This window comes from Camelus ferus, chromosome 31, assembly GCF_009834535.1.
Source record: "Camelus ferus isolate YT-003-E chromosome 31, BCGSAC_Cfer_1.0, whole genome shotgun sequence".
In the NCBI taxonomy this organism is placed as follows: domain Eukaryota; kingdom Metazoa; phylum Chordata; class Mammalia; order Artiodactyla; family Camelidae; genus Camelus; species Camelus ferus.
The window spans coordinates 6,306,617-6,571,992 of NC_045726.1; the positions used below are offsets into that span (position 1 = coordinate 6,306,617).

The following is a 265,376-nucleotide window of genomic DNA, read 5'->3' on the forward strand; positions in this document are numbered from 1 at the left end:
TTTTTTTTTTTTTTTTTTTTCTATTTTTTAACAGATTTTAAGGAAGCTTAGGGTATGTCTAGACACAGTGCTTTGCTGGATGTTTGTCTCGTAAATGTCTTCATCCAGCCGGTGCCTGGCCGGGCCTCTCTCCTTAAGGACGAGCTACTCCTCGTGGCAGCGGTTTCTGGGTCCTTGTAGGAAATCTTGCCCACCCCAAAGCCAGGAAGACAGCATTCCGAGTCACCTTTGGGAGCTTTTTTGCTTAATCTTCTGCATTGTGGTATTCATTCCCGGAGTAGTTTTTTGTGTACAGTGGAAGATGGAGTTGACTCTTTTATATTCAATTGATCAATCACTGAAAAAGCCATTTTGTCCCACTGCATGGAAGTGACACCTGTGCCATAAGTCAGGGGGCCTTATCTACATGGCTTCTTTATGAATCCCCGTCTTAGGACTGCCTCTGACTGAACAGTCTTAACCACACAGAAAGGAAACCGGTAGAGAAAGGAACTTCATCTAATAAGACCCAAAACCCGCCAGCATCACTCCTAGTGGTGAGACGTTTCAGCTTCCACTGGAGACGGGAAATCAAACAGTGTCTGTTGTCATCACTTCTGTCCAACACTGCACAGGACGGCGCACCCAGCGTGCTCAGGCAAGACAAAGGAAGAGATCAGTCTACTTACTCACGGACGACATCGCTGTGCATATGAAAAAAACCCAGAAGGTTCTATATCTAAACTATTACAATGACTAAGTACCTTTAGCACAGTCCTGGATATGAGGTAAATGTAAGGAAATCAATTGTCTGTTACTAGTGACCAAAAAAAGGTAAAAAATAGAAAACAAACTTCAAATTACTCCACTCGATCACCATAAAAATCATCAAATAATTAGGAACAAATCTCACAGCAGATGTGCAAGGCCATCATACAGAAAATTCTAAAACATCACTAAGAGGAATTTTTTTAAAAAATGTAGCAGAAATCTGTCATGTGCAAAGGTGATCCGAGTCAACACTGTGAAGAGCTCAGCTCTCAAACAGGTGTTTACATTTAACGCAAAACCATTCAAACCCCAGCACGTTTATTTGCAGAAACTAATGAGCTGATTCTGAAACTGAATGGGTCAAGACCAGCCAAGAAAATGTTGACAGAGAGAAAGAACAAGCATCGAACATCAGGAAAGGGCCAGGTCCCAGAACAGTATAAACCTGCATGTATTAAGGCAGCATGCTCTTGGCGTAAGGACAGACAGATGCTGTAGGAGGGGAGGCCTGGGTACCGGTGGGCTTTTTTTTTTTTTTTTAAAGATGCTCAAAGTTTCTGACGGGAAGGCCAGACGGAGAATCCCTTTTCTAGCTCCAGATTTTAACTCCTTTCCTCACTGTCCCCCGTCCCTCATACTTTACTGGGAACTGGCCCTCCTCCCCGGCTTGCATTCAGATGCCATTCTGTCCCAGTCTTTGCATGTATGACATTGGACTGTGCGCAGCTAGTCTCTCCTTGCAGATGTTAGCTACCTGAGGGCAGCAACTTTCTCTTCTGCTTCTGTGAGCCCTGCCGGGTGCCCACCACATAGACGTCCTTAAGTCAGCATTCGTTAAATGCCCTGGAGAGCCACCAGCTCCTCTGGCGATGCCGTCCCCTCCTCCATGATCCTGAGCTGTGCTGCGTGAAACTTGACACACCTCTTTTCCCAGAACCACGTCCGCATCCTCCAAGTCCGAAGCCCAAGACTGAAAGGTTTACATGACTTTTCTTGGCCGCTCTCTGGGATATTCTTATAGCTTAACTCCCATAAGAAAGGGCTTTAAAAAAAAATAACCTCAAACAGGAGAATATTAGATAAGAAGGGGCCTGCCAGGCTGGATTGATACCAGTGAAACAGTCACAGTACAGAATGAGTGGGCAGGGCTCCTGGCAGGTGCCCGCGTCGGGCTGTCTGCCGTAACTCAGGACCTACGCCAGGGCTCGGGCCTCTCAGCTCATACAATCCTGCTGGCTCACAGAGATGCCAGATGGAAGGCCACAAGGTTGTTATTTTTAAATCATTACAGTTAGGTATTGATTTAGGACCCAAGATGAGGAAACAAAGAGTTTAATTAAAAGGCATGGAATTCAACTCCAGTTCTGGTAAATGAAGCAGCCCCACTACAGAATCCTGGACTCGTGGTCGGACGCAAGCAGTCACACTGTCCCCGGTCAGCCCATTCATTTCTGGACAGTCCCAAGGATTAGAAAGCACTAAGATTAAATTTAATCCATTTTGGTTAACATAGATCCCAGATATTTTAACAATGCTCTTCCGATCTTCACTCCTCTGGCCACGGCCCTTTAGATGCCTTCACTGGGATCCACCTCAGCTCCTGCACACTGACCCCCAGCATCTTCCAAGTGGTCCTGGAGGGTGGCGTGATGCCCAAAACAGCACACGGTGTCCCAGGTGTGTTTTAACCAAAGAAAGTAGGATGAGTTTCTAGCACCCTCTTGCTATGAGCAATACATCTGTTAATTCAGCTTGAGCGGACTGATTTTCCGCCTTAACTTCACATACGTGGCTTCTTATTGAGTTTGCCGTGTGAAAAAAAAAAAACCCTCTTGCTTTGCCACAAAGACACGCCTCTGCAGCCTTCTACCTGTACTGCTCACCCTTCCTTTGGTGTCGCTGGTCCACTGGTTTCTGTTAAATTCTCTCATCAGATTTACCCCAACCTGGATTTCGACTCTTTGATCCAACTTAGTAGCAGGCGAACTAGTTTGGTTCCACCCGCGAACAGGACCAGAGCCCACTCATGCCCCATCTAAGCCGTCCATCCCACCGACCCAGGCCCAGAACTGAGCTCCCTACCACGTGGCAGAGGTGACTCCGATCCACCGGGATGCGTGCAGTTACTGGACCAGACACAAATTCACCTAACAGCCATCTCTTCCAGCCCCCATTTCTCCAGCTTACGGAAGACAAAGGTGGACTTTTCAAACATCCTTGCTGAAAACCGGATGCACAAACGTCTACATCATACCCTATATTATCTGAAAATAACAGGAGACATAAGCATCGTACCGTAAGATGGGATCTCCAGTTCGAACTGACGATTCCTTCTCCTCCTTGTTGGAGGAGAGGGAGGGTGACCCCCCTCCCCGGAGAGTATGTGCGCCCCTGCAGCAAAGCTGCGCTCCCCTTCTGGTTTTACCTCCATGTTCATCCAGCTGAAGTCACTTAGTTGTCATGTGCCTTTAACTTTCCCCGCATCTGGGCACCTTAGCGATATTCCTACTGGTTACCAGTTTACAGAGCACACTGAGCCACCGTCCTCCAGTCACCAGTAGAAGGACTCCTTCCAGTCTGTGTCCAGCTCTAACGTATGGACAAAGGCTTCCTGAACTGAATGCCCGCCAAGATCTAGACTGTCAGACTTTAAAGAATCTGGGTGATTGGAACTATGAACATTTTAAATTAGTATTTGCTAACAAGGACAGTTCCCCCTACGGAGCAGGTGTGGGGTTGGAGCAGGACCACCAGCTGGCTTAGCCGAGGAGAGGGGGCGGGTGACATCTCAGAGGCCAAGGTCCCAGGCACCGGGTCCTGAGGGACCTGAGATTTGAGTTCTGGCTTCTCTGTGGGTCTTAGCTGTGGGATCTTGGGAAACTTCCTTACAAGGTGCCTCTGTTTTCTCATTTATCAAGTGGGGATGAGAACAGTACTTACCTTAGAGGATTATGGTGATGACCAAATAAAATTTAAGCGCACCTAGGACCCGGCACTTGGTAAGAGTTCAGTTCGTGTTGGCTGTTACTCTTCCAAGTACCCAGCAAACCATCTCCTGATTTGAGCTTAGCTCTCCGACTTAGTCTGCAGGCAGGACAAGATGGGCTGTCCAGGCGTATTCCGATCCTATGTTAGCTACTTAGCTGTACCTAAACATTCAAGTGTAGATTCCACGGGAGCTGAGACTTTTCTCTGCTTTCCTTTGTGCAGTGCCCCCAGTACCTAAAACGCTGCCTGGCACACAGTAGGTGCTTCACTAGCATTTGCCGAATGAATAAATGACCCTGGCTTCCTGTTTGCCCACATTCACTCTCTCTTCAGATTGCTTATGTGGTTTAAGCAGATAAAATGAGAAAATCTGGATAGAACACTTAACCCTACAAGACACACAAATACATACTCGATTAACAGCAGCCATTATGACGCTGAAGTGACTCCCGGCAGGTTGACTCGGGGCAGAGAAAGAACTACTGACAGATGGAAACAAGATATGGAACAGATGGGTTTTCTCCACTCTTGAAGCTTTCGGTCTAGTGGGGAAGCAGACAAATAATTTAATGAATTCAGTGAATAGGGTGATCTGAGAACACAAAACACGGGGCTCGGCCCAGGTTTGAGAGGTATGCAAGGGTTCTCTGATATGCTAGCTTTTAAATGAATCTAAAAGATGAGTCAGAATTAGCTAAGTGAAGAAAAAGATCCCAGATACGGGGGACAGGGGTGCCGCTTGTGCAAAGGCCCTGAGGTAGGGAAGCTCTTGGTTTTTGTGGAAGGACAGAGAAGCCGGTTGAAATGTATGAGGGTGAGGCGGAAATGATGAACGTAAGGCCAGGGGCAGGACCATCTGTACAAGACCTTGTGGGCCATGCTCAGAATTCAGCTAAGAGACTGGGAAGTCTCTGGACAGCATGAAGAGCAGGGATCTAGCAAACCGCAGCAGATTTGTTAAAGATCCCGGCTGCTCCGAGAATCGGGGGTACACCCTTGCCCATCGTTTGCCCCTAGCCCAGAAAACCAGTGACTGCCCAGAGCGGGAGGCAGTGCGGGTCTGCAGCAGGCAGCACCTTCCCACGCGCACCCTGAAGGCTCTGTCGGCCTGGCGTGCGGAGGCATTATTTCTTATTGGCCAAATTATCCGCTGATGCAGGAAGACCAGTCTTCTCCTCCTGTGAGGAATTCTACCTGTCAAAGAAAACAATGGAAAAGGACAGGCAATAGCTCTGGCCCTTTCAACGCCTGTCAAGGTGTGGTCTGCATTCTCCCAGATGCCGACAGCCAGAACAGGCGGCAACAAACTGCCGGGCTTGTCTTCCAGAGCTCGGAGGACATTCCTGCCTCAGCCTTACTCTTCCCCGCGAAGCGGGGAGGCAGGGAGGCGAGGAGGCGGTGTTTTTACCCCGCATCTCGTCCCTCTCGCCCCCTCTCACTCCATCTTTGGGCGGGAAACCTGAGTCACTGGCAGAGTCCATGACCATCAAAGATTACTGCCAGCGGTAAAACCAGGATTAAAAACTAGTCTCACAGTTTCAAGCCTTCCTTCTCTCAGACCCAGATCAGAAACAAAAAGCAGAGGATGGGAAGGAGTTCTCTCTCTCAATAAGAGTTTTCTCCTCACGTGAGCTACACAGAAATGGACAGTCAGGAGGACAGAGGAACGCGACTCTCCCCACGTCACGCAGAGGAGCTACCTCGAGGCCCAGTCTCTGCCCCACTGCTTGCCGGGCATCTAAACCCAGACGTCCCAAAACCGTGCAGGACTCGTTGTACCTGACACAGACATCACCGTCCCCACCCCCGACCCTGTTCCCCTTCCTGCATTTCTCACCTCGGCACTGCCACCCATCTGCGCCCTGCCCCTACCTTAACCCCCACCTCACCACGTCCCACTGACCAGAGCACCCTACACATCTACCCTCTCAAAGAGCTCTCCACTCCTGTCTTGGGAGTGGAATTTTAAAAATTCTTCTTTACTTTTGTTTTCCCTTTAATAGAGGTACTGGGGTTTGAATCCAGGACCTCGTGCACACCAAGCATGTACTCGAGCTACACCTCCCCATTGCTTTTGCTTCAGCTCAAATCTGGACGACTGCAGCAGCCTCCGACGGTCCCTTCGGCTGCGGTCCAAAGCCTGCCCACCCCTCCTCCGTCCTCCTCTCTGCCGCTAGCATGATGCCCCCCTTAATGCCATGGTTTCCAGTCCTCCAGTGACCACCCCCAACACTTGCATGAGAAGCCAAGCCTCAGCGTCGTACCCCAGTTTCTTCGTGGCCCAAGACACATGTCTCTTGGATATCATGGTCTGGAATCCTCCACCTAACCCCTTGTGCTTCAGCCATACCAGGGTACCCAGCACATGATGGAGTCCTCCATCACCCCGACATCATCTCCTACCTCCCCCCTCACTCTTGCCTCCTCCTTGTTCCTCTAACCCACACCGTGCATCCCTGCTTAGAGCCTTAACACTGGCTGTTCCCTGCCTGGAACCTCTCCCCCCAGATATCTGCATGGCCAATTCTCTTACCTCCTTCAAATGTCACCCTCCCAATGAGGATGACCCTTACCGCCCTATTTAAGTTTGCATGCTGGCCCCTCCCTTGGCACTCCACATCCTCCTGACTGCCTCAGTCTTCTTCACATCACCTTTGAACAAGCTATGAATTTTACCTGTTAGACTCACTGTTTATTGCCTGTGCCCTACTGCTCCCCCTCTCACCCCGACCTCTAGAATGTGAGGTCCTGGTGGGCAGGGGTTGTTATCAACTTTACTGATACATCCCAACCACCAAAAACAGTGTCTGACAAAACAGTAAATGCCCTGTACATTTTCGTTGAATAAACTGAATGCATAAATGCACCTGTTATTTCACATCTCTCTCTGTTCACATGTTCTTCTTTATTCATTCTATTTCCTTGAAGCTACAATCTCATAGACACCTTTTACTTCAAACGTGTCTTGTTTACCTGTTGGCCTCCCCCACTGTTTGGGCCAGGGGAGGCATCTTAGGTCATCTTTCTATACCTACTTCCTTGCACATGCCAGAAAATAAAAGGCGCTTAATAAGTATTGGTTGAACTCAAATGCCCTGGATCATGCTGCACTTCGGGCCAAGGCCCTGAGCACGTGCATCACATAGAAACTCAGACCATAACTACACAGAGGAGCTTATTCCTGAGCCACAGATCACCTTTGCTCCATAAATCTTTTGCTTAAAACAGGCGGTACTGCTGTATCCATTTGGATAAATGGTTGAGGCAGGTGCTAACCTTTGCAAATTCTCTTTCACCAGGATTTCAGAAAATTCAATGTGGCCTTGAACTGCTGGTCTCAGATCAGATAGTATGTTCTGATTTTTAGCATCGGGGATGCTCCCTGACTACAAATAAACTAAGAGGAGAGTGGGGCATGGAATCACTGTTACTTAGTTACTCACCATACGTAGGACATCGTGCCAGTGATTTTACATACGTTAGTTCATCTTATTCTCACAACAAAGTCGTGAGGCAGACTGTTATGTCTATTTCACAGATGAGAGAGCTAAGAGAGAATTCAGTATCTGTCCAAGGTCATATAACAAGTGAGTGGCATGACCAGGACGTATCCCAAATTCCCTGTGGAACAACCCCCACCCCCCACCCCTTACAGCACTAGGCTGCTGCCTCCCTCACCACGTGGGCGTTTCATTCTCAAGGTCATGTTCTTGTACATTATGAGCTCACACACCTATTTTATTGTCTTTGCATCTTTGATGCTTGGTTCTTTTGTTACCCTGAACGTGGTATGGAATGTTTTCTACAGCATATTTATTCTTTTAAAGTTTGGGCCCCACGGAAGTACAGAACCTAATAAAATTTAGTGCCAGCCTGCGAGTGCCCCAGGGCATCACACAGGCCTGCTGTGATGGCGTGTCCCTCTCCAGGACCCACCTGAAAAGCCCCGCCCAGTCCTTCACAGCGGGGACCATTGGCCGACGGCCAGGAACTGAGCCTGAGCTGGTTGGACTATGAGGGAAATTTCCATAATCCTCAATCTGAAACTTCTTCATTTCCTGCTCAAGGATTTCTCATTTTCTTAGGCAAAAACAAAACAGAAAAAAAAACAAAACAAGGGAGGAAGCAGTCGGGGCAGGTGGGAGCAGTGCAGGACACCCAGCTTGGCGCTTTATGTTTTGAACAGCCGGGCCACGTGCTCTGCCCCGCTGGGGACCGAACACAGGATGGGCCAGCTGGAGTGCCTGCTCAGGACGACGTCACGGAAGAGCAGGCTTCCGAAGCACTCGGCAGTCTCTCCCGGAGAAAAACTGTATTTGGTTCCATTCCAGCATCTCTTGCCACGACCGAGGAGACTTTAGGAGTAAAGGGCTGTCCAAGGACGAGAGACCAGGGGCACCACTGAGGATGCGTGCAGCCAGGAGAAGCATCACTGAGGACATTCGGCAGGCCCTAACTTAGCTGAGTAGAAACGTAACGGTGGCGATGTATTTAGGCCCCAAGATCAAAGTGGAAAATGCATGTCCTGAGGACACTGAAGATGCTTCCAGAGCCTTCCCTCTAGGACCTGCTGGACACTCCAAAGACACAGAAGCTCAGTCTACAACCAGAGAGCAATCCATCTACCAGTCCCCTGAAAACGAGTGACAGTCTCTATTGGATGCCCTGTCATTTGTCTCTGTCACCAGTGAACTTTGGAAGAAAATGTTCATTCAATTTTATGGCTGGGCAAGGCCTCCGCGATTGATGTCACCCACCCCTTCATTTTCCCGATGGAGCATCTCAGACACAGACAGATGCAGGGAATCCAAGTCCTCACCTCTTCTGACATGGTGCAGCACGGTGACAGAAAACCCAGTCCGGATGGATGAGGACGGCGCTGCGTCTGCTCTTCCCGCCCTGCCGTCCCCAGCATACCTGGCTCCGTCAGAGCTCGTGTCCCAGCGTGAGATCTGGAACACCATGACCACCTTACGGCTCAGAAAGGAACAGTCGGAAACATGAAATGTTCAGAAAACCTGGCTTTTGCACCCACACCGGGTTATACAAGCTGAGAAGCGAAGAGAATAGAAACATGATCTACCCCTTTTCCCCCTCATTTTCCAGTTTTTATGGAAACGTGTGTTCAGGGAGGGAAACTGCGAGCATGTGGGGGTCCCCACTTGAGCTACTGACAAAGGCAACAATAGGAAGAAATCCAGGTAGTTGAGAAGAAAAAGAAGTCCATGGATGCAGAACGAAGTGAATTTTAGAATTTAGCAGGTCACACAGAATTTGCACAAGTGTAGCAGCTTAAGGAAGCTCTTTGAAAAACTGATTTCAGTGTATTAGTCCTGTGTAGCTCAGCTGGCAGCACTGGAGGCAGGAGGACAAGAAGGTTTTTTGGGGGATAAATGCTGGGGAGGGGGAGGAGCCAGGGCCGCTCTGAGGAGGGGTCTGTGAGGGAGAAGGGATGCCCTGCGCCGCCCCCACCCTCAAGAATGAGAAAGCCCCTCCCAGCCACCCTGGGCTCAGACAAAAGCTAGGGAAGCAGAGGGTGAAGAAAACGGGCAGAAGACCTCAGGAACCCCCTTGCTGTAAAGAAATTAAAATCCCTGGTGAACTCAGGAGACTTAACAGAGAAGAAAAGAGTGAGCCTCGGTGTCAGAGGTGTCAGACGTAGCTCTGTTTGCACTGAAAGCAGAAGTACGCAAACACAAACGAGCTGCCTTCCTCCTTCTCACTCTTCCTTCCTTCACAGGCACGTGGCTCTGCAAACATCCTGGTCTTAAAGGACATCAAATATTGGTTAACAACCAGGGTGGCCCAGAAATGTTTACACAAGGCACCTGAGAAACTCCTTCATTCTGAAAGCATTGTGAGGAGGGAGGGGTAGAGCTCAGTGGCAGAGTGCATGCCTAGCAAACCTGAGGTCTTGGGTTCAACCCTCAGTACCTCCATTGAAAAAAATAAATCAAAAACCTAATTTCCCCTCCCTGCCAAAAAAAATTAAAATTAAAAATAAAAGCATTCTGAGTCTAATATTCCTCAGAGAAAATAATCAGCATCTCTGGATGTTTTCTTAGCTAAATAATAAAACATCACTTGTTCCTCAAATGTAAGCAGTGATTTGGGGACGTTTTAATGTTACATTGGCACATTTTTTAAGGCACAGACACTGTAAGAGACAAAAGTGTTTATTAGTAGTAAGGAAAGACCCTTGCTCATAGCACTCACTTCCTTTTCTCCACTCGCACGATAAAAAGGGTGTGTGTTCACAGAGGCTATTCAGGCACTGGGCTTGCTTGCCCCTTAAACTTTGTGCCACAGAGCTCAGCGACTTTGTTTACAACGTGATTGCTGCCCCCCTCCCCCGGATTTTACAGCAAGCAGTGAGAATGGCACCCCAGGAATTGCTGGGATGGCAAGAAAGGGGTTGGGGAGAGTCAATACTTGACAAATGGGAGCTTGTGCATGAGATGTCCCACGCAGCGAGGATCCCAGCCCAGCTCCGTGGTTCCTGGTCCTTGTGCATGTCCTTGTCCCATGAGAGGCTCAGGACAAGGGTGGGGGAAATCATGACTCTTCCGGCCCCGTGCGCGCGCACGCCTGCCGTGGCGGTGGTGTTTATTACAGGGTAGATTGCAGCTCTGTGCGACACCTCTCCCCTAGGAGCTGGATTAGGAGCTACTTGAAAAGCAACCTCACATACTTTTCATCTTCAAAACTCAAGCATGTAGAAAATGCTTACCACCGACTAGGAAATGAATGGATTGTGGGGATTTTTTTGGAGGGAAGGAGGGTTATTAGGTTTATTTACTTAATTTTTTTTTAACAGAGGTATTGGGGATGGAACCCAGGACCTTGCACATGCTAAGCAGGCACTCTACCACTGGAGCTCCCCACTACGGGGAGTGTTTAAAATTTTTTTTTCAGTGAAATGAATGAATTCTTTGTTTCCGGCTGAACCGGCTTTGAGATCAAGCCACCTCACGGCAAGAAGTCCTCGGAAACTGCGTTCCTTGTGGTAACCCCACCTGCTGTTGTTTGATTTGGGAGACAGTCAATTTTTCACACTCCTGATAGATACTGACTGAAACATTAGCAGTGTTGTTTTACTTCCTCTATTCTATTTTGGGTTCTAACCATTCACCCAAATGTTATATCAGTCTTTTCTTTCCAATCCCTCCCTCCAGGACAGAACATTATTCCATCCTGTGAGCAACAGCTGCATGGATTGCAACCCTGCAGAGAAGAAGATTTTCATGGCCAGATGTGACCCTCTGTCCGAGACGCAGCAGTGGATTTTTGAACATATTAATATGACTGTTTTAGAAAAATTTAACTACCGTGCCAGCTCCTAGAAAGAAAAAAAGGAAGAAGGAAAGAGTGGTTACCTACAGATTATGAGAACTAAATTTTAGCCAGCATCTGGGTCGAAGGAGTCAGGAATAGCATTTCCTAGATCCAGGAAGCCTGGTTGGAAGATTTGCCAATGCCGTGTCAAACAGGCTGCCCTGAACAACTTCCCACACCTGAAGAAATTGGCTGAGAACCTCACCAGCTGCTTCTGAGAACTTGAGACGAGCAGTGAGTTCCCTTGCTGGCCAAGGGCAAAGATTATTTAGGGACCTTTCCAAACACCTGCTGAGTTAATAAATCCTAGCATTTCTCAGGTCAAATCCTGCAGTAGTGAGTAGCTATGAATGGATCCTATTAAGTGGGTGGGTGGGGGGAGGGATGGAGGTGGAGCGCGTGACGATCTGATAACCTGAGGATGGACACCGTGGGTCCAGAACTAGCCATTCTCCAACCAGAATGGGTCAAAAGTTCTGCACAAGATTCTAGAGTGCTCATACCATTCTGTTTATTGTTTTATTTTGAAATGAGAGTGTGCTATCTAAGACAAATTACATCACAAAATGACATCACGAAATGGACTTCCAGCGGTCCCATGCTTTGGTTTCCGTGTGCCATTTTCCTCTAACAGCAGAGGTAACTTACTGGCCACAAAAGTTCGTGCCCCATAAATCAGGTGAAGTTCAAATTCAGTGCCCGTGTATGAATCCACTTTAAAAACAAAAACAAAATAGAACAAAAATCTATGCTACCAAGTTATTCCAAAGAGAAAGATTTCACGGATGCAGCAAAACCAAGTAAGGTTTGGGAAAGGAATTTCCCCAGGAAATCTACTTTTACTTTTCTATTATTTTTAGAATTTTAAAAGTCTGCTGTTTGTCCTGTCATACTTTTATTAAGGAAGGAAATGGAGTGAGGTTGATGTAATCTGTTTAGGAGATCCTTAAATCCAAATAAATCTACACTCTAAGTGACGACTGAAAATGGTTTGGCATACTTCAGTGATGCAGAGAGCTGGTTCGGTTTTGCCCTGGGTTGGGTGTTCTGGTTATTTTTTTGGCTTTATGTTGTGGATATTAATAATGTTTCTGTTCTCTTTGGAAGCACACAGAAGGAATTTCCATTAATAAAGTGCTTCTGATCCCATTTTCTGTTAATGGGACATTTCAGGAATGAAGAAAGGGATGATTAAAAAACTAAATGGAACATTTAACCCTTGAAAGAACTGTTTTACTTTTCAGTAACAACGGGGGTGGGGGAGGACTATACAGGGATCAAGGTGAGTCTCTCGAGGACAGAATCATGTTTTGTTTTGTTTTGTTTGAATCATATTTGTTACATATACATTTCTCAAGTTTTTTCCAGGTAGAAAAAAACAGTCTTTATTTTGCTTTGGTTTTCTTTTAATTCAGTTTTCATATGAATAAAAAAATGTACATATTGTCTTGGGTTTTTTAAAAAAGCATGGAATTTTACAACTGGGAAGAGTGTTGGAACCCAGTCCCCTTGTTTTTACTGACGGACTGCAGAAGCCCAGGGAGAGTGGTCCTCATGGCTGCAGGGCGATGGGTCTGCCAGCCCTGAGCCCAGGGCTCTTCCTTCAGTGCTGTACTGCCTCACTCTGTCACCGGGAGGTCCTGGTTATTTCCCTGATTTACCGTGAAGTGCTCAGTCCCCAGATGAGCACAGCGTGCCTGCCTGGGGCTGCAGACAGGAGCAGCATTCATGTTCAGAAGCTTTTAACGTACGAAATGGCTTCTTGTAAATGTTCACCATCTTGTTCTCTCCCTGCAATCCAATCAGAACGTCCAGTTAAACTGCCCGGCTAATAGTTGGGGAAGACTTATTTTGTTACCTTTACTGATTTTTCAAGCACTCTTTTGAAGAGCTGTTCTCTCTAAACTGACAGTCGCAGAGATTTCGTGTGTGTGTGTGTGTGTGTGTGTGTTAGGTCAAGAGATCTGGAGGCATTCAAGATGCATAGCGGAGAAAATCGATAGTGAGAAATTAACCTGTGTGTTCAACAATTCCAGAGAGTGAGCGGAGATTTATCTCCAGTGTTCAGAGAGCAGTTTGGCTGTGGGATGAGATGAGCCTATAAAAATCCACATTATGTCATTAAACAGTTGACTGCCATTTACAGTTCCAGCAAGGAGCCAGCCCGGGTTCTGCACCCTGGAGGGCCCGGATATGCAATATGTCAGGATGCTCTAATGGTGGGAAGCTGGCCACAACACGCTTGGCACTGTCCCCTGAGAAAGCCTGAATGCGGCGTCCTTTTAGTGTGCCACCTGGGACCGATGAGGCTGGTTTCCTAATCTTAGAGAGCCTTGTCTCTTGGATCTTACCTCCCCTTTGACTAAAAGGATGGAATATAAAAAATTTAAATTTAAATTAAAAAAAAATTTTTCAAGAGAAGCCTGAGATGTTAAAGCCAAAATTAAAACTTCAAACAGTAATTGTTAGATGTGTGCAAAGGGGCAGCGTCCAGGTAGACTAAAACGAAGCCTTGGAATCTGCCCCAGGGCAGAAGGGCCTGGCAGTCCAGTCAGGACATCTCAGGAGGCGTCCCTGGTACCACCGGAGGGTGGGTCTCCACTTACTTAAAATACCCGTCTTATCATTCTGAAAAGTAGACAATTATGTAGGTTTGTGTATTTACTGGGGTACAAGGACTGAACAGTAACCAGAGAGATTCTCTTTCCTGGAAATAACCCAATTTAGCGATGGAGGAGGGGAGGTCTGACCTACCCTTCTATCAGAATGGGAGGAAACACAGCCTCAATGTGGTCTGGCCTCGGAGATTGCTACTTCTCCATCATTAGAAGCAGTTTTGCCAGAACTTAGAACATAGTTAATGTCTTCAATCCTTTGCATGTATTTACTGAGGAACGGCTGGAGACCAGCTGTGAGCTGACTGAGGGATTTATCTGTGCCCCGAGGCTGGGTTAATACCACGGCAGTAACAACGTGTGGCCTCTGCACCTACTGCTGTTTCCTTTAAAATATGAACATGATCACGTGACTGTTTTTAAATGTATTCATTATATCAGAGGCCTCAGAGCGTCATGCAAGTTCCAGGATTCTTTTGTGAACCGGTAACACAGAGCTTTATACAATAAATGCATAGCACATAATGAAAATGGATTTATAGTCAGTGAAGGAGAGCGTTGGGTCCATTCTGTTCACTTTCTAGCAAAACACTTGGCACCCTGTCCTTTCAGGGCAATTACATGTTTAAAAAAAAAAAAAAAGCAGCCAGAAAATAAAGGGCATATAAATCTCTCTTCTGTGCTTCTGGCCCTCACGTGCAAATGCCTATTTCAGTTCTTCCACAACTGTCTCCAAAACAAAAGCGCACAAAGGAATCTCTTACTGGAAAGACTGGCATATAAAGCTTGTGCCAGACACATCAAAGGCGCCAAGGACGCTGGGGTGAGGAAGCCATCGGTCTGGTCAGGGATGGCCACGCCCACCTCCGGGTGACACCTCTGGCCCCAGACGTCACACAGGGGAGGACCAGAACAGTGTAGATGGTGAAGCTATGATGTCCCTTCTGCTTTGAGTTCCCGTCTTGAGGGTTACAGAGTCTTTCCCAGGAGCAGATGGTTCCCCGGCCTTCAGAAGCCACTGGCTCACATTATTCAGAATTTTGAGCCGTCCTAATAATAGGAGATTCTTGTGAATATCGACTTACCTCTGGGACCTCTTTAGAAACATCTCCTGAGGCCTCTTCCCCTGGCAGGGATGTAAGGCTGAAATATGCTTGCATTACGCAGCTGCTGGAGGCAAAGAAAGAAGCTGTTTTATATAAATCCTGAGAGAGAACACTTCAAAGGGAAGGTATTTCTACACGATTCCCTGTGATCCTGGGAGTAAATGTAAATGACAGGAGGCCAGGCTGCATCGCTAGACCAGGGTGCCCATAAGCCCCTCCATTTCCCTGTGTGTGCAGCTTCCGCCCCAGCCAGCATCACTCTCAGACGACACCACCAGCGGTAATTACTCTCCAACTGTGCGACTGAGGCGGGAACCCTGAGGCATGAGAAGTGGCCAGTCCTCCCATGCCGCAGGCATTGGAAGATGCCCTTTGATTTATGTCCGGAGCGTGGCTGGCAGACCCGGGGGCTGTCTGCAACTGTTTGGTAGGCTTGACATTGGCCCCGAGCTTTCACTTGCAGGCACGCATCTCTGAGCTTGACACACCGGGCTGGTGTGTCTGGTCCCGTGGCTTCTCAGCAGACGTCAGCTCAGGCATCAGCCCGCCACACAGCAGCCTCCCGGGGCGCCCGCGGTCTGCGGCCCTCCACGTGTGCCCCGTCCAACCTCAGCACAGAAAGGCGGGGCTCTGCAGAACCTCCTTGTTAACGGCTCCACGCCGACATCGCTCACCTTGGTAAGGCTGAGCGTATCCGTTTGTAACTAAGTGGCATATGTCCTGGTTTACCAGGGACAGTCCTGGCTTGAGCCTGTGTAATTATCAGCAGTGCCCCCTTTTACTCTTAAAAGTGTCCTCTTTGGACAGCAAGCTATGTGGTCACTGTCTCCGGGGCCCGCCTGCCTGTTTACCCGATGCTCTCTCCAGGGAAACATGCCTGTCGTCCACGAGAAATCAGTGGCCTCACCCCATCCCTTCAGACAGGACCCGGCGAACACCAGTCACATTTGGTGACTGTCTAGAGCAAGTGCTTTACAAGCGGCTTCATGGAAGCTTTTAAATTAAGAGTTCTCAAACCCATCTAAATCTGGCTGCTGGATTAAGACAATTCTAATGTAAGTGGCTTTTTTCATGATTTGAAACATTTAGCTGAGACCAACTGAGTCATTTTCTCCTTTTCCAAGCTGAGAACAGTAGGCGCCCATCATTAGCCGTATTATTAACTCTCAACATTACCGTATGAGGTTGAGATACATACACACAGCCATACGAACTCTCTGTTTGCAATTTTGCTTTTGTTTCTCAAATAGATTTAACATTAATCTCATCCCACCCTCGTAACCACTTCTGAGGTGGATGATATCACCGTCTTCATGAACAAACGGAAGGCCTCGCGTTCGGTGGGGGGAGCATGGGGCCAGGTCAGGGTCACACAACAAGTTAACAGCAGGCGGGACTGGAATCCTGACCTTGAGACTCAGGCCTCGGTCCCTTCCTGGCTCCGTGGTGCCCACGCCTCCCTCTAAGGTTGCTGGTCCACAGCAAAACCGAACACCAGATGTCCTGAGTTACTTCAAAACAGCGTGCGCACCCCTCCTCGCCCACCTCTGGTTTTAACCCTCAGTTACGTTCGCTCTTCTCTGCACCTGAGGGCTTTGTTCGCTTCCCACAAGCTTATTAAAGGAAGGACAGCAAACTCAGCTCAGGATTAGTCCCCATTAATGAGATTTCCAGGGCACTTTGAAGAAGGGATCTGACACTATTCGCGGAGCTCTGGGTGATGACGTACAAGTTGTGATTATTAACAGCTCAGCCCTCCCTGGGGCGGGGGAGGGACCGGGGACAGCCACCAACCAAAGATTTTGCACTTACCTTTCAGTAAGTCTCCAAAACCTATATTCTTTCAATATTTTTGTTTCTGAGATGTGCTGTCCCGGGACATCTCCCAGTCATTCGAGACCCTCTAAACGCACTGATGTAAGTCCCCTCTGCGGCCGTTCTTCTATTCTGGGCATCCTAAATCTGAATTTCTAGAGGGTACTACAGGCCACTACACACAGATAACTCTACACTGGGAGAAGGAATACATCGCTCTGGGCTCCAGCTCTTCACGTCTTGGCACTAGGAAATCCAAGTTAATTCTCTGCCGGGGTTGGCTCGCCTCTGGTACACACACTGCAGGTGTCTGAAGAAAGGTCAGTTGGAATCCAAAGCTATACTTAACACCAAAAAAACGTATCCAAGAACCTCTTCTTTCCAAAATCCTCTAGCTTGTATCAGGCCAGTGGCTATCAAACTGCAGGATCTGAAGGGATTGTTACAACAGATGGCAGGACCGCTTTCCCTCCCCCACCCCAAGGTTCGATCTGGAATGGGGCCCCAAATTTTACATTTCTGACAAGTTTCTAGGCTGTCTGGGATCCACCCTTTTGCTTTGATCAATAGTCTCACCATTTTAAAAACACCCTTTAAAGATAGTTGTGTTAATGTTGGATGTGTTTAGAAACCACCTATTATATTTAAAGCCATCTCTTAGAAATGATAAAAATCCCAGCCCACTAAAAATCCAAGCTGAGTGTTAGCTCAGTTCAGCAGATATTTATAGCCAGGAGAAAGTTTCTCTTTTAAAGCTCTTTAAATCAAGATCACAGAGCTGGACCGCCAAAACCAGGCAGTATTAAGGTATTACAGTAAAAATCTTTTTAATCGCTTACATTTCTCGATTAAAATAAAATAAATAGGTCACGGCCCCGGCCGTTAAGTGCCTGGCAGTGAGCATCATGTTAATAATTTAGTTACAGCCGTCCCTGCCTCTGGCTGGTGGTGAACGTCATGCTACTATAGAACAATACTGACAATCAAAAGAAGGCAGAGTGTGGTTACATAATTCACTTAACATGGTTTTTCAGTGTATCAGCCTGTCTAACCTAGACCATGCTGCCTTGAGAAAAGAAACACTATTTTTTGGTGGCAAATACCTGGCTGAGCTCACTTGAAAACACTGTGCAGACGTCACTGAGCTGTGGTTCCTCTCGTCTTTGAAAAACGCAGCAAGCTTAATTAAAAGTCTTTTTTAAGTGTAACAGTATCTCACCGTGCTCAACTCAGTCGAGTAACTTCACTAGAAATAGTTGCAGGAGGTAAAGAAAAGCTTAGTATCTCTGCCATGTTGGAAGTGTGGATTTCATCAAAAATAAAAACACAAAGATTTTTTTTTAATGGTTGTATCTCCCCTGTCCTCTGTCTTCAAAATAAAAGCTAACTGAAAATAGTTTTCTTTTCAGTGCATTTAAATTCTAGCCTCTAATAGCACATAGAGTAATTCCTCCAAGTTACTTTTTTTCCCAAGTATTTTTCTAGTTTTGTGTGTGTCTGTGTGTCTGTGTGTCTGTCTGTGTGTGTCTGTGTACCATGGATGCATGAAGGAGAATTATGATGGTGAAAAAAACGTTTTGTTTTACCCTTGCTTGCTATTCAAATTTGTATCACCCAGCAAACTGCTTGCTGTGTAATTTATAAAGTGGTCATGTGCCAATCATCCAAGCCACATGTGCTCTGATCTTGCAGAAGAAAAGATGCAGGAGATGCAAAAATTCCTTTTAGAGCCAAAATCTAGACAGTGCATCTCAAATCAAAAGGATTTGATTTCTATCATCAAGACGTTGAATTCTTGTTCCGGCTTCTAAGAACCAGGGAAGGGGGTGTCCGAACCAAGGCTCCCCATCCTGCAAAGGAGGAATTTGAAGAGGTGGGCAGTGGCAGGGGTGAGCTTGAGAGAGAGAAAGAGAAACAGCCAAGCTTTATTTTCCTCAAGATGATTTTTTTAGTGTCCTGGAGGAAGCAGCGGGGAAGCGTCGGAGGCGCTGAGATGTCAAAGAAATCATCTCACAGAAAAAATGCTACCCTTAAAACAGGCAGCCACTTCTCATTACGGTCTCCCCGCCAGAGAGCCGCGAGGGCCAGACCTGCACACACGGACAGTCTACAAAAGCACCTTCGGTGAGAAGTCGAGGATTTCTAAAGGATGGGAGCTCAAACAAGCATTAGAGAGCTATGCCGAGTCCCTGAAATGTTTAAATAAAACAATCTCGAGGCCAATTCGTCTGGATGATAAACACCCCTAGGAAGTGGATCGAAGGCTCTTGGACTGGAAGCAACAGGAAAGCCTTCACCGGAGGAGACCTAATGGCCTTGTTCCTGCCAGAAAACTGCCCGTGAGGTCGAGGCAGCCGGGTTTCAAACGGCCAGGAAGAAAGGCTGCGGGAAGACGGGGCGCGCTGGGCGCAGCTTCTAACGAGGCTGACGGCCCCTCTGCCGCCACCGGGGATGCTCTGCAGGAGCTGAGCCCATCGCAGAGGGTCCCCGAGGCTCCCTGGGGAATTCCTCTCCTCTCACTGCTGGCGAATTCTCCCGTTTCTACCAGTCCTGATGTGCTTCCTCCACCACGAAGTCGAACATCAGATCAGTGTCATTCCTTTGATGACCTGATGATCTGAGCACCTTTCTTGTTGGATTCAGAGAAATGTGAGAACAGCCAAATCCCCAGCGTCCCCGCGGGTCATTCTTTACGTGTCTCTCCTCCCCCCGCCCCGAACGGTGGGGGAGACTGTCTCAGGCAGTATCAGCAGGCTGGTCTTTCTCTCTGGGGGCTCAACACTCTAAATTGAATTCAGTAAGTGTTTGCCGAGTATCAACACGAGTGAGGCTTCACGTTACAGCAGAAGGTACACGTAGTTTGGAGAAAAACGTCTGGTTAACTCTCAAAATATGTTACTCTTGCCCCAGCTGCAGCCCTTGTCTCCCACTTGAAACTGGACAAACCTTTAGCCTCCTTAACTAACCTTATGTCTTCCCTGGCAGGAAAGATGGTAATGAAGGCGGCTGACAAACAAAATGTAAGCGAAACACGGTCACACCGAATGAAAGTCTGTCCTCTGGCAGCATACAGTTTAGCAGAGCGATCCTTAGTGGGGTGACCAGATAATCTGCCATACAAACCAGACAATTCTTGAGAGTGAAATGAGGTATTATTAATAATGACAGAGGAAAAACAGGTGAAAAACCAAGCCTGGGGAAACTGGGACATAGGGCATCCTCTTCTTAAAGACATTAACAGAGGATTTGTGGATAAGATGAAATATGAAGCCTGAACCCACGCACACAACGTTTACAGGTTGTTGGGGAGGAGAGAACTTTTCCTCTACCCTCTTCGTTGAGTTCAGGGGCAGGGAGGCTGTGAGTTAAACTGATGACAGACAGATTAGCAAGAGAAAAAAGCAGATACAATGATACACTTATGCTTAGGAATTCACAAAGAAATGTAACTCAAGAAGCAGAACTCGGGACTTAGGTACCATCCGCACACAGGATTGAGAGGGGCAGAGGGGCACTTCTGGGAGAACAACTGAGTTCTTAGGAGGGGAGGCAGGAGACAGAGCATTTATCAAAAGACAAGAGACTTTGGGGAAATATAAATGGACCCTTAGCAGAACAGATGGGAGAGACGATAGTTGGTGACAATGTCTGTTTGGGTGTGGTGCCAACTTCTCTCCAAGCAGAAAAGATGAGAATTCTTCCTGGGGTGAGGATTTATGGAAACAGTTCTTTTGAGTTCTTTTGGTAGGCTTTGCTTTCAGGCAGATAAAGGGTTTGAGGAGCTCAGATGCCTTAATTCAAAATAATTCTTGTGCCCAAGTGGCATCTTTTGGGGGGTGGTATATCATGAACCCCTTCAGCGCTCACAAAGTGTATTTGGGTTTAAGGGCTTAGATTTTCTTATTGGAAAGTTCTTTGAAATCACGGAGGTTATGTGGTTTTATTTTACCGTTTTTTAAGTTTGAGCATCAAGCTCTTTCTAAAATGCAATTGTTTGGATGCTGTTATAACTCGATTAAAACATCTAGGCTAGTCACTGCTTGAAATGGCCCTAAAACCCTTATTCATCAAATCAGGGTATCAGAATATCATCAAAATAACCAGCCTAATTTAGAGAATGTAAATAAAAGGCTTATAAAGAAGGTGCTTTAAAGAGGAAATACAGTCTTTGCCTCTGTTTTGATATGCAACCGTACATACTTAGTTAAATAGGAAAGTAGAACTTATAAAATAATTGAATTACTAAATTCCTCCCACGTTAAAAAAATGCTACTTTGTAGATTGCCTTACGTAGCTAGCCAACAGATTTGTGTTCTACTTGATGAATGAGGATTTTGGAAGGAGGCGGCTGTCAGACAATTTAGCAATAAAACAAAAGAGTGAAGAGGACATTAGGTTTTTATTGCTAATTTACTTCCTTGGTTTCACATTGCACAGGGGCAATTCCTCCATTAAAGGGAGGTAATAAGGCCTGATGGACGTGCCTGATAAACGTGCCCGTCTGTGCAATGTGGGAGGTGCCGTGTTTGTTCAATTTTATTGCAACCTGAGACAAAGGTAACTGGGGGAAAGCTTCCATGAAATGAAGCTGTTTTCTGCAGGATTTGTTCCTGACAAGCTACACTGCAGCCCCAGCGAAAATGAGGAGACAGTAAATCATCTGATTTAGAACCAAATCAACCAGAAAGAAAGAAAGAAAGAAAGAAAAAGAAAATGAGCAAAAAACAAAAGACAAACATAAAGCTCCTAAATGCTCCTCTAACAACAGTCCTGTGAAGACAGAAGTGGATTTATCTAAAATACGTATGTATTAGCTGCTAAAAATTGTGGTGAAGGAAGGGTGGATGGATGGATGGCAGAGATAATGTCTACTGCCCTGTACTACTCTCAGTATTCCCCAAATCTCAACCTCAAAAAATGGGGAGCAGAGAGAGAGGGAGGAAAGCAACAGAAATGAAGACCACACTCGAAGGCACGCTAGTGGCATAAGGACATATATTGACTGGATATTTCAGCTGATGGGGTGAGTTGTTTTATAATTGCTGCTCCAAGAAAAAAAAAAATGAGGCACAATCAAAATACACCCCATTAGACAGCGGACAGGAAAAAGTCTCCATAGAAGGTGACTTGGTGCAGCCACTGTGGAGGACAGCGTGGAGATTCCTTTAAAAACTAAAAACAGAGTTACCATATGATCCAGACTCCTGGGCATAGATCCAGAGAGAACTCTAATTTGAAAAGATACATGCACCCCAATTTTCATAGCAGCACTACTTACAACAGCCAAGACAGGGAAGCAACCTAAATGTCCATCAACAGATAACTGGATAAAGAAAATGTGGTGTATTTATACAATGGAATATTACTCAGCCATAAAAAAGAATAAAATAATGCCACTTGCAGCAACACGGATGGACCTAGAGATGATCATTCTAAATGAAGTAAGTCAGACAGAGAAAGACAAATATCGTATGACATCACTTACATGTAGAGTCTAAAATGTGATACAAAGAACTTATTTACAAAACTGAAACAGACTCACAGACATAGAAAACAAAGTTGTGGTTGCCAAAAGGGAAAGGTGGATAAATTAGGAGTTTGGAATTTGCAGATACACACTGCTATACATAAAATAGATAAACAGCAAGGTCCTACTATAAAGCACAGGAAACCATATTCAGTATCTTGTAATAGCCTATAACGAAAAAGAATAAATATATATATATATATATATATATAAGTGAATCACTTTTCTGTACACCAGAAACTAACACAACAAAAAAGAAGTCTCCTAGAAGAGCCCGGGTCCTTGTCTACGCGAACCTCTCACGACTCCGATCTGCTCTAACCCTCCCGCGTGCAGCTCTCCCAGTGGAAGGAGCTCAGGTCAGAAAAAGACCACCCTCTCCTTCCCCAGCTCATGCTGACATCTTCACCCCTTTCTAGACGTGTATGGTCACGAGGGATTGTCAGTAGTTAGAGAAAGGAATCTGAGAAAAAATAAAAAAGATCCAACAGAAGCTGAAACGTGTACACATTATACACAGAGTTTCTACTTACTAGTGGAAACGGCAAATATAGATATGTTATATTGAGCCCCGTCAGGGAGAAGTCTGTTCTAACGGCCTAGACCTCAGTAGAGCAAAGGCAGATGGGTCACATTGTGCAACATTTCTCTGCTCCTTCTTAATGGGAAGCGCACTGATCCTCTCCAGGTGAGCCGTGGGGCGCCTGGAGCTCAGGACGCTGAAGGAACAGCACAAAGCATGTAAGGGTGTTTACCCAATAAATTCACATTTATCCATCTGTAAGTGGGAATCTGCGACTTGAAAGCTTTCCAGGGTAGTCACATTGATTTCTGAAACTAATTAAGTGACAAGAAATGCATGAAACTGGATAAGGAGGCAAGTTTGAGGCACATGCTGGGCTGCAGCACGATCAGAAGAGGCTCCCTGAGGAACTGGAGAAGGCTCGCTGGCTCTTCTTGACCTACAGACTTTCATTTTGCTTATACTGCTGATTCGCCCAAATGGAAAATAATCTAAAGCAACGGACGTGGGCATTGCTTTTCTAATGGTGATGCTCTGACCTGACGGGAATGAATATTCTTTTTAAATTATTACTGAAGTACAGTCAGTTTACAATGTTGTGTCAGTTTCTGGGGCACAGCTTCGTGTCCCAGTCATGCACATACATACATGTATTCGTTTTCATATTCATTTTCATTATAGGTTATTGCAAGATATTGAATAGAGTTCCCTGTGCTCTACAGTATAAACTTGCTGTTTATCTATTTTATTTACAGCAGTTAAGATCTGCAAACCTCAAACTCCCAATTTACCCCTTCCCGTTGGGAATGAATATTCTTAAACTACTTCAAAATGCATTGCATTTGGGCACCTGTGCGTAGTCTTCTAAATCATCATGAGAGGAGCAGGGCTTACCAGACACGTGGCAAAGCTGCCGCTGCTTCTGTTTCTAATGCCCAAGGTCACCAACTCTGCTTTTACTGACCATTCTGTTTCTAATGCCCAAGGTCACCAACTCTGCTTTTACTGACCATACACATGCCTGCTGACTGGCTGCATAACCACGGGTAAATGATCTCCGGTCTACAACAGAGGGTGTTCGTGCCTAAACGGTGCTGTGCTCTAAAGCCCCTGATAAATGATGCTGGAAGGCGGCGAGACTGAATCGTATCCACTGCACGGAGGAGGAACTTTAAGACCGAGAAACGAGGCCGGCATGAAGAGCAGTTATGACGTCCCCTGTGGGGACTGACGTGCAGGCAGGATGGGCAGGTCCACGGCGATCCGGAGGCCTGGGCCACTGCGCCGGGGAAAGGGGCACCGGGGGGATTCAAAGGGGCCAAAGCCAGAAACAGAATCTGACCACTAGGGAGAGGCGCGTCCGCACGGATGGGAGCCAGAGGTCCACCACCCCCTGCCCCGTCCTGCCGGGATCTCCCGACCATTAACCATCCGCATCAGCACAAGTTCTTAGAGTTTTCACGTCCTAGGAAGGCAAGGGTGAAGGGGACAGGGGACGTGCCTGGCTGGGGCAGGTCCTGTGTGAGTCTGGCTAGAGCTCAGTCACACAGAGCGGATGTGGGGGCTGGGGGGGGGGGGGGACTCAGGCCGCAGGTGGAGCTGACAAAACAGGGTTGGTGTGGTTCAGCCCCACCGCGGAAAATGCTGTGACTTTAGAGTAAAAACTAAAACAAGAAAGGGACCCAGGTTACGCTGTGAACAATGTCACCAGAGGGAGGGGGACGTATTTTCCCGTCTGGAGGGTTGGAATGAGGGTAGTCGCCGGTAACGACAGGCCGAACAAAACAATGGTGCCCACCTGCCACTCGAAAATGGGGTAATGGATCGGAGGGCACTCAGATGCCACAAGTGGCTGGCGAGGTATTAACTCTATCAGCTCTTCAGTCAGTCATTCATCAAACATTTATTGAGGGCTGAATGGTAGGCACTAATCATGCAAGTTCTCAAAAACCCATCACAGGGCTTCATGGCGAAGCTTTCTGCTAGGACGCCGTTGCCTTGATTGAATTCATGGGGAGGCTAGTCAGATATTCTGTAGGCCTTGCCAGCAGGCTGGAAATCTGCTTATCGGATTACAGAACCACAGCCAGGGCTAACGTTTAAAGGAAAACCGTTCTGAACCGTAACCTTACTCTCCTTCACTGTTGTCTCTATTAGATGGCTGGGGATTTCTCAGAGAGTAAGAGAAAAAGAAAAGGTAAGAAGATATGGAGGACTTCTGAAGTCTTTAAATTTTATAAAATAAAAACATCCTGTTATCTTCAGTAGAAGGAAGGAAACTAGGAATGGCACCCAAAGCATCTCCTCGTCTTCCTTTCCCTAAACCGTCCCCCCAGGAGGCGTCCTGACCACGGAGCGTGGGAAAGGCCGGAATTCTCAGCTCCTTAATTGGCCTGTTTGTGTGCCTTGATCAGTTCTAAGCTGTGCTACAATTAATTTATTAATAACAAGTACAGCTCCAGAGTTTCCAAATTTTCTATTGAGCTAAAGGAACCTGAATTTCTTTTTTCCCTAAAGGAACATCTTTCTTACTCACTTGTGCTCTGAGATGCTCTTTCCAGAGCATAAGAAGCGGGCACAGCTGGAAGCAGAGGGTGTGGCTCAGTGGTAGCGCACATGCTCCGGGTCGGGTTCAATTCCCAGTACTTCCATTAAAAAAAAAAAAAATGAACTACTAGTTTCCTTTAAAAAAAAATAAATAAAAATTGAAAAGAGAAACAGGTGCAGTTACAATTAAACCTGAGACCTGATAACCTGGTTCAATTACGGGGATGCACTGGGCACATGAATGCTGTCCGACCCTGTCACTGGGGAATTCCTTCTGAATTCATCACCAGCCCTTCCCTGCTTTACTTCTTAGGACCTGTGGTCCCTACGGTAGAAGAGGGGGCCTGGCTAGGTGCTTCCCCTCCCCTGGGAAGTCCTGAGAAAACGGTGCACAGCCTACTGAACCTCAAAGTCTTTCATTCTGCTCCAGGATGGGGATAGAAAGCAAACCAGTGAGGAATAAAGTTTCATCTGCTCGGGCCAACACTTCTGATAAAGCGAAACTCAAACTTTTAATTACCCAACGCTAACTAACGAGGTGGCAATCACTCTTCTAACCCGCTTCCATTTTTCATACACTGGCTTCAGATTTCTCTTAGAGGAGGCCTAGGGCAAGCACGTCAAACAGCTCACTGGTATTTCTCCAACCTGGCAGGAAGTGTGCCAGCTAGACTAGCCACTGGAAAGGAAAGACTGTAGTCTCAATTGTCAATTTTGACCAATCGAGTAAGTCAACAACCTAGGCCCAATATTTGCAGGCAGTTAAACTGGGCAGGACTTGATAAACACTCTGGTGTGGATGGCAAAGCGAAACAAAGGACACTGCTGGATAACAAGGCAGCTGCAAAAATTAACGTTAGATCTCGGAGGAGATTGGGGTCTCAGGATCACAGGAGCTACTACCCCCACAAGAGAGGTACCTGTTACCAAAGGGTGTGACTATTAAAGAAGCAATAAGCCACTACAGCTACATGTAAAGCATTCTACCATCATTTTTAAGATAAGTAACAATCACTGCCTGAATTTGAGCACAAGATAACTGAAAACTACGGTTCTACTTTATCATTTGAGATTCACAACCGCAGGGAAAGAGCTTCAAAAAATACAAACTCCACCTGAATTTCATATCAGAGCCACACAGTTAAACTTCCCATTACCAGAAGCAGATTCAGAATGAAAAAGGGTTTTGAAGGGAGATATTGGTCTATGCCATAGTGGAATTTGGTGGTTTGGACCCTGGATCTCTGAAAGAGCTTACAGCTTCTTTTTGCAACCGTTTGTAAAATCCTTGCCAGAGCCGAAAAGAGCCATGTGATAATCAGACTATTCCAATCGGGCTAAAACTAAAGGAAGTTAAGAGGAGGGCGCAGATCTGACTCCAAGGGCAGAGGGACTGACACAAGAAAAGAAGCGATGAAAGGATTCTAAAACGCCCAGCTCCGAGCAGCCACCGAGAGGGGACGTGACTGTCATAGGCAAGTGTCCACAGAGTGTAAACAACAGTCAGGGTCGTTACTGAGCTGAACAGAGGGAATAACGGGGGTGAAATGAAGGACAGAGAAACTCAAACTTAATGTCTCTGATGAAAAGAGCTGCCGGAGAGTGTAACCCGCCCCGGGGAGCCGCCTTCCCAGGAGGCTTCCGCAGACCAGAACCGGAGGAGCACCTCCCCAGGCCTCGGGATCAAACAGCCCTCATTAGAGAGCAGGACTGTCCTTTTTGGAGGAAACAGCTGTCTAAGAGTCCTCTCCGCGAAGGAAAAGTCTATGGTGGGAATGGACACAGGGAGCCGGTTTCCGAGGAAGTGAGGTCAGAGCAGGATGCACGGGGGAGAGGCAGGTGATGGGAGGGCAGGGCAGAGGTGGGAGCGCCACCCTGGGCAGACTCTCTGGAGGCACCACGAAGGCCCAGCTCCCAGCACTCGCTCCTGCAGCACTTCTGCGCTGAGGGCGATAGCAGGTCATCTTCCCCATCCCTCTGCATGAACCCGATCAACAGCCAAACCATCCTGCGCCCATAGCGACAGGTGTAAGGCCTGACATCAGGCCACTCCCCCTCCAGGTACTCGTCTCTGTCACTCCTTCGGGCCTCACTGGGTGCGCAGCACGCACCAGCCCCCCACCTACTTCTGCTCATGCCAGCCTGGCCTTCAGAGCACTGGGTCAAGCTCAGACCACCTCCTCCTCATTAATTAAAGGCGCCATGGGGGACCCTCGTGAGGTCAGAGGTGTGGCTCAGTTGGGAAATGCGTTTTAGAAGCTGGTAGGGATGGAACGGAATAGGTATTTGAAGCAGATTTTTCTGGAAGAAATTCCCCAAAACCAAGTCATCACTGTTGCCAAAGAACATTTTTAGGTAAGACCCAGACGTCTGGTCGAGTAAATGACATCAAACACAGGTTTTTCTTTGATTCTATGTAGTTAATAAATAAATAAATTCAATAAATACATTTCTGGGCACAGACTCAGCATCCTACTGGCATTGAAGTTGTGCAATTTTAAACCCAATTAATAACCACACACTTCAGAGAATTACCTGGGAAGAATAATTCAGATTTATGATATCAAATAAGGTGAGAAAATTCTAAGCATTTCTGTATACAAATAACTTTCTACATAGATTCTTTGTGTAGAAGCATTCGCTAGTCTAGTCCAAGAGGTCACCAGGCTTCTGGTTTTTTCTGGGGTTTTTTTTGTTTGTTTTGTTTTTCTGACAAATCACTGCATTTGATTCAACTGCATGCATTTAGCAGATCCAGACTATGGCACTGAGAGAGGAAAGTCAGGAGGCAACACCTTGCAGAGTCAGACTGGAAGGCTGGTCTGGGGAGCCTCCATCTCTAACAGCATCAGAAGGCTGGCTACGCCTCCCGGTCTCCGCCACCAGACGCCGACACAATTACCAGGGGGGAAGTGAGCACAGGAGACATCTGGAGACACTCAGAAGCCCGAAGGTGAGAGACTGCTTGCTGCACCTCCTCCCACGCGATATATTCTAGATGGAGCTTCTGAGCGTCGCTTATAGCAGAAGTGTCATTTAATCACAATTTCCCCTCCAACGATCCACTTTTAAAATAACTGTTTAATTAATTCTCAGGAGGAATTTAAAATGTGCAGTTTCTGAATTGATTAAAGAGTAAAAATTTTGCAGTTTTCCTATAGCTGTAACCTCACTGAATTCAAACAAAAATGCCCCAAAATGCTGATGGGTTATAGTCTAAAGGATGTTTGGAGGCAGAGCAGCGTGTTACTCACACCTGAAGGACCACGGACAGAGACTTCTGGACTGCCTCTGCCCTGCTTCACACACATGACTGTTCCTGAACTTAACAGAAAAGGGACTAGTTACCATCTTTTTGTGACGGTCTGTCATGATGCACTTGAAAATGGCAGTTCACAGTAAAATTTTAAAAAGCTGCATGGTGGGTGTTTTCATGGGTATTTGCTGAACTTCATAGGACGAATTAAAAATTCTACAGAAGAAAAACGATCTCCTGGATGCCACTGAGCTGCAGCTGAGCAATTTGACAACTTACAAGACCAGTATCTTGGCTGCAACAGTGGGAAGCTCCGGGCTGCTTACTGGCCAAAGCGGCATGACAAGGATTAGGGCACTTTGAGGACAATTACGAGAATGTGCGGCATGTCACAAAGTAACAAGATATTCAGGTCTAGATTCTGCTTGCCACAAGAAAGAGCAAAACCACCTAAACTTTGAGCTGTCCCAGTGGCAATGGGAGTGGAGATATGAGGACACAGTGCAGAGGGGTGATTCAGGAGCGGGGAAGGGTGGCCAGAGATCAAGTCCCGGTGAGCAGCAGCGACAAACAGACCACAGGGCAGGTTCACTGGGACCGTCAGCATCTCAGTGGTCAGACCAGTGTCCAGGCAGCCACAGTCATTTAAATACAATGTCACCTCTCTCCTTAAACAATCAACAAAATATAATCCTAAAAATTAGCATTTTAAGATGAATATTTGAATAGATAGATTCTAATTGGAAATATTGGACTGACTTTTCTAAAAGTCCTTCCCTGTACAGCAAACATCCCAAATTTACTCAATATGCCAAACTTGGCCATCTCAGATGGTGTCAACAACCAGGAAAGTTTGGTTTTTTTTGTTTGTTTGTTTCAGATTTCTCAGGAGAAAACGAAAACTAGCTTGGCCCCATGGTTTTCCGGGTCCTCCTGGTTGGACGGGTCTGGGCTGGCGGGGCACTTGGGGGCAGCGGGCAGTGATGTCTCTGTGGGAAGCCGAGGTTTCCGCAGCCAAGTGAGTCTCTGGGGGAAATGAACCACCCAGCGCAGATGAAAGCAGCAGAAACCAAAGGAAGGAGAGGGAGAGTCTCCAAAAGAGGGGCCCACAGACAAGATACAATAAACCTCCTAGAGGAAAACATAGGCAAAACATTATCTGAGATACATTTCAAAATTTTTCTCCTAGAAGAAATAAAAGCAAGAATAAACAAATGGGACCTAATGAAACTGACAAGCTTCTGCACAGCAAAGGAAACCAGAAGTAAAACAAGAAGACAACCTACGGAATGGGTGAAAAATTTTGCAAATGAAACCGACGAAGGCTTGATCTCCAAAATATATAAGCAGCTCATATGACTCAATAAGAAAAAAATAAACAACCCCATCCAAAAATGGGCAGAAGACCTAAACAAGCAATTCTCCAAGGAAGACATACAAATGATCAAAAGGCACATGAAAAAATGCTCAATATCACTAATTATCAGAGAAATGCAAATCAAAACTACAATGAGGTATCACCTCACACCAGTCAGAATGGCCGTCACTCAAAAATCCACAAATGACAAATGCTGGAGAGGCTGTGGAGAAAGGGGAACCCTCCTACACTGCTGGTGGGAATGCAGTTTGGTGCAGCCACTATGGAAAACAGTGTGGAGATTCCTCAAAAGACTAGGAATAGACTTACCATATGACCCAGGAATCCCACTCCTGGGCTTGTATCCAGAAGAAACCCTACTTCAGGATGACACCTGCATCCCAATGTTCATAGCAGCACTATTTACAATAGCCAAAACACGGAAACAGCCTAAATGTCCAACAGGTGACTGGATAAAGAAGAAGTGGTATATTTATACAATGGAATACTACTCAGCCATAAAAACCGACAACATAATGCCATTTGCAGCAACATGGCTTTTCCTGGAGAATGTCATTCTAAGTGAAGTAAGCCAGAAAGAGAAAGAAAAATACCATATGAGATTGCTCATATGTGGAATCTAAAAAACAAAAACAAAAACAAACAAACAAAAACAAAGTGTAAATACAGGACAGAAATAGACTCATAGACAGAGAATACAGACTTGTGGTTGCCAGGGGGGTGGAGGGTGGGAAGGGATAGACTGGGATTTCAAAATTGTAGAATAGATAAACAAGATTATACTGTATAGCACAGGGAGATACACACAAAATGTTATGGTAGCTCACAGAGAAAAAAATGTGACAATGAGTGTGTATATGTCCATGTATGACTGAAAAATTGTGCTGAACACTGGAATTTGACACAACATTGTAAAATGATTATAAATCAATAAAAAATGTTAAAAAAAAAAAAAAAAGAGGGGCCCACGGTGCAAGGGCAGGAGGAACAAACACAGGCATGTCAGATGCAGCGGCTGAGGGTGAGAGCTTGAAGGCGGGAAGGAGCCGGGACTCGCGGCTGAGCCAGGCGGCAAGGCAGTGTTCTTAACTGACCAGAGGGGACTCTACCACGCCGGTGGGGTGCTGGGCACTGGGTCAATGGGACACAAGAGCAAAACTGGGCTGGACGATGTAAAGCTCATGAAATGAACAGCCTGTCGGGGGCATTGGGACGTGTAAGCGAGGGGTGAAGATGCTGCCAGGTTCCTGGTCATTTTGTTCCCTCCCAACATGCCACTTGAGAATTCAAGGTCAGGGTTAAACTTGCACTCTTCTTCCCTAAAGCAGACAGAAGGACAGGGTCTTCAGCATCAGTCCAGAGGGTGGCTTGTTCAGAAGTCCTGCTGTTGTGCTCAAGGCCGCCCGATTTTCCAGGCTGAGCAGACATGTGTCGTGCAAAGAGCAGAGACAGAGCAAGGTTCACTGGAGGGACAGGAAGGGTGCAAACTCCGGCCACGCGGCAATAACCACGGCTGAAGCACCTGGGGGGGAAGTGAATCACTGTGAACACAGGGGATGTGTGTCCCCAGAAGAGAGGAAAGAAGACACAGAACAGCAGGGGGGCCACCAGGATCACAGCCCCCAGACCTGGGCCATGTGGCACACGGCGGCTCTAAGGGCTGCCCCAACACACACCCTCATGGACACGGAGGTCACAGCTCCAACGGCCGCCGCGGAGGGGGATCGGGGAGACAGGGCCCCTGTGAATAACCGTGCTTCATAGCCACAAAGGAGCGATCGCTCTTTCATGCCCTTTTCTCTCTTTGGGGAGATCGTCCCAAAACTGGAATAAAAAAAAGTCTGAGTACAAACCAGGTATTATCGAGCAAGGTAACAGGACTCTCAGGTGATGACTCTCTGTTTCTGAGACAGACGCATCATGAGCCACGGGCTTTTTGTGCCCTTACACTCGCCCCCTCACGCGGTCACTCCCTCCACCGCCGCCGCCGGTCGGTCGGGCACCGCAGGAGCCAGCGCTGCGGGAGCCTGGCCCAGAGCCCCGCACACGTGGCTCCTGCTCTCGCCAGCTCACACTCTGGAGGCGCCATCAGACAGCAATCAGATAATCTCACGAGTTCACAGCTACAAATGTGATGGGTGCTAAGAAGTAAAACCACCACGTGCTGCGGGAGCCTCCAACGGAGAAACTGCGGGGTCTGCAGACGTGTGCCGGGCTTTCTTGGGGAAACGACCCTTTACCTCCAGCCAAAGGATGAGCGGAAGTGTCTTCGGGACCTGCCCGTTTAGGCACAATTTTGATTATTTTTTTAAACATAAAGTGATGGAAGTATCAAGACCCTGAGAGACAGAGACCATCAGAGGGTTCTACTGTGGCTTTACACTCTCTCAACAAAAACGACATCACTCACACTGTGTCCAGCTCTCTGTACAGCCTAGAGACTCTCTCTCGGATTCTTCCATTGCCTTTAAGATTCTGGGTATCCCTGCACCTCTGAGGGCTGGCGGGCTATGGTACAGAAAGGAACTGGAACGGCCCTCTGAATCTTTTTATTACCTCCTCTAAGGGTTGAAACGGCCAGCCTTGGTGATAATTTTTATTTTCCTACGTCACCCAGGACGCTGAAGGATGAATTTCCCCCATTTTTCTAATGATATAAAAAGACAAGCAAATACAAGCAATAAACAAAAACACAACAAAAACATAAACAAAAGGCTGTCTTGGAGCACGACATTCTGCAGGTATTAGGTTTTTTCTTCTGGGGAAGGGAATCACCAATCTCAGTATGAAACTTGCTTAAGAACAAGGGACAATGGGCACTTGGGATTCCTTCTGTTTTCCAGAGGAAGAAAACATTTTTCACTGAAGAGAGTGAAAGACTTCAGGTCTATAAAAAGAGTCATTCCGAGTGAGTTATTGGTGAAAGAGCCCAGAATGAGGAGTGGGGAAGAAGAGTCAAGGAAAGAGAAGCACATGTGCAAAGGCCCTGGGGTAAAGGATCGTGGAGCACATGACGAGTTGAAGACAAGACACTGCAGCCAGAGCAAAGGGACCCATGGGTCAAGTGGCAGGGATGAGGCTGAAGAGGAGACAGGTGCTCTAAGGGCTTCGATGACCATGCCAAAGATTTCGATCTTTTTCCTTCAAGTAATGCAGATCCACTGAAAGACATTCAGCAGGAGAGTAATAATAACCAATGTGTGTTTTTAAAGGATCACATTTTCTGCAACTTGGAGGAGAGATTAGAGAGGAGCAAAAGTGGATGTAGGGAACCATTTAGGAGGCTGGAGTGACAGCCAGGAGGGAGGTAACAGTAATGGAGACTCAGGATGGTGGCAGTAGGGGTGGGAGGAAATAGATAAAATTCACAGGACTTAACCACAAACTGGAGACGGGGGTGGCCGTGTCAAGGATGATGCCTTCATTTTGAGCTGCCTTCTATACATGGATGGATAGCGCTGGCATTCACTAAGAGTGGGGGAGCTCTAGTACCAATAGGCTGGGTGGGGGGTGGGGGTGGTAAGAGAAATGATGTGTTTAGCTTAGAAATGCAGAATCTGAGGTTCTATAGGGACATCAGGTGTAGACACTGGTTGGAAAGATGCATATTTACCCCACAGGTGGCAGGACAGGATGAAGACAGCAAACTGGGATGTTGGTGGTGAAGACAGAGGTACAGATGAGATCACCCAAGGAACACATGTGGAGTCGATGGTTTGGGAAGAAGACAGACAAGCAAGGGGGGCAAAGAAGACAGAGAGATGAGACAAACATCAGGAGAGCGGCTCTCCACAGAGGCCAGTGCTTCACGGAGGACTCACAGACGCCTGCGGACTGGGTTAGTGATGGGAAAGTTGTTTTTGATGATAAAAAGAGTCCTCCCCACGAAAGGGCAGAAGCTACTTCACAGGGTGTTGAGCAAGGAGTAAGGGCTGGATAAACAGAGTAAGTGCAGACAAGAAACCTTTCAAGAAGTTGGTTGCAAAGGGAAGATGAGCACTGGGGAGAAAAGTGGAACTGGCGTAGGTCCGTAAAGGATCTGGGTGGATGAGATGTGAAAATACCTTGACACTGAAAGAAGGAGAGATTGAAGATGCAAAAGAGAGAACGGATGACGGAAAATGTAACTTTCCTGAATCAGCGGAAGATGAGAGCCCAACCATCTGTGCAAGGACTGACCTTAGAGAGGAGGATCGAGGGAAGGAAGTTGAGAATACCTACCCCACCCCCCATGGCTGCCCTCCCCTTTCTAAAGGGCAAGGTGACCCCAGAGCAGGAGAAAGCGATGGGGCTGAGGAACTGGAAGTTTGAGAACAGAGGTTGTTGGAAGTAGTCATCACAACAAAGGGTAGACACGTCCATCAGAGGAGCGCTGGTGGATTCCAGATGGCATGGAAGTTTGCCAGTTGTGAGTCTGTGGTGGCTAGTATCTGCCCCACTGGAAGATCTTCTCCAACAGTTCTTTGACAACCAGAATAGAAAATGAGGGTTGACGTCTGCTCTGAGGAATATGACAAAGGCAGGAACTTCGGGGTCTTTGAGACACAGTGAAATGATGGCTCATAGGAGCTACGTAAGATGTGGAAGAAAGTAAAGAGGAAACAGGGAAGGGACACAGAGAGGCCGGAGCCGTTCATGTCGATGCCCACCTGAGTCTGAAGTCCGGCCAGAATACGGGTAACCAGATAGGAAGTCTGGAAAGGTAGGAGGTTGGAAGCAGAGAGTGGGGTCAGGTCTGTACTCGAGGGGTGGGGAAGTGGTGGGTGTTTCCAGCTCCAGGACGAGGCTCAGGGAGTGGACAGAGGGATGTAGAGGAGAAAGTCATGGAGAAAGGAGGCTGAGAAAACGGGGCCAGTGGGTGGGGTGGACGCTGTATTCACACGTGAGAGCAGGAATCAGGGTGAAGGAGCCCCCTCAAACCAACACACACGCCTTAGCAAATGAGAGACCGTGATGACAAGAAGGAAGGGAGGCTGACAGCACAAAAGTCACGTTTTGCTCAGTGAAGCATGATTTTCAACAAGACTGGAAGTTGTACAGAAATACCAGCAGAGAGCAAGAAGGATGCCAACCTTTCCCCTAATCCCAGACACACAGGGGCTACTAGAAAATGCCTCTCCCCCAAAAAGCCCCCTCCTCGAGACCCCCCAAAGTCTCAGCATCAACCTCTCGAGTTCGTCTTCCCTTATTCTTCAAAGTCTACAATTTCTCTCTGCCAAAAAATCTGTAAAATGACGCAATCATTTCTTTAAAAATATAAACACCATGTACTGTTTGAAAAATTACATTTTTTGTTTAACTAGCTCAACTCTAAAGTCATTAAAGCCACTATTCTAAACCTAGCAAGATAATCTCAGAAGCAAATTTGGATAACATTCCACTTTTTAAAAAAAATCTAGATCTGAGTTTAACTTTTGAAGTAAGACTCAGGGAAAATTCACCAGGGGCTGTCTTCACAACCGCTCCAGTCGGATTTGAGCCTTGGATTTGAGGCTCAGCAACTCTGTGAAAGCACACTTCCACACGTCCACACCTCCACAGTTACAGGGTCTTAATCATTGTGAATCATAATGAACTCTTCTTTGGTGAGTGGGATTAACATTCCCACATGAACTTGAGACACTCAATTATTAATAGCCTCCCAAGGCTTTAGGTTTTCACGGTGATGCCTGCAATGCTTTCATGAAAGTTTAAGATCATTAAAATAAAACATAGGCTCAAAGTATAAAAGTTTTAAAGCTATTCTCCTCACTCCAGTTTTCAGTATTTTTCATGATAAGGGAAACACTGACAATAAAAGGCCATCGGGAGCGCCTCTGGAGGGAAGTATTAAGGCAATGAACTTAGTCATATTTTTAAAATGCTAGAGCATCATCCTGAAAAATTGAATAAACTCTAAACAGTTTGTCTTCTCTGCGGCATTTACGTCTCATCAATATGACTTCCTTGACAGTCAGTGTTAGCATTAAACCAAACCTACACAATGGAAAGTGAAAAATTGAAACAACTGGGAGATTGCTCCCAAAAGACATAAGAGTCTTACTGGTGATTGCCTGTTTGTTTTTGCTGGGTTCCTGGGTGGAGACAATGCCAGAAAACATTCATGACAAACTCTGATCCCAAAGAAGTCACATCCATTCAAAAGGGTGAAGAATTTGTCATCAAAAGGCAAGGGGGGGAGGGAGATGGAGGGGACTCCGGTGTAACTTTGTGACCTTCAATGGTGAGAATGAAAATTAAAAGGTTCCAAAGGGAAGGAGGCCCTAAGAAGGGATTCCCAGAAGAGATGTTAGTTATTTACAAATTTTTAATGGACATCAGGCTGTGAGAGGGTGAAAAGAAATCAAATAGCTAAGGGTGAACAGGTGCTCCATTTGTCAAAGAAAAGCCATCAGAAGCATATTTGCTTCAAAAGAAATAGCTTTGCAGGGGCCGAAAGAGCAAGGACATGCAGTGAGGACATTCTAAGACATCGTAGAGAAAAAGCAAAGCAAACGGGAATCCTAGATCCGCAGTGGATGGAGCCCACCTGGAGGAGGAGGGAAGGCGAGGGGGATTATAACAGAATGGGCCTGAGAGCCAGAGAGAACATGAAAAGGTAGGACCTGCGAGCCGCCGTGGGAAGAGGAGGGGGCTGGTAGGAATCCGGAGGTGGTGACGAGCCACACAGCCCTGCCGGAAGCGGGGCTGGTAGCGGGAGACCTGGACCGACTATGGCCACATCCGCATCCCGTGGCCGCATCCGTGGCCGCATCCGCATCCTCGCGGAGAGAAGGCGGGGCGGGCCCCAGCGCTCAAGGTGCGCTTCCCGCGCTAACGTTGCGAAACTTGCAACACGGAGCGTGAAGAGATGAAGTGTAAAGTAACCGGCCTCGGGGCTCGTCCCAGCGGTTCTGTGCGTTCGCTGGGGTCGTGGTGGTAAAGTACCGCCCACCAGCTGGCTTCAGAAGCAGGAGCGGGTGAATACGGCTCAGACATGAAAAAGAATGAAATGTTAGGGGGACTGGGTGGTTCGGTGGTAGAGCACGTGCTTAGCACGCACGAGGTCCTGGGTTCAATCCCCGGCACCTCCATTACCCAAAACAAAACAAAACAAAACAAACAAACAAAAACACCCAGAATGAGATCTTGCCGTTTACAACAATAGGGGGTATTATGCTAAGTGACATAAGTCTGACAGAGAAAGATACTGTATAACCTCACTTACATGTGGAATGTTTAAAAAAAAAATGAACAAATATATCTAAACAGAAACAGAGTCACAGATACAGAGAACAAACAGGTAGTTTGCCCGAGAGGAAGGGAAGAAAGAAACAGATGAGGGAGATTAAGAGGTACAAGCTTCTAGTTACAAAATAGATGAGTCAGGTATGAAACGTACACTGTGGGGAGTGTAGTCAGGAACTATGTAACAACTTTGTATGGTGACATATAAGTAGGCTTACATTTTGAAATGTGTACAAATATCAAATCACTATGTGTGTACCAGGAACTAACATCGTGTCGTAGGTCAATGGTATTTCCAAAAGAAGCAAACAGACTCAGAAAAAGAGATCAGATCTGTGGTCACCAGAGATGGAGGTGGCGGAGGGGGAACTGGATGAAGGCAGTCAAAAGGTACAAACTTCCAGTTATAAGATAAATAAAACTAGGGATGTAATGGACAACATAACATGACAACAATAATTAACATGGTGTTATACGTGGAAGTTAAGAGAGTAAATCCTAAGAGTTCTCACCTCAAGGAAAAATATTTTTTCTCTTTCTCTAATTCTGCGTCTATATGAGATGACAGATGTTCACAATATTTATTGGGGTGATCATCCATGATGTATGTAAGTCAAAGATTGTTATGTACACCTCAAACTTCTACAGCACTCTGTTTCAATTTTAACTCAATAAAACTGGAAGAAAAAAACCCATTTACTGAGCATGAACTCACAATATTAACCCCCCCCCAAAAGGCTAAAATCTATAAACAGTGATTTTCCTTTTACCTCTTCAAACAGGACTGACAACTTTCTGTGGCCAAACACATCAGCTGTTAAAGCAGTATCTACGTGGTAAGGCTTTGAAATGTCGGGGCTCTTTTTTGAAAAAATGTTTTTCTCACATTTATTTCTAGATCCTTTAAAGCAGTTTATTATTTTATAATTGTTTGCATGTATATTTGCCTCACTTGACTATAGCACCGTTTGGCCACAGTAGACCCCTGACAAACATTTATTGCAAAAAATGACGACATGGTGGGGAGGGTGTAGCTCAGTGGTACAGTGGGTGCTTAGTGTGCATGAGGTCCTGGGTTCAATCCCCAGGACCACTGGTGAAAAAAAAAAAAGAACACCTAATTCTCTGGGGAAAAGTCCCTTTTTTCTTCACTGAGTCTTCCCTGTTTCCCTCCCATTTTGATAGGAAGACATCTCTTGTTTCCAAATTCTCCTATATTGTTTACAGAAAAGGAAATAAATATGAATGGAATTGCACAAAAATGAACCAAAAACCCAGAAATTACTTTTCTCACAGCTGCAGAGGCTGGAAGCCTGAGATCAAGGTGTGGGCAGGACTGGCGCCTCCCAAGGGCTGCGAGGCGAGGCCGTGCTCCAGGCCTCCCTCCCTAGGTTATGGGGACATCTCTCCATGTCCCTCAGGTGGATCTCTCCCTGTGCAGGTGTCTGTATCCACATCCCCCTTTTCCGAAGGACATTGGTTGTATTGGATCAGAGGACACCCTACTCGAGGGGGACCACATCCCAACTTCCCCAGTTTCATCGGCCACAATCCCATTTCCAAGTAAGGTCATGCGTGGGTGCTGGGGGTCAGGACTCAGAACACAGATCTTAGGAGGATGGGCTGGTCAACTGTGTTGCTGGCAGGTGCCGAGCAACAGTGGGATTTCTGTGTAGCCCAGATGTCATCCGGGGTCTCTTGCTCTTTGAAATGTAAACACAACTGTGTTGGACCCTCACTCTTGCCCAGTGGGTGTTCACCTCCCCCAGAATACATCAGTGGTCTCCCCAGGGGGGCTTATATTGTCAAGACCCACTGTGGTTTCTGCTCCTGCCCTGCAGTGACCCAGGGGCGTGACACACGCCTTGCTTCCTTGGTAGCCACCAAAAGCATATAGAACAAACAAGAGCCCCACTCACCCAGCACCAGAGAGCTGAAGGCCATGGAAGGGGAGAGAAGGGAGCATCGAGGCTGGGCCTGCGAACAGCCCAAAACTGGGGGGGGGGGGGTCCTCCTGTTATCCAGAGTCCTTCAGATAGTCTGCCACCAGGCTTCCACACCCAAGTTTGCGTCCTCCTGTGGCCTGGGACATCTTCCAGCCAGCCCCAAGGCTGCCAAATCAACCCCGAGTGTCCTGCAGTCTTCCAAGAGCTGGAGCAAGTGCCCTGAGGAAGAGACAGGCCCTGCTCCCTCCTCGGTCACATGTGTCACCTCGGTCCCAGGGAAGGGCCTCCCATGCCCCTGCGTGGCCGTGGCCCTGCGATTACAGCTCTCAGTTTCCCCCATGAGCCCCATCCATGGGAGGGGCTCCTGGATCAAATCAAAGACGCACCCTCACCCCCGCCATCCCTCCCTCCGCTCCCCAGCGCGCAGGGCAAAACTCCTTCCCTCACTTCGTGCCCGTGAACTTCTCACAGCCCAGACTAGGGGTTCAGGCTTGTCTCCATCCCAGAATATATTCCAACAGGGACTCCTATTCCGTTTGTTTATTACACTTTCTGCAATGAGAGTTTTGGCAAAGAAAAACAAGAAAATCTCTGTCAGAACTGAAAGAAATTGAAAATGTAAGAAATGATCCGCAGGGGATTGGGGAGGGGAAGAATCTGTCCTTTCAGGGTGTCGGAAAACAGGCAGCCAAGTAAATATTTCCAACTGCGAGGGTACCACCAAGCACAGGCTGGAGAAGACCAAGGGACAAGCCCGGAGCGGAACAGCAGAAGATGACACCGGAGAGACCGCTCTGTCGGCGGAGTCAGGACAGATCAGAGAAGAAAGGAGCCGAAGCCAGATTACAGGCATCTCTGCAGACGTTTAGAGTCTGCAGAAAGACAAAGGGTGAGCGTAGGCTTAGGGACTAAAAATAGATGGAAGTTTAGCCAGAAGAAAAGAGAGGGGAAAAAACCTAAAAGATCTTTAAAAGGAGCACGGCAAAGGGTTGTTTCCAGAACGAGAAAGGACCAGGGACCGTGTGGGTCCCGGGGCGCACAGCCCACACCCCCTCAGGGACGCATCCTAGGCGCCGGCAGGCGAGCTGTGGGCCTGCAGTTGATGGCTCCTTCAGGGACTGTCTCAGCGGAAAGAGAGCCTCACCCAGGTCACACCTCTTCCCCTAAAAATGTATCAGTTCTGTCCTGTTTCTCAGGAAGGCACGTAACAGCCAGCTGCCACCACTGACTGAGAGGAGGAGGGGCCGCCTGTCCCCCATCCAGTGAGATGCCCCGTTTCACTCCCCCGAGAAGATGACCTTTCTCCAAAGACTCCCTGGGCCTCCAGGGTTTCTCCCCAGCACCCCAAGAGAAAGGGGCACATATTGGGAATTCGAATTAAGCATCAAGAGTAGCTCTTCTGACAGTGCTCTTAAAATGTCCCAGATGCTCCGTCCGTGAGTGCCGGCAGCTGGAATTCTCTGTACCTTCTTCATGTTGGGTCAAGCTGCTCCCTCTCAACTGCTCGTCTTTGGAGTTGCAGTCTTATTGTCATGATCAGAACAAACACAGTTGATTGCTTTATTCAAAAGGTCCGCAGCAAAAATATGCTATAAAGATGTTTCCTGGAAATTGGCCATTGTTGCTGAAAGGCACATTTATCGGACACTCTGCAGAACTCCTGGTAAGTGCCTGCATCCACATGAGATTAATTTGCATCACAACCATTGCACTTTCAATGCCTTTATTTTTCTTTTCTAGTATTAGTTGCTTAATCTCTTGGCTGCATTGTGCTGGCAGCACATATACCTCTTGGCTGCATTATTTAAAAGCCCAGCACCCTCCTTTGTCAGCGCTAAGACACGGGGTCTTCAGTACATGATACTGCCTTGTCCCTAGGACTGGGGGGGGGTGTCTCTAGGACTGGGTCTCCCCACTCACACTAAATATTCTAAAACTAAGTGTTCCCTGCCTCGTTCTGCTGTTTAGTTTAAGCCTCTGCTGCATTGTGGAGAAAGGGAGATGGATGGAGAAGGGAGGTGAGTCCCTGAAGGCAGCCGGGAGAAGTGTCTACAAGTCCAGGTGCTGGAAGGGATGTTAGCTTGTCAGGATAATCCAGGGAACTTTCTTTGAAATATCTATTCAGACTAGGCTGAGACAGGTTGTCCAAGACACACCTGGAGTCGCCCTATCCTAACTGCCCAATGTATCCCTGAGACGCCAGATGTGGAGGGAAACAAGCACCTGGAGGTCATGGTCCAGGGTTGGGATGGGCAGAGTACTGGACACCTGAATTGAGATGTCAGTGCAGCAGACGGCAAGTTCACCTGGACGTGGCTTAGGGACTGTGGACGAAAAATACTGCAAATCATATCAGTAAACAAAGAATGCTGAAGCCATCAAGTCATCAGCGGCTGCCCCACCCCCCAGTGAAGACGAGCCTGCAGCTCAGCCTCGTAGCCACTCACAATGGTGCCCTCTGAGGGGACTCGGAACAAGAAAGGACAGGGTACTGGCCCTAGAGAGCTAGGTGCTTGTCAAAGGAATGAATTCAATGAGCCCAAATGTTTGCTTCCTCCTGTACACAGAATAGCGCTAAATTCTTTAACTTGAGATGTCTAGCTTTCTTCAGTTAACAAGTAATCTTTTAATGTTCTGACTACCTGGTCTTTGTTGTAAAGCTCCTATATACCCTGGTTCCTCCCCTCCTCTCCCTCTTCAGAGCAGTCCCTCAGAGCCATCTGAGGGGCTGTCATCCTGGGCTCCACTCAAGGCTGTGCATTCATTTCAGTCGACAGGACCAGCAAAAGAGAGGAAATAGCGAAGGGTGATGATGGAATCAGAGTGATTCTGTGAGGCCTGGGCTGGGACAGGATCAGGTGGGAGGGCTGTGGGGACACCCAGAGCAGGTGTGGAGGAGAGAGGCTGGCAGCTGGGGACCTGTCCTGCTTTGTCGCTGCTACTATTCCTCCAACTCGTTTCCTCCCTCCCAGCTTCTCTTCCTGTATGTCCTCCTTCAGCAAACAATTACAGAGCACGTGGGATGCACGGGACATCAGACCAGGCAACACGCAGATGAGACAAGGCAGGGTTCCTACCCCCCTAACTACCCCGATATGGGAGATGATGGTCTAGGCCTCTGTTCCCTACGTGTAAAGCATCATTCCTGTTCCCAAAAGCTACAAATAAATATGTTCTGACATTTTGTTTCTGTCGCCCAAGAAGTTTGGGAAAAGCCTATTTACAACCCTGCTGGATAATCACAGCGGGTATTAGCGCAGATCCAGCAATACAGAAACTTCCCGACTCACTATGTCATCGATGTGTTTGGTCACAGACCTCCATTTTGTTTCTCCTAATCATTTGTTGTATCCTAAATGCGCGATGTCCTTTGAACATATTTATAGTGGTGATTTAAAGTATTCGCCTAGTAAGTCCAGCCCCTGGCTCTCCTTGGAGACAGTTTCTACTGACAGCTTTTTATCCTGTGAGCTAAACTTGCCTTCCAGGTGGGGACCCTCCCACAGAGAGAGCTGAGTTAGGTCAAATAAAGACCAGCGTGACAAGGGAGCTGTTCTGCGAGGCACTGGACGAGTCGCGCGGTGACGGTGCTCTGGAGACGGGGCTGCAAAGCTGCCCTGCCCCCTCCAGCGGAGGGGAGGCCGGGGGTTCGCAGCGACCACAGGTGTGAGCCGTTGGTTCTCAAGGCTGCGGCAGACCTCCAAGATGCGGTGGGACGAGGGCAAGGTAAAATGTCACAAGGCTTCTTGGTTTTTAGGGAAGTTCTGTCATTTTTCTTGAATAAACACTCCATGAGTAGTGACAAGCCTTTGGTTAATTCCCGGAGTTATGAAAAGTTGATTTTGACTGGTTTTTTTTTTTGCCAGTATTCCTACTGCTTTTATGGACAAGCAGGTTTTCAGTGTTTTTTACTCCACATTCCCTGAACGCATTTTTTGGAAGCCACGATGCCTTTACTGCCATGACTCCCCAAGCCTGGAGTGCCCCTGTCCTCTTGTTTATGCTGCTTGGAAATTTGTCATTCCGATGTCAAATGTCTCATCCCCCACATTGCCTTCACCAACCTTTTCTTCCTCCCTCCCAGGCAGAATTTCTTATGCCCCATGTGCCTTGTTCAGACACCCGACAGCAGTCATCACGTAGCCTCGTGTTAGCTGTTTCGGAGCTCCCAGGTCTTCCCGTGGACCACGCACCCCAGGGAGCACTGCTCTTAGCCATCCCAAACGTGCTCCCTGGGGTCACACAGTGAGCGGTCTGCCCAGCCATCCCTGGGTGTCCATCTCCACCAGTGAACACGGGATACTCAAGACAGAAATGAGGTCTCCTTCAAATTTGTTTGCCCAAGATTAAATCCAGAACTTCTCTAAAGTACTTACTCAATAATTTACAAAAATGAATGAATGGAATACATTCTCCCTGTCCGTGTTATGGATCATACACAGGCTCTCCCTCAGAAAAACTCGTGTCAAACATAAACAAGAAATAAAAATAACCGAACTAAATAGAGACCTATGACTGCTGTGAGTTGGGAGTAAAATTTCCATTATTTCCACAGCAAGGGGGAATGATTAGGCAATTCGTAAATTAACCTTCTGTTTTTTATGGGATTTCTACTTAATTCAGGTTTAGGCCTTAATTATACACGTTTCCATATGTCTTATTAAGAAATCCTTAGGTTGCAAGAAACAGAAGCTGCCTAGAGACAGCGGAAGTAATGAGAAACTTTTAAAAAGAATCAAAGGGATTTCACAGAAACCAAGGGCAAAACTTGAGCAGGGGCCTCTCAAGAGACTGAAGGTCAGAACTGGAAAGTCCAGAGTCAAGGTCACCCCTTCGGTCACTCTGAGACCACGCTCCTGGATTCTCATTTCTCCTCCTGCACATCTGCACGTCTGCTTTATTCTTTTCTTTCTCCCCAAAGACCTCCTTTTTTCTAGGTCAGCACACACAGGGTCACCCCAGCCCAGGCTTCAGACACTCTGCTAACGCATCTCATCAAAGCTAATGAGTGTTTCTGAGCCCCTGCTTTGAATCCCCGCCAGAATGAATCTGGGGGACAAGTCTGGATCAAGGATGAGCCATTAGGATGTGCGTGGCCGTGCGTTCGGGCAGCGTTCCATGGCCCACACGCTACTGACTGAGCCACGGCTGCGGGGGCCCACTCACTACGGGGAAGCAGGCAGGGAGGACGGGGCTGCAGGTGATGGGGAGTTTAACAGGACAGACACACCTGTCTTAGTTGGCGAGGGCTGCCATCGCAGAACGCCACAGACTAGGTGCCACGGACTAAGACTGACTTATCTTCTCACAGTTCTGGAAGCTAGAAGCCGAAGATCAAGATGCCAGCAGGGTGGTTTCAGGTGAGACCCCTTTTCCCGGCTCCTTGCTAATCACGTGGTCTTTCCTCTGTGCCCCTTGGAGAGAATCCTCTGTTGCCTGTTCTTCTTCTTGTAGGGACACCAGTCCTACTGGATTAGGGCCCCACCCTTATGACCTCAGTTAACTTCAATTCTTTCCTTAAAGGTTCTGTCTCCAAATATAGGGGTTAGAGCTTCAGCACTTGAGTTTTAGACAGACGCAATTCAGTCCACAGTAGCCTCCCAAAAGGGATCCGTTATGTCGTGGACATGATATCAGAGTTTAATTTCTAAGTATAAAGCAGACTGCTTTACTTACTAATGGTTAGTAGTAGACTAGAATTGTTAAAGACTGTTTAAAGAATAATTCACAAATTAGTTTTCCTTCTACGTGACCAATAACCTCATATACATATACACACACATATGTATATACACACACATAGGTATATATACACACACACATGTATATATTATATACACACACATATACATGTGGAATATGTGGTCACATCTGTTCATTTCTCAACCATCCACACTAATGAAGATGCCGAGTGGATATGCAGATTGCCTAGGAACCAAATGTCCCACAGGGAGAAACAGTACCATGCGGAGGACCCACGGCAGAACTGGCCGTGCCTTTCTTAGGACTGACGTCCATGTCACAGGTCGGGACACTGGTGTTCTGAGAGACTGCACCCCTTTTCCGGGGCTGTCGCTAGACACTCCTAATTCTCTAAGCAAAATCAGGAGGAAGAGCCACCGAGGTTCATGCTCCTAGCTGGTCTCAAGATAAACACCATTTGTATACAAAGAGTGCACCAGAGCCTCCGAGATGCTACTCATCTTGTTCATTTTTTTCACCTAGAAAATCCTCATGCATCATTGACAGGCCCGTCTAGCCTTCTCTGAGCACCACTGCGATCAGGCAACGCTCTTGCTGACGTGGAGGCATGGCGGGGAGGTGTCAGGGGACATCTTCAGGCACAACTGTCTCTGAGAAGAACTAGCGGCAACAGCTCAGAGTCAGGGCAAATGCTATCATTTCAATATGCAAATAAGCTTCCAAAACATTTTTTTTCTGTCTAACTTACAGCTTAGGCAGAAACAGAGCTGAGATCTATGCCCACAAATATCAAGCTCAAAATTACGGTTCCCGTGACAGCCGTAACTTACCCTCAAGCACACAGGTAGTATTTTTAGTTGTTAAGTTACAGTCAGAGTGTTGCAGCCTAAAATACACATGTGACTTGCTCAAGTTACACCTAATACAAGACTGGTTAATTTAGATTTCCTTTACTCTAAGGCTGTTTACATTTATATGTGAGCGGATTCACTGGAGTGTGATTTTCGCACTTAAATAGATGTGCATTTCAAATTCAAGGGGGGTAATAATTACTGGCAAATTTAAATTAAAGGAGTTAGAGCTGAAAATAGGCAGTGTTTGAGCTCAGCCCTCAAGGACAGGTAGTGGGAATAAGATCCCTCGGAGCACACTGAAATATTTAAGTTAAGGAGACTCAGAGGAAGGCAGACTCTTACCTATAAGGTAGGAGAAGCCTCAACATTCAAATAAACCATGTATATTATATGACACACATATAATATGCACCTTCGTGTCCTAATGATCCAGGCATATTCGCACAAGTCATTCCTCCAGATACAGTCCCATATTCACAGTCATTCTCTGAAAGCAGGATAAAGTGGATGTGAACATTGAGCATGTAATCCTATGCCTGGGCCTGAAAATAAATCTGGAAGAAGAAAGAATAAACAGGATATGAAACAAAAAGAAGCAATGTGTATGTAGCCTTCCTCTTCTGTTTGAATTTCTCAGTCACCAGAGGCTACTTTGGCAAAAGCAGAAGTGAATTGGCCTTAGTGGATGATTAAATTACCCGAGTCCATCTCTGGCAGCTCCGCAGGAAGCCTGAGACACAGCACTTTGGAGCTTTTTACTCTTGTAGAAATGGAAATTTCTGGAACCATGTTTACGTATCCAAATTCTTCTTTGTCCATAAATACTACATATTTATGCATGCCAAGATATCAAAGTAGGCTCACACATACCACAGAGCAGGGTTTTTTTTCCTTCACTCAACATTTGAACTATGTGAAAATGATGTGACTGACAAGGGCTCAATTTCCAGAATATACAAATAATTCATATAACTCAATAACAAAAAAATAAACAGCCCAGTCAAAAAATTGGCAGAAGACCGAAATAGACATTTCTCCAGTGGAGATGAACAAATGGCCAATAGGCACATGACAAAACGCTCAATATCACTAACTATCAGAGAAATGCAAATCAAAACTACAATGAGGTATCACCTCACACCAGTCAGAATGGCCATCATTCAAAAGTCCACAAATAAATAAATGTTGGAGAGGGTGTGGAATGTAGTTTGGTGCAGCCACTATGGAAAACAGTATGGAGATTCCTTAAAAAACTAAAAATAGACTTACCATATGACCCAGCAATCCCACTCCTGGGCATATACCTGGAAGAAACACTAATTTGAAAAGATGCATGCACCCCAATGTTCATAGCAGCACTATATACAATAGCCAAGACAGGGAAGCAACCTAAATGTCCATCGACAGATGACTGGATAAAGAAGATGTGGTTTATTTATAGAATGGAATACTACTCAGCCATAAAAATAATGAAATAATGCCATTTGCAGCAACATGGATGGACCTGGAGATCATCATACTAAGTGAAGTAAGTCAGACAAATCCAAATATCATATGATATCACTTACATGTAGAATCTAAAAAAAAAATGAGATAAATAAACTTATTTACAAAACAGAAACAGACTCACAGACATAGAAAACAAACTTGTGGTTACCGGGGGGAAAGGGGGTGGAAAGGGATAAATTAGGAGTTAGGGATTTGCAGGCGCTAACTACTATATATAAAATAAATAAGCAACAAGGACCTACTACTGTACAGCACAGGGAACTATATTCAATACCTTGTAATAGCCTATAATGAAAAAAATATGAAAAGGAATATATATATGTATAACTGATCACTATGCTGTGCACCAGAAACTAACACATTATAAACCAACTATACGTCAATAAAAAATAAAAAAATTTTTGAAAGAGAAAACTAGAAATCTTCTCACGTGCAGGAGGAAAAGTCAGCCAGGGCAGAAGCAGTTCAGGGAAAGGATTATCTTATCAAAGAAAAGGGTGGGGTGGGGTTTGGGAATTGGGGGGTGGTGTGTGGGAGCCCTTGGTGACTAATTAGGCGGCTGCCTCGAAACACCCAGCAGGGCTGACCACTCTCCTGTGTCCCTGCACCACCCCTGCCCCCAGCCCACTGGTGCCAGGCACCAGAGCAGCGGTTTGGGGTGGTGACAGCAGAGCAGCTCTGGGCCCGGGGGGTTACTGATGGGAAAGACAAGTGTCGCACACCAAGGGCAGGTGGCTGCCATGCCCCAGGGCCATGTCACGTCTCCCCAGGAATCACTGTTGACACAGGCAAACAGGGATTCTTAGGCAAGTAACAAGAATTATAGTCACTTGAAGAAAACCAGCACCACGAGAGGAGAACCAAACCCAGTGAGCAGAGGACCTACTAAAACTGGTAGAAATGAGCTAATCCAGTGACCAGAAGAGAACTTAGAATCAGCTGGGTCAGTCAGGGATCGTGATGGCTATGCGTAACAGAAAATCTGCCTGAATGTGCCCTGAAACTAGAGGTTTCTTTCTGTCACACAGAGAGAAGGATGGAGGGGCCAGTCAGTCAGTGATGCCACCAAGGATGCATGGTCTTTCCATCTTTCTGCCCTGCCCCCTTAAAGAGTGGCTTTAGTCCCAAGGGTTGCAAGACAGTTGCTGAAACCCCAGAGCACATGGCTGCATCCTATGAATGAAAAGGAAGAAAGTAAAGAGGCCAGCACCAACAAACTGGGCCAGAATTCTGTTTCACAGCCTCATCCAGCTGCAAGATTTCTTAATTACAGCAGCTAGACTAGAAAGAGGCAAGGTGGTAAACCTACAGAATATCTACCACATGAGTTTCATTACTATATTTGGAGAGTTTTAGGAAGATAGTGCATCTGGGAAGAATTTTATCTGTACCTGGCAAAAAACCCAGTCAATGGACTGAACAGCAAGAGGGACAGAGCCGGGGAGGGAATCAGCATCAGGAAACCAAACTGAGGAATGTGAGAAAAAGTCCCAGAGTGAGGTCTTTAGAAAGAAAGACTCCAAATTTCAAGTAGGAAAATTGAAAAATATTCTTGGAGGAATTTCAGACCACCAAAGATCAAATGAAAAAAATCCAAAGCGCTTCTCCAGATACGAAGCAGGCTGCCTACTCGTGTTGGTGGAGAATAAGCCCCTCCACCTGGGTCCCTCCACTCTGCAGTCACGAGTCAGCCGTGGAGCCCCCAGAACACGGGACCACATGGGCTGTTGAAAGATTTCCACCTTCAAGTAGATGGCTGCAACAGTGCGGCTAACATCTGGATATTGCGTGAGCATCGCACAGGATAGAAAACAAAGAGCAGGTGACCCTTCACTGATCTCTATCAAGTGGTACTTCCTTTACTGAACTGAAAAAAATAAAATTATGACATGAACAAGGGAGGTGTAGGCAGCCCTAGATTTAGCAGAAACTAATGCAAATAAAAGTACAGAAAACAGGTGGAAAAAGCAATAAGAAATGTAACAGACAGCTTTGTAACAGAAAAAAAAGAAATTAACAGGGAACTATAGTCAATATCTTGTAGTAACTTATGGTTAAAAAGATTATCAAAACAAATATATGTATGTTCCTATATGATTGAAGTATTGTGCTGTACACCAGAAATTGACAAAAATTGTAAATTGAGTGTACTTCAATAAAAATATATTTAAAAAAAGAAATTAGTGCAATATGAATATTAGAAATAATAAAATGTAGACACCTGCACCCCAATGTTCATAGCAGCACTATTTACAACAGCCAAGACATGGAAACAGCCTGAATGTCCATCAACAGATGACTGGATAAGAAGATGTGGTATATTTATACAATGGAATATTATTCAGCCATAAAAACGACAACATAACACCATTTGCAGCAACATGGATGTCCCTGGAGAATGTCATTCTAAGTGAAGTAAGCCAGAAAGAGAAAGAAAAATACCATATGAGATCACTCATATGTGGAATCTAAAAAAAAAACAAACATAAATACAAAACAGAAACAGACTCATAGATATAGAATACAAACTTGCGGTTGCCAGGAGGGAGGGGAGTGGGAAGGGACAGATTGGGAGTTCGAAATTTGTAGATACTGACAGGCATATGCAGAATAGATAAACAAGATTATACTGTATAGCACAGGGAAATATATACAAGATCTTGTGGTAGCTCACAGCAAAAAAGAATGAGACAATGAATATATATATATATGTTCATGTATAACTGAAAAATTGTGCTCTACACTGGAAATTGACACAACACTGTAAAATGACTATAACTCAATAAAAAATGTTTTAAAAAATATAAAGAAAAAAGCACTCACTGGTTTTAAAAGGGAACATATTTAATATTTATAAAGACACAAACCACAAAGTAGGAAACTTTTGTGCATTTACAAACACGACTGTAAAACCTATAAAGCAAAAGCTGATAGAAAAACAATAAGAAATGTGATTTTGATGTATCTTTCTAAGAAATAGACCAAGAAGACTCAAAAGAAGGTAGCAAAGTTGATCAGATTTATATTAGTTCTCACTCTCTCTCTCTCTCTCAATATAAATAAAAGCTAATACTTTGGAAAGGTATCAAATGAGCAAACTTTGGACAAGAAAGTAAAAGACACAAAATAAGCAGCATTAGAAATCAGCACGCCTTGAATACAGACAAGATCTTTTTATTATAAGAAGATAAGGTATAATTTTGTTCCAATAAATTAAAAAATCTAGATGATTTCCAAGGGGGTAAAAGGGGACTTAAAACTAGGTAGAAACCTTAATATGTTAAAAAAAAATTAGAAAATTTTAAGATTAAAAAAAAAAAAAACCCTCAAGTGTACCAAGACCAGGATGCTTTAAAAGAACAGATCATTTCTGCACCGCATAAACCAGTCCAGAGTGTAGAAAATATGAAAAATTTGGCAGCTGATTTTGACACCGAAGCTAGAAAATACAATAGAAATGAAAGTGTAGGCCGATGTTGCTTGTCAAACAGGCCAGAGCAGAGGGAACCTGCCAGCTCTTCTCACTGGTGTGGATTTGGCAAAGGCTACAACACAGACCTTGTGACGCTGGGCGCCGGTGGGGCGTGGAAGGCCCTTCTGGGGACGCGGCCCTGGGCACTCGATCCTCCTGTGTTTCCAGAGCTGACTTTCTAGCAAAGCGAAAGTAACAGCAGTGACGATGGCGACAACTGGCAGGTGCGAGATAATCACCGGTCCTCAGAGAGCCACATGTGGAGCTCTGGGCCCACAGCAAAGAAGAAATTTTCCAAACACGAACACGTCTCTGCACTTGGTGGGCAGGCCTCTCATTCCACAGGGACGCCGGTGTTCAGCTCCATCATCTGCAGGTGTCCGTGAGTCCCGGGTATGTCTGGGAAGGGGGATGACAGGCTTCTCTGGGGGGTGCATCACCTGGTCTGGCTCGTCCAGTGACATTCCAGGCCTCCAGGTGTGGCCTCGGAGCTGGAAGTTTCCCCGCAGGGCTGCAGAGCAGACCAGCTGCCTGGAAGGCAGTCAGAGCACAGCTGCTCGGCTCAGAGGGCGGCTGATGGGAGACGTCCTGCCTGCCACACAATTCAGCTGGGATACCTGCTATTCTTGCAGATCGGTCTATGCTAAATACACGATCTAGCAGCTAAAATTAAAACAAAAACCCACCATTTCTGGAACAGCCTTCAGACATTCCAGCTGTAGCCAGGCTTGTTTTAATACAGCCAGACATCTTCTGAAGCACAAAAGGAATTTCTCCTGAGCAGAAAAGTCTGAAGAGAGAGATCTTCAAAGATCCTCGGGGGAAACTCAGTCTGACAGCAGGAAAGGGAATTGTAAGATGCCTCAGAGACTACACTTAGGAAAAAATACTCAAGCCTGTCAAGGTGAGGGAAGGTCGTCTGAGATGATGCTTCGAATTAGAACTCCTGCTCAAAACTACAAGAGCAAGAGGACCACTGAACACATCACCCTGTAAAGCCGGGACCTGAGAACGCAAACCCGAACCCGGACTACGTTATGCGCATGTGCACGTGTGTTAACGCAGGAGTGATGCCCAAAGCCTGGAACTGCTCTCACAGCACAGGGTGAGCTGGTTTGTCTGGAGCAAAGGAGTTTCCTCACACATGGGACTTTCAGTGCTAAAACTGGGACAGTCTGTGGGAGGTCAGGTCACTCTACGTCAGGGCGCTAAACACCAGAACAGATGCCCGCTATACAGAAAAACCGCGTGGCCCTACTGAGCCCACGTCTGGTCCCTCATCCTTAGCGCCTGAGGATGCTTGAACTGGATGAACTCCTGGAAACGTGCAGTCCGGCAACTCAGTTCCCCAGATTTCTCACACTTTCTCCTGCCTCCGGGCCTTTGCACAAACTGTCCCCTCCACCCAGAAAGCCCCTGTAACTTCCTGCAAGAAGGCTTCGTGACCTTTCAAACCCTGAACTGGGTGCCTCTCTGCAGGGCCTCCCTAGGTCGCAGGTTTACTGTTGTTTTCAGAATGTGAGGGGAAAAGGCAAAGCAGAGAGAATTCCACAGAAGCAAGGCTGCTCATCGCAATCCGCTTATGAACAAGGAAGCATCGTTCCAAGTGCCCAGCCCCAAATTCTGAATCAAAGTAATTTGATCACCGCGGGTAACATCCCCCAGGGAGCCACTAAAAGCTGTGATGGGCTTCTGTTTCTGCTGCCAGGGCTGCAGGCGGAGCAGAACAGAGCCTGAAACCCATGGCTGAGGCACAATAGTCAAGATCCACTGTTTCTGCAGGTCTGGGCCACCGCCCTGGGAGTGAAAGAAATATGTTTTTATTCGGATTGGGCTAGGTCATGCTGTCTCTGAGAAAATAATTAATGTAGATCCTTGAGAGGTGCAGTGAGTTACTAAGGCTTCAGTGACCAGAGTCCTCCCGGGCGGGGAGACTGGACAGACCTGGGGGCACTTCACGGCCCCTCCCCTGCTCCCCAGGCCCCCACCCCCGCAAGGCCAGCCTGAGCCTGGGGGACTCGGGGCAGAACCAGAGTTGAACGTTGTCCTTCTGCGGAAGGAAGGCAGCAGAGTTTACCTGGGGGCCACGGCAGGGAGGCAGGGGTGTGAGCTATAGACAGGTCCAGGCCAGGGTTGGGGGAACGCCCTGAGGGACTGGACCAGCTCGGGTCCCAGCAGGAGACCAGTGGCACATGAGTAACAGAGAAACTCAGGGGAGTTTAATACGAGGTCTGTTTACAAAGGTGCGGGCAGGGCGTGGAGAAACCAGGGATCAGGGTGGTGCCCGGGGCTGGTAGCACATGTGTTACCACCCTTAGGCGAAGAGACGGCCTGGTTACCAGAACCCAGAGACAGGGCCGAGCAGAGACAGTCAAATGACAGGAGGTGACACCTGTGGCCGCACCAAGCAGGGTGGAGAGACGCGGAGATGGTCCACAGGATGCATGGAAGATGTGCGGCACGTGGACACTCACGTGGTGAAAACCTGAGTCTGCAGTCATTTTCTTCAAATGTACAGAGAAAATTCCAGACGACTCAGGAATCGAATCTTGGTGGTTAACAGTGTCAGAGAGCCCGCCCAGGTGACCACCTAGCCCCATCGTTAACGACCGCGTCACCTGGGCAAGTTCCTCCCCCTCTGAGACTTGGTTTACTCACCCATCAAACAGGCACAACAAAAGTGTATGTTCAAGAATTGCTGGAATTCAGCAGAGCGTCCCCCATAGTGAACGGTGAATAGTAACTGCTTAATAAATGTTAATATTAACTTTCTGGTTATCGCTGTTACTGTGTTTTGATAAATAGTCTATACGCCGCGTCATCTGATGTTTTCCTACTGAAGGGGCTAAAGGGTCAAGGGGACAGGGGAAGGTGACAGAGACTTCTCTGTCCCATTCTCTCCGGCACCAGGAGGAAGAGGAGTCTCCAGGTGATGGGATGTGCTAAGACACAGAGGCCATCAAAGCAGCCGAGACCCAGAAAGTCAGACACCGGCGGGGATGTCTGCAAGAGACAGTGTGAAACCCAGCTTCCCAGTAGGTTAATGCGGCCCCCAGGAAAAGGGCTGCGAGGCCCACACACCCCCACTATACCTGAAAGAAGACAGAGCAGAGCAATGAAACTGAATTCATGTGCAACAGTCTCTGCACGACACAGAGAAATGAAAACTCAACGGGAACTCGGTGGCGATCTTAGCACGTGTCTCAGAGAGCAAGCAGGACAGGGGAATTCTCACAACAGAAAGTCCCCGCCTGCATGAACTTTCTTTTCTGTAACTGCCTGGCCTTGACTTAAGTGCATCAGCAGACGTGGGTGCCATCCAAGTGTTCCCTGGAGTTCGGGAGCGCAGGGTTTTCTCCTCTCTCTCCCACCTGAGGCATCACCTTTTACAGGAGAACTTCTGGTCTGGACAACCTGACGCAGCTCAGTTAAAATCAGAGACTCAGTGCTGGCCAGTCAGCAGCGTGCTGTGACTCCATGGGTTACTACCTTCAGCGATGGGCAAGACTGCAGATGCAGAGAGCAGAACACGGTTTCCTTCAGGGGAATACGAATGAGCTGGGAGCAAACAAAGCACCAGCCACAAGGACACGTGTGACACACGCCCTGGGCTGAACGTTTTAGTCTTTGATTATCTGAACCGTTTTGATTCCAGAAACTTGAGCAGGCATTGGTAAGTTGTAGGCTCTTTTTCTTTGCTTGTGTGTGGTGGGGGGAGGTGATGGCTGGTTTTGGAGTTTTGATGTTTTAAAATAGCAATTTATTGAAATGTAATTCACAAGTCATAGAATTCACCCATTGAAAGTATACAACCCAGTGGTTTTTAGTTTTTTCACAGATATGTGCAACCATCACTACTGCCAATTTTGGAACATTTTCATCGCCTCAAAAAAAAGGCCTGTTCCCTTTAGATAGCACTACTTTGTACCCCAACTCCTCCTTTCCCAGCCACAAATAACCACCAATCTATTTCTGTCTATGTGGATTTACCTGTTCCGGCCATTCACAGAAATGGGGAACAGAACATGAGATCTGTTATGACTGTCTTCTGTCCCTTAGCACAGTGCTTTCAAGCTTCTCCACGTTGTAGCGGGTCTCAGTGCTTCACTGCTTTCCGCGGCAGAACACTGCCCCACTGAGTGGGCCTACCACATTTTGCTAACCCGTTCAGCACTTCATGGACATTTGGGTTGTTTCCATACTTTGGCTGAGATGAACAGTACTGCTATAAGCATTCACGTTCGAGTTTTAGTCTAAACGTATGTTTTCGTTTCTTTTGGGTAGATTCCTAGGAGTGGAATTGCTGGGTCGTATGGTAACTCTATGCTTAACAATTTGAGAAACCACCAGACTGTTTCCCAAAGTGGTTACACCATTTTACGTCTCGATGACTCCACCTTTTCCTACTGCTCTTAGAACTGTTACAATGGTCATCAACTCAACATCTAAGTGAAAGTACAAAATACTGGGTTGGTGTCTATGCCGGTCACGTTCACAGGTAATTCTTCTCCAGAATAAAGACTCTCACCTCCCCACCAACTCCCAACTGTGTACTGACCATCCAGAGAGAGTCTCAGCGAATCTTATAATAAGATATAAGTAAGAGCCGTGTAGTCCTTTGCAGTATCTCTTATGAGATGAATTCGTTTTATTTATTTTATTTTCAAAAAAACAAGTGAGATAGGCAGGAAGGGCCTATTGCCACTCAACTAATCAGGAAACAAAAACATGGGAACATTTATAACTTGCCCAAAGACACACTGAAGTGATGATGCCACGTTCCATTTCTTCCCTCCAGTAGGAATGGTAAGATAACAGAAATAACAGCAACGCAACGTGTAAGTGCTCTGAGTCAAATGGGTGACAAGAGTTAAACCATCCTGAGTGTGGCAGTCCAGGAGAGCAGGTGGAGGCGTACCGGGGGAGAGAGGAGGGAGGCTCCTGGAAGACAAGAGCAGGTGGCACTGAGCCGGGCCTGGGAGGGCGCAGAGGAGTCTGAGAGTCTGACAGGGTGAGCTGAGAGAAGACGCTGCTGGCCTCCAAAGCAGCAGGGCCAACGCACTGGGGAGTAAAGCAGAGCCAGGGAGCATCGGGTGGTCCGGTGTGAGTGGAAAGTATCCTCTCATGTCTAGCTGAGCAGTCATAGGTTATGGGTTGGAATACATCTGTCAGATAAAAGAATCTGGTCTTTATTTGGTAGGCAGTTGAGAAAAGTCAGCAAAAATTTTATTAATGGATTTTCATAATCAACATGGTGCTTTAAGGACACTCACAAGTTGGTACTACAAGGGAAAAAACAAAAGGATGGGTGATGGGAGTAGAAAAGCCGCGGCTCTGAGGCTGCGAGTCCAAGACCAGAGCGCCAGCGTGGTCAAACCGCTGGTGAGGGCCCTCCTCCGGCTCTGGAAGCCGCCGTCTTGCTGTGTCCTCACCTGCTGCACAGAGACATCCTGCCTCTCTCGCGTTTCCTGTAAGAGCATAATCCTGTGAGTGGGGGCTCCACCCTCTGGGCCTGTTCACCTCCAAGGGCCCCACAGCCAAATACCATTACAGAGGGAATTAAGGCTGTGCTGTGTAAATCTGGGGCCGGGGACATGAGCATTCAGGCCACAGCACTTAGTCTCTAATTCAAATCACCAGACCGAGGGTGTGAGCGGGGAAGAAAAGGAGCCACTGGCCACTTCTGACCTCAATTCAGTCCCATAGGAGGTATAAATCCATGGTGCTGCTGGCAGTGGATATAAAGGTATAAAACGCCATCCATAGGAGCACATAAGGTAAGATCATATACAAAGGAAACAAAAATATGAGCCGGTAAAGACACAAGTTTCAGAGTTCAGAGGAGGAAGCGAGGGATGTTAACTGCATGCATCAAGAGAAGGCTTAGTGAGGGGCGAGGACCAGAGTGAGCCCCGGAGGACAGAGGGCCGGGAGGAGGGAGGCAGGGTCACAGGCGGCGTGGTGCAGGGAAAAGATAGAGCATGGCCAAGAGGCAGGAGGAAGCACGGCGGGTTCACGGACAGTCCGACTGAAGCAGAGGCGCTGATGGTAAACGGGTTCAAATAAGCAAGGAAGGTCACACTGCAGAACACTGCGAGGTCTGTGGGCTCTGGCCCAGGAAAGCTGAGCAGACAGACCGCGCCCTTCAGGAGATCGATCCTGGGTGCCCTTTTCCCTCCAGTTAATAAAACACAGAAGAGTCCGGAAGCTGGCTTTTATTACGATTTCCTGCCCCAATTTATAACCTTAAAATCTTCCCAGATTGTAGTTCTCAGTTGCCTAATTACAGGGGAGTTAATATGTAAGATTCACCCCAAAATTGTTAAGATTGTTGTGGGTTTTGGGGTGGCAAAGCATTTTTCAGATACTGACCCCACACTTAATCTTGTGCTGGATCTAAGATACAAGGTCAGGTCTGCTTTTCCCAATGCCAGTTGTACTCTCTCAGTGCACAGAGGATGACTCCATGTCGTGTGAGAGTAACCAGGAAGAAGGGTGTTTTTCCCAGCACCTAATTCTACAACTTGCTGAACTGAGTACTAACTCTGACCTTAAAAAAAAAAACATACTGGAAAAAATGAAGCCGTGCTTTAAAGTAGTCTGGTTACTCGCTTTTAAGAAGTGGAAGTATACATAAACAGAAGGAGGGTGTCGGTGGAAATTCGATGTGTTTTTTGAGAATGAAAATGGGAAGAAACATGAATGCAAAGATTAAAAATTATTTTGGAATTTATAATTGGGTTCGCTTGACAGGTGGCTGATGAAATAAAACCTTACAACCCATTTTATATTAAGGCGAATTTGTTTTGCCTTGTGTATTATAATTCACATTACAAAAGCCAGCAATCATTCTGCTGTTACCTCCACCTTCACTGGGGGAAGGCCCTGCAGAGACAGTATCTTGGCCCTCACCCAGTGCCTGGAATGGACTGCAGTCAGAAAACACAAAAGACCTAATTATAGCCTTTAAGTGGAAGCAGGAATGGTACACGGGGAACTGAAATCTTATCCAAGACAAAAATTTTTTTAAAGCTGGGGAGGAGAGAATGAGACAAGTGAACTGGAAATTTAGCTTCTGGAAGCAGAAATCAAACTTACCTTCTATAAATTGATATTGGCAAGAATCTGACTGGCACTTTGAGCCTTTGAAAGGATTTTCAACTGATTTTGAGTCTGTTTTGTTAACTTCTCCCCCAAGTGTGTTGCAGTGCTGAGAATAAAAAGGAGTACCCTAGGCATTGTCAATGTACCTTTGTGACATAAAGACATAGGTGACTTCAGCACTGTTTACAAAAATGTGTGATTTCATTTATGGCTTAAACTGGGGGTAAAGGGCATTTAATAGAAATAAGCCTCTTAACAGAAGGCAAGTCAGAACTTAGCAGAGTCCCACGGTGGTGTCATTCGGGGAAAGCGAGCAGACCAGGAAGTGAGGAAGCAGGGACGCACCAGGCGTCTCCAGCCGGAGCACGCCAGCTGAGCAGGGGCACTTCCATGGACGGCGACAGGGCGGAGTCTCCCGCGCGTGGCGTGCCTCTCAGCTAAGCCGGAATTGCTAAGTCATTGTAACAGTACAGATGTGCTACCCCTGCTGGAGCTGCCTTAGGCTCTTCCCAGCACCTGTTTTGCATTCACTGTGAGCACTAAGAGACGTAACACGAACGTCAAAGGAGGCTATCGCTTGTCAGTTGCGTGTATACATTTTCTATGAAACATTTTTAAACACACAGGCACACAACACAATGGGGTGATCTCTTCATGCTGTTCAGAGACAAGCTCTTTGAGCTCTGAAGGTCTAAAAATGTACAAACAAAAACAGTACAGGCACTCATGTAGTCAGTCCGTGAGCAATTTCATAAAGACCTTGAAAAGAGAAGAAAGCAATGTCGCTCACGTGGGCAGACTTTTGCTAAGGAAGAGGGTTTGCCTCGGTGGCCACCACAGCCCCCAACACCCCCTGAAATCCTGCCCCCAGCATTCCTCCCGGGGCCAGACCTGCTGCCGGCCAGCCTCACAGCCCGTGAAAAGGCTGCAACAGGGAGGCTGAGAAGTCCCCGGGAACGGGGCCCCTGGAGCAGATGGGAGCCACTTCCCTGCCCAGGTCTGCCCATCCCATCCCACACAGCGGTCCCCGACAGGCAGCCAGGACCAGGACCATCACCTGTTCGCTTTCAGATGCTTCCTGCACTTCTGCTAAAAATAACATCGGTCTTTATGTGAACAGGTTTAAACTGAACGTATGCAGGGAATTCCCGTGATTTCAGTGTGAACATTCTGACCGCTCCTGATTAAAGTGGGGCCTCTATTGTCAAAGCCCGAATCCCCTCTGTTGGTGGCCCGGAGTAAGTCACTCCCATCACAGCACTAAAACAGACGGACCAGGATGTGGCGCTAAAGTCGACATGCAGTTCACTCTGGGTTCCCCGCGCTTGTCCGTCTCTGGAGGGACAAGAAAATGCCTTCGGTCTGACCACTGCGTAGAGGCCCCAACCCTTGGGGCTTATGACAGCCCCTCTGTCAGGGCAAGTCATGCCTCAGCCAGGCTGAGCTGCTTGCGGGGCCGCAGAGTTGCACCAGCCCCACGCTGGCCACCGCCTTCGTTCGCGGGGATGCCCCGTGTGGCTGGGTGACTGATCAATCACAGAGGGAAGGTTCTGAAAGCCTCCTCACATCACAGCTCCCCAGCGGCTGGCCGGCCTCCTCAGCCCTGGGGCTGAAGTTGTCTTGTTTTAGACCTGATGCTTCAATTCTTTCTCTAACATGAAAGCACTATGGATCAATAGGAGTTTTGAAAATCTGTACGTGGGAAGATTTATCAACTCCAACCCGTTTTATCATCACTGGAGAAGAGTTAGTAAGTACATCTTCCAGCATGAGCAATCTAGAAAAGAGGGGAGTTCAAATAAACTGCTCAGAGAGGTATTCCACCAAGGGAAAGCACACAGTGGCTGACTGGGATCCAATCCTTTCTACACAGGTGACAAAAAAATAATATGGGATGATGCCAGCAGCTAAAACAGAGGACACATGGTGACTGGGAAATGAAGCCATATCACAGCTGACATCTCAAACTAAATAAATTTGTGATCTTTAAAAAGAAAAAATTGAAATGCTCACCCAAGAAAACTCTAGGGGGAAGAGTCTCAGAGATTTTTTCCTATTCTTACTGCAGTGGATAAAAGACACTGCATATCTTACAACAGAGAAATCACAGAACACCAAGAGGATGGAGGACGGGCAGAGATCACATGGCGGGGCTGCTGGCGATTTCCAGGCTCCACACACGCCGCCCTCAACACGTTACTGCCCGTTCCTGGTCACTCGACCTGTGGGCATGTTTTCTTTTGCTGCCAAAGAAAAAGAAATAGATTCTAATAGATGCATTGGAGCAGGTTTAGGTACTAGAGGGAGAAAATAAATCACTCATTGTTTGTTGTGGTTACTTGGTGTCCCATGTCTTGTCATCTTAACGCCACAAGCCACTCAAAACATATTACTCTGCACCCTCCTAGGATCCAACGGAAAGTCAGCAGATGGCTTCCTTCCCAGCAGCCCTGCTGGGCTCTCCTGGGCTCTGGCTCTGTCATGGGTGAGGTATAATGTTTAACACAGAAACTATGTGGCTGACGGTAAGGAAGGAAGGAAGGAACAGGTGTCAGGTAACAGACACAGAAGATCAAGTTAGACATGAAACACCATTTCCATCTTTTTATTCCTGACTTGAAAGCCAAAAGAGAAGCCTGCTCACTGCAGAGAGGAGATTCTGAAGATGAAAATGCTAAGTGGGGGATTTCCAACTAGAACTGTCGCTCCAGCACAGAAGAATGCACGCGCTTCATGGTGTTGGGGGAAGATTAAGAGAGATGGTCCTTTGAGAAAGGCCTTGTGAAGACAGAACAGTGCAAGTGTGGCACATTCTCCTACTCCTCTGTGAACAGCATGGAAAAAGACACATAACTGTATCTGCGGGCTTAAAAGACACTCTAAGGGGATTTACGACTTAAAATGAAGGTAAAATGTGAGTCTAGCACTGTCTGCTTTTTTGCAGCGACTGCAGGGCTTGATTTGCAAATGCATTTGATTTGGAGAAATGACACTTGGTAATTTGTCCACTGGCATTACAGATGGTCCAACATTCATTTAGTCCCTTCCCCGACACTGCTAACAAAACGTATTATGACTCAGTGAAACTACCTGATATTTGGAGCAGGGAGATTAGAGGTAGGAACGGGTTATATTACAGAACGTGTCTTCAAGGAAATAATCTTGCCTTAGGGGGATATAAAATGAACCACCAGTGAAGGCAGCTACGGAATATCTCATATTTGTTGTTTTTTTCTTTTTCTGGCTGAGTCTGGTAATACTTGCCAGCTGGTATTATCAGTACACACACACGACTCTATTGCATTTCCCTTGGTTTTGCTCTCGCCTTATTTAATATTCCCTCATAACTTTTCACTTAAAACGCAGCAAGGGGATGTAGAATGAAAATCATCTGGGTGCATAAATAATTCATATGCACCTAAAGGCATAAAAATCCTGCTAGACAAAAACAAGTCTTAAGAAAGGTGAACAAAAGTTAAATTTAAATGCTGTTTTTTTAAAAAAAATTCCAGTAGAAAGCTGACTGAAGGAGTCTGAAAACTGGTAACATATGACATTGCTCGTTCAGTGGGAACATACATAAGCCCACTCTTTGGCCCACGTGGTGACTGAAATAATCTGCCAGGGACTGTCTGGAACTTGAATGACTTTTGTGTCTGGAAGATTGTTAATCTGAAGGTATGAACTGTCTGCTCAACACAAAGAGATTTCCAACTCTATTTACATAGAATTCTTCTTTACCTTCTAGGATCATATTCTGAACTCTGCTCAGGCTTGTCAATCCATTTACAAACTTTGGCATTACGTCTCCGAATTTCAGAATAACAGATGTTCTGGTGACGACTAACAGGCAGTGACTGCACTTCCTAGAGAGAGAGTATGTGTTCAAGACATAAAGATACTTTGAGGGAGAGAAGAATTTAACTGGCTTGGCTTCAGTGATACTTCACAAAGCCATTCTGTATGTATTTCTATACGCTGGGTAGTATTTTGTTGTTTATTTTATCATAAGTATTGAAACATGTTAAAAAATTTTTTTAAATACATGGTAATCTAAAACCTCAAGAACACGTAAGTGTGCAGATACGGACGCCGCACGCCCTGCTTACTTATTAGTGTCACACTTCGATATGGACATATTTCCTTTTAGCCTCTGCCCTGAGGGATGAAGTAACAATGATGGACATTCATTTACTTGCTGTATGTCAGGGACTGTGCTAAGTACCTTACAACATTTATCCCATGTCCTCCCAATGGCCCTAGGAGTGATCCCCAATTTACAGATGAGGAAATCAAGAAACTCATTCAAGGGGATAAAGTCAGTAAGCTATGGAGCTGGAGTCCAGCAGTCTGCATCCTGAGAATATCCTCTCAAATACCGTGTTACCTTTTGGGGCTCACCAGAGAAGAAATGGGCACGGACACTCTTATTATGAAGCACAATGAGGCATGTGCTGAGTCTGTCTCGGATCGTTACCAGTGGACCTACCGACCTGAAAGGACTTCAGTTTTAAGATGGTTCCACCTCTCAAGCACTTGTCTCAAAATAGGGACATCAAAGATTGCGAAAACAGCATGGTCTGTACCGTCATTGTCTCCCAGTCACATGGTATCATTTTTTTTATTCAATAAGCTTCTACTGATCACCCATCACATACACAATAGGCTTTTCAAAAATCGTAGAAAGGCTGGGGTAGGAGAGAAATCACAGATATTTCATCCAGGTAGACCCCGCTGGGCAAATCTGACTGATAGCTACGTGCTCAATTCCTCTCCCAAATAATGAATGCTATTAATGGCAGAATTATCTAGAACCCGGATCCACCAGACGTTCCCTCTGCCTTCAATCATCCTTCCTCCTTCATAATAAAAGTCACCTTTAGCCAAGGAACAGGGAGAGGCTCTGCGAGTGACTGAAAGGTCACATCCACATCTAGGATTTCCTGCCCCGGCACGGCTCGGGTTGGCTTCTTTATCACCTTCAGTCTGGGGGATGAGAAACCAAGGGGATGACGGGCGGCAGCTGTGTAATCATTTCAGTCTCCTCACAGGACTGGAGGCTCACTAGGGCACCCGAGAGGCAAGGGGCGGAGGCAGCCGGGAGGATGCTCAGCACTGCAATTTCTCAAAGCTGCTCAGGGGCAGGCGCTTTCTGCTAATCCTCCTGTGCTCTCGCAAGGATGAACATCTTCTTCTCAGCGAATCCTGGATTTGTAAGAGTAGTTGCTATTCCAGAGCAGAAAATGGAAGTGTATTTACTTAGCAAGGAGGTGGTGGGAAAAGGAAAGGGGTATTATTCCCCCTAAAAAAGTAGTAAAACACAGGAAGAAATTTGAAAATAAACACAGTTCTTTCTCTTACACACACACACACCAAGACCCCATTGAAAATGACTGAAGCCATCCTCCCCCAAGGTCGGACAACCCACGGGTTCTAAAAGTCCGTGTTAACTGATGTCCATTTACTTCTTTGGAAAGGACTGAGGAGAGTAATAGACCCTCTTTGTTCTAGTCCAATCCTGCTGCTGGTGGAGGGTTGAGACTGTATTTTGATCCTCCAGAACGAATGTATTTCTGACCAGGTCCTGGAAGCTCCAGAATAACCGGGCAGTCTTCCAAGAAGGGCACCTGTGAACTCTTCGGAGAGCCGCTGAAACTTCTCTCGTGGAAACGGGCCCTCCGTCCGCGTGTCATGAGTCTAAAACGCAGATCCCTCCTGAGGAAAGCCGTGTAAGAGACACGGTATTTCTAACAGAAATTTCTTGTGCTTTTTACGTACTATCACATCATATTTTTGAGGCTGGGAGGGAGTGGAGGTTATCCAAGCAGCAGTCTCTTCTAAAATTCCCTAAGAAGTCATCACTTGCTAAACACCATCTGGGTGGGAAATCCTACCTTCTTCATGAGATGATCATTTCTTCCTAATTCTGAAATATAAAGTCTGTCTTCCTTCACGATTCCACTCAGAAGAAACAGACTGGCCTCTTGGAGCATCAGAAACTGCTCCTCTCTCTCCCATAAACAGTCCTTTAACCTTCGAAGTCAGTTATGGACACAGAAGCCCCTCTGTCTCCCTGTTTACAGAGAACGTGAGATTTGGGCTCAGTCCTAGATTCAAACCTGGCCCTGCCACTTCCCACTTACACGGACCTAGAGAGAACTCCACATGACTCAAAGCCTCAGTTTCCTTCAGGAAAAAGCTGGAGAAATGGCACCCATCCCAGAAGGCTGTTAAACAGATGTCACGCATGCAAGGTATGTGAAGTGCCTTGTACGGGAGGTCCTCAACTCGCTGTAACTAGAATACCACTGCACTGTGCCTTCAAGACACTCTGTCATTCCCAGTGGCTCCCCTGACACACCAGAGCAGAGCTGTGTCACAAGTGTGCCAATACACCATCATCTTCTATGGGAGTCCCGGCAGTGGTGCGTCTGCGAGAGGAAGCCCCGTATTGGTTTCTACGTCCTCTCTTGTGTACTGAGATGGCTTTTACAATTTAAAGAGTCCCACTCCCCTGTCATATAAATATTCTTTCATTATCAGCATTTAAACAGCATGAAACTTCTATTAGAAATAAAGTATCCTTTCCAGCATGCCCACTCCTAGGCAAATATCCAGAGAAAACTCTAATCCAAAAAGATACAGACACCTCAATGCTCACAGCAGCACAACAGCCAAGACATGGAAGCAACCTAAATGTCCACGGACAGACGACTGGATAAAGACGCTGTGATATACTTATACAATGGAATACTACTCAGCCATAAAAAAGAGTGAAATAGTGCCATTTGCAGCAGCACAGATGCATTTAGAGATGATCATACCAAGTGAAGTAAGCCAGAAAGAGAGAGACAAACACCATATGATATCACTTAGATGTGGAATCTAAAAAAATGAGGCAAATGAACTTATTTACAAAACAGAAACAGGCTCACAGACATAGAAAACAAACTTACTGTTACTGGGGTGGGGGAATTGAGGGAGGGATAAATTAGGAGTTTGGGATTAGCAGAAAAAAACTACTATATATAAAATAAACAACAAGGACCTACTGTACAGCACAGGGAACTATACTCAATATCTTATATATATATATATATATATAAGATATTTTATATATATTTATATATATATAAAACTGAATCACTATGTTGTACACCAGAAATTAACATTGTAAACCAACTCTACTTCAATTAAAAATAAAATAAAAATAAAAATAAAATAAAATAAAATAAATAAATAAATAAAATAAAATAGCATTTGAGGTTTGGGAGGGCCACATTAGATCAGACTGTTAACTGTTTATTGATAATAAACACTTCTGGCAAAAACACAGATTCATTCATTCATACATTCAAAAATATTTTTGGTCTAATTATTTGGTGCATTATTCTAGGTACCAGGGACATGGCTTTGAATGAGATCAATGAGAAACCTTTCCTCCTAAAATCAGAAAAATAAAACTTTAAATAAAGCCAATAGTATTGACGATCTAATCTGCATTTTAAAAATGAGGAAATCAAAGGACTCCCAAGTTGCTACCCTGGCTCATTTCTGGTCAGGAAGATTAAATAAGCCCAAATGGAAAGGGAATAAACTATTTTAAAAAATAACTACCTAATATTTTTCCTCTTCATTTAACATAAACACATGCAAGGGGGTGCACACTGAGCTGCCTGATGTGGCTGTGTGATAATCCACACCAGCCACAACTGTGTAACAGTCAAATAACGGACACAGTTTGGGGTCTCTTTCTCCTGCCAACTACACGTGGTTCATGATGGGAATAACAACCTGTCTTTATTTCCCTTGTGATGATGTGATTCTCGCACACTTTCGTGGATGGTACAATAACAGGAGAGGCTAGGTTGTGACTCGCAGACAGACTCCAGGATCTCGGCGGCTGAAAGCACACATGTGGGTCGAGTCTTGCTCCTGTTCTATTTCTGTTGTAGGTTGGAAGGAGGACTGTGGCTTTGATGAGCCCAGCTGGCCGAGTGGCTGCCACCTCACATATTGTCAGCCCCCAGGCCAGCAGGAGACCGGACGTGGTGGGGGAGTCCGCCTCATGGAGACTTCACTTTCTCTAGGCAGAGACATCACCTGCCACCCCTAATTCTAAGCACACAGGAAATATAACCCCACCGCGTGTTGAGAAAGAATTTGCGACCCGCCTTAACGATCCCCATGAATACCAACGGGGAACGATGCACTAATTATTTTCTTCTCTCCCGAGCATGACTTTCAGGTGTCCCAAATCTTACTTTGACACTTATGCTAACACAATCAATTGGTACGGTCTGTAGTTGCGCATTAAATTTAGGAAGTTCTTATATTCTCTGTCAGGTGTCATCATAAATCTTGAATCTGTTCTTTAATTAGACATTTCACTTTTTCAGTGTCAAAGAAGTAAATCATTTTATACTTTTGGAATAGAGTGATATTCACATAAAATACTTAGGTCCCTGAGAGTTACGAATAAGTCTAGAATGATGTGGGCTTCTCACTTAGGGTTGGAATTTTCTCAACTGATAAAATGACATTAATGAACGGCAATAAAGAATTATTAAGCAGTCTTTGGGATTTTTCTAACATACCTCCATCTCTAAAATATCTCCCATATTTTTATGGGAAAAAATATGAGATACTCATGGCTCCTTAATAAATTAGGATGTAGGAATTTATTGCTTGGGGATGACTGGGGTTGGCCTGAATGTGACAGTGACAAGATGTGGGGGACGTCTTCTGCTCAGTGTTGCACATGGTCCTGCTGGAGTCATTATGAACTGAGCCACCGTCTGGGACTTAGTTTGTGAAGAAGAGTCTGGCTAATAGTCTATTCAGGATGATCTTTCTTTTATAAAAATTCTGTTGCAAATAATGCTGTATTTTCTTTATACCATTCACCTCTAAAGAACCTGATTTTGATCATCTGTCCCTGGTCTCCTACTGGCTTCCTGGCTTGTGCCTGTTTTATTTGTGTTGTGCTTGCGCCTTTGATAGAAGTGAGTATTTTTCTCTTATTCTTTGTTTAATACAGAAGGCTGCACCGTGCACTCTCCTCTGTTACTTGAACAAATTTCAAAGTCTTTCAGAGCTCCCACATGGGCAGGACAATAAAGGTAGTCAGTAATTGCTGATGAAAGCTTTGTACCTTCTGCATCGTGGAACAGAGGGGAGTTGTGAGGAACAAAAGCCAGTCCCTCGTGCTCCTCCGTATTCTGAGAAATCTTACAGGAAGCGCAGGTGGAGTCTGGGTATGTGATTCCTCCAATTTAGCAACTGCAATACAAGACCCAATCTGCTAAAAATTAATGAGATGGTCTGACACACTGCATCTGTAGGGGACCAGGAGATACTATCTCTTACCCATAGGTCTGGTGTCCCATCTCTGAGAGTATTGGGTGTTTACGTATTCCAAAACTGAGTGAACTGGAGAAGATTTACCCCTATTTGCATTCATTATTGCCAGAAAGTCTCCATAAATTATCCATTGTTTATTATAAAAATTTTATAATTCTTTGAAGGCTTGAGTTGGAAATATTTTTCTCTTGGCAGCATAATCTGAATCTAATGGCTTGTTTGACTTGTTTATTCATTTATTCCCTATTCCCTTAGTTTTGAAGCAATTTACAAAGATACCACAGTATAAAAAGAAAACAGTAATTGAGAAAATTCAGGATATAAGAAAAATACGAATGAGAAAAATAAGGCTATAACAGCCATTAAAACCAAGAATCACACACATACACACATAATCTTGGAGCCAGATCTCTGACTCTGTATTACTAAGATTTGCACCAAAATTGCAAAAATAATGAAGCTTATTAGATCACATTGTTCTCCCTAAAACTTCTTCTTAGTAATATCATACTTCAGAGAAAAGAGAGAAAAGTTCACAAATCTTCTAGTCTTTTCCTTTGCTATTTGCAGTTTTTGTATTTTGATGAAGAAATTCCTCCAGAGTCATGAGGATAAACTCAATGTCTGCTTCTAAAAACGCTTAAAGTTCTGCCTTCCACACACAAGCCCTTGATTTGTCTAAGATTTTTTTTCTGAATGTTGTAAAATAGACATTTATTCACATTCTTTTGGAAAAATCAATTATTCCCAGTCATTTGAGTGGAGGGCAGATGACTGGGGAAGTGAAGAGGCCACTGTGGCCAGAATGAGACGATTTGGTACGAAAATCTGGATTCTAACCTCAGTGAACCACAGAAAACATTGGTGCTGTAATCCTGGCAGGGACGCAGGCTGCTCATAAGCTGGGAGGTCAGCCCATCCAGCGCCCTCACACATAATAAAGCTTTGTTACTTAGGGCTTCACTCCCTCAGAAACTGCTAGCGTTCAGTCACTCTGTTGACGTTTAACTTTACCACGAAAAATGACAGAGATCGCACACAATCTTAGGAGTATAAAAGAGGACGGTCACCAGAATAAACTCTTCTAGGATGACAAAAGAATTATTTGTTCATAATTTTATGCTTAAGTATATGTTTAAGTCAGTCCATCTCTTAGGAACTTCTACTAAGCCATCATCATATTACCACACATAGAAAGACATGATGGTTTCCAGACTAATTTGAAGTAGCTTTTCTCCCAAAGAGTCATAGCGTGGTTTTTAATAGAAAGACTGCAATACTACTTAATGAGTTTAATAAAATGGAGAATAATGCTACAGTTACATTTTACTTCCCAAAGCTAAATGTTAATTTTTCTAATGTCCTGTTGATAACCTCATGTTTGACTCGAAGGAATTAATTTTGAGGAAAACAATTAAGATGAAAAGTAAGTGTCAAAAGTTGTCAAGTCACCTAATTTACTAATCATTGACCCCTATTCATTTTATTGATTTGATTGATGTGCTTTGTGTTTTAATGATCTGTTGTGTGACAAATTACCCCCCAATTTAGCAGAGCAGCTTAAAGCAACAAACATTCATTGTCTCACATGGTTCCTGAGATTTAGGACTCTGGGTAGCACAGCAGGGTGTTCTGGCCCCGCGGACGCCTGAGCAGTGGGCGCCGAAGGCTCCGGGGAGGGAAGAGCCACCTCTCCGCTCACGTATCTGTACGCAGGCCCGGGTCTCACTGGCTGTCGGCTGGAGGCCTTGGTTGCTAGTCATGGGGGCTCCTCCAGAGGCTGCCTGCCTGAGCATCCCCTTGCGTAATGGCCTGCTTCCCCAGAGCAAGGGAGCCGAGAGAAAGAGAGAAAAGAGAGAGAGATCCTGAGATGGAAACCACAGCTCAGACCACAACCTGACGAGCCGCCACCACTCCTGCTGTGTCCCGTGGCCCACAGACCAGACCAGGGAGCGGACCACACGGTGAGGGGTGAACTAGGAGGCAGGAAAGACTGCAAGCCATTCTGGAGACTTTGCCATCACGCTATCGTACTTGAAAAAAAAAAAAAAAAGACACAGTAAAAAAGGGAAAAAAACACAAAACAGAGCAGGAGATACCCATACAGAAGCCTCGGAAATACCCACACATGTATAAAACCACAGCAAACTGAAGAGTGGCACTTCTCTGCCCCTCTGGGTCTCCTGTTATGCCCCCTACCTGCTCCCAGATCTTCTGTTTCCACCCATTGGCCTGTCTGGGTGGCATCTTCGCTGTTCTGGTTGTGATGACCAGACCACTGTAACATATTGCAACATCTGGTAGGGGGAAAAAACACCCACACAAATGAAAATATTACTTCTTAACAAGAACAAAATTAGTTTTTTTTTTTTTAAAAACTATCTTTTATTTTTATGCTGAAATAATGGAGTCTACCTCCCCGTGCAGACTGATCAATTTCAAAGAAGTGGCTATCAACGATTTCTGGAAAACAGGACATAATTCTAACAACTCAGAAAAGGAATGCAGGGGAAGGAAGCCACGCAGCCCAAGGGGGAAATGCTGAGTCAAAGACATGGACGTGGGGTTCCACGGGCAAGGCGGCCGCTATCTGTCTGGGGACAGGTGAGACAGACGTGCAGAACTTGCTGGAGGAAAAAAGATGGATGATAGCAAGGTACTCAAGTGTATTTGGGCCTTAATATATTGGTTTGGTAACTTTTTGTTTCTGTCCGGCACTTACATCACGTGGTCCTGATTTTGCTATGTTCATGTCCACGCAGGGTAACGTGGCATTAGTGGCAAACCATAAAGCAAAAATATTTTCTTTCTCCATCTCACCGTCTTCCTTTACACCTGTGTTACTCATGGTGTATTAATGTCTATGACAGACAACCCAAACCCCAGGGGTGTGATGTAAGTGAGGCTACGTTCCCACTCAGGTCACAGTCCAGTGAGCTGCAGTGGGAGGAAGAAGGGCACGATTCCACACACGCCCTCAGAGGGCCTCCTCCATTCCCAAACCTCCGTTTTCCCCTGATTTCCAAGCATCCGATGGTCAAAGGAAAGGATAGACCATGGAGGACGGTAGAAAATGATGTTCAGGGGCCACGCCTGCAAGTGGTGTGCAGAACTTCCACTGGCCAGAAGTCAGTCGCATGATCCCAGGAAGAACATCTGGGAAACGCACTGAAGTTGTGTGTCAGCGAAGGACACGTGGGGCTTGGGGAACACTCAGTGGTCCCTATGTAGCTCCCCACTGCTCTCTGGGGGGATGACAGCGTGCGCTCTGATGAAACCCCTCCCACAAAACTCGAGCATTCGGTCCTTCAGTCCGTCATTTTCTTGTATTTTATGCTTTGAAACAGCTATTCTTCTAACTTATTAAGAAAGAAGGGACTTTACGGAATCGTAGGTAAAGCCACCCAACAAGCTCTGAACCAGGTGGGAGACAGTGGTCTGGACGGAGGCGGAGGACTAGTCTGGAGCTGCTGTGAGTTGCTGGGTGAGACTGTGCTGTGGTAAAACTACAGGACCCACACTCTGCATGACGAGTAAATGCACGCTGATGGAAATTCTAGGTGGTAAAGCCCCTCTTTTAACTCGCTGACCCTACAGTATGAGAATGCAGATTTAAAATGGTGTAGTTCTCCAAAATGCCTACTTGTATGCAGGTGTGAATTCTCATTCCCGATACCTTTTGTCTGTGCAATCAACTTTTTTTTTTAAAAGCTATGAAGCAAAACATTCTGCACTTTAAAATGTACATGTATAACACAGCGAATTCAATAAACAGCCACTTGAGACTGAAGGAAAGAAAAACGTAACGGGAAAACTCTGATGTCTAATGCTGAGATTTCAAAATTAAAGACACAAAATAAAATCTAAAACCTCAAATTCAGCAGCTTTGAACTCTCTCCCCTTGATTGGTTTCCTTGGTTATTAAGCGTTTAATGACACATGAAATCAGACATTCTATATTCCTTTGCAATCATGGACTTAATTGACCTGTTTCTAGGCCAGAGACATAGTTCAAGTTGCTTGGAAGACTTCATGAGGGCAATGGGTGGTGGAAATTTTGTTTAATGTTGAAATAAGGAATTGCAGTAAGTTATTTCCTCTTGATAACTTATCTTATTTAAGATCTCAGTCATTAGCTTATGTAATTGAGGATTTTCCTTAGATTGCATTGATGCATTATTAACCTCCTGTTTTCCCAACTTTGGTTAAAAATAATTCTGATTTGTCATGCAATTCTGTCTATATCTTACTTTCCCTCCTTTCTGTGTTTCCAAATTGCTGCCCCCCAAATTTTTAACTTATTTTTTCTTTTCTTATTATACATTATCTGTAAAGAGCTTCATGGGTAGCAATGCTCATTAGCATTTTCATTTTTCCTTCCTTCTTTCCTTCCTTCCTTTCACATAAGGAATCAACTCGGATGAATCACTGCAGTGACTCTCTTGAGAAGTTCATCATGTCACCCACTGTGGCATAACACTAAACAGCAGATACCCAGAAACAGAGTGTTTTCACAAAATTCTACTAGGAAAAAATAAGGGATATCTGAAAATACTTATAGAATGTAACCTTAAACAGACACACATTACTGTATATAAAATAGATAAACACCAAGAACCAACTGTATAGCTCAGGGAACTATATTCAACTTCTTGTGATAACATATAATGGAAAAGAATCTGAAAAAATGTCTACGTGTATGTGTACATATAACAGAATTACTTTGCTGTGCACCTGAAACTAACATTGTATGTCAACTACACTTCAATAAAAAAACAAAATTAAAAAAAAAAGTAACCTTAAATTTTTAATTAAAGGTAGTAGTGCGAAGAATGACCAAGCTAAAGAAACACGTTTTTATAACCATTAACCATTCCATTCAGAATTTCCAGGCCGTAAACTCCTTCAGAGTAGGACTTTGTACCCTCAGTCTGCCATTAGTCACTCAATATTTGTTGCATGCCTGTATCAATGAAATCATATATGAATGGAGAGACTAATTTTATCTTTGCATGTTTCAAATACAACTGGAATCCTTTCCATGTTGAGAAAGGAAAATTTGCACATAGCATGTCAGAAGAAAGTTGTACAAATGCTTTTAATACTATGAATAGATAATTTAAGTCTTTTTTTTTTTTTTTTTTTAAGAAAGCAAACTGGACATTCCTATAAAGGTTTCTGGGGTCTAGTCCTTTGACTGATGTTCTTTGATCTGTGCCAATGGAAAAGTGTCTCATGGCACTGAAAATGCCTCTCTCTGATGAAAACAGGCTCATTTCTGGAGTACAACTTGCTGCCTGCTCCATCCTTTTCTGATCACCAAAAGGTTAGTTCTCCGAACAGGAAGTGGAACATCACCTTTACCATTTTAGTAGACATTTTACTCTTTTTTTTTTTTTGACTCTTAGAAGTCTTTTTTAAATTTTATTTTTAATTCTTATTTTTTATTGAAGTGTAGTTGATTTACAGTGTTAGTTTTAGGTGTACTGCAAAGTGATTCAGTGAACATCTTACTCTACTTAGAGATTTTAGGAAAAAAAAACACAAACGTGTTGGATTTTATCCATTTCATTTAAAAGTGTGTCAGCAGAAAAACGGAGAAAAGGTGTTGCTCTAGTTTTGCCCTGTGTGGTGACACCTTCCAAAGGTTCACGCCACCGCCCACATTACTCTAACCCCCTGTCCAGGGCACAGCTCACGATGGTGCCCTGTTAGTCTGACTGCAGCTCCTGCTGGCTTGGAAGCTCCCCGGAGGCCGGCAGCAAAGTCCTCAATTCAAAGCCCTGGCGTAATGCCTGGCATATGGCGTCCACTCAAATTTTTAAATAAAAAAAGAATTTGGTAGCTTAAAACTGATATTTGTTCTTAATCTTTTTTAAAAACTAAAACCCCCCAGTCTGCATAATATCTGTTTGTAGCTGGGTCCAGCTGTTCTGTTTTGTTCTGCCCAGTCTCCCACTCGGATGCCCGTCCAGGAAGCCCACAATAACCCCAAGTCCGAGCGCAAGGGGCAAGCAGGCCTCGGTGCGTACTCACTTGCTCACCGAGTCTTCAGCAGCACCCAGTGCCAGGGCTACAGGCCCTTGAGCGCAGCAGCTACTCAGCAGACGTGGACTGACTACACTGCAGGAGAGCACTGGCCTCTCCCCACTTCAGTCTACTTTTAGGGAGATCAATATCTGTGCATCCCTAACATTGTACATATATAACACATACACCTTCACAAGTATTCGTAGGCGACGGGCTCTAAGCTGCACTGTGTGTGCTCCGGGCTGTTTCACTTGTGCTTAGGTCTCTGCAGCTCTCAATCTACACCCCAAGAGTCTGTTCTCCTCCCTTTCCTGCTGTCCTTAGGAGGACTTCTAAAATCCTTGGTTTAACCATTGCCCAGCCTGGAACACTCACACCAGCCATAAGGACTTCTTCCTGTTCCTGTATCCCCCTCTCACCTACCTCCTTGACTGGGTACCACCCGCTCCTCAATCAGTCACCTATTCAACGTCACCTCCTCCAGGAGGCCTTCTGTGATCACTAGATGAGGTAGCATTAGGTGCCTCCACTGCATCACGTCCTGAATCCAAGTGTCTCTTATCATGATACATGTTATAGAGCTTAATGTCCACCCTCCCTCTGCGCCCACAAGCTTCTGAAAGCAGGGCACCTCTCCATCTTGTCCAGCACTGAACCTCCAACACCCGTGCTCCGTTGAGGATGACTTAATTAAATGGAACAAATGAATCCTGTCTTCAGCTTGAAACGAGCTCCCATGGAGTAAAGGAAACTAGACTGGAGGTTTGTAGAAATGGGCTCAAATCCTATTTCCACCACGGTGTGTCCTCAGGCCAGTTACTTTGACCTCTGGTCCCCCTCTTCCAAAAAAGCAAGTAAAATAGTTTCATTTGCTCCTATCACAGTTTATAAAGCTAAGAGACTCTTGCACTATGTTAAACTGTGGTCCCCTGAAGATGACTGTCTGGCATGCAACGTGGCCACAAAGACCAACAGTCAAACAACGTCCTTCCCTGGGAGCCGTGCAAGGGCTGCACGGATGCGCAGCTGGGGCTCCTCCAGTGATGTACCAGATCGGGCATCTCTCTTTTTCCCCCGGAGTCCACGTAAGACAGAATCATTTCTATTATTTTATTTATGAGTTCTGGCCATTATTTCTCGGCACCAGGACATCTGGGATGTACACTTGTGGGTCTCTGCGATTCCCATTTAAAGTCTAATGAGGTTGGTCAGACGTGTGGACACATTCACCATGTATTACTGACAACTTACATCTAACTTCCAAAATGATGAGGCAATTTAGAGGAACATATGAAACAGGCTGTTGAAGTCATACCCAAGGACAGGAAAGGTCAGACTCTGTCAGAGGAGAGGGAGAGACCACTACAGTGTATCACATATAGTCGGGGTTAGGGCTCAGGCCTGTGACACAGGGGCAAATGGGACACTGACTGCGGTCCCTCCATCAGGACTGTCTCCCTCCTCTACTTCCTTGCTCTTTACCTTTATCTTGGAGACTTAGGATAGTTCTTTCCAGCTCGCAGAAGAAAAACATACAAGCTACTCCACAGCTTCTGGCCAGTAAGACGATACAAAAGAACTGGTCTTCTTCTTAGGGTCTTCCTCTCCCCATCACTCACGTCTTGGTTGGATAATTATAATCCACCCGATGGTTGAATCACATGATGGAACGATAAAGTGATGGAAACTCAGTCACATCGAACTATTAGCAACAACAAACAGCTCAGCCAGTGTGATTAGGGTCATCGGTGCTCAGGAAAGGGGTTGGTCCCAGTCTGTGCCCCACAATGATGGTGAAAGGTCATCAGTCAGCTCTTGTCCTCCGAGATCCTCCAAGTCTTTGTAGTTGGGATTTTAAAAACACAGGAAAAGAAAAATAGTGGGTTTTTTTTTTTTCCACCTTAACCTACCTAATGTAACCCGTGAAGTCACTCCACTGGTGACGGAGGTGATAGAGCTCAGCTTTATTCTGTGACTTCACCCGGCCTTCCTGGCTCCCATCCCCTTCTGAACACTTGGCTTCTAAAAAGTGAAAGACTTAAGAGTAATAACCACAAAGCCAGGAATAACCAAGAAACCACACCCATACTTTCAGACAACACATAAATCATCCAAAACCAGTCTCTGTCCTGAAGACTTCCCCACATGTAGATTCTACAAGTCCCTGTGTGCTTTTAATTTAAGGGCAATAAAGCCCAAAGTTTGTCTTCTCTTCGTCATTCCAAAAGAAACCTTCATCCAAAATGCGAAACTAATGGCCAGTTCTGTCGTTACTTTTCATCTCTGGGAACAGGATTATGATCTCAAGAGACAGCAGATACCCCTCCATTGTACTCATTTGAGCTACATGCAAACCAAAGGATTCTGGCCTTTAAAAAATGTTCCAGATATTAACTAATTTTTTTCCACAGAAACACTCTATGTCATATCAATGGGATTCCACTGAAAATGGGGTGGGTGAGGGGGAGATAGTGCATTCATTGTTTAAAAGGATTGTTTAAAAAAGTTAACTTACATACAGCACCTATTAAGCACTTTATGTTCACCTATATATGGATATAAATCCAAAAAGTAGACCATCATCCATAAAACAAGATACTTTGTCAGGTGGGCCAAACCTGTACTGTTTATGGTCCCCAGACACGTAGAGACTTTAACCTAAAACATTAAACACATAAACATAAAATATGATAGGTCAGTTATTTCTAAAGGGTAGTAAACTTGGGGATAAAAGAGATGATTAAGTAGAACACAAATTTTTATATTTTGATAATTATGTAGTAATTTTAATATGTGTAGAAAAAATAATACCACAATCCTGTAATTCTACTGGTCTCATCCTTTAGTACAAAGCTAAGCTTACGTTTATACAAGTACATAATTTTGATGAAAAATATTAAAGCAGTGATGTATGAACTACATGCCTAAAAATGGTATAAACAGTACTGAGATGAGTGAAGTTCAGGAAACACTAACACAGGTCACTCACTGACGGTGGCATCACACCGACTGTATGACTCAGGTGTCGTAAACCTGTAATCAGGCAATCATACAGAGAACGTGCCATGATTTGGCTCATTCGTCACCACATATACATAGCATCACTGAGGAAATAACAGTTGCTTCACATTTTTGTTCTTAGGCCTTTTCCATTTAATTACTCTATTCAGTCAATGAATACGTATTAAGCACCTACTATGTACAAGGCCTCTGACAGGTAATTTCCAGGAGGATAGAAATCTTTTAAAGACACACCATTTTCTTTCCTGAAAAATTTTTTGATAATGTTTATTTTAAAAAGTAACACTTTCATTATTAATCACTTAATTGAGAAAGAAAAGTATTGAGTAGGTTCCCAACAATTCCACTATTCCAAAATGCCTGTGGGTTATTTCCTCAGTCTTTTTAAAATACAAAGGTATTATTTTATTAATGAGTAAGAACCAGAATGCATTCACTTTTGTATCATATTTTTTCCCCACTTACTGTTTCCATTTTCCCAGGTTACTAAATATTTTCTAAAACATGATTTGAAGGACCAAATATACCATTTAACAACTCACCTACCAACAGACATGTGGCCGAGTTCTGACCAAGAAAACTGGGGAGAAGGGCTGCTCGCTGCCCTGCCTGGCTCTTAAAACACATCCAGGAGAGGACGTGGAGTCCTCAGGGGGTGGCAGGTGCACTGAATGGGAACAGCCTGGGTTCCCAAAGGGCTGGGATTGGCCGAGTCCCTTCCCTTCCCCTCAACCGACCCACAGAGGCTGGGACTGGGATGGGACACATTTTCACTGCATGAAGCCCCTGAAATTGTGGGGCTGTTTGTCATAGCCATTAGTCTACCCTAGTTCATTTATGTTCTTCCTCAAAGTCTTAAAAACTTCCAAATTCCTGTTCCCTGGTTTTGTAGCACCTTTTCTATGGGCCTTATTTTCACCTCTTCAGTTGGCTCAATCTCAGATGAAGTCATTTATCTCTGGCTCAGCTGGTTGTGCAAAGGAACTTTATTGCACTTACTGCCACTTCTCAGATCCAAAGCAGGAGAGTAGGCTGCCGCCCATCATTTTGTCCTAGGGGATGTATTTTCTATCAAGGACTGATTTATGAGGGTACTGTAGCATCTTCTCCTTCTCCACCATCCATCTGGGTTTCTAACAGTCCATATCAAAAAGTCCACGGAACCCACAATCTCCAGGATGTACTAAAACAAGTCCCTGATGCTCTGCGTCAGTGCTTCATTTGAAGGGACTGGACTTCCAAGACGCGATGAACTACCACCATTAAGGGTGAACCACTAAAGGGTTTTGCCCCAGGAGTGATTATCACTGAATCTGTATTTCAGAAAAATCATGCTAGCAGTGGTAGGAAGAATGGTTTTAAGAAACAAGAGACTAAAAGATGGGAACATGATAAAGACACCACAAGGAAACCCGAATCACAGCACTGGGGACAGATGCAAAAGGAAATCTTAGGGATGGGGTGGTCCTGACTCGTTAATAACTGAAAGGTAAAAGTGGAAGATACTATGAAAGAGGTCTTAGAAATTTGTTTTTTTTAAGTGTCGATGTCTAAATCAGGAACCTAGGAAGAACAGAAGGTTTGGTGGGAAAATAAATGAATTCTACTTTGGAAATGCTGCCTTTGACGCTCTAACAGAACATCGAAGAACAACGAGACTGATGTCCAGTGGCCTAATGCTCAGAAGAGAAGTCTGTGCTACCAGTTTTGACATGGCAATTATTAAGGGTGTTGAAAGCTTGTGAACAGGTCAATTCACACAAAGATTCAAAACTGAGGAAGAGGAAAAGAACTAGAACTGAACTGTAAATGGTGCTGTCTTTTTAGATGGTGGAATGTGTGACCGAGGCTGCAAGCGAGTGGCCTGGAAGACAGGAAAACAATCAAGTGCCCAGAAGCCAACAAGAAACTTTCAAGAAAAATCCTAACGCACTATTTAACCCATGTACTAACTTAACATCTTTTTTTGTAAACTTCTGGAAATTAGGTCTTCTCCTCAATTTTGCTCATATTTTCAGAGCTCTCTTTCCACTTCTTGAAATGTATTAAATATGATTATTTTATGTTCTGTGTACAGTCATTCTAACTGCTAAGTTTTTTACACAGCTGATTTTGCGGTATTTTTTCCCTCCCGGGGCCTTGGGTGTTCAGTGATTTTCAGCTGTGAGTGACTCATTTTCTTAGCGACACAGAAAAAGAACATTTTTTTCAAAGCGTCAGGTAAAGAGAGTTCTTTCAGAAAGGATTTGCATTTGCTGTTCAGATGCCTGGTGACACTGGTGGTCTGGGATCACTTGAAATTCTTAGTTTGAGGTTTTTCCAGCCATCCAGGTAGTGTGAATTCTGGCTGCAAACCAGCGTGAGGGCCACTATGTGAGAGCAGTGCTTTAGGTGGATGGTGTGGGGTGGGTGTGGACAGAGGGGTCTCTGCGCCTTAGGGGCATGGGCTCACCACAGTTCTCCACCACCTTGGAGATGGAAACCTTTGGGGAGCCTAGGTTTTGAGGTCCTATTAGACTTTCCATTTTGGGATGGACCCTGGGTTTGTTTTCTGTTCCTAAATCCGTGAACTCAGGCAACTCAGGTTTGGCCAAAGCTGGTTTCTCTGCTCAGTCTTTGACCTCAGGATTCCTTTTCCTTCTTGTCACCCATGGACACACTTAAAAAGCCTGGCACTTTCAGTTGTTTTCATCAGATCAGTTGTCCCTGGCACCTACACCGCCATCGTTACGCAGGAGGTTTTATCTCAGAGTACAGTGAGTTCTGCTGGAAGATGTACTGTACATAGGAAAACCTAAACCAAATTACCAAGTAATTGCTTACAGTTTCTTTAAATAATGTGTGTCGCCAGAGCATTTAAAGAGTTTGTTTTAAAGGTTATTAATTTAACTACTTACACAGAGTCTGGAAGGAGCACAACTTCAATGATTTGGAAACATAATGGTTGAAGAATCATCAAAATAGATCCGGATGCTGACCTGTCCTAACCCCGGCCATGGTTAGAATCCTCGTCCGTGCCACCAGGATCCCCCGTCTGGGTTATTAACACAGGCTCCTAATGGTCCTGGCTTCTGCCTTCGCTCCTCTCCTTACCAAGCCTGGAAGCCAGAGGCTATGACCCTATTTAGACACGAGTTAGGTCAGGCGGCCCCCAGCACTGTCAGCGGCTTCCCATCTGACTCTAAATTAAAGCCATGTGGTCACAAGGACCTAAGGGGCCCCCTCAGTTTCTCAGCCAAAGTCCTCCTTCTTCAGTCCTTGCTTTTCCGACAACAAGCAGGAATGTTCTTGCCTGAGGGCCTGCGCACCTGCTGCCTTTTCAGCTCGGAGCCACCTGTCCTTGGATATCCAGGTGTCTCGTCCCCTCAGCCCTGCAGGCCTTGTTCAGGCACCATCTTCTTGGACTCCTGAAAATGGAAGCCTCCCCTCACTCCCACCTGCGTTCCAAATCCCACGACCCGGCTTGACTTCTCCCCACAGCAGGTAGCTTCCATCGCACCACCTAAATCAACGAGTTGACCTTTTGAGCTCGTGGGGGGTGCTTGGCACAAAAGTGGCACAGCAGAACTTGATAACAATATGTAATAATTTACACGCCTTGTTTATCGCCTGACTCTCTGAGGACAGGGGTTTCGCTCTGCTAGTTCACTGCTATGTCGCATCGTCTGGAACAATGGTGGACACATGATACGTGCTCCAAAAATGCTGACTAAATAGAAATAGCTATTAAATATACAATGAAAGAGCATAAAAAAAGTGATTTGATCTGCTGAAAATCATTTTTACAGAGTTTGAGAAATGGAAGACATCCTGTAAGAGTAGGGCCTCAAAAGCCATTCTCCAAAATTTAAAAAAAAGAAAAAGTGAATTAAAATTCCAAGTTTCAAAACTCTTTGCAATATGCCAAAAGGTACACTTATTGAAATGACAGGACTGTGAGCTCCTCTGAAGACCAGCACCCTTGACTCACATCTCCCCAGCGTGACTCTCCAAAGCAGTCATTTAACGGAGACCCACACGTTCAAATAAAGAGAAAATGTACTGTTCATTGTTCAGTTGTTAGAGAATCACTAAAAAGATGAAATTTCCAGGCAAAGGTAAGATGCACAGATATCACACAGGCAGAAACATAAGGTCTGGAATTATGAGATACCTACTCCCCGCCCAGCCTCTAAGTCCTGGACCATTTGGGATAATCGCTCTGCATATGTTTCTGTAGTCCACACCTCAGTTTCATTTCTATGCAACCCTGCTTATCTCCTCTGAAACATCTGAAAAGGCTCGGAGGCATTGTCTGTTACTAAAAATAACCCAATGTTATTTCTAACTAACCAAGAACATTCAGTAGATGGTGCAAAGCACTTCTCTGTTGTTCCCATCATGTGCCTTTCTGGCTGCAGGTTGCGCTGGACAAGCAGAACATTCTTTCGTCCTTGGCACCTGTCCCCTGGTCCACACATCTTCACCTCCCCGCGGGGACCCTGTTTATCCAGCTACACCCACTGTGGTCAGGCCAGAGAGGTTCAGCAAAATGCATCGCCCAGAATCTCACGTTCTTTAGTATAGGAACCTGATGCCTTCAAGACCAGCCAGGCTCTGTTCTGGTAACACAGTCAGTGGTCTGCTGACAGTGCATTCCTGCCCAAAAGTGTTTGGGGGAGCGGGGGAATTCCAGAAACTTCTAAAAAGCAAAACTTGAATTTGTCATGCAAATGGAAACTATTTAAATAGTATTTACATCATATTTACATCTATTTGCATAGCATTTACATTGTATTAGGTATTAGAGGCAATCTAGACGTGATTTAAAGTATATGGGAGGGTGTGCGTAGGCTATATGTGACTATACACCATTTTACATGAGGGACTTGAGCATCCTCAGATTTTGGTCCGAGGGATCCTGGGACCAATCCCCCTTAGATACTGAAGGATGACTGTACTGATAATCTCTTAGAGCATAACTTGGATGCAGTGGAGGCGGAACAGAAAGAAACTCTGCCAGTAAGAGGGACAGAGAAGCCAGCCTGTCATACGTCAAGTACGAGGGCTGGCTAGACTCTCATTTCCAATTTCCCTTCAAGTACTAAAATTTCATGAAATTAAGGTATGAAATTCACTGAAGAAAGACTCAAGTTCTCAGCAAGAGTGTGGTTAAATGAGATGAAAAAAACCTTCAAAACTGAAATTTGTCAAGGTATTAGTGTGAGTCCTCTAACAGTTTGTGCATATAAATTTCCATGTGAGCAAGTAGACAGGCAGTGCAGTGTGTCATCCCGGGGCCACAGTCCTCACTTTGGTCAGACAGAAATGGAGAATGGTGCCCCCTCCTTCCCCAGCCCCTAGAGAAGGGCCAAGCCACCGACCTCGAAAATACTTTTGCAAAACATTTAGATATTATTGCCTTTTAAGATCTATTAATTCCAAATGATTAAAACACGAGGAAGAAAAAGTACCTCCACTTCCACACCCATCATCAAGCTGAATGAAGACACCAAAACTCGGAAAGATTAGGGGAAACTGAGGTAAAGAATTCTGTAGCTGAGGTGAAGGGGGGCCGGTGTGTAGCTTCAGTTCCCAAGATTTTTATTTTTTAGTGACAGAACTATCTGACACATTTTTGATTAGTTACCTTTTTTAACGATTGAGTTCTTTTTAGTAACAGACTATGCCTAGAAGTCTTTTCAGACATTTCAGAGGGGATATACTGAACTGCATACAAATAAAGAAATTGAGGTATAGACTACAGACAGATTATGCAGAGAGATTATCCTAAATGATCTGGGAACTAGAGGCTGGACAGGGACACATTTCTAGTAATTCCAAGCCTTTCATTTTCCGACTGTGCCACGTTGCCTCTTGCTGATGCCTAGAAAGCTCACTTTTCCTTCAGTTATTTTCTAACAACAGAACAACGAACATGGACACCATCTCTGTCTGTACATCCACGCGATGATCTTCTGCCACAACACCTCCAAGCTTCAGGATGCTGAAACTTGGAGTGAGCAGGTGCAACCAAGCCCACGTGAATTATCCGTTCACTCCCTCACACCCACATGCGGCACGTCCTGTGTGCAAGGCACTGCGAACAGCTAAGGAAGACACCATGGACCTTGACCATAGGAAACTCAGCCTGATGGGGGTGACAAACACTGACCAAGCTCAGCCTGCCATGGCCCAGCGTGGACATGAGCTCTGAGAGCCCGCAGCAAGGAGTGTGGTGTGACGAGGTGATGAGAACCAAGGTTTCTGAAAGAACCGATGTGTGAACTGACTCTGAAGGGTGATCAGGAGGCTGTTAGGAGGTGGTCAGTGCTGAAACTAAGGGCGGGAATCAAGGAACGGAAGAATCTGCATGAAGTCCTGGAAGGGAGAGAGAGTTTGGTTCCAGAAAAGGAGAGAAGGTCAAGTTGGAAAAGAGGAGTAAGGGACAGCCATGAGGCTGTGGAGGGAAGCAGAGGCGGGCCCGCAAAGGTCTTTGGAATAAATTGAGAGGTTTGGGCTTAATTCTGAGCGCAATGGGAGGCCAGTGGAAAGGTTCCAAACCAGAGTGGTAGGAGACAGAATGTGTTTCAATCGCCTCTTAAACAAATGGTTAAGTCACAAGAGCTCTTCTGGACGATGACAGTCTGAAAACAGTACCGAATCATGGAGAGGCGGCGTTCTACGGCACTAAATCTACAAGGGCTTTTAAATAAGCATTTTGGCCTTCACAGTGCCATGGGAGACCATGCGCCTCATCAAATCGAAACCCTGGCGACAACAGTCTCTATTCCAGATGAGCACAGCTCAGGAATTACCCATCTCTTTAAGCTTATTATAGAAGTCGTAATCCATGTCAGAAAAAAAAAAAAAACAGTATAGAGGTAGAATTTGACTTTGTTGAACTCCACACAGGAGTATAAATTTAAACATCTCAACCACATAGGGACATCACAGGGCAATCTCAGAATTTCAGTATTGGGAGTCTTCAGTCCAACTGCTTCATTTTAGAGCTGAAGACAGTATCCAGAGTTTTTCTTTTCAAGATAATCAGAAACAAGCATTTAAGATGTGGATTCTTTCTGAAAGACTTCGGCACAGCATAATGGTAACAGAGCTACTAGAAATAATAAATGAAGAAAGCTAGTGTTCTGGTTTCCAATGTTGTTCTTAAGCCTCCAAAGACCCTGGCCTCTCAGTACGCACACCGTTGTGTGGGTCCCTCCCACACTGCACCAGGCTGCAGCTCCTGGAGCCTCTCTCTCTTCCTCCCTCCCTCAGAGCTTTCCCTCCAAAGGAAGCCAGCTGCTGTTCTGGGCAGCCCTGTGACAAGGACCTGAAGTATCCCACGATAGCCAGTGAGGCAGTGAGGCCTGCCTCTTGGCCTTGGGAGTGAACGTGGAAGCGGGTGCCTCCAGGCCCAGTGGAGCCATGACCGCAGCCCCTCCTCCCCCACCTCTGGCTCACAGCCTGGCAACAGCCTCGGGAGAGAAGCTGAGCCAAAACCACCCAGCTGAGCCTCTCCTGGATTCCTGACCCTCAGGATCCAGTGAAATAGGAAGTCTGTTGTTTTAAAATGCTAAGTTGGGGGGTAATCTGTTATACAGCCAGAAATAACAAATGAACCCTGCACAAAATTAATATATTCTTAACATACTACAAATAGTTTTTAAAATATTTAAATAGAAATTATTTTCTAAACTAAATATATTCTTGACTTAAAAAGACTACCACTGATTCTCCTCTTTGGAAAAGAAGTCATCAAATGGTTTACAGAATAGGTAGGAGGAAACGGAGCCACTGAGTCTGATGTAACCTGCAGATAATAATTGCCCATGGCTATAAGCTCCTATTTCAACACAACTTAATTTCCTTCTTTTTCTTTTCTTTTCTTTTCTTTTTTTTTTTTTTCAGGGGTGGGGGGAATCTCAGTAGATACAAAAATCTGAATTTAAATTAAGACTATTGCTTCCTTCTTAGTCCCAAGTAACCCTAGCAGGATTCAGAATAAGAGGAGCCAACAGCCTACCAGCTGATGACGGTGACCATGACAGCGACCATGACAGCTAACGTAAGCACTTTTCTAATTAAACCTCCAAAGTTTTCTCCTTGGAAGGAGAACATCCAGGTAAGTAGGACCAGCGGCTGAAGCAGCCCTGACCCCTCTTCTAAGCTTCACCTTCTGTTTACATTGACAGTCCAAGTATTCATTTAGTCAAAAAATAATTACTGAACCCTTGCTACATATAGGATACAATGATGAACGAGACAGAAAAGGCTCCATTCTCATGTACTTTCTTAACTTTGAGTGGAAAAAAAATACTAAAGCACTTACAACATAGTGGTAATTATCAGGGAAGGAAAAGTTGAGGAGGGGATGGAAGCGTCCAGTAAGGTGTCTGTCCCAGTACCTCTGTGGGGAGGGCCCTAGGGGACGGGAGGGACATGGGAGGAAGTGTGGGAAGATTTTTGTTGAAAGTGTCATTTAGAGCAAAAAGAACTCCCCGTACAAAGGCCTGAAGGCAAGGGAGTTCAAGACAGACTCCGAGATTCCCAAGCTGTGCGTGGCTGCAGGACACTGAACGGAGGAGGGAGGGAGCGCCCCGGGCCGGGCCCCGCACCTCTCAACTGCAGCCTGGCTGGGTTCCGGGGCTGGGTCCCCGGGAGCGGGGCAGACACGGGGGGGAAGAAGGTAAAACCCACAGACCCCGAGGCCCTGACCTTTCGCATCCTGTCCGAGAGCACTTATTTATATTCCGGGTCCAGAAGGCTAGCGAGGCTTGGCAAGCAGCACGGCCTGGATGCCGCGGCGAAACTCTGTGCTGAGAAACGCCTGCGCTGACTTCCAGCTTGAGAACAACGCAGTCCAGCCCCGCTCAGCTCAGGTGAAGAGCAGGTGGAGGGACGCGTGGAGCCTCTCGCACATGCCCGGCACTCAAAACAATGATCTGCCCTCATTACCTGGTTTCTGAGCCCCCAGCCGAAGGCACCGTGTCCTCCTCCACCGCACGTGACCCCGTAACCCTGAGCCAGGAAGGCAGGGGGCGCTCAACACCAACATGGCGGAGGCCGCGCTCCCGGCAGGCCCCGCGGCCCAAGATGGCGGGATCTGACCTCCAGGACCTTGAGATTCATTACACGCTCATTGTAATACAGTAACATGCTGAAGGGCACTCTGAGGCCGACTGTAAAAGGTCAAAACGTGGGCGGTGGCCCAACTCCTGAGAATCCCAGCCCCTTCCCCAAAGTAGTTGGAATAATCCTCCCAGGAACCCGCAGAAACGAACCACCTCACACCTCAGTGGCGCTCTCCTCTCCGAGGCGGGACACACTCTATGGAGTGTGTATCTACTTTTACCTATAGCAGCTGGCCTTTCTCCTGCCTTTTGAAACAGCCTGCACTTTGTCTATGGAGTGTCCATCTCTCTAAATAAATCTACCTTTACTTGACTGTGTCTCCCTCTTGAATTCTTTCCTTGAAACCAAGGACCCACACTCGGCAGGTGCATGCCAGGGACTCAACCAAGATCTGGGACACGGCCATCCTCTTACCCAACAATTTTTTTTAAATTCTTTTTTTTGAAATAGACTTTATGCTTTTACAGCAGTTTCAGGTTCACAACAGAATTGAGCATTAAATACAGAGTTTGCACATAGCCCTTCCTACCCACACATAAACACTACCCTACCCTCAATCGCCCCACAATTTTTTTCCTGTATCAACCGGACCAAGGTCATTGCTCTCGTGGCTGTCCCCTCCGTCCCTCCAGTTACGTTCTGGTCTAAACCCTCTTCTTCAGTGAACCCCAGGTTAAACAAACCAGAAATACTCCCTGCATACAGACCCTGTCATAGAGTAACAGTAGCACTCACTAAAAAAAAAAAGAATTGTACCTAGACACACTGACCTGCCCCATCCCTCTATCTGAACTTTGTATTTGCAAACATACTTGACCTCCAACATTCCTTTTGATGAGACGGTGAGGTGAGTATTGCAGAGTATTGTAATCACTACTTGGCAGATAAGAGCTCCAGGGTCAGAGAGGTGGCATGACTGACCCTGACCTAGGTTCGGAATGTGTAGCTCTTCATTTTCTAAACAGACTTGTGTCAACTTGGCAGAGGCTGCCTCCCAGCAAATGTTGCCACAGGCATGTATTTTAAGGTATACTTTTAGTTTCTTTTAAACATTGTTAGGACTCAGAGAAGGATGGCCTTTGACAACTATGTACCCACTAGCCAATTTCTAACTTTGTGTCCTTTCACACATTTTCAGTTCTCTGTGCAAAACTTAAACGGGGTGGCAGGGTCTTCTCTGAATACCACTTCCGCCCAACACTTCTGATTACGTTAGCCAGTGATATAGATCCTATCTATTTGCACTCCTGCCCGACCATGCTCCTAACAGTAAAAATAAAACTTTGTTTTCTTAATAATAAAAAACTGTCTCCTCTGACTGAAAATGAGCACAAATGAAAAGTTTAATTACTCCTGCTGGACCTCGGCTACTGATTTCAAATGGCATTACTCCCTCATGTGATCAGAATAAGATCCCTTGAAGGGCACCTGCTCCAAGCCCAGTCTGTCTGGGGAAGTCTATTTTGCAAAGGAGTTCACCTCACTTGTGAACAGCTCAAGTTGGGTCCACAAATGATCTTACTCCTGCCTTGCAAATTTATCTAAATAAACTTTTGCCCAAGCACCTCTTCCTTTCACTGTTTGCCCGAAGGTGGTGCACAGATCACCTGGGTCAGAATCATGTGGGTACAGGTGACTCCTGGGTCCCCACATGGACCCAAACTGACCCAGGAGTGGGGCATTAGCTTTCTGCATTACCCAGCTGGTTCATACTTTGTCAATTAAATATTCCAGAGCTTTTTAATAAAAAAAAAAAGTCTTCAGCAAAGTCTCCCCTATCTTATATTAAAAGCAACTGTTTTTTGACTTAAGTGATTGCTAAAAATGCTGAGTCAGACAGGGGCTTGTATGCAACGCAACAGCCCTCCTGCAGGTGCTCTATGTCGTGGGCTTGTGTGCACTACTGTGTACAATCATCCAGTCAGGAACAGACTTGACTATATTGTCCTTTCTGCATCTTCTTATGTTGTTCAGGAGAGTATCACTGCAAATATCTTGTGGAAATTCTGAAATCATGGCGTCTACACAATTCCTCAATATACTAGCAGAACCCAAACTATGAAGTACATAGAGTTCACTTGGTACAATTCTTTATCTTGATTCAAGCTCTCTATTTCATTCTGCAAATTTAAATAACCAGGTTTCACTCCTTTTAAAGTACTTGCAGATAGGAGACAATGTTAGGAAGAAGAATCAACTTCCACCATCCTACAATTCAGGATGGGATAATACACATTCTGTTCAACTTAAAGTAGGCAGCTTAGGATGGTAACTGGGTACACTGGGCACTAGAGTGAGGTGACTGACATCTTCGTTGGGAGAGGTGTGCACAATTATTTTCTTCTGTGTAATCTAGGTCTCAGGCTGAAAGGCGTCTGAGACACAGAAATCAAGGAAACTCCATTCAAGTGGCAAAAATTAGGTCTGCGGGAGGCAATGACGGCGGAATATTGTTTGAAAACCCCCCAAATCCTGGGTCCTCGGAACAGAAACTTAGCCCTTGAGCAAGGTTGATACTGCTTATTCGCACCAGATGGGCTTTCTTCTAATTAGCTCCAGGGAAGGCGACATACTACCGGCCTTCCGAGAGAGCTCCTGCAGTCCGGTGATATTTGCACATCACACCTGGGCCTTTCGGTTACAAATCCACCTCCTTAAGGAGCCGCGCGAAAAAAAGCAAGATCAATAAGAAAAAAACCCTCCCAGCTATGAATCAGCCACGTGGAGCTGCGGCAGCGGCAGCCCTGACTTCCTGGTTTGCTTCCTGCCAGCCCCGCGGCGGGGGCTGGGGGGCTGGGGGGCTGGGGGTCTGGGGGGGGGGTGCCCAGGGCCGGGGGACAGGCATTGAGGACAGAGTAATGGCCCCAAAGGACAATAAAAGTTGGGGAGCCAGGAAGCCTGAAGGGCTGAGCAGAGGGGCCCAGGCTGAGGACAGCCCTTGGGAGAGTGGGAGTTAGTTGCGCGGTAACCGGACTTGGCGGGGTCCAGCGGACAGCGGCGGGAGAAGGGGCCGGGGGCGGGCGGGCGCGCGCGGGCCGGGTGCGCGGGAGCGGGGGCGCGCGGGGGGCCGGGGCCGCCGGGGGAGGGGCGGCCGCGCGAGGGGAGTTCCGGATCGGCGGCTGGAAGGGCAGGCGGCGGCGAGGGCGGCCGCCGGGCGGCGGGGGCGGGAGGAGGCGGCGAGCGCGGAGGGGGAAGGAGGGCGGGGAGAGCGGCGGCGGCGGCGGCGGCGGCGGCTGCGCCGGGCTGTGTGTCTCTCGCCGCCGGAGGAAGATGAGGCTGAAGATTGGGCTCCTCTTACGCAGTTTGCTGGTGGTGGGCAGCTTCCTGGGGCTGGTGGTCCTCTGGTCCTCCCTGTCCCCGCGGCCGGACGAGCCCAGCCCGCTGAGCAGAATGAGGGTGAGTGACCCGCCCGCCCCCCTCCGGCGGCGGCGACCTGCAACTTGTTTTGTTCGCGCGCGTGGCGGGAGCGGGGCGGCGGGTCGCGGCGCGGGCTCCGCAGGTGGCGCGGCGGGTAGGTGGCGCGGCGGGTAGGGGGCGCCGACCCCCGCGTCCCGCCCCGGCCCCCGCGCCTCCCCGCCCCGCGCTGCGGCGGAGGCTGCGCGGCCGCCCTCCCTCGGCGCCGGGACCGCAGGCGGGAGGAGAGCCGGGCCGGGCCGCCCACCGCCGCCTCGTCCGGGCCGGGACCACCGCGGCGGCGGCCGGGGACCGGGGCTGGTCCAGGCTGCGGCCTGTGGCGCGCGCAGGCCTGGCGGAGCCGAGGGGCCGCGGCCGCCGCCGCCGCCCGTGCGGACCAGGCCCCTGGGTCCGGCCGTCCCGCCCCCGCGCGTCCGGCGCCCCCAGCCGCCGGGTCCCCGGCGCCCCCAGCCGCCCGCCGGGCCCCGCCCCCGGCCCCCGCGGACAGCGCCGCCCCCTGGGCTCGGGAGACCCGGAGATGCGCCGCCGAGGCCTCGCCCCGGACCGGCCTCCCTCCGGCCTCCCGAGGGGGCGCCCTCGCCCCGCCCGCGGCCCGGACGGAGCCGGCCCCTCTCCGGGCTGCGGCCGGGCCGCGGGGGCCGCCAAACTAACTTGTGCCGGCGCCGCCCGCGCCGAGGGCTCCTCCGGGACGCGCTGTCCGCCGCCCGACGCTCCCCGGTGCGAGGCTCGGTCGGGCGCCTCGGGACGTTCGTCACGGAGCCTGGGCCGCGGCCCCGCTGACCCGGCCGCGCCCCCGGCCGGACCTGCCCCCATTCCCACCGCGCGCCCCTCCTGCCCCTCGGGCGCGGCGGCCCGGGCCGAGCTGGGCGGGTGGGTTCCAGTGCCTTCTGCACAGAGCGTCTGCATTGCATCCCTAGGGTCGCCTGTATTAACTTTCCTTCTGAAAAGTTAGCGTCGGGAAGTTGAGTGAGAAGTCATCCTTTCAGGACTGAGAATCCTAGGAAGAGATTGTCTTATCAGTTCTTGCCTAAGTGATGAGATTTATTCTTGAGGTTTACTCGGAAGTTGCAGCGGCAGTGGAATCTTCCCGGCAGTGGAATCTCTTTCAAACGTCTGGGGTGGATTCCCCTCCAAGTCAAATAGGTTAACGATAATAAAAAGTACCTAGTTTTCCTTTTTAATGTGTTTGCGGTTTTAAGCCGCTCAGCTCTCATGGAGTGATGGTGATCTCTTGATGATTTTGCTTTCAAAATGACTTATGGACAAAGGATGACTGAATATTGCAATTGTTTGAGAGTATTTAAGTCATCAAATGGCCTTTTACAGAGAGCTGGAGACGTTAAAACCCGGTTCCTGGGAGTGAAATTGAGGACAGAGTGACAAAGCTAGCTGTATTCTGAATGTCGCACAGTTCAGGTGACAAGCCTTCTAGACATGTGTTGGAGCATCACCAGTTACCATTTCCTTTGCTGTATTTTATTAGTGCTGATATCAGAACCGAGCCACATGCTCATTTAATAGCTGTAGGAGGTGGTTATCACTTGGTTTTTGGTCCAACTGACTTACTAAAATTTGCCAGTGGATCCAGGGTCATTTCTGTCATTTGCCGAAAACAAGCTAGCATTCTAAGACTGTCCAACGAACTAACATCAACAAGAATGCTTTATAGATCAAGAGAGCCAAACGCTTTAAGTGTGCAGGTAAATATTAACTAAGCAATTTAAGGTATCACTTATAAATCATGAGAGCATAGATAAGGGACTGTTGCCTCCCTTTAATAAAAACTGACCTGTGAGCTGAGATACAGTAGAAGAACATCTCCTTTAGGGAAGATTCTGACTCCAGAGTTTCCCTTCCTCCTTCTGGTTCTTTTACTTTGATTTTGATTACACATCCTCGACTGGCTATGAAACACCTGCCTTGCCTTTAATGCCGATCCACACTTCCAGGGTTTTTTGGATTCCAATAAATGGCCTAAGAGAGTCTAGAACAACCCCATTTATCAGATGTAGGTTCTGCCTCTGCTCTGGCAGGTTCGTCCTTGGGGTCCCACCCTGTGCAGGTCTTGGCAGTGTACTTGCCGTGTTTCAGACACGAATGTCCGCTGCAGCCTGGTGCCTTTTTTTTTTTTTTTTTTTTTTTTTTTTTAGCCTGGACTACTTCCTCCTCTAGGATCGCCCAGCAGAACAAGTTACCTTTGGTCAAGACAAGAGAAACATGTTTCTCATCTCCCTCTTCTCTCTGGGCCTCTTGCATTTCTCTGAGGCGAATGTGAAAAATTATCCTACTGTTCAGACTGTACCCTGTGTGTTATGATTGGATTTATTCAGTACACATTTTTGAGTACCTACTTTGTCCTGGTGCTAGTTTTTAAGGAAACACTCCTTGCCTCTAAACTAAATGGGTCTTGCAGGCTGAAGTGGGTACAAAACCACGTGAATCAAGATTTCACAAACCTGTAAATAAAATGGTGCCAAGTGCTGTGAAGAAAAAACAGTGGGTAGGAAAATGGAGGAGCTTGGTCATAAAAGCCTTACCTGAAGAAACGACTTTTGAGTTGAAATCTGAAGGTCTGAAGAAGAGTAGTTGTTGAGCTGGGTGTGTGGGGCATGGGGGGCTTTCCTGAGAGAGAAGTATGTGCAAAGGTCCTAAGGCAGGAGGTAGCACGGTGAACTAAGGAGGTGGAAGAGGACCACGGTAGTTACAACATGGAGAGGGAGTGGGCAAAGGGACCATTCCTGGGTTGAGGTCTTTAGAGCAGCCTCTAACGCCAAGGATGGAGCTCACAGAGGATTTTTAAGTAGGCGAGAGATGGAATCAGACTTGTGCTTTGAAGAGATCACTGGCTGCCTGCAGGGAGTCTGAAATGGTTTAGAGCAAGAGTAGATAGGGGTCCTGTTGAAGGTTATGACAGTCCAGGTGGAACATGATGTTGTGGGACTGGCTGGGTGGCAGTGAATGTGCAGAAAACTCAATTGATACAAGAGCCATTCAGTAAAGATGCAGAGGCACCAGGCCTGGGTGTTTGCATGTGGGCGCGAAGGAGAAGAAAGGTGTTAGGAGGCACCTGACAGGTGACAGAAGGAGGACAGATTGTTCCCTTGAAAGCTCTGAAGACAAAATCCATACATTCTGATGTCATTTTTTATGGTTCCAATGGAAAGGTTAATTTTCTTTTTTTTAGGCTTTGTCCTCTGGGTAGTTTAAGGTCAGCATTTATCAAGACCATCTGTTTAGCACCTGCAGCATGCAGTTCCTTTAATTAAATAAATTATGATATCACCCAGACCATTTCCCCCAGGTTTCAGCCCTGAGTGTTTAAAGTGGGGTCAGAAGCCTCTGAAAACACAGGTCTGTGCTGGAGATGTGGACAGATGCTCAGTGGTTCCACAGCAGCAAGTTCAGGGCTGGTGAGAAGCTGTGTGTGAACCGATAGCTCCGTCGGCGCAAATGCTCCCGAGTCAAACCATTAACGCTGCTTCGGTTCCCTAGCATCCACAGTAGCACTAAACCGAGCACCAGTGCCAGACAGGGAGGTTTTGTGTGCGGAGACCGGTGGGAAGGGACATTGCTTTTGAGGGCTGGACTGAACTGATGACTCATCGCAGCCCAGTTGCACCTTAACAAAGCTTTTTATCTCAGCGATGGTTGGTGGCCACCAGAAAACCTCTGCCTTTGACCATGAGATTTTATTTCAAATGGAAGCTCACTTACTAGGGGTGGAGCTGTCACCTAGCAGACCCGTAGTGTCTGAAGTGGTCACCGTTGTTTCAGTTCCCCAGGCAGAATGCCCCGGGGTTGGCTTTTGTTCTGTTTTGCTGTCTTACCTCCATCCCTGCAGTGAAAAACTCCCATAGAAATTTGGCCTTAAAGGCCTCCTGAAATGAATGCCAAGTTTTGTGTACACACACATTCTTCTGGGTCGAGAATCAGAAGCTTTCACATTTCTTAGCGGTACCTGTGAAGCGCTAACCCAGGCCTTTGGAGGCAGGATTCACGTTTCCTGCTGATGGAATTTCTCCCTCATTGTCTGAGGTGCCGAAGCATTCATCTACGTCTCCCCAATAGGTCTGGATGGACACCCTGGAAATGCAAACATCCCAAGAATCCCTAAGCATTGCTGTATCTCTCGACTGTGTGGAAGTGTTTCCCATCCAGTGTTGGAAGTTGCGACATCAGTCCTGTTGCAACTACACACACTCCCCACAGCCCCCTGGCCCGGACCCCACTGGGGGATACCAAGATGACCTCAAAGTAAAGCCCCTGCTCTAAAGGGGTCACATCCTAGTTGAAGAAAAGGATGCAGTGCCCACACGGCCAGGGTTCCTTCCCCGTCCTTACTCCAGGAGCTGTCACAGTGAGTGCTTTCTTAGCAGCCAGACCAGGAGGTGAAGGTTTAGAACAGCCCTTCAGAAAGAGTGCACAATTCTTAGTAAAGAAAGAATGGAAATTGTTGAACAGCAGTTGAATTGGGGCAGCTGTTTCATAACAGGGGTTGGCTGCATGAACTGGAGATGAGGTGAGGACTACAATTTGGTTTTGGAATAAACTGATTAGTTAGTAGTAAATTAAAGAGAGAATGCATCATGAAAAGCCAGTCCTGAGCCTGGGCTATTCACAAACTGAATATTTGTAACTTCTAACCTGAGTCATTGAAAGGCTGGTCAGTAAGATTTGAACAGCTCCTAAATATTGGAAAACGATTGTGATTATTCAGCTTCAACTTGGGTTATTGTCTTTGTTCCTATTTTGAATTCTAATTTCACCCCTGAAGCATGAAGGGTACAATCTGGCAAAAGAAGAAAAGTAGTGAGATTAAGAATTTAAAATTCTTGTGCTGACAAAGAACTACTCAAATGAAGCTAATAAGAGTTAAAATCAGCTTGCCTACCCCTGGTAGAAACCAGGTTCTTGAAAGTTACAATTTAAGGTACCCCAAAAAGCTGGAAATAAAACAACAAATTTAAACAATGGGAAAAAATGTAAAATTTTTAGAATAGAATGGGCATAGCCTGAGGCTGTGAAGCAAATGATTTTATAGTTGGGTTTTGTGTGGTAGAAGAGAGAAGGGTGAGAAGGTGGAATATATATTAACAATGTGGACAGAATTCCTTAAGAATTGAGAGATATGTTTATATTGTAAACATGTCAGTCATTCACTCAACATACATTTCATTGATCTATTGAGTGTTTACCAAGTGCGGTCCACGGCTCTGGGCACTGGAGATACTGTACAGCAGAGAGGGTAGAAAGTGTTGACATGGTCAAGATGTTACTCAGGTGTTGACCTAGTAACCACGCAGGAGGTATTTGCCCGTAAAGATAGCACTTTTCTTTTGATTTATAAACCAGGCCTCTTCACAGCACCGCCTAGCCGCCAGCCTTCTATTTGTTCACAATAATGAATTGAGGGCACTCGAGGCACCTGCTGGGCCCCGGAGAGGCAGGGGTGTCAAGGACACAGACTCCATCCCCTCTCATAGGTGAGCTGACCTGCGTGAAGGCGTAAGAGCCACAGCGATTCTCGCACAGCTGTAGGAGGTGGACACTCAGGCCAGGGTGGAGACCGTGGCCCTTGGCCAGACCTGGCGTGTATGTAGGATTTACACAGGGAAGAACGTTCTAGACTAAAGGAGCATGATGAGACCAGAAAGAAATCCGGTTTCACTGGTGAAAAGTGGTGGAATTTAAGGTTGGACAAGTGAGTTGGGGCCCCATTTTGAAGAGAATTAAATGATAGGCGGAGGAGCTCGGTTGGGGTTAGAGAAGTTTCTTGGGAGCTTTTGAAGTAGGGTCAGGGAGTGGTGATGTTCGCCTCGTCAGCTCTGGAGTCCCTGATTCAAATATATCAAATACTTATTGAATGTCTAGTAAATACCATCTCTTGCTCTAGGCATCGGAGCTGCTGTAAAGTCGTAAAAAACACAGTAGCAGATAACATCGGACAATCCTTTCCACCAGGTGAGCGTTCTTGGTGTATTACGTTCATTGGAGCAGTAACCCTCCAGTGGAAGGTTGGGTCGGGGTGTGGAGGAATGGAAGAGGGAACCCTAGGAAGATAAGCAGAATCTGAACCCTGGGAGGCTGAACTCTGTGAATGGTCAGAGCTGGCTCCGCGGAGTGATGGGAAGTATCATGGGCCAGATCTCAGGGACCAGTGTCTCTGTAGCTCATGCCGAGTCCTGAGCCAGGACAGAGACGAGGAAAAGCACCTGGGCTAGAGAGACTATGACTGCGGAGTTCCCCCAGCGGGGTAGCTGGTGGGAGAGGAGTCAACGCTGGCTGCAGCGGGAGGGAGGAGGACCAGAGCTGTCTAAAGCAGCAAAGCTGGAGCCGCAGCAGAATCCCCGAGAGGACCTGGTGAAACGGGTCGCCTGGACTCCGGCCCAGGCTTTCTGATTCAGGAGGCCTGGCGTGGGCAGAGAATCTGCGCTGCTAACTAGTTCCCAGGTGATGTGCCGCTGGTCCAGGGACCCCACTTTGCAAAGTGTTCGTCTGGGGGCTGTAAAGCGAAACATTTGTGTGGTTAGGGCATCGATGTTTACAGACCACTGGCCGGTGGAGTGAGATTGAGGGTGTCTGCCGGGTGGATGGAACTCAGAATAGGAGTCGGTGCTGGAGGCAAAGCGAGAGCATGGGCAGGAACACCTCTGAGGCCCGAGGACTGGGTCGGCAGGTCAGGGGAGTGCGTGTGGATGGAGGAGAAAAACGTGGGTAGGAGAGAAGAAATAGGGGACATATGCCGTGTTTTAGGCTAATGCCGGAAGGGGGAGAGATGAGGGAGGGCGCCGGCAGAGGTCAGATCAGTTGGGGACTGCTGGCCGGCCAGCAGCAGTCCCAGGGGCTGCAGTGTTTACCTGATGAGGACTAAGGCTGCAGCCAGCGGTCGTGGGAGCAAGTCTGCCGGCTCCTCTGACGGCCAGCGCTCCTGCGAGGAGGAGGGGCGACATCGCGGTAAATACGATGACCCAGGAAGTCGGGCTCAGATCAAACGTTCACGTGGTGAACGCTCACCTTCACTAGAGGAAAAATACGAACAGAAGAGGAAGGGTCTTTCAGACAACTGTGACCACCGAAGAGGAACTGCCCACACTTTGGGTTCTGTCTGTTCTGCCTTAGCTGGGTGGCCCTGCACCTCCCTCCCCATGTGTGTGTATAGACACGCATGTACATGTGTGTTTTAAGCTGAGCCATAACCATGTAATTTTGATTTATATACTATACATATTATATTAAAATATGATAATATGCATTTTGAGCACTCTTTTAGTCTGAAATCCAGTAACTTGTAAAGCTGTGACTGGAACAGCATTGTACTTGTTTGAAGTTGACAAAGAAATTTTACCCTGAGAATATCAGGCAATTTTTAGTTTTTAATAAGACATTAATTTGGCTGATGTGTAACTAAAGGGGAAAAACAGAACAGCAAAGCTGTCTGCTCAGGGTTTCAACAGCGCTAGCCTTTTAAAATGAGGTCCAGTGCAGGCCTGTGATCCTGAAAGCAACGCTGAGACCGGCTTGCACGGCCATTACCCAGGGCTTCAGGCCTCGTGGCAGGTGGGGAACTAACCTTCAGTTGCTCTATCTGCTCAGAACCCTGAATATTTCAAAATGAGAAATGTTCTCATTTCTGCTCTGTTATCAGTTCCCTTCTGGGCTCCCCGGCCTATCATAGCCTTTTAAAGCATTGCTCCCAAGAAGCGTTTAAGCTCGCCAGTGGGGAGGCCTGATTCAGCTCACTGAGTGTAGGAACTGCTGCATTGAAACTCGAGGAAAAAATTAACTTTGCATCATCTAATTAGCTTTGTAGAGTTGCTGCAGAACAGGCTGGTTTCCCGAATCTGGAAGGAACAGTTAACTGCGGTATTATATCAATACCAACTAGCCTGCTAATAGGCTTCCGTGCAAAGCAATTGGAATGTGTTACTACCAAGGATATTTTAAACTGGATGAATTAAAAGTAAATCATGTACCATTGGGAGCAGCTCTGTATGAGAAAAGAATAGTATGGATGACCTCATCTTTTTTTCCCCCTCTTTAATCTTTTACTGAGTCCTTGGGTTTAAGAATACATTTGGGCCCCAAGAGGTGAGCCGCTGTCTTCAGTAGGCAGCTTACATGCTTAATGATTATCTGGCTTACGCCTCACTTTAGCATGTGTAGTTCTTTATGAAATATTTTGTAACATGCTTTAGTATTGCCGTGCTTATTATGGGAACTACGTATTCACTGGTAATGTGTGCACCTTATAAAAAGAGTTGGTGTTAAAGAGTATGTCTCAAATGTTAACTGAGAAACTGCCAAAACCTTTTTGTCACTCTTAGGAGAAGGTGGGTGTGCCAGCACCTTTATTTACTAGGCTGCCTGGAATTAATGCTTTGATTCTTGATTTTTTTTCTTTTTGATAAAAACACCAAAAGAAGAGGAGAAAAAAAAAAAAAGACCCTGGGATAAGATACTCTCTTTAATGTGAGCACGGTTTGCAAGTAGCTTTACAGCCGTGTGAATGCCTGGCTCCTCCAGCCAGAACCCTTCCTTTCAGACTAACCCACTGAGCCCAGCTACCGAAGTGAGACACTGGCCTTAGGATGTTGCTTTTGAACAGTTTCACGGAGTTTTTAGAATTAAACTTGTTGAGAAGTGATATTGTGACATGAATGCAATGCCTTTAGGCTTCTGTGAGAATTTTTTTTTTTGATAAATTCTTTAGAAAGGCTAAACAACACCACCAACAAAATAGAATAAGGTACAGTCATATATTTAAACATAAGTCCCTAAATCATGACATTTGATGTGTTCGAGAGGTTCTTTATTTTGTCAGCATTTGCTATATTGTACCTGAAATAACTGTATTCTGTTGAGTTGCAAGTAAATATTTCATATACATTTTATTAACCTCTATTATTGGAAAAATAGTTCCCTCATAACCTCAGCAAAACTCCAAATGGTCCATATACCTAAGTGAGTGATGCAAGCTTCATTTCCCCGGAATATGTCAAAGATACTTGGATAGAGATGTTCAGATACAGAAAATCGGAAGGGAGATTTCACTGCTGTTGAGATTTATGATTTATCAGTCACTTTTATAAACATTTCACACATGACTAGTGGGGTTAAACCAATGAAGGTATTTTTGTTTGCTTGATTGTTTAATGCTGCAGTGAAAGGTATATGTTTGTGATGGGAGATACCTGCCTAGAGAAGTTAACCATGCAATCAGTATATTATACTGGACTAGAGCTGTTGGTCTTAAATGGCCCATGTACTTGAGAAATCAAAGGTCCACTTCGTCTGGCCATTTGAGACCTTGTCTGAGACATTTTCCACAGCATGTGGCTCATTGGGTACAGGTTTTAATTATGCTTACTTGGGATACCTTAAATCCAACACCTTCCTCCCAGTATTTCATCTCACAATTTAATATTTTGCCATGTAGTTTTTACTAGACAATTTGATCATTAGGCTTCTTAAAATTTAACTAATGAAACACAATTAGCCTTTTAGCCTCTGGTTACAACAAGGTGCCCCCTGTAAGTTTTAGTGTTTGTTACCTTGACAATCTGTGCGGTTTTACATCTTTTCTTTTAAAAGAAAGTGTTTAGAACTCCCTGTTTGGAAGTCTGCTAACTCTTCGCAGGGTGATTTAACATGAATAAAAAACCCATTAGATTTTTGGCAAATAAGCTTTCATTTATGGTATGGAACAAACGACTGCAAGGTGCTTTTAGCGCAGTGGACTGGAAAGGACTGGACTCCCCTTACATAACACAGGCAATTTTTCTACTGTGGTAGAGGGTTTCATTTTTTGAAATCTTGATCACTTAAAATATATCATTACATTTTAGCCTTTAAGCAAAGGACTGGTAGAATGGGGAAATACAGGTGTGCGATTTCTTTGACCGTGGCTCTGTGTGAGGGAAATTCGAAGTCCCATATTTATAAGAGGAGTTTGCGGGAGAGAGTTTCCATGGTGGGGTCCCTTCCGGTACATTTGCTTACAGTCCAGGGGGATCTTAATGGGCGGCAAAGAGAAGAAAATTCTTTTAGTAAAAGAGTTTTCTAAAATTCTCTGTTCTAAAAAGGTTCTATCTTTTAGTACTTTTGTATTTTAAAGGAATACATTTTCTGTATGAAATTGAGATAACTCTTACTCCTTGTGGTTAACATTTAGACTACAGACCGTGGCATATATAACTTCCATTTTGAAATAAGTGTAGAACACATGTAAGCACAGTTGTTAACCTCAAATTCTGAGGAGCGACATCAGACCTGTGAAGGTAACAGAGCGCAGGTGCCAGGCGCCTCCTGGCTGGAGGAGACAGGTGCCAACCTGGCCTGGAGCGTGCGTCGGGGTCGTGTCGTCTACACGGCTCTTCTCCGATTGTCCTCCCAGTGTCCCCTTTGAAACCCGAGGAGGGTTTGCATGAACAACGTGGCTTCATCTTACTTTCTGTGAATTCCGGCCACAGGAGGAGCGTGGGGCAGTCCTGTGAGAGCAGCCTGGACCTGTAACTGGCACGGCCAGAGAGTCTAGGAAATGGTCTCCAGTGTCCAGTCTCCGGGTCCGACCTTGGCCTCCGCTCAATTAACTGGTGACACTAAGAGAAAAGTAAATGTTAAAATCTTTGTTGTATGTTGGCAAAAATCACGTCCTGAAGATAAAGTGAGTGGCTGGCAGCTTGTGTTCTGACTTGTATCTCCTGAGCTTGAGTAGCAGGTCCCTGTGTTTGAAAGCAGACGCCTCTTGTGCAGTGATTTATGACTTGGAAGGGCTGATAAAGTGCAGAGAGAGGAGCTCGAGGAAGTTGTAATGGACAATTAAGTGATAGGTTTTTAATAATGTAGAAAAACAGACACTCAAGGGTGACAGCAAAGGTAACACATCTGTTTGTCCAGGATTTTTGCTTTCTGAGGAGCTGTGCTACTTTTCCTACTATTTTTTTCAATTCTCTGTGAAGGTAACCAAAATGTGGCCAACTGCTTTCTTCTCCTGTGGGACCGAGGATTTCCTTCTCTGGTTATGAGACATTTGTTGAGTGGCTGTTGGGTGTCTTTGGGTCCCAGTGGGTGCTTGATGTGAGAATGATTCCTTCAAGATTAAAATGTCAGTCATATATTTTATTTACCACAGAGTAGCTAGAAAACCAAACTTAACGGCTGCCAGGAATTAAAGAGGGTGGGAAAGGATAAATTGGGAATTTGAAAATTGCACCTCTTGGGAAGAAATGGAAGTGTTAGTCACTGTCTTGATTGTGGTGGTGGTTTCATGGTGTGCACATCTATCAAAGTTCATCCAATTGTACATCTGAAATATGAGTAGTTTACTGTACAGGAACCAGACCACAATAAAGGTGTTTTTAAAAAAACAAGCAAAACCCAGTCTGCCGTTTGAGTCCCCAGCACGTTGCCTCTGAACCATGAGGCCAGCAGCTTATCCAGACTTTCCTAATGCACAGAGGTTGCGTTTTCTGAAAATACTCAGTTCTTGTAACGTCTTGCTCGCCCACTGTGGGTCGGGTACCACTGAGGAAGCACAGTTGTCACCCAGATTTGGGTGACGTGGCCATCAAGGTGGACAGCAGAACCATCGTAGTCCTCTGTTGGACCCATAACTCTTGTCATGAGTCAGTGCTAGTGAAAAAATCAAATTTCGTTTCTAAAATTAAAGATAATGAACCTTTATTTTAACCTTCCTGCTCTTTCTGTAATTGAGGTGCACCCTTTCCCCGTTTAAACAAAATGCTCTAAGGAGCTGTTGTGTCTTGTAACTATTGCCTAGGAATGGAAGAGAGGTTAGAGATTTGGTCTTGCAGGCTTCCTTTCTGTCAGAGGACTGCAGATTTTCCTTGGTCAGCATGGGCTTAGTTTAAAATTGCCTGATACATGCAGTGATGAAATCCGAACCCAATTTAAATTACTAAATGGAACATGCAACATTTCTTGATAATGTTTTGGAAAAAAAAATTTAGAACAGTGTTGTTGATACTTTGAAGTTGTTAATACCCTGCGAGGTGAAGTTTCCATCAGGCGACTGTAAGCATCCATCTACTTGTCGGCTTTCAGTTGGTAAAATAGATCAGAAAATGCGCAGTGCTTGTTAAGGCAGGTTCCTGATTGATTTCTAGTGCCTTCCGTTTAGATGTACGTTTGATTTACTTACTTTACTTCCTGCATCCATGGCCAGCGCTGACACTTGTAGCTGATTTTATTTAGGGCGTCGCAGGCATACATTTAAAAACATATTGTAACAGGTGACTGACACCAAAAAGGTAAAACAACAAAACAAAATGAAAACCACGAGTTACTTCACGGGGAGAATCCCCTGATGTTCTAAGAACACGGGGACTACAGCTGTGTGACATACAATCCCGCTTAAAATGCTTCCTGGCCCAGGCAGTGCAGTGAATGAGAACAGACTGGATGTTTGGCACAAGCAGAAGAGACCTGAAACTCAGGAACACTAAGCTTGGACTTTAGTGCTGTGGACTAGTTACCTGGAGCTGGTGCAGGGAGGTCACATCTGTGCTGCGGGAAGTTTCCCGTGCAGCCTTCGAGCCTGCCCACCTCCCGAACGGCCCAGCTGCTGTCCTGTGAACTGTGTGCTAAGCAAGTAAGAGACAGAAGACTCTGTTTAGGGTCAAGAGATTCGGCAGCTTCATGGTTTTGGAATAATCTGATATTTCAGTGGTGGTTTCTTGTTACTCTCTCGTTGAGATTTAAAAAAAAAAGGCACAAGTAAATGCAGAATGAATGAAAAAAGGTTTCTAGGGAAGGTGCATTCCCATTGATGCTAACTTTCCTTCCCAGGGCTGGGGGCAGGGCAGGGAGGGTGAACTGGAAGGTGTAGGAGGAGCAGGTGCACTGTCTGAAGGGGAGGGAGGGGCTCTGCTGTAGCTCGTGGTCCGGTTTAGGATGTGACCTTGAGCCGCCTTAGAGGTGGGAGTAGGAGGGATGAGGCCCATACATCACACGTGCATTTCTTCTTTTTTAAAAATAATCGGGTTGATGACGGTGCGTGTTAACCCCCTGGGAATGCTCACTGTCCTGGGGGACCTCTCAGGATCTTGTTCACCTTGTGTGGAGTATGTCGCTCCCCAGGGACGAGCTGACGTCAGTCGTCTGGTGAAAGTGACGCGTGGACTCCGGCCAGGCTGGACCCCGCTGCGGACACTGGCAGCAGGGTTGGTGACCGTGGTCCAGGGGCAGCTTCCGAGCCGCCGCCTCCTCATCCTGGAGGAGACACAGCATCTGCTCCAGCGCCGTCGCGGGGCTCCCAGGACAGCGTTCGCTCGTGGACTTACCGTGTTTTCTCTTCTGCCTTCCCTTCCTTCTCGGGAGAGCATAATAATTCTGATGTAGTTGCCAGAGTGCTTAAAAAAATGAAAATACTTTATGCAAGTGTGTTACGAATTCATTATTTTGAGTAAGTGAAAAGGGGATGAGTATCCTAGATGTTCTGATTTTTGCCGTGAAAGTTAGGTCCTTCTGTGAAGTTAATTCTAAAATGCGGAGAGAGGGAAATGCTATCATTTATTTCCTTTTAAGACAGTTTTTCTCCTGACGTGAGGGTGTGTTCACGTGCCCACATTGTCACCGTGAGCTGCTCTGCTGGAGAAGTGTTTGCCGCACAGCTAATTGGCTGTCAGGCAGCTTCACCGTGAATGATCAAAATAACTTGTTGGCAGTTTGGGGTTTGACGGTTTGGCTTTGTCTGGTTGAAGTGGTTAGCAGTTCTCCCAGCTGGGACGTCATCCATTCAGTCATCGATGGCTTTAAGCCGACAGACGACCACAGTTTGCCCCAGAAGAGGGTGTCCTAGCTTGAGCACGCCACTGTCCACGCGGGATACAGTCAGTTGCTTGAGCGGTGCTGCCGTGGTCTACAGGCATTTCAGATGTAGTCAGATATTTTGTTTTTCACAGTAAAGCCTGTAGTTTTGTTATTTGTTGCATTTCATTGTGTCATTTTTCGTGTCCCTCATTTCTTGTTATTTTTGTTCTTTTTTTGCTATTTTATCTTCTACTGCAAAATGGCCTTATAAGGTTATGAGGCAAAAAAATATTTGTGGCCAAGGTAGCAAGAACCGTATGTTCACTGCAGAAAATATAAAAAAGTGAAAGCAAACAGGAAACTAAAACTCACCTGTAATCCATCTTACTCAAAGATGTAGTAACCGTCACGCTCTGTTGGGTGCATTCCTTGCCTGAATTTAAGTATATGTAGCATAGACCGTACATGTATGCTTTGCAGAGGCCTTTTTTATTTTAACTTATATGCAGTTTCTAGGCCATAGACTGTTTTATAAGCTCATCTTTTAATGTCTGGCCATTTTAGCATTGAGGTAATTTAAGGAAAGAGAGGACATTAGAGAAGGAAACACCAGTGCCCTGTACATCACGTTCGCAAAGTTGTTTCTCCACCTGCCCCTTAAAAAAAAAAAGCATAGATGTGATTCTGAGTTTTATTAGACAGTTTATAAAAGTTGCTGTTTAAACTGACTTGGGTGCTTCCTGGCTAACCCAGCAGTCAGATGGAGGAAAATAGCCGTGACCTGGTGGGGTGGACGGGACTGGAAGACCAGCTGTTCTGTGCGGGACCCCCGCCGCCTCTCCCTGCTCACCCCCAGCACCGTCCACAGAGGGATTTTGAGTCATGGCTGCTCAGCGCTCTAGCTTCTAAGCCTCCACTTGTGAGCGAGTACTAAGGGGTCTAAGTCACCCCGTGGGGTTGGTCACGAGGTTTGCTAGTAAGTATAGCGTTAACGTTACCAGCCTGGCTCCTGTGGTCTCTGGGCCGTGAAGACTCAGTTTTCTTTTTACTGATTCGACTCAGGTGCTTTTGCCTTTTTTTCCTCAAATACTGTTCTCCACATTAGGAGCACTTAAAAAGGAGCATCATGCCCCTTCTGTTAGCCCTTGCCTGGCTGGATTGCACCTGCCGCTGTGCAGTGACAGGGCTCTTCTTCTCTATGACCTTGAATCTTATTTGAAGCCCACACTCGCATTTTGTTTATTTTTATACCCTTGTATGTAGTTGTAGGTCAGCACCACCTCCCCTCGCCCGTGCAGGGAGTCTGAAAATCGATTGGTGAGCATCAAATACTAATGAACTTTTTTTGAAATCTTCCTAGACCCTCCGCTGGCTTGTTTACATTGTCAGTTTGATCTGACATTTTACAGATGAGGAAATCTGTGGCTTACAGAAATTAAAGGCTGGCCTGAGGGCACTTGCCTTGTGAGTAGTGGAACCAGAGTTCACACCTCGCCTACTCTCCCTAGTGTGTCCAGGACCACCGAGTAGCACTCCCTCAGCTCTGTTCTCCGAGTCCAGATGTGGTGGCAGGAGTTACTTTGGAAAGGGTCCTTGAGCCAGTGAGGCTGCGAACTGTCTTGTGCCGTGCCGCCCTCGGAGGTTCACAGTGGGCACTGGTAGGTTAAAGGCTCTGAGAAGTCGTTTAGGAATTAAACTTGAAGGTTTTCACTCGTCCTGGGCCTGGTCGCTGATTCGGTCTCTAGAGAACTCTGACATCCTGAGAACAGTGCTGATGGCCAAAGTGCGGGAGTCCCCAGGTGGCAGGGGTGGCCAGCGCCCTTCCTCCGGGGGGGACTCCGGCTGCCTGGACCTGCCCGGCTCCACCCTCAGGCTGAGACTTACAGGTTCACATCTGGCGTGTCGTCATCCAGCATCTTATTAGCCTTACACCCTGCAAGCTCCACCCAAGCCCCACCCCGCTTCTGAAGCTGTCTTTAGCCACTTTAGTGCACGCTGATCTCTGCAGTCCCGGGGGGTCCCTGACGATGGTGCGTGACCCCTGGTGCACGACTGGCATAGTCCTTCACATGTGGCTGCTTCCTGTTTCATAAGGCTCCCTTGGTCCCCTGCTGGTGGGCGGGGGGCTCCCCATCCTGGGGAAGGCAGGTCTAAGCCATTCCAGGTGACAAAGACTCACTGTCTCCTGGAGGTGCTGGGGCCCACATCTCGCCCTCAGTCCTGAGGGGCTCGTGACCGTCGTAGGAAGGCGGCCTGCCCCTGTGTGGCTTTGCAGTGGGACCTGGCCGCTGAGCTTGCTGTGCGATTCGCCAAACGTGATTGCAGTTCTGCTGTGAATTCTCGCACACAGCGCGTATTTCACAATTACAGAGAGATCCTGCCGATCAGTTAAAGGAGCTTCTTAGAACAGCCCTGCTTGGCCATCGCGTTCATCTCACCCCACTGCCTTACAGCCCGGTGAGTCTGAGGGTTTGTATTAAGGAATTTCTTTTATCCAGGGAATACCAGCATAAGTGTTTTTTTTTTTAATTCTGATCGTGAGACAAACCCATGTTAGATTTCTGTTCGTGTGGATTTAGACATCTTGTGTACTTCATATCAGGAAAATGTCAAAGCAGGTCTCCTAAACCAAATAAAAGCTTTTACAGACATTTTGCCAGCACATAAAGTCAAAGCCACATCATGTATGTTTTGTGGATAAATTTTTCTGCACAGGCAAGTTTAAGTAAAGTTTCTTAAAATATGAGTCTAATAAAGTTTGCACTGAACGCACCATGTTTTCTTTTGGAAACTCCCTGCCGTGATCATAGACATTCTTCCTTTGCTGTGTGGAACTTCTGTGTATGAAGTGAACTTCATCCGTCCTCAGCGTTTCACCCCGTACTTAGTGTGTGCTGGTGCCTGGATGTCCTGGAACCACACCTGCTGAAACAGAGGAGGAGCCCCTCCCAACCTTCCTCGGGGAGACGCGGGAGGGGGGACCAGACGTGCGGTGTCGGCGGGCTCTGCTGGCTCCGTGTGAGAGTGACAGGGTGATGATTAGATGTTCAGGGTTTATGGAAGTTAAAATACAGGTTGGACTACTATAACAGAAATCCGGAAAGTTCACGCTTTCCCCCTGCGTAAATACCCAGGCTGATCGGCCGCTCTTCGTGGTCTGCGGTGCTGTCCTCGGGCACCAGGACCCGTGCTCCTTCCACCTTGTTGCTCGGTCATCCCTGGGTGGTCGGAGACCCCACTGCCTTGTCTGCATCCCAGAAGGAGGCAGAAAGAGGGGTGCGGCTCGGTCCCATCAGCCAAATGTCCTCACTCTGAAAGACTCTGGAAATGTATCTTAATCCTGGGTAGCCATGTGTGTAGATAAAAATTGAGGGGGTTAATTAACAAGACGGAAGAAGAGAAAGGAAACTGGGAGGAATACTAGTCTTGGCCTCAGAGAAACAAAGTTTACATTTTTAAATGATAAAGTCGTGAAGCAGGGGTCAAAAGTCGCTTGTCGCCCCACTTTTAGCTCTGCCTAACTTGCCCTTCCCTGGAAGGACCACCTGGGCTTTGGTATCTGGTATATGTTCGGTCTTCTTACCCAAATGTAAGATTTGTTACTTCTTGTCTTGCCTGGTTAGCTGTTGGTTCCAGGACCCTCAGACTTCTCTGCTAAGCTCACACCCATGGGGCAGGCTTTTACGTTCCCCGTCTGCACTGTTACCACAAATCCGCACTTTTTAACATGGGCGTTCAGTCAGTTTGCCATCACGTTGAATTATTATGGGTGATTACAGTCCTGTTCTTTGCTCGCTTGATTGTTGACAGGTTAAGTGGTTTCTTGTTTCTCTGTTTGCTCTTCCCTGCGTCGGGTGCTCTGTCCTCTGTCAGAGGTGTGGGGGGAGGTGTGCCCCTCAGAGTCACTCTCAGGCCCCCTTTTTCTTGGCAGTCAGGTGACCATGGGTCACTGGATGAGTAAGCAAAGCTTGTGGCTTCTTGTAGCAGCATTAAGAGGTAGGTCTTGCGGTGGAGAATTAACAAAGCGAAACGGGAGCACTGAGAAAACAGTGATCCCAGGAAGAGCTGCCATGCGGGGGGGGTGGGGAGGAGGGATCCGGGGGGCGGGGGGGAAGGGAGGCAGTTGGGATTCTCAGAATCCAGCTCCTCACAGGAGGGTCCTGCAGTTGGGGCTCAGGTCACTGGGGGCAGCAGGGTGGGGGGGCCCTGGCTGGCCACCCCCTGTATCTCTAGGCTGTAATGAGGCTGTTTTGGGGGTGGAGCTGTGTGAATAAATGCTGGAATTGGACCACACCAGCTACCAAGCAAAGAACGGGTCTCTTCTGCCAGCCTTTCTGTCTCCCCCTAATGCCCCCCAACCCCCCCGCCGCTGGTGTGAAGCCTCACAGGGAGGCAGTCGGCCAAGGGGAAGTGTTTGTGCAGCTCCTGACCACACGCGGCACGGAGAAGGGAGGGTTTGGAGCTGAGACCTGCTGCGTAGAAAGCCTTCCTCTGGGGGGTTCATGCTGGAAGGTTGGGACCAGACAGCCCTGGAGAGAAGTCAGGGCAGAGATCTGGGCTTGCTATGGCGTGGGCTGCCTTCCTGATGAGACAGGAACACAGTGTCACCTGCACACCCGCAGCCTCGTCCTGTCCCACCAGGCCCCGCCGCTCTGCCACCGGAGACGTTAAAGTCCATCCCCCCGCCCTCAGGGGTTCGGGGTGCAGCTTGGGTTTCCCTTTCGAAACCTGTCACGAAACTACCATTTATAAACCCTGAGCCTTTCTTGTGTTTATTTCTAGTGTCTGTGACTCGTTTGAAAACTGCGTAGTGAGACCCTTGAGGTGACTTGCATCCTGTCGGGCCTCGAAACAAAGATGACGAGGGTGCCGTCTCTGTCCCCGGGGAAGGGCTGGCCTCCTTTGTGGCACAAGGTGAATGTGGAGAAACTAAGACGTTAAATGTTGAAGTAGAATGAATGGCGCCTGGAAAGCGCAGACGAGCAGGCTGGTAGAGGGGAAATGACTGGCAGGACTTGGGGTGGGAGGGCTCATGGGGAAGGACCACAGGTAGAAACCTCGAAGTCGGGGAGGAGGGAGCGGTTATTAAGGTGGAGTTTGCTGCACATTTCGCAGCTGCCGTGCGAAGAGGCGTTACTCAGTTGTCCTGAAAACATCCTTGCTTCGGCTTTCAGGGGGTTTTCTTGTTTCAGGATTTTGACTTCGACAGGCCCCCTCCCTCTGACCCTCCCCCACCCATTATGATTTTCTGGCTTTCAGACAAATTCTTGCTGAGATGTTCACTTTTTTTAGGCCAAAGAGTCCTATTATTTTTTACTTTCTATTCAAAGCTGTCTCACTCTGTTTTCCTTTTAGTTTTCCCTCCCAGAACAGAGTCTAGTTTCTACACTGGGGCCTGTCCTGAGAGGTGTCAGATCACGGGACATGGAAAGCTGCTCCAGTGGCCACGCCCCCAGGAGGGCACAATAATGTCACTTGTATATGTACAGGTGAGCTCTGGAGTTGTCCTCATTGCCTGGAAAGGCAGCAGAATTAAATTGTAGGGCAAGAATCAGAATGCACCTGCCTGAGCCTTTCTCCCCCAGTGTTCCTGTTTGTGCCAGTGGTTAAGGTCATCCTCCACATGACATTCTGTTCACAGGGACCTTGTGGCATCTGAAGCCACATCCTGGCCCCAGTTCTCTGTCCCTGCCCATGGTTTGGAAGGGGTAGCCCTGTCCCACGGACACAGCTGTTTGGAACAGAGGTAGATCCCTTACAGTCTTGGTCCCAGGAATTCTGAGTCATGTGGCATGGCCCACTAGAGATGGTCTGTAGATGCAGCACCATGGTCAGCTCCTGAAACATCCAAGTCACATCTGAGGCAAAGTTTTTGGGGGAGGGAAACCTAGACGTCTTGCTGAGGAAGCTGGTCATCAGAGAAAGGCATGTGGTGGACGTTCTTCCAGAAGCAGAGAGAAGAGATGTTACACAGAGGGACATGAAGATGAGACAGTTCTGCTTCTGTCTGAGCGCCGTCCCGTTTCCACGAGACCTCCTGTCCCTCCTGCTTATCAGGGTCTGTGACATTTGCCTGGATCCATATAATAAATGCCATTTTGCCCAGGCCAGCTTAAGTGGGTTTCCGTAACCAATATGCAGATTGTTTAAGAGTAACACACCCTGTACAGAAACATATCTTCTGCTTCAACCCAAATGAATTACTGTGGTGGGAATTTTATATACAAACCACAGAAGGAGATTTCTGAGCCAGACTTTCCGATCACAGACGGCTTTCCAGCCCCTGTGTCTCTGTGGCCAGCGCGATCTTATGTCTCCCCAGAACCCAAATTTAGGTTAGAGGTGTGGGGCCGTCAGGGAAGATGAAGCCTGTTTTTGTACAAGCTTATAAAATTGTTTTTGCTCTCATTTTTTAAGATGTCTAGCTTTTTATCTGATCTTTTTTTATCATAAAGAATCGTTATTAACTGTGATACAGTATGACTTTATATAATACGAAATTTGTAGAAATTTCTGTTTAAGTGGCTGATAACCCAGAAGACAGCAGAGTAGAAAAAAGGAATTACTACCCTCCCAGAGTGTTAGTGTTCAGTTAATACTGCTAATGAGCAGTGCATTTGCTTTAACTACAATCTCAAAACTTAAATGCCTTTTCTGCTTAAGAAAACGTGTCTTTTTTTTTACTTGATTTCTAAGGAATATGCACTGAATGGACTGGAAATAAGTCTGTCCTTTACTAGGGAGGTATCTGAGTGGCTTATGAAATTGATGTTTGTACCAAAAGCTGTAGACCGTTAGGTTTTAAAGAAGAGGCTACACGTGTCCGGTTGTTAACAATACTCATCACTTATTGCTGTGTTTACTCTGAATTTTTGGTTAATGTAAATTTTGTTCATAGGCTATGTAGTTGTGGAATTTTATAGTGAAAGCAATTAGACTTAGTTTTCAACCTTCCTATTTATAAGTGAATTTAAGGTCTTTTTGATAGTCCAGGAACCAATTAAATACTTCTTTAATGATTCAATGAATTGCTTCATGACTTTGTTATTTATTATACCGTATTTGCTCAGGGTACAGAGTGTTGGAAGCATTAAGAGCTAACAGAAGGTTGAGGAAGCTAATGATGTAAGCTAATTGGAGTTCTGGCTGTCAGATTTAATATAGCGCATTAATATACAGTATTTATAGAGACACGTTTTGTACGTGCCTTGGGTTTAAGGGGACAATTTAAGTTTAAAACCGGCAATTTACTTACTAACTTGGAAAGTCTGTCTTACTACCAAGGTTTGGTAAACCCATGTTGCAACTTTTAGAAAATGTTTGGAAAGTTGTTGGGAACTTTTTTTTTCCTTCGCCAACACTTTCAAAATTGCAGGAATATTCTGTGGCTTTGAGTGTAAATTTGAAGATTGATTATGTTTAGAAACAAGGGAGAGGTAATAATTGCTGATAATAAAGTGAAGCTAATACCACGTTTTGACTCTAAGTACTTTTTTTGGAGGTGGTTTCATGTGAGTCTTTGATTAGGATTTTATTTTATGGGAGAAAAATGTGTCCTGGCTTTTAGACCTTGGAGCATCCAGACCAAGCCTTGAAAATGTCCTCTCCATCTGCTGTTGCTGCTGAAGAGACAGTGAAAGGTTTTGTGAACCTGAGACCTTCTGGCCTGTATTTCCTCCCCTAAATGTTAGCCTGGAGTCAATGGTTCAGTGGCAGATACTAATTTTCATTGTGGTTTTAATAATAAAACTCGATTTGTTCATTAGATCTGGTTTCACGCAGACATAAGGTGTTTATGAAGCCATTTCTTTCCTTTAATTTCAAGACCAAAATACAAGGTCTTATCTTTGGGACTTGGAATGAAGTGTCCTTAAACAAGGCTTTCAGAACACCTCTTAAACTGCGATTATTTTTACCTGTTTGGCCTCTTCCCTAAGTATTCGGGACCAAATTTAGTTATTTCTTTAAACGATCTGTCAAGCAGGTAGGCAGGACAGTCTTCCAAAGACTGAAGGGGGCCTGAGTGACCGGGTCTGGTTCTGGGCTAACTTTGGATTGAGTTTCATATTCGGAACAGTTCTCTGAGTCTACTACAGTTCCATTCATTCCAGAATTTAAATTTAAATGCTCTAGTTGGAAGGTGCCTTCATTGTCTGAATGTAAAGCCAGAGACATATTTTCTTCTCCAGAAACTCCAGCTCCTGAAGAGAAATAACTGCTCAGTGTAGGGGCAGAGCCATCCTTACCCTGATGAATCTTCGGACAGTCTGCAATTACTATTAGGAATTTTGCTCCCTTCCACGGTTGCTGTGCATGTGGTTGGGTTCGTGGGCAGAGAGACTCAGGCTGGGTGTACTCCGATGTGTGGCCTGATGCCAGACTAGACAGACTCGGTCTGGTGTGGAGTTACGTCATGTGGAATTTAATAATGAGGAGAGAGAATACATAGCACCACGTGGCTTCTACTGACATTTTAATTTAAAGCTGGAAACTAAAATGTGCCTCTTACTGATAGTATGCAGTCAAAAGTATAGCTGCCTTCAAGTTAATATGGAAATGGATAGTAGCCCCAACGGCTCACTTCACTTGCTTTCAGATATGAACGAGATTCTCCTGGTTATTTGATAATTCCCTCATTAATAGGAAAAAAATGAACAACTCTTGGACTCAAAAGAATTAACTCACTGTATTAAATTATATTAAATTACGTTGCTGTTTCCTAGTTCATATTTTAATAATGGAGAGATTCTGAAGTTGGAATGTATTCAAGTTGTTTAAAACAAAAGCATTTTACGTGTTCCTTCTAAAAAGAACTTGAATTTGGGGCAGGGATGGGCACTGTTCCCTGATAATGTGAAGGTTGTTGTGTGGTTGTCATGAAAACAAGTTAGTGTGGCACTTAGGGTGCTGGAGTGCTGGGTGCTGATGGCCCAGCCTCTCAGCCTTTTCCGTATTTTACTTTGCTCTGACTTTTGAATGTTACCTTCACTCCTGTTGTTCAAACATCAGATTGATGCATATCCAGGTTGGGTCCTTAGCCCGACACCCAGAGGCACAGGTGCACTCAAGAGGTGTGCGTGCTTCAGAGGAGGTGAAAATGTTAGGTCCTCTTTTACTTTTATTATTCTTTTGCAGGGAAACAGAAGGAACCCTGCCATTTGAGATTGTCAAGATGGGTATTAGGGACCTGATTCCGTGAAAGTCTTCTTTTTGCCAGCTCTGAAAGTAAGCCCAGAGTCGCAGCCTCTGACCACTGAGGTGGTGTCCCTGCCCTACACACGGCAGCCCTGCGCTGCGGGATTGCTGTAACCCGGGCTGTTGTAAATGTGTGCTTCCTCTGGAGCCTGCCCTAACGTTCCCTTAGAACAGTAGAGAAACTTCACGCCCATGAAGCAAGAGAAGGACGGGGTGGCTCTGATAAACCCTGGGCCAGGACTCTGTGCATGAGGAAGGAAAGGGGCAAAGCGAGGCGTGGTGGCCAGGAATAAACCCTAATTGCCATAGCAGAGGGGTCAGGTGATGAGTCCTGTGATGGAGGTAGCCAGCTGGGATGGTTGAGGTTGGAGCCTGACTCCTTAAGTTCACGCCCCAGCTCTGCCGCTCACGTGCCCTATAACCTTGGGCGGGTGGTTGGACCTCTGTGGCTGAACACTGGGGCCCCGTAGTGCTTCCTTCCAGGAACTGTTAGCATTTGTAGAGTTCTTAGAACAGTGCCTGGGCGTAGGGACCACCTACTGAAAGAAGTTCAGTGGTGACGCTGGTGTGATACTCCTGTCCCAGGCATCGTCGTGGCCGCCATCAGAAGTGCGGGTGACGTCGTCCTCACCTCCATCACACGAGACTGTACCTTTACCAGGCATGGCCTGAATGCCCGATACCTCCAGCCCCTGCTAACGGGCCCGGGTCTGCCCATGACAGCCCTGCACCTGCTCACGCACCAGGTAGCGGTGGTGTCCCGCAGAGGAGGGTGAAACCGCTTCATCTGTTTTCTACCCAAGTTAACTTCTAACCAAAAAAAAAAAAAAAAAAAAAAAAAAGTTCTTGAGAATGTATGTCTTGAGTTTCTTTTTCTTCTACTTTGGGGAAGTGGGGAGGTGGGAATAGGGCCGAGGGGAGGGTGAAGAAATCAGAATGTGTCATGAGCCACTTACTGAAAGGATTCGGCGAGAATCATGGCTCTGTGATAGTAGTGAATTATCGCAAGTGGCATTAAGGCACTTCAAGAGTCATCATGTTCCTTTTGAGTCAACAGAAGTTAAAATTTATCTAGAATAGATTCAGCATCTTACTGATTTCAAATTCGTAGAAGATTCAGCAGTCCAGGTGTAGAGTCCCAGTCACTGCAAACAGTCATAACCCAGAGAACTCACTCCCAAACCGTTTAGATACATGAGTGGTTTTTATGAAGCTAAGGAAATTATTCAAATTCTGTTTGTACATGGAAGAAGTCATTTAGCTAGCCAATTATATTTCTAACTTCAGCCCTTTGGAATCAAATTTCATTGCGTGGAAAGGCAGTCACCTTTTGCACCATGACAATTTTATGCCAAGAGAGTGAAATGTCAGGTCTTCCCCCTAACAGAGAGCCATGTTTCCCCTCAATTATGTAGGCAGAAAGAAAGCCACTCAGATTAATTGTTTTAAAATTATCTTCAGTTATCTGGCTGTGTCATCTGTACCGCCGTGTTCCAAACCGCTTTGTTCTTGGATGCACTTTCTAAAATCTGTAGGTTTCCACACTTTAAGAAAGAGAAAAAAAATGAGTATCTCACTTGACAAACCATTTTTCTGCCCTGGGGAATCCTAATTACCACACTGATACCAGAGAGCTGACAGCCTCCTACGTATTTGAAGATGCCACGTGCAAGACCGTGGTATCCCACTTACTCGAATAGCATGTGTTCTCCACTGCTCGCTAACAGCAGTTTTATTCCTTTTTTTTTTTTTTTTTGATTAACCCTTGTCTGGTCTGTAAAGTATGCTAAGGAGTGGGAGGTCCATGTGTTCTCATAAAAGATGTTGCAGCAAATATATTTTGCAGAATACCCTTATTTCCCTTTTTTTTTTAGTACAGTCTATAATCCTGAAATTCTATATTGTGGAATGTATTGAATGTTGCTTTTTATTTTAGTGAGACAAAAGTGATGTTCTGAATGAGAAAGGGAGTAGAATAGCATTTCTCGAAAATCACTTCTGAACCTCAGCTTAAAATAAACGTATCACAGAAAAGCTTAAGAGAGTGAATGTTTGTGAGGCAGCTGCCGTGCGCTACGGGTTACACTAGGTGTTTTCACGGAGCATTTCGTTCTTACAATAAACCTTCCGGATCTGTGATATTACCCACCTCAAATAAATGTGTTCAGCTGTAGTATGTTGCCTAATCGCTTTGTAAATTACTGTTTTGACTTTGTTTTAATGCCTTTAAGGTTCAGAGCCAAATTTTTTACTTACTTTTAGCAACTGCATAATACCTTTTAGAATGAATTTTGTGTTTATCTTTTTTCCCTTGATTTTCCTGCCTTCATTTCTCTTTTCTGCCTGATATTTTAAAAACTGTGTTTTTATGACATGTCTTTAGGTAGACCACTTCCTATCTATCCTTTTCAGTAAGAAGTAGGATTATTAAATTAATTTATTCACTAATTACAGACTTGGCCAAAGTCACACAGGTAGAAAGTAGAAGGGCCCAATATTAATGTGATTAATTGCAAAATACATGCTGTTCCCAATGCACCTTGTCACCTTACAGAATCCAAATAAAAATGAAAAAAAAAAAAACTAAAAAACTTAAATGCTTTGAATGAGTTCCCAGCTATTGCATGACTAGAATACAATGTATTTTGGGCAAAGAGAACTGGGTTACTTTCTATTTCGATATTGAGCCAAACTAGTAAGTCATTTTCAGTCTGTAATGCAACGTTGAACTAAGTTAATGGAAATGCCAGCTCCCATTCAGAGCGGACGACCAACCGGTGGTATCAGAGAGGACATCTGGGGAAAGCACCCTTTCCTCCTGATCTCAGGCTGTGTGCTGCAGCCGTCGTGTTAATTGCCTTGCGGTGCCCGGTTAATGCCAGGTTGTCCAGACCCCATGGTCGTCTTTTCTTCGACTCCCACCAGGATGCTGTTTCGCTGCTTTGCTTCGTAGGGAGGCAGAGAAGTGTCAGACCTCTGTCTCAGTGGTTTCTGCGGTTTTGAGAAAGGTGACAGTCGGCCTGATTTTTCTACTTCCAAAGAGAGAAAGGGAGTCTTTCCAAAAGAAGACACAGCAGACCCTATCTTTATGAACTGTTCGTTAGGGAGTCTGACTTTCAGGTTCATATTACTCATCGATTTCCCTCTTTCTGATGAGGGTTGCTGTTGCCGTTCTCTGTGTGACACCAGTCATCTTTATTTTGCCGGAGGGTCTAACTCTTCTGTGTTTCTGCAAAGTCGAGCAGCGGACACTATTTAAGGTGCTTTTCCTGGTTCGTCCCCAGTGTGGGGCGTGGGGCCTGGCGCCCAGGACGAAGGAAGGCCTGGCAGACAGTCTCCGAAAGAGCAGCACAGAGCAGTGGGTCCGGACGTCCCACAGGCAGAGACCACCGCCCCTCCGTCTGCCTGAGCTGGCTGGGCGCTGGGGGGAGCAGGGCCGAGCGCAGCCACGTGTGAGATCATCTTCTAAATTTTGGCTTATCTTACTTTGTCCTTGAAAAATAACCATTTCTAGGAGTTCTTAACCAGGGGTGTCCCTAGAACCACCTGGAAACTTTTTCAACACGTGCGTTCCTGTCTGTGCCCTCACTGGGGTTCCAGAACAGTAAAAGTCTGTATGTGAGTCTGGGCCTGCGTGTCTTGAAAAAGGTACACAGGTGATTCTGGCAGGTACTGAGCTAGTCCTGTTTCTTCGTTTTACCTGTGAGTAAACACGTCCCATGTGACCAGCTTTCCCACAGACAGTCAGGGTACAGCCCTGAGTCTTCCAGTGACAGCACTGGCCTCTTTCTTGCTATTCCTGCTTCTCACTGTTTCTAACGTACAGGTGAGAAAGCATACTGATGCTGTACAGAGATCTTCAGTAACAACAAAGGGGCTGCAGCAAATGGGGTTTTCAGATTACTCTTTTGATTGCCGGGAAATTAAATGTAGAATATTATGCTGGTATGTGAACCAGCACACAACACACACACACACACGCACGCACACACACAGCCTACATACTCTTGTTAATGGAAGCCTCGTTGTGCTGGACGTGACTGGGTGGATTTTATCTGACCTTCCATTCTCTTGATATCTTTTAGACCCCATTAGTCTATAGCATTGTGGATTGCTCTTTTGAAACTGCTTTTAAAAACCTATGTCAGAATTGCAGCCAGTCTGTTGAAATTATTTTAATGTCTTTCTGGTCATCAGGACCTAACATAAAAGCCTCTTCAGCCTCTCAGTTCTCAAAGTGTGAAAAACGCATTCAGCTCATGAGTTTTCAGGTTAAATTTCCACATCTTAAACCTGACGACAGAACTGCCAGATCCCGGCTGGCGGCATGGCTGACCGCTCTGATTTGTGGACTTCTTTGCCGGCTCAGTCACCGTGGCTTGCTTCTCTTTCTTTCCCATATACAAGGGCAGCCCGTGTGCTCCACGGAAAGGTGGTAAGTCTCAGAGAGGTCAGCGAAAGGTAACGCCAGGGCTGCTGTAGAGGAGCTGAAGACACAGGGCACAATGTTGGCTTTTTGACACTAATTTTGTATGACGGGACTAACCTTTAAGGATTATCTGGCAGTTTTATTCAGGGCCAGTGAGTTTAATAATTAAATATTTTCATACTTCTTTAATCGACATCCTTATTGAAAATCATTTTTTACGTCTACAGAAATTGCAAGTAATTAACAAGGCCTATGAAATAAAGTAATGGCATTCAGGGAGCCCTACGTGTTCCAGACTGTTTAAACAGACTTTTGACTCCCAGTTGAAAGAGGCTTGAGTCTAGATGTTCGAGGCTGTCTTTTTTTTTTTTTTTTTTTTTTAACTATTTTAAGAGCACATTTAGGTTCACAGTAAAATTGAGAGGAGGGTGCAGAGATTTCTCATATGCCCCCTACTTCCACATATGCACAGCCTGCTCCGTTATCAGTGTCCCCCACCAGATGTTACTTTTTTTTTTTTTTTGGTCTTGTTTTTTCAGGAGAGGTAATGAGGTTTATGTATGTATTTGATGGAGGTGCTGGGGACTGAACCCAGGACCTTGTGCATGCTAAACATGTGCTCTACTGCTGAGCCATACCCACACCCTCGATGGTACATTTATTACAACCAGCGAGCCTACACTGACGCGTCATGGCCAGCACCCAAGTGCATGGTTTACATCAGCGTTCACTCTTGGTGGTGTGCATCCTGAGTTTGCACAAATGCATCATGACACGTCTCCGTCATGATGGTATCACGCAGAGTAACCTCGCTGCCCTGAAAGCCCTCTCTGCTCCATTTGCTCATCCCCTCGGCCCCTGGCAACCGCTGATCTTTCTACTGTCTCCATAGTTTTGCCTCTCACTCTTTTTACACATGAAAAATTCAGACTGCGACCCAAAGAGGTCAAGGGACTAGCTCCAGGTCACACGAAGATTCCTCCTGGTCTGCCCCCGTTTGTGGACTCACCTCACCGACTTCCCTTTCTCCTCGCCTGTCATGACCTTCTCTGTTGGAACGTACGAGTGTATGACGATGTGGCGATTTGCTGTAACACAGCGATGACAGATATTTCAAGATCTGACTGTTGGACTTAACACACAATAGAATAAAGACCAGAGCTGCCTGACTTCAGCCTTTCAGAGTTCCATCTGTGCTTCCTTCTATCACTGGTCATTAAATAGACAATGAGTATTTCTTCAAAAGTAGGTTTCTCAGGACTGAGTACAATGACCACATTTTAAAAATACCTTTTATGGAAAATACGAAAACGTGGGACCACAACCCTGGGTTTCCCTTTCAACGTACTTGGTCACTTCAGGAAAAATTCCACTTTGGGCAAGTGTGTCTGACTGTGTACCCGATGCCCTGGGAAGTCTGGGTTGCTCTTAATTGACTTCTAATTTATTAAATATCTGAGAAAATGCATGTTTATTCATAATTTTAAGTTGCCCAAATGATACAGAGAAGACTCCTTATTTGAGTGCTGTGACGTATTCTTGTTATTCAAGATCTTTAATGTAAATAAAGAAAAAAAAAGATTTCTCTTTTTGCATTCTCTTCCTATCCGGTGGTACTTCTTTTTTTCAGGTGGACAGTGTTTTGTTGCACAGTTAAAACTGACAAGCCTGATCCTAATCTCTGTGTGCTGTTTGGGCTCCCCCAGGGAGGGGTGGCTCCCCGTTAACCTGGGGGTCTGTGGGCAGCTAAGCACCTGCCATTTGGAATGAATGTTGAGGAGAACGAGGCTGAAAGGCGGCAAGAAAAAAAAGAGTTGTTATTTCTACAGCGATGTTTGCAAAACCGGTCAGGCAATGAGCAGTAGTCTCTAACACAGTTGAGCTGTGATGGACAAAAAGGAAGTATTGTTTTAGAAGAATCTCATATTTGTATTTTTACTATGTATTGTACTTTGCAATCATAGGAAACTGCACATGTCCTGAAAACTATAATTCAGTAACTATATGGTGATTATTTCTTAGTAATTTTTGAAGGTCTGCCAACCAAAACACTTGTAATAAAGTTCAGTCTTAGGAAATTTAAGATAAAATTGTTTAAAATAGAGCTGTCCTGGTAAATAGTAAAGCGCTTACATGCACACAGCACATCAAGTCTGGTTGTTTTTTATCAGCTTCAGTTTTCAAAGTCTTTTTCCTCCTTGAGTGAATTACATGGACATCCTTTCCTATTATTATTGAGAAGAACTCATAGTTTTTTATACCAAGTTTGATGTTAGACTCAGGGTTCTTAGATAAGTTTCAATGGATTCTTCCACTCTGTTTCTGAAATGTTGACCCCTGTGCCTTGCTAATGTTATATATTTCACTTTATAAACGAAATATAGGGACTTTTCTACTGCTCCAGGCAAATTTTGCAAACCTCAAACAATCTCTGGTGTGCAAAAAAGATCAGGATGCCTCTGGAAATAACACACAACCCAGAGTTATTTGTATTTTTTGTTTGTTTTTTGCAAGACATAACTAAGATGTGATCATTAGACTGTATCCTTTAATCTTGATGTTTTAAAAGAAGTTCAAGTGTTGTTTCTTAAAACAATAAATTTCAGTTCAAAAGACAATAAATCCGAAACTCTTTAAAACCTCTTGGAAGCGTCCACGTCGTGATAAGTGTTACAGCCCTTGGGTTTTGATAACCTAAGAAGCTTTGTTCTGATAAGTCATTACCTTGTGTTTTGACCCAGATCAGTCTGCAAGGTCATAGTGGCCACAGGCTTCTTATCTGTCACCAGCCTGCCCCCTGGGACACAGAGTGTTCCAGAAGAAAGAACAAGATCTCGGTGTGATTGAATTGAGTCTGCAGGAAACCCAGGGCACTGAGAAAACACCAGACTGTAAGAAATCTTCAGACAGGAGAGGGTTGGACAGACCCGGATGAGCCCCAAGAAGGAAAATGCTGGTCACGTGTGCACATTGTGCCCGCCCTCAGCAGAGCGTTCCAACCAGGGCCCAGGGGCTCAAGCCTGGGGAGGGCCGGTTACTGCACTAGGCAGCGGAAAGATGGATGGGCCAGGTCCTAACCTGTCACCTTGGCCTTTCCCTTGCTCCCAGACTCACAGCTTGATGGATTTCCCCCCGTCATTTTCCTCCAGCCCCAGCAGCTGTACAGCCTTTTCCAGACTGCGATTCCACACCTCTCTGGACCAGAGGCAGTCCCGGCACGTCCTGGCCTCCAGCCCGTGGCACTTCAGGAACACCCTGCTGCCTGGGTCGTGGCCAGGTGCCTGTCCCCGCCGCCAAGCTGCGGTTTGGACGCCTGCACTGTTCCCTGCGTGACCCCGTCGTAACTGCCTGCTCTTCTTCCCCCGCGCTGAGTCCCAGCTCCTCGAAGGCAGATGCTCTGGCTCTTCTGTCTGCAATCCGTCTCCGGGGCTGAGTCTGCCCGCAAGGTGGTGGGTGCACATCGACAGTTAATTGAAGTTGCGAGTCCAGCTGTCCACGGGGTTCTGACTTAGGCCCCTCCAACTTCTGCTTTTCTCCTTTTAATGCACTTGAGTCATAGGGGAGCTGGATTAAGTTAGGGCCAGAGCTGCTGAGCGGGGAGGGCCACTGCTCACCCGAACAGCTGAGAAGTCCTGGGCGTGGGGCCCCCTCAGGGAGCATTCTGACAGCCCTCTGGGCGCTCGACTTCTGGGCGCCTGAAGGAGGTTCTAGAGTGGGTCCCAGGGCTGGGGTTACGGTTCCAGCAGCAGCGAGACTGATTCTTGTCTCCAGCTGTGGATGCAGTAATCTTATATTTAAAACAACAAGTAAAACAAACAAAAATGTCTGTGTGCGAATCTGTTTCTCTGGACGATCTTGCAAAGGCATAAAATTAAAACATGCCGAAGTCTTCTTTTACGAGAAGGATAAACTTACATGAAAATGAAACTGATAATGAAAAACTTGGTGAGTGAGGTCGTTTAATTATAGAAGATCACCATGCTTCAGGCTCACCCATCACTGACAGGGTACCAGTCTCAAGGCGCCTCCAGGTATGTGACGGAGCAAAACTATCTTATGGAATTAACAAACAAGCTCATTTCTAGTTAATGAAATGTTAGCGTTATAGAACCATATAAAAGCTACAGTTCTTTTTGTCAGTTATTTTGAAACTTATTTCGACTGCATTTTCACAAGCATTGGGATCTTTGAAACTGGCTTTAATGATTATTGAGAATGGTGTTCGTACACTGTTTCCGTGTTAAGATGGTTCAGTATGTTAACTTTTCCATCCTCTAACATTTGTTCAACCCCTGACTGATGTTAGCAAACACTTTCTTTGTAAAAAGTGCCCGGATAAACTTAAACCTTGTAAACGATCAACAGTTCCCGACCAGTAGAACATAAATGAATGAAATGTTTTATGCAGCCTCCTTTAGTCAAAAAAATTCTTAGGGAGGGATAGATTAGGAGTTTGGGATTAATAGATACACATTCTTATATATAAAATAGATAACAAAGACCTACTGTATAGCACAGGGAACTATATTTAATTTCTTATAATGAGCTATAATGGGAAAGACTCTGAATATATATATACATATATGTATAACTAAATCACTTTGCTGTACACATGAACTAACATTGTAAATCGACTACACTTCAATAAAAAATAAGAATTAAATTGTTTATTTCATGTGGCAATAGTCCATTCGTTTGCCCTACTTATAACTGGCAAATATCTGACATCTTTAAGAATGTAAGGTTAAAGTGAAAAGCGGGTTTTACTTTGTTCATTTTAAAACAGTTTTCCACAAAAGAAAAAAAAATCAAAATCTCCTTGCACAGCCTTCTCGTTTAAATTGGTTTTCGTGTCTGCATTGCCCAAAGATTTGGGCGTTAGGTTCTTCTGCGTTTCTTTGCAGTAAGTGATAGGAGGTGGTGGTTTGCCATTTGCATTTTTTCTTAAACCTTAAACCGTGTTTATCCGTGTACAGGTAAAGACACACGGCAAGGATGAAATGTAATAGACATCATGCTTCTGTGCAGATTTAGTGAAGCACAGATATTTTGCAGCCTGACCCTACTCTGACAGTCCTTAAGGATTGGACTGACAAACCTGCAACCTTGCTTATGGAATATTGTCCCTCCTAATAGATCTTACAGAGCAAAAATGCTAAGGGCGCTGACAGCTGCTTACAAAGTACCATCATAAAGCCGCCAGGCCCCAGAGAGTTCTCTGATTAAATTTCATAATAACCTTAATTTCTCTGGCTGAATCACTTCATTAAATTTTCTCCTGACTTCTGGAGATGGGGTGGGAAGACATTAAATTCCAATATCTTACGCTATTCATTGGGCTTGGTGGAGTTTCCTAAGAAGTTTAAATGATGCTAAAGATAGATTATAAGCCCCGGTTTCCCCTCAAATCTTAGCAGAGATGGTTTCTGTGGATTAGAAGGCATTTCATTTGTGAATGAAAAATGGCTTCTGATGTGAAAAAAAAAACTGAATCTTATTCAACTGCTCCAGGCTTAGAGGAGACTGCTGGGATTGGGGGTTGGGTGAGTCGTTTGATTCCAAGTACTTCTCTAATTGAGTAAACATGGGAAGTTTTTCTCTTTTTTAAAAAATTTGTTTAGGGGGAGGTAACTAGGTTTCTTTCTTTCTTTTTTTAATGGAGGTGCTGGGGAATGAACCCAGGACCTCATGTTTGCCAAGCACTGCACTGTACCACTGAGCTCTACCCTCCCCCCGAGAAGTTTTTCTGAAAGCTAAAAGGTTTGCAGTAAATTCAAGAGAATTATTTTTTTATTTTTATGGAGGACGAGATAGTATCACACTTACCTAAAATCCTCTGAATATTTTGTTTCCTTTGCTATAGAGACAACGTCCAGCAGTGGCCGCTGTGAAGGGTGTGTGTGTGTGCGTGTGTGTGCACACGTGCATGGTTTTTAATGGAGGGCTGTTTGAAGGGAAGTCTGTACACGTACTCTGGAAAGAGCAACTCGGGCAAGTTCCTCAGCCAGTCAGATTTCCTGTTTCTTTTAGTTTGCGCATTACTACTCACATTGTAGGACTGATCATACACAGTACAAATGATAGTAGTAAAACAAAATTTCTGCTCAGTTAATTGTAAATATTAAAGCATTTTTCGTAGGGAGTGAAAGGCATATATATTCTAAATTTGGGCAGCTACCCAGTGCTCCCGCCCATCCGTCCATTCACTTATTCATTCATTTTGTTCTACAAGCACTTACTGACCTCCGCTGTTTCCAGCCCTGTGCTCAGTGCTCAGTACCCAAGATGAATGAGTCATGATATTCCCCCCCATCGCACCCCCCCACCGCTCTAAGGAGCCACCAGCTTCCAGATGCTTGGTCATTTCTGTGGTTTTATTTCTTTTCATCAACATCTGTTTTCCTGGAGATCTGCCCTGTACGAGGGGTACAGCACTAAAAAGACAGGAATGTCTTCCTCTAAGACTAATCTCCAGCCCAGTAATAAAAGTCAATGTGAATAAACCAGAGAAGCAACAAATACCGAGCTGAACTTTCAAGCAGAGTAGAGCTATCAGTCAAATTGCTGCAGAGGCATGAGCCTTTGGTGAGAGGTTAATTAACAAATGAAATACAAGTAGCAGGTTTTTTTTTTAATAGACTTTTTTTTTTAGAGCAGTTTTAGGTTCACAGCAAAATTGACGGAAAGGTGCAGAGATTTCTCATATCCCCCCCGCCCCACATATGCACAGCCTCCGTCAGCCATCCTGACACCCCTCACCAGATGGCACATCTGTTATCACGATGACCTATTGTGACATTTCCTCATCACCGAAAACCCATAATTTATAGTAGGGTCCCTTCTTGGTGTTGCACATTCTGTGGGTCTGGACAAAGGTCTGACAACATGTATGTAGATAAACCACTATATATATTTATATAGAGACCATTACAGTGTCACACCGAAGATGTTCACTGTCCTGAAACCCTCTGTACTCTGCTTAGTCATCTCTCCCTCCCCTTTCACCCACGTAAACCGCTGATCTTTGTACTGTCTCCGTTGCTTTGCCTTTTCCAGAGAATCACACATGATACAGCCTTTTCGGATCGGCTTCTTTCACTTAGAAATATGCTTGTGGGGGCCCTCCCTGTCCCTTCGTGGCTTGACAGCTCGTCTGTTTTTAGCGCTGAATTGTTGAGATGCGTCACAGTTTATCCGTTCACCTACTGAGGGACATCTCTGTAGCATCCAAGTTTTGGCAGTTATGAACAAAACCGCTGTAAAAATGTCCGTGTGCAGGTTTTTGTGTGGACATAAGTTTTCAACTCCTGGGTAAATCCCAAGGAGTGATTACTGGGTCGTATCGGTATGAGAATGTTCAGGTCTGTAAGAGGCCGCCAAGCCGTCTTGCAAAGTGGCTGCACCATTTTGCGTTCTCCCAGCAAGGGATGCGCGTTCCTGTTGCTCCACATCCTCACCAGGATTCGGTGTTGTCAGTGCTCCGGGTTCTGATCACTCCTGTAGCTGTGTGGTGCATCTCGTTGTCTTCATCTGCATTTCCCTGATGGCATAACGTGGCATCTGTTCACCTGCTTCTTGCATCTGTGGATCTTCTTTGCTGAGCTGCCTGTTAAGGTCTTAAGCCATGGTTTTTTTTGTTTTTTTTTTTAATTGGGGAAGGTTATTATTATTATTTTTTTACGAGACTAATTGAAGTTGTGGAACCGCTGATAGCAATCACAAAACTACATTTTAAAATAGCAATTTCTAGACTCAGTCTTGGGAGATACTTAGCATTTGACTTACTGAGAACGATAATATTTCAGTAGTTTTAACTATTAAACAGTTACTCAGTTATTTTAACTTTTTTGGAAAAGGTGAAAGGCAGGTACCAGTTTTAAAATCCAGCTCATCGGACTTTCTTTTAAATGCAAGGACATTAATTAATTAATTGCAGTTACTTTGGTGGTGTGCCATTCAGATTTATTCAACTGCCCCTGCTCTGTAATCACTACTGTTCAGGAAAGAAAAATGCCATATGACATCATTTATATGAGGAATCTAAAACATAATAACCATAAGAATAAGGACACAAATGAACTACTTATTTATAACCAAGATGATTGATTTCTTGAATATGTGTGAGCACATGTGACTGTCCTTTATGACTGGATTACCACATTCTCTTGATTCTTATTTTGTAGTTGGCTTTATTCCTTTGATAACTATGTAAGTTTAAAAAGCTAAAGCTCTAAGCTGTTCTTAGAAACAGTGATCAGTGCATGTATGTAAACAAAAAAAAGTGTGGTATACTGTATATATGTATTTACATGCAATGTAATGTGTATGTGCAGTTGAACTGTAATAATTCTACCAAATAAAACTGAAAAAGGAAAAAAAATGAAAATGTTCAGGGCTTTCCCATTAAAAACAAAACAAGCCAAAACCCCTCACTCCACCCCATTTTCTTGCATCCATCTCTCCATGTCTGCCCTCCCCTTAACAGGCAGACTGTTCACAGATGTCTGTTTGTGCTTGTGCCATTTCCACACCTCCCCTCCCCCCAGCTCTGCCCACTCCTGCGGGGCTCCTGGCCCTGGGACGTGGTGGGACAGCTCTCGCTGACCCACCTCTCCCTCACCTCCCTGGGCTCCAACGGCGTTCACACTGCCGGCCCCTCCTGTGCTGCACGCTGTGATTTCGGTTTTCCTCCTGCACGGCGGGCCAGTCCTGGTCCTCGTTGATGGTCTCCTCATCCTCCTCCACCGTCTTCTAGAGGCTGGATTCCTCAAGGTGGGGTCCACGGCATCTCCTGCTCCTGCCAAGCCCCACCTCCCACCCCTGGTCCTTCCCTACCAGCCATCCCACCACCGTCCTATGCTGGGCAGTGGCGTCAGGGGATCTGCTGTGGTCAAAACAAAGATACAGCCTTTGAAGGCATCCCTACCCCCAGAGGCCAGGCCACTGGGTACCACGGAGCACTTCAGAGTGCCCAGCCGGAAGCAGACCTGCAATAAATATTTGGATAAATGGAAGGGCCGTTCTTTTATCTTTTAATGACGCGTACAAATCCTAACCCGGATGCCAGGTAACACTCGGGACAAGCACCCCCTCCGGAGATCAGGCCTGCTGGAGCTGAACAGGAACGTGTCAGGTTTATTACGTGCGTAACCTTGATTGGCTCTGAGTACGTTTCCTCCTCCCACAAGTCATGTTTCCCGGTCACACCCTCCTCAAGTGCCTTTCTTGTCCTTCCACACTTTTAACATGATAATTCTGCCTGGAAAACGTTGAGTTTTTTTTTTTTTTTTCTTCTTAAGGTGATTTGTTTATTTTTCTTCAGATTTTGTGAAGGAAGATTATTTTATACCAGTCAAAATGTATGTGTTCTAAAGCCTCACGCTGAAATACTTTTTTTTTTATGAGCTGTTATGAAAGCCAGGCTTCAGGGCAAAGCAAGGAAGCACTTGAGGAAAAGCTGTTTTATGCACGTCCAGCTGCAGAAAGTAGTAACCCTTCACGTGGGAGTGCCGTGTTCGTTCTAGAATTTCTCCCCTAGAGGGATAATAGGACATCGCTTTCTCAGCTTTCAAAAGGGTATTACAAACACTCTCCCCCAAGACGAGTACCGCATTTGACCACATTCTGCTCTCCCTCAGTAACATGTTTCCCTTAAGTCCTAAGAATTATTGATGGTTCTGTTGGTGACATAATTTCCCACAAAGTTTTCAGGAAGATTTGGAAATCATTAAGTGCTTTCGCTGGGATTGCCGATGGGAAGAATTAGGAATTAAGCTGTCTGTCTGGCTTTGGCTGGTGTTAGATTATGAAGTGTGTTGTTACTTTGGAAACAAAAATCAAAGGATACGACGAAATAAGCAAGTCTCTGGATTTAAAAAAAAAAAAATAAAGTTTTACCCATGTGTGGGCCGGGGACCTATGGGATTGCTCTTTTAAAATATTTTAAAGATGACCTGGAAGAGAGAGTGAAGAGAGAGGCTTACTTAGCACTTTGCAGGTGAGGACGTCAAGTTGACTGACATGGGCTGGAGGAGCGTTCCACAGCAGAGGGTGGGCGGGCGGAGGAGGAGCTGATGGGACCTCACTTTCCGCCAGGTCAGCTCTTCCCTGGGTCCTCCTTCTCCACCCGACGGATACTGTGATTGCTCCTTTGAAGGGTCTCTTCAGCAGGCTGGATTTCTGACATCCTATGCTACTAAGCTATTTGGCTTTTAAATGTGTATTTCCTCTCTCCATGTGCATCCATGATATACATGCAGATATAAATTATTCATGTATTTAAAAATCTTCACAGATTTTTTCTTACCATCTTTCTCTCTTTGCCTTGCTTTCATTTTTGTTTTTCCCTCCTCTTTCCCCAATATCTTTCTTACTATTTCAGACAGGTCATTTTGTGGGGATAATGCTGTTTATTATAACATGTTGACAATTTTATTAAAATATTCTGCTGTCTTTAGAATGAAAGGGCCACTTAGGGGCTTTCTTTTTAAAATTTATTAATTGCTTAGCTTCCAAGAGAGTTAAAATCTACCCACTGTATCCTTGTATGATTTCTCAAAGGTGTTGTGATCTGCCTTCTATTATCTGTGGGAGGTGGGGCTTTTAGGTGACATTGGTGTACCTTGCATTTACAGCCCCGTCTTGACATCTGTGCTCTGAAATGATGGCATGAACTTTGATAAACACAGCTTCTTCACCTTTTGAAATCTACCACAGAATGATTTATTGACCAGTTGTTTAGTACTTAACGCTTGATTCTAAAATTCAGTTCAAATCAGCTAAACATTTAGTATATTAAATACGCACAATAAGAAATACTGTTTTAAGCCTGTGCCATACATATATGACTCGGTGAATGAGCTAAGGCATGAAAAATAAGAACTACTTGGGTTTCCTGAGTGTGTTGAAGTTGCATGTTTCATAGACCTCTTGGTTAGCTGTCTGTGATAATAGCTTTGATCTAGGCCATTAAACAGTCTCACAAAAGTTGTTATAAAAGGATAACCAATTTGTTATTTTCCCATTGTAGGCATTAACCTGTATTTTGGTCCTTTATTTGCCCATTTCTTCTTTTAATTTATTCCCTCTTGGGTACTATCTGGTAGTTTTCTGACCTGATTTAGAATCTCTGTCTTATTTCTGTTTTAAAACAACGACCAAATTTAGCAGGAGGCTATTTGCAAGACAAATTGGCCTAGAGGGCGAAGACTAACACCGGCAGATTTACTTTCTCACGTTTAAATAAAGTGCTCACTTTCAACAAAGTGACAAATTTCACTTGCAGACATGATTTATTCAAATCTGAAGAAGAGAAGAAACTAAAAAAAGGATTATTCAAATTTCAGACTTGTAGAGAAAGTAATGTTTTAGTTTGGATCTCAAACTAAAACAAATCTCATTTGGATTCTCAAAAATGTCGTCTTAAACCAAGTGTAGCAATGGCATCAGACAGTGGGTGCAAAACCCCTTTATGTTCCAGCAAAGTAACAACAGAGGACGTGGCCCGCCGCTGGATGTTCTCCGCCATATCTCAGTCCCTGAAGGAACATGCACTGGGCACCTACTGTCTACACACACACGTAACTATTCTCCAAGAGCCCTCGTCTGACTGGAGAGAAAGATGTGAACAGATCGTAAGGCAGTTTGGGAAGAGCAGTGTGGGTATATAAGTGTGTGTGTGTGCGTGCGCGCACACACACACACATTTCTTTGTATCTATATGTAGAAATATTCACGGACCTGTGGGAAGAGGGGGAGGTTATGTGGGGTCAGTTCCTGAGTTTAAAACTGCTGGCTTGAACCACTGGTGCTGAATGGTATTATCACATTTTCAGAATAGAACATTCGAGATGACAGTATTAATACAGAGAAGGATCTTGTAGGAAACCTCGCTCTTTCCAGTTGTAATTTTAACTTAGATGTTGAAAATTGAAAGTTTTTATTACTAAGGATTTTGCAGTTACCCTGATGCCTTAAAAAATGCAGTGCATTGACATAGTTTTTACAAAGTAAATTTTATCATAATTTTAACCAATTTGATCACTTTAGTTTGGTTAAGGTTTGTTTTAAATTGTACTATCTGTTTCTGAGAAAATGTAATGGATTTTATTACGTATGCATGTCAGCCACTTTTAGACTAAACCTAATCACTGGGGTAACCTAGAGTTCAAAGAGGTCAAATTTAAAAATTAAAATATTTTTTATACTTCAGGTTTTTTTGGTTTTTTCTTTTTTAGTATCACCTCTCATCTCTGAAATAGTATTTTAATGGAGGTACTGGGGATTGAACCCAGGACCTCATGTATGCTGAGCATACGCTCTACCACTGAGCTACACCCTCCCCCTGAAACATTTTAAATAAATGTATATCCGGTGAAGAAATTCATGCTTGTTCATTAAGTTTGGGTGCTGGTGAGATAAAGGTAATATTTCTTGTCAATTGAAGAGTGATTTCCCTAAACCCTGAATGAAGAGGTGCCTCCCACAAAGATAAAAATAAAAGTGAACTCACATATAATGTCCAGCAGTGAGTGATGTTAAATATCAGAAATGTACAGAAGTATTTGCTTGAAACAGAGATGACCGCGGAAACTGGACACTGGCTAATTTATAACTTGGGATACCATCAGTGCATAATTATTATCCAAAGATGGAACATACAAAGCTGATGTTTCAATATTTGTATAAATAGTGGTGGGAATAAACCTGCTTAACTCTCATCTCATTCCTTAGATGAGGTTAAATGCTGGAAGGGATCAGAGGTTCCCACTCCAGGCATCCAGGTTTCATTGTTTACTGGAGGAAAGGCCTTGAGTGGATTAGAAGCAGCTGGACTAAAGTGCTTGCCTGCGCCTTCTCCTTAGAAAGGGAGCTCGCGGCCTCTGGAGGGAGTGGCCTGAAGGATGCTTGACCGGGATGGACCAGGAGCCTATTCCAGGCATCAGAAAATGTAGATGATTTTAGATGACCTTCCTGAGGTTATCTTTGATAATTCAGATAGTTGATTGCCCAGAAATAGTGGGTACTTCACTCCTGAGTATGTAGTATTTTCAGGACATTTAGTTTTTCATTATTTAAGTCAGGCAAATCACAAATTTATCTAGTCTCATTCTAATGATGGGTAAAAAATTGTGTTTAAAGTGGAGGGGAAGAGCTGCGGGCAGGGTATAGCCCAGTGGTAGAGCACATGCTTAGTAAGTACGAGGTCCTGGGTTCAATCCCCAGCACCTCCATTAAAAAATTAAAAAATAAACCTAATTACCTGCCTCCCCCCAAAAAATAAAGTGGAGGAAAAGAGGCCAAGACTTAAAATTTGTTATATCTAGACTTTTCTGTGGTTGACCACGAATATTCTACAAGATGCCTGGGGATCTTCAGAAAAACCATCACATCGGTGCAGGTGGACACTTCTTTGAGGATGGGCACCAAAATCCAAGTCTCCAAGTCTCGACTAGCACACAACTGTGAGGCTTATGGAAGGCTCTTTTATGATGGAAATCTCACTATTATTAAGATGAGTGAACGTTGAAAAATGTGATGCGGACACTTTTTAGGAAGACAACTGTTTGAGTATCACTCACAGTAGTGCAGGATAGGTCTGTATTATGTGCCATACCTTATATTTTGCTTATTTGGTTAAGAAGCAGCATTTAATTGACTCAAAATGCCCCTTATGAACGTGGTAAAAAAAAATCTTTCCAGTAAGTGGTTAATACTGCAGCGCTGTGTTTCCCCTTGGTGACGGTGGCTGCCTTGGGGTCACCCACTGTGACTGGCAGGCAGCTCTGGACAGGCCGGGGCCGCACTGTGCCATCCCTAGAGTAAGTCTGGGTCCTGCTGGCTTACGGCGTGGCAGCCTGAGCTGGCGGTTGCCCACCAGCTGTCATGCGCAGGGCAGGGGTGCTGCCCTGGGTTTTCCCGCGGTCACTGCAACGTCAGCTGTGCTGCTCTCTCCATTCTGTGCCCTCCTGGTTTGTATCCTGGCCTGGTACTTAAAAAAGTAAGAGACTAGGCATCCGTCTTGAGTCACTCTGTCTTTCAGAAGATAATTCTATCAGAAGGTCATGCTTTTTCTCACCGATAAGCCACATCCTTCTCCATTTTCAGTTCTGCCTTACTTGCAAACAGAAGCATTGCCGTTGGTCTTAAAATGTACTTGCATAGGGTCCTTTTCCATAATGGGGGACATCCTATGTATTCAAGGGCTGGCAAAGTCTGTTTCATCTTGAGGGGCATCCATTTTAAGCCCTGATTTAGCACAAACTACTTGACCCCGAGTCCCCCACTCCCATGGGCCGCCGACACCCCATGCAGTCAACTCTCAGTCCCCGGAAAGGAGCAAGAGTGGGTGGTCTTCCTCCAGCACAGGATGTCAGCGGGGATGGGTCAGCTCAGAATCCAGCTCACGCTAACCAGAGAGAAACCAGGGTGCTGGGGCCGGAGCACCCACCCGCTACCCACATCCTGCCACATGCTGGGGACAGTCCGGGAACGCCCAGCCTGCAGGCACGCCCCGTGTGGCTGTGCCCTGCGGGTCTGCAGGGCCCTTGCCTCAAGACTGAGGAAAGAGCCCGGAGATGGGGACAAAGACCAGCGGTTTACTGGACAGGGGATCTTACACATCCAAAGCAGGGTCCTGGAGTGACACCCACTGTGTGCGGCAGACAGCAGGCAGGACGCGGCAGCCGCTTTGCTACCAGGAGGAGAGGGAGGTCACCAGTTACAGGGGTAGTCAACCTCATCGGTTACCAAGGAAACCAGCAGAGGAGCGCACCCCTCACCACCCCTCTGATCAACTGTCATAGCGGATCTAAAGATTAGAGCTAGCCGGGCAGGAACGCAGGCATTTACTGATTATGCTCTGCGATGAAGAGGGCAGGTAAGTCCTGTGCGTCATGTGTGTGTGAGGCCGGGACTGGCCAGGCAGGGGATGGACGGAGAGCAGGAGGACAGCCGTCCTGGGGGGGCCTGACGGAACCCCGTGTTTCTTCTGAACTTCGGCATCTGTTTTTACCACCTACCCCCTACTGCCCCTGCTCTCCTGGTCCATTTCTTCTGCTCCTTCTGGGTGGGTGAGTGAGTGCAGATGGAGAAAGGACGTGGGTGTGATTTTTCTAATTAAAGAATATTTTTATCAAGAGGGTTTTTAAATTGTAGAGTTAAATCTGACCTGTTAACGTTGTAAGTTCTGTGGCTCATGCAGAATGACAGCCAGGTCGTGGGCAGTTGTTAGCAGCAGCCACTTCCCAACGCAAAGCTGGTTTCTCCAGAGATAGTGTTACCGCAGAAGCTCATCCTTGCGGGCTTGGTTGTCTGTGGTTCACCTCTAATTTCAAACCCACACCTGTATGACTTTCATTTGCTCTAAATTCCTTTGTATTCATATTATTTCTACCAAGCAGTGACCGTCTTGGGAAATACCATGCATAAGGGCGATTTGGAGGCGAAGGGAAACTTTGTAAACTGTCAGAGGTGAAGCGAGCCTCCCCATCTGATTTCTCATAGCCCCGTATTTCCATCTGGAGATAAGTGACTGGATTTTTCAGTACCTTTCCACCTTTATGAACATACCCCTCTTAGAAGATGATCCACCGATTCTGGTTTCCATTTCTAGTCAATAATGATTCATTGATTTTGACTGTGAAGTAAATCAGCCGGTGCTTAAGAAGGTATCTTAGCACCAGTGAGTCGCAGAGGCGGCCGCTGGTTCTCACTCCCTCTCAGGAAGAGGGAGGCTGTGGTTCCCCTCTTGGGGGAGTTGAGTTTTACACTACTCTACAGCCAGCCTTTGGATCATACGACGTTAAGATCTGATGCGATTATTCTTAATTGACTTGGGTTTAGACAGACAATTCTCACGTTTGGTTTTACCTTCAGACTTCATGACACGCAGGCTTTGAGAAGTGAGCAAATTCAACTTTTCTGCTGCCTATCCTGTAGCATCACTCTGAGGACAAACTGCAGAGAATATAAAGTTATGTCTCGTCTCTTGCTGAGTGCATGAAGTCCTGCCAGAAGGGTTCCCTCTGAGCGAGCCCCTCTCCCTGTCCGCGTCCCCCAGTCTCTCCCTTTTCTCCCCAGAGTCTCTCTCACAACCCAGGCAGAAATTTAGGATCCACGCATTTCTTCAGCAGGTATTTACTGAGGGCTGCGCTACAGCACGAGCACTGGGAATGCAGCTGTGCATCCGAGAGACACGGCCCCTGCCCTCTCCCAGAACTCGCAGTCTGGTGTGGGGGTCGGGGTCCCCCCCCCGCCTGTCTTTGTAGATGGTTTTACTGGGACACAGCCACACTTGCTCACCTGTGCGCGTCTCTGGCTGCTTTTGCGCCGTAACGTGGACGCTAGTACCTGTACCAGATGTCCTGCGGTCCCCAAGCCTGCGGTCTCCATGGCTTGCCCGTTCACAGGAGGGCGCGCTGACTCCAGCCCCGGGGGCGGTGGGCAGGTGCGCGCAGGCAGGAGCCTGCAAAGCCTGAGGGACCCCGGGAAGGGGTGGCAGCTCTCCTGCGGGGAAAGACCCGGCCTGGAACCTGGAAGCAGGGGCAGGGACAGCTGATGCTTGAAGTTTGGAGACGTCACCGTGGCTGCTGCGCTGAGAGATGGTGGGGAGCAGTGCCCGTGCCGGGGCGAGCGCCGTGGGGTCAGAGCCTGGGCGCCGCCTGGACTCGCCTGTCAGCCCTTCTGCCAGCTGGTCCTGACGTTTAGCGATTCCCCCGTCAGCTGTTCTGTCTGTAAATTAGGGGTGGTGGTCCGTGGGGTGAAATTAGTTAGTACATGTGAAGCCCTTACAACACAGAGTTGGCAGCTGTCCCTGTCGTCCGACTGGGACGAGAGGGTGGCCATGAAGGCGTGGGGACAGGTGTCAGACTCAGGAGCTGCACAGGCAGAGAGTTGGCAGGAGTCAGACGTCAGAGCGAGAGGCTCGGATCACGTGTTGCTGTGTGTTTGATGAGTTGGCTGATGGACTCCGGTCCCTGAGGTGGGGAAGCAGGTATGTGGGGCAGGGTGAGTGGTGTGTTCATTCCGGGGCATCTTACATCAGGTGCCAAGTTGCTTCAAGTAGAAGTGTTCAGGGATTCGTTGACTGAGGCGGGGAGGTGGGCAGTGTGGTGGGCTGAGGAGATGGACGCAGGCTGGCCCACGGGGACCTGGGCACGTCACCTGGAGGAGGAGGAGGTGGCCCGGGCGAGGGCGGGGCGGCAGGTGGACTCCTGACAGATCTGCGGAGAACAGCAAGAGTGAAAGGTCAGACAAGGCAAAGATCCAAACTACTTCTGGAGTAAGATAAGCATGAAGTTTGAATCCGTTAAACATTCTCCTGTTGAGGCCAGTGGATTCGAGGAATATTTAAATTCGCGAGTCTTATGTCAGCACTGGCCAGCCTGAACCACAGCGTGTGTCTCACAGTTTGGGCACCTTGATTTCACGTGCCGTCACAGTCCTCGTCCTCCCGATAAGCAGTTTCCCCGGTGGGACGTTGGGCGCCACTGTGGGTGCTCTGGTTTGGGTGTTGACGTCTGATGACCCGTTCAGTCTCCTTGTCCGTGTTTCCCGACGTGTCCCGCCCCTCCGTCTCCGCCTCCCCAGTGAGCCGCCCACGGGAGCCCTGAGGTGAGAGGCTGAGACCCAGAAAGCTGAGTCGGACGACGTGCCAGCGGCTCGTTCCCTTGTTGCGGTGTACCTGGCTCAGCGTCAGCAGCTGGAGTCCAGTATCTTGGAGGTTTTCATGACTTCTCTGTTTTAATTTGCTTACAACACCGCCGTGAGTGGGTGTGATTTTGGAAAGAGCCAGGAGACAAACTGGAGAAACGGACACTTTTCCCATCCCGAGAATCTCCCCTCCCTTCGGGGCCCCCCTCTCTGCAGCAGAGTTGTGCTTGGCGGCCTCTCCTTAGGCTGGGTGACTTCCCAGGAGCAGCTGCCTGAAACCAGGTCTCTGGCGAGGCCACCCTGGCCCCCGGTGGGGCTCACAGGCTAGGCTTCAGCGTGGTCCCCGCTACCCAGGTGTGTGATGGTCAGAAGCCTGAGCAGAGGCTCCCCCACCTGTGACACGTGCCTGAAGAAGGCATCACACTGACACGGTCGGGCTGAGCACAGTATTTGCTCTTTAGTTTTGTGTTACAGGAGGAAAACTGTGGAAAAACTTTGAAATGGACCCAGAAGATTACTGGGTACATTATCTGACTCAGCCTTCCAGGTTGTCTCGCCTTTTCATTATCTCTGAGCTATTTTACCATCCCGTAAATGATGGAAAACTGACAGTAACCAGAGAGTCTCCATTCTGCGGGAATGGAGACCGTGTGCTGTGGAAAGCAACCAGTTATTGCACTCTGGGTATTGACCAGTTTCACCAGTTTGGCATCTACCTGTAAATTCTTTGCAGTATTCTTGATGTTTATGTATTTGTGTTCTTTCGATTCACCTTACAGGTTATAACATCTTACAGTTCCTTTATTAATATTAATTAATAATGAGTCAGTTAAACATCTATGTCCCACGTTTAGGAAAAAAATCTGTTATTGTGCATACAGGTGTATGTTTCTACCAGTGTTGATACATGCATGTTCTGTCTCTAAAAAGACTCACAGCAAAGTGCTGGCTCTGAGTGCCTCTGCAGAAGGGAAGGTGGAAAGCTTGCCCTTCATTCTCTAAACTACCAGCAGACAGCAACCTGCAGGCCAGCATCATACCTGGAGCCTTACTCTTGTGCTCTTTAAAGTGTGTGTGTGTGTGTGTGTGTGTGTGTGTGTTTTAAATGGAGGCACTGAGGATTGAACCAGGACCTCATGCATGCTAAGCACCCACTATACCACTCAGCCATACCCTCCTCCCTCTTTAAAGTTTTTGTCTTTACTTTTATAGCTCTAACACTGTAAAAAAATGTTGGTCGGATGGTACTGATGCTGTCACGAATCTATTAAGGAATCAGGTGATGTTGGTGTGAGGGGCGGGACAGGCCAGGTAGCCGGTTCTGGGTTCTGGGTTCTGGGTTCTGCCTTCCGCCTTCCTCTCCTGGTCCCCGCCGCGCACACCTGCAGCCTCCTGGTCTGGTTCTGGCAGACTGCACTCCCTTCAAGGCGGGGGGGGGGGGGCAGGGGGGAGCTTGAGCCCGATGCACACTGAAATCACCTGGGGGGCTTTCGAAACTCTGGCTGCCCTGACCAATCAAATCCCGGTGTCTGAGGGGTGGGACGCGGACATCAGTGTTTTGTTAAAGCCTTGGAGGTGAGGCTCACGTTGAGAAATCCGGCTCTGTGCCCAGAATGGGACTGACTGAGCAGAAACTTCACATATATGCCCCAGAATCAGAAGCACTTGGGATTTCTGTTGGAAAGGTCTGCTTAAGGGAGGGGCAGCACCCAGACAGAAAAGGCAGCCTCGATGTAATATCCTCACGGGCAAGTCCATTTCCGCTGGGCGACCTCTGGAGTGGGGCCGGCTAGGTCTTGGGTGTGGTTTAAAAGCCCCCGCTGACTTGGTGACAGTCATTAGAGCTTTTTTTTTTTTATAGTTCTGAATTCAGCCAAACTCTTACTGAGCAGAAGGTGTTGAATCAGGAAGGCTGAGTGCACATCCCAGCCCTGATACCCTGCCGTTAGGGGCCCGAAGCCAGCCTAGTGATGGGTGACGTCTAGCACCACTGCCACCGCGTGGCTGCGTTCCTGACGAGAGTCATGTTTGTTGTGCACCAGACAAGTGCGAATGCCGCGTCGGACACCATGACCTATTAAGGGTCCGTTTTAATCAAAGGTCCTAGAACCTCCTTGCTCTGACCCATAATAACAATGTGCTTTATTAAGGGGTCTTTGATAGGGCGTTCTGTTCATAAGGGGAGAGGTAAAAAAGACAGCCACCTGTTTATCTTGGAGTCGTGAGGCCAGGAAATAGTTTCTTTCTTGGTGCCCCATCCTTCCCGCGAAAGGGCCCTTCTAAGGGGAGGTCCTGACTCAGGGCCTGATCCTGTTTCACGGTTCCAGCTGTCAGACTGTTGCCTCAGCCCTTTTTAAAATGTGCACATTGTTGTCGTGAATTCTGCTGTGGTTGCCTTCACCTTCTCACTGTGTATCCCCTCCCTTTTGTGTAGGAAGACAGAGCTGTCAATAACCCCCTGCCCGACCGAGGAGGCAATGGACTCGCTCTCGGGGAGGACAGATTCAAGCCCGTCGTGCCCTGGCCTCATGTCGAAGGCGTAGAAGTGGACTTGGAGTCTATTAGAAGGAAAAACAAGGCCGGACCGGAGCAGGAGCGCCGCGCTGGGGGAGGGGACAACCAGAGGGACGTCATGCAGAGACAGTACCTCACGTTTAAGCCTCAGACGCTCACCTACCGGGATCCTGTCCTCCGCCCAGGCGTCCTCGGTAACTTTGAACCCAAAGAGCCTGAGCCTCACGGAGTGGTTGGTGGCCCTGGAGAGAAAGCCCAGCCCTTGGTTTTGGGACCAGAATTCAAACATGCAGTTCAAGCCAGCATTAAAGAGTTTGGATTTAACATGGTGGCAAGTGACATGATCTCGCTGGACCGCAGCGTCAACGACTTACGCCAAGAAGAGTAAGCACACTTCCTTCTCTTTCTAAACTGGGGGCACGGTGGTTTGATGGGGATTTAGACCTAGTTAGATTGTTGGAATGCAAAAAAAAAATCTGTGTCTTTACTGCAAGGGGATGAGAGGTTCTTTGGTGCACAAAATGGCCAGAAAGAGGAGACGTCCCCCTTAACGTTACTCTCTTGAGGGTGGGGCGTGTATAATTCCTGGGTCCTCCACACCAGTGCTGCTCAGACTGGCACCGGTCTGAGCATTTTGTTCTCGACCCACAGCGAGAACACGGGCTTGTACCAGGGTGTGAATCAGCTACCAGCTGGCAGTGTTTTAAAAACAAAATCTTCCTGCTGTGTTGCTTTTCCCCCTGGACCAAGCTCCTTGTCTTGTCGGGAAAGATAGCAGACAGGAGCGCAGCCCAGGGTGCTCACGTCACTAACTGGACGCTTGTCTCCTTACGTACCCTCTGCACCGAGCTGGGCACCGACACCCCCCAGGAGGTGCAGAAGGCTCCCTCCGGCGGATAAAGCCGTGCCCCCCTCACTCCATGTTCAAGTTACTTTTGTGTCGTGTGACTTAAAGCCAAGGATTTCCAACCCCTGACTTCTGGCAGACAGTGATTACTGAATGAACTCAGAGCTTTTCTCTTCCAGTTTATTCAGTAACCGATTCTCCCCATAGGACCTGAGCAGCTTCCCTTAGTGTGTGTGCAGGGTTCACGCCCTGCCGCTGGAGAGCTTTGCAGGTGGGATCCTGCTGGTGCACGGTTCACACGGTCCTCATTTTAAAAGGGGAACGCAGCACGCGCACGTGCACGTGCACACAGACCCCAGCAGCGTCCTGCATGACCACTGAGTAAAATTCGGGACTGAGACAGGGCAGCTCAGGAGTCTCTGGACATTCATCCATTGGCAGCTAAGAGTGAATGAAACATGCAGAGAGAGTAGGAAGAGTGAGGGTGGAGAACCAAGCTGGTGAAGACACCGCAGGGGGTGAAGAGGAAGGACCTGGGAGCAGTTCATCCCCGCAGCCTTCGGGCCCAGCCAGGCCCTCCCCGTGCTGGCGAATGTGGGGACAGCCCGCTTCATCTTCTGTGACGGCTCTCTGGCCGTTTCATTCATGGGGTCTCTCAAGCTCTGTAATTAGGTGTTGCTTTGGTTGGCTGTTGATTGACTCTCTTTCGTACCAGATGATGAGGTCCTAATTGCAAGGACTTTGTTTCCTTCCCCAGTTACTTCCCGTACCTGGGACCTGGGGGCTCGGCAGGACCCAGGGGTAAACCTCTGTTGAGAGAATGAATGAATGAAGGAGTCTGGGGGGTTCGGGGATCGTATACCAGCTCCCTGCCCTCGCAACCCTCAGTTATCCGGTCCATAAAGTGGGTCTGACAATACCTGCCCCCAGGATGGGCACTGCAATTAAAGGACATAACAGACTGAAGTCTGGTGGTTAGAAACTTAAGTATCAATGGCTTTTGTTTTTTAATTGCTGTGGCGCTTTCTTCAGGTCACAACGCATCTACCCCTGAATGTTTCTGTTACTGTTGAACACTGGGGTCCTTCGCTGCTCTATGGAAAGTGCGGATGCCCCACGTGGCGGTGTCTGCCCTGACCTGCCCCTCCTGGTGACGCCCCCAAGGGCAGAGGCTTCGTCACCTTGGTCATTTCAGAACCGCCAGTTGCCCTTGAAGGTCCCGTCTTTCTCTGGGTCCTGCTCTCCAGCGTCTGTCTCCCTTCCAGGCTCTCTCTCCTCCCTGCGTCCCCTCCCTCCCTTCTTTTCTTTCCTCTAGTCTACCTTCCCTCCTCCCTCCGGCCACGCCCAGCACAGGCCGTCATCCCCGAGTTCTTTCCTGGAGCCTAACCGGAGCCACACTTGGACGCAGGGTTGCGGCGTGATTTGTGTGTGGTTCCTGTGAGGACCGTGTCCCCAGTTGAGTGGAAGGGCCGGGTCTGTCTTAGCAGATGCTCCTAAGCCCGTTTTCAAAATTCCATGCCAGTGAGAAAACTTTGTTTTTAATAGTCAAAATATTCAAACATAGTAACTCCCAGGGACTTTTTTTAACTGAATCCACATTATTTTTTCAGCTTGATTCTTCCTCACACTTTCTAAACAATGGGATAAACTTCATTCCTCTGTGAATCCTTCAAAATTCAGTGTGGAGCCGTAAATAATGTCTCAGTGGAGTTACTCATACGTTAGAATGTGGCCAGTCAGAAGAATTTTCTCTGAAATAAAAAGGGCAGCAGCAGATAACGCACTGCTGAGTTCTGCATCCGGCCTCCCGTGCAGAGCAGCGCTTCTCAGCCCTTACTGGTTGCGGACCGAAGACACCCAGCGCGTCCGCATCACACACGCCCTCCCTCCCGCTCATCCTCCCCGGAGCCCACGGGGGCTGGTGTGGTGTCACGGGATTTCTGCAGCTGTGGCCCACGGGCCTTGCCGGCCCTGCAGTCTTCCCTCTGTCACACGTATAAACGAGCCACCTGCCCGGCTTAGAAACCCAGCTTCGGGCTGTTTGTCAGCTGTGACCTCTGACACCGTGGGTAAGGAGTCCGTCCTGGTGGCTGTTCCGTCTCTGCAGATGGGTGTGCCCTGCCCGAGAAGCAGGACAGAGCCGCCCAGCTGCCCGAGTGACTCGGGCTCACGGACGCCACAGCTTTGGGCAACGTTCCCTGGCTGAGTGGTCGCTGGTAAAGAGTGAGGGACAGTGTCCAGAGTGGACTAGGGGCCTGCTTCTCTCTTAAAGCCAACAGCGACCTCACCGGCCTTCACACTTACTCGCTCTATAAAAACATGATTTTCTTCACAGTTCAGCAGATGTTGAGTGTCTCCAATAAGCAGGGCACTGCGCTGGCCCTGCCCTCAGGGGCTCTCGGGCTCCCCCGGGAGGAGGGCAAGGTGACCGTGACAGCAGAGCCAGAGGAAAAGCGGGGCAACACAACATGGGACAGAGGAGAGGGGCCACGCCGGGTCACAGGGGAGTCAGGGGGCTTGGGGAGGGAACACTGGCCCTGTCCTCAGGGTGAGGACGTGTCCTGGGAAGAGGCGGCTCATGTGGAAGAGGTGGCGGTCAGCGTGGACTCGGAGGAAAGCAGGTGTGGCTGACCTGGGTCGGGAAGTGTGTAGGAGACAGAGGGCCATGTCTGCGTGCCCACAGCATCCTTCACCAAGCCTGCCCTGAACGCGGCAGCCAGAGAGGCCCCACCAAGGAATTATAAACAGAACCTGAGCTGGCAGAGGGGTCCTAGCGTTACAGTAGGAACTCAAGAGAGGACGGCAGGACCTAGAGAAGGAGACCCAGGGAGAGGAGGAACGGGAGTCTGAGCACTGATGGAGGGGCAGGAGGACCCAGCCATCAGTACAGGGCTTCGAGGCACAGGGACAGAAAAGAGGACGCCGGTGACCAGGTGGGGGTCAGAACAGGACCGGCTGCTCCATCCGGAGCACCAGCTCTGTCCCCAGACCCGCCTTTCTGGCCCCAGCCCAGTCCCTCCCGGCCCGGCTGTGGGACGTGCTGTCTGTCGACATGTTAGATTTTCCTCTGATAAAGTCTGGGATTTCACTTCCTTTGCTGTGAACTGACTTCTGATGCAAATACATGGAAATTACTCTCGCCCTTTTTCTGCCCAAGAAGGCAGACAGTCAGGGGATACAGTCCCAGCCATTTTGTTTCAGACAAATGAATTCAATATTTTGACTTGTTGAGCAAATTCATCTCATTTGACTGTCTGACCTGCCCTCCTCCCTGCACTCCGGCTCCGTTTCTGTTGTGCAGAACGCCAGCCCCGTTGCACTGACAGAGCGAAACAATGGATGTTAAAGTGCTGGGAACCCTGAGAGCTGTGCAGATGTTAGTGTGATTAATTGTTACTAACTTTGTTAAGCTTGTCTGTGGGAAATTGAATTGTTTTTTTTTTAATATATCTTACATTGACATTCATGCCTTATACACTAGATAATTCTCCTTGGTTACCAAAACACGGGTACTTATACTCTTATTTTAGGTAACTGTGGTCGCGAGCTTTCTCATTCCCTGCCGACAGTGAAGGCTCTCCTTGGTTCCTTTGTTGACAGTACAATGCTGGCACTTATCAAATCGTTGCTATTTTCAAAACATGCTGTAGAGTTCTTTGTCTGATTTCAGTTTCTGTACATCATGACCCAGTTCAGTTAAGCACTGACTAAAAGCAGAAAGCAGCTCGGAAGAGGTTAAAACACGTTATTAGAATAATCTATAAATCATACACACACCTGTCTATGTGAATCACATGCTCCAGTACTTTGTCCCAGTTTCTGTTGTCACGCTGCGTGGTGGTTCTGTGCGACCCCATCCAAACGACAGGGACCGCCGTCACTAACACGCCACCCTTTTCTCTTAGATTTCACCCAAAGTATGTCTTACTTTTCAAACTACAGTTTGGCAGCATTAGTGCTTGTCCGCAGGAAGCACGTGTGGAGTTGGTTCCAGGTGACCCGCGATGGATGTGCTGCTGCCTTTATGTCCAAAAAGTACTCCTAAGCCAGAAAATTTTTACTCTCAGAAGCCACTTTTTGTGCGTTCAGAGGCTTTTCCAGATTAACTTTAAAAAATAGTGTTCTGATGCCTACTTTCTTTTCTTCTTTCTCTTCTGAACACACACATCTGAACACCACACACGTTGGTTGCACTTCGGACTTTTCTCAGTGATGGGGGCACAGCTGATTTCTGTTTAAGGTCCTGGCTGCCCAAAGGGGACATAGCCAGACTGGAATTATTGTAGCAATCAGGGTAACTCAGGTCAGCCCAGCTTGCACAGAAACTGGAAATAGAGGTCCCCTATTGCTGGAGGCCACTGTTAGCAGGGCAGCAGCAACCCTGAGCCCCCAGCCCCTGGGGGGCGTGCCAGGGTGCTCACTGCCTTGGTGGGGGCCTTCCTCCACTGATGAGACCCGGGCTGGTTAAGGAGGTCCCTCCCGCTCTCTTATTAAAAGGGACGTAGCTTTGTGTTCCCCACACCCCCACCACCTTGTACAAAAGTACAAGTTTTGCCTGATAAAAATGATAAACTCAGGTTGCTTGTTTTGTTTTTTTCACAGCCCTCCATCCCCAACCAGGAATTTAGAGTAAGTTCCCTGGAAACTACTTAGAAAAAATATCCACAGAGGGACCGCTGGGGGCCCTGTCACATCCCTCCCCGGTGACAGACGGCCTCAGGGAGACCTTGACTCTCTTTTCTCTCCGGGGTGCATTTTCCACCCATCGGGAGCCCTGACACGGGGATGGGGGGGTGGTACCCTCTTCTGCCGGAGCACTGAGTTTTGGAGCTGATGGTCATTTCAGAGTGTTGGGTCACTGCGCTCTGACAAAGGTCGTCCATCCCTCAGCAGACAGCCCCTGGCCTGCCGCGGTGCCCGTGGGTGTCAGATACTGGCCATTCTCTCAGAGGTTGGCCTCCACCCCAGGGATTTAGCCACCGGACCGTCAGATTCACCTGTTCCCTTGTTCAGCACCCATTTATGATAAAAATTCCTAGCAAAGTGGTATGGAGGGAACATATCTCCACAAAATAAAAGCTGTTTATGGCAAACCCACAGCCAGCATAATACTCAACAGTGAAAAGTTGAAAGCCTTTCTGCTGAAATCCGGGAACGAGACAAGCCCACCCTCACCACTCCTGTTCAACATACTATTGGAAGTCCTAGCCATAGCAGTCAGACAAGAAAAAGAAATAGAAGGGGTCCAGATTGGGAGAGAAGAGGTGAAACTGTCGCCTGTTCCCTTGATGTGTCTCCATGTGCGTTCTGGCCCCTGTGTGTTTGGTAAACAGGGAAGTGGGCCTGGGGGTCCTCCATTTCCTGCTGCGTGGTGATGTGTGGAAATGGTCCGGCACGGTTTCCTGCAGTCAGAGTGACAATGTATTTATGAACACCTGGAAAAGAAAGTATTTCTCTCTAGCACCAGAAATGGGGTGGTGGCTTCAGGATGGCCCCGCTGCCCTGTGCTGGGCCGTGCGGACCGCAGGGCATCCCAGAAGACACGAGGAGTGTGACGGAGGAGGAAGGCTGCTCGGGACCACCTTTTAGTCCTGGTGTCGCTGCCCTGCCCTGGAAGAGAATGTCTCCTGGGACCTACGAAAGGAGAACGCGAGGCCCTGGGTTTAAAGCCTGCGAGGACACAAAGGATGGGCTGTGATGAAAGTACACGTCGGTGGGGACTTTAACTGATGGATTGATTTGGGTTTCCTCAGGCTCTGGCCCCCAAGGTCCCTAGGTATTCAGTGGTCTGGTCCTAGCCCTATTGTTCCTTTACATCTTATTTTTCTTTCTTTCTTCTTTTCTTTTAAATGCATGATTTTACTAGACAGAAGGTTTTCCAGGGGGAAAAAGTGTGTATGCATCAGAGCAGAAGGGCATAGATTGCAGGGAGTCAAAGCCAAGCAGTGGGCACTGGATTAGAGCAAAATCATCCACTTGAAGCTAGGTATTAAGCCACGTGTAAGCCAGCATTTACGGAAGAGAAGCCCCCTCCCCATTGTAGAAACACAGCAGCTATTCCAGAGGACAGAGCCCTCACGAGCGGCACTGTGGGTGGTTCTGTCTGGTCAAGGACCGGGGTTGCAGAGAAGCAGCAAGTCTGCTGGGGAAGAGAAAACCGTCTTTCAAGTGGTGGTACCACGTCCTCCTCCCACTCAGCCTGGGTCTCGGGCCGCCTCCCTCCACTCCTCCATCGATGGGGGTTGGGCTGCACCCCATGTCTGCTGGCCCCGAACCTGCCCGGCTTCAGGACTGAAGAGTGAGCCCAGGGCAGCGACAGAGACGTCCGTGGCTCATGGGTGGTTGGAGAGCTTACGTGTCTGAAGCCAGGTCTGGAGTGACGCCCACTGTGTGTGGCCGGCTGGCAGGTGGGCAGGAGTCTCCGCTCTGGGGGGAAAGCGAGGTTACTTACCGGTTACTGGGGAAATTGATGTCGGGTTGGCCTTTCAGTTACGAGGGAAACCAGCAGAGGAGCACACCCCTCATCACCCCTTTGATAAGCTGTCAGAGTGGACACAGTTCTGATCTAAAGACTAGAACAGCCATCAGCTGGGCTCTGCGATGAGGAGGGAAGGTTGGTCGGTCGTGTGAGGCAGCGACTGGCTGGGCAGGGGACGGACAGAGGGCAGCAGGACAGCCGTCTGGGGGGCCCGACCGCACAGTGGGGCAGTTGTGATGGCTCCCACTCCAAGGGGAGAAGGCAGGGCCTTGGAGGAGCTGTAAGCCAGGACCAGCAGCCCACCTTGTCCTTCTTAAGTGGGGACTGTAGGGGAAGTGAGAGGGCTGGTTGGTTGTGCTACTTTCTAAGTGCACTATAAGGAAGTTGATCACTTTGCTCACTGTGAGCTGAGTGTGTAAAAAGTGCACTTGGTACATCACATACAGAATTCTTGTCACTTTTGCAGCATGAAAGGTGAGCATGCTAACAAGGAGAAAGGCCAAGCTAATCGTGTGAGGTAAAATGATACAAAAATACAGTTTAAATCCAGTAATACCTTTTAGTTTACCGCTGGGAACTGGCCCGTGGGTTTGCCTTCCTCTCCCCGGAATCCTGGGGGAGCGTCCCTTCTCCCAAGTGGAGCTAACATGCAGGAGGCGACCCCCACGTCTGATGACCTAGTAACTCATCCTGGAATGCTCATCGCCACTTCAGTCAAAAGAAAACCAACCGCGTCTTCTCCAGAACAGCAAGTTCCAGGAGCAGCTCAGAACCGGGACAAAGCCTCTGGAGAAAGGCCGGAGCTTCCAGCTGCACGTGCCCGAGACACTGGAGAAGCACGACCGTGCCCTCAGGGGCCGCAGAGTCTTCTGAGGAAGGACGGACCACCCCGCGTGGGGCCTCATGTTTCATGGGGCAGGAGGTCCCCGCTCCAGAGCTGGACACGCTCGGTGCAGGCCATCGGGGGGTTTCTCCTGAATCTGGGGAGCGCGAGGGAGGCTGGAGGATGACGGGAAGCTCTTCCTGGAAGCTTTCCTTTGAGTCTGTGTGAACCACAGCTGACTGGGGAAGTGGCATCCGGTGTTCTTACCTCAAACACAGAAGGGTCTGTTCTAAGCAGAGGGTGAGACCAGCCAGCTTAGGGTCTGGCTGGTCCTTCCGTTCCGGGGGTGGAGTGTCCGTCCCCACAGCCTCCTGGGTGCTGGCGGGGCTGGGGAGAGGGCGGGCTGCGATGGTGGGGTGCGGGGACGTGCCGTCCACGTGGAATGACACAAACGTGGGCTCCAGCCCTGGGGTGTTTGTTTACACCTACTTATGTGGTTTTGGGGAAATGTTTCTCAGGCACTTTAAATGAGGTCCGAGCCTGCCTTCCACTTCCCCTCGATCAGCTGTCACTGTGATGGTGCTTCCTTCCTTATTTCTCTGCTGCAGCAGCTAATGAAGACCGACGACGTTCAGTTAATGCCAGGGAGGAGGCTTGTCCATTTACTGAGCACCCACTGTATGCCCAGTAGTGTCTCCACTCCTCGTAACTGTTCTGAAACAGCACATTTCTTCCCTCTATGTTTGTAGATGATGGAACTAAAGCTCAGAGAGGCAGATGACTTGAAGGTCACACAACTAGCAGGTTGCACTGGTGGGATTCCAACTCCAGCTTCTACACCACGTTGCCTTGCTAGTGACGCTAAACTAATGGCCAGGGGTTGTGTTACAGTACATTACAGCACATTAGCTTTTCTGAAGAGGAAAACAGTTAGGAAAAGGTAAAAGGCAAAAGGCTTTGTATCTCATTATGGCAGAATTTTCTCCTGCTTCTAAGCCAGATGTTCTCAGTCTCCGCACTGCGGACGGTCTTTGCCAGTGGCTGTCCTGCACGTTGCCTGTGTGTCGCCCTGTGCGTTGCAGGACATGTAGCGGCGTCTCTGGAATCTACCCACTAGATACCCGTAGCACAACCCCCACCCCCACCCCTAACTGTGACAACCCAGAATGTCTCCATGCTTTGCCTTATGTCCCCTGTAGGGCAGTGTCTCCCCTGATTCGTGATCGCTGCTCTAAGGGGTCGATCAAAGGTAACGCTGGCTGGAGGGGCGGGGCGGGGAGTGGGGGTGGAACCCAGTGAAAAAGCAGAGATGGGACTTACAGCGTTATCGGGGACAGTCAGCACGGACTGGTGGGATGAGCCAAACAGGAAGCCCTGGTCCCAGGTGAAATGAAGTCAGTTACTGGCGGTGGCAGGTTTCATGGCGGGTCTCCGGCAACATCACTGCAGGCCATCAGAGTGTCCAGTGATTGTTCACTGAAACGCACTATCTCCTCTCTTGTTTTTAAACATAACAAGTACTGGGTGTGGAACAGAGGGCCATCCTTTCTTCCACTTAAATGAAAAGGCCCCACCCTTATCTCTTATCTAAGTCCGCCTTTGTCAGTGGGGTCTCCAGTGACATTTCCCAAATTTGGTGCATATTTATTTGAGCTTTATCCTAAGTTATTCCACTCATTTCTCCTCTTGAGTAATCCCTTGTTTCCATCCGCTTTGCTTCCACCCAGGAGAATTACTGATACTTGTGGGAGAAATTATGCAGTAACAAGAAAAACATTGATAATGCTTCTATTATTAACCTGTGAAAATAGTTTCACATTGTGCTCATCAGGGTCGTTGTGGAAACATACCTTAGTTATAGAAGAGCAGGTATGAGAACGTGTCATGTGAAGGGGAAGCATGGAACATACCTGGTGAACAGCTTGGCATGTTCAAAGCCTCTAGACCAGCAGTTCTTCAGCTTTTTGGTCTCAAGACCCCTTTACATGTTTAAACATTGAGAGCCCCGAATTATGGAGCTGTAGTTTATGTGGGCTATATCTATCACAGTTTACTATACTGAATTTAAAACAGAAGTTTTAAATTATTAACTTAATAATAATAAACCCCATTCCATGTGAACATATTTTATGAAAAATAACTGAATTTACCCTCCCAAAAAAAAAGTCTAATAAGAGTGGACTTATCCTGGATTTTTACCAGTTCCTGTAACACCTGGCTTACAGAACACAGCCGGGTTCTGCATTCAGTCTGTGCCCGCACGAAGTATATGAAGAAAACCTGGCCTCGCACAGACACGGAACTGGGAAGAGGGGGTGGAAGGTAACTGTGGCTATCCTTCCACACCACACCAAAACACAAGCGGGCGCGTCTTCAACGTAGTCACCGTGTAGACTCTGAATCCTGCAGAAGACCTTTCACTCCCCTGTTGTCTGTCGGTCTTGCCCTTGGACGGGTCCCCTACCTTACGTGATGTTGTAGCACCGTGTGTTGGTCAGCTAGAAAATACCGGTTTCCTGAGCAGTGCAGATTGTGCAAGTATCAACAGTTTCCTAGTACAATAGCAATAGCAAAGCCCCATTTGTTCATAGTGTCATCAGTCTCATCAGAAATATCTTTAACCCCTGGGATGCTGTCATAATTCTGAGATTCTGAGTTTTGCTGGAAAGCTCAAGTTTTATCATCAGCAACAAAGGACGTCAGTTGCTTTCCTTGAAGTGTCAGACTCCCGTCATTTGTGTTTTGAGAAAATGCTGAACAGCCAAGTCTGGATGCCCGTGGTTCCTCCATGGGTCCTTTCGGGTACCGACGGCGTTTATGAGGAACTTGGCAACTTCACGTGGGACTCAGTGGCACAGTGCTCTTCCTCGAGACAACAGTTGTACTTGGTGGGCGCGGAAGTCCTTTGTGCACACCTCCCTCCTGTCTCACGGAAGACTACAAAGCGTGTCCTCAAGGGCGAGATTTCATACGAGTAGCACGTCTTCATCAAGGAAGACTTCCTCCTCCATCCAGGCCGTTTGGTGGGCGTGGCACCGGCTTTATGTCGAGTGCGGGAGGGTGAGGAGCACCGTGGCCACGAGGACCTTTTGGTGCCATCACCTTGATCTCTGCTAAGGTGCCAGCAGTTTTATCCACCTTTGCTTTCCCACAGTCAGATTAGAGGTCAACACAATGAAAACATAATGAGGTCTTAGTATTTTCATGAAAAGTTAATTCTGACCTAACCAAACTCCTGAAGGTGTCTTGGGACCCCCACGGATCTGTGGATCCTGCTTTGAGAACCACTGTTACAGATTTTAGAATAAACTAGATGAATAATAAAAATCATAATGAGACTCTTCCAAAAAAAATTGTCATCTTCAGTCTTCCAGTTTGAGCCTCGACAAATGCAGCATCATTTTATAAAGTTCAGGGAGCTCTCTTCTACCTGATTCATTGATCATTTCACTCGATTCTATGGTTAGCAAAGATTTACATAATTAAATGCTTACTTAATCCAAAATTTAATTGAACTGTGTTTTAATTATCTGATAAATAAGAACTTGATTTTATATTATCAAAGTGCTAGAACATCTGTAAAAGAGTGGATGACCTGAAAGTATGAGGTGCTATCTCTAGACTAATTACTTACGGATAAAGTAATAGGAAAAAAAAAAGAAGACCAGCTTTAATATTCCTGGGACAGAAATGTTTTTAAATGTGTGATCAGCCAGCCTCCAAATTTGGAGTATTTCCCCCTCGTCAAAATAATTTAAATGATTCAGAAAAAAACTCATGGGACAAAATAGGGATTCAGACCCTGAGAGTCAAAGTTCAAGAATTTCTTAGTTGGATATTTTATTATGTCAATACTTTGTATTGATCGCTTTGGGAGTTTCAGGAATTCACAGCACAAGGCACAAAAGTTACCTGTATTTTCTAAATTCTAGAGATAGGCCTAGGGTAGCTACCAACACATCATATAAATGAGCCATAAAATGTGGTCAGTGGCATTAACGTGATGAGAACATCTGAGCAGACGCTATTCAGGTGACCCAAGTTGGCTTCTGCACCGCCTGCTCATTGGCTGGGCACACCTGTAAACTCGTTCATGCAACACCTTCCCCTTAGGCAAGTTACCAGATTAAAAAATGGTATTTTATTAGTGGCAGTGTTTATATAGACAAAATAATTAAGTTTCAAAGTTAAAGTATGTCTTAGGACCAAATTTTTAGGAAGTTTGAGGAAATGTCCTAAGTTTGAGGAAAATACAGCAACTTGAGGGCATACTTTGATATTCTCACCCCCACTTCCATTTAAAAAAGCAGTCTTCTGTATCATTGCTGAGTAGCAGAAGGCACTTATTATTTCTATTCTAAGGATTGCAGAACTTTGAGCAGATAAACAATGGAATCAGAAGAATTCACTCAAAGCCGACGTAACCAGGACATGAGTACAAAGCCAACCCTGTGAGACGATTGAATTAAGCCTTATTTTCCTCATCAGTGTCCTTTATAAAGTATAATGTGTGGGTTGCACACCTTTGGTGTTGATTCTGTGTCTCTGTCCTGATAGGGTGCGAGTTCACTCCTCACAGTCCGCTCTGACCCTTAGTTTCCTCATCCATAAAAAGAGGAAGCAGTCAGTGTTTTTAGCTCGTTTCAGCTGCAGAATCTGCAAAATCCTTTTTTCCAGTGGTTTCCTAGATAACAGCTCTGTGCCTTGGTTCTCACATCTGTGTGAAATCCCTGGGCTCCTCAGTCCACTTTGGAAACCACTCAACTAGGTGTCCACCAAGGTCTTTTCCATTATTTTTATAATTTTTTTTTTCTTAATGGAGGTATGGGGGATTGAACCCAGGACCTCATGCATACTAAGCATGCACTCTGCCACTGAGCTGTCCCCTCCCTTCGTTTCTATTTTAAAAGTAGTTCTTCCTGTGTTTCTATAATCTCCCCTGAGGCTTCCACGTGTTTCTCTAGATGCAAAGCCGAGCAGAACCAGCCAGCCAGCAGCTGGTGTCCAGCTGTCATCACTGTAGCTCTGCAGAGTTTTGGTGCTGCCTCCTTCTGACCCCCGGAGCCCCTGAGCCCCTGCCAGGTGTGACGGCTCTTCCTGGGGAGTCACGGGAGACGCAGTGTCCGTGCAGAGGCAGGTGCTGCTGTGATCCCAGCAGTGCAGCCGTGTACTTGGTGGGGGGCAGAACTCGCACCCCATGTCCAGCCCGCGTCACTGCCTGCCCTGGCAGGGAGAACCTCAGCCTGGTGGCCAGGACTCCAGGCCCACCATTCTCTGGTTTCCCCAGAAGCAGGAAGGGGACCAGGATAGATTAACTGGGAGACAGTCAGCTGTTCTGTCGCCAAGCCCATCCCCACTAGTGTCCCCAGGATGCGGCCCTGTTAGGAGGGCCGCCTCTCGTGAACCTTGGTGTATGCGCTTCTGGGGGTGGAGAGAACCCACTTTGCCACCAAGACCAGGACCTGAGTCCCCAACCCCCCTTCCAGCGGCGACTACTGTTTGCTGCATGTCTGTTGTGTTCTTTGCCCACACGTAACATATACGTGTATCCATGGGTTTCAGAGCATAAGATACTTGTTTTGTGTCCTAAAAGCTTGTTGCTCCCTTCCCTCCCTCGTGTGGCTCCCACGCCTGCATCCTCTACCCCGGGATGGGGGGGAGGGGGTAGCACACTGACACCTGTGGACGGTGAGTCCCCACCAGCAGTGGCGCAGATGACGTGGGCACTGGCTTCTGTGCCCCGCTCCCCTGAAGCCTGGGGTGGCCTGGTCTTCCCTCCGCACCCCAACTCTTGGTTTGGCCGCCTCCATCACTGTCCTCCGGGGCCAGTGCTTTGCTTTCGTCTAACTCCTCACATGATCCAGATAGACTGCCGGTCGGGAACCAGGGCCTGAGATCCCACTGTCGGAACCGCCCGGCAGCTTTTAGAGGGGATGAAGGGGACACATCAGGAGCCGTGCTCGTACTCTGGTCAGTGTTTCACAGACTCAGAATTCTAGAGCCAAGGGGGGCCCGAGAGGTCGCTTGATACTATTCCTTCATTTCGCGGACAAGGAACCAGAAGTCCCAAGAGCAGGTGCCTCTCCGGGATGACCTGGCCGCAGGAGGCATCCCCGTGTCCCAGGCTTTTTCACCGCTCGCGGCAAAGACCAGGAAAGTCTGCCCGTCGGAGAGAGCAGTCATCTCAGTGTCGTATCTGTCGTATCATTTATGAAACATCTTTACGGGAATAAAATTCTCAACTTAGGAGCAAAAGGGGTATGTTGTCCATTCCAAAGAGACTCTTTCAGTGTCGTCGCTTAACGTCCCAGCTCTTGGCAGCCAGGGCCTCTGCATAAGTCTAGGTTGGAGGAAGCCGTCCTGGGGAGAGCAGGGAGGCTGGTGGAAAGGAGCCGTCTGCAGTGTGAGAGTTAGAGCATCACCCTGCACCCACCTGTGGACGACACAAGTTTCAGGTCACATTTCTCTGCTCTGCACGTGTTCGCAGATGACACAGAAATGTCCCGAGTGCGGATTCTGAGTCACAGACATTTTAGGGAGCAGGCAGGTTAACAGACACTGGGTCCAGGCGTAATAAAGAGCCCCGCCCTGGGTCTGTGTGTCTGGGTATGGGGCGCAGGTTAGCCACAGACATATTAGTATATGGTTGATGGACAGCGTGCCCAGGGCCCCATTACGGTTAATGCAAATCTTAGTAACTGTAATGGTGATTCTAATGGACCAAATATTTTTACCTGTTAATTTATGCCGAAAAGAAAATCTGATAATGGCTTTTAGAAATGTCAAGACCAAAAAGCACAGAATGTTAAGTTTTTCCAAATTACAGAAATAAACTGGCCTCGTTGTGATTAAACGCACCCCTGTCCTTCACCTTTCTTTTCTCCTTCCCCACATCCTTCCCCCCACCGGCCTCACCCCGCACCTCCTTCACCGTCTCACTGCTGCAGGGGCCTTGGGGAGGAAGCGGGGCTCATGCCAAGACGGGCTCGCAGAGGCCGCTGCGGTGAGCGCAGAGGCAAGGAAACCCAGGCAGTGTCCTGCACAGCTTGGAGTGTTTACTAGGTTTAGTGCTGAAATGGTCTCAGTTGATGAGTGGACCTAATCTGGATTGCTGACACCCTGGTGACCCTGTGAACGTGGCCGTCCCTTGCTCTCGGGCCCCAGCCCAGCACTTACCTAAGTGGTTAGATGCTGTATCGAATCTGTTGCATTTCCCAGTAACTAGCCGAGACTTCCATCAGGAACACTTACTAATTTTAGATTCGATCTGCCCTCCTCCTCGAGAGAAGTGATTTAAATTCTTCCCAGGAGCACATCAAGGGAGAGCGCCCTGCCCGGTTCTCACTTCAGCGCTCATCTCGTGGACGCTCACAACGCCATCTCGCGGACCAGGGCCTGGGTCAGCCGGTGTCACGCGGGAAGAGGCATGGGTAACTTCTGAGGAGCAGCAGATGCAGGCGGGATGCTGAGAGGCTTCATGTCCTGGTGGGACCCAGGAAAACTCCAGCTGCTGTCCTCGGCTGGCTGTGCGGCAAGTTGTTTACAGAAGTCCTGTGAAAAAGAGAGCAAGGTGGCACAAATGTGTGCATATTTCTAGAACCTGAAATACAAAACGCGAATAAAACGTCCTCTGAAGTGTTAGCCACTGGTTCTCAGAACTCTGCAGAGGTGCAGAGAGCTGTTCTTGGCAGTGCGTGAGGATATGGATAATTACATGGAGAAATCTTTAAAATTAAGGTGGGAATACTTTGGAGGTAAATACAAACTTCTTCCCTCTAAACTGCAATGGCCTCCCTGATAGCACTCGGTGCTCCCTGGAAGAAGGACGTCACAGATTGGCATCCGCTTCAGAAAATGAGACTTTATCCAAGGGGTTCAATTAAATTGCTCTTCTGAGGTCTTGAGTTTGGCAGCTTGGGGGGAAAAATGCCTTGTGTGTGTGTGTGTGTGTGTGACAAGTGTTTTGTGAATAAAAATTTTAGGGAGAAGATGGTTTCTGCACTGCGCTATCCTAGGAGATGAGGACCCTGCAGAAATGACTTCCTTCTTTCATGAAAGCTTTAGTACTAAAGGTCAGCAGTGGGGCCGGGGCCCTGGCAGTAACCGGGCAGCAGACCCCAGCAGGTGCGGTCTGCATTGCCGAGGCCCGTCCGAGGGGCTCACGGTGCGGAACTGAGTGTCATTCGTGCGTTGAATCAACACAGCTCTTTACTGATGGCCGCTAATGGTATGTAGAGGAATTTAAAGGTCAGGCCTTTTTTTAACCCCTGTTAACAATTATTAACAATTATGTTAATACGTTAACATAATTGAACGTATTTCAGTTGCCTCCGAGTGTCTGGAGTTCTTTTTTTTAAACTGCTTGGGAATACCTAGGATTGGTTTTCTGAGGCTCTCAGTGGATTTTGAAGAAGTAGAACTTTTCTACCACTTGAAATCCTTTATTTCTAAGATGATGATAATTAAACATACTTAGCCATCCTGGAAACACTGTACTGGAGCATGGAAGCACTGTTTGCTATTTGAGTTTATAAACCTCCAGAAGTTGGCAGCCGGCCCTCACAGAGGCCTTCTTCCCCGCCAGCTCTCACACCCGCGTGGGCTGGCCTTTCCCCTCGGGCAGCGTGTGTGCCCGGGAACCACAGGCCTCGGCTGCTGGGCCAGTGGGGCGGGGTGGGGGCTCCTGGAGGACTCTGTGATTAGATGGCATTCGACTGCAGGACCAGCCAGTGTCAGGAGGGCAGAGGTGGCAGCAGTGACACACAGAGGCCCCTTCAGTGTAATTTGCCAGTTTGTCAGATAGCCTACGATTGAATCAAAATGCAAATGGGTATAAATAGTTGTGCTTTTCTAGAAATGCACCCTCGCTGCTCAGAAGAGATGCGTTCTAGCCAAGCCACCACAGAGTGAGCGCGGAGCTTGGTCCCATTCCGTGGGGGACGTGGGATGCTAGCTCACAGAGGCCTTCCTGGGGTGGTCTGAGTAAGAAACGAGGGACCAGGGCAGACCTCTCGCCCAGGGGTTCAGTGCTCAGTGCTCACCAAGCTTCCAAGGGGTGTTCTGGCCACTTGCGTTGTCTCAAGTAGCAGTTATATCTTTAAACATCCTGAAAGAGGAAAGTTCATCTGTGTAAGACAAAATTTAAGAGAAGAAAACGAAAATCACCTCCCAGCCGGGCAGGGTTTCGGTGTGATCGGTGCGAGCTGGCAGCCCCGTCCTTGCCACTGGTCATTTCAGGACGGACTCCAGTGGAGCAGCCACGTCTAGGGCTTGGTGGCCTCTCCTCGTGCGTGGTGGCGTCTTCATGACCCTGGGGCCCGTTCTCCCCGTCCACCACACCCCAGTCCCCGCCACCCTGGCAGCTCCCCCCACACAGACCAGACTCATTTTGCCCTTTTCCTTTTCTCTTTCTTTTCTCTATGTCTGCAAGTCTCCCCTGAGCGGGGCCCATCCACAGACCTGCTAGAAACCCAGGAGCTTGGTGCTCACCAAGCTTCCAAGGGGTGTTCTGGCCACTTGCGTTGTCTCAAGTAGCAGTTATATCTTTAAACATCCTGAAAGAGGAAAGTAAACAAACTTTCCTGAGGAGAAAAGGTAACAAACTGAGTCACCTCACTTGTAATCCCACCGGCATTCCATCCTTGGGTTCCTTCACAGAGTTTAATGAACAAAAATGTTTCCCGGAATTGTGGTCTGGGACTTCCAGGCATCTGTCTGCTTCAGGGCGAGCTTGAACGCACCCCACAGTTCTTACCTTAGAATTCCTCCCGCCTCTGAGCGTCACCTTTTTGATCATGAACTTTTGGTGACTCAGTAGCCTCGGGAGGGTTTGATCTTATGGAAAATTCCAGTGAAGCAGAGACGTAAGAGAGGTCAAGAGAATTCAGTTAATACAGGGGCAGTGGGGGACTCCTTTAATGATTTCTAGAAGCAGTATTACCGAATTCCTCCTCCACAATATTTATCAAGCATTTATCAGTTATGTTACATACTACACCAGCAACCTGGCTTCTTACTGCCTTCAGGAAGATAAATCGCTAAACATACTTACTATGTTCTCACCGGCCCCAGAAATGGCCTGTTCTGTGAATGAATAAACGCTGACTGTTGGACATCATGTAGTTCTTTCCCACATCCACATTCGAAGTTTCACAGTTGAGAGAGTCTTCAGAACGTGATCCAGTACGTGGCCTCACTTTGCCTGCAGGAACATTAGTATCAGGCAGCATTTGAGACTTCCCGTAAGTAAATGTTAAACAGCCGATACTGGAGAGTCCCTCCACATCTGACAGCGCTCTGCTGGGAAATGATTTGCTCCCTCCAGCCTGCAGTTACCACGCTGCCGCCATGAGCTTGTACCTTCCCTCCAGTCATTACCAGGGTCAAAGGTCTGCATTTGGAAATACAAGTCGTCCGTGTGGCCAAGGTGATTTCCTTGTTGAAATCTGGGCACACGGAGAAGGCGTAATCACTCAGTAAGTGGTGGAACAGGGACTAGGAGATGACTCAGTAAACAATTTCCGGAATGTTTGCAAAGTGTGATTTCCAAATGCGTGTTGAACTTAAATTCCCAACGTGGTCTCCACACAACTGTTACGCTGACTTGTGTTTTGGTGAGACGCCACTGGTCTCCACTAACAGCCTCCAGGAACACAGCCCCAAGACTCAGCGCTGCGTTTACCACCAGGAGGCTCCCCGGAAGAAACCCCATCTGGTCTCCATGCCAGGAATATTGTACCTTTTCCAAACAACTGTTTTGGTAAACACAGTCCTGACCAGGCTTCCCTGCTACAAAATTCAAGCCAAGCTGAAGTAGGGGTGGGGTGGGGTGGGGCACGGGCCACCCTGCTGCCCACCTCAGGCGGGGCCACCCCAGGTGGATTCTTTGTGAGCCGCAGCCAGGACTGTGCACAGAGCCTTGGGCCCCTTGGTGTGCACCTTTAAAACCTCATTTTTGATTCTTCCTTTGTTTCCTCATTCTTTCTTTATCCATCTCTTCCTCCTCCTGTTGTAAAGGTTTGCGGTACTCTTGTGTTCTGTGTATCTTCGTAAGCTGCTCAGAGTCCTTCGTGGACTAAGTGGAGGGGGAGTAAGTTCCAGGCGCACACCTGTGTTGGGTCGGGCCCCTAGCATCGTTACGTGCAGGCTGAAGCTCCCAGAGCCTTACTCCTGGTAGTGGTGCTTGTTTTAGCTCAGGTGTACTGGTGTTTAGGCTGGTGCTTCTGTGAAGTCCAAGTGTGCATGTAAGCTCATCTGTGAGACGAGGGTCCACTGCGAAAGTCCTCCTTCCCCTGGGAGTTTTGGGGAGATGTGCAAGAACACACGTCCAGTACGAGGGTTCCCGGCCAGACTTTTCCTCTGAATTGTGGTTTGACGTTTCAGATCATTAAGTGGACACATCTGTCTGAGGATGTGTTTTCCTTTTCAAAAAAAAAAAAAAAAAGACACTTGAAGACAGCTATTCAGCTCAGCATCCTTAGTTTTCCCAAACACAGTTAGCCCTCTGAGCCCTGGAGTCAGGCAGAAATCAGTCGATCCAGCAACCCCGCTCCTGGGCATATATCTGGGGTAAACTCTAATTCAAAAAGAGACATGCACCCCAGTGTTCATAGCAGCACTATATACAACAGCCAAGACATGGAAACAACCTAAATGTCCATTGACAGATGACTGGATAAAGAAGCTGTGGTATATTTCTACAATGGAATACTACTCAGTCGTAAAAAAGAATAAAATAATGCCATTTGCAGCAACATGAATGGACCTGGAGAATGTCATTCTAAGTGAAGTAAGTCAGAAAGAGAAAGAAAAATACCATATGATCTTACTTATATGTGGAATCTAAAAAAGAAAAAGAGGACACTCATGAACTCATCTGCAAAACAGAAACAGACTCACAGACAATGTAAACAATCTTATGGTTACTAGGGGAAAGGGGGTTGGAAAGAATTAATTTGGGAGTTTGAGATTTGCAAATATTAACCACTATATATAAAAATAGATTTAAAAAAATTCTATATAGCACAGGGAACTATATTTAGTATCTCGTAATAACCTTTAATAAAAAAGAATATGAAAACAAACATGTATATATTTATGCTTGACTGGGACACTATGCTGTATAACAGAAATTGACACATTGTAACTGACTATACTTCAATAAAAAAATTAATTAAAATTAAAAAAAACTAGCTGGGGCAGAGAAAATGGAAGGAAATTGTTAACAGGCATTTCATTTTGGGCTTTGAAATCTATTTTTGGCTTTTTAAGTTACAGAAAAGTCACTACAAAAATTCTTCTTTCCCATTTTTTCTTCTGACACACTCACTGGGCCCACACAGCTACCATGGAAATATTCTGTGAGATTACTATAACAAAAACCCTGCAGCTTGAGTCGCTGCAAGCCAGTAATCCGGATGGGAGGGGTTGTGGCCAGAGCGGTCCTGTGATAATGCTGGAGCACGATGTCCTGGATGTCAGAGAGACTTTAAGCTCTCTTGGAAAATAAAGTGCCAGAAAGCAGAAATGACTCAAAAGTCTGCAGCAAAACCCATCCGTTTAAATGTGGAGTTGTGTTTCCCTTGGCTCTCCTTCCTCTAGGAACTTATTACAAATTCTATGCCAGTAAAGTGAGAGAAATGATGCAGAACAGGGCTCTGCCCTCAACACCGGGGTGTGCTTTCAGCCCTGTCTTCAGGTCCAGGCTCTGCGCGCTCCACCCAGTGGCTTCCTCTCCCAACGGGAGATCAGAAAAGCTGCCAGAGAGCTAAACTTTCTCCTGAGCCTGCATCCGGGCTGATGGGAGCAAATGAAAGCTTGTGATTAAAGGTGACCTGGCCCACGTGGGCTCAAAGTCTCCTGGGCCAGCACCCATGAGCCTGGGGTGCAGACTCCTCTCTGTGCTCCAAGGGAACCCCTTCCCTCTCCTGCAGCATCCAGGCCAGGAGGGTCATGTGTCCTTGAGGTGTTGGCGGTGGTCCTGGCCTGTCCCATCCATCTCTGCTGCCTACTCCTGGCCAAGTGAGGTGCCCCTGGCCCCCAGGTGCACTGACCTGTCTCACCGGCTGCCCTCAGGACTGAGCGTCCCTCCACACACCTGCCCCGCTGTGGGCACTCGTCTCCGCTTTGGCTCACTGGCACCAGGGATCCTCTGAGCCCCCAGGGCCAGTCCTTGGCTTAAGCCTCCCACCTTGTAGCCTCACCGCACGTCCCTCATCTTACCCCTTCCAGCATGACTCCTGGCAGCCCTGGATCTTAACTCTGCTGCTGACAGCCGGTGGGAACTTGTAGGCTCTCTGGCTCCATCTGGAGCCAAGGAGACGGCAGAGAAGAGGTGGGAGGGAGACGGTCATCGCTCTCCCTGCGTGAACACACTTCACCATCGCTCCTGCTCTGTGCTGCAGCCTCCCCACCGGGCGTCTCCCCTGAAGCCCCTCCTTCCACCCGCTTTCACTGTGTCCTGTCCTCTTCTTCTTTCCTCCAGATTTTCCACCTCTCCCCACGGGAAGAGCGCCTGCCTCCCCTGTCCTTCCCTCCCCCACCTGCCATATGGACCTACTTATTCTTGAAAGTACCTCAAAATAGGAGGCCTGTGGGATGGACACTACTGAGGGGAGAAAACACATCTAGAGACATTTCAAAAATATCCCCAATTCAGTAAACATTAATGGAGCAGCGACTCCATGTCAGATGGTGGCGAGCAGAACAGATGAGGGTCCTGCCCTTAATGAGCTTACAGTTCTGAGCATCTTGCAGGGACAATTCCCAGGCAAGGGCATAGAGATTTATGCATAAACCACTGTGAGTTTATTTTTGTGTATGGTGTGTGGGAGTGTTCTGACTTCATTGATTCACATGCGGTTGTCCAGCTTTCCCAACATCACTTGTTAGGCAATCATGTACCTTTGAGCCTCAGTCCTCTCATCTGTAAAATGGGGCATTAACTGTACTAACCGCATAGTGATGTTGGGAGGTTAACTATGTTAACAGAAATGAAGCACATGGGATAGTGCCTGGCGCATTATAGGCATCTGCTGGGATTTGCTATTATCCTGCAAATGCCCTCCTTTGTAACTTTTCCTCTTCAGTTCTTTTCATATTTTAATTATATTTCCCAAAGATATGGACCCTCCATTTATTCATTTTTTTTATTGGAATCATATGCATGCAATTCATTGTTGTGTTTTTATGTTTTCCTCCCCACTCCCTCCCCACTTCTTTGGTCCCAGTACCTTTTAAAATCATCCTTCTGGTCTCATCCTCACCTCATGGCTCCAGGATACCTTCCTGACCACCTGTGTTGAGGCTAAGTGAGGTCCACCTGTCACATGCACCGTGGTTTCCCCGCTGACACACCCAGAGGAAGCGCACACATCTTGCCTACCCTGCAGGACCGTGGGCTTCATGAGGGCGGAGACCATGTCTGTCTTCCTCGCTGCTGGAGCTCCAGTGCCTAGCTCCGAACACAGCCAGTGCTTAATACTCACTTAACAAGAAAGTGCAGATGTAAGAAATAAGATTACAAGGATTCCATCTTCAGTCTGCCTTTCTGTAAAAACCACCTCTAAGAACATGGACAGTTCAGAAGAATTTTGAAAGGAAAATATATTACACCTGGAGAAGTTGTTTGCATCTGTGTTGGACCAGGTCCTCTTTTAGATAATGGTACCATTACAGATGCTGGTATAAGTCATCAAGCTGCTAATGTGAATTACTGCTTTTATAGTTTTAAATTTAATCTTGGGGAAAGGCTTATTTACTACTTCATGAAAAGCTTTGGGATTAAAAAAAAATCTTCCCCTTCCACTTATGAAGGAGAAGGTAATAGGCTCCATATGCTGGTTCTGAAAACTAACTCCTGCAGAAAAAAACGTGGGTCTCAACTTGTTCTCATTAGTCTGCCTTGTTCTTCCTATCTTGCTCTTTTCCTGTAACCAAACGGAAACTAGTATGTGTGCGCGTGTACATACACACACATACATATATACACACATGTCTGTATATGCATTACATACATACAACTGTACCTTAGTATCCACGGGGACAGGTTCCAGAACCCCTGAGGACACCAAAAACCCATGGATACTTGAGTCCTTTATATAAAATGACGTGGTATCTACATATAACCTGTGCACATCCTCCCAAATACTTTAAATCATCTCTAGATTATTTATCATCCCTACTACGATGTAAATGCTATGTAAATAGTTGCCATGTCAAATTCAAGGTTTGCTTTTTGGAATTTTTTTCCCAATATTTTTGATGCAGAACCCAAAGATACAGAGGGCTGACTCTGTGTGTGTGTGTGTGTTTGTGTGTGTGTGTGTGTGTGTGTGTGTGTGTGTGAGAGAGAGAGAGAGAGTGTATCATGGTTCTGTGAAGTTCACTGAGCCTTCCCTGGTTCTCTGAGTCTTTATCAGGCCTCGTTTTGGGTTTCCTTCCAATTTGAAAAAGACTGCTGGCAACTTTATTCCTGCAACAGTTGTTTCAAGTAATCTTGTGTAAAACAGTTAAAGACCCTTCTTCAGCCAATCTAGGAATTCTAAACACTATGAGAACTTTGTTTATTCATTCGGCAGTTAATTTTGGAACGCCTGCCATGTGCCGCAGTTCAGCCCATCTGATTTTTTTTATCTGAATGTTTTAGCCATATTGGAAGAGGACAGCTTTCCAACACAGTTCTACATTGGTTTATTCACAGCAAGTGAAATAAGTCCCTTGCACCAGAAGCTTGAGTTCTAAAACGGAAAATAAACTGAGTTCAAAGTCATGGAAATCAAACCTTAATGTCACCCCCAGCTGAGACACATAAATTCACCTCTTAGTCCTCTTTGTCCCAAGCAGTGCTGGTTGGTGAGGAAGTAGCCCAAGTAGCAGTCACTTCATCTCACAGCAGCTTCCATCTTCTACCTTGGGTTTCTGTTAAACTGTAAAATGTGGTATTTCATTCACTTACCTTCGTTAAGTCAGTAATGTTTAATCCAATCAGAAAGCAGTCATAGGAAGTCTGGAACCCAGCACTGTAGATTACCTCCAAATAAACATGATGAAATGTTCCTTTTGCAGGTGCAAGTATTGGCATTACGATGAAAACCTGCTGACGGCCAGCGTCGTCATTGTGTTCCATAACGAGGGGTGGTCCACCCTCATGAGAACAGTCCACAGCGTAATTAAAAGGACTCCAAGGAAATACTTGGCGGAAATCGTGTTAATTGATGATTTCAGTAACAAAGGTAATGGCTGTAGAATTGACATTTTGCCTGTAAGTTAATTGTGAACAATTGCAAAAATGTGATTTCAAAATAGCCTGTAGAAATTAATCATTAGCTTCTGTTGCTAGCACCTGCTACCAGGTTGGCACCGTGCCAAGCACCGTTTGTGACTGACTTTGTTCAGTTCTGACAGTGATCCTTGTGACGGGTATTGCTCATCTTCATTTTGCACTTAAGGCTGAGAGATGTTAATAACTTGCCAGTGATCATAGAGGTAGTCATTAACAGTTTTGTCCAAATCTAGAGAATCGTAAGTCAGTGTATTTATCCACAGCCTTATACCATACCAATTTGGGGGGCCTCGGATTTTATAAAAATGTAATCATGGAGGTAATTTATTGAACGACTGAAAAAAACCCAATGTAATGCCACCCAGCGCTCCATCCACAGTTGTCAAGCTGAAGTCTATACACCTGTTTGATAGCTTGTAGTTTGCATTTGAATGATGATACAAATATTGAATTTGACCAGAATCCGTGGATTATTTTTATTTATAATAGAAAGTGTCTACTAAAGCTTATTTTGTTCTGTATTTGATTTAGGATATTGAATAGAAGGAAACTGTTTTATTTTTTACTCCTTTTAAGGAGTGAGCTCTAAAAGCATTTGAGGGGCATTGGTTAGTCTTGGTTCAACTTGGCAAGAGAGCGATTGAGCACTGATTTTCCAGATAAGTGGTTTTTTTTAAGTTAACTCTTTTTCTTCATATAGATCCATTATTATAAGCTGAATATATCTTCTTAATGGCATAAGTATCAAAGGATAGATAATGCTAGAGCTCAGGCCCAAATCAGCTTGCAACTGTGCTGCTGAGACCCAGGTCTGGATGGTCATGTGTTCCTCTTTGCTTGTCACAAAACTTAACTGAAACCTTTGAAAATTGACCAGAGAGCTCAGACTCCTCAATGACAATAGGATATTTGCTTTTTGGCAAATGAGTTTTACAGAGAATTTCTGTGCACAAGCAGTGATGCCAGTGAGAATAATGTCAGAAAAGAAGTCAAAACATGGGCGGCATGAAGATACTGTTCAAAGTGGCTTTACAGAAGCTTCCTCCAAGGCTTACTTTAGAACTCGCCCAGTCTGTTACGTCTGCTGGTTTTGCAAGGGCACTGCCAGAACCTTGGTCTTGTACAGACACATTAGTGTGGAGAAGAAATAGAAATGTGGCCTGCTTCCTTTCCAGTCCTCTTTGTACAACTAATCACTTCTTTTTCAACTAATCATTTTTAATTACAGCAGAGAATGTGTAACTTTCAAATTTTCAGTCCTATCAAATGCCTTTAACGCAGACATCTCAGGTGTAATTTTCTACAACAGGAAAATTTTCATTAAGAATACTACTCCTGTCTCAAGATAAATATTTGAGAATATGTTTTCAAGTGATATTGTTGGTACCGACAGTGTTTTAGATTTAGCAAAACTTAAATCTACAAAAATAACTTGGAGAAATCTCACGTCTATGGTTGTACTGATTTTTAAGAACTCCCATGTTATCAATATAGGTAAAAAATTAGTAAAGCCTTGGGAAAAAAAAAAAATGAAGATACACCAGAAGAGGTATGCCATTCTAAGATCTTGCTTTCTTGTTTGGCTTAAGAAAAGAACAAAATTTGGGGCTTAAGTTTTTTGTCCATTTTACTTTAATTTTTTTGTGATCAGTGCTTCTCTTGTTACAAATCTCTAATAGTCACACAGTCTCTTGTAGCATATTTTAAAAGCAGTTACAGAGATCCTGGGTTCAATCCCCACTACCTCCATTTAAAAAATTTAAAATTAAAATTAAATGCAACTACATGCAGGGTCTGCTTAGCTTATAGCGTGTGGAGTCGTTGGTTGGGGCTACCCCGGACAGAAGCACAGAAGGTCTTTAATTACTCTTTCCAGTTTCAAAACAACGGTGACATTTGTCAGTCCTATCCTAAGTAAAATTTACATAGCTTTGGGTAAATCTGACTTGAGTGAAAACTTGGGTTGTTTTCTTTCCCCAGTATACTCAGTAGTTAAAACTTTGAGTTATAATTTTTCTTTTAAAGGCAAAATACTGAACTAAATAATATAAAGCCTCACCAAAGAGCTGGCTGCTGAGATCCCTTGGGTTTCTGGAAGTTGCAGTACCCTCAAGACTCAAAGGTCTGGGGCCTCTGGACAGTGTACACTCCTGCCCACCTGAGCATCAGGCAGAGAGCTGCAGGACCCGCATCCTCCGTGCAAGACTCAGGGATGGAGGCTGGGGGAGCACTTCCGCTCACAAATGTAGCGTCATTTCCTCCGGCCTCTCATTGGCCACAGCAAGTCACGTGGCCCAGGTTGCGGTCGCGGGCGGGGGAGGATAATCATCCCCGGAGCAGAGATGGTCAAGGTCCCGGACAGTGGCCTGTCCACTGCAGTGAGACCCCTCCCCTCTGCAGCCCAAGTCATCTTAACCAAGAATCTAAATTTGAAGAGCAGGCCATCAACTCGTTTCTGGCCGTAACAATTTAGGTTTATTTGTATTATGTATCCAAAAAATACCTAATGTAATTCCGAAGGGGCTTTAAAAAAAAAAAATTAGGATTGTACTGAGCTTTAAAAAAAAACAAAAAAAGTTACATTGAAGGGAAAATTACCAAGACTTCCTGGGGAGAGTTTGTAATTCAGCATGAGAATTTTATTTATAATTCTCAATAAAACTGGACGCCAAAATCGAGAAAGGAAATTTTTTTCTTCTCAATTTTGGATTCCCACATGTGGGCGTGTGTGAGTGTGTTGCTAATTATAAGCTCCTTAAAAATGAGTCAGATATTAAGTGTACCGCCTGATCTGCCCATTTAACCACCAGCTCATCATTAAATACATCTATTTTTTTTTAATTTGTTTTTGTATTCATGGGCCAAAATTTTGAACAACTTAAAAATAATTTTTGTGTCTTCAAGAAAGGATCCAGGAATTAGCTGTGGCTGTGATGAGCCAATTTTATGGGCTCATAGTGATACAAACAAAACTGTTCTGTTGCAGCTGGGAAGCCAAGATGGAAACTTTGGCAAATATATCTTGTCTTGATAACACAAAATTTCCTCTGTCAAATTGCAAATATTATATATTTACATATATATTATTTATTATGTGTAAATGTTATGTGTATTTATTATACATGTGTAAATATTTATAAATATGTACAGATACAGGTACACATACACACACACACTAGATGCTTAAAATACAGAAAAATGGGACCTTTTATTGTTATTTTCTAACTTGATGGGAACTGTATTGATCATCACACCAACACTACACCCTTCAACACTGATTGTAATGGGAAGAGGGTTCAGAAACAAATGTTAACCTGTCCCTTGTGTGGATTCCAGTGAAGTCCTGTACTGTTATGTGTGGGCAGGACGTCTTCAGAAATACTGAACCGTTGCCTCCACCGAAAGCAAACAAACTCTTGCGCCCAAAAGCTTCTAGATATGATATTTGAATGTGATTTTTTTTAAGTTTCATGTCAGTTGGCATTTCTTAGTCCTCATTTATTTCATGTTTAGAGAGATGTTTGATAATTCTGAGGCCATGTAATTCTCTGTAGGCATATTATGCTCAAAATTTAGCTGGAATAATACACTTCACCTTACTTCCCTGTCTACTGCATTCAGCCTGGTCTGTGTGAATGATCGACTGCCCAAAGCACCTGTGCCTGTCCTTGTTTCTTGAGAAAAGTACTAGTTTAACTGGTTTATAGACATAAATACAATTCGTAATGTTGATTGAGTTGTTTTATTCATAGAACACTTAAAAGGAAAACTCGATGAATATATTAAGCTGTGGAATGGCCTAGTAAAGGTGTTTCGAAACGAGAGAAGAGAAGGTTTAATTCAGGCTCGAAGCATCGGTGCCCAGAAGGCTAAACTTGGACAGGTAGGAAACGTTTGATACCTATAATATATGTCACCATTTTGGGTTTGGTCACCAGAGGATCAGATGCATTTTTAAGTACCCTTTGGGTTTTTAATGTTTTTCCTCATTGAAGTGAAAATGCTGGCTTAAACAGATAGCTTATATATTGAAGTTGGCTCGACGCCAGTGTGCACAGATGTCTCATCTTAACTCGCGTGTGATGTGTGATGCGCCGTGTGTGAGGAGTGCTCTTTCACTCTGCCTCTTTTTTCTTTAAGGTTTTAATATACCTTGATGCCCACTGTGAGGTGGCAGCTAACTGGTACGCACCACTCGTAGCCCCCATATCTAAGGACAGGTAACATTGCCCTGCTTTTTTTTTTTTTTTTTTTTTTACTTTCCTGGTGGAAAAGTAAACCTCATCCTAGAAGGACAAATCATATTCTCATTCTTCTGATTCCCGTCCCATTCAGTGCATCAGGCTGTGTTTTGAGTGTTACCTTCCAGCTAGTTGTCATTCCGGGTGTAGCTGGTCAGGTGCTTGGGGCCAGTTCACATGCGGGCAGTTAGGCATTTGGGGCAACCCCAGGGGTCTCACCCAGAATCCCGTGTGGTTGGGTTTCTGAAGAGACTTCCTCTAGCTCCAGAAGCTTTCTCTAAGAGTGATAGTAACTGCTCCCTCCCTACTGTGGTAATAATCTAAAGACTTGAAGGAGCATACTTTGAAAGTAAGCCTATTGCTTCTTTTATGCCCTTTTAAATGATTGTTTTACATAATAAGGACTAGGTGTTACTTGCGTCAAGGCTTTAGGTTCCCACCAGACCTTTAAAGTGAAGTAGGCAGCTGTCCTATGGAAACGTGTGACCACCATTCTAGTTACAGAAAAGTTAGCATCCGTCTCTGAGGTCCCAAAGCCTTCCCTGCATGTAGTCCAGAACTCTGACTGCTTCAGAATCTAGGAAATTTAAGACGTGTTCCTGTGGCAGTGGCGTGAGTCAGAGGAAGAGCTTTGGAGGATTCAGTCAACAGAGGATTTACCATAAATGGTTTTCACGTGCTGTCTGATTTAATCCTCACAGCAGCTCTGCAAGACAGCTGTAATTAGCTCCATTGTACTGGAGGGGATGCTGAGGCTTAGAGAAATTAATTAATTTGCCCCAAATCAGATAACCGGTAAACTGTCCAACTCAGATCTCTCTGGGACACTTACCACTGTACTACTTAGAAATCTGAGAATCACGAGAAGTGAAGAAAGATAACCAGCCTTCACCTCTGCAGGTGACAACTGGCAGTCCTGGGTGGTGAAGGGCAGTTTTCTGCAGGGTCCTGTGTCTCCCCACTGGGACCCTCCCCTGGCCCCCGGGGGGCCCACAGTCTGGAGGGAATAAAGCACCCTCTGTATTCTAAGCCCTGTAGATTTCCCCCTTCTCCATGGTTTCTAAACATCTAAAAAGCACCTTGACGTGGCTATAAAAAACGCATTTTTCTTCCTGAGAAAATGAGCATTGGAACAAGCTGGGCCCTGATTATCTTTGAAGAGCTGGCTCTGAACCTGATCAGTCACGTGGACCTGGCATTCTCTCCAAGCCCAAAGGATACGTATTTTGTGCTCCAAATACTCAGGCCACTATTTAAGTTCTTCAGCGGGGTTGCGGATTTTTTTTCTTTTTTTAAAAAAGCAGGAATACAATACAGGACTTCTTTTTTTTTTTGCAGTAAAAGCTAGGGTGTTTTGGCCATAAAAGGAGTAGGAAAAGAAAGTGAAGTCCATGTACAGAAACCAGTTTTCATGATAACTGCCTCCACAGAGGTAGACGGCGGCGGAGGGTTGGGAGCATCGCCGAGAGTGGGGCTGGTTCCCTCTCCCCACCACACATTTTTAATGGAGGGAAAGTAACAGGCAGGGAAAGCTGGCAGATAATGCAGAACTCCCAAGAGCACATTACCTCCAGGACCGAAGTGAAAATGAGGAAACACTGTTAAGTTCGAAGACATGCTCCTTGTCCCTGACAGTTGCCTGTCAGCCAAGGGAGTCTCCTCTGTCCTTCCCTTAGGAAGACGGCCCCTTTGATGTTCGAAGGCGCCACTCCTGTTTCCCACTGGATATTAAAGTCCCCTAGTGGGGAGGGAGGGGAATACCCACAATAAAAAGAGATCATGTAGTTAGGCATGTTGGACTGGTGAGTGTTGGGTTCCTAAATGCTTTTCCGTTTTCTGTAAATGTTTCAGAACTACGTGTACTGTGCCTCTAATAGATTACATAGATGGCAATGATTATTCCATTGAACCGCAGCAAGGTGGGGACGAAGATGGTTTTGCCAGAGGGGCCTGGGACTGGAGTTTACTCTGGAAACGTATTCCTCTAAGCCACAAGGAAAAGGCCAAAAGAAAGCATAAAACTGAACCTTATCGGTAAAGACTGCGACTTCATTTTCTTCTGCGGAATGTTTATCTAAGTCCTTGTTTTCTTTTTTTTCCTCCCCTGTGTCCTCATGTAAACACGTGGGTCCACACATGCCTTCCCATTTCATCTTTGCTGCCACCACCAACCCCACCCAGAACCATTTGCACTGTGCCGATTATCGATGTCATAAATGGCAACACATATGAAATTGTGCCCCAAGGGGGTGGTGACGAAGATGGGTATGCCCGAGGAGTGTGGGATTGGAGCATGCTCTGGAAACGGGTGCCTCTGACCCCTCGAGAGAAGAGAATGAGAAAGACAAAAACTGAACCATATCGGTAATCACTAAATCACTTACATGTTTTTTTCTTCTCTCCGGTTGCTGCTAACCTATTAACCTCTTGCAGAGCTAAAAAAAAAAATTCTTCTTAAAACTGTAGATGCTGACTCAGATTCTGAAAGGGTTTCTTTCTTGGCGCTATTTCAGACGTTTAAATTCACAGTTGCTGCTTTGTGGTTGCTTTTTCCTTAGAAACAAGCTCCACTTGGAGGGGGGGATGTTATGTAGCGTTAGTTCCAAATTCAAGTGAAAAAGAAAAAAAAAAATCTTTGTCATCCTGTCCTAGTAGACTAGATGTGAAATTGTGTTCTTTTGACAGTAATGTCAATCTGTAAGTTTAAGATGCATTAAATTACTTACAATCCAAGTTTTATATCCACTCTGATACCTGGGGGGTAGTGTTAACAATGAAAGGCAGTAGCAAGAGGGATTTTTTTCCTCCTTTTGTTTTACATGCTAACTCTTAAATACTAATTTTGCACCAGTTAAATCTGATGGAAACAGTCCATGACTCTGGGAAATGTTAGATGGAATCCTCTCTTACTTTATTCTCAGGAGAGCACTTGAGTAAAAGAAAACTTTATTCCAAAATCAGCCTTTCTCCCTTCTTGTGACTTCATCAAATAGAACAATTTATGCTATTCTCTGCTTTTTGGTCTTTTCACTGGAGCTTTTTACTGTCTTTCAGAAGAGTGGCCCCAACTGAAAAGTCTGCTTAAATGTTAGGGTAGGCGTCTCAATGTGTCTGACTTTATTTTTCTGATCTTATGGTTCTGCTTTTGGTCTCTCTCTCCTTGTTACGCTACTGATAATGTTTGAACTGAGTTTGGGGAAGGTGTCTCCAATGTCCTGCAAAAAGTTGGTGGGATTTGGGCATGTCGTGATACCAAGATACTGAAATGGCAAACATAAGGAAATTATACAACTTTCAGCTTTATTTGACACTTTCCAAATTCCTCTTTGAAATCCTTTTTCAAAAATTGTCCAGGAGCCAACCGCTTACCCGCTTAACCTGACTTGCGAATAATTCTGGGAGGTAAAAATAAGGGGTGATGATGACAGTTATATTTCTGCCAATTCCATGGGCTAGTGAAGAGAATTTTTTTTAAGTGCTAGAAAAATTTAAGGAAAGTTTCCCTTAAAATAACTCACTGGTTTTCGTGTTAAGATACATTTTCAAATATATACTAAGCGGGAATATGTTTAAAGATCAAAAAGACGTAGCTATTGTAGAAGAATGTTAAGTGACAATTGAATAAATGTGGTGTGAAAATACAACCAAAAGTGTGATGCTGCTGCTTAGTGCAAGGCAGCACACAGGAAGGAAAGCGTTGTAAGAGAGTGGCTTTCCCCTGACGTGATTTCCTTTTAATACTGAAAATACCACTTGATTCATTATTTATTTAATACTTAATAAGTGCTTACAATGTGCCAGGCCCAGTTTTCTGGGGGTGAATTTTAAAAAGGCATGTTGCCTCGTGGCACTTACAGTGCACTGGATGAGGCAGAAATTAAACTCTTAACTACACGAACAACCCTGGAGCTGCAGGTGTGATGCATGGGGTGATGAAAAGCCACATGGTCCGTGCAGCCCGCAGTGCCTTCGAGGCCAAGCCCTGTGTGGGAGGAAGAGGGACATTTCAGGAGGGGACAGTGGACATGAGGGCCCTGGGACAGAGGGGAGTTGGGCGTGTTCCAGCCGTGAAGCCCTGGACCCACGGAGCCAGCCGTGCCCGGGAGAGGAGAAGTCTGGCATCCCGTGGGTCCCTCTTGAGCCCATGACCAGGCTCAGACTGGGCAGAGGAGAGCGGAGGACCAGTCAGGGGTTAGTGTGCTTGGTCTCAGATGACTGCAGTGTCGCTGGGAAGAAGTAAATTCCGGATATATGTTCAAGGTAGTGTCAGCAGGCATTGGTGATAGATTGAACATTAGATGTGATGATGAAGGTGAGAATCAGATGCAGTGATAATTGATTGTTCCCGGGGACCAGGGGAAACAGGATGAGGATTATTCCCCGTGGCTTCTCCTCACGATGGGAGTGGCTTGTCCCTAAAAAGTACCCAACTCAAGATCCCACTGAAGAAGCCCCACAGAGGAGGGAGGGGTTTAGCTCAGTGGTGGAGTGCATGCTCAGCATGCATGAGGTCCTGAGTTCAATCCCCAGCGCCTCCATTTAAATAAGTAAATGAATACATAAATAAATAAATAACCCTAATCCTCCCCTCAAGAAAAGAAGCCCACAGCCACCCTTTGGCATCCCCACCCCTGACACAGTAAATGGCTATGTCTGATTCTCCTGTGTCACTTCTGCGCTACATTTGCAAACTCTGAATGAACCGTGGCTGTTCTCCTGTGATTTACACCCGTATTTGGCAAACCCCTGAGCTATAAAATTAAAAAATGAGAGACTGCTTCCATGGCGTATGGTTTTGCTCATCCCAGAATGACTCATAAATCACTGGGGGAGTGGTTAGCAGACCACAGCTGCCCGGCTCAGTATTTGTAGGAGTGAAAGAGGAAATTCTATTTTAACTTAACTCTACAGGCTTAATTTTGAGTTCAGCAAAGGAACCCGGGCGCCCTCTAATGGCGAGATGATGGAATGCTCTAATTTGTAATGAACTGTAATGTGATTTCTGTCAAAAATTATAATAAATTTTTTAAGGAATTATGAACAGATAGTTTTGTGAAGGCTTTATAATTTCTTAATGTTTGGCCATCAGTTTCATCTCTCCTGTGCATTATTTAGACTGTTGTCTGTTGGTGAAGTGGTGTCGGGGGCTTGTCTTTAAAAGTCATCGCCGTGTTTCTTTTCCTTAGGTCCCCGGCCATGGCTGGAGGATTATTTGCCATTGAACGAGACTTCTTCTTTGAACTGGGTCTGTATGATCCAGGTCTCCAGATTTGGGGTGGGGAAAACTTCGAGATCTCATACAAGGTAACGTTCCCTTTAAACAAGGGCAGTTTCCTGAGCAGTTACTGACTCTTGTGACTTTCAGATGAGGCTGGTTTCTTTGAGGGGGAAAAAAAAACTGCTTGATGCATTTCTCTAAAGTACAGGGAATGACCAACACAAATATTTGCCCTTTGGGGAAACATAAGGCAAAATGCAAGCTCCAGACTTACTACATATGTACATGGCTCAGCTAAAAGATTGAGGCCAGCAAGCTTCAGAAATAAGACTCCTACCCCCGCCCCCCCGCCGCCCCCAAAGGCTTTCTTTACTTTTGTTATAGGCGCCTTAGGAGGACCTGCATGTGTAGGGGTCCCATTTGACCACCCACTGATAAAGCTACCCTTCACCACTGCAGGACAGGGTGATTCAGGACAGAGCAGATCCCAGCAGTGACTGGGCATCCTCAGACTGGCCCTGGAGCGGCCTTCCTGCCCCCTCCCGCCCACTTCCCAAAATAAAGAAAGAGTTGAACGGATACTTGTTACCTCTTGTCTTAAGTGTCCAGTGCTCGGCACAGTGAGGGGCAGAGGAGGAGTCACTCAGTCCTGGCTGTCGAGGAGCTTACAGTCAGTAAGAGATTAGAATTATGCTTAAATCCGGAGTAGGGTCAGAAGGTAGCAGGACGCTGACTGGTGTGATTAAGAAGCAGCATCCCGCTGGAGGCAGAGTTGGGGGAGAACAGGAAGACGGGCATGGGGCCAACAAGCAGAGCCGAGGGGGAGGGGGCACGTCTAAGCAGGTAGAGTGGGGCAGGGCACGAAGGTGGGGACAGAGATGGGGGCGTGAAGACAGTTAATGAGATGGGGAGGGGCCGACAGCATGAGTGAGACAGACACCCAAGAAGACGAAGCGGGCAGGACGTTAGGACCACAGCGAAGAGACCCCTTAATGCTGAGCTGCAGGTTTACTGACTTCGACAGGCAGTGGGAACCATCCGAGATCCTAAGGAAGGGGAGGACCCGCCCAGAGCCGCCCTTCAGCTCACACAGTCTCCTGCTGTAAATACGAGGGGCGCTGAGTAGAGGGAAAGCAGAGGGCAAGAAGCCAGTTCGGAGGTTATTACGACAGTCGCCCGGGTGGGAGACGTGTAGGCAGCGGGAGCGACGAACAGCGTCAGGAATGAGGAGCCCGCGTGCCTGGAGGTCAGGCTGGGGAGTGTCGCGGGGGCTGCAGGTGCTCGGAGGAGCCCGGGTGCCCGCGTGCCTTACTGCATTCCCTCGAGGCCTCTTGGTTCTTATGTGAGTTTGAAAAACAAGAGAATTATCTTAGAACCTGTTAAGTTCATGAATTCCCCGTAGACACTGTATCTAATTTAGACTTTGACGTTTACAAGGCAGACTTGGCATTTGAGACAGCTGCCATGTCTTCTTCCCTGTAGATCTGGCAGTGTGGGGGCAAATTACTGTTCGTGCCCTGTTCCCGCGTCGGACACATCTACCGCCTCGAGGGCTGGCAGGGGAACCCTCCGCCCATCTACGTAGGGTCGTCTCCTACTCTGAAGGTGAGTCTCCTGGTCAGAGGGGGAGGAGGCAGGGGACCTGACACGGAGGTGCCGCGGGCAGAGGTGGTCACGTGAATGACTGCTCGCCGACTGGGGTGCAGCTTCTCAGCAACCAGGCTGGTTCTCACCTTGAGCTGAGGCTGGACTTATTCATGAAACATCTTACTGTTTTTTAAGATTATTCCTTGTGTCCCATTGTGATTAGAATTCCTGTATTGAATGTTCTCCGTGAAGACATCTCAAATAAATTTTAAAAACCTAACACTGTGTGGGAAAGTAGTTGAAAGGGACACGCCAGCTTCTCTTATTCACACGAGTAAAATACTGTTTTATTTGATTTTTACAAGTAAAGGATTATAATAGGAGTTTGTGTTGTAAACAAAATCAGATTTTTTGAACCGTGCTTGAAAAGGATGAGTATCTTTTGTCCCTCAAACCAGGGACAAAGCAGGAAAGCTTCACCCAGAGGCCCCGCTGACGGCAGGACAAAGGCCTCTCTCCCTGATGGAGCAATTTAGAAGGCTTTTGGGTTGGGCAGCTTTTGTAGACTCTTGCAAGCAGCTCGCTGTGGTGCCCTGCATTTTCCTGGAGCCCTCAACCAAATCAAAAGCAGAAGGAAGTCTATTTTTGGCTGCAGATGCAACTGGGGGCAATTCCCCAAAGGGGAATAAATAACAGAAACAGAGACTAGGCTTTGAGGACCAGCACTGCCCTCTAACCAGCCAGATTACTGTAGATGTGGCCAAATGGAGCCCCCGCTACAGTGGGACGGGATTAAAGCATCCACGCTGAGGCAGAGGTGGCGCCAGGTTAACCCCAGGCCCACCTGCACCGCAGGAAGGGAGCTTGCCCTTGGGATCAGACCCACAATCAGGAGGAAGGATGCAGAGGCAGGCTGGTTTGGGAAGGCCTGTGCTGCGAGGAGCAGGGAAAGAGAGGTGCGAGGGAAACACTTATCCCCTCTGAAGGTAACCGTGGGCGCCGTCAGGCCCCAGTAAACAGCACAGTGAGCTCAGCCCTCATCAGCCCGGGGGGGCCGCACGGGGGTCCCCTCTGTCCTCCATTGACGAGCGTCCGCTCCAGCCTCCGGGGCTGTTCATCCATCCGTGGTCCTCTGAGCTGCGGGCCTCTGCGGCCAGCTGTCTCCCAGACCCCTCTGCGCAGGTGACCCTCAGATGTTTCAGACTCAGGGTCATTGGAGCTGGTGTTAAACTTTTCTTCAGAAGCGGATCCTTTTCCCGTGTCCCCTGTGCCCACGAGTGAGACTCATACACGCCTCTTGGGTCCAGTCCTCTCCACGCCCAGCATGGGCTCTCCCTTGGGTGCTCACTGCCCCCCCAACCCCTGCTCTCTGCCCTCAGGTCCGACCCCCTCTGCCCACCTCCACACACCTGGGTTATTCCTAAAAACAGAATCTGATGTCTGCCATCTTCTTAGGCCCCTGGGACGGCTGTCAGCTAGGGGACCAAATGCAAAGTCCTTAAAAAAGAGCAGCATTACTGACAGCTGACACTGCGTGAGGGCTTAGTGTGTGCACATTTAAATGCTTTACATAGACTAACTTCTCAATTATCCTCAAGGGAGGAAACCGAGGCAGGCTTTCTCCATGCGCCCTGCGTTCCTGTTGTGGTCATGAACTTCTCTCCGGTCTCCAGGTGCACCGTGACTTGCTGTGTATCTGCGTAGCTCTCTGTCCCGAGTGCCCCTCACTGACCACGCCTTCAGGACTGAGCTACCCCGCCCCTCCGGCGCCCCCTCCATCCCAGATAATTAAGTGCTCCATCTTTTTGTTGCTGCAGCCTCATGCGTGTGCACTTAACTCGTGTTCATTGGTACCTAGAAGACATGGACTGAGTGTAACCTCGGATGGATGTGTGAGAATTCAGGACATTTAGCAAGAATACTGTGTGCTCCCTTAGGACACCGCTGCTGAAAACGTTTTTGAGCCCACGGGCTCTCGCAGCCACACGCCTGTGGTGGTGCGCTCACCCTTTGATAGCTGTAGCCTAGGAAAAACCGACTCTGAACACTGGGTGTTCCTCCTCCTGGTGTAAACTGGTCAGCGACCATGGCCTTTTTTGGTAAATGGAAGCTGTGGCGGAACCCGGCCGTGGCCACTTGCCTGCGTGTGATCTGGGGCCGCTTCTCACCGCAGCAGCCACCAGGCCATGACGGCCGTGCCCCGGGCCCCGGAGGGAGCCTGCCCTGGGCGGGGCTGTCCCGGGCCCACCGCGGGCCCTCACACCTGCACACACTCGTTCACTCGAGCATCAGAAGTTAGATCTTTGTCCCGTACCCGCGTCAGCCTATTTGGTGGTTCTTCAGTGGCTTTTCAAAGTGCACCAGGTGGGGGGAGACGCCTAGGTAGCCCTGGGCCGCAGTGAAGTGGCCTCTCACAGCCGTGACAAGGCCAGCGTGCCCGCCCGCAGAAACGTGTCTCATTAAGCAGAGCTGTGTCCTCCTGGCGGCGTCTGACGTGGGGCTTCCCACAAGCACGCCGGCAGCCGGGGACCAGAGGAGGCCCCGCGCCGGCCAGGACCCTCTATGCGAGCAGGACGGGCGTGTCGGCTCGCAGGGCGCGGTCTTCCGCGCGGCACACTGGATTCTGTGTCCAGCACTCTTCTGTTGACACGCGTGACAGTGACCTGTCAGCCAGTAGCTCGCCCGCATCTGTGGTTTAATGAAATATCGGGTCCGACTGAAGTGAGTGTGTTGGGGCTGGTCACAGTTCCTGTGTCTGAGAGGGGCTGTTCGTGACGGTACAGGTATTTTTACTGTTTACAAGGACATTAATCTTTGTCGCAGAATTACGTCAGGGTCGTGGAGGTCTGGTGGGATGAGTACAAGGACTACTTCTACGCCAGCCGTCCCGAGTCGAAGGCCTTGGCGTACGGGGATATATCAGAGCTGAAGAAGTTTCGAGAAGATCACAACTGCAAAAGCTTCAAATGGTTCATGGAAGAAATCGCCTATGATGTCACGTCGCACTACCCGCTGCCGCCCAGGAACGTCGAATGGGGAGAGGTGAGTGCCGGCTGGCGCTCAGACCTCGCAGCAGAGACAGGGGGACGCCGGAGGGGGATGCTTGGGGAAAAATCTGGTGGAAAACTGTCTGTTCACCTCCAGGCCTTTGCACCAGACAGTTACCCTACACCGACCTCCCCCCCTCCTCTCAGAGTCCTCTTCTCTCAGATCAAATCATGTCGCCCCCGGGAGTCCAGACCACATTTCAGTAGGAATACCTGGTTAGTATAGCGCCTTCTGTGGGAAAGGGATGAATTCTCTTGGTGAGCTTGCCAGGAGATGCCTTCAAAACCCTCCACATGCTCATGGCTCTCAAATTTCCATCTTCAGCCCAAACCTCTGTCCCAGAGCCCAGACAAGTACGTCCAGCTGCCCGCTGACATCTCCACATGACCGTGCAGACCCGGCCTGGGTGACGCTGGGCTCCCCCTCCTCCTCCCCTGTCCCCCACCTGTGCTGGTTGCTCAGGCCGGAAACTCTGGAGTTGTCCTTGAATCTTCTGTTCCCACACGTCACATCCAGTTCCAGAATCTGACCCATCCTCTCTGCTCTAAGATGGACCGTGCCTGCCTCCAGCCTGTCCCGGTCAGGCCACATCTCTGCTCGCTCAGAGCCCTTCCATGAGGCCGCTTTCACTCCGAGGGGGGCACGGGCCTCTCTGGGGGCCCCTCCTCCCTGGCCTCACCTGTGCTGCTTCCCGCAGCCCCGCCGGCCTCTTCCCTGGGCCCCCTTCCTCCCGCACATTCACCCAGGCCTGTCTGCTCCTCCGCCCGGAAAGCCTTCTCCAGGCAGATGTCACTCAGCGGGATCTACTCTGCGGCCCCCAGACACCCCCCCCTCAACTTGCTCCTCTTTTCTGTTCTCCACGATTCTCACTCCCCACTTTCTAACACGTCTGTTACGGTTCTGCTCGCATCCTGTCTTTCCCTCCCTAGAGCCCAAGCTCCCTGGGCGAGGTCTGCACCCTTACTGTTCACTGGGGTCTCAGGCCTCCCCACGCCCGACACAGCCCTCACCTGACGGCTGATGAATGAGCGGAAGCGTGCGTGAGCAGGTATTTTCCGTCCTCCCTGTACGGTCTCACCCTGGACACACCTTCAGTTCACTCCTCCCCGCTCCGGCCCTGCACCTCACACGCCACTTCTCCCAGCTCGCCGCACTTCCCACAGTACACCCCAGCCTGCTCCTCTCCTGCGGGGGCAGCCTCAGAGCTCCCCCTCCATCCCGATGCCCCTCCCACCTCCCGACAGACAGGAGGCCTCCGGCCAGGACGTGCTTCTCTTGCTATCTTAAGCTCCGGTTGTCAGTATTTGCTGACTGAGGGAATGAATTAAACATTTTATCCAAATACGATAGTAATTTATAATACAGATATGTCTGTCTTATTTCCAAAAAGGAAAAGGGTTATATTTTTGTACAGAATGTGCATTGCATAGATGGAAACCTGTGCCTGCTGCTCACCTGCGATACCCACGGTCGGGGAAGGGTCCCAGTGCCTGATCCCCCAGCCGCCCTCGGCACCCCCTGCCCCTGTCCTGCAGGCAGCTGTGGGGGAGGTGGGGAGCGTCACCTCCCGAGCTCAGAGCTGGTCTCCACAGTGTCTGTGACCCCTGTGGTCGGTCCCTTTGCTCTGTGCCTCACTCACACGAAGTGTCATGTATCTGAAGTGGTATAATGGTCTCTTTCTTTTTCCTTCTGTGCTATTTGATCGAAATCTGTAGGCCAAGACCCCTAGGTTGGGATGGGCCCATTCCAGTGTTGACTTTAGGACCGTGAACGATCTCAGGGGTGGCTGTGCTCTGAGCCCCTCCCGGGCTGCCGGCCCACACCCAGCCCTGCAGGGGGCTGCAGCCTAACTCGGAGCTCTCAGACTCCGATGCGAGAGCATCCTAGGGCTAAACTGTTGCCTACCTTATGGTTCTGTGTTCATCTTTGTAGATCCGAGGCTTTGAGACTGCGTACTGCATTGACAGCATGGGGAGGACCAACGGCGGCCTGGTTGAGCTGGGGCCCTGCCACAGGATGGGCGGGAACCAGGTACACAGTGCACCCCCGATGCGGTGGCCTGAGCAGAGGCTTCAGTCTGGGCTGCAGTTTGGTACCTGTGTCTGTGTGGCAAAGGAAGACATCCTGTGAAAACTTGGCAGTGCTGAAACAGTTACTCCAACGAGGGGATAATAGCAGTATTGGTTTTCACACAAGCAACCAGAATCCAGGATTTACGCCTAGTGTGAGAGAGTGGAATACGTCCTTGCCTGCGTGTGTTAACTGCAGGAACCTTGCTCCCTAACTGTTTGACTTGCACATGTATGTTGTTCAGGATTCCGCCTCCCCCCCCCCAGTGAGCTGGAGCGCTATTACCAGTAATGTGTGTTTTACTAATGTGTTTTCCTATTACCTTTTATGGTGTTTTTCCTGCCTCAAATTTAGATTGTGAAATATTATCAGGTCTGTTTCCACATTTCCCTTTTCTTACATTGTTGGTATATAATATACACGTGTGACTGCCCTCTTCTGTGCCTAAAAGGCTAAAGAGAGCATAATGCTCTGAGTTAGAAGGGGTCTTAACATCAAAGTGAAGGTAATTCCTGTCTTTGGACTTAACAATTCTGAACATAAATGTTATAGAAAAATAAGATAGTCACTGAGCTTAATTACAGGAGTTAAGTTTCTTTCTTTCTTTTCTTTTTAATGTATATCAACAGAGAAGGCGCCTCTCTTACTTTTTTCTTTCCCTTTTTTTTAATAGCTTTTCCGAATCAACGAAGCTAATCAGCTCATGCAATACGACCAGTGTTTGACGAAGGGGCCTGATGGATCAAAAATCATGATCACCCACTGCAACCTGAACGAATTTAAGGAGTGGCAATACTTCAAGGTACGCTGCATCTCGGCTCCTGAAATATACACTGTTTCACTTTAGTAACACCTCCACGTGGAATTTAGACGCATGAACCGTAGAGCCTGCACTCACACTCACTTCCATTTCCCTCTCATTTGGTCGTTTGGTCTCCTGAGGACTCACTGCTCCATAATGAAGCACTCGGTTTATTCTCGGGCGCAACATTGTCATGGCAGGAGGCCGCACGAGGTCCATGCAGACCCACTGCTGATTTCAGTAACGCAACGTTTATATATACCTATCTCTGTCTATGTATGTGACTGTAACCAGTGACTCGGGCAGATGGAAGAAGTCACTGCTGTTCTGTTGTCAAAGTCTGATCTTTTCAATCTGAGTCATTTGTTAAAATTACATATATAGACACACATAAGTATACCTACATAGGACACAGAAGCGGTTGCGTTTATTTTTGCATTTTATTAATTTTTAAATTACTGCCGCCTGTTGTCCAGCAGGTGGGGGTAGAGACGAGCGAATAACGTGCTGGGCTCCAGGCCCTCACCCGTCCCATCACGGCCATTTGCTCAGCACAACAGCTTACATGTCACCTGCTGCTGGCTTTAAAGGTCACGTGTAGTTACTGGCTTGACTCTAGGGGAGCAGTTTTTCTGCTGGGAGGGAGTTTCATGCAGGAAGTGTCATAGCGCCGGGTCTGGAGGTCGGAAAGGCTTTCTGCGGAGGCTGAGTGAGAAGCCGCGGGGGAGCAGAGGCGCCTGCGAACGGTGTCTGGTCTGCTTCCCCGAGTTGCTCTCCACGTGAGAGCGCGTGGGACCCCATGCTGCGAGCTTGGGGAGCGACTGGCATTAGTTGAGGATCCCGGTGATAGGAAACAGGGGATACTTTCAGGAAAATAATTCTGGAAACACTATGAGGGACGGACCGATGAGCAGGAGACCAGCGGGGTCAGCGGCTCGCTCGCTGCTCGGTCTTTACATCCTTACAAACCGCAGGCATGCTCCCTGCAGATTTGTCCCTGGGGTTACAGATGACAAACTTCCTAAACTGGGAATTCAGCCTGAGAAATGCTGCGAGTCTTTATGAATTAATTCCCATTACATGTTCGTGTAACACTTTTAATGAAAAGTAACTATTTTCCCCCAAAAGTGAGAAGAGTGGCACTATTTTATAGTCTTGCCAGTCGCTTTAATGTCTGGATTCTTGCCGTGCTCCTGCGCTGAGCGGGATGCGGGATGTTGTTCAGTTGTGCATCTGAGGCAAGTCCCGCCTGACGCACACACTGAGGGGTAAATTAACAGCCTCTCGGACAGGTGTGGCTGATCTTCATGCCGCACCACAAGTGTGTAAGAGGCAGTTTCTTGAAAGGCATTTGCAGTTTAGAATCTGGAATCCATCAGTGGACGTTTTGCCCTGTGTTACCTTAAGCCCACTGGTCTGTCTTACACTTAGGACCTTTTGTGACATCACACACCCACTGCTCCTTTGGAGAACACTGGGTCACTGAGTAACAAAGGTCATCCACAGGGTGGCCCATCTCATCACGCAGTGCCGAAAAGTCACAAAGATAACCACTGGTCTTTAAATATTGTGACACTGTCCTGTTCATGGTGGTGCATACGAGTTTTCCCAAACTCTCATTTTTTTTGTTTGAAAACTCAAATCTGATCAATGGCAGCAAATACCATCAGATTTACATTGTTGCTTTTAGCTTGAAGTGACCAGCTCACTTCATTTTCTGGAAAACGTCTACCGAGTCCCGAGTCTGAATAATCATAATCTGTCCATGCCTTGTCCTTCCAAGTCAAAGTGACATCCCAGGAGAAGAGCAGCTCGTTTAGCCCTGAGTCCAGCCACTGAGAAGGGAAGTGCATTATGCAGTCTTCCTGTACCTTCTCACGGGATGTTTTAAAAAGTATACTTGAGGGTCAAGATTTAATGAAACTAACACATTTTACTGCTTCGTCAAGGCCATTCTCCAGTGAAACTGGCTTTTCTTTCCTTTGTAATTGTGAGTGTGTGGCCGTGGGGAAGGTGCCTGCTTGACGATGCCACCGCCCCAGAACCTCCACCAGCCAGGGCTTTCCTGCCATCAGCATAAATGTCAATATGATGGAGAGGGTTTGTATTATCATGAAAATAGTTTTGACCTTACAGACACAATCTTAGCTCATCTGAAGCCCACACTCTGAGAAGCCCTGAGCCATACTGAAGCAGCCTCTGGCAGAGGACGAGCTGGACCCCGGCAGGGCAGTGGGGATGGGGAAGGATGCAGGCAGGAGCACCACACGTGCTGTCCTCGCTGGCAACTGGGAGGGTGGGAGCCATCCTGAGGGCTGGGAAGCAGGAGAGGAGCCAGAGGAGCGGGTCTGGAGGGGAAGACAGTGAATTCAGGTCTGAATCCATGGAACTGGAGGCATCAACAGTACATTATGACTTACCAATAAAAGTATGTGGAAGATTGACAGTCAAGGGAAATCCAGAATCATAATGAAAAATAGGAAAAGGAATGTATCTGTGTGTATGTATGACTGAACTATTATGCTGGACACCAGAAATTGACACAACATTGTAAACTGACCATGCTTCTGTTTAAAAAGAGAATAAACAGCAAATTTATACTGTGTAGCACAGGGAACTATATTCAATATTTTGTAGTAACTTATGGTTAAAAAGAATATGAAAATGAATATATGTATGTTCCTATATGACTGAAGTATTGTGCTGTACACCAGAAATTGACACAACATTGTAAACTGACTATATACTTCAATTTAAAAAAAAAAAAAGGAAACCATAACTTCAGAAAAAAATAAATAAATAAAAATTTTAAAAGAGCGAGAGAAATCCAGAGTCAGGTGTTGCTGGGTCATGCCCTGCCAGTTCGCTCAAATTGTCTTCCTATGAAAGCCATGCAGTGACTTCGTCGAACGTCAGCGATACGAAAGTGCACACGTAACACTGCATTTCGCTGTGTTTTCCAGAACCTGCACAGACTCACTCACGTTCCTTCAGGAATGTGCTTGGATCGCTCCGAGATCCTCCACCAAGTGTTCATCTCCAACTGTGACTCCAGCAAAACGACTCAAAAGTGGGAAATAAATAACATCCACAGCGTTTAGAAAGAAGACGAGAAACCAGTAACCTACCTACTGACACGTCAGTTTCTACAGGACCAAGACCTGCCTGAGACCTGCTGCAACTGTCATTACCTGCACAGCTCCAAACCCAGGGGCTCCCCAGGGGCCCAAGGACGTTGACAAACTGTGATTTTACAATAACATTATCATCTGCAGTTCCTGTTTACAAAACTGCTTTTACCTTAAACTTTGTAGATGTTTACATCTTCTGTTTTGTTTTGTTTTCAGACGACGTTGGTAATCTGTGCGTTTAGCTCTGCTTTATTCAGAGCAGAGTTAAAAGCATCACCAGTCTTCTTTGGGATTACACTCAGGGGTCGGAAAGGCAGTTTGATTTTTTTTTTTTTTTTCTTTTTTAACACACTTGAAAAAAGGTTGGAGTAACCAGACTTTCATATCTAACGTGGTGATTATCAGCCAGTCGTGTCTTTATTTAATTTTATGTCTTTTTGAAGCACTGCCACAGGTTCTTCGCCAAGGTGGCCTTCGTTCACAGTCATGCTGCTTTTTTGAAAGGTGAATTTCAACACATTTAGTGCCTCTTTCATTTCTTGGTATGTATTTCAAGAGCTTTTGATGCAATTTTGTAGGATGGTGATGCTGGCATTGTCACCTGTCTGAGGAACGCTTTTGCTACTCAGAACTGAATTTACATGCTACCGTTTGCTCTGAAATTGAATGTGTTGTATGGCTTAAAAAAGAAATGACAAGCTGGAACATCAAAGGTGACTCCGTAGGGTTTGAGGACTATGTGGCATTAACTCCCTCCCTTGCTGGCATTCCCAGTGCCTCTGTCAGAACCAGCTCCGAAGGCAGCAGAGGGGTGTCTGCCAACCAGAGAAGTATTGTCCGCTGACACTTGGGATTTACTTGTCCCCCAGTACATGTCACTACAGAACATATAAATAATTCTCAGTTTTGAAACTTTGACCTGGGGGTAACAAAAACAACAAAACACCACTGTAAACACATCAAAAGGTTCGTTCTGACCGAGGTGAGAATTTTCAAACCCTTGTTGGATGAAGCCTTACAAGACTACTGTGTGTTACAATCTAAGCTGTGCAATTTATGAAGCTGAGAGTGAATGGACGTTTCATTGGTATCTTCATCCAAATGAAATCCCCTGCACATTTTTTAAATTAAAAAAAAAAGGCTATTTAAAAATATAGTTCATTAACAAATAGGAATTCCTTTCTGTTAGATTATCTGTTAGTTCTTAGTGTTTCTTAATTTGTTTTTTAAGGAAGCATATTTCTATTAGTATTTTTCCAGTGAAAAGAAGACTTGTTTGAATTTACACATTTATTTAGACAGTACCACTTTAGGAAAACCAAATACTGCGAGTGGTCGATTAGATTTTAATTTCTAAATAGTCTTTTATTACCTATAAGGTTAAAATGCTATGGTGAATGCAAAAAAATTTTAAAAATAGAAAAGTGATGAGGTAGGGAATAGCAAGTACATGAAGCATTTTTGATCCTGTAATCATGATATCGTTACAATGAAAGGAATTCACAAACTACTGCTAGAGGGAAATATTTTTAATTCAAACTTAAGAAAAGAAAAAAAGAAAAACTCTACATTTGTGTAAAAGAAAAGGCTACAAATTTGTTTCTGCGAAGCTTAGCTCTTAAATTTGGAGAGTCAAACATCCTAAACAAGAGTTTTATTTATAATCTTGAATTGTTAGTTTGTATTTTGCTACTGATATGTGGTCAACCATTTTAACTTTCATTCCTCTCTAGGGATGTCTAAAAAGGAATACATTTACATGCCTATATAATTGCGAAATAAATCAACTATAAAAAAGGAACTAAGAGAATTGGTACTTTAATGACTTGTGTTTGCAGATAGGTTCCATTTTCCTTGTTGGGGAGATTGTAACTCTGTTAACTATGCATCGGCCTAAGGTGGCACGTGAACTGTGCGTGTGAATTTGACATGGGTATTTTGTGCAATTGGTTAAGATAGTCTATAAAAATGATTCTATATATTGAAATCAGAAACCTTACCAAACACGAAAAACATCAGAAGCTGCTGACATAATGACTATTTTCTACTGCAGGCTGCTTAGGAAATAATTCCCATTTCCTTGCTTTGTAAGTTGATAATATCACTATGCATTTCTACACATTTTATAAATTTGATTTATGCAGATTTTGATACACTGTATGTTTCTGTAGAAATTGTATAAAGATTCAAAATTTTATTAGGGATAAATTTGAGAAGTTTATGTATATCTTAATTCTGGGTTGCTTGTTTTTTAGGTGAGAACAAATAAAATACTGTATTTTAATCCATGGATTTTTTTTCCTTAGTACTTGTGATCATTTCTGTATCTAAACATCACACATTTGCAATAATTACTTGATTTTACGGTTTATAAGATACACTAACATAATAGCTAAAATATCATAAACCATAGTTGTATGTTGAATGTGGGCTTGAGTGTCAGAATTGTTTGGAATGTGCGTGGGCGTGTGACCCTTAACCCGTGTGAAAGCACTTTTAAAAGTACTAGGCACTATGAAAATGCATTTTATTCATTAGAATCAACCTGTTACAAAAAAGAAATGGACGGAAGTCAGAGTGATTTGAGGGGAACCACTTTCACGGGAATTAGAGATTAAAGGAAGGACTTTCTAAACTAAATTCAGTCATTGCTTTGCCAGTCTCACATTTAAGATTTTGAAATGCCCGTAGTTGCAGTTGGTGGGTTTCAGTTTTGTAAGTGGATCGGGCTGAGGGCCCACATCGGAGCGGAGGTGGGCTGGAGGGAGCCTTCATTTTCATAAGAGAGTTGCAGTCTGCTCCTCTGACTTGTGCAGTGTGGTGGACTTGCCTGTATTCGAACCCCTGTTCTGTTACTAATTACTTGCATGATCTTAGCAAGTTATTTATGCAGCTCTCTGCCTCGGTTTCCCCGTTTGTAAAATGGGGGAAATAATAGTGCCTCTATTTCATGGGATTTTTGTGAGGATTGTGTATGTTAATATACATAAAGTGCTTTGAGTAGTTCCTGGCATCTAGTCGGGATAATGTAAACGTTAGCTATTGTTACCTGGTTTCAAAGTCGTAAAACCTGTCTGTAATCAGAGGGGTTAGTACAGCTACATGGCAGATACAAAGGCTCTGTGTGTGGGGGCCTGTGTTTCATACGTGAGGTATCATTGCCTCCACTTTCCAAGAAATTAAGCTTGTAAGTTATGCTTCTTATACTAGGGGTGAAATGGTTATCTGTAAGGGAATAAATTGTTATCTCTACCTCTCACTGTTCGTATAGCATGCATAGAATGTAGTTTTCAGCAGTCCAATTTATAATTTAGCCCTTGGATTGAACTAAGTGCATCTTGAAGAATGTCTAAAATATTCCTTAAATTATCTTTATGGGGGGGGTGATTGTGTTTTTCCTTATTTACTTACTTTTTTTTTTTAGGGGAGGTACTGGGGGATTGAACCCAGGCCCTTGTGCATGCTAAGCATGTGCTCTACCAATGTGAGCTATAACCTCCTCGCAAATTGTCTTTAAATAAACTTTTTCTTGGGCTTTCGATATGAGCAAACAAATTCCAGCTGTCTTAATGATTAAATGCCCGAAAACCAAACTAAAACTTTCAATAGAAAACAGAGATGAATAGACGTCCACCTCTGGCCGTATTATAATCATTGTTAGTGGACTGATGCTGCTGTCCTAACAACCATAACACTGTACAAAATACGTGCAGCAGCAGTTTCCAGGAACTGGGTTCCCCTTGTGTGTCCGCCCGGAGGACCTCCCCACGGGCGGTGCGGGAAGCGCCGCTCCGAAGCTGGTGACAGGGCTGAGCTGCAGCGGCACGGGAGGCGTCGGGCTGCGGGGACGGCTGGAGTTTGCAGGGCGGTCACGGGAGCGGGGTGCACGTGCAAAGCCAGGGACCTGGACAGGAGGTTGTATAGCACTGCCATTTACAGTAGCAAACCCCCCAGAAGCAAGCTACGTCCCCATCAGCAGGAGAGCGGATTCGCTGCGGTGTTACCGCACGGCGGAATGTTACGAGGCAGCGAACGTGAGTGAGCTCGAACAGGTCAATAAGGTCGCGCTGGGTGGAAGAGGCAATTGCCAAAAGACTTCTTTCCGCAAATATTTCATGTAAAATCGAAAGCAACTAGAACAGTAAGTCACGCATGTATATGTGATTAAATCGATGTGAATAATATGCGATTCAATAAGAGGTTAACTTACGGTTACTAGAGGGGAGAGGACAGGGGAGAGGGGCAAATTAGGGGGATGGAATTAACAGAGACAAACTACTATACATAAAGTAAACAACAAGGATTTACTGTATAACACAGGGAATTATACCAGTATCTTATAATAATCTATAATGGAATCTAGTAAGCTAAAAAAAAACACCCTGAATCACTGTGGAGGAGGGTATAGCTCAATGGTAGAGCGTGTGCTTTGCATGCATGAAATCCTGGGTTCAATCCCCAGTACCTCTATTAAATAAATAAATAAACCTAATTACCTACCCCCGCAAAATTAAAAAAAAAAAAAAAAAAGAATCACTATTCTGCACAAATGAAACTAACAGAATATTGTTTATCAACTCTACTGAAATTTTAAAAAAAGTTAAATAACTTGTCCAAGTTCCCAAATTTAGTATTGGAGTCAAGGACATAAACAATTCCAGGACTCGACATCCCCCGAGCCCTGTGGGAACAATTTCTGTTGTATTTTCCATGGAACTAGTTTTCCTCTCCACCCAGACTGTCAAGGATCTCGGGAGTGAATCTGGTCCTCTCAGTGTAGCAACTATATTAACGCTTATTGGTACGCATATTTTTAGCTAATATTTATTTTTCACTATTTCTTGCCACCAGGATGTGTCTTAAGTGTATTGCTTCATTTAATGCTCACAAAGAAAAATCTGATTTTCCACCTGGGGAAACTCAAAGGTTACACACCGGGTCTGCTGTTACCAAACTGGTAGGAAACAGAGAGCCCTGTTCAGACTGACGTGATTCCCATGTGTAAGCTCACTGGCTCACTCCTAATTTCTCTCCTAACTTGGATTTTTCCCTTTTTTATGTTTGCACTTTCATTTGTTCTTTGTATAAGCCATGTCAGCTTCATTGGAAAAATGTAAAGAATCAAAGAATAACACATGAATGTGAGTGAATTACAGTCTTACTTTCTCTTACCTTCTGCCCGAGGTTGCGGTCCTCGTTGACCGCCGCGTCTTCCTGAAGAAAGGAGACCACGCCAGCCGGTGCAAAGGTCAGTTCCAGTTCTGAAATTGGACGCTACGTATTGCTTACAAGTTGTTTTTCTTTCCTTTTGATATGTCACTCTAACTGTGCTCCAGAGCCCCAGTTCTCTGGACACGGTGACTCGCAGGATGAGGCTGAGAGAGAAGTCTGGGCTAAGTCCTGAAGAACAAAGGCTGAGGGGCTCAGTGACATTCCATTAAGGCCCCAGACACCATGTCTGTACTTACCTTTACAGCAGGATGAGATGTTAGATGAATTCCCAATCAGGATGAGAAGGGTTTCTAGACGTTTATGAAAACAGTGCCTAGCTGAGGGGCACACAGTGTTACCAACAGCCCTAACTCAAATATTACTACTAATCCTACAGTTACCTACACTGATTCATAGAAGGGCAAACTGGTGACCCTTGGGCAAAATCTTACCTGCAGATATGTTTTCTTCCAGCCCAACATTTGAATTCATTGCCAGTCTTTACAGCTCAGATTTCACATTTTTTAAGTATGTGGAGTTCTGGTTCCACTTGAAAATTTGGGAGGTTTGAGAATCCTAAACCTGCATTTCCATCCAGCAACAGGACTGAGCTAAGTAGTGGCTGTCACCTTTGTCCTGGGCATTGATGTTTACAGACGTTTACGGAGCTCTCTGCTCTTTCTGGCACGAGGTGTATGCAGTACAAAGACTGAAGCTTCACCGCCGCCCCTGGGCACTGCTCACCTCACACCAGCCCTCCTCCCTGCCGCCTGCTTTAGGACTTTGCTTTTCCTGTCAATATCCTACCTTTCTCTAAAAAACAGTCGCCATTAGAAATATCTCATGAGAACTAGTCCAAAAATGGCTTAATTCTAAAGACATGTTTTATTTTAAAAGGACTGGATCTTAACATTGGCAAAACAGGTCCTTTGGCTTTTTCTACTTGTTTTCCCCCAAAAATAAAGTCATTACTGCTTTGGAACATAAAGTAATGTTAACGTAAACATTTTTAATGGCATATATAGCAACAGAAAGTCAGCTTTAAGATAATGCTGTATTTGTGCTAAGACAGGCTTCTTTACTACTTACTGTAAATGCTACTGTTAAAAAGCAAAATACAAAAAGGCCTACTGTCACGTATGGAGCGCATTTGCAAGTCACTGCTTTGATATGCAAGGGACCTTAGGATCTTCCAACCCAGCTTTTATAGATTAAAAGACCAAAAATAGTGGCTACCATCTGGAAAGAAATTTGAGACTTACTTCAGTTCTTGCACCAAAATAAATGCCAGAAGGATCAAAGACTTAATTAAATAATAATAAAAAGTAAGAAAGCAATTTTTATAATCTTTGAGTAGGAAAGATCTCTCAAGGCCGCTAAAGAATAAATTTGCCTATATAAAAATAAATCTATGCATGAAAACAAGCATAAGGTCAAAAGACAACAAAGAGAAAAATATTTACAATGCATGTCACAGTCATTTTCCGTATTTCCCACAAATTACTGATAAAAAGAACAATGAAACAGAAGACTACAGTAAACAAATTGCTCTTAAAAATAAAAATATGCTAAATTCGTAATAGGAAAACCATTTCTTATAGATCAGGATAGCAGGATTAAGAAGTTTGAGGACTATGATGTTGCTGAGATGGGGAAATAGGCACTCTAAAACATGCATTGCTGGGGAGCTTGTAGTATTAGTACAGCTTCTAAGAGCAATCTTGGCAGGTTTCAACAAGTTAACAGCACAAGAGCAGTTCCTAGCATATACCAAGTACAGGTTTTAGCTATAGTGAATTTTTTAATGCACAAACTTTTAAATGCTTTTTATAGAGTTTTTTGAAATCATACAAGGCTAATCATGGCAATGTTGTTCTTAAAGCAAAAAAAAAAAAAAAAAAAAAAAAAAAAAACCAAAAAAAAAAGAACTATCCTTAGGGAACTGGTTAAATTATGATCTATTCAATGGGATACTATGCAGATGGCTATTTAAGTGAAATGTGGCAGCTCTGTTGTGCTGATGGTATCTAAAATTATGGGAATTACGCGGCAGAACAATATATAGTAAGCTTCCTTTTGTGTAATATTAGTATGTATACACATATACATATACATATAATTATGCTTCAGTCTCTCTTGAAAGATAAATTACTGGGGTCTCTTCCTGGGAGAACCTGGTCGTTGGGAATCAAGGTTTACACTTTATACCATTATGACCTTTTTTAAAAAGAAAAAATAGGGGGCCATAAACACCCCCAAGCCCTGGCTAGCCTGGGACAGTGCCTGATTCTTCTGCTATTTCAAATAGTGCCTTCCTACATAACCGCTTCTTGAAGTCAGTCTTGACCATAGGGGTGTTTGAAATTTTGATCCACTTAGGAAAAGTACCAAACACGAGGCCTCGTCTCAAATCCCAAGCTGATCATTGGAACAGCTCTTGGTTTTAAAAAACGAGTCACTTTTAGCTCAGAGACAAAGTATATGTCAATCCAGGAACAGAAAGAAAGCACTCACAGAAACTCCTCAAAAGAAAGGTGATGAGGAACCTGACTGCTCCGCTTCATGGGTCCAATTTATATAGAAATATCTAAGGAAACAGACTTTTACTCTTTTAATTTTGGAAATCTCTATTAACTTTTTCATGCATTAAGCAGTTTTAAATACTTCATAACATTCTCATTTAATCATTAAAACACTGTGAAGTAGGCACTGACCCCATTTACACAACTAGCATTTGGTAGAGCTGGGGAGCAGGGACCCAGACCTAGGCACCTCTGGAACACCTGCTCCTGAATGTTGTTAGCATTAAGGCACTTAACAGCAGAAAATATTTTTTAAACATGTAAAACTCATTTTTACTTTATGATCAGCAAAAGCCCCAAATTTGAATGTGTAACCGCAGGGATATGGTTAAAAGAGGGCAATCATTAAGAGGTTTAAAGAATTCCCTTGAGTCCATTTGCTCAGCTAATTATGCTAATACTTCACTTTTCATTTAACAACCTTAGTGTTTCCTGTGAAAGAATTCTTAGTTTATTCCAAATAGGCATAAGATAGACAACCATGGCTCCCAGGTTTGGATAGTTAAGAATTTTGGCTATTTTAAAACTTGATAGGTAACCAAGTTTAACTATAAAACTATAAAACAAATAGGTTTCTTCTGCAATCTTTTGGCCAATAGATGGCCAACTTTCACTACCTTGGTAACTATTCAAAATAGTTATCTGAATTGAAATACAAGCAACTGCTTCCTCAGATGAGCATTTCTCAATAACTGCTTTCCCCTGTAAATAGAAATCCTAGTGAAATTTCATCAAATTACAGTGGGAAGTCACTGTAACCATCTCAGATACTTTCTTGGGTTGCTTACCAGAATTCTAGGCTTAAGACCACACTGATTTTTAAGATTTAACTCAAAATTCACTCTGGTATTCTACCTCAAACTAGTTCATTATCAACAGAAAATGTAACCCTGGTACTATTATTTTTAAGTTTACATGCTTTTAGGTAGGGAGTCACTGTATAAGCTCCTCTGTCTCCTGATTGAAGAGAAAATTTCTCTCAAGGTTAACTGTCAGCTAAAAAAACCTGAGGGATAAGTTAGTAATGAATGAACATAAATGTCAAGAACAAAACTTACTTTATAAAACTGCGTAAGTTTTTGAAGTTCATTAAATTCCAGATCTGATTTTTAAAGAATACTTTGTAAATATGAACAATATGGGCTTCTCTGACTTTCAACCATTCTAAGTCAGTCATGTCTAAGAACCATTAGGCAGAAATACAAAAAAATTTGACATGGTTCCAGACCATGTTTTTTAAAGTAAAAGCTAACTTAACAGACAAGACAAAGACAATAGAAATAATATACATAATTTTATTACAAAATTTTTTTTAAAAAAACCAAAATGCAACATTCTAGAAAACCCAAAACTTACTACTGATAACTAATTCCTACAAGTTTGCTGTGCTACCATACACAAGTCAAGAAATTAAAGAAACCATTAAATATTTAGAAACATTCAACATCAGAAGCTTTTAAATCTAACTGTATGTAGTAGCCCCTCAAAAAGCTACAACCTGCATTTTTAAAAAAGTATTTTCTCTACAAAGAATCTTATCAGCTATACAAAAATCTGTACAGTTTTTATACTGAAGCTAATATTGAGCTGCACTTGAATTCACATTCTTAGCAAAACAATCGCCTGAGCACACACGCACACTCCACACACGGCATTACAGGGTAGCCCTTTATTCCTCATCTTCATCCTCTTCCTCCTCATCTTCTTCCTCTTCCTCCTCTTCCTCTTCCTCCTCATCTTCTGGTTCATTCTTCTTCTTGGAGCCTGTTGGCCTGCCAGGGCCCTTCTTTCCCGCTTCACTCTTGCCCTTGGCGCGGTATGCAGCAATATCCTGAAAAATTGTCAAAAAAATAAAATCAGCATCCGGTGTCATTACTCAACTGTGAAACCACTAAGTTGTAAACAATCTAAGATAATTGACCAATAACCCTGATGACTGTCCAAAAAGGTATTCAGAGTCTAACTCGGTTTTGACAGCATTTGCGCCCTCTAGACCTTAGAAAGCTACAGATGTAAAATGAGATCCATGTCAGCACTTTCACTACCTTGTGTTTACCTCATCTAGCCTGCCCCCTCCCTAATTGCACATTTTAAAAACATCTACATAAAATACTCTTAGCCCTCCATTTTCAACTAAGAGACCCACAGAACTACAAATGAGTCCAAATGCAACAACCTACCAGTGCTACAAACTTGGGTTTCAGTCAAAAGAAAGGTTTCAATCAGCTTGTGTTGCTTAAGTGTACAATTCTCATTAGACCTTTTCAAAACATAGCTGACAACCATTAACACAAAACCGTACCAAGTTCCCAACTTTCTACCGTTGACACCTATTTCTAACATACTCATTTAGAAGATAATCTACCTAATTTTAACCTTGACTTTTAAAAACCACGTTAAAGAAGTAAGACAACAAACCTTTTCGTATTTCTCCTTTAGCTTAGCTGCTTTCTGTTCGTACGGCTGTTTATCTTTGGCTGACTGCTCAGACCACATTTCGCCCAATTTTTTTGCCGTATCCCCAATGGATAAGCCAGGGTGTTCACTTTTGATCTTTGGGCGATGTTCAGAGCAAAACAGGAAGAAGGCAGATCTGAAAGGAAGGAACAGTTGTTTTAATAAACGGAATGAAAAGTCGCGGAGGGGAGGGCAATGAGAATGGTCTTAAAACTTACGGAGGCCTTTTGGGAGCATTGGGGTCTTTTTTCTTTCCCTTCTTGTCACCTTTGGGAGGAACGTAATTTTTCATCTCCCGGTCATATCGAGCCTTGTCACTCTTGGCCATGTCTTCAAACTTGGACTTTTCCTTGGCAGACATGGTCTGTGGGCAGAGACGGGGCAGTAAGCATGCAGCAGGACCGTCTGCTTCGCACACCCCCGAACGAGCGAGATCAGCTAGGGGCCACGTTTTTCTTCGTTGTCAGCACTTTGCCTCGGCCTAAAACGCTCAAGGAATAAAGCCCGAGGGCGAGTCCGCCGGGGAGGGAGGGTCACAGTCACGGCCACCTGCCCGCGGAGAGCCCCGCGCCCGCGCCCACCTTCCATCTCTCGGAGCACTTCTTGGAGAACTCGGCGAAGTTGACCGAGGAGTCGGGGTGCTTCTTCTTGTGCTCCTCGCGGCAGGTCTGCACGAAGAAGGCGTACGAGGACATCTTGCCCCTCGGCTTGTTGGGGTCGCCCTTCCCCATACTGGTGCCGGTGCTGGTGCTGGTGCCGGTGCTGGTGCCGGTGCTGGCGGCGCCGTCCACCTGGCGGGCAGAGCGCGGCCGGGCGCTGGCGGGCGGGGCGGGCGGGGCGGCTTCCCGCCCAAACCCGCGCCGCCCGCCCCCGGGCCCCGCCGCCCGCGCCCGCCCGCTCGGCCCGAGGGGGGGCCCTTCCTCACGGGGGAGCCTCCGGCTTCCAGGCCGCGGGCCCCGCCCGAAGCTGCCGCCGCCGCCTCGCGCCCCCGCGTCCGAATAGCCCCCGAGCCGGGCCCGGCCGAGCCCCCGCCGCCGCAGCCCGGCCCGCACCCCGGACCCCACCCGCCTGGCGAACCCTGAGGGCCGCGGCGCCCGCGGCCGTCCTTGAGGGAAGGCGGACGGCCGGCCGCGGACCCCAGGCCTGGTGGAGCCGCTTGCCTGGCGGTAGCTTTTCCTCAGGGTCCCGCGCGGCAGGCGGGTCCGACTGCGACGCTGCCTGCCTGAGGCTCCGGCGTGAACTGGTTTGTCGCTAACGCAATCCTCCGCCTCTTGTTTTGCAGAGTTCTCCGCGCCACGGCAACTTGACGAGCCGGACAGCAGGCCACACCCCCGCCTCTCCGATTGGCTCTGGTGACTATTCAAACCTGGAGAGGCCCCGCCCCCTCGCCACGGCGGCTTCCGATTGGCCGGGGTGTCGCCGGGCCCGTCCCCCAAGCCGCAGCCTAGCAGGTTCGGTGGGTCGCCTGGGTCGTTAACTCCCAGACCCGTTAGAACCGGTCAGGAGAGGAATGCGCTGCTGGATCCTGATTGGCGGCCGGAAAAGGGTTTGAAAAATGGCGGGCCCGGCGCTGACTGGCTGGGGCGGGAGGCGGGGGGAGTGGTTGGCCCGGGGGGAAAGCCCCGCCAGATTTAAAAATACCGAGTCGCGAGCCCCAGGGCTGTTCAGATGGGTCGGCGGCGCGCGGTGTGCGGCCGCTGAGGGGCCAGAGGCGGCGCGCCCTGCCGGCCCCGACCGCGGCCCGGGGCCTCTCTGCCCCCCGCCCCTGCGCGGCCCGCAGCGCGGGCTCCCGGAGCGGCGATCGCTGCCGGGTCCTGAGAGTAACAACTGGGGAGGCTGAGGAGCTGCGGCCGACGGCCAGCCCCGCCGAGGGGCGCGGCGGCTGGGGTAGGACCGAGGAAGGCCGGTGGCGGGGACCTGGGGCACCCGGGAGGGGCGGCCGGCAGCCGTTCCCGCCCGCGGGGCTACCGCCAGCTGTGAGGGGGCGCCTCCTCCCTCCCGCTTTGGCCGTCAATTCCTGAGGTAAACCTGGAGGCCCGCAGGGCGGGGCGGGGGCAGGCGGTGTCTTCCGGGCCCCGCCCTCCGCCCGTGAGCGCTGGCCCCGGGCTCGGGGCCTCGCGACTCCTCCCCCTTGGAGTGTCACCGCGCGGGTAGCCGGCTGGGCCCTGCCCCGTGGTCGTTTTTAAAACCTTTTCCTTGTCAAAGATCCCTTTGAGGCCCGCGGGAGAGCAGCGACTGCCGCCGCCCCCGCCCCCGCCCCTCCTGGCATCCACGCGCCGAACTGCGGCCTCTTAAAGACCCCGAGCCCCGGTTAAGAACCTGGGTTTCTGGGTCGGCTGAGAGCGCACCCTAGCGACCTTAACTTACGCTCTCTAGCGTCGCAAGTCGCTTTTCTCGAGGGGAGGACGTTGACTGACATCTTAGTGTGCTATTTCTGTGTTGTGTTTGATTTTGAGGGCTGTTTTCTTTCCTGTTGGCCCATGTTACACTGACAGTTGGTTTCAACAGATTTCAAATATTCTGTCTTTTCTCAGTTAAGTTCGCTGGCATTTGTTAGACTGTGTGCCTCTATTTGGTTTGTGTACAGTGATCATACTCGGGAGAACCTCAGTACCAGCAGCTATCTATCTAGATTTACTGATAAAAACTAGATTTCTGAAAACGGAAATGGCTATTAGTTGCACAACATTAAGCATGGACTTAATACCACTGAATTTTAAAATAAATCTGGAAAAGTAATGCTTTAGTGACCTGTTTGTTGCTATTTGGATAATGTAGTATGATTTATTTTTCCAATTTGGATTTCTGTGTGCTTTTAGAGCACAACCGTAACTGTGATCGTATTTGAGAATAGGGCCATTGCAGATGTAATTAGTTAAGACGAGGTCATGCTGGAGCTAAGTGTGCCCCTAATCCATCATGACTAGTGTCCTTGTAAAACAGGTACGTTTGGATATAGAGACAGACATTCAGGGAGAATGATGGGAAAAACACAGGGAGAAGTGGCCATCTCTAAGCAAAGGAAAAAGGCCTGGAATAGATCCTTCCCTTGCAACCCTCAGAAGGAGCCAACCCTGCTGACACCAATTTCCATTCTTTATTCCATCACAGCAGAGAACAGGAAAACATTTCTATATTTAATCTACTTTTACCATCCATGCCAAGACTTCACTCTCCTGCTATACTTCCTGACCTAAAAGTAACACTGAGATGCATAGTGAAGTCATAAGTGAAATAAGATTTACGTGAGATCTTGACAGTTGTGGTTATAGAACAATTTTTTTAAAGAAACTATATACAGAATCTGGTAACACACCAATAAATCCAATCGCAACTATTCAGATAAACTGGATTAAGTATACAAGAGACCTAGTTCACTATTTTGAATTACTTGGCATAGTCCTTATGTTATTAGTATTACTATTATGACTTTATCAGGAAACTGAATTGTCCTGTGAAGAGGTAATAGTAAACGTGTTTCTCATTGTGTTTCTAATATTGTTATGGTTCTAAATGGGGAAATAAGATTGTATTTCTAAAAAAAAAGATTGTACTCAACTTTAAAGCCATTTCTCTTCAGAAACATCAATTTCATATATTCTAAAAATAATTTTCAAAATTTATTGTATTAGAATGCTGCATCTTCCTAAAAGATGATAAAGAGGAAAGTGTTTCTGTTCTTCATAAGATGTATAAAATTCAACAAGGGCTGTGATTTTGAATAGTACACTTAACATTTCTAGGCCTTTGATTGATAAACTGTAAAATGACGTTTGTGGGATAATCTCTAAGTTGTATGATTCCATAATTATGTGAATATGTGATCATAATGTGAGGAAATATTTTAATGTTTGCAGTTGTTAGATGATCAAGAGATAATTAAAACTTAAAGATAAATAATGGTTCTAGGAAATAAGCTGCTTACCAATAAGTGTGAGCCCAGTTACTTCAAAACAGTATATGATGAAGCAGGAGTTTCTAGCTACCCAAATGTGATGAACTATGTAGAACAAGCTTTAGATGACCCATTACTGCTTAGTCATGTTAGTCTTCTAGTAAGATGATCTTACCAGGTTTTTCCCCTCTAGATGATACCAATATATAATTCTATCTGCCAAACCTTTCCTGAGTTCACCATCTCACAAATTGTAACAACATAAATATTTAGCAATAAATTAATTATGAGTTAAGGCTAAACTGTTTCTTAAGTAGGTCCCCTATGCTATGAGTATAAATACCTATTCTGTAGATAAACTTGAATTTATCTACAGCAATGTCAACCTGGCAGGACTGTGTAGAAAGGATCTGGGTTGTGCTACCTGTTGAAACTCATATGACGTATTCAGTCACTTAGCCTAAAATTTTGTACTTTTCATAATCTAATCATTAAACCAGACTGGAAAACCCTGAGGGAAAGAAAATAGCATATACATTTTTTGTAAACCCCCCAACACACACAAAGTAGTAAAGAATAAGTTCTCAATAGTTATTATTTATTGATTAACTCATATAGTTAGCCAAAATTAAGTATACTTTCCATAAGGTGGGTTGCATATAAAATAATTATTGTTCTCTCAAGTTGCACAGTTACAAAAAAAACCAAAAAGCCATCAATTGCTCTATACACATATTAATACACATATTAGTTTCTGAAAGATGACTCTTACATTGGAGTTTAATATTTTCAAGTTTTAAGGCAACGAGAAGGATCAGCACACTGAAGTGTTAATCACACAGGCACATCCATGTGTGAGGAGACCACTGGCTCTGAGGCCTAAATGGACTCACTCCAGGGAGGCAGTTTCATAATGTTGGTCAACAGTAAATTTTTGAAGGAATGAAAATGCAGGTTAAGAAAAAACAAAAACCTCATTCTGCTGCTAGCATTTTCAATGAAGAGTGATAAGAAAACAAAGTTATTTTGTTTTTCTTCAAGCAAAAAACCTGTTAACTATTTTTGTGAATCAGTTTGAACTGAATGTCCACCAAAAGAGCAGAAATGAATCTTACATAGTCTTTCAGGGCTCAAGAGACAGACTGCCGAGACCTCAATCAAAAGTCCATGTGACAATGTCTGAGGAACAGCCAGATGTGAACTAGATCTTACTAAGACTTTACAACCCAGTCTGGATACACACAGCTCAGTCCCTCATTGGACTGAGATAATCAACCCCTTATCCTTCCACTTACTCCAGGGGTTGGTTCTGCCGAACAGAGCAAAGGTCAGATCCTCTCTCAGAGAAGAGACCGTCTGGAGCACATCATAATAAAAAATGTGAAAACTAAAGACAGAGGGAATCTCAGGAACTAGAGGAAAAAGACGGTAAATTTTGAAAAGCAACAAAACGTCTGAATGCTGACTCTTCAACAGAACTCTGAAATCCAGAAGACCATAGAATGACATCTTTAAATTCCTTAAGGCGGGAAAAAAAAAACCAAAAAACTGCTAACCTCAAGTTCTATATCCAGAGAAACAGCTTTTAAGAATTAAGGCAAAATAAAGATGTTTTCAGACAAAAAAAATCTGAGAATGCATTGCCTGCAGCCCTGCTTTAGGAAAACGACCCTAAATCTTCAGGAGGAGAGAACACAGACGAGGGTGATTATGTAAATTTTTAAAAAGTATTACTTGTTTAAAACAGAATAATAACTTCTTGTGGGTTTTTGTAACATGTGGAAGTAGACTCTAACAATAGCACAAAAGATAGGAGAACTAAATGGAGTTAAATTATAAGGGTCTTTTATTTAGTAAATGATAAGTTATAACGTGTATTAAGCTATAATATGCTTAGCATGCTGTACTTCGGGGCACTGATGACACAGGTATATGTATGTACACACTTACCTACATGCATATGTAGATATGAGCGTGTGCAAAAATTCATCCTCCTATATGTAGGGTACCAGGTCTTAAATAAGGCTCTGCTAAAAAGCCAAGGCTACTAAAAGTATGAAAATATGTTTAACATCATTAATCATTAGGAGATGCAAATTAAAACCATAGGAAGAAACAACTTCACACCCCCTAGAATGGCTATCACCAAAAAGACAGAAAATAGAAAGTGTTGGTGAAGATGTGGAAAAATTGAAACACATGTGTCACTGGTAGGAATGTAAAATAGTATAGTATGGAAAACATTTTGGCAGTTTCTTAAGATTTAAACATATATTTTATGCAGCAATTCCACTCCTAGGATCTAATCAAGAGAAAGGAAAAACGTACATCCACAACAATAACTTGTATATGAATGTTTATAGCAGCTTGTTATTTTTTGCTTATTTGGTTTTTGGGGGAGGGTGGGGGAAGTAATTAGGTTTATTTATTTTTAATGGAGGTACTGGGGATTGAACCCAGGACCTCATGCATGCTAAGCATATGCTCTACCACTGAGCTGTACCCCCTCCTTTTAATTTTTTTTCCTTAAAAAAAAAAAAAACTTTTTAATGGAAGTACTGGGAATTGAACCCAGGACCTTGTGCATGCTATGCAGGTGCTCTTCCACTGAGCTACACCCTTCCCCCTATAGCAGCTTTACTTGTAATAGTCAAAAACTAGAAACAATCCCAGTGTCCACTGAGTGATGAATGAGTAAACAAAGCAGTGGTATAGCCATTCACTGGAGTATTATTCATCAATAAAAAGGAATCCAGGGGGAAAAAGGAACAAACGCTGATACAAGCTGTAACAGGGATGAACCCTTAAAGACATTATGCTAAGTCAAAGAAGCCAGACACAAAAGACAACATATTGTATGATTCCATGAAATTTCTAGAAAAGGCAAATATATGTATAGACACAGAAAGCAGAAGAATGGGTGCCCTAGGGCTGAAGGTGGGTGCTGGTCTGGCAGCAGGGAGGCACAACAGAACTTTCTCAGGTGATAGAAATACTCTGAAACTGGACTGTGGTGATAGTTGCACAATTGTGTAAATTATCTAAAAGCCATTTAACTGTACGCTTACAATGGGTAAATTTATTTATGATATATAAATTATACCTCAGTAAAGCTGTTTTTTTTAAAGGCCAATGACTTATTTTCCCACTTGCTGAATTCAAAAAAGTCAAGAACAATTTAAACTTTAACAATGAGAGTTGCAGAATACACTATGAAAATAGAAGATCGTTTGAGAGGAAATGAATACTACTCTTCTATTTTAGGAAATAGTAGTTAAGAGAGTCAGCAGCTATTGAATTGCATAATAGCATTGTTAATTTGGCTCATACTTAGCGGAATATCTATTGCTTTCATACAGGAGGAAAATAATTCTTTTATAATTTTTTTGGAGAATAATTTTTATGTACTCTTTTGTAGGTATATCCAGTTAGAGTAAATTTGTGATATATTAATACTATACTGATCTTGTATCTAGCCAATGATAGTTTTAAGTTTGGTAATGACTAAAAATTGTAAATTCTGATGTAAATACTCATAAATATAAAGGTGACATATTTACAACTTTGCCCCCTAAATAATTTTGTTACTATACATAGTAGTTTGACAGTCCTTAAAAATATGTTCACAAACAATATGAGATATTCAGATGTGCTTTTAAAAATATCCATCTAAATTTAAAGTCTAGAATTCTAGTTAGACTAAAAAGTCACTTATGCATACTTGAAGTTGGACTAATTAGTTAAAAAAAAAAAAGAAGAAGAAGTATTTAATCTGTGCTCACTAGGACAAGCTGAAAGTTAAAAGGACAATAAAAACTGAAGTGGTCTAGGAATTTCTGTAACCAGTTCTCTGGACAATGATCCAACCTTTGTACAGACACAGAAGTATTCTCTCTATTCAGTAACCTCAAGGCCTATCTCATTCCTACATTTTTGGGGTTTTTTTTTGTTGTTGTTGTTGTTGTTGGGGGGAGGGCTGGATGTTGGTCTCAAGGATCTTGAGAATGGAGGAAATGTAACCTAGGATCAGAGTCCGCTCTCCCTGCTGAGTAGGAAATCAAAAGCAAGTCTATTCTCAAAATCTTGGAACAGAAGTCAGTGAGATAACTTCATACAAATGTAAAATAGTCTTAATGTGGACAGGATTTAACCAAAAGGATCTGTATTTCTCAGTCCTTTCTCCTGCACGAGGTTCCTGGTGTCCCACTTCCAGGAGTCTGGATTCACTTTCAGGTTCTAATGCCAGTCTTCCTGTGCCAGTGCAGCTTCCCAACCTGCACACCCCTCTCAACACGGCAGTGTCCTAAAACTAAACCTGTGGGCCTCCAAAATGCCTGTATTATGTCTAAAGCAAATGAGAAAAAAAGACACTGAGAAAACATACATGCGGATTTATGATGGAAGAAGTGAGCAAAGGAGAAGATAGACGACACAGATAGGGAGTGATAGTGACAAGCAGTAATGATAAGGGATAGGGAGTGATAGTTACAAGCAGTAATGATAAGGGAGGATCACGGGGCAGGTTGCACGGAGTGAGGGGTGTATGCAGAGGGACATTAAAATTTATAAAATTTATGACTAACGCCGTATGTATTGAGCAACAGAATATGATACACTATCATATATTTAACAAACATAGTGCCTGCTTTGTGCCAGCCACTGTTCTGAGTTGCTTAAAAATATTTAATATTCCTTAAAAATATATTTAATCTTCCTAATCATGTCAATGAGATAGAAATAGTACTGTTATCTTCATTTTACAGAGGAAGTAGCTGAGGCAAGAAGTAAGTTACTTGCCCAAGGTCAGCAATATTGGTCAGTATCCAGTCAAGAAAAGAAAACCACTTTGGGTATTTCAGGAGGAATGTTATTACCTCTCTTATTATAGAGGGAGTCCTTACAGAAGGACTGCAGGAGCAAACGGAGAAGTATGGCTGTCCAGAGACTACAGCGAGAAAAGCCAGGGTCCCTGCACTGGGGAAACGAGAAAGTACTGTTAGCCAAAGCCCACAGGTGTCTGCGTCCGAGGTTTGGGGAACTTAACTGTTGCAGGGCTGGCAGCCTTCGAATGACGCGTTCCCGCAGCCGGAGGGGAGGAGCGCGGGGCTGCTGAGGCTGCGGGAGCCCGAAGAAAGGAAGCGTGCCCTCCATCCTCCTCCCGCCTCCTCCCCTCCCTTCCGCAGAACCGACCTGGAGACCCACTGGCAAGGGAGTCTGCACTTGTCTTTTAGGGTCCCAGAACCCTGGCCATCCAGAGGAGAGAGGAGAAGGAGAGGAGCTGAGAGGCGAACAACCAACACAGCCAAACTACTGGCAAGTGGCAGAGCTTGTCCCAGCAGTCTGGTTCCTGAGTCCTGCTGTCACCACCGCCCTCCGCTGTGGCACTGATACACCATCACACAGCACTTCAGACATTCCAGAATGAATGTCTGATCATTAGTGTTGATCAGCAGCAAAGAAATTGTAGGAATTGGATTCCTTAAATATTCTATAAATATTTAGCAAGTTTTTACTGTATGCCAAGCACTCTACTGAAAATACAGTGATAGGGATGGGGGAAAAGAACAGAAAAGAGGGAAGAGAGCTCCTTTCTCCCTATGTCAGATTGAACAAAATTCCCTGGGAAGGGTTCCAGCTGGCTTGGCTTGAATCATGTCTCCAGCCACTAGACCAAGCACTTTAGCTGAGGGGTGGGGAAGTATTACTGGGGAAGTAACCGAGTGGAAAGCCCACTATAATCCTGAGACAGAGATCTGAGTGCAGGTAATTTATCTGGAGGGTTCAGGAAACACCAGTGGGAGGTGGGGAAGTGAGACAAAGAAGGGAAGGCAGTAAATAAAGTGCGCCTTATCGAGCCAGCTACCACTGGGAGTGCCTGGAACATAATCCCACGGGAAAATGCTGGGAGAGTGTCTGAAACCCAGGCCTCAAAGTTACCCACCTGCGGGCAGGAGAGCCGGGGTATCTAGGCAACAAAGCCCGTCAGTCCCTGGGTGGGAGCTGCTGGGATGCGTGCTTGGGAACTCCTAGGCGCTTCCAAACTGCCCTGCTTTCCCTTCGTGGGAGAAAGCCCTCAGGCAGAGATAGGGATCCTGGCAGCTGGAAAGCAGCCTGAGGACACTGGCAGTGGTAAAGGCCAGAGAGCTGCAGGCCGGGATCTGCAGGGTCTACTGTGCCTGATTGCTTCATCAGATAAAATTCTCCTGTGTGCAGAGTTGATATGATTTCAAAGGAAATAATGCCTGTGAAAGAGTTTTATGAAGTAGAAACTGTAATACAAAGAATTATTGTTTCCAAGTTCCTTGAAGTCAGGGAATGTGTATCATGTTTTTTATCTCTCCTACGGCTTAGCACAGTGCTATACATACGTCATAGGCTCAGATATTTACTGAGTGAATCTGTCAGTTTATTTAATACCTGAACATATTCCCTTTATGTTTAGAAAAGGTGGAATTATTTTTAAACTGTCATTAAGATCAGTAACTCACTTCTGCTAACTCTGAAAGAATTTTTCATTTTTCAAGAATTTTGAGTAACATGGTCCTGTTCTATTCCTTCTATTATTCTTCTTAAATCTAGACCATTGCAGATAACTGGTAACCACCTACCCAAAAGCCATTCCTTCTTTCCTTCTTTTCTTAAAATGCTTTTAAAGATTGAAGTATAGTTGATAACAATGTTGTGTTAGTTTCTGGTGTACAGCATAGTGTCGGTTTTATATATATTCTTTTTCATAATCTCTTCCATTATGCTTTATTACAGGATGTTGAATATAGTTACCTGTGCTATATACAGTAAGTCTTTGTTGTTTAATTTATACATTGTAGTTTGTATCTGCTAATCCCAAACTCCTAATTTATCCATCCCTCCCCCCTTTCTTCTTTGGTAACTGTAAGTTTGTTTTCTATGTCTTTCAGTCTGTTTCTATTTTGTGAATATGTTCATTTGTATATTTTAGATCCCACATGTAAGTGACATCATAAGATATTTGCCTTTCCCTTTCCTTCTTACATTAAAAAATACCTTGTTTATAAATAGGGCATTGATAAGACTGTTGCCAGTTCAAGCCAGTCATGAGAACACTGCTCTGAATAGCATGAGGGAAAGTCAGGAGAACCACAGATGCCCGCCCTGACACTGATGACTGTCGAAGCTTCCCCAGTAGCCATCTTCCTGCAGTCTTATTATGCTAGAAAAATAAACACTCAATAATGCTGTTTAACAGGTATTCTGCCATATGCAGCCAGTGGTTCCTAACTTTTTAAATAGCTTTTTTTTTTCTCCTTTTGCATAGCAACCTCAAGACAAGTCGTTTTATTTCGAGAGTTAATTATTTAAAGTAGTAACTTATCAGGACAGATGAGTGACATGCAGTAAGTGGTTTGACACACTTGTAATCCATCTGGGTTCCCCTCTGACTAAGGCGAGCTCACAGGATTCCCCACAGCTCTCTTCCTGTGTTCTCCCTGCAACATTAGCTTTGATATTTTAAGACTTAGGTGTAAAGAAGCTCGGCAGGGCTCTGTGATTGAAAGTGCGAGTGAGATGAGGACCTTTCAGACACAGGTTACTGCAGCATAACCAGTCAAGCATGGTCTCCTCCTGCACAGACTCCTTGTGTGGCTCAGCCACATTCAAAAACTACACTCTCTGTTCTGCCTCCAGAATATATTTTGAATCTCTACTTATTTCCGCCTTTGCAATCATCACACAAGTTCAAGCCACAATAATTTCTTACCCAGAGTACAGGAATAGACTCTGAACTGGTCTCTTGCCCTAATTTCAGGAACTCCTGGCCTTAACAATCCTTCCTCTGTGGAGTGGTGAGAATGATCTTCTCAAAACAAGAATCAAAAAATTTTAAATTTGTAAGGTAACACAAAAGACCCAGAATTGCCAAATAATCTTGAGAAAGAAAAACAGAGCTGGAGGACTCCCACTTCCTGACTTCAGACTATACTACAAAGCTACAGTAATCAAAACAGTGTGGTACTGGCACATATAGATCAATGGAACAGGATAGAAAGCCCAGAAATACATCCATGCCCTTATGGTCAATTAATCTATGACAAAGGAAGCAAGAATATACAACGGAGAAAAGACAGTGTCTTCAATAAGTAGTGCTGGGAAAACTGGACAGCTACCTGTAAAAGACTGAAATCAGAACATTCTCTAACACCATATAATAGACTGAAAAGGAAAAAAAATCATAAAATCATCTCCAAATGGAGAAAAATATTTGATAAAATTCCACACCCATTTATGATTTTTTAAACTTTTAGTAAAGTAATAAAACAAGAGAACATCCTTAATCTGATAAATATATCTCCCAAAACTCTATAGAAAACATCATACTTAATGTGAAATGTTGAAATAACTTTTCCCCTGAAATTGGGAATGAGACAAGGAGATCCACTATCATACTTGTACTCAATCCTCTTTCCCCCTCCCCCCAGAAAGCAAAAGAACTGGAAAGAAAAAAACAAATGTAATGTGTAAAAGATTGTATATGTGTAATATAAAGTAAAATTTAAAATAGTGTTTAAAAATTCAAATTGATCTGTAGATTCAATGCAATTGTAATGTAATTCCCAGTAGATTTTTAAAGAATTTGACAAGCTGATTCTAAAATGTATGTAGAAAAGCAACAGGCCAAGAAAAGCTGATAATCTTAAAGTAGAATGAAGTTGGAAGACACTACCATATATCAAGATTATTATAAAAAAGCAAGAGCTGAGCAGTGTGGTATTGGTGAAAAGACAGAATATGGATCAATGGAAAAGAAAACACCTACATATATAAAATCCCTTGATTTATGACAAAAGTATCACTGCAGTGCAATGGGGATACAATGACATTTTTGAAATCCATGTGCTAGACTGAGTATTCACATAGACAAAATTAAGTTGAACTGCTCATATCAATTCTAGGTAGATTGTAGTTCTAAATGTAAAAGATAAAACACAGCAGCTTCCAGAAGATAACAGAAAAATAGCTTTATGACCTTTCAGTAAGCAAATTTTTTTAAAATAAGACACAAAAAGCATTAATCACATAGAAAAAAGTTGATAAATTAGATTTATTAAAATTAAAAATTTCTAGTGGGGAGAGTACAGCTCAAGTGGCAGAGCACATGCTTAGCATGCACGCAATCTGGGGTTCAATCCCCAGTACCTCCTCTAAAGATAAATGAATAAACCTAGTTACCTCCCCCCTCAAAAAAAAATTAAGAATTTCGGTTCATCAAAGGATGCAATTATGGGTGTGAGAAGACAAGACCCAGAGGGAGAGAAGATATTTGCAGTGCATATATAGCCAACAAAGATCTCATCCAGAAAATAAGAGAAACTCCCACAAATCAATAAGAAAAAGACATCATTTTTTTAATGTTCAGAAAGACGTGCACAGACATTTCACAAAAAGTATATCCAAAAGGCCATTACGCATGTGAAAATGTGCTCCACATCAGTAAGAGAAATGGAAAGTAAACCGTGATAAGAAGTGCCTACATAACACCACAGTGGGTACAGTATTAACAACTGGTCACATCCGAGTGTTGACAAGGATGTTGAGCATCTAACTCTCCTACACTGCTGGTGGGGGTATAAATTTTAAGAACCACTTTGAAAAATCATTTGAGTGCATCTACTAAAGCTGACCATAGACATACTTATGTCTCAGAAATTCTACTCCTAGGCCTATGCTCTCAGAAGTGCTTATCTATATATGTAAACCTAGTCCCATAAACATGCTGGAATGTTTATAGTGGCATTTTTTGATAATAGCTAAAAACTCACTCCAAGGGAGCTGGAGTGACTTATCTAAGTGAAGAGTTCAGAAAAAGAATTGGGAGTGGGCAGCCCAGCCATTTCTTTTACCTTTTCTCCCAGAAGCAAGCTTCTTTTAGGAAGCACATATTCTGTTCTCTGCATCCATGCCTTACTTTTCAAAGTCCAGTGTGAGTATGGCCTTTGGGTGAAAGGTTAGAGCTCGAATTCTGGGCTGTAGATTTAAGACGTTCACTTGCCTGCTGTACAGGTCAATTCTCTATTTCATTAGAAATTCAGGGGCTATTTAGTCTGCATATGTGATGTTTTTCGTCTTGTTTCCCAATTGCTTCCTATTATTTAATGGGCCCCTTCAAGGTCCCAAATCTGATGCATTGGCCAAACTCATCAAGACATAAGACAAAAAGTGAGGTGGATGGGAGATCAAACACTCAGAGGGACCGAGATGTCTGGAGTCAGCTTGGAAAGTAGCTTGAAGTTCTTCAGCACAAACCACGTGAATTCTTGCCCTCGACCTCTGAGGTTCATACTCTGTAACATGGTGGATTTTCACACGCACACACCGTTTGCTTTTAACTGCTGTGCTCTCTGAGGGTGTCTTTAACCCTTAGGTCATGCAGGCCTTTCACTTTGGTGGGCTACTGGATGTATGGAAATAGGCAAGGAGCTGTTTTTATAAGAGCCCTGCTGGCCATAGCAAGCACTCGTGAGTCTCAGCGAAGAAAATGCCTCTTAGCAAGCAAGTAATTTCCAGCAAAGACAGGCGGGCCTTGCGGCGGGCCCAAGCAGGCAGAGCCCAGCTGCGCAGCTCAAGCGAGGCTCAGCACACCTGCAAGACCTTTGGAGGCCTCAGTAAAGGGGAGGCCAGGAGGACTTAAGCAGACAGAAGTCTCAGCAAACGGCAGCACCTCAACCCTCATGTGGGTGTGCAGCCTCCCCCCACCCCCACCAAAGTCAGCTGATTTCTACAGGCTGTGGAAATAATAATAATAAATAAACAAGGATGTGATTATAGGGAAAAGAGAGTCTTCCCCTCTAAGACCTGTCAGACATGAGGGGCAGAGCAATTCTTTGCTGCATTTTTCAGCCAGGTCTATAGTCAAGGACTTACCCTGCACCCAAGTGTCATGTGTGTTTTAAAGCGCTTACATTTGCTCTTCTAGGTTTTAACTGTCATTGCCAGGCCCAGTTAGACAGTGTGGATAGACACATCTAAATCCTAACCATCTGTGTTTTATTTCTGTCTACCTGCAGGGCCCAAAGAGGAAACTATTCTGAATTTATGTGGCTTTTCCACAGGTCTTGACAGTCACTCAGTACCTATTTGGTTGACTTTAATTCCCTTTGTTCTGATCATAGCTTTATCTGTCATGCTACAGTCAAATTATAGCTCTATTTATAGAAAGGGAGAGGACTTACATGAACAAATAATGGGAGTTCTTAATATAAAGACTGCCATCCTTGGGGGTTGGAGTAGAGAAACAACTCAATGAAATTATTACAAATCCAAAGGCTAAAAGGCAATTTAAAAGACGGTACTTGGAATATTGTCTCTAGGGATCAGGTGTGCTCCGGAAGTCAGGGAGAAGCTGTGGTGACGCGAAAAGTTGCTTCAGTCTTGTTTTCAGAACAGCAGTAATAGTAAAAAGGCAAAATGGAGGAAGACAGGCTGACTGCACTGAAGCAAGAGAGAGGCTCCCTTAGGAGAATATCTGACCCCTTGGAGAGAGAGCTTTTGGGGGAACAGCCTAGAAAGATGTGAAATGGGAAAATGAGATTTGAATTCCCGGATAAACAAGTATAAAAGGGAAACAGAGATGCACTTGGATCTTAATGTTCCTAAAGCACTAGAAAACGGAAGCACCGTCATTGAAATGAGATCAGAAGAAGGATGGCAGCCTGAAGAAATCTGACCAAAGGAAAAAGGCAAGATCTCATGGGGGCAGACCAGAATGACCCCCCCCCCCAGGAATGAGGACCGAGGGAACCACTGAGATGCAGTTTTTAAGGGCATAGACTGACTTTGTAAGAGCAGTTAGGGAAGAAATTCTTAAAGACTGGGGTTTGACTTGCAGGGAATTTAATTTTTCCTTGGGAATTTGATAATGGGAGGTGCTTTGTATTCAAATGTGACACATCTGTGTACACTTGGCATTTTGTTATTGAAATGAATTTATGCATTTCATTATCGAAGTATCTTTATGTTTTAATTTGAAGTCAGTAAAGAATCTCTGCTTACCGTGCTCACAATGTGCGTAGATATAATTTGAGGTAGGAAATAGAATAGAGAGTGAATTTTCAGCCTTGGGTATAGAATTGACCTTGAAGAGATTTGACTAATGTGTGTTTTGATCCATTTCAGAGCCTTCTGTGGGAAGAGACTTATGCCATACCCTTTGTGACCTAGGAGAAATCACAAAGGAGTGGGGATTAGGATTGGGAAGGAGACAGATTTCTGAAAGAGGGAGCAAAATTATCCTGGTAGAAGGCTGAGTTTCTCCCAAAGAGGACAAACGCATGCTGGGAGGACTCTAGGTTTTAGGTCTAAGCTCAGTGGACCAGTAGAAAAAAAACCCAGAGAATGGTGAGTAAGGGAAATGACTGTTTACCTCATTCAGCCCCTCACTCCTGCCCTGAGGAGGGGGATGACTTACCGGGTGAATCAGAAAGAAACGGCACTCCTCTCCCAGTCCCTCCTCCCTCCTCCTTCATGGGAGTCAGCCTGCTTCAGAGGGCACACACTGTGCTCTGTTCTCTACCATGTGGCACAAGGAGGGCAGCCTCTGGTTTTCCAGCTCCCCTGTGATTTGAAGGTAAGTCCACGTATTGCTGTGCAGTACTTCTAGTCTCAGTTGCCTACTACAGCATTCGCATGCAGTTTTGGAGTGTTAGGGTTTTGTTACTCAGCTTTTTGCTGAAAACTCAGTTTCCATGAATTTATTTTCATTCTCCTTGTTGCTCTGGATGGATTTCAGAAGAAGGAATGAAAAGTTTCAGAACTAAGCAGACTCCATGTTCTTTTAAAAAAATTTTTTAATTGAAGTGTAGTTGATTTATAATGTTTTATTTGTACAGCAAATTGACTCAGTTATATGTGTATATATATATTCTTTTTAAGATTCCTTTCTTAAGACCCCATGTTCTTACAGAATCATAATATAACTCTTCTCCCATGTTTTCAAAAGAAATGACGTTCTCTGAAAGTACTATGATTATTGGCTTTAGATAATGAACAAGAATGTTCTAGTTATCACCAACCTAATTATATCGATGTTCGCACCTACTATGACATTAAGACTATGTCTGGAACATAATACCACAAAGTAGTTTTAATGGGAAATCATTTAAAGCCTACAGTATACATTAAAAAGTTTTAAATGAAAGAGGCTCAGAGAGAAGCAGGATTTTATTCTGATATGCTAAAGTAGAATGTTTCTCCTGAATCCAGGCAGCTAGAGCGCTGTGCCAGGATGCTGGAAAGGGTCTCACTAGGTCTTACCGTAATCCAGTTGGGTTATGGGTGGGGAGATGTCTCAGATATTCTTGTTTTGATTCTGGGGATTTAAAGCTATGTTCAACTTATTTTTGAAGATTAATACCATTCCGTGTTGGTACTCATCACAAACAGTGTCGTATTTGTAGAGCAAGCTCCAGCATCGCCCGGGAACTGCATCTGCTCCTTGTAAGCCTCACATTCTGACAAGAAGGAAGTCACAGTGGAAGCAGCAGAGACGCGCTGACCAAGATGTCAGACTCTGAACAGTATTAGCACGCAGGTGTCGCTTTAACATAAACAGTACTAGTTATTAGCAGGCAACTTAAGAAAGAAGGGGAGAGAAAAGCTGGGCATTTGGCAGTCACCTGGGTCTAGGCTTGGAGTCCAAAAAACATGAAGAGTGGTAACCCTGGTGAACCCTCCCCCACTCTGTGACAGGACCCCGAAAGCACAGCCCAGAGGTGGAGATGTGGGCGAGAATCATTCGTTAGGCTCAGAAATCCTCAAGCACTGGTTTAGGACCATTGACACACTTAGACACCTGAAAGAAGGAAGTGAAACTCCTCTCTGGAAGAACATATCATCCAGCGCTTCAAGTTATTTCCATAAGTAATTTTTCAAAGAAAATGAATGGCAAACAATCTAACATAGTGGGGCGAAAGCAGAGTCAAGCATGAGGCAGCACCAAAAGAAACAACAGACAAAAGAAACAGACTTAACAACAAACATAGTCTTTAAACCACTATGCTTGTTATGTTCATGGAAAAAATTCAAACTTATAAATTTTGTCAAGGAACTGGAAACCATAAGAATTGACACTTAAGATTTGAAAAGTAACCAAATAGGAATTATAAAACTAGAAAATAGGATAATTCAAAAATCCAAAAACTATGGATACAGAGCAGATTAGGCACACCTAGAAGACAGCTTAAAAGAAACACCGTACATGAGGGAAGGAGAGACAAAATTAAAAATGCAAAATATTGAAGATAGAGCAAGAGACATGGAGAACACAGTGGGTTGGCCCAATGTATAGCAAACTGGAGTCTCAGAAATGAGGGAGAAAATATGGGCAGAGACAATATGTGAAGAGATAATGGCTAAACATTTCTGAGAATTGAGTGAGGATATTAAACCAGAATTTAGGAAGCCCAATGAAATACAAGCAGGATTTTAAAAAATACAAGGCATCTTACTTTAAGTGAAACCACAGAAAATGAAAGACACAGAAAAACTTATAAAAGAAGCCCAGGGGAGTGGTGGGGAGGCAAACGACTCCCAAAGGAACTTTGCATTTTCTGGAAAGTAAAGATTAACACTGGACTAAAAAAAGTAAAGAATATATGTTGCAAGTTTTAGGGTCAAAGAATAGAAAAACTGTATACTTTCTGAACTAACTGCGGGGGAATAGGACTGTAAAAATAATGCAAAAGAAAGCAAAAAGGGAGAGTAAAAAGAACATACAGTAGGCACAACAAAAAAAGCACAAAGTCTTTTCTTAAAGAAGACCCCTCAGATGATATAAACTTAAAGCTCCCCCAAGCCTGATGTCAACCTTGAATGTGAATTATACTTAAAGCAAGGAATTATTACCTGCCCTGAATATGAAGAGTTATAGAAATAAACAATGAACCATGGTTGTTAAGAAAATTTCTTTGTATGGACAACAGATTCACTGAAGAAATACGTTAAATTGGGGATGGGAATTTACATGTCACCTACTCCAGGAAGGTTTTCTACTTGTCAGAGGTGAATTATTTGCTCCTGTGTGTTAAGTCTGTACTTTCCTCTAATTTTATTGAGGTATGTGTCAGTCTGGACTACTATTAAAAAAATGCCACAGACTGGGTAGCTTTTAAACAAAAGAAATTTATTTCTTGCAGTTCTGGAGGCTGAAAATCCAAGATAAAAGTGCTGACAGATTCATCACCAGTGAGTGTCCACTTTCTGGTTGACAGATGGCAGTCTTCTCCCATGGATGGTAGAAGGAATGAGGTTGCTCTGGAGCCTCTTTTCTAAGGGCACTAATCAAATTATTGAGGGCTCCACCCTCACGGCATAATTACCTCCCAAAGACCCTACCTTCAAATATCATCACATTGGGGATTAGGTTTCAACTTAGGAATGTTGTGGGGACACATTCAGTCTATAGCAGCATGTATCATGTGTTTGTGAAGCTACCTATCTCCCCTATTAGACCACGAGCTTCAAAATGGCTAGGACCCTCTCCCAAGTATTTTTGTATCCACAAGACCTAGAAAAGATCCCAGTATGCAATAAATGAGTGTTTGACTGGATCTTTTAAAAACACTGTATTGTTTGGAAAGGAGGCATAGCCGCAATTCATCACTTTAGTAAAATCATATGAAACTGATAAATAACTACTATACATATATACATGAGCTGATTTGATCACGTTTGTAGAAGATCATAAACTTTTAAGGGCAAGAACCAAACAATACTATAAATTATTTTAAAATATACAGAACTACAAAAATATGAAAACCCAACATCCCGATACCGTTTGTCTTAGATTGTTTTTATTTTTTAATTTTTGTCTTGATTCTTTTTTTAATTGAAGTATAGTCAGTTTACAATGTTATGTCAATTTCTGGTGTACACATAATAGTTCAGTCATACATATATACACATGTTTGTTTTCATATTCTTTTTCATTATAGGTTACTACAAGATACTGAATATAGTTCCCTGTGCTATAAAGTTGAAACTTGTTATCTGTTTCATATATAGTAATTAGTGTCTGCAAATACTGAACTCCCAATATATCTTCTGACCTTGTTCCCCACCTGGTAACCATAAGTTTGTTTTCTATGTCTGTGAGTCTCTTTCTGTTTTGTAAAGTTCATTTATCTTTTTTTTTTTTTAGATTCCACATGTAAGTGATATCATATGGTAGTTTCCTTTCTCTGTCTGGCTTACAACACATAGTATGACAATCTCTAGGTCCATCCATCTTACTGCAAATGGCTTTATTTTATTCTTTTTTATGGCCGTGTAGTATTCCATTGTATTTATTTATACCACACCTTTTTCATCCAGTCATCTGTCGATGGACATTTAGGTTTTTTCTATGTCTTGGCTGTTGTAAATGGTGCTATGACATTGGGGTGCATGTATCTTTTTGAATTAAAGTTCCCTCTGAATATATGCCCAGGAGTGAGAATGCTGGATCATATGGTAAGTCCATTTTTAGTTTTTTAAGGAATCTCCATACTGTTTTCCATAATGGCTGCACCAAACTACATTCCCACCAGCAGTGTTGGAGGGTTCCCCTTTCTCCACACCTTCTCCAGCATTTATTTATCTGTGGACTTTTGAATGATGGCCATTCTGACTGGTGTGAGGTGATACCTCATTGTAGTTTTGAGTTGCATTTCTCTGATAATTAGTGATATAGAACATTTTTTCATGTGCCTACTGGCCATTTGTATGTCTTCACTGGAGAATGTTAGGTTTTCTGCTCATTTTTGGACTGAGTTGTTTGGTTTTTTTCTTATTAGCTTTTGTGAGCTGTTTATATATTCTGGAAATTAAACCCTTGTCAGTCTCATCTTCCACAAATATTTTCTCCCATTCTGTAGGTTATCTTTCTGTTTTGCTTATGGTTTCCTCTGCTGTGCAAAAAGCTTATAAATTTGATTAGGTCCCATTTTTTTAATTTCTTTTCCTTTTTCAGTTTTATTATGTAGAATCATTACAGTTCAACTGCACATACACATTATATTGCATGTAAATACGTATATACAGTATTCTGCACTTTTTTTTAGTTTATGTATATGTACTAATTATTGTTTCTAAGAACAGATTAGATCTTTAACTTTTTAAACTTACATAGTTATCAAAGGAATAAAGCCAACTACAAAATAGTTTGTTTATTTCTGCTTTTATTTCTGTTGCCTGGGTAGACTGCCCTAGGAGAACACTGCTAAGATTTATGTCAGAGAATGTTTTGCCTATGTTTTCTTCTAAGAGATTTATAGTGTCTTGTCTTATGTTTAAGTCTTTAATCCGTTTTGAGTTTATTTTTGTGGATGGTGAGAGGGAGTATTCTAACTTTATTGATTTACATGCTGCTGTCCAGTTTTCCCAACACCACTTGCTAAAGAGATGGTCTTTTCTCCATTGTATGTTCTTGCCTCCTTTGTCAAAGATTAATTGACTTAAAGTCTGTAGGTTTATTTCTGGGCTCTCTATTCTGTTCCATTGATCCATATGTGTGTTTTTGTACCACTACCATGCAGTTTTGATTACTGTAGCTCTGTAGTATTGTCTGAAGCCTGGGAGGGTTATTCCTCCAACTTCATTCTTTTCTTCAGTATTGCTTTGGCAATTCTGGGTCTTTTGTGATCCCATGTAAATTTTAGCATTATTTGTTCTAGTTCTGTGAAAAATATCCTGGGTAATTTGACAGGGATCACATTAAATCTGTAGATTGCTTTGGGTAGCATGGCCATTTTAACAATACTGATTCTTCCAATCCAAGAACATGGGATATCCTCCCATTTCTTTAAGTCATCTTTAATTTCCTTAGTCAATCTTTTGTAGTTCTCTGCATATGTGTCTTTCATTTCCTTGGTCAGATATTTATTCCTAAGTTTTTTGTTTTTGTTTTTGGATGTGATTTTAAAAGGGATTGTTTATTTTCTTTTTCTGATATTTCTTTGTTAATGTAAAGAAATGCAACAGATTTCTGAATGTTAATCTTGTATCTTGCTATCTTACAAATCGAATGCACCTTTTAGCCATTCCCCAGATACTATCCATTGGCTTCTCTCCTAAGAGATGAACACCACCCTGAAGTTGGTGTATCCATCTTCTCCATATGTTCTCATTTTTACTATTTAAGAAAATATATCCATAAACAATAGATAGTATTATTCTTTTTAATACTTTGTCACCAATATCTAATACAGATATAATGTGAGCCACATGTGTAATTTCAAATGTTATAGTAGCCACATTTTGAAAAATAGAAACAGATAAAATATAATTTTAATGTTGTTTTATTTAACCCAGAATAGCCAAAATATAATCATTTGAACATGTATTCAATATAAAAATCATTAGTAAACTATTCAATACTATTTTTAAAAAATTTCTGGTACTAAGTTTTTTAAATCCCCCTGGTAGTTTATACTTACTGCACATCTTGGTTCAGATGATAAATTTTGACTTCATAACATCTAAGTTGAAAAAATAGGTTCTTATCCAAGTTGTTTTCTAAACATATTTAAACGTTTTCTGATAACTGAAATCAGTTTTGAAAATTTAAATTAATGAAAATTAACAATTCAGTATTCCAGTCACAATAACTACATTTCAAGCGCTCAATATCCACATAAGGCTAGTAGACACCCAATTGGACAGTGCAGCTTGAAAGGAGAACACAAATACCATTCAGCATCTTTCTTTTGCCTACTCCTTTTATCAAATATGTGTATTTTTTTCTTCCTTTGCTACATCCTAGAACGTTAAGTCCAGATGGACTGGATGGTTTTGAATTCCAGGGTAGATGACAGTTTACTTTTTAAAAAATCATCTATCACTGAGTTTCCTCAGTAGATGTTAAACTACTTTCAAAATACCCAACTGCTTTCCATTTTCGTTTAAACAATGGGATTGTTAAGCAGGATATACCAACTGATAAATAAGGACGCGCTGCAACCGACAAAGGTGCAGCTTTTCATACTTCCCCACCACCGCCCTCCACACACGCGCGCGCACACATACGTACACACGTGCACACGCGCGCGTCCACCTCCAGGATGCGCCTTCTCGCTCCCTGACCCCTGGGCGGGGGGGGGGGGGGGGTGCCAGCGGTCTCCGGGGAGCCCTAGGCTGGCCGGGGCTTGGAGGGAGGGGGGTGGTGCCCACGTCCCTTTTAAATACGATGAAACGGCTCCCGGTTCCCCCGAGGAGGGAGTGGAGAAGCCGGGGTGGGGGCGAAAAGCAGCCCCGTTGGAGCCCACTGGTCAGCAGCTCCCCCTCAGGAAGCCGCGGGGACAACGCGAGGCTGGGGAGGCGGCCTCCAGCCCGGCACTGGCCACGCGGCGCCGTGCGGGTGGGAGGTCGGGACGCGCGCTTCCCCCCGCAGGGCCCTTACTGGCAGTTTGGGGCGTCAGTCCGTGGAGCAGCGGGACCTCCGGGACCCGAGAACCGCCAGAGTGCCTGTGTTCTCCTCAGTTTGGGTTTCCCAAGACAACGCAGTCACACCAAAAACTCTTTCCAGATACCAGGACGGCCCCCAAACTTTTTCCCACAGCTCATTCCCCGCCCCTCCGCCCCCTGTTCCCCGCGCTTTGTGCTTCGCCTCAGGAGTTGAGTGACCTCTTCCAGTAAAACGTCAGCTCTGCAAAATCCCAGGAGCAAAATACAGCCCAACTTCCCGGGGGAGACCAGAAGCCAGAAAACATCACAAACCCCAACCACAAACCCCTGTTTTCCCAATGCTTTACCAAAAAAAAAAAAGCCCAGCCCGCCCCCGCGCGGTGCATGCTTGGACAAGTAGTTCCCCCAAACAGCGCAGCGCTGGATCAGCTCGGCGCTCAGGTGGACTCTCCGGAACAGAACTGCAGTTCCCGTAGTGCTCTGCGGCAGAGTGGAAGGGGCGGAGCGGGCGAGTGCGAAACGCGCTTGCGCAGGTCGAGGGCTAGAGGGAGGCGGAGGTTCCGCGGTCCAACTGCTGAGGAGTCTCCATGTGACAGTGAGTGGCGTCCCAGCTCCAGGCGACGCCCGGCTCGGGTTTCGGACCCCAAGCTCCGTACAGCGTTCCGGCGCCAGCAGACACCGGCCGGCTGGAGCGCGTGGCGTTGGCTGGAGGCCCTGGGCGCAGAGTGAGCAGTCGCGGCGGGGCAAGTACCTGAGGTGCCGCCGAGACCCTGCGTCTCCCGAGAGGCGGGCGGCGCGTCTGTCAGCGCGGCGTCCGCGAGCGCGCGGACATGAACGGCTTCACGCCCGAGGACATGAGCCGCGGCGGGGACGCGGCCGCCGCCGTGGCTGCCGTGGTGGCTGCTGCTGCGGCGGCCGCCGCCGCCTCGGCCGGGAACGGAGCCGGGGCGGGCGCCGGGGCGGAGGTGCCGGTCGCCGGGGCCGTGTCGGCGGCGGGGCCCCCGGGAGCGGCCGGGCCGGGTCCCGGGCAGCTGTGTTGTCTGCGGGAGGACGGCGAGCGGTGCGGCCGGGCGGCGGGCAACGCCAGCTTCAGCAAGAGGATCCAGAAGAGCATCTCGCAGAAGAAGGTGAAGATCGAGCTGGATAAGAGCGTAAGTGACAGCGGGACTGGGCGCTGGGGGAGCGGAGCGGCGGGATGCACGGGCGGGCGGGGTCGGGGGCCCCAGACCTGGGTGCAGCGCCAGCCGGCTCGGGGGTCTCCAGCGGGGAGCAAACAGCCCGGCGCTGCAAGTCGGACCGCCGCCCCGGCGGACACACTTGCGGGCCGCGCGCCGCCCCTCCCCTCCCCGCGCACCCGGCCGGCTCCCTGCGTCCCCCTGGTCTGCCTTCCCCCTTCCTCCGCCGCCGAGACCGGGAAGCGAAACAAAGGGGCGGCCGCGCCGAGGGCCCGGGCTAGTTTTCCTGCAGCCCCGCAGCTCCTTCTGGAGCGGAGGCGCCTTCTTTGTTTTGCTGCCCAAGCTGGCGGTTGGCCCCGGGGAGTAGCTGCCCCAGTCCAGGGAGAGTGGAGTCCGGCCACGACCTGCCGTCGTAGGCCAGGGGGTCCCCGCGTTCCTCGTTCCCCGAGCTGCCGGCGCCGGCGGGGAGCCGTGTCGGCGGCGGCAGCATCTAGGGCAGCTGCACGGAGCGTGGGGAGCACGCAGCCTCTGCGGTTTTGCCATCCGTTTGGCAGCCATCCATCCGGGTTTCTTTTTTCTTCCTTTACACGTCTGTTCTTTTGACCATCTATGAAGTTTTTAGGAACCACCTTCTCCACTTTTCCGAGCGCTGGCCCGCGGTAATAAATAAGATGTCAGAACCAGCACACGTTTTGCGTATTTTTAACTTGCTCTTAGCTTAAAGGTTACTTTAAAAGCCTATTAAGTCAGTCTTTACTTGTTTTTTTTTCCTTTTTAAGGAATAACTATTGATATATGAGACCCAGTATTTCAAATGTCACTATACAACTGTCAAGACTATGTAATTAAAGTTTTTGAAAAGTTTATTTGGGATACTTTCTGCCTTCTTAAAGAGTTAGTTCTCTAGTTGTGTTCATGAGAAACTTCTCAGGTAAACTTGAATAATTTCATATTGCTTTGGTTGGAAAAACGTTATTAAAGATAAATGCATTTATTTAGTACTCAGAAAAGTTCAAATTTAAATTTAATTTACAACTTATAATTCAAATTTAAATGTAGTTAAGGTATGAAATTAGCTCGTTTCTAAAAATGGATAGTTTTGTATCTGGTTTATAATTTTGAGTATTTAGAAAGATTAGGAAATATGCATTATGATATTAACATATGCTCTAAGTAGAGAAAATACTATCAAATAGCAAGTTGTGGGCAACATAATTTTTCCTTTGTTAAAAAACAGCATGACCTAACTAATCTAGTTCACTGTCATTACAATTTGATGACAGAACCTAGAGAGTTGGAATTTCTCATTCTCCTCTGCGTCTCTCTCTCCCTTCCGGTGCTGGCATCCCTCCACCACCTCCTCTTAACAGTATTGTCACACAGGGTATATTTAACTGGTTGCAGGACTTAAAAGAGTAGAAAGAAACATACATCTTCTTAACAATAGCCTGTTTGGACTGTTGTTTTTATTGTTAATAACTGTGAATTATGTATTTTACTAACACATAGACACATTTTACTGTAATCATAAGTAGTCTGTGAAACTTCTCTGTTTCAGGCAAGGCATCTTTACATTTGTGATTATCATAAAAACTTAATTCAGAGTGTTCGAAACAGAAGAAAGAGAAAAGGGAGTGATGATGATGGAGGAGATTCCCCTGTGCAAGATATCGATACTCCAGAGGTAGATGAAAGTTTTTGTATGTTAAACGTAAATCTTATGTGCTCTATTATGACAATTTTATGAAAAGAGATGAACAAATTTTAAAAATACGTAAAGCACTGGAAAGTCTGAAAATGAAAGCAAAATTAAATATAGCCATTTAACATGCAGTTACACAATTTGACTTGTTATATTTTCAGTTGACGACTCTTATAGCTCTGTTGTCATGGTTTTTTTTTTTTGCCCCCAAACAGTTTTTAATATCTATCCTCAAAAGATTGAAGTGTTTAATACACTTGTAGTTCTGATTATATAAAAAATTTTTTTGTTCTTTTTTTTCTTTTTTGGGGGGGAGGTGTGGTAGTTAGATTTATTTGGTTTTTTAATTGCTTTTTAGAGAAGGTGCTGGGAATTGAACCCAGGACCTTGTATATGCTAGCATACGCTCTACCACTTGAGCTATATCCTCCCCCTAAGATGGTTTTTAAATAATGGAATTAAGTTTTTATTGTGTTGAAATTGAAGTGTTATTATACATATCGAAGATAAGTGTTTAACAAATTGTATGAACTAATTTATATATGTTCATTTTTTTCTAGGTTGATTTATACCAATTACAGGTGAATACACTTAGGAGATACAAAAGACACTTCAAACTCCCAACCAGACCAGGACTTAATAAAGCACAACTTGTTGAGGTATATATGAGTTTTAAACTATTTCACCTTTAAATGAGCCTGTTCATACAAAATAAGGTCATTAAATACTAATGACATTGTTAATGTAGTGGATATATCAATACAGTTTAGTTAGAAAAATTGAAGTTAATAAAAAAAATCTATTGTGGAAGAATCTAGCTGCCTAGAAATGCTTTCTGCTACTTAGGAAATTCCTTTATGTAAGGACTACTCAAAGGATTGTGTGCAGTTTTCTAAGCACCTTCTAATACTGACTTTCAGAAATATTGAAAGTTTTTTTTTTATTCTCATTCTAGAAATCTGTCCTGTTTAAAGTTCTGTTTACTCAGTAAACATTTATTTAATACCTAATTGAGGCATAATAAGATAAGTTAATAAGCTTTGATGTCTTCATTAGAATTTATTTTTTGAAGTTTTGGATGGAATAGGTTTGATGGATAAGCCCTTGAACAGTATTCCAGTAACTTGCAGAGTTAACTGTTTCAGAACTTGTCCTTGTTGCTGTTAGTTTGTTTTATTTCAAGCATCCATGTTTTCATACCTAGAAGATGAAGACTTTTATTCACGCTTTTACTTGTAGTTTCTTTGATACAGAGTTTCTAGTCCTTTAGTGGATTTTGAAAAGTTGAGTGTGTTTGTGTTCTCAGGAAATAAAAGAGCCAAGAAATCTGTGCATCATATTAAGATGTTTATAGATTTATGTATTTATACTTCAGTCATGTTTAAAATTAAAATGCTTGACTTACTCAACAGAAAATAAATGTAAATATATAAATCAGTTTTCTCATATTCTTCATCTTGAATTTAGTAATCCAACATTTTCTAAAATGTACATATTGAGTAAGATAGAAGAAAATAAAAGGTACAGTTCTTTGGCAGAATGCCTTTTAACATTGTTGAGATCCAGTATATTAACGTTTTAGCCAGAATTTCTTCTTTTCTTCTTGCCTAGGCAACAAAAATCTAATTTTTCTCCAAATCTAATTTAAAAGATTGCATCCTTTTTGGATTGTATAGTACATTAATATAACATAAATATAAATATTGCCTGCTGTGATGAAACTATCCATATACATACATATACTGATCAGCTGAAGGTACCTTTGTTTTGGGACAAGTGAGAACTGAAGAACTGATTATTTTAAATGTTACATTTAAATGTATTTTTTTTTAATGGATAAATCAAACCTGAAGTCTTTGACAGTCTGATCTTTTTAAAAATTGTATAATTTCTAGAGCTATTTTCTTTTTTAGAAATAAGAAATGCAAATAGCCATGAGTGCTACAGCTTAGTCAGAAATGTAGATATTTATAAATGATTCCAAAGTTGAATGACTGTTCTCCTTCAGTCTCTGAATTGTCTTTAAGAAGTTTTATCGTCTAGAATGTAAACACGCATATCATCTCCCTGGGTTAGTCTGTTATGTGTCTGTGGGTAGTTGCACATGTTACATTAGCACAATGCAAAGGCAAGAAGCAGGTAAACATTCTTAAGTGAACATCTCTTTCCTTTCTCATTTCCCATCCATAATTTTTATTCAGAAAAAATTTTCAGGGAACCTTAACAAAGAATACTACCAATGAATGAAGGAATGTAAGTTATAGCAAACATATTTGTGAAATAATTCATGGTTTGTTTCTACAGAACCAAAACTTTTTCGACTTAATGTTTATCCTTTTTCCATAAGTAGAGTCTAAACTATTATATGAAGCATATGGACTCTGACATTTTGTTTTATTTTCCTGATATTTGAAGTTTAAAAGTAAAAATACTTAATTTCTAATCTAGATCTCAGTTATAAAATATAAAATAAGTAAAAGGAAATACACATTCTGATTAATACATAGCTGATTGAGTGGGCCAAGGGATCTTTTGAAATCACACTATCTCTTGTTCATAACATCTTACTCTTAATATGCTTTTCATCCTGTGGTATTTTGTTAAATACAATTTATTTTTAAAAAGGAATAGCTCTTATCACATAGCACCTTTTCTTTTGATGACAGTTTTTTACCTAGTTTATAAAATCTGTTAATATCTGTAATTTAATTTCCTCAATTTTTTTTTTCTTTATAGATAGTTGGTTGCCACTTTAGGTCTATTCCAGTGAATGAAAAAGACACCTTAACATATTTCATCTACTCAGTGAAGAATGACAAGAACAAATCAGATCTCAAGGTTGATAGTGGTGTTCACTAGGAGAGATGGAATTGAGACTAAGACTTGGATGTGCAGATGTTAAGACTGCTTACTGTTTTTTGACATGTAGAAATGTTCCTTGTGTATTTTTTCTACAGACGATTTTCTCTGGTTTTATTTTCTTTGTTTCTGACTCTAATAATTAGTTGGAAACTCATGTAAAATGAGCTTTCCTAGATTAAAAAATATTTTAAATAAAGGTTATTGCTATTATAGTTGCTTCAGTGTATTTATTTTGTGAAACTTAATTTTTATTTTAAACTGACTTTTAGAGGCCAATATTGAGACTTTAATGTGAAGATCATTTTGTTACTTTTTTTTTTTTTAATTCCAAGAAACTAACAGATAAAGAAGTAACAGATGTAGCACATTTGCTTTCTCTGGGACAATCTGATTTGGAATTAAGAATATCTAAATAGTTTTATTTCTTAAAGTGTTTTTTAGTACTAATAGGTTTGAAAAGTAGACTTCCACTGGGATGAAGCTTCTTTTTAATTTCCTTTTATTATTACTACTTGATGAAATGTCAGGAAGAAAAAATAGTTTAATGTCTACCTCCTTCCAAAGAAGACCTAATGTATCAGCAGAAATAAACACTGTGTTGAAAGTTGTAATATGAGCATAGAATTAAATATAGTTGTTTCTTTAAATTTATTTTAGAGAAAAGGTATTTATATGACATAAGTATAGAAAGAAGCTCTGCAGTGCCCCTTAATTTTCAGTCCTGTTCCGTACTGTTTACATTGCAAATTAAAACTAATAAATTGGAGAGGTCTAGAAATCTATCAAGATCTTTAAATTTTGGTCATCCATAGCTCTGACTTGATTTCTATTTTATTTCCTTTTTATATTTCATTCTGTATCAGTTTTCCCTTAAATATGTTTAACCTCTACTTTTCCTGAGATTGTATTGTTTAACCAGGGTCTTACAGTTGCAAATTAGATTTACAGCTTGTGACATCAGAACAAAACAATAGTCTCAGCGAAGTGTTCTGTGATTGTGCTGCAGACTGTAGCATGGAAGTAGATGAGACCATTAATGTAGCTCAGGACATCTCAGGGCTGACATTTGGGCTGATGAGTCTTCATTGTGCGAGGCTGTCTTGTGTGTTGTAGGGTTAGCAGCATCACTGCAGTCTTCATACTAGTGCCAGGAAAGCTCCGAAGGTGATAACCAAAAGTATCTCTAGACATAGTCATATGTCTGCCAGTGAGGGACAAAGTCACCCCTAATTGGGAACCACTGTGTAGCTAAATCTAAAGAACATACTGGTTCAGTAGGAGGTAAGTCTGAGTCTGTGTATTTTAACATGTTCTGGGTGTACTGAAAACTAGAAAATATGGTGAACAGTGAAGCTGCTGGTCTTTGTTCTTGCTACGACCATTTGAAGATTCACTTGCTACCTTATTGATGAGCAGAGGCTGTAATAATTGGTATTACAGAAACCTCTATTTCCAGTGTTCCAGAAATCTCCATGAGAAATTTTTTCTTAGCTGTTTAAAAATGAACCACATAGCTATAAGATGTGGTGGTTTATTTGAAGAAAGTATTACTTCTATACTTTGTTACCTACACATTTGAAGATTTAGCTTCTAAATAAAAACTTGACTGTAGGCTTATTTTTTCCTATGAAACCATACTCCATTCTTGCGAAAAAATCTTGAAGTTACTTGCTGACATTCAAGTGTCTGTTTATTAATGCAACTTTTCACTAGCAATGTTAGTTTCATACAACTGATTATTTGCCTGAAATGTAGTTGTATAAAAAGTGAAAAGAGTTCTGAGTGTTGGTTATCCAATGAGATTAGATCCTTGTTAGAGCAATGTAAACAAGAAAAATTGAAAACTGAAGAGCCTCACCAAAGTTGAGAGACTCAAGAAGCTGCAATGTAAAGTTGTATATAAAAATTTCAATTCCTTCCTATTGGGTTTTTTAAATTACAGATTTACCAGATATCTTTTTACTTATCTATATCTGAACAAGAAAAAGTAAATGGAACCTCGTATCTTAAGAATGTTGGTTACTTTTCATGTTAGAACATCAGGAAAAGAATCCGGATTTGACTGCCACTGGGATAGAGTGTAGCAGGAGCTCAAGAAATAAGTCAGTTATCTGGTAACCACCTTTTGCTGAGTAATTTAGAAAAAGGCTAAAAATTAATGCTGAAATTACTTCTTTAAGGAAACAAACTCTATATTATTTCTACATAGTTTTTTTTAAAATGAGGTGAAATACACTATTAACCACTTTAAAGTGTACAATTTGGTGATATTTAGGGTATTCACAATGTTGTGCAACCACCAGCTGTAACTTGGAAGCTTTTTGATCACCCCAGAGAAACACCCATACGTAATCACCCCCAATTCCTCCCTCCTCCTATAGCCTAATAACCTCTAATCTGCTTTCTGTCTCTATGGATTTGCCTATTATGGATATATCATAAAAAGGGAATATACAATATATGTCTTTTTGTGTCTGGATTTCTTTCTTTCTTTCTTTTTTTTTACTTAGTGTGTTTTCAAGGTTCAAGTTGTACCATATATTAGTACTTAGTTCCATTTTTTGCTGAATAACATTCCTGTGTGTGTGTGTGTGTGTGTGTAAATCTGTGCATCACAATTTGCTTTGCCATTCATCCATTGATGAACATTTGGACATTTGAATTTCCACCTTTGGCTATTATGAATAACGCTACTATAAACATTTGTGTACAAGTTTCTGTGTGGACATGTCTTCATTTCTCTTGAATATGTATCTAGGAGTGGAGTTGCTGAGTCACATGGTAATTCTATAATGTTTTGAGGAACTGCTGAACTTTTCCATAGTGGCTGTATCATTTTATGTTCCAACAACAATGTACAAGAATTCCTATTTCTCCAAATCGCTAATACTTGTATTTCCTTTTTGTTTTGTTTTTTAATTAAAGCCAATCTACTGGATGTGAAGTGGTATCTCATTGTGGTTTTGATTTGCATTTCAAGTCCTTTGTTCATTTTTAAATTGGGTTGTTTCTTGTTGTTGAGTTCTTTATTCTGGATATTAACTCTGTATCCAATATATGATTTACAAATATTTTCTCCCATTCCGTATATTGCCTTTTCACCTTCTTAATGTTCTTTGATGCATGAAAGTTTTAATTTTTATTTAGTACAACTTGTTTGTTTCTCATACTTTTGGTGTCAAGTCTAAGATTCCATTGTCAAATCCAACATAAAGATTAACCCGTGTGTTTTTTCTAGGAATTTTATAGTTTTAGCTCTTAAATTTAGGTCGTTGACTCATTTTGAGTCAATTTTTTTGTAGATGGAGTGTGGTAGAATTCCAGCTTCATTCTTGTGAATAGGGTTATCCAATTGCTCCAGCACAATTTGTTGAAGAGAGTATTCTTTCCCCACTGAAGGATTTTGGCACCCTTGTCAAAAATCAGTTTACCATAGATGTTTGAGTTTACTTTTATACCCTTAATTCTATTCCTTTGGTCAATATTTCTATTCTTATGCCTGTATTGTACTTTTTGACTACTGTAGCCTTGTAGTAAGTTTTAAAATCAGGAAATGTGAGTCCTCGCACTTTGTTTTTCTTTCTCAATATTGTTTAGGATATTTGGGGCCCCTTGTGGTTCCATATGAATTTGAGGATAGGTTGGATTTTCCATTTCTGCAAAAAAAGACCATTGGAATTTGATGAGAATTATACTAAATCTGTAGATCATTTAACAGTTGTCATCTTAACAATGTTAAGAATGCCAATCCATGAACATGGAATATCTTTCCATTAATTTTAGTTCTTCCATTTCTTTCTGTAATGTTTTATAGTTTTCAGTGTACAAATCTTTCACCTCTTTGGTTAAATTTATTCATGATATTTTATTTTTGATGCTATTGTAAATGGAATTGTTTTCTTACTTTCTTTTTGGGTTGTTCCTTACTGTTGCATAGAAAACTGATTTTTGTTTGTTGACCCTGCACCTGTGCTGAATTCATTTATTAGCTCTAGCAGTATTTCTGTGGATTTTATGAGATTTTTCTATATGTAGAATCTTGTAATCATTAAATAGAGATAATTTTACTTCTTTTTAAAATTGGATATTTAATTATTTATTTATTTATTTTTGCTAAATTGCTCTGGCTAGGACTTAAAGTTCAACGTTGAAGAGCAGTGATGGAAATGGGCATCCTTGTCTTGTTCTTTTCCTTATGAAGAGAGCTTTCAGTCTTTCACCACTGAGTATGATGTTAATTGTGGATATATCAAAAATGCTCCTTATTATATTATTGTTAGTTTGATGAGTATTTTGTATCATGAAAGGGTATCAAGTACTCTTTCTATGACTATTGAAGTAATCATGATTTTTCTTCCCCCCTTTGTTTTACTAATGTAGTACATTACCTTCAATTATTTTCTTTTGTTGAACCACCCTTGCATTCCTGGGATAAATATCACTTGGTCATGATGTATAATCCTTTTAATGTGCTATTGGTTTTGGTTTGTTAGTATTTGTTGAAGACTTTTATGTCTATATTCGTAAGGGATATTGGTCTAATTTTTCTGCTACTGTGTTTATCTGACTTTGGTCTCAGGATAATGCTGGCCTCATAGAATGTGTTAGAAAGTGTTCCCTTGTATTTTTTGGAATAATTTGAGTAGGGTTGATGTTAATTTATCTTTAAAAGTTTGAATTCACTACTGAAACCATCTGGTCTGGAACTTTTCTTTCATGGAAGATTTTTGAGTTATTGATTCAGTCTCTTTACTTATTATAGGGCAGTAGAGGTTTTCTGTTTATTCTTGAGTCAGCTTTGATAATTTGTGTGTTTCTAGGAATTTGTTCATTTCATCTAGATTATTCGATTTGTTGTCATACAGTTGTTCATAACATTCTTTTATAATACTTTTAATTTCTGTAAGGCTAATAGTAATGTCCCTGCTTTTATTTGTAATTTTAGTTATATATACTTTCTCTCTTTATTTTTCAGTAGTCTAGCTAAGGGTCTGTCAATTTTAGTGATGTTTAATTTGGTTTCATTAATTCTCTCTTTTCTAGCCTGTATTTTATTTATTTATGCTCTATTCATTATTTTCTTAACTGGTTTGGACTAAGTTTGATCTTTTTCTAGTTTTTTAAGGCATAAATTTCAGTTGTTGATTTGAGATCTCTCTTCTTTATTAATGTATATATTTACAGCTATAAATTTCCCTCTGAGTATTTCTTTTGTGGCATCCCATAAATGTTGGTGTCTTATTTTTGATTTCATTCATCTCAAAGTATATTCTAATTTCCCTAGTTGTTTCTTTGACTTATTGGTTGTTAAAGATGCACTGTTTAATTTCCACAGATCTGTGCATTTTCCATGTTTCTTCTGTTATTGATTTCTAGCTTAAGTCCATTGTTAAGGAAGGTAGTTTGCATGATTCCAATTTTTTTTTAATTTATGGAGAATTGTTTTATGGGCTATCATATAGTCTACCCTGAAGAATGTTCCATGTGCATTTGAGAAGAATGTGTATTCTGCTGTCCTTGGGTGGGGTACTCTGTATATTACTGTTAGGTCTAGTTGGTTTAAAGTATTGTTCAATTCCTCTGTTTCCTTTTTAATCTTCTGTCTATCAATAACTTAAAGTCTATCCATAATTTAAAGTGAGATATTGGAATCTCCAACCATTATTGTAGAACTGCCTATTTCTCCTTTCAGGTCAGCCAATGTTTGCTTCATATATTTTCTGGCTCTGTTGTTTGGTGCACGTGTGTTTATAATTTTTTACAACTTGTGGATTGACCCTTTTAACAATATAAAATATCTTTCCTTGTCTCTTATAACAGTTTTTTAATTTAAAATCTGTCCTGTCTGGCATTAGTACAGCCATCCCAGCTCTCTTTTGGCTGCTATTTGCATGAATTTACGTATTTTTGATAGCAAAATTCAGATTATTATATCTAGGCAAGTGATGGTGATTCAAAAGTTTTTGTCATGTCATTGCTTATTCATTTAATGAGTTAGTTTAAAAATGTCAAGAAATGTCATATGTATAAATTTTTTCAAATGTGTGTACTGTTTACTATAGAATTCATTCCTTTGGGATTATGAAATTCCTTATATTTCTTTCTAGGTAAAAACTGATATTATAAACTTTATTATATGCGTCATGTCCTAGTTGCATTTGTAGTCTACATGGTCAGCTACTAGTTCTTAAATAATAATCATATTAATTGCTACTAGATTATCATATATGTGTAAGCATGTGTGTGTATTTCCTTTAATGTATATTTAAAGTAGACATCAAGTCAGTTTTATACCCATAATACCCAACACTTAGATTTTCACTTCTTAAAGTCTGGAAATATAGATCACATACACTTTTTCTGTTGAAAATTTAAAACAGGTTTTTATTTGTAAAATTCTTAGCATATATTGGCTACATGTATGTCACACATTTCTCTCTAGGTATACCACTATACAAAGATGACCACATTTTGGTGACTCCATTCTATAGAAGTAAATTGAGGAAGCTAATTCAATGTCAATTTACTATATTTTTCCAGTATCAGTTTCTCTTCAATTGTTTGAGAGACAAGTTTAGGTTTAGGCTGTTGATGCAATATGATTTAGAAATATATGAATTTGATCATTTTTTTCCTTGTAGGAAAATTATTGTAAAGCCTATAGTGTTTTACTGATAAGATTATTTATATTTTAAAAGTACTGGTCATAATATTTTGCAAAAACTATTTATTATGGAAAGAATTCATGTGTACCTGTGGGCAATTGTAATGAAGTTAAAGTTGTAGAGTGCTCTGTGAATGTTCTTATCTGTCCTCATCTTCCTCCAAGAGCTGTTGCTGACTGTTCTGTTTCTCCGTGTTGCTTCCAATTATCCAATAATCCTTTACGATTAGCGCCTAATCCCAGCAAACAAAAATATTCAAGGAGCCCCTAATTTTTATCAAAAAGAGATGAGCTATTAGTAAGTATTACCATTAACTTTGTGCTCAGCATCATGGAATTCATTGTAAGAACAAGAATATATAAAGTCAAAGATAAAAAGACAGAAATTGTTATTCAGTAAGCATTTAGCATATGTGAGTTATCTGAAATGTACAGCTGTATGTTCCATACAAGTAAAAGTTTGCTTTCCTAAAAAAGAAACAGATTAGATGATGCTGTTAGGTAATGCAGTGGTTAGGACTCTAGATGCTAGAGGAGAACTGGCCGTATTCAAAACCCAGTTCTGTTGCTCTGATAATGCAACTTTAGACGAGCTACTTAATCAGTAATCCTTGGCATTTTCGTCCATAGAGCAGGGGTCATGATAGTACATTTAGAACAATTGCACATTTTTAATAAAAGCTTAGTTGTCTTTTCTCGTAGCTAAAGCTATTGAAAAAATAAAAGATCTATTCATTGGATCATTGAATGAAATGTTTGCTTTTAAAAACATATTAACCAAGTCAGGAAAAATTGCATAAGGTAAGTTGTGTGAACATTCATGTTTTTGTATTTCTTGGGTTATATAAAAAAGAATGTGTGCTTCTATAATGTATTCATTTCCAAAAGAATGTAATATAATTTAATATTAAAAAGCTGTTCTCAGAAAGAAGAGAATATGATGAAGAATAATTGTAATAATCTACAAACTCCCAGTTATTAAATATTTAGCTTTCTTTTGAATGTTATTTTTCTCATCAGGTTTTGATTGCTGTAGTAAGGGACTACTTACTGAAAAGCCGTGACTGATTTGCTTTTTTTTTTCTCTCCTTCAAAGAGACTCTATGCAAGTAGAAAATGAAACAAGTTTACTGGTGATTTTCTTTATTTATCTATTCTGTGTACTGTTCCAGAAAGGATATAACTTCTATTATTTATTTATTTCTATTTATTTTTTATGACTTCTATTATTGAGTAAGTTTGATTTTTAATACCAATTTAGTGAAAGAAAAAAAAGGCCAATCAAATCACATGCTATGTTGATACAACTATATGTTTGAGTTTTTTTAAACAATTCCACTTCTTCATGCTTTTTTTAGAGGTCATACTATTTGAAAACATGTTCTGACTTCGGTTTTTGCAGATTTTAAGCGGAACTGAATTCTGATTGCCTTAAAATTGTTTGGTTCAGCTCAGTAACACCTACTGAACATCGAATAGATACCAGATACTGTTCTGGATGTGGTCTTCAGAAACAGATCAGGGACCTCCAAGAATGTATTTTCATAAAATAATGTCACTTTAATTCACAAAATGATTGTCTCCTAGATTTAGCATGTAGGTGCTTCTCAGATGTATCCCCAGAGCAATACTTTGTATAGCTCTCTACACAACTGCTTTGTAGTAGCAGGTGTCACACTTACAAATAATTATTTGTTTGTAATGATTACACTTCTGTTAGAATACAAATTCCAGGAAGAGAAGTCTATCTTATGCATTATTACATCCCCAAATCTTAATAATAGTTGGCACTTAGAAGTATTTAATAAATTTTTATAGCATGAGGGACCTTCTAAAGTTACTTCTTCTGGCCACCAGTCAATGCATACCTCCTAAGGTATGGGGCATAGTCCAAAATTGCCTCTAACACCAGAAAATACCTTTGAAGTCATCTCTTCTATTTGCCTTTAAAATTCACGTAACTTTAATTCTCATCCATTACATGGTTTTATTAAGTGTGTGTTTTGTATTCCCAGGAAAAATGGATACACCAGGGGTGTGTAGCGTAGTTTTAAGGATGCAGCTATGTCTGTGAGTGTTTGAACAGAGTTCAAATTCTGTCTTGATTTTTAGCAAATATCTTAAACTTGAATTTGCATCTGAAAAGTGGGTTTAAGAATAATTACCTTGAAAGTTTTTGTTGTTTTTTAAGGAGCAAAATGCAAATGTGCTTAAAGTATTTGGCACACGTACTATATACACAAATATTCGCTCCCTTTTCCCCATTTACTGGAAGACTTCTAGTTTCCCTTCCAAGAACTCAGTTTATACCTGGTTCTTTTCATTAAGTATACATGGTCAAGAACTGTCAATTAAGAACTGAAAGTATTCTCAATTTTTGAGCCAGGTTTATGACTCTTCACCTAGGGGACAGAAAGAACTCTTACTGAGCAAAGTGAACACCCTATAGATGAAAATTTTCTAGTCAAAAATTTTAAACAACGTCCACAGAGAAAAATTGAGTTGAATTTTTATTACTACTTATCTAACACAAGTTTACTTGTCGTAGACAAGTAAGAATTTATAGAATCTGCTTTATTGCACTGCATAGAAACCAGAAATAGAGTTACGCTGTTAGAGTGCAGCTTGTGGGAAATTAGGTGCGGTGGTCTCCAAAATACATGAAGATTCTCACTGACGGTTGCAAGGAATCACAAAAGAGATCTTTGGTCCAAAGAAGACATCTCTGAAAGAAAGGAGAACATGAATTAAACTGAGCTGAAAGCTAAGATATATGTTAGTCTTTTCTGGGCTAACAATGTGCAGTGATTTCCAGGATTTCAGATATGACTATTCTTTTTAGGTGAATAAAGTACAAAGAGAATGAGTGAGAGGACTTGCCGCAGGAACAGCAAAGACCAAAAAGGTAATCAATTCTACTCTCCCCCCATTTGCCATTGACAACATTTATCTATAAAGTAAAGGAGAGATTGGGTGATTTAAACCGTACAATCATACCAAAAAAGTTCATTTCTCTGATATGGGTGGGGATGGGCCACGGAGTTTATAGGTAAGAAACTGAAGATTAAAAATTTCTTAGAAAGCCAATAAATAGATATCTAGGTTTTACAGGGAAAGGTGTAATGTTAAGGTACTCAACCCTTGTTGGAAAGATTACATAAGGTAATGACAAAAATGCATGGAATAATATAAAATTGTATGTATGTGAACGGTAGTATCGTGGTTACGGCTCATTAGAAATAAACAGCACTTCACGCACCACATGATGACTATAGATACTGCTTTTGTGTGATGTATTTGAAAGTTGCTAAGCGACTAAATCCTAAAAGTTATCAAAAGGAAAAAAATGTAACTATATGAGGTGATGGGTGTTAACTAAACTTACTATGGTCATCATTTCGCAGCACAGCTGGCCCTTGAACAATACAGCAGTAAGGGGCCCTGACCTGCTGTGCCGTCGAAAATCCATGCCTAACTTTATAGTCAGCCCTCCATATCCGTGGTCCAACAGCCGGGGATTCAACCAACCGCGGATGGTGCAGTACTGCGGTACATACTTAGTCAAAGAGATTTGTGTATAAGTGGGCCCACGCAGCTCAAACAGGTGTTGTTCAAGGGTCAGCGGTATAAGTATGTCAACTCATTGGTTTTTTAAAAAATATTTTTATTGAAGTATAGTCAGCTTACAATGTTGGGTCAATTTCTGGTGTACCGCACAATACTTTACTCATATAGGAACGTACGATATATTTGTTTCCATATTCTTTTCACCATAGGTTACTGTAAGATACTGAATATAGTTCCCTGTGCTGTACAGTATGAACTTGCTGTTTTATGTCAACTCGTGCTGCACACCTTAAACTTATACCATGCTGTATGTTAATTATATCTCAATACAACTGAAAAAAAATAGGATGGCAAATTAAAATTTGTGTTTACAGGCAAAAAACCTGAAATATATTCAGTTATAGGTTGCTACTGGGAAAACAGTGACCCAAAATCAAACTGAAATTACTTTTGTATAGCCATACTTCTAATCCATTAATGAATAATCATAAAATTATATTATAAAATAAATACATTTCAGTGAAGTAGTTTTAAGTCTTAGCATTACAAAAAAGCAAACATGATATTTTAACATAACATGACGTTTCATGTATGTAGTCTGGGGAAAAATTAAGTCACTTTATGGAATTGGTTAACTTAAGTTCACGATATCATCGTTTAACAGAGTGATTCTCAAATTTTATTATGTATCAGAATCACTCGGAGGGTTTAAGCCGTAATTGCGGTGCCTCCTCTCCTTTGGTTATGATCCCGCTTGGGTATGGGGCCCAAGGATAGGTTACGTTTCCCTAACAAGAACTCACGTAGTGCTGAAGCTGCTGTTCCAGGAACCAAACCTAAGAACTAACTGGCTTGGGTAGAAAAAAATATCTGGTTCAAATCAGAAGACCGGGTTCTAGTCCTGGTGCTGATATTAACTAGTTCTGTGGGATGGCGCTGGTCACTTCCTGTCTCTGAACCTTTCCTTGATAAGATGGTTATAGCTACCCTTTCTCTATCACAGATTTCTTAGGAAAATGAAAAAAATATGATGACGTATGTTGAAAGTAATTTGAAAAAAACTAATATTGGTATAAAATAGCCAAAATCATTACTATTTGAAAGATTCCTCAATAACCAGAGGAAGATTACCTTAAAGTCAAGAACTAAAAATATTTATTGATTTTTCACCTTTGTATTACACTTAAAATACATCTACTTTCCAAGTCAGTGGATAACGTCTACTTAGTTAATTTCTGGTTAACTCATACATAGAGTGAGAAAGTTTTTCTTTGACCATTACCAAACTTTTTCATCCAGTTAGTTATTTGATCTCCTCACTGGGATCTTTTATTTAAAGCCTTTTATTAGTTTTCAAATTGGGTTAAGATGTCAGCCTTGAAGGTGACTTCAGCTACCAGTTGTGGTTAAAAATCAAACAGGCAAGCAACTGATTGGACCGTTATTAATTTAATAGATTGGCATGGTATTATTTTCTGGATTTCATTTAGTTTTACTAAAATATGCCAAACTCTATTTCTTAAATGAAAACATTCAATTTGGTACACAGTTGTGATGATTCTAGAAAACAGCTGAGATTTGAACAGGATCTTTACTAAAAAGAGTGATTAATTTCAGCAAAGTCATTTTGAAGGTGTCTTAAGAAAGAGTTGTTAAGCATACATTTCACAGCAGTATATTTTGTGATTGCGTTTCCTTACTTTGGGCAGCAGAGCAATTCGCTGAAGTTGCAGTAACAGATCATCTCACATCCCTTCCCATCCCAGAAGTGATCCTGGACGTTTACATCAACCTTTGTCAGGTCAGCGACTCCTTCTGGAAGATTGTGACAGTTGCGGTCTTTCAGTATCTTTCCGTAGCAAGAGAGGCGATTTGCAGGCATGGCTTGGACTCCTAGCAGCAAAGTTAGCCCGATGGTGACAGCAAGTAATATAAATTTCATTTTGGCTTTTGGCCCTGAGATAGAAGAAAAACCAAAATGTGTCAGTGGTGTTTTTTTTTTTTTTTTAAAGATGGAATTCATTTGAACATAAAGTTCTGCGGCGTTCTCAAAAATTCTTGGATAGAGTGGGAGTTTTTTCTACTCTCTTTGAATGTATTTTTTTCCAAGTATAGTTTTATGACCATCTGCAATAAAAATCACTTAGAATATTTGTTAAAAATGAAATGCCTGAGCTCCACAAAGAAGTATGGAATGAGAGTTATGTGGGGGAGGGGAGAAGGGAGATACTGTTTAGAGCCAGAATCTGCATTTTTAAGTGCACAAAGTCATTTATTTCATTTACGTTCAGTAGAGAAAAACTGTTTTTTCAGGCAGTAAAACTCAAGTAAATGTCTAGAACAGACAGCATCAGTGTGCAGTGGCTCTTGGACTTTGCATATCCTAACAATGTTGTCAGAGAACCCGGGTCCCACCCTGACAGAAGCAAAAAGCCCATTTATCCTGACACTGACAGATTATATTCCATAGATATATTTATAATTAAGTTTTTGAAACTTTCAGAATTATTTTGGGGACCCACCTTTTTGTTTTAAAACAGATTTCTAGTAGTTTGTGAGCTCTTATCCCAACGTGGATCACATCTTAGCCTCAGCTGGAAACAGAGGCTTGAATTCCCCCGGGAGACATTTCCCCTACCTTAATGGAGAATTCACTGCTGATCAAGTCAACGCGTTCCACGGGCACCATCCCAGCGTTTCCCGTACTGGGATATAGTTTTCTGCAGCTTCCACCCGCCAGTTCTACTTTGAACTGTTGGGAGTCGTACCAAGCAATGGTATCTAATTCCTATTTTAGGAGGTAACACTTCAAGGGTAGTACTTGCATACAACTATGGAATATTCATTATCTATTGAATCAGACTTCTCTGGCTTCTGTATTAAATGTGAAAAAAAAATGGAGGCTCTTGTATTAGAGGAAGACTAGCAAAATAGTGAAGGAACCAGAATCAGAGTCCACAGCCATTCAGATCCCATCTTGTGGGCAGGAGTCCAAGTACCTTTCCTACCTTTGGAGTATTAAAAAGCGGGGAAGACAGATATGCATATTGTACTATGAAAGAAAACAATATGGCTGAAAGGAAATTTTAGTATGACATTTTCAGTGATTAGATACCCCTAAAAGGTCAATTACTTTAAGTAAGATAATGTGGCTTTAAAAAGACTTAGTTATTTTAGAGCAGTTTTAGTTTACAATAAAATTGAAAAGAAGGTACAGATTTTGTATATATTCCCTGCCCTCACAGGTGGATAGTCTCCCCCATTATCAGCACCGCTCACCAGCGTGGTACCTTTTTTTAACCAAGGATGAACCTACATGGAACCTACATCATGATCACCCTAAATCCATAGTTTACCTTCAGTTTCATGCTTTGTGTTGTACATTCTACGGGTTGGACAAATGTGTAATGACTTACATGCATCATTATATTATAATTCAGAGTGTTTTCATTGCCCTAAAATTCCTCTGTGTCCTGCCTGTTTATCTCTCCCCACCAACCCCCACCCCTGAGGAACCACTGATCCTTTTTATAGTCTCTATAGTTTTGCCTTTTTCATAATATCCCATAGTTGGAATCGTACAGTAGGTAAGCTTTTCAGATTGGCTTCTTTTCAATATACATTTAAAGTTCCTCGATGTCTTTTCATGGCTTGACAGAGCTGCCTTTCTTTTCTAGCACTAAATAATATTCCATTGTCAGGATGTACCACCATTTATTTATTTGTCTATTCACCTACTGAAGGACATCTTGGTTGCTTCCAAGTTTTGGTAATTATGGATAAAGCTGCTTTGAGCCTTTATCATATGCTTATCTTCATCTTTGTATCTTCTTTGGTGAACTTGTCTGTTCAAATCTTTTCCCATTTAAAAAAAATTGGGCTTGTGTTCCTAAGGGTTCTTTGTATATTCCAGACACAAGTTCTTTATTAGATGTTTGCTTCCCCAACATTTGCTGTTCATCTTTGACTTTCCTTTTCACTTTCTTAACAGTGGTTTTAAAAAAGCAAAAGTTCTTAAAATTGATGAAGTCCAGTTTCTCAATTTTTTTTGGTGGAATATACTTTTGGTGTCATATTTAAGAAATTATTGCCTTACCCAAGATCTCAAAGCATTTCTCCTATGTTTTCTTCTACAAGTTTTATAGTTTTAGGTTTCACATTTAGCTCCATGGTCCATATTAGTTTTTTGTTTGGTTTGGTTTGGTTTGGTTTTTGGGTGTTTTTTTTTTTTTTCTTTTTGGATACAGTGCATAATATGGATTGAAATTCTTTTTTTGTTTGTTTGTTTTCCTTTGGTTGTCTAATAGTTTCAGCACTACATATTGAAAAGACTTGTTTCTCCACTGAATTGCCTTTGCATCTTTGTCAATTATCAGTTTTTAATATAGATGTGGGTGTATTTGTGGACTCTCTATGCTTTTTCATTGAAGTGTTTCTTTATCTTTATACCAATACTGCAGTTTTGATTACCATTGCTTTCTAATAATTCTTGGAATCAGGTAGAATTAGCCTGGAACCTTTGTTCTTCTTTTACAAAGTTATTTTGGCAATTCTAGGTTTTTCACATTTTATTATGAAATTTTATTATTTTATTTATTATTTATTATGAAATATTACTATTTAATTTTATTATTAATAGCTTGTCAATTTCTACAGAAAAAGCCTGCTGGAATTTTGAGATTACATTGAATCTATAGATAAATTTGGGGAGTGTTGGCATCTTAATAATACCGGATCTTCTGATCTAGTCTCTGAACATATTTTCCATACTTTTATTTTTACTTATTTGTGGGTTTATATTTCAAATGTGTTTCTTATAGGCAACCTAGAGGTTGGTCTTGCATTTTTATCCAAACTGTCTCTGCCTTTTAAGTGGAGTATTGAAACCATTTACATTTAATGTGATTATTGACATGGTTAGGTTTAAATAAATCATCTTACAATTTGTTTTCTACTTGGTTCATCTGTTTTTTGTTCCTTTTCCCCTCTTTTTATGTGCTCTTTTGGATTAATTGAATTTTTTTTATAATTTCACTTGACCTCCTTTGTTGGCTGGTAAGCTGTAATTCTTCATTTTGTTATTCTAATGGTTGATTTAGGGTTTATAGTATCTATTTTTATTGATCATTGTCTCCTTTCAAATGACGTTACGCTGCTTTACATTATAAAGGACTTTGCAATCTTATATTTCCATTTCTCTCCTCCCATCCTCTATGCTATTATTGGTATATATTTTACTTACGTATGTGCTATAAACCCCCGAATATATTATTTTTATTTTTGCTTAAACAATCAATTGTATTTTAGGGATTTAAAGAACAAGAAAAAAAAACTTACACATTTATCCACGAAGTCTTCATTTCTAGTGCTCGTCATTCCTTTGTGTAAATCCGTATTTGCATCTGGGCTCATTTCCCCTACACATGAAGGGTATCCTTTAATGTTCTTATACTGTAGGTTTTCTGGTGATGAATTCTTTCAGCTTTTATATATCTGAAAATATCTTTATTTCACCTTTGTTTTTGAACAAAGGTTATAGTATAATAGGTTACAGTATAATGGGTTGGCAGTTTTTTTCTTTTAGTGCCTTAAGGATATGTCTGTTTTAATGCCCTTTGCTAATTCCAACATCTGTATCAGTTCTGGTTTGGTTGCAATTGATTGATTATTCTAGTTATGAGTTCTGCTTTCCTGCTGCTTTGTGTGCTTGGTAATCCTTGATTGGATGACAGAAACCTTAAATTTCACCCTATGGGATGCTGAGTATTTTTCTAATTTTATAAATATTCTTGTGCTTTGTTTTGGGATGCAACTAAGTTACGTGGAAAGAGTTTGATCCTTGCAAGTCTTGCTCTTATGATTTGTTAGGTGGCTCCAGATCAGTTTTCATGTAGGGCTAATTACTCCTCACTACTGAGGCCATTCCTTCCTGAGCAGACTACCCAGTGTCCTGTGAATTATGAAGTTTTCAGTCTGTCTCTGTGAGCATTCCTGGCCTTTTGTGAGCACCTGACACTGGGTTCTCTAATCCTTTCAGATATTTCCCCTCTGACCTTCGGTAGTTTCCTCATTTGCATACACTAATCTGTCTTCTGCCAAATACTTGAGCAGGGCCCTCTGCAGGCTCCAAGGGTCTGTCTCTGTGTATGTCTCTTCTCTTGGGTAGTCCGCTCCGTGAGCGCCAGCTGCTTTGGCCTCTCTGCCTTCCAGCTCCATTTCTACAACTCAGGACTCTATCCGAGTTCCCTCTCTCAAGGGAGTAGACTGGGGGACGTCGTGGGGCTCACCAAATTTGTTTCCCATCTCCTAAGGAGCAGCGTCCTTGCTTGAAATCCAGTGTTTCAACAAAGAGTGTTTCATATATTTTGGCTGTTTCTTGTCACTGTTTCAAGGGTGTGGGCAGATCTGGTCCTTGCTGCTGCATCTGGGGCAGAAGTGACGCTTCCTGTGTCACTCTTACTACCTGTATCTTATTCTTGGAGGGATATGAAGGACAGCTGCCCAAATCTTACAGATTCTCAAGCCAAAATCTCAGAACTGTGTTTCTCCCTTCTTCTGCTCTCCTTCCCCAGGCTGAACTATGGTTCCCCTGATGCGCGTCTCTTGGATAGGGTGAGTTGCTCTTTGGTCCCGCAATACAACAGAGAAGACCCAGGGCAGTTGCACGGGCTGCCCTTCCTACTTCTGGAGTCGTGCTTATATATTTTGTCCTCAGTGAAGCGGACTGCTGAAACACCTCCTGGAGTCACCCCCTCATCTCCAGGCCCAGATCTTCACGTACTTCCTCGGGTGATCCCTCTGCCCACACCAAGACCAAACCAGCAAGGTTTTCAGGAGAAGAGCAGCCACTGCTGGGTGAGAAAGGGATGGAACAGCACTGACATGGGACTCACTGCCCCAGTGGTCCAGGAATTATGTGAGAGAGGAACAGGAGCAAGCTGGTTTCATTTAGCCCAAATGTTCTCTAGTGTCTCACTTGTGCCGGGCAGGGTCCTAAGTACCAGGAGTACCAAAGGAATTAAGGAAAATATCAGTAACTAAACCTGTCCTTCCCTGATAACTCTACTTTCTTTTCTTCGGGTGAAAGCTGAAGTCATTGCAACGACCTCCATGTGCGGCCTGGCTCCCTCCTCGTCACCTCCCTGAACTCACCTGCTCCTCCCCTCCTGTTCGTCTGCTCCAGCTGGTCCTCAGCAATGCCCGGTGCATGGGTGCACTCTTGCCTTCAAGGCTTTGCACTGGTTGTCTCCTCTGCTTGGGGACCTCTTCCCCCCCCGAAATCTGCATAACTACACCCCCGCCCTCTTCAAGTCTTCGCTTACTTCGCTTCTTAGTAGAAGACCCACCCCACCATCCTATTTAAAATTCTGCCCCCCTCACACATTCTCAGTCTGCTATTCCTGCTCTACTTTCCCATGGCATTTATAAACCTTTAAATTATGATGAAAATATTCTTATTGTGCCTCCTCAACCTTGAACGTAAGCTCCAGGAAGGCAGGATGTTGTCTGACGTGAAGCCCCCGAAACAGCGCCTGGCACATTCGTGAAAGAAGGCCTATCACATATCCTCGTCTCCAGGTGCTGCAGTCAGGGCAGGAGGGGTTTCTCAGCCTGTAAACTCAGTGTCTGGTTGCAGAGAGCTGTTTGTGCCTGGAAGAGGTTAGGCAGCTGCCAAACCCTTAAATCTGCATACCGTTGTTTTAATTTAAATGTATTGTATTTAATCATTTCTAAATAATCTGACTTTAAAGTGTACTTCCCAAATTTCTGGTTTTTGTTTGCTTGCTTGCTTCTTATCAAAACTAACTTTTTTTTTTTTTTTTTTTGCCAGCTAGCTCATACCTGACTTAAAACATATATTTCTATGTATGTGCACATTTATCAGAAGCCTCAACAACAAAAACCACACCTGGCTTCTCTCTAACCCCTCTCACCAGATTTCTATCAAAAGGTTGGGTGTCTGGGGAGGAGTGGAGGGTGAGGGCAGGGAAGTTGTCAACTCTTTTCATCTTTTTGCCTAATACGTTAGAATTTTTCCTTTTTTTTTTTTTAGGTCTTTCACATTTTTCGTATCTTTTACTGCTTTGATCTTCCTAGTTTTTTACTATGTAATCATGTTCTTATTTTTGGTAATCTAATTTAATGTTGTCTATTCCTTGTGGCTTTTGGATAAAGTCATGCATTTAGCCTATTTGGGCTCCTATTACCCTTTCTTATGTTTCCTGCATTTAAATGTGGTTTGTTCTTACATTCATTTCATGACCATTAACATTTTATGCTTTCTTTCCATTAGCTGGTTCTAATTAGAGCCATAAGCCTGGTTGGCTATTTTTTTAAGAAAAATACTTTTTCTAAGAAAAAAAGAAAAAAAAGTAATAGTCTAAAACATGGAAAATACAGAAAAGCACAGATAGAATAAAATTCAACTGGAGTTTCAACATAAAGAGAGCTGTTGTTAACACTTTGTGTGTTTCTTTGGGACATGCATTGGCGAGGGTGTTAAGGAGGAACTGAGGTGGCCAGGGACCCAGGGAAACTCTACGATTTATGTTCTGGGTGGGAGATAAGTTGGAGAAAGAGACTATAAACCAGGGGAGGGGTTGAGAAGGGAGAGCCGGATTGTAAGGTAACAAGCAAAGGGAGGAGGGGGCAGGGAGTGGAGTGTGGAGCAGCTCACGTCCAGGACGGGTATTAACGGAGGCTCAGCCCTCAGAGCGTCTCCACTGCTCTCTGCTGCGTGAATGCAGACGCGCTCAAAGCTCGTCGCCCGGCACCCTCTGGCCTCTTCTACAGGCTGATTGATTACATGTTTTGACATCGCCACTCAGACAACAGCGTTTCATGTTGTTAACGTATAAGGTCGCCAGCTAAAATGTGGGATGCCGAGTTAAATGTGCGTTTCAGATAAACCACAATTTTTCATATTAACCTGTTGCATATAAGTTACAGTTTCAACCTCTTGAGTGAATCTTGATAATCTATATTTTTTAGAAAAATTTTATAGATAATTTATAGAAAATAACTCATTATCAACCATTTAAAACCTATGGCAATAAAAGATGTAGAGCGTACTTCCTCAGAATAAAAGAGACGCCTGGCTTCCGCGCTGGGCTCTTGCAGTATGCCGCCCCCTGCAGAAACGCTCGTCGTGTGGCTGCTGCTTCTCGACGTCAAGTCTCGCTTTAAGTGTCATTTCTTTAAAGGCGTCCCTGGGCCCCCAACCTACAGTAGTTTCAGCCTGGCTCTTGCAAGATGTCTCTTCTTTTCCCTAATGACACTTCTCACAATCCAGGTGGTGCGTCTGTGCGTTCACTCGTTCTATGTCTGCCATTCCCATCCGACAGAAAGAGAGGTTCTGTTCGGTTCACCACCACATACCCCGTGGCTCCCACGGTGCTTGGCCCATACTTGTAGAGTTGTATGAATGAGTCTCTGAAAACCCCCCTTTTTTTTTTCAACCCTGAGCAAGAGCCTAGATTGGTGTCATGTCATCAGAAAGAATGACGACTTCTCAGGGCTGATCCTAAAGCCACCTTCCACTTCCCTTCCATCCCATCATCCCGGCTGCTGAGCTGGCCAGACAGCTGGACCGCCATCCAGTCCTGGCCACACGCCTCTGCCTGGCTGTTTCCTCTCAGCTCTTCTATGTTAACTTCTGACCAAACAGTCCACCAAGGGCAAACCATAAACCCATCCCTTCCTAGCACCCTTCCCCAATCCAGCCGTCCCACTCTGAGCACTCCCTTGTTCTGTGTTCCCAAACCATATCTGTATAATCTGTGCTACAAGAACTGAGAATTTGACTAAACAGTGTCTTGTCATGGTCAGCCTTTGTCATAAGCCCATTCACCATATGGAGAATGTGGCTGCAGCTGGGCATGGGAAATTCACCAAAAGCCATTTGGCCACTTACAGAGCTGGTCATTCTGTGACTCTAAGGAAGATCTGAGAAGGTCATAAAGGGCTGGAGAGAACATGATAAGGAGTTTAGATTTTATTGAGTATATTGGGAAACCATTCAGTGGTTTTGGCAGAATAGTGACGTGACCTGATTTATGTCTCAAAAGAAAACAATCCTTGGCTACTCTATGAAGAAACGTGGTCATGGGACAAGCTTGGGAGCAGAAGAAAAGAGAATGTTGGTGATAGTTGATTGAAGCTATGAGGCAAGAGGGAAGGTATCAAGGATGCATCTTAGATTTTTTTGACCTGAGTGGTACTGACATTTATTGAGCTGAGGAAGAATTAGAAGGCATCGACTGTGGGGGAAATGTAAGAGTCAAGTTTTGGACAAGTTAACTTGAGGTGCCTGTCAATCATGAAGTGAAGATGTTGAGCAGGTAGTTGAATGTGAGTCGGGAGGTCAGGGTCGGAAATACAAATGTGAGTCTTCAGGGTGTTTATGGATAGTATTTGTCGCCATAGGGCTGCAGGGACTGGGAAGAGAAGGGGGGAGGGACCGAGGCCCCGTGAGCCCATGTGCGGGGATAGGAGAAGGAGATGCTAGCACTATGAAAGCAGGACTGTCACCTCACCTCCTCCTGCATCTTGGGGCGCCTGCTTCCATGCTAGGCTGGCGGCAGGTGTTCAAAACGCATTCGCTGAAAGAAGGAACAAATGCAGTGTGGGAGATGTGAGTGGGGAGGTTGCCCCGCCGGGGGCCCGTCTTGACTGTGTCCAGGCCAGAGCACAGAAGGGCATTTCTGTCCGCCTCAGTCACACACTGCCATGGAAAGTTCCACGCCTGGCAAGCACTCACTCACTGGCCGGCTTTTGGATTTTTTTTTTTAACACCTTATAAATTACAAGTCTGAACTGAAGTCTTCTTTCTTCCTTCATTTGAGTGCAGATAAATAGCTTTAACTGTTCTTTGGCAAGTGGGAAATTGTCTGTACCAGTATGTTCCTATGATACACTGGTCTGTTTTTTCATTAAAAGACACCAACCTTAATCCCCAGCAATCCATCCAGACCATATACGCTCAAGTGCCAACAGAAGTGAAATGACTTTGGCCAATTCGAAGCAAATGGCTCTTTTTTTTCCCCTCTTCCAGTTGAAGTACATGTACTAAAAATTCCTCCTGGAGTACACCCAAATTACAACAGAAAACAAAGCTAATAGCTGAACATCTGAAGGAATAACTATCTCTAAATAGTTACCCTTTGGTTTTTTTAGATTCAGTTTTGTGTAATTAACATTGTTCCCAGTGTTGTAAGTTACCATTCCTATCCCAGCAGCGGCACAGAAAGGTCAATGCGGAGAACAGAACTATGGGCAGAATGTTTCCAATTAAACAGTAAGTCATTGCCACCACCATGTAGGTTGGAAATTGAAAATTTTGGTTGTGTGAGGGTGTTTGGCACCAGAAAGCTTTTGAATGGTTGGAGTTAAGTGGAGACTTCAAAAGAAAATTATCTCATATTAAATGGCCAGCAATAAGAGAGCTGTGTCACGCGTGTTCAGACCTTGGTGGAGCAGTGCTCCTGCAGACAGCGGGCATCAGTGCTGGGAACTGGGGTTCAGAGCCGTGGGATGGAACAAAGCTGATGGGTTGGACAGAAAGGGCAGTAGTCCCTTTTCAGATTCCTTTCCTGACAGCAAGACAGAAGCAGAGGCTGCAAAAGCAAATGAAAATTCCAGCCCCAGAACTCAACATTTAAAATACCCGAATTAGAGTTGGAAGAGATTAAAATGGCCGTCCAGCCTGTGACGTTTCCCTTTCATCTTTCCTGGAGGCTGAAAGTCACTGTTAGTTTTTAAATTCTCTCTTTTTCTTATTAACTGTACCGGAAGAGGTTTGTGTTAGAATGAGTGAGTGCCGAAGGGAAACTCTTCTGAGCGTGGGTTAGAGGAACAGGGTGGTATGAGAAAACTCTAAAACAGACCCTGTCAGCCCAGACACCCAGGGGACCTTCACCAGCAGGAAAGCAGAGTCCACGTTCTCCCTGAGGGGGACCTGCCCTCGGGCATCTCAGAGGATGCCAGTGGGGTCCAGTCCTGCATCCTTCTCATCATTTTCCTGGCCACAGTAAACCAGTTTCACTGGATGAAAGGACCAGCTTTTGGGGAGAGCTCTTCGCAGCCTATGTAACCAAGCTAAGGAATTTCAAAGAGGAATTTTTAGAAGCCCCAAAGGGAAAAAGGGTTCCCTGTATGGTAGTGATACAGACACCGTGTTGTGTTCCACAGTGGGGACACCAAAGATGAATTCAATGAATTCCCTCTTTGTACCACATGTTTCATACCAGTTTCTTGTTAGGAATCAGGACTTTTAAAAGCAAAAACAAAACAAAACAAAAAATTCGCTTTCTTAGACATTGCCATTAACTTCAGGAAGACAGAGACCCAGCTGCTGCATTAAAAAGAAACGGAGAGGCGTCATCACCTCCACCGAGCCCCGACCAGACTCAGAGCGGACCTGGGCTTTAGTGAGGGGCAGCCGCGAGGGACTGCCTCTTTTTAAGCCTCTAGTTAAGTGCCTTTCTCTTGAGTGCACATCTTCTCTGCTCTTTTCGTCGGATTCTTTCCCTTTATCCTAGGAAGCATCAACTTTCTCAAAGTGCACATGTATCACCTCCTCACAGCCCCTCTCTGACTCTCTCTTCCGACCCAGCACATAAATACACTTCTGCTCTCATCGAGAGCAGGACTTTGCAGTAGAAGAAATGACATAAGATGACTTTTTAAGAAAAGAAGGTACCTACCCTTTTTCTTCTTCTTTCCTTTGGTCTTCTTGGCGGAGGAATGTTCTTAAATGCTCCAACTCAGTGGGTGAGTTTGGGCAAAAGGGGAAGAGAGGAGGTGCTGGAAGGAGGTAACAGAAGGACCTTTGTCTGCCTGGCCCCCTCCGGGGACTGACAGCCTCACCGCTGCACCGGGGAGGGGGGGCCACCGGGCAGCAAGGACTGCCTCCCTGGCTTCTTCCAGACCAGGCGGCAGTGAACCAGTAGCTCCTTCAGAGAAGGAAATAACTGGTCTGTGCAAGAACCCCAGGGAGGCAGACGCTGGGAGCAACAAAATGTAGAACCTCAGGGACTGAGAAAGAACAGAGAGATAATGATTTTTACCTTGAGGGAAATGTGTGTCCGAGAGACAGAGACAGACAGAGACAGAGACAAAGCGGAGGAGGCTCGGCCACTGAGATTCTGGAAGGCGTCCGGCAGAGCATCCCTGCCCCTTTCGTGCTTTCTTTGTGTGTGTTCTCACCAGGTGTTCCTCACCGTCCAGATCTCTTACTGTGACTGTCAGTAGAAGGTCTGTTCCCACTCACCAGGTCCTCACCCAGAGGCTCCTCTGTCACCAGAAAACAAAAAATGAAATGACGAAAAAAGAAATCTAGTCTGTGCCTCAGAAATCAAGCCAAGAAAGGAATTTCACTCTGTTTGGAGCAAACCGAGCTGGAAGCGTGGCACCTGCTCCTTGTCCTTTTGTCTGCGTTGTTTTCACTGCCTCATGAGAGACGGTGGTGGAGCAGGGCGACCTGGATGGAGAACGGGGAGCGGCATCAGCAAGGGTCCTGGTTGGATTAACAGGGGCGGGAGGGTGGAGGGGAGGAGGTCACTTTGGGGATCACGGCAGCGTGGCCGGAACTGGGGGTGGGAGGGGGCACAATAGGAGGACCGGGAAGGAAGGGCACGGGGATAAAGTCCCTCCCTCTCTGATGACGGTTTTGGATTTTATCCTGAAGTGGACAGAAAGGTGATGAAGAGAGGATGAACCTGCCGACCGCAGCCTGAAAGGCGGACGATGTGGGGGCAGAGGGGGCTGGAGGCGGGGAGAGGGATCCCCTGCAGGAGAAGAGGGCCAGCAAGCAGAACTGCAGTGAGCTTCTGTAAAACTGCAATTCGATGTCCATGTTCCGTGTACGAGATGCTGAGAGGAGGGGAGGCTTTATTAGCTTCTCAAAGGTTTGGACTCTCGGGTGGTTGACGCTGTACCTCTCCTCGGACGAAAAACAGCGAGGAAGGACGGCTCGGGCTGGGCAGGAGCGCGGAGCTGGGGGTGAGCTGGCTCGTGGATGTTGAGTGGAAGGCGCCCCGGGGTAACTGGGATGTCAGCAGACTGTTGGTTAAATGCACCTGGAGCTCAGGAAAGAAGCACGGGCTGGAGCATTCGGGTTTATCCACGAATCCACAAAATGTCAACTAAGTGACTGACGGAGTTTCTCACAAAAGGAGAGCGGAAGCCATGGCTGTCCCACCGCAAAGTGGCGGAGCCCTGACTGTGTGCCACGCAGCCACGCGTCTGAGCTCATTTACTCTCCCTCCTGGGCCTCTTGTTGGCCCCATTTTGTAAACGAGGACCCATCGGAGACGTGGGGCGGCCTGCCCAGGGTCCCACACCCAGGAGACCCTGCAGTGAGGTTCTGGCCCTAGTGCCGCTCAGACGGGTTCCCGAGCGAGAAGAGAGCCGGGCTGAGATCAGGACCTCGGGGACCACCGGCCCTCCAGGGACGACTAGAGAAAGAGAACAGCAGAAGAGCGAGCAGAGCTGTCCCGGGAGTCAAGGGAAGCGCATTTCAGGGAGGAGGGAGGGGAGCGGAAGGCCCTGCGGACGGTTTCAGGGAAACCGTACCCACACCCCCGGGATGGAGGAGCGCGCGGCAAACTGAAGACCCACGAATCCCGGCGCGGTCCGCCGCCCCGAGAGCGGGGGTCTCTGGTCTGCCCTTTACTGCGGCCGCAGCCCGTGGCGGGGGTCCAGGAAGAGACGGGAGGCGTGTGTGCACCTGCCCGCACGCTTCCTTGGCGTGCGTAGCCCTAAGTGTCCTGTGCGGGTTACTAAGTGGAGGCGGTGCCACGGAGAGGGGTAATTTATGAGTATGAGGAACACGTAGGAATGTGTGAGTGCGAGGGAGAGGGGAACCGTCCAGGCCCCGGGCCTCCGGGGGCTCCTTTACGCCGCGCTGACCCGGCCCTCAGGGCGGGGGCCCGCACGCGGCCTCCCGCCGGCGGGTTCTCCCTTGTCCTCTTCCCTGTGCGTCTCATTGTTTTATTTCCTTCATTGCATTGCCCATGTTGTGTCCCTGTGTTTAATCTGTAGCTGTTCAGAATAGTTGGTTCATTTTTTATATCCAGCAATTTCCACATCCCTGCTCCGGGGGTAACGGCCCAACACCCCCTCATCCCGTTCCCAGTCGCCCCGGAAAGACCGCCCCGCAGACGCACACCCGCATCCCGGCGTCCTCGCCCCTTGCGGCGTCTCAGGCACTGACGCGTCACCAGCTGGACTCCCCAGCATTTCGAGGGGGCACCGCTGAACACTGTTGATTTAGACACGTCCGCAGCTGTTCGTCCGGGGGTCCACCGCCCAGGGTTGCCCGTTTGAGAAGCAGCTGAGTTGCCAGCCACGACCTGCAATTGGAGAGGCTGTCCTGGAGGCTTGTAACTTGGGGTTCGCAGTTTACGAAACCTGAAACCAGCCTTTGTTTTCTTGTATGTGGGGGCCTTCTGATGGTCTCTTACTCAGACCTCTTGCTGAGCCCTGGCTTACTATGCTCTGGAGAAATGTGTCTCCAGAAAACCTCTGGAGCCTCCCAGAGTCAACCTCTCCTGTGAGGTGGGTGAGGCCATTCAAATGTACTGCCCAGACTTCCAGGTAGCTATGCGATACTCACTATATGTGTGTGTCTGTGTGTCTTACATAGGTATATAAGGTCCAGTCAGGTTTATGACAAATAGAAAGTGCCCACAAATTAATGACAGAGCCACTTCATGATACAGAACTTAAGCAGTTCTGTTAAAAGCATTGGTATTAAATTTGAAAAGCGAGCTGATTAGTATTTCCTAAAAAACAAACAATAACAACAACACATCCTTCCAGTTAGTCAGAGGAAGGCCCAGGAGACGTCTTAGGTGTAAACAAATTTAGACGTTGGACCTCTTAAGCTTGTGGGAAGAAATGGGAACACATAAGCCCTGCTCTGGCCCCTCACCTGGGAGCTCCCGCCTGCGCCCTGATTTACAGCCTCCCGCTTCTCGGTCCCGTAACTGACTCCTTTTCTCTCGTTTCCTTCAGGCTTAAATCCTTCTGGAGTCACCGAGGGCGGAGAGAAGCCGCAGCTGGTTTCAACCTTCACAAGTTCCTCCCAGGAGAGAAGTCGGACCTGTTTTATGTGAGTGTCCTTGACAAAAGGAGTTCCAAAATAATCCAGGTCCCCGAAAACTAATTCACAGTGTGTCTGCTGAAATAATAGTGAGCCACAGACAACATTACCTTTTAAAATTTCTTTAGCGTCTTTCATCAGTTAAAATGAAACCATTCACCTGTTCTATTTTGGAACTCAGTAAGAGTATTCTTTTTGATTAGAACTAAAGTTTCTCTAAAGATTTCCTCTGGACTTGCGACATTTGTGCTGAGGGGTAACTTTTCAGTTGGGGGAACTGAGGCTCCAGAAGTTTGGGCAGGAAGGCCAGGATCACACAGCTGGTGAGCAGTGGAGCTGACACTGGAGAGACCACATGAGTCCGCTGTTGGCCTGGTGCATCAGCGAGCAGCAGAGGGAGTCGGGGGGAGGCCGGGGTGGGGTGGGGGGGCACACTGCTCACGGAGCCGCAGCCCACAGCCTACATGTAAGCGAAACGCTTCCCCTCTGGGACTCAGGGCCTCCCTGGTGCACCCCCTCAGTCTACGGTCTGTTAATACCTGGCCGGAGACCAGTCTCCCGGGGACACGTATAACCTCGAATCGGCTAACTGGAGTTTCCTGCAAAGTCAGATAGGAGAAACTGCCAAAATGCCCATCCCTGGGAGAGAGCTGCTAAGTGATTCTAATTCCAGGAGTCAACGATAGTGCCAGACGCTCAGCGCGTATCTGTTACATGAATGAATGAGTTAACACACAAATGAGCGAATGGGTGAAATACGTGGGGAGAGGGTAGGTTCTTGGTTATGATTCTTCATTCAGTAAGTACTTACTGAGTGTCTGCGTGTACTGGGTGGTGCTGCGGTGTCTCTGAGGACCAGGCTGAGCGGCTAGCCAGCCAGGCTACCCAACCTGCAGTAAAGCCTCTGTGCTCTGCCCCATCAAATAAAGGGTTTAATTGATGGGTTTTACTGTCAGTTCCGTTTTCCACTTTCTGTGAGTATATGATTCTTGGTATCTTTTTAAAAAGAAACTTTAACAGTTTAGAATAGTTTTAGATTTCCAGAAAAAGTTGGTAACAGGACAGAAACTTCCTATATACATAGACCTGTTATTTAATATCTTACAATAGGCTGATACATTTGTTACAGTTAATGAATCAATATTGATATATTATGTTTAAGTAAAGTTCATACTTCATTTTTTTCTTGGCATTTCCCTCACGTCCTCTGTTCTGCTCCAGGGTCCCCTCTGGATACCATGTGACATTTCCGCTCACGTCTCCTTAGGCTCCTCTGGGCCGTGACAGTTTCTTAGATGTTCCTTGTTCTTGATGACCTTCACGGGTTTTGAGTACCGGTTAAGTGTTCTGCATATCGCCCCTCAGTTGAGATGTGTCTAGTATTTACCACCTAATTAAACTCGGGCCGTGTGTTTCTGGGAAGAAGACATGTCCTGGGATAAATAATTCTATCAGCCGGGGCCCAGTGCTTCTGTACAGCACCCTTTGCCCTCGGTTTTATCGGCTCCACTTTCAGAGTTGCTCAGGTCAGCCCATTTCCCTCCCCTCGCTCCTCAGTGAGGTTGTTTTGTACATTTGTAATTCTGCTAGATTGCTCAGTCACATTCTGCATTCCATCCTGGGATACCCCAGCCTCTTAAACATGTTTTCTTAACTTGGCACACATTAAGGATCAGTCTTTGTGCTGTAAAGGCCTGTGGGTTTTGACAAAGCCTGGTGTTAACGATCCACTGTTACATTATGATACATTATGAGTGGTCTCCCTGCCCTAAAATAACCCCTTGTGCTTCGCCTGTTCAGCCCTCCCCCTGCTAGGCGCTCAGCAACTACTGGGTTGGTTTTTGGGTTTTTGTTTTTGTGTTTTTTTTGTAACTTTATTTCTTTTTCTTTCAATTGCAGGTACTAGAAATTGAACCCGGGCCCTCAGGCACACTAAGCACGCACTCCGCCCCTAAGCTGCACATGACTGCTGACCTCTGCCGTGTCTACAGCTTTACCTTTTCCAGACTGTCAGGTAATCAGAACCACGTAGTATCTGGCCTGCAGGGACTGGCTTCTTTTGCTCAGCAATACGTATTTAAGAGTCGTTCACGTACTTTTTAGGGTCTGATAGTTTATTTCCTTCCATCACTGAATGATTTTCCATTACACTGATGCACCGCAGTCTGCTCATCCTTTCACCTGCCGAAGGACATCTTTGTTGCGCACAGTGTTTGCATCGTAAATATAAGAGGTGCCATCAACTTTGGTGTGGACATAAGTTTTCACAGGTTTTGATCAGTATCTTCTTAACGTTGTTCAGGTTGATGGTAATTGTTGCCTTGTAATCATCTAGCTTCTACGTGGCTTCTCAAGTATAGCTATTTTAAAAAATAATTTTCACATAGTAAATCTGTTCCGAATCAGGCACCATTTTTTAAAAATAAAAGTATAAATAGTGAACCCATAAATGTTTTATGGAAAAAGAGAACTCTGAATAAATGGCAATTTAGAAGTATTTACATCGAATGTTCTTTGAAATATGAGCAGACATGTGGTCTGCTGGGGCCATTCCTTTTACATTGCAAACAGAGAAATTAATAGGTGTTAAATTAGCTGCAAAAATGTTCCTTTATTGCTCCCTCACTAGTAAAACATGTTAAAAGTTGCATGTTTGGAAATCCAAATAAAAGCATTTGCAGGTTGAAGTAATAAATGCAATACAGAACGAGATGATCAAACCCAGCTCCCTTTGTGTGTGTATATATTGGCCAGGACACAGGAAATGCAAGAAATAGTAAGGTGTGGAAATATTTCCCCTGGATATTTCATCTCTAAATACATGATACGTTTTACATACAGTATAATTCTTTTAGAACATAATTTACTGTTTCACAGGATACAGGTGTGCCTTAGAGTGGGAGGCAAGTATGTTCACTGGAAATCTAAAATATGATAACAGCTCCACCAAAAAGGAAAAAAAGGCCTTTCTGTAACACTGTCTTCCATCCAATGGCAAGTTGGATCCCTGCCTTTATTACTAGGATTCCAAAGAGGGCTCCTTTGCGGATGAATTCACAAAAATTGTCCCCACGCTGTTCCCATGTTACAGACTTTTCACTGCACTTTCCCACAGAATCCGAGTGACCTGTGCTGTCCGGACCAGCAAGTTCAAGTATGAAACATCCTGGCGTCAAGAAAGCTTCCACAGTGTATGCTGGGCTTTATTTTGTGTCTTAAGTTACTTGATGGACAGTATTTCAGAAAGTGGAAAATGGCCAGGTAGCAGTGAGAATGAGGGGCTCAAGGCCGTCGTCCGAGTTCATGGATTCCTCTTGTCTGTAGAAATGACAGAAAATGAATGAGTCCAAACCAGGCTGGCAAATGCCGGGGTTTTCTTCCCCGACCTAGACGTTCTGGGGATCTTGGCACTAGGAACCTGACTGCTAGGGAGGCGAGGAGGACTGGCTTCCCAGGGAGCCGGGCGGGGAGGGAGGTTCGGGCTTTATCAGCTGCTCAGTGGAAGAAATTCAGGAGAGAATCGTGGGAGTCTGATTCTCTCTGAAACAAGACACCCCTTGTGCTCTGTGTCCCTCAGGCTTTAGCTGCGTCCCACACGGGAAAAAGCCTGATAAACACCTCGGGACAAACTATCACTGAAGATTTTCAAGTATTCCAGCTTCCCGGGAACACTGGCAGTGATTTGAAATTTTTTTTTAAGCTGGAGAAGCAGCAAGACAGAACCAGACCATGACCCTGGGGGGTCTCTGTTGCTTGTTCCCCGAATCTGCTCCATTCGACCAGTGCGAGGAGCGTTGGTACACGGGTCTGAGGGAAGGACGTTTACAAACACTGTTCTTCCCAGTGTCCCGTGGATGTGCCAGGTTAAACTCACCAGGGGCCCTCTAGCGGGAGGAAGATCGGGACCCTGTCCCCCTCCCTTTTGAGATTCAGCCTCTGAAGGGCTGAGAAAGCCCTGAAAGAGGTTCCCTTGCAGCAAAAGGACCCAGTAAAGTCCTCTCAGGAAAAAAGAGGGAGTCTGGGTCAGCACTCTAGGCCCAAAACCAGCGCCCAGAGGTTTGTGGGCACAGCATGTTCTGGGCACAGTGTGTAGCTGTGGTTAGGAACCCAGTGAGACTGGCCACCTTGGCAGAGCGGTCGTGCGGGCGGAACAGTGGCTGACTGTGTGAGGGTAAATCCAATAAGCTGTCGTCCTGGGAGTCCGTGTCCTCAGGGCCACCCGGCTGCCTGCTCAGGGCTCTGAAGCAGAAAGGAGGTCCTTACAGCAGGACAAGGACTCACTAGAGCCTGTCGGAACCAGCTGTCAACAGTGACACCCCGCAGAAGTGATTAAGGTCAGAACTTTTAATGGACTGATCAGTTCTTTTTAAAAAGCATTAACTTTGAAGCAAGACTGATCCCTTTGGACTAAGTAAGTTCCCAGGGTTCCTGGACAGTTTGAGGAATGGGGAGTCCTTAAGAGAGAGACACTGAAGTACCTACAACGTGGAGGGATGGAGGCTTCGTGACACCCTCAACTTCCATCATACACGTCACTGCAAACGGCAGCATTTCCTTCTTTCTTATGCTACTTCGTTGTGTGTGTGTATATACTGCAGCTCCTTTATCCATTCATCTGTTGATGGTCACTTCTGTTCTTACCCTGTTTTGGCCGTTGTAAATAATGCTGCTGTGAAGACGGGGGTGCAGATAGCTCTTCAATATAGTGTTCTCATTTCCTTCCAGTAAATCCCAGAAGTGGAGTTACTGGACCATGTGGTGGTTCTGTTTTGTTTTGTTTTTTAATTGAAGGACAGTCAGTTTACAATCTTGTGTTAACTTCTTTTTTCTTTTTAACTTTATTTTATTGAGTTATAGTCATTTTACAATATTGTGTCAATTTCCAGTGCAGAGCACAATTTTTCAGTTAGACGTGAACATACATATATTCATTGTCACACTTTTTTCACTGTGAGCCACCACAAGATCTTGTATATATTTTCCTGTGCTGTACAGTATCATGTTGTTTATCTATTCTGCATATGCCTGTCGGTATCTACAAATTTTGAACTCCCAGTCTGTCCCTTCCCACCCGCCTCCCTCTTGGCAACCCCAAGTTTGTATTCTATGTCTATGAGTCTGTTTCTGTTTGTATTTATGTTCTCTCTTTTTTTTTAGATAGATTCCACATATGAGCAATCTCATATAGTATTTTTCTTTCTCTTTCTGGTTTACTTCACTTAGAATGACATTCTCCAGGAACATCCATGTTGCTGCAAATGGTGTTATGTTGTTGGTTCAATGTTGTGTTAACTTCTGGTGCACAGCATAGTGATTCAGTTCTTTTTCATTATAGGTTATTACAAGGTATTGAATATAGTTCCCTGTGCTGTACAGTAGGGCCTTGCTGTTCATTTATTTTATGTTAGTATCTGCAAATCTCTAACTCCCAATTTATCCCTTCCACCTTTCCCTCCCTGGTAACTGTAAGTTTGTTTTCTATATCTGTGAGTCTGTTTCTGTTTTGTAAATAAGTTCATTTGTGTCATTTTTTTTTTAGATTCCACATATAAGTGATATCAAATGATATTTTTCTTTCTCCTTCTAGCTTAATTCACTTAGTATGAAAATTTCCAGGTCCATCCATGTTGCAGCAAATGGCATTATTTCATTCTTTTTATGTCCGAGTAGCATTCCATTGTATAAATATACCACAATGTCTTTATCCAGTCATCTGTTGATGGACATTTAGGTTGTTTCCCTATCTTGGCTACTGTAAGTAGTGATGCTATGAACATTGGGGTGCATATCTCTTTTCAAATTAGAGTTTTTTTCTGGATATGTGCCCAGGAGTGGGATTGCTGGATCGTATTTTCATTTTTTAAGGAATCTCCATACTGTTTTCCAAAGTGGCTACACCACATTACATTCCCACCAACAAAGTAGGAGGGTTCCCTTTTCTCCACACCCTCTCCAGCATTTGTCATTTGTGGATGTTTTAATGACGGCCATTCTGACTGATCTGAGGTGATAACCTGATTGTAGTTTTGATTTGCATTTCTCTGATGATTAGCGATACGGAGCATTTTTTCATGTGCCTCTTGACAAATGGCAGTTCCATTTTTAAAGAACAAAAAGTAGAACTTTGCCCATTTTTAAATTGGATTATTTGTGGGTTTTTTTTTTTTTTTTTTTTTGCTGTTGAGTTGTACAAGTTCTTTATACACTTTAGATATTAATTAGCCCCCTGTCAGGTATAAGATTTGCAGGTATTTTTTTTCCCATTCTTAGGCTGTCATTTCATTTTCTTGATTGTATCTTTTGCTGTGCAGCCTGGGCATTTGGACACTCTATACCCGTGGATAATTTTTTTTCCCAGTAGCTTGGGAGCTTAAGGAGAGGTCTTTAATCCCCCATGGTTTAAGGAAATTTTCCTCAACATGCCTCGGTGTCAGAAGCAGCCAGTTGAGTGGGACCAGAGCATGAAGACTGAGAACCCCATTGGTGAATCAGCTCTGCTGCCAGGAGTGAGAGCTCTTAGCTCAGGGGTCATCTGTCTTGGGTCGAAAGCAAGTACTCACTGTCCCCTCCATTTGTCAGGCCCAGGGCGGGATCTGCCCACCTGCCCCAGTGGGATGAACTCTTAGGAAATTCATGTGCAGGTTGCCACTCTGTAGACCACTCCCGTGGACACTGATGCAGTTTCCTTTAGGTTAATTCCGTAAGTTGCATTTCAAAAAAAAAAAAAAAAAAAAAAAAGACTTGCCATCACAAGGAAACCACTCTTAGTTGCTCCATTTCCTGGAGCCTACAGCATTTTTTTCTTCTCCCCCAGTCCAGCTGGCAGAATGCCTGGGACAAGATGTATCCAATTCAAGTCAAAGCAGAGCTGTTTTGAGAGAAGCAGATGGCTCACCTAAGGTGAGAAAATGACTTTCTTGGGGGGAAAGGCAGGGTGGTTTCTCACCTCTTCCTCTAGGAAGGCAGGAGTGAGGGCAGCAGGCAAAGCCAACAGGACGCGGTACAAAGGCGCTCCACAGGGGAGCAGGGGTCCCTGGTGCTGAAGGAGGCGGGCGGGGGGCATCCCCCAGGCAGGCTGAGGGAACTGCCCACCTGCATGTTAAAGGGCCCCAGAACTCAAAAATCACCCCCATCAGAGGAGGTAGTAAGAACCAGGACGTACGTGAAGAGGCCCGTCAGTACCCCTCTCTGAGAGCCGGCAGTGACCCGTGGGAAGATGGGCCGGGGACAGGCTCAGAAAAACGACCGAACGTAAAACAAAGCAGTGAGAATTGTACCGGGTGGGCTCTGTCTGCACACACCTGGACCGGCGTGCTTGGAGGTGCGGTAGACGGGTCACCTGTATGTGTTTAGCAAAAGGGGGGCCAGGCGTGAGAATCTGTTGCTGGTTATGTAACAGTTTTCCCGGAGGCTCCTCGTGCTCTGATCATCCGGAAAGCTCGTTCTACTCCAAAGGCTTTTCCAATATCCGGACGAAACATCACTCACCTTCACCCAGCTCTTTTGCTCTGTGTCTTTGTTCAGCAAATAACATTGTGATTATGAATTTTGCCTCCCAGCCACCTTGAGACTGGGGGCGGGGGGTGGGGATTGAGGAAGCAAGCTTAGGGGCCACTGGAAAGGTTTACTGTGTACTTGGGACAATCACATAGGCCTGTGTTCTGTTTGCTATGTCAGACTTCCGAGGGTTTGGTTGGCATAGGCGGTCCTGCCACCTGCACATTCCGGTACAGACCAGCTCCACTCCTCAGGCCCGCGCAGCCGAGTCCAGAGCCCAGAGCGCTGGGGCCTCCCTCTGACCCCAGCCTGCAGCCTGGGCCTGGGCCTGTCTTTAAACTCAACATAAACTGTCCCCCAGAGTCATCTCCGTCTCTGCCTCTTTAAAATCAGCAGAGCATAATTCTAAATAAATCAGCAGAGGATAATTCTAAATCTCATCATCTGTGCAATGCATTCTAGTATCTTCTTGCCTTGAACCTTAGGTAACAAGCCGTGTTACCTGTCATCACCCCATGGCCACGGTCTCACCAGGTCACCAATGTCGCCAGTGGTCCTTCTCGTCCTCCTCACCTTGAGAGGTGGGCCACAGGGAGGCTGCATGATGATGTCCCGAGGGCCGTCAGCAAGGGGTGGGAAAGGAGGGGTTGCGCTACCAAACCCAGTCCCTGCCCAAACCCCCCTGTGCCCCTGTTCAGGTGAGCTGGAGGGGGGGTACTCTGGGTAGAATGAAGGGCAGTGTGTCCTCGTCCTCCAGAGCAGGACAAGGATGGCGCACCTGGCCTTGTGCTCTCAGCAGCCGTGGGCCAGGGCAGAGCTCGGCCTTCCCCGACCGTGAGCTCCTAGGACCTGCCCTGGGCCTTCCCACCCCCGAGCCTTCCCACCCCCCGACTCATAAAGGCATGTCGTTCAAGTAGTCTCAGGGTCGTCTCCTTCCTGGGGAGTGAGTGGTCGGCCCCGGGCTTCCCTGGGTGGATTGTCCGCACTAGTGGTTCGCTGTGGGGCATTTGTCCGTGGGTCCTTTAGCCGCCAGCAGTTGTTGCCCATCTCCAAAACGAGATGGAAGCAGCCGTGACCCAGCTCTGGAAATTATTTACCAAAATTGCCCTGGACCCCTTGAAAACAGCAAACCGTCTTCCCTTTAAAGGCGAAATAGAAATACCTGCATTATATGTTAATTTCTTCTCCCCTCAACTGGGAGAATTGGCCAAAGGACTAATATGGATGGCTCTTGTAAAAATGGTCCTGAAATCATCATTCGTAGCACTACGGTGGGGCTGCTGACGGTTCTGGAGGGGGCAGGCTGGGGGCAGGGCGGGCAGGGCGGGGGGGGCGGGGGGGCGGACAGGCTGGGGTTGGGGGGGTGCGGTGGGCAGGCCGGGGCTCTGGCCGAACTCGCATGGACAAGGCTGCAGCTGCATAGATACTGAGTACCTGGAACAGAGCTGCACTGTGCACCCAGCCCCTTCTTCCTCTTGACCTACTGTGAGCCAGTGCATGTCGCAAGCCTCACGCTACAGGCCAGCTTAATAGATTTAGTTTTTGAGTAGCTCGCATCGTGAGCTCAGCGTCTCCTGCAAAAAGTGCCCACGGATGGCCGAGGCCTTCTGTCTCTGTTGATGTTGAATTTGCCAGACAGTTTCACCTAAGGGCCCCCTAGTAGCCTTTTATCTGAAGGGAGGGAGGCCTGACAGTGACGGATTACACACTACCTGTGTTTCCCGTGGCAGCTCTGTGAGGTTAATGTCCCCGCCATGCTGGGAGTGGGGGGGGGCGGGGGGGGGCGGCGGGGAGGGAGCCACAGCGGGATTGTGTAACTTGCTCCTTCCGGGCAGCAGAGTAGTTGGAAGCTGTCTTCTGCTCAGCGGTATGCGGCAGTGAGGTGATGATACTGGAGAGGTCAACTTTAGGATTTAAAACCAGGCCTGTCTGACCCTAAAGCCACTCTTTTTTCCGCTGTGCTATGTCACCACGTCAACATACAAGAGGCTTGAGAAATGTCAGAGGATTTCTTTTTGTTTTCAGTTTTGCTACTGTGTATTGTGTGTGTGTATTGTGTGTGTGTGTGTGTGTGTGTGTGTGTGAAAATGCACATGATATACAATTTACCACCTTACCCATTTTAGGGGTGCAGTTCAGTGGTGTCAAATACACGTGTAATGTTATGCAACCATCACCACCATCCACCTCCATAACTTTTTCCATCTTGTAAAACTGAAACTAGTCCCCCTGAATAGCGACTCCCCCTTCCTCCCCGCCCCCAGCCCTGGGAAGTCTGCTTTCTGTCTCTGTGGATTTGACTGCTCCAGGGGCCTCGTGTCAGTGGAGTCGTATGTTCTCTGTCTTTTTGTGGCTGCCACATTTTAGCATACTGCCCTCAGTTCCACGCACACTGCAGTATACTGTTGAATTGCCTTCGTTTTTAAGGCGGAATAATATTTCACGTTCGTACGCGTGTATCACATTTTGTGTATCCAGTCATCTCTTGATGGACACTTGGGTTGCTTCTACATTTTATCTCCTGTGAATAATGCTGCTATGAACGTGGGTGTACAAATCTCTCTCTGAGACCCTGCTTTCTATTCTTTTGGGCATAAACCCCTGAAGCAGAATCGGTGGATCATATGATGTACCATTTTAAATTTTTTGAGGCGCATCCATACTGTTTTCCACGGCAGCTGTACCATTTCATCTTCCCACCAATGACAGATCTTGGTTTCTCCATACGGGGCTGAGTCACTGTTATGGCTTCAGGGGTCTGCATCTCACCTGCAGGACTCCCTTGAGTATCTGTCGTAGGGCAGGGCCAGTGGTGACGCACTCACTCGGCTTTTATCTCGGAATGTCTTCCTTTCTCCCTTCCTTCTGAAGGACAGCTTTGCTAGGTGTGGAGTTCTTGATTGACACGTTTGCTCGTTTTGACGGTGTCATCCCGCTGCCTCGCGGCCTTCCCGGTGTCTGATGAGAAGTCTGCTGGCGGTCCTACTGAGGCCCCGCGGTATGTGTTGATTGGCTTCTCTCTTCCCACCTTCAAGATTTTCTCTTTGTTTTTGGCTTTTGAAAGTTTAATTGTGATGCATCTCAGTGTAGGTCTCATTAAGTCCATCTGACTTGGGGCTTGCTGAGCCTGTTGGATATTTATATCCATGTTTGTCACCAAGTTTGGAAACTTTCAGCCATTATTTCCTCAAATATTCTCTCTGCCCCTTTCTCTCTCTCTCCTTCTGCGTCTCCCCTGGTGCACGTGTTGGTCTGGCTGATGTCCCACGGGCCCCTTAGCTCTGATCACCTTTCTTCAGCTGTTTTTCTTTCTGTTCCTCATACTGAGTAATTTCCACTGTCCTGTCTTCAAGTTCACTGATTCTTTTTTCTGCCGGCTCAGACCTGCCTTTGAACCCCTCTAGTGAGTTTTTAATTTCAGCTATTTTACTTTTCAGCTCCAGAATTTCTTTTTGGATTCTTTTTAGATTTTTCTATCTCCTTCTTGATATTTCCATTTTGTTCATACATTGTTTTCTTGACCCTCTCCACATCTCCTTTGTGCATTTTTATGCCAGATGTTTAAAAATCTTTGTCTACTATTTCTTCTACTGGATCTTTTTCAGGGACAGTTTCTATTTGATTCTGTTTTATTTCTTTGAATGGGCTGTGCTTCCCTGTGTCTTTGTATGCCTTGTGATTTGCTGTTGTTGTTGCTGAAAACTAGACATTTGAATCTAATAATGTGGTAGCTCTGTAAATAATATTCTCTCCCCCAAGGACTGCTGTTTTTTGTTATTGTTTGTTTATTGGCTTTGTTTCTTGATTGTGTAACTGTCTCTATGCTGAGGGTTAGTCTCAGGTGTAACCTTAAGGTCTTCTTATGTCTTTTCCAAGCCTTTCCCTGGGCATGCCTGTTCACTTTCTAATATTCTCCATATATGCAGTTTTTTAATGTCCTAGTCCTTAGTATCTGACTACCAAGGGGTGGGGGAGAAATAAAGGGGGCTTTAAATAGGGCACTGGCTCTTTAAATCTCCTGGCCAGTCACTTCAGCCACATGAGGAGGGACTTGCACTAGTGGGGGAGGTGCAGCAATGGCCACCTGCCCGTGTGTCTGCACCTCTGTGATCAGAAGCAGCAACCAGCGATCAGAGCACAGATGGTGAGGCTTGGATGACAGAGTCCCTTTGGCCCACCCTGGCTCCTGCGAGCTCTGTCCCTGCTGCTCCAGGTACCCGTGCGCAGGGGGTAGGGGGGGTGGCCGTGCTGAGCTCAGAGCTGAAGCTGACCAGAATTAGCTGTGCAGGCCTTCCCCTGGACGTCGCCGCCTTCAGTAACCCGCCCAGGGTTCCGCGATAGTGACGTCGGACAGATCTGCCCGTGCCAGCGCCGTCTAGTGAGGGAGGCGGGTTCTTGTTGCTGTCTGCCCCACTGTCTTCCCAGAATCCGCGGGGTTTAAAAAACAAACAAACAAACAAAAACAAAAACCTTTTTTAGAGCAGTTTTAGGTTCATGGCAAAATTAAGCAAAAGGTACAGAGACTTCCCACATATCCTTTGCCTTCATTATCAACAGAGAAATGCTTCTGGGTTTTAAAGCACCATCAGAAAAATCCCGTGGAAGAAAACATTTCTTGAGAGAAGGCCAGCGGTCACGTCGGAGCGTTTCACTCTTCTCCACGGCGGGCACGTCTGGCCCGTTTAGGACCAGTGCTGGCGCACGGGGGTGTCTCGGTCCCTAAGAGGGAGGGGCCCCGGTGGCCCCTTCGCCTGGGGGGACGTGGGAAGTGCGGGGGGGGGGGGGTGTGCTGCCGCCCAGAGTCGCCGCGCTGTGCCCGCCGCCCAGCGCCTCCCCGCGCATCCAGGGCTCGTGCTTCGTCAGGACGTGTCCTGCCTGCAGCCTCTGCCGGAACGTGCCGGGCCCTGGACATCCTGTCACGGCCACACCTCGGCCCCGGCTGTGCTCCCCCCGGCACTCTCGCTCTGACCCGTGCGCGTGGGTTCCCGTCTGTCCTGAGTCTCTCCCTGGCCGGACCCTCGGCGCTCCCATCGCACGGCCACCGGGCGCCCCCCCCCCCTCGCCCACCCCGGCACTGCTTCCCCCACTCACACCTCCGCTCCGAGGAAGCAGAGCTCTCCTCTTCGGCAGTCACACCTCGGAAACCGCCCGGGGCCTTCCCCACCGTGTGAGGTCCCGGGACTGAGGGCTCATGTTAGGGTTTTGGATGCTGTTTCCTCAAAGGGGTGCTTTCTGAGTAACTATGAGATGCAAGAGTTCTGTTTTACAACAACCTGTGAGAAGAACATGAACAGTCTGGAACTCTCCGTCTTCGCCGCAGAAAAGCCTTGTGCTTTCCCATTACGTTGTCGTCTAGCGCCACCTGGTGCCACAACTAAACAGCGGTCCTAGCGGAAAATGCAAGAACCTATGGAAAGTGGTTTACCCCAAACTGAGGAGCTTTAGCGCTGGAAAGGAACCTTAGAGGTCATTTAAGACAGATGCCTCATTTTATAGATAGTAACTTATCCAGGATTTAGAGGGGAAATGAGTCCAGATTTCAGTCCCAGTCCCCAATTTTCCAACACATCCCCCCAAGCCTCTTTTTTTTTTTTTAATTGAAGTATAGTCAGTTTACAGTGTTGCATCAGTTTCTGGTGTACAGAGCAGTGTCCCAGTCATGCATATATATACATATATTAGTTTTCATATTCTTTTTCTTTACAGGTTACTACATGATACTGGATATAGTTCCCTGTGCTCTACAGGGTCATTGTCCTTGTTTATTTTATATACAGCAGTGTGTATCTGCAAATCTCAAACTCCCAATTTATCTCTATTCCCACCCTCTTTTCCCTATCAATAATCGTAAGTTTGTTTTCTATGTCTGTGAGTCTCTGTTTGGTAAGAAGTTCATTTGTGTCCTTTTTTTTTTTTAGATTCCACATATAATTGATATCATATGGTATCATTCTTTCTCTTTGGCTTACTTCACTTAGAATAATGATCTCCACATCCACCCATGTTGCTGCAAATGGCATTATTTCATTCCTTTTTATGGCTGAGTACTATTCCTTTGTATAAATATACCACATCTTCTTTATCCAATCATCTGTCGATGGACATTTAGGTTGCTTCCATGTCTTGGATATTGTAAATAGTGGTGCTGTGAACACTGGGGTGCATGGATCTTTTTGAATTAGAGTTTTTCCCAGATAAATGCCCAGGAGTGGGATTGCTGGATCACAGGATAAGTCTATTTTTAGTTTTTTAAGGAAACTTCACACTGTCCTCCATAGTGGCCACACCAATTTACATTCCCACCAACAGTGTAGGAGGGTTCCTTTTTCTCCACACCCTCTCCAGCATTTATCCTTTGAAGACTTTTTAATGATGGCCATTCTGCCTGGTATCAGGTGATACCTCATTGTAGTTTTGATTTTCCCCTCCGTAGCCTCTTAAGCCTCCAAAGGAATTGGGGCAGAGTAATGCCACCTTTGGAAGAAGACAGTAGAAGATACTGGCTTTTACTGATTCCTTATTATAAGCCAGTTATTGTGCTAAATACATTTATAAATATCTCGTTTATTCTTCACGAGTAGCTGGTTCTTATTCCTGTTTCACAGATGGACAAGGTAAGATTCAGAGAGGTTGAGTGCCTCATTAAAGTTATATTGTCTTATTTGTCCCTGATTACTCACTCCCTGCTTCTCCTTGTTGTACTTGTGTGTCTGGGCCAGTGTACCCTCTCCTGCTCCCTCTGAGGCTGGGCTTGGCCAGGTCAACTTTCTTTGGTCACTGGAACGTGAATGAACTTGATTTGTGCCGCATGTGAACAGAAGCTTAACTTCTGCAGTGTGACGAGGTGCATGGCAGCCCTGGCTGCCTCTGTGGGGACAAGATGCCTGAGACGGTGGCTGTTCCTTCAGCCCTGCCCCTGGAATAGGACCACACCTGGAGCAGAGCCACAGCTGAGCCACAGCGAGCCTGCAGCCTTCATGAACTGTGAGCAACAAATATTTGTCTTTTAAACCACTGAGAATATGGAGCTGTTTGTTACTGCAGCAAATGCTGACCCATACAGGATTTCAACACCAGTCTGACTCCAAAATCTCTCTGGAAAAAAAAAACAAAACCCTGCTCCCAGAATGATGTCTAATTTAACTAACTTGAGAGCCTATGTGTGAGGTCTTACGTTGCTAAGGTTCTCACCTCCTTGGAGTCTTTGCTTCATTCCACCCTCTCACTGGCCCTGAGGATCCAATTTAATTCTGCTTCTTCAGCACCACCTCCTCAGTGCCTCTGATTCCCTAATGACACTCTGCAATTAACTTTTACATGATGCATATCGTTTAAATGCTGCCCAACTGAGTTTTAAGAGGGAAGGGTTTTTTTTTTTTTTTTGGTCTCTTTTGTTTAGTGTCATTCCCTAAACAGTGCCTGGCACACAGTAGATGCTAAAAGGTATTTGCTCAATGGATGAATGGAAATATGAGAACACTTCTGAAATAATGGTAGCTGTTGTATTTTGATGACTTGACCAGTAGAGGTCAGGGATGAGTTCTTTAAAGTTCTTGGACCTGCAGCTACCTTTACACCTCTGTGTTTATACAAGGATCTGTTCACCCTGGACGTCTCAGGGGTTAGTGCGGAGTGCTGCACGGTAACGATCATTTTGGTGGTGGCACTTGGTGTATATCATGAAAACTGCTGAAGGTTAAATGCTGACGATGCCTCAGGTCGGTGTCTCCTCCATCTATGACCTAGTCTTAGAAGCCAAGAAAAAAAATGGCAAATAGGATGCAAGATGGGGCAGAAAGTTGTGTCTATTTACACAAATTGCTTGAACATAAAAGTTAAATTCTGTCAAACAACCAGAGAGGATAGTAAATGCTTATTGTCAGTTGCAAAGCTATTTGCCTAGATTCACGACACAACCTCCCCAAAGTGTGTGTGTGTGCGTGTGCGTTTACAGATGCAGCCTATTAGTACTGGGATACTACACCGACCTTCTCTGCTCCTATTTTACAGCCAAGAACCACGAGCCCCCAGTCGGCCTGCGTGTGGTTCACCCTCCCTGGTTCGGTAGCTCGTACCCAACCTCACGTGTGCAACTGCAGGGGGGGTCAGAGGGGTGACGATGCTGGATTAGGCAGCAAGTCATCTCCTTTAGGTTGTGTATTGGTTTTGATCCATTGAGGAGTTCAAGGGTAAAAATGTGAGCGAGAAGGCAATTAAAGTCTGTCGACTGCTTTGCACACATCAGGCCCTGGGCTGAGTACCCTCACGCGTCAGCCCGGTGTCTCCCTGAGGTGAGCACCGTGGAGGACGGCGCCTAGAACCTTGCGGGAGCTCAGTCATTACCCAGCAAATGCGTGAGAATGAACCGATGACCTTTAGGAAAAGGAGCTGTTCCTGTTTGTTTTGGTTTGTTGGAAGGGGTTGATTTCCTTGGTCAAACTAAATCCAATCTAAACCCAGAATGTGGGTCCATTTGTGTTTGGTGTTCTTTCTTCATTGTACGTGTCCATTAACTGGGCACTGAAAAAGTGTGCCTCCCTCCAGTGTGCCTCCGGTCAGGAGCTGCTGAAAGGTGGGCACAGAGGGGAGTGAAGCGGGGTGGGTGTGACCTGGTCCTGCTGTGAAGCCGAACTTCCCTCAGAGTGTGTGCAATGACAGTCATAACCATGGGAAAGTTAGCCAGTCAGTGGAGGTTTAATGCAAGGTGTGTATGTGTGTGTGTGTGAGAGAGAGAGAGATGGCCCTTGGGGAGGGAGGCTGGCAGAGGCACAGACTCCAGCCCGCAGCACACGTGGCTCTGGCTGGCTGTCCCTGTGTCCGTGAGTGGATGAACACACCGGGACAGGAATGCCGGCATCACGTGCCACCACACCCCTCTGCCTCTCTGGGCGGGCCGGGTTTCCAGGCTGAAGAGCCCCATTGTGTCCGAGTACCAGAGACGATGGTTTTCTTGAGCTGTGTGTTGGTAAAGAGCTGGATGCCATGGTTTTACTCTGTCAGGAGGCCTGCAGTCAGATGAATGCAAGGGGAGAGTCTCCCGTGGGATGATATGAAACAGAATCTGCCAACGACTCACAGAACTTTCAGCGCGGGGCAGGTCAGGCAGGGGATGGGACAAGTTCCCCGCAAAAGTTCATGGAGGTGCGTCCTCGCTCCAGCGGAAGTGAGACAGGGCTTCCTGCCTCTCCTGCCTTCCTCCCCTCCGTGCTCGGAGCTGTCGCTGACTACTAGGCATGTAGCGTACTCGCTGCCAGCGTGAATCAGCGCACAGAATGTGGAGACACCACGCGTGCACGAACAAATTAGAGGTTCTTAGTTAAATCCAAACGAACACATACTCGATAATGGCTTTGGCTGAAATAGATTTTTATACTTTATAGCATGTTCCCGTTTGCCAGGGGTTAGCAAAGATGAAGCTTGCCAGACTTTAATGTGGTACAAATGCCACGTTCATGGCAAAGCAAGCGGACTGTTACAGGATCTGGCAAATCTAAAGCATTATCAACAGCTGTGGTTTTGATAATGAAAATTTTTGTGAGACGGGAAAAATAAAGCACGCGTGCCTTGAGAGTGGGTGTGAACTCTCCCATTAACGTGTTTTAGTGTAACTCACGGTCACTCGTAGTTACATATAGTTTTATAGTTACAGTCAACTTCTGATTACATGTGATAATGACCAGAAGGCAAAAATGGACTGAGGCCCTAACTGAAGATTTCTTGAGAGACCTCTCTGTTCAGGGACACAGACTTGGTGCTAAATGTAGCCAATCGCGTCACACCATCCCCATCCTTACTTTTGCCAGAACTGCCGTGGATAGAAATGGCAATGTGAATTTCACCCCTTTTGTCCCATTTATCACGATTAAAGGACACATCTTTAGAAATAAATCAGTCAAAGAGGAGAATTGTTACGAAGATAAAGAAGAAAAAGAGCGATTCTAAGTTACTAAACAATTGACCCCCATCTAAATATCTGATGTCAAAATCCATTTGAAAAGTGACAGAAAATGGACATTTTGCTTTATCTTGTGACTTGAATGGATAGTTTCATCATAAATATGACTGTCATATGACACAGATGACTGTCCATATCCTGGCTTTTCATTTTCTGTTTTAAAAGTCAAATCCATGTACCACAACTACAACTCTGTACAATTAATTAAAAATTACCTGTCAGCTTGTCTAAAGTCCAGATCATCTGTGTAGGGTCAGAATTTACTGTGTTGTATAAAGACCAGGCTCAGAGGATCCGTCTCACCATTGGTGCTGGTCTCAGGTACCTTCAAGAAGACCTGAATGGTCATGGGTTACTTCATGAAAAATTGAGGAGAAATCACCATGAACTTCATGACACTAGATTGGTTGTAAAGAAGGAAAAATAATCTAAATTGTTAAAGCACTAATTGTGCACTTAGAAATGATTTCATTAATTTTAAAGATTTTTAATAGTATACTTGATAGTTACAAAGTCAATTTAATCTCTCTCTCTCTCTTTCTCTCTCTCTCTATATAAAGACATCTTCCTTATCCAATCATCTGTTGATGGACATTTAGGTTCCTTCCATGTTTTGGCTACTGTAAATAGTGCTACTGTGAACACTGGGGTGCATTGTTTTTTGAAATTAAGAGTTTTCTCCAGATATATGCCCAGGAGTCGGTTTGCTGGCTCATATAGTAAGTCTATTTTTAATTTTTTAAGGAAACTCCACACTGTTTTCCATAGTGGGTCCATCAAATTATATTCCCACCAGCAGTGTAGGAGGACTCCCTTTTTCTCCACACTCTCTCCAGCATTTATCGTTTGTGAACTTTTTAATGATGGCCATTCTGACTGGTGCGAGGTGATACCTCACTGTGGTTTCAATTTGCATTTCTCTAATAATTAGCGATACTGAGCATCTTTTCATGTGCCTATTGACCACCTGTATGTCTTCATTAGAGAAATGTCTGTTTAGGTCTTCTGCCCATTTTTCAATTTTTTTTTTTTGTTTGTTTGTTTGTTGGTTGCTTTGCTGTTCTTGAGTTGTATGAGCTGTTTGTATAATTCTGGAAATTAAGCCTTTGTCAGTTGCATCATTTGCAAATATCTTCTCCCGTACCATAGGTTGTCTTCTCGTCTTGTTTATGGTTTCCTTTGCTGTGCAAAAGCTTGTAAATTTAATAAGGCCCCATTTGTTTATTTTTGCTTTTATTTCTATTGCCTTGGAAGACTAACCTAGGAGAACATTGCTACACGTTATGTCAGAACGTTTGCCTATGTCCTCTTCTAGGAGATTTATGGCGTCTTATGTTTAAGTCCTTAAGCCGTTTTGAGTTTATTTTTGTGTATGGTGTGAGGGAGGGCTCTAATGTCACTGATTCACATGCGGCTGTCCTGCTTTCCCACCACCACTTGCTGAAGAGACTGTCTTTACTCCATTGTATGTTCTTGCCTCCTTTGTTGAGGATTAATTGACCGTAGGTATGTGGGTTTATTTCTGGGCTCTCTGTTCTGTTCCCTTGATCCACATGTCTGTGGTTGTACCAATATCATGCTGTTTTCATTACTGTAGCTCTGTG

At 45.1% G+C, this 265,376-nt stretch overlaps 5 protein-coding genes and 2 long non-coding RNA genes across 13 annotated transcripts in view; 3 read left to right on the forward strand and 4 right to left on the reverse strand.

Moving 5' to 3' along the window:
- The window catches only part of GALNTL6 (polypeptide N-acetylgalactosaminyltransferase like 6), an 803,528-nt gene extending 792,150 nt beyond the window's left edge, over positions 1 to 11,378 (forward strand). For all 4 annotated transcript variants that reach the window (XM_032470884.1, XM_032470880.1, XM_032470881.1 and 1 more), the window contains one exon: positions 10,914 to 11,378. In XM_032470884.1, the coding sequence (XP_032326775.1) occupies positions 10,914 to 11,081 (168 nt within the window). In that variant the 3' untranslated portion in view covers positions 11,082 to 11,378. The remainder of the gene's footprint in view (positions 1 to 10,913) is intronic.
- Positions 11,379 to 55,165: 43,787 nt separating this feature from the next.
- LOC116660758 lies at positions 55,166 to 89,749 on the reverse strand. The gene is made up of 3 exons (XR_004316371.1): positions 89,252 to 89,749; positions 55,825 to 56,019; positions 55,166 to 55,716 (listed from the first exon to the last, which is right to left on the reverse strand). It is a non-coding gene; the product is annotated as an uncharacterized LOC116660758 (long non-coding RNA).
- On the forward strand, positions 88,366 to 182,979 carry GALNT7 (polypeptide N-acetylgalactosaminyltransferase 7). Of its 2 annotated transcripts, none has more exons than XM_032470885.1 (12): positions 88,366 to 88,582; positions 136,081 to 136,544; positions 160,374 to 160,540; positions 164,343 to 164,473; positions 164,731 to 164,810; positions 166,683 to 166,865; positions 170,018 to 170,135; positions 171,532 to 171,654; positions 174,460 to 174,678; positions 176,617 to 176,715; positions 177,428 to 177,556; positions 180,520 to 182,979. In XM_032470885.1, exons 1-12 carry the CDS (start codon positions 88,457 to 88,459, stop codon positions 180,655 to 180,657), a joined length of 1,977 nt encoding a protein of 658 aa, XP_032326776.1. In that variant the 5' UTR covers positions 88,366 to 88,456; the 3' UTR covers positions 180,658 to 182,979. The 2 variants fall into 2 exon arrangements, with proteins under 2 accessions (XP_032326776.1, XP_032326777.1); XM_032470886.1 differs by lacking the exon at positions 166,683 to 166,865 and adding an exon at positions 167,013 to 167,195.
- Positions 145,342 to 160,347, reverse strand: LOC116660754. 3 transcript variants are annotated; one of them, XR_004316365.1, is made up of 6 exons: positions 160,126 to 160,229; positions 154,360 to 155,728; positions 153,768 to 153,862; positions 153,350 to 153,414; positions 151,485 to 151,859; positions 145,342 to 150,741 (listed from the first exon to the last, which is right to left on the reverse strand). It is a non-coding gene; the product is annotated as an uncharacterized LOC116660754 (long non-coding RNA). The 3 variants fall into 3 exon arrangements; XR_004316367.1 differs by lacking the exon at positions 160,126 to 160,229 and adding an exon at positions 160,264 to 160,347 and having other exon boundaries at positions 147,788 to 150,741; XR_004316366.1 differs by lacking the exon at positions 153,350 to 153,414 and having other exon boundaries at positions 153,798 to 153,862.
- A 6,782-nt stretch (positions 182,980 to 189,761) lies between the features above and the next one.
- Positions 189,762 to 192,250, reverse strand: HMGB2 (high mobility group box 2). The gene is made up of 5 exons (XM_032470859.1): positions 192,098 to 192,250; positions 191,519 to 191,728; positions 191,156 to 191,301; positions 190,899 to 191,073; positions 189,762 to 190,311 (listed from the first exon to the last, which is right to left on the reverse strand). The coding sequence occupies exons 2-5, from the start codon at positions 191,666 to 191,668 to the stop codon at positions 190,150 to 190,152; spliced, it is 633 nt and encodes a 210-aa protein (XP_032326750.1). The 5' UTR covers positions 191,669 to 191,728; positions 192,098 to 192,250; the 3' UTR covers positions 189,762 to 190,149.
- Positions 192,251 to 214,757: 22,507 nt separating this feature from the next.
- On the forward strand, positions 214,758 to 220,196 carry SAP30 (Sin3A associated protein 30). The gene is made up of 4 exons (XM_032470875.1): positions 214,758 to 215,396; positions 216,979 to 217,104; positions 217,683 to 217,781; positions 219,859 to 220,196. The coding sequence occupies exons 1-4, from the start codon at positions 215,076 to 215,078 to the stop codon at positions 219,979 to 219,981; spliced, it is 669 nt and encodes a 222-aa protein (XP_032326766.1). The 5' UTR covers positions 214,758 to 215,075; the 3' UTR covers positions 219,982 to 220,196.
- An 8,668-nt stretch (positions 220,197 to 228,864) lies between these two features.
- On the reverse strand, positions 228,865 to 243,041 carry SCRG1 (stimulator of chondrogenesis 1). The gene is made up of 3 exons (XM_032470962.1): positions 242,920 to 243,041; positions 231,916 to 232,171; positions 228,865 to 229,373 (listed from the first exon to the last, which is right to left on the reverse strand). Exons 2-3 carry the CDS (start codon positions 232,155 to 232,157, stop codon positions 229,319 to 229,321), a joined length of 297 nt encoding a protein of 98 aa, XP_032326853.1. The 5' UTR covers positions 232,158 to 232,171; positions 242,920 to 243,041; the 3' UTR covers positions 228,865 to 229,318.
- Between the last annotated feature and the right edge of the window lie 22,335 nt (positions 243,042 to 265,376).

What these genes read in the sequence shown, in the direction of transcription:
- GALNT7 (XM_032470885.1), top strand. Translation starts at nt 88,457, where the DNA reads ATGAGGCTGAAGATTGGGCTCCTCTTACGCAGTTTGCTGGTGGTGGGC. An exon ending in GCCCCCATATCTAAGGACAG is followed by an intron (nt 164,811 to 166,682) that starts GTAACATTGCCC and finishes TAAATGTTTCAG; the next exon opens with AACTACGTGTACTGTGCCTC. An exon ending in GGTCGTCTCCTACTCTGAAG is followed by an intron (nt 171,655 to 174,459) that starts GTGAGTCTCCTG and finishes TCTTTGTCGCAG; the next exon opens with AATTACGTCAGGGTCGTGGA.
- HMGB2 (XM_032470859.1), bottom strand. Translation starts at nt 191,668, where the DNA reads ATGGGGAAGGGCGACCCCAACAAGCCGAGGGGCAAGATGTCCTCGTAC. An exon ending in AGTGCTCCGAGAGATGGAAG is followed by an intron (nt 191,302 to 191,518) that starts GTGGGCGCGGGC and finishes CTCTGCCCACAG; the next exon opens with ACCATGTCTGCCAAGGAAAA. An exon ending in TAAAGGAGAAATACGAAAAG is followed by an intron (nt 190,312 to 190,898) that starts GTTTGTTGTCTT and finishes ACAATTTTTCAG; the next exon opens with GATATTGCTGCATACCGCGC.
- SAP30 (XM_032470875.1), top strand. Translation starts at nt 215,076, where the DNA reads ATGAACGGCTTCACGCCCGAGGACATGAGCCGCGGCGGGGACGCGGCC. An exon ending in AGATCGAGCTGGATAAGAGC is followed by an intron (nt 215,397 to 216,978) that starts GTAAGTGACAGC and finishes TCTCTGTTTCAG; the next exon opens with GCAAGGCATCTTTACATTTG. An exon ending in AAGATATCGATACTCCAGAG is followed by an intron (nt 217,105 to 217,682) that starts GTAGATGAAAGT and finishes ATTTTTTTCTAG; the next exon opens with GTTGATTTATACCAATTACA.
- SCRG1 (XM_032470962.1), bottom strand. Translation starts at nt 232,157, where the DNA reads ATGAAATTTATATTACTTGCTGTCACCATCGGGCTAACTTTGCTGCTA. An exon ending in GAATTGCTCTGCTGCCCAAA is followed by an intron (nt 229,374 to 231,915) that starts GTAAGGAAACGC and finishes CCTTTCTTTCAG; the next exon opens with AGATGTCTTCTTTGGACCAA.